At 39.6% G+C, this 288,358-nt stretch overlaps 1 protein-coding gene across 1 annotated transcript; it reads left to right on the top strand.

Annotated features, from left to right (window-relative positions):
- The first annotated feature begins 192,938 nt into the window (after window positions 1-192,938).
- Window positions 192,939-195,977, top strand: LOC148037812 (expansin-A2-like). Its single transcript, XM_087676775.1, has 3 exons — window positions 192,939-193,396; window positions 194,309-194,633; window positions 195,249-195,977. The coding sequence occupies exons 1-3, from the start codon at window positions 193,216-193,218 to the stop codon at window positions 195,553-195,555; spliced, it is 813 nt and encodes a 270-aa protein (XP_087532901.1). The 5' UTR covers window positions 192,939-193,215; the 3' UTR covers window positions 195,556-195,977.
- The last annotated feature ends 92,381 nt before the right edge of the window (window positions 195,978-288,358 follow it).

The following is a 288,358-nucleotide window of genomic DNA, read 5'->3' as shown; positions in this document are numbered from 1 at the left end:
GACCTCTGTCCCTTCGCTGGATGCTGCGGTCAAGGCTCCAGGCAACCATTGTGTTGACATAAACTGCGGCATCTCCTCCATGCCTTCGGGATATCGAATCGGTCGGTGACGCATACTGCGTCAGAATTCGGCTCGTGCTTCCTCTCGATCTTGCCTTGCAATCTGGTACTTGGTGAGCCACGTCTCCATGGAGGCATGGTGCAACATACAAAAGCGATTCACCTTCTCTTCCATTGAGGCATCCATTCTTTTTTCTACCCCATTTCCAACCACCACATCTCCAGTCAGCCTGTCATCGTCCTTCAGCGTCCATAGCATTTCATTGTCTGGTTCCACCGTTGGTAGCCATTGTGAGATATGCACTAACGCCTCTGACACCAACCAACCTTCCGCCATGCTACCTTCCGGACGAGCTCGTTGTCGCACAAAGCCTTTCAGGGTTTTCATGAAGCACTCCAGGAAGAACATCCATCGCGTATGGACAGGTCCAGCAATCTCCACTTCATCCACAAGATGCACAAGAAGGTGAACTTGTATCGTGAGCATGCTAGTGGGCAGGTATTTCTCAAAGAGACAGACCGTCTCAACTGCTCCCCGCCTTGCGGATTCAATAGAGGACGTCTTAATCTCTTTCTGTGAGATCCATTGCACCAAAGTCGACAGCTTGTAAATGGCCCCGCGAATTTCTAGAGTTAGGCATCCCGCGATCGCGATCGGTAGGACAAACTGCCAAAAATGAGAAAGCATTAAGAATAATGGTCACTTTTCAAATTTCAAAATGTCCACGCTAATTAAAATCCATTCTGTTCACAAACCTGACATATCTTATGCCAATCATGGCATTTTAGCCCAGAAATCTGGTCATCTTTAGAAAATGCGGACCTAAGAGAACGCATCATACCCGTCGGAGTGCGGATAGACTTGATTACTTGCTTCACAATGCGCTCTTCTTTGGTAGACAAAACCCAGGGAGCGCGAGGAAGCTGCACTCCCCCTTCAGCACTCGACTGCGGCCAAAGCGCCTCCATCTTACCAACCTCCTTTAAATCCATTCGTGCCCCTATAGTGTCTCTCTTTCCTGTGATGTGGTCCCATAGCAAGCTGCCCACATTTTTGAAAATATGCATGGGATCCAACAAGTGGTTGACCTGTAAGTGGGTCCAATATGGCAACTCGTAGAAAACTGAGAACCGCCGCATTCCATTTGGATGTGAATCCGGGTTTACCATTTTCAGCTCGTACCAGCTTGCAGCGTTCATACGTGCTGGAGGTCGTCCAAGAAAACCTTCCCTGACTTCATGATCCTCCGGCAAGAAAGCGGCGTGTCCTTGATATACCATCTTCTTCATGGTTCGTGACCTTCGGGAGTCTAACTGTGGCCCACACAATGGACATGCATGATAACCTGAGGTAACGAGACCTGCAAGGCGATCCATGACCTAGTGAATACTTGATTGAATGAAATAAAATATAGATATTACCGGCGAGAACAAAGGTCTGCTCACCTGAGCACTCTCCCAATCCCGGAAAGTCATGCATCGTCCACATGAGAATGGCTTGAATGTTGGCTGACCGCCGACCATCGCGCCTGCTCATATCTTGCACCATGACCCCCTCCTCCCACAAAATCTTAAGCTCTTAGACTAATGGACGAAGATACACGTCCATATTTTTTACTTTGTAGCGGCCCGGGACGAGCAAGCTAAGGATGAGATGTCCTTTCTTCGTAGAAAGCCATGGAGGAATGTTGTAGTTGACAAGCACTATAGGCCACACACTGTAAGAAGTCGAGCGCAGACCGAATGGGTTCACACCATCCATGGCGAGATTGAGCCGAAGATTCCTTGGCTCTCGCGCAAAGCCTGGGAAGGTAGAGTCAATGTGGCTCCATGCGCGCGAATCTGCTGATATTCGTTGAACTCCATCCGTGGACCTATTCTGCACATGCCACGTTGTCAAGCTTGCCATGGCAGACGTGCGAAACATGTGGTTTATGCAGGGGATGAGCGGAAAGTGTCTGAGGACTTTTTGAGGGATGGTTTGCCCTTGCAAGTCCTGTCGATACCTGTGAGCACCACACTTTGGGCATGTCTCCATACTCTCGTATTCATCTCGAAACAATATGCAGTCGTTGATACATGCATGGATGTTATTGTAGTCCATGCCAAGCTTCCGTAAAACATGTCGCGCATCATCACGAGACTCAGGCATGGTGTTTGCAGGTGGCAATATATGATATTTCAATAACCTGAAAAAATCATAAAACACCTTGAAAAATCTATCCATGTTTGCAATAATACTGTTTAAAAAAAAAAACAATGAAGTCTGTGTGCAAGGTACCTGAATAACTCAGTCACACTCGTATCGCTCCAACCGTATTTTGCTTGCATACTTAAGAGTGCAAGCAATGTCTTCAACCGAGATACTCGACACCCATCATATAATGGTATGGATGCTTCCTCTCTGAGCGGGTCAGATGTCTCAACATCCATGGGAATCAATGCATCGATCATTGCCTCCATCTCAGGCTCCAAGATTGTAGGCAAGTCGGGAAGGTTGTCTGTCTCCTCTGGCATTGACGGTATAGATGGGCCTTGCGAGTGGTCGATTGGCTCCTGCAATCCATCCATCGCACATCCACGAACTCTTCTAATTGGCCGCAAAGGGTGCACTCCCCCTTGGGTCGAGACATCACCCCCCTGGATACAAAATTTACCAACAAGACCCAATCTTATTGTGTATGGTTTTCAATTAGCTTGAGAGTACAATGCATGAAAAATGCTAACTTCAAATATTACCGTTTGCTGAAAGTCTGCAATCGCCTGATCAATGATCTCAGATTGAAACTCGCCAAATCGTCGTACGTGTTCTATAGACAATCGGCGTTTTCATCTAATTGCCAACTTGCATTGAGAGCAAGGACATGGGACACGCTGATTAAGATACGACTCGCGGTCTTGAACAATAGGACCTTCTTCGTTTGCCATCTTATCTACATTACAGCAAACAAGGCTTAAATGGATAGCTTTATGGAGATGTACGTCAAGTTGCAAGTTGACCATAAACCTTGCATTGTATATAGTAGTCGAGAGATTTTCTGATGTTATATCTCGGCCTTGTATCATGCTCAACGATTTGTTTGTCCCGGTAGATAATTGTTTGTTATATCTCGGCTTTGAGTATAAGTAATCCATTTTAAAATTAATGCGCGCCATCTATGAAATTTTATAACTATAGTAATAAAATTTATTTCAATCAATTCTACTCATAGTCATAAGACCTGAGAGAAATTATCCTATACTCAATTTAAGGGTTTCTTTTTCTATAACAATAATTTTGGGTTCATTTTGATGAAGTACGTGGCCGTATGCAAAGGACATTGCATACCATTATCAATACGTATATTATCTTAAATTTTCTTCCCTTCCCTCTCTCTCTCTTTCTCTCCCTCTCCCTCTCTTCCTCTCTTTCTCTCACCCTCACCCTCACCCTCTCCCTCTCGTTCTCTTTCTCTCCCTCTCTCATTTCCTCCCTCCCCCTCCCTCTCCCTCTCCCTCTCCCTCCCTCTTTCTCCCTCTCCCTCTCCCTCTCCCTCTCCCTCTCCCTCTCCCTCTCCCTCCCTCATTTCCTTCCCCTCCCCCTCCCCCTCCCTCTTCCTCTCCCTCTCCCTCTCTTTCTCTTTTTTTCCCTCTCCCTCTCTATCTCTCTTTCTCTCTCATTTCCTAAACAAGCAAAAAATAAAGTGATTTAAACATCCTCCAAGCAAAAGGGAGAGGGAGAGATACAATGCACTCTCCCTCTCTTTCTCTTTCTATCCCTCTCTCATTTCCTTTCCCTTCCTCTCCCTCTCACTCTCTTTCTCTCTCATTTCCTCTCCTAAACAAGTAAAAAATAAAGTGATTCAAACATTAAACAAGCAAAAGGGAGAGGGAGGGAGAGAGAGAATGCACTCTCCCTCCTTCTCCCTCTCTTTCTCTTTCTCTCCCTCTCCTATTTCCTCCCCCTCCCTCTCCCTCTCCCTCTATTTCTCTTTCTCTTTCTTTCCCTCTCCCTCTCCCTCTCCCTCTCCCTCTCTCTTACTATCTCGTTTCCTCTCCTAAACAAGCAAAGAAGAAAGTAATTTAAACATTAAACAAGCAAAAGGGAGAGAGAGAGAATGCACTCTCCCTCTCTTTCTCTCCCTCTCCCTCTCCCTCTCTTTCTCTCCCTCTCTCTCCCTCTCTCTCCCTCTCCCTCTCCTTCTCTTTCATTTCCTCTCCTAAACAAACAAAAGAGAACGATTTAAACCTTCAACAAGTAAAATAAAGAGAGAGGGAGACTCACCAATGAGATATGGCGAGCGTGGGAGGCTTCTCTTTGCAACAAGGGCTCCTCCTCTCCTTCACGAACAACGACGATGGCGGCAACGGCGGCAGCGGCAAGTCTCTTCCTCCTCTTCTCCCACAAAGCCTTGGCTCTCTCCCTCGCTCTCTCCCTCGCTCTCGCTCTCAAAAGGCGAAGAAAACAAAATGAAAACGGCGCTCTGGTTTCGGCCGCGCTTTTTTTCCCTGCGGCGTCGCAATTGGCGTCGCTATATGCGTCGCTATTTGCGTCGCAAATAGCGACGCATATAGCGACGCCAATTGCGACGCATATAGCGATGCCTATAGCGACGCCGACATCCGCCGTCGCTAATCGGCGTCGCTATTGCCCCATTCCCTTGTAGTGGATACACAACACCTTTCTTTAACAATTTCATCAAAGGCAATGCAAGCAATGAAAAATTCATCTTTAATTTTCTATAAAAGCTTGCAAGGCCTAGGAAAGAACGTAACTCATGCACATTTTTAGGGATTGGCCAATTCAAAATTGCCTCTATCTTTTTAGAATCAACATGAATACCATAAGAAGAAACAAACCTAAGTATTCAATTTGGATTTGGAAAAATTCACTCTTATCAGGGTTAGCATACAATTGATTCTCTTTCAACAATTTGAAAAAAAAATATAGATGTTCACAAAGCTCATTCTCATTCTTACTAAAAACCAATATATCATCAAAGAAAACAATCACATAATTTTGATCCTTCAAAAATATACGATTCATCATACAACTGAATGTAGGTGGTGTGTTGGTTAATCCAAAAGGCACATTAAGAAATTCATAATGACCAAATTGAGTTCTAAATGCAGTTTTGAAAATGTCAAGTGTATCCAATTGTACTTGATGATATTCATATTTGAGATCTAACTTGCTAAAAATAGTAGCCCCTTGTAGTTTATCCATGAGATCATCTACCCTAGGAATTGGATATCTATTCTTAACAGTGATTTTGCTTAGGGTGCGATAGTCAATGTACATCCTATAAGTATTATTTTTCTTATTGACTAATAGGACAAGTGCACCAAAAGGATAACTACTGGGCCTAATGAGTCCTCGATTCAATAGTTCTTCAACTTGTGCTTGGAGTTCTTTTTGCTCAATATGATTGTGTCTATAAGGTGCTTTACATGGTGGTTGAGAATTTGGGATTAAATCTATTTTATGGTCTTTAAGATGTGTATGTGGTAAACTAGGTGGTAAATCAATAGCAAAACAATCTTTAAATTGTGAAAGAAATTTTGCATGCCTAGGATGTATCTGATTTTTCTTAGCTTCAATTTGATTCACCCATACTAAATATGATTTACTACCTTCTCTCAATGCACATTTAGCTTATATGTGACTAAGCAGTGGAAAATTATCAAAGGCGTGCAATCCATGTAATGTGATTTGGTTTCCTTTAAAATGATTTTTCATGGAATGTGTGGAATAATCTATGTCAGGATTATATTTGTGATACCAAGGCATTCCTAAAATAATATCACCAGCCTTGCAAAGGCACAACCAAGAAATTTTTGCCCTCAATGTAATCACCAATTTTAATTTCTAAATCATGAACTTCTTATGTACCATTGTATCTAGTGTCTAAGAATGCAGTCTTTATGTGATAATGAGTTGGAACAGTAGGTAAGTTCAATTATTTTACCAACTTTGTGGAAATAAAGTCATGCGTGCTTCCATCATCATGTAAAACAATCTTTTCTTGACAACGCACAAAACATTTCATTGTTAATAATGAATAAAGATTTGGCAGACCTGGTAAAGTATCTAAAGTATCGCCGATATCATCGTCATCTTTAGTGAAGTTTGACATATCTTTATGGTCCTCATCATTAGTTGCTCCCAAGTGATTGATTTGAATAGCTTGCTTCTTGGATTGATAGTTCACTGCTAAGTGTCTAGGTTGATGAAACTTGTAGTAAACCATAGGTTTTGCTTTGGAGACATTATTGGTAAGGGCTGGAAGTTCGGGTATATTGGGATTTGGCTGGAGAGAAAGCTTAAGGTTTGAATTAACAGTTGATGGTAAAGTAGGAAGTTGAGTCCAAGGTTTACGGAAAGAAGAAGGAAAAAAATGATTTTGATTGAATCTTCAGAAATTAGAATTGAATTGCTTTGTATCAAAGTTACCATTAATAAAAAATTATTGCGGTCACTTTTCTCGTCCACAAATTTTATCTTCCGCATCATGCACTAAAGAAATTTCATCCTCCAAAGTCTTTGGCTTGAACATATTCACTTTCGCATAGAAGTGACCAAGAAAACTAGTCTTATACTTGCTCTTGTGGGTCACCTTAGGAACATCTTCAAGTATTCAAAGTTGAAGTAAGGCACTCTAGAAACCTTTAGTGTATTGTGGGATGGATTCACAATCTTTTTGTTGCAGGAGATCCCACTGTTTGATAGCTTTTTCATGGAATTGAGGCGGAAGGTAATTTTGGAAAAAGTTCTTTTGAAAGGCTTCCCAAGTAGAGGGACAATCAACAATCTTATGGACAATAGTCCACCATAATGATGCTCTTAGTTTGCTAGATGGTTAGTGACGCATTTAAGTTTATCTTTTTCAGCATATTGCTCTTCATGAAAATAGTTGTCAAACTGACTGATGAAAGCAAGAACAATTTTGCCATCACATTGCCCATTAAAAGTATGAAATTTAAAATTTCTTTTACTTAACTTGGACTCTTTTCTAAGAGCATGTGCATTGAGTGTCGTATCAATTGTATGTCGAATAACATCTTCCAGTTGCACTCCATCTTGGCCGACAGTGGATTGTTGAAGTGTAGCCAGCTGTGTTTGCAAATTTTGACATGCCCTTCACTCGTCTTGAAGTTGCATCATGATTAGGTCCAATTTTTGCTCCATATTCAGCTCCCGTAAATCATCTTTGCCCATTAAATCATCCATGTGATGATCGAACATCCTGCAAAAATCTCAAACAACCTCACACACTCGAAATCTTGTTAGAAGGATGAGCATAGCTCAAATTTGGGTTTACAAGGCTTGCTTTTGTTTTAAAAAAATATGGCTTTTGCTTTTACAATATTCTTCCAAAAGAAATAGTCTTTTGCATAGATTGTGTGTGACAGCCTGCTTGTTGTGAATTAGCTCTGCCAAGTTGCAGGTGGGAATAGAGTCTTACTCGAGTTTCGAAATTGGTTCCGGAGTACCACAATGCAAACACCCGCTATGGTAGATATTGAAAATTATGGAAGATTAGCCCGCTAAGAAAGGGATAACCTACAATGACTAAATGAGGTAAAAGAAGAGTTACTTTTGAGAAGCAAACTTTATCTCTCCTCTTCTCAAGCTTTTCTCCGAGAAACCATGGCTTCCACTACTTCAATCTTCTTCCACTGACCATTAATCACTTATGAGACACCAGAGCTTGACTCCTTTTGCTATGAGCTTCATGTAGAGTAGCCTATTGCTTAGCCTATGTGATTTTTATATTCTAGGACAAGAGGATACTGTTTGCGCAATTTGCGTTGATTTTAGCCTCTCCTCCTTCACGAAAATCAGCAATATTCTAACGAGGCTATGGCATAACAAGCTCTAGAAATCTTTCTTGAAGGTTTTCAACAAGCTTACATGGTTATTTCACACTTCCCTGATCATTCTGAAGCTTTCCAAACCCTGGCTATGAAAGATTTATGATAGCAGTGAGTTTTTTCTGAAATTTCTTCAAAGTATCAAAGGGCTTTTGTTCTATCAAGCATCCTTGAGCTTCTTTAGCACTCATTGAACCGACATTGAAGATTCCTTGCAAGATTAGATTACTTATTCTCTTGAAATGAGTCTAAACAGGGTGGCCACTTGATTTTTCAAAATTTTTAGACTTTGCAAGATGGTATCATGGGGCTTTTGGTTTTTAATGCATCCTAAAGCTTCTATGCAAAGGATTATGTCAAGAATTCATGGCCTTGCATCAATATTGCAAGAATAGGGCTTATTCTTGGCATTGCAAGTGTATGAGAAGCATATGCAAGCTTATGTGCTTCAATGGAAGTTCTCTATCAAGGATTGAATTCTTCTACCCTTGTAGATGCTCATCATTGATTCCCTTTCAAATTTCTAGCCACATTTGGGCTACAAGGATAACTTCTACCTAGCTTTTGGATATTGGAGCTTTCTTGTAGGAAAAATTGGAGTCTATGAGCTACATATTCATCATGGGGATTGCAATTTGAGGATATTCTTGGCTACATCAAGTGGGAGATCAAGCATTTCAAGTATCAAATGGTAATTGGAGCTTCCATAATCATCTACTCCAACAATGAAAGAGGTATTTATAAATTTCACTCTTAATCCCTTTAATATCCAATTGCTTAAGCCATCCAATTTTTGAAAAGGGAGAATTGAGAGTAATCCCATTTAAGAATTACCATTTGATTGCATTCAGACCCAACTTAGGGCTAAATTATGTTATGTTGAATTCTTTTCTATCTTCTTAATAAAAATTCAGAAGCCAATTGTTAATAATCTCCTCCATTTGTTGGAAATTTTATGCCTAATCCTAACCTTGATTAATTGATGGATTGAATGCAATTTGGCTCTGAGAGTAGAATCAAGTGGTAAGTGGAATAAAATTGTAAAGCAGTGAGTCACTGCTGTAAGTATTCCTCATCTATCCCCATTTCAATTCTAGCCCTATTCCATTTCCATTCTTGCATATCATGAAATGGCAAAATTTTGATTAAGCCATGCATATCACACATTGATTGTTATAAAACTAGCTTTGCCATGTATATTCCAACCGAGGAAAAAGGTCAAAGCCGGACAAGATAGCAAGACAATAGAGAGGTGACCCTCCCTTGCTATTTAAGACTTTGTAGGGGTGCACAACCTAGCCTGAAAGGAACTTTGCATTCTGGAGTTTCAGAGCCCATTAAGGTGCCCGTCCTACCGTTTTATCCCTCACCATAGGTGGTGGACCACGGAAGACCACTTGGAAAAGAGTGGATGAAGATTTTAAGACTAGCGGTACCAAACATGGCACTTTGTGACATCTTTGAGATATACAGGTCTTTCCAATAGGTACCTATCAATTGCAAGTGTTTCCTGGATACCTGCAGGTGCCCTACAACCCATCACTGATCTATTAGTTGTTTCAGGGGTCTACAAGTACTACATGACCCATTTCAAGGTGAAACAAGGTTTCCACAGGGTGTTTTCAGGTTGCACGAATTCACAGGACATGTTCATAGTTTCTATTACAAGAAATTTTATCATGATGAAAGGGAATACAAAGAAAAGATTACCATTTCCAACTTCAAGGGGGATAATGCATCTCCAATAAAGTGAGAATATTGGGTAAACAAATTAGAGATGTACTTCACACTTTTCCCTCGCCATGATGAAGCCATGATCTATTTTGCAGCACTCCATCTTGAAGGCTATGTGCATACATGGTGGAGATGTATGCAAAGAGTTGGTCACAATTTTGCTTCTTCGGAGGATTTTAAGGATGCAATGTTGGAAGTGCTTGTCTCTCCAATGGAGAAAGAAAGATTGCAAAGAAGATGGTATGGTCTTCAACAAAGGGGCATGTCCGTTCGTGATTACTCTAATATGTTCCTGAATCTTTCTATGTACATTGAAGGGATTGATGATTTGGTCAAGTTAAACAAATACATATTTGTTTTAGATTTAGCCCTCTCTTCATAAGGAGGTGCAATGAACACAATATTAGTGAGTTTGGGAATCTCCCAATTCCCATTTTTTGAATACTAAAAAGGTGGCACCCGAATAACATGCTCATAAGTTTCTCAAAACCACATGATGTGAACTATCATTGGAAAGCACTTGAAAAATGGAATCTATTGAGCTATAGAGTGCTTGATTTGGAGTTATAGTGTTTAAGTTATGACAAATCCAAAGATTTGACCATGTGTCCCAAACTTATGGAAATTTCCCATATTCCCCAATATGGTGTTAATGCAGCCCAAGATAATTCATGAAGCCATTTTATATGCTAAAAGATATGGGCAGAAATATAGAAGAGAATAAATGGGGGTTTAGCCAAAAAGTGCAGGATATTCATTACCTAATCAGCCCTCAAGGGTTGGAGCACATTTCAGTGAGTAAAGGGATGCTTATAGGTAAGAAGGCAAGGGAACTAGTACCTACAATAGTAATTACAACAAGTTTCCTACATATCCAACGGTATATGGATCAAAACCAAGTGGAGGAAATCGTTATAAACCAATGGCTGAAGCAAAACAAAGCTTTGCAAGGGCTGAAAATACACAAAAGGGATCTCAAAACAACACTTACAGCAAAGTCCTTTCAAATGAACAAATAAGAGACATGAGGGCCAAAGGGTTATGTTTCAAGTGTGGAGAAAAGTGGACACAAGACCATATCTTGAAAGGAAAATCCAAAAATATTAAGCTTGACTTTGCCATCATTGATGAGCCAGATGAGGATGAAAGTGAAGAGGGGAATGTATTTCATGTGAAAGAAAACCCTATGGTTGTTGAAGAAATGTATGACATCGAGGATGAAGAAAATAATGATGAATTTTATGATATTATGGAAATTTTTCCTTTTGATTCGGGTGGTTCTTTATGTGCAATGTCATGATGCATGGACCGGTTGTAAAGGAGAAAACACCCTTAGATTTGAGGGCTGATCAATGGTAGAACAGCTCACCTTTTGATTGAAACAAGCAGCATCCATAGCTTCATTAATACCAAATCTTTGCATGGGTTGAGATTGCTTCCTCAACAAATGCAAGTGCTGTTGAAGATTCAAGTGGCTAATGGAGCTTATGAATCAAGCGATGAAGTATGCTGACACACTTCTATTACTCTATCTCCTTCATGTATAATCATGTATAATGGAAGTGGACTTAATCACTTTGGAAATGATCCCATAGATATTGTCATTGGCTACGATTGGTTGAAAACCATTGGAAAATTTTCTTTGGACTTGCCAAACATGTTGATGGAATTCCAATGGAATGCACAACCTATAACATTGAAAGGCATTGGTCAAAAGCAAATTGAACTCATTTCTATGAAAAAGATGCGTAAAAAAATCAATGCACAATCATGCATATTCACTCTTTTGCTTGCGAAAGTGGATGAAGAGCAATCATCAAATAAGCCATCATCTTTTTCAAGGCAAAAGGATCCAAGAATGGAAAAGCTATTGGAGGAATACAAATATTTATTTCAGCAACCATCATCTTTGCCTTCAAAGAGAGAGGTAGACCACCCTATTGACTTGTTGCTCAACACAAAACCCATCAACAAACCTCCCTATCACTTGTCAAAGTTTGAAAGTGGATGTTGAGATATCGAGCTCCACTCGTGATATGCCAGGGTGACCATTGTGCATTTATGTCACCGACTTGTTAGTTGCAGATGCGGTTGGTACACCGCCCATGAATAATAGCTAGATGACAGCTATCCTTATCTACTCTAGTTCGTGGCTCAGTTAGTATTCCACCTTAGTTAGTTGAGTTTGGTTTGAGACCCATATATAGGGTTATTCTATTTCTTTGTATAAGAGTTCTTTTGGCTTATACAACTAAGAAGAGGAAAACTGTTTTTAGCCTCCACCTCTGTGTGTATTCCCCCATTGTGCAAGCAAGAAAGCTACAAGTGAGACTCCTTCCTTCTCTCCCACAATCTTGACATGGTATCAGAGCCTTGTTCGTGGTAAGGAGCTCAAGAAAGCAAGCCAAGTTCACGGTGTTCTGGTAAGAAGACCAGTGTTGCTTTCATTTTTCTGGTGTGGGAGCAAGTCTCTGCAGGTAGCACAGTCGGAAAGTGCAAGAGTGCATTGTCTCAGGTTGAGACACCCTTCGCGGTGAAGCAAGAGGGTAGTATATGCTGCGGGAGAGGGCTTTAGCCTTTGGTGACCCTGTTTTGTTGATTTGAGGCCATTTCGGGGCCTGTTTTGGAGGCGGAAGTTTTCTGCACGCACTCAGGAAAAGGCCCTATTTTATGTTGTGCGACCACTGTTCTACAAGTCGGTGAAAAGTTACCACATAAATTTCATCGTATGCTTGTGTGCAGAGACATTGGGAGTTACAAAATCATCCTTGGTTTCTGTTTATGCAAAATCGTCACTAGGAAGTGACTGTGTGGTCAAATACCACTTTCGCCAGTTTTGCAGATTTGCCCTTGTGAGGGTGAAGCTGTGTTTTTTGCAGTGACAGAATTTTTTGCAGTGTTCTGTAATGGCGTCTGATTCTCTTTCACAGATTGTCACTGAAAAGCTTCACAAGAACAACTTCCAAGCATGGAATTTTAGAATGATGAATTTCCTTATGGGAAAAGGATATTGGGAATTTGTTGCAGGAAATGAAGAAGAACCAGTTCTTCCTGATGTTCCCAATCAACAGCAAATGTAGGCATTTAAAGCATGGCATGAGAGAGCCAGGAAAGTTATGTATTGGCTGTCTATCAGCATTTCAGACTCTATGATTGTGCATATTCAGGATGCAAGTACGCCAAAGGAGGCATGGGATACTTTGTCAAAAATGTATAGCACAAATACGCAAGCCAGGAAAATGCAGCTCAAGCAAGAGTTGCACAATGTGCAAAGAGAAAGTATGAGCATCAATGACTACCACATGAAGGTGAAGAAGATTGTAGATGCACTTGCTTCCATTGGGTCGCCAGTGGAAGATGATGATTTAGTCTCAGTGACCTTGAATGGTCTAGGAAAGAATTATGCACAGTTCCAAACATCCATTTCCGTCCGTGAAAGATTTCCTGATTTTGAGAAGTTGATTGCTCTTCTAATTTCTGAGGAGCAGAGAAATGGTGGTGCATCTTCTTCAGGAGGAACTTCAAAAGAAGCTGTCTTCTACTCAAATGCTGGAAGAGGTAGAGGCAGAGGTAGAGGAGGCCGATTTGGAGGCCGTGGTAGAAATCAGAATATGCAGCAAACTCAAGAAAACCAGTCCTATGGAGGAGGACGTGGTAACTCTAGAGGCAGGGGGAGCCAAAGAGGTCGTGGTGGATGGCAAAGAGGCCAAAATGCAAACAATAATGTTGAATGCTACTACTGTGGTAAAATGGGTCATATGGCTAAAGACTGCTATAAAAAGCAGAATGACATCATGAATGGAAAACTGCAACAAGGAAATTATGCATCTTCTAGTAGACAAGGTGATGATAGAAATGAGCATTTGTTTATGGTGCAACACATGCACAATTCTGTGACAAGTGTAGAAGAAAGCAACGAAGTGTGGTATGTTGACTCAGGTGCATCAAACCACATGACAGGTCATGCAAAATGGATGGAGGATGCAAGGAAAATGGAAAAACCAGGATTTGTGGAGACTGGTGATGATACTGCACATCCTATTATGCAGATTGGAAAAATTCATTTGTTTATGCAGGATGGGAAAAAGAAATACCTGTCCGATGTATTTCATGTCTCGAATATCACCAAGAATCTGGTTTCTGTTGATCAAATGGTTGAGCAGGGCTTGCAAGTCAGATTTAATCCTCATGGATGCTTTGTTGAGGATATGAAAAATAAAGGTCGCTTGATAGCAAAAGGAAAGAAGAAGGGCAGAATGTTTACGTTGGATGCAGACATGCCTGAATTGAGTGCAGCAATGTTTGCACATGGGACCGGTGTTGTTGCAGATATTGATATCTGGCATAAACACATTGGTCGTGTTAATGTACAGTGACTTAAATCAATACAGGCCCAAAATATTGTTGCAGGATTGCCTAAATTCAAGGTTGCAGAAATTCATAAGGTATGTGAAGCCTGCCAATTTGGAAAACAAGCAAGGAAACCATTTCCTAGACATGTTCAAGAGAATAAGAAGCCATTGGAATTAATCCACTCGGATGTGTGGACTACTAAAGCTGCATCTCTTGGAGGCTGTCATTATTTTGTCACTTTTATTGATGACTATAGCAGAAAAGTTTGGGTGTATTTTATGAAAAAGAAAAGTGAAGTTTTTGGGCATTTCAAAACTCTTAAAGCTATGGTTGAAAAAGAAACAGGCCTGCAAATAAAATGCCTAAGGTCAGATGGAGGGGGAGAGTACCTCTCAAATGAGTTTGCAAGGTTCTTGCAGGAGCATGGCATAAAGCAGTAATATTCATGTAGTCATACCCCACAACAAAATGGAATTGCAAAAAGGAAAAACAGGCATATTGGAGAGGTATCTCGTGCCATGCTCAATGAAAAAGACTTGCCAGATTTTTATTGGGCTGAGGCAGTTGCTACAACAGTCTACATTATGAACAGGACTCCCACTGCAGCAATACATGGGATGACTCCAGAGGAGAGGTATACTGGAAGGAAACTAGATATTTCTCATTTGAAAATTTTTGGTTGCATTGCCTATGTTCATGTGCCAGATGAGTTGAGATCCAAGTTGGATCCAAAAGCTGAGAAGTGCATCTTTATTGGTTACTCTCTACACAGCAGAAAGGGTATACATGCTATAACCCTTCTACTCGTAAGTTTACAGTGAGCAGAGATGTTATTTTTTATGAGATGAGTAACTGGTATAAACCAGTAAATGTGATTGATAATGTAGATGCACAAAATGGTAATGCTGCACAGAATTCACAGCAGTAGTCACAAGATATTAGTGAACCTGGAGTGTCCTCTAGCAGTGGTTCACATTCTTCGCCATGGAGAGGTAGATTGAGATCAGGAGAATCTTCTCAAACCAATGTAGATAGTGGTATGTAGGTATCACGAAAAGGAAAAGAGAAGGTAGATCAACCCATGTTTGATGTGAATGCAGGTCACTCTTATGTGGATGGTGAATCCAGTGGCTCAGAACAGAGCATTGATGATGAGTTGGGTATTCCTTCTACTGTTACACTTGGAGTAAGGAAGACCAGGGATGTTTTGAGAGCACCTGGGAGTGAACCTACTTTGCGCAGGTCTACCAGAGTTAGGTATCTTGTGGATGGGCTGAAATATGATGGATTTACAGCCATTCACTATGCATATATGATCAAAGTGATACAAGAACCAGAACCCACTTCTTTTGAGCAAGCCATGGGAAAAGAAAAATGGGAGAAAGCCATGGATGAAGAAATGGATGCCTTGGAAGCAAATGCTACATGGGAATTGGTACCTTTGCCTAAAGATAATAATGCAATTGGTTGTAAGTGGGTCTATAAGGTGAAACATAATGCAGATGGTTCTATGAATAGATACAAGGCAAGATTAGTAGTCAAGGGGTATGCACAAACATATGGCATTGATTATGAAGAAACATTTAGTCCGGTTGTAAGGATGGCAACTGTAAGAGCAGTCATTGCTATGGCTACATCAAAGGGATGGTCTTTACATTAGATGGATGTAAAGAATGCCTTCTTGCATGGTGATTTGCAAGAAGAGGTCTATATGGAGCAGCCACCAGGTTATGTGCATGCTGTTCATCCTGAGTTTGTTTGCAGGTTGAAGAAAGCCTTGTATGGCTTGAAGCAAGCACCTAGAGCATGGTATGACAAGATAGGACAGTATCTTGTCACTATTGGCTTTCAGATTTCTAAGGCAGATTTCTCACTTTATGTGAGAAAAACAGAGAAATGTATTATGCTACTTGTCATTTATGTTGATGATTTGATTATGACAGGTGACAGTGATGAAGATATCCTTCATGTGAAAATGCTATTGAAGCAGAAGTTTGAGATGAAGGATTTGGGAGAGCTGCGTTATTTCTTGGGCATTGAGGTGATTAGATCACCAAGTGGGATACAGCTCTTGCAGAGGCAGTATGGATTGGACATGCTGTCCAAATATGGGATGACAGGCTGTAAGCCTATTTCAGTTCCTTTGGAGCAGAATGTGAAGCTGAGCGCAGATGCAGGTGAGCTTCTGGAAGACCCTACTATGTATAGACGCATAGTAGAAAGTTTGATTTATATGACTATTACCAGGCCAGATTTGAGCTATGCTGTTGGATTGGTAATTCAGTTTATGCAGGCTCCAAGGAAACCACATTTGGATGCGGCTAGACGCATACTCAAATATGTGAAGTCCACATTGCAGTATGGACTATTTTATGAGACTGGGGTTCAGATACAGTTGCATGGATACACTGATGCTGATTGGGCTGGTAGTATTTCTGATAGACGATCTACCAGTGGATATGTGTTCTCTTTTGGGAGTGCTGCAGTCACTTGGAGCAGCAAGAAATAGCCTACAGTTGCCTTGTCGAGCACAGAGGCTGAGTACAGGGGTGCAGCAATGGCTGCATGTGAGGTAGCTTGGTTGCATAAGCTACTTTATGATATGCATCAGTCTACAGATGGGCCAGTTGTCATTTATTGTGACAACATGAGTAGTATACACTTGGCAAATAACCCAGTCTATCATGATAGAGCAAAGCACATTGAGGTGCATTATCACTATGTGCAGGAGAGGGTTTTACTAGGTCTGATTGATCTAGTTTATGTCAGCATAGAGGATTAGGTAGCTGACATATTTACGAAGGCATTGGGCGCAGAGAAGCTGCGCAAGTTCAGAGACCTGCTTGGTGTGCAAGAATTGGGATTGAGCTCAAGGGGGAGTGTTGAGATATCGAGCTCCACTCGTGATATGCCAGGGTGATCGTTGTGCATTTATGTCATTGACTTGTTAATTGCAAATGCGGTTGGTACACCGCCTATGAATAATAGCTAGATGACAGCTATCCTTATCTACTCTAGTTTGTGGCTCAGTTAGTATGCCACCTTAGTTTTTTGAGTTTGGTTTGAGATCCATATATAGGGTTCTTCTATTTATTTGTATAAGAGTTCTTTTTGGCTTACACAACTAAGAAGAGGAAAACTGTTTTCAGCCTCCACCTTTGTGTGTATTCCCCCATTGTGCAAGCAAGAAAGCTACAAGTGAGACTCCTTCTCTCCTACAATCTTGACAATGGCTTGGTTAGCAGGTGTAGTTCTTGCTACCTCAAAATAGTCCTCCATGGACTCAATCCAGATCTCGGCATAAGCTTGAGCAGTCCTTTCCTTACCATCAAACTCGGGTGCCTTAATTTGCTTGAGAAGAAAATTCTTCTCTTGCATGTCAGCATTCGTGGGTGTAGAAGGTGCCTGACAATCAAGCCATACCACTTAGGTTATTTCTGTTTAGGATATGCTTATGAACACATGTATCATTATGAAGTTTTGCTCTGATACCAACTGTAACATGCCTGCTCCTCAAATCGCGGGACACGTCTTAGCAGTCCATCGAGAGATATATCTAGAAGATGCCACCCGGCACTCCTAAGGAATGACACGGGGTTTGCCAACTAGGGTCTCCCGAGTCTACCTCGTGACGGAACTTTTCCACCCGTTCCCACTAGGATCGACCTGAAGTCCGAGTTTCTTGTAGTCGGGTCTTCCTAACAGCCTTCTAGCATCGGTTTGCAATTGCTCCACTTTGCACAGGTGCAACTAGACCAAAGCAGACTCATATTGCACTTGGTTCAAAGAGAATGGGAAACAACAGGGATGCATCGCTCGATCTCTCTCCCTGTAGGGCATAGTCCCATTCTGGTCCCCTAAAACGATATGAATCAGGGTTCTAGCCAACATTGTCTAAGGTCATCGTCTGACTTTTCCTAACATTTCTCGTTAACATTTCCTTTGAGGAAAGCTCTTGGTTAACCGAGACCACCCTTCTGTAGGATAGACCCATTGGTCACATCCACCACACTTCCCTCGAGGGTTGTTTTAGTTATCTAATTACCTACCACATTATGTTTGACACATAAAAGCAGCTTCCTTAATTAACCCGTTAATCATAGGTTCCTTTACGTAATTTGGGGCACAGACACAAAGACAAGATAAAACAAGATCAAATACTTCCTTGACTTATCTTCAGATTAATGTTTGTCTCCTGCCCATATAGGAGAATTAAGTGTCCCTTTTTGCCTCCACAGAAAAATCCTTCTGTCTCCCGGCAATAAAAACCCAAAGGTTTATCCTACCAAGATTTTGCCTTGTAACTAGTATCAAGGCCTTGAGATCCCATCTCAAGTCACGTAGAACACTTGTGTAGGGTCCGGAGGCATTGGAATTTATGGCCAGAGCCCCCCTGGCACCCAAACATCCTCCTACGCCAAGTAATTTCCACGGAGAGACATCTCGCAGCGGGTTCGGTCCACATTCCCGACACAGATTCATAACCCCCTTGGTTAGGGTTTGGCGGTTCACGGGGGGTAGCTTGCACCATCCTTCCTTAATTATCCCTTTAGAAAATCATCCACAGCTGAAGCAACTAGCCCAATAGCATTTACTAGGGAAAATATCCATTTTGTTCCCATGGCAATTTATCCTTACAGTTCCCACCATGAAATATAATCACTTGGATATTTATCCAAAACCACAACCAATCCTTAAGTATCCTTTTGGAAACAATCAAGTTGAAACAACCAGCCCAACATCCTTTAACTAGGAAAACATCATTTCCTAATCCAACAAGTAACCACTCTTCCTAGCAATCACTTTTTCCATCTTTAACAAGATCAATCTTCGTTAAAACCATTTCAACAGTTCCGAGCAACGCATAAATCAACTACCCTAAAGTTCGCTCTCCCCCTTGGGTTAGGGCTTCGCAAGGTCAATTTAACAAATTCCTTCTAGATCCTTTAAATGATCTAAGTGATTTCACCTTGACCTTTATTAATCATGGCTACCAATTTAGGGTAGAAGATCAACCCATCCTAAGCCCTTTAATGGCGAATACATGCAATTCTACCTCTATTTAAGAATTCAAGATGCATGAGAAGAATCTAAATCTTGGTACAAGCTGGATATGATCTATAGTTGCTGGAGGGTTGATGGTATTCATGTCTCCGCTTGCATTGGATATGTTCCTAGCTCCGTTTGCAACTTCAGCACTTGTGCTCCTTGTAACTCATCTCTTGGGTGCCATCCTTGTGTATTCCTGGTCTTGCAACCCTTGAGGTAAATCAACCACTCTTGCCCTGACAGAAGGAACTGGTACGCGGGTTCACAAGGAGTCTAAGGCCAAACAATTTAACTTCAACATGCATAACTCTTCTTCTTCTTTTACCCTCTCCCCAATTTGTTTTCCATCTATCTCACCCTCTCCATGTCATAGTCTTCTCTCCCTCTCTCTTTCTTTGTTGCTCTCCCTATATCCTCCCCTAATTATCTTCCACTTCTCTCTATCCTTCTTCTTCTTCTTCTTCTTTTCCTCTCTCTTCCTCTTCTTCTCCTCCTTTCTCCTTCTCTCTCTCCCTCTTCTTCTCCTTCTTTCTCTCCCTTCCTCTTCTTCTTGTTCTCTCTCTTCTTCTTATTCTCCTCCTCCTCTCTCTCCCTCTTTTTCTTCTTCTTCTTCTCCTTCTCTCTCCCTCTTCTTCTTCTCTCTCTCTCTCTCTCTTCTTCTTCTTCTTCTTTTTCTTCTTCTTCTTCTCCTCTCTCTCTCTTCTTCTCCTTCTCTTCTTCTCCTTCTTCCTCTCCCTTCCTCTTCTCTCTCTCCCTCTTCTTTTCCTTCTTCTTCTCCTTCTCTCTTACTCCTCCTCTTCTTCTTGACGACAGTGATGGGGGCTACGCTAAAGTCCCTGAACCAGGGGGCTATGCCTATGATCACCGGGGGGCTGCGGGTTGACATGGAGGGGGAGGAGGGCTTACTGCCTGCCACGAGCTGGAGGGGGGGTGCACTATGCCAAGGGAGGGAGGGGGGAGGCTCTTATAAGGTGGGGGGAGGATGGCTATCCGCCACCACCCACCTAGGGGGTTGCATGCCCCCTTCTCCCCATTACTCACCCTCTCTCTCCCCCCGCCATGCAGACAGCAAGGGGAGAGAGAGGGAGGAATTTTTTTTAAAAAAAAGTAAAAATTTAAGGGGGGTGGTTCGCATGGGGGAAAGCACGAGGGTCACAGGGGGGGGGGACATTACAGTTATAGTCCTTTCCCTTGACTATGTTAAAATGTGCAGGATCTAGAGCATGGCAGATGCTAAAGCTATGGAGGTTAAAAGAGGAAGATGAGACTCATGAAGACATTGACCCTGACAAAGACAAATTGCCACACAAGTGAATCAGGTTCCAAGATTGAGACTTGGACTCATAAACACAATCTTGTGTATTGACAGTGACAATACACTTTATTGTAAAGAAAAGAGTACTATCATTGCATTAGAAAAAGAGTGCAAGTACAATGCTTTATAGGAATTGAGTGGCGGCATTTTCTCCTACTGTGCATATGGGATTCTGGTCCTAAGTCCTCACTGCTCCTCACAAAGGGACAGTAGTAGGTGTGATTGCAAATCTCTACACCCCCGTCCTCAATCACAACCAAAAGTACAAAGTGTGTAGAGGCTTTAGTGAAAGCAATGCCTGGAAAGTGTGGGCACACCATAGACATGGTAAAATACCACAGGTTGTCGCAAAGAAAAGGCTAAGTGTGGGTACCACAAACATGATGGACATCTAGAGACTATAGCAAGGGCCTCACAAAGTGTACAGAGGTTGTAGTACAAGGCTAACTGAGGAGTTTACAAGTTTATGTCTGAAGCATTAGGGCAGGCACTACAAGGATAAAAATGTCTATTTGAATAGAAGGACTGATGAGGTTTGTCCTTCTCCTGGTGGTTTTCTTCTTCTTCTTCTTCCTTTGCTTCCTCTTCTTCTTCTTCTTTGACTACAACTAGATAGGCCATTTGGGACCTCTTTTTGACGTGGCAAAACTTCTCGGTGTGTCCGGTCCTTTTGCAAAAGTCACAGAAGAGATGATCCTTCTTGCCTTTGTACCTGTTGCCAACATATAATGCATGTTCATCTCTAGAGGTGCTTGGTTCTTCCTTAGGTTTTAGCTTCTTTTTCTCCTCTAACAGTGATGCCTGGATATCAAAAAGTTTAGGTTTTCGCATATTGGTTAAAGTTGTTGATACATTATCATATTCAGGAGGAAAACTCTTAAGTAGAACACCGATGTAAACATCTTCTTCCATTTTAATGTTGATTCTTGCAAGTTGGGTTATAAGTCCTTCCATGCAATTTAGATGTGTGGCAAATGATGTGCTAGACTTCATTTCAAGCCTGAAAAACTCAATCAAGAGACCATACTTTGATGATTTAGACTGTGCCCCAAACAAGGTGTCAAGTCTCTTCCATGTATCCTATGAAGTCTCACAGTTATCCACATGGTGGATATAGCTGTCATCTAGCTCCAGTTTGATAATGGCCTAAGTGGTATCATCGTTCTTTTGCCAAGTGACTACAAGGTTCACATCATGAGGCTTATTTTCTTTTCCGGTGGTAATGGCCCTGATTCCCTTCTTCATCAGGATGAGTTTGATGTGGGTCTGTCAAGTGTGAAACCCGACTCCTTTGAAGCGAGGAGTTGAAGAGTATTTGCCCATGTTAGATGGCTAGAGCAGTAGAAAATAACTCTATAATTCTTAGATTTTATCAGTGGAAGAGAAAATTACAATGTTTCAAGAGACACAAGTAATGGCAGTGTGAAAACACACTATATAAAGACTATATTCGAGTTTATGTTGAACTCAAATCTTCTTAGTTTGGGGTCATTGGTATTCCTTCAATGAATCCAAGTTCTTTTCCTCCTTGATTTGATGCTGGGACAGTAGATTGGAGTGGCAGTGGGTTTTTCCAAGTGGGAGAAGAGAGAAAATGATGAGATTTTTGAGCTTGATGAAGTTTGGCTATGGCTTCTTAGATTAGGGTTTTGACCCATCCCTGGTTTTTTTTAAAAAATTTGGGAGCTATACTTGATAATTTTGAAAACTTTTTATATGAGATGAATCTTACTTCAAGGGCTATCATTCCCCTATGATGGCAACTGAAATTGCTTTGCAGAGAGATGGATCAAAGCATTCGATCAGCATGGGCGTAGATTTTGATAGTGTGACGAAACTTCAGCAATGCTGAAGCATAGAATGATCAATGTCACAGCATGATGTGCCATAGAGAAGTGCTTGATGTTGAGGAAGATTTCCCTAGAAGACATCATGATGAATGATGGCTTGTAGTGTGAGATCCATAAGCTCCAAGATGCCTATTGGCTATGGAGGCCACAAAATAGAACCTGAGAATATTGGCAATGTTGAGTAGAGGATGGGGCAATGTCAAGTTCTAAGATGATGTAGAGAAGCTAAAAGTAGTGGGGGAACACTTCTTTAGAAGGAAGCTTGGTAATATTTGGCCTGTGGAGTGAGATACAAGAGCATCAAGCTCATAGGGTGCAATTGGTTATGGTAGCTATGAAGGCAAGCTTGAAGGTGGAGATGGAAAGTGAGTTCATAGGTGGAGATTGAGCTGCGTAGAGATGGATGAGAGGTGAAGAGCTACTAAAAAAAGCTAAGCCATGCTCAGTTGTTCTCTGATACCATGTTAAAATGCACAAGATCTAGAACATGGTAGATGCTAAAGATATGGAGGTTGAAAGAGGAAGATGAGACTCATTCTATTGGTGTGTTCCTTGAGTTATTAAATCTAACTACATTCCTTGTTATTGAAAAAACAGTCCTCAACTTATGTACACTCAATGCTGGGTGTTCCGTTGTGCATGGTGCAAAATGAGGCTTACTGTCCTTTTCTAGTGCACTTTTGTGGAAGCAATTACTGTGTGGGGTGTATCAATGAAATGATTATGCAATTCTAGCTATCCCCCCTTCATGTTTACGACCTAGTATGGCTTTGTACGTGGTCTGTGGTCACACCTAAGGGTAGCACAAGAAATATATTTCTCCCTCTATAGTCTATCAAGGCTAGGTCACAGTCAAGAGGTCAATGCTTGGGCTACAATCCTAGTCGGCTATGCGACCAGGCTCCTAGAGTCTACGTCTAAGTGGCATAGTCAAGGTTTCCTCTAGTTCCTAACTTTGGCGAGCCAGGGTGGGTTTCTTGAGGTGTTCAAGTATGTGTCCCAATAGGTCCTGCCCTGAGGGTTGGTCCTACTCCTAGTTCTTCTATCGTCTGCCCAATTGGTCCGATTCACCAGAATCAGATGCAGTCCGATCTTCGGTGGTTCAACTCTCAAAGTTGGACAGTCTGACTGGTTTGGTTCAACCCTGAATGGTGGTCCGATTGTTCATGTGGTCTGATTGCAATTTTTGGTTCGATCGGATCACGTGGTCCCAAGTAAAGGGCTTGGTCTGACTGTCAAAGAGTGTTCGATTGGACGAGCGATTTGATTGGACCCGAGGTGGTGGTCCCATGACTCTTGGAGTAAGATGGTCCGATGCTCCCAGTCCAGACGGTCCGACTGTCCAACTCAAGGAGTCAGACCAGGACACAGTGGTCCCCGACTACGAATTGGACAGCATAACATGATGGTTTTTGGCCAATTTCTCCTAGCGCTCATCACGGCTCCCTGCCATACCTTCCAAATCACATCAATGGCATAATAAGAAGATCCAAATATACCTAGATCGATTGAAAACACCAGAATCAAAGCGTGTGATCTCCTTTGTGATTAGCAGGTCTCTTTCTCTCTCTCTCTCTCTCTCTCTCTCTAATGTGTTTAGTAGGTCTTCCTTGCCACTCTTGGCCTCTTATTGCCTTGCCTAGGTCTGCATTTACCTTAATCTTTCTCCTCTTACTAATATTTAACCCAGGGTTTCATTTTTTTCCCTTCTTTTCCCAGTTTCAACCTGTTATACAGTAGCAAAATCCTATTGTGTGCTCACACTGTTTTAGTCCTATCCTACCTAATACAATAAGAAAATCACCATATAGCATTCATGCTTCTTTAACCTACTCATCTACACATCCAAACCCAAAAATACTTACTTCTTTTCGACAATTAACATGCCTAAATCTCCTATCTACCTCAAGCTTTGGTTTGGGGATGAAACCCTTACTTTGATGCTTGATTTGAAGTGTGTAAGTGCTCAAGCTTGAATCCATTTGTCTTACGAAAACAAAACCAAAATGTAAAGGCGGGCACAAGCTTAACCGCCAAGACCCACAAACCACTTATTTTTCAAGCGTTTTAAGCAAGCACTAATGACAACCTCTCACATAGCCGACGTGCTATCCCTCTCTATGAGTGTAGTGAGCTTACCTTGATGCCTGATTGGGTTGCTTCCTCTCTCAAGTACTTCGATAGCTCCACAATTCGTGATGCAAGCTCAAGCATCCTCAAGCCTCTTCCTCCAAGCTCCATCCTCCATAGCCACGTGTGAGACAAGAGAAGGGAAGAGAAGAGAAGACGAAGAGAGGAGATGGTGGAGAGCTTCACCTCCAAGATCCCTCACTCTCACAAGCTCACTCCCTCACTCCCTCACACTCCCTCCCTTAAGCACTCACAAGCAAGCAAGAGAATAGAAGGAGAGAAGAAGAAGAGTCCACTTTGCCACACACCAAAGAATGAGCTCTCATTCATCTTTTGAACTTTATATACAAAGCCCTAAATCCCATTTTGGCGGTCATCCCCTTTTTACATGGCTAGCTATAGCCTAGGCCATTTTTTTCATTGTCCTCTTATCTTTCTAGCTTCCTTCCTATCGTCATCTACCTTTACAATTTGCACGGTGAGAGCCTAGCACTCTTAAAATAAATCGTGGTGAATCTTGCATTCCTTTACAAAAGCATTGACTTGCGCTTTTTCTTATGTGCATTTCTCCTTGATTCAGGACTTTTCTACACTTCTTGTGTTTCCATATTTCTCATGGTGTGCCTTCACATCCTGTTTCACTTTTACCTTGGCCTTATCTTCTGCTTTAGATTTTCCCAATTTTCCACCTTGTTTGTTTGAGGGTTAATAAAGGGTCATCCAATAAATTACAGCTATGGGAGTTCTGTTTATAATATATACAATAGTATGAATAGCTTCAAACCAAAAGTATTTTGCTATATTCTTTTCAGCCATCAATGCTCATGTAATTTCTACAATAAATCCTTTTTTTTTTTGGCTATCCCATTGTGATGTGGGATATATGTGCAAGTAATGTCTCTTTATCCCATGAGACCTCAAAAAGTCACCAATTCATTAGAGAAGTACTTTCCCCCTTTATTTGATCTCAATCACTTAACTTTCAATCCTGTTTTTGTTTCAATAGTAGCCTTGAAAGTTTTGAAGTGCTACATCACTCTTTTCCATCATGAAATATATCCATAGATTTCTTGAACAATCATCAATAAACGTGACAAAGTATTTTTTGCACTGAGAGACATGTTCTGTGTAGGTCTCTAAACATTTGTATACACAATATACCAAGTATATTTTTGCTCACATTTGTGTCATGCAAAAAAGGTTATCTTGCTTGCTTACCAAACTAACATGCTTCACATACTTTATGGAATTTTGTAAGTCTAAAAGCATGCAACCCTACAATCAATCCTTTGGACTGCATTAATTTTAGCCTTTGCACATTTGCATGTCCAATATGTTTATGCCATATTTCAATGTCTACAACCATTGATTTTTCTTTAGTATACATATCAGGAATTTCAATATCTAAAGTGAATATGAGGCAAGGCTAACTCTACTTCCTTTTGTGACTAACCTACCCTTATCTTTAACTACAAATCAATGTTCTACATTAAATCGAACCCACAACCCTTGCTCTACCATTTGACCAATAGACACTAAATTCGTTGTGATTGTTGATGGAAAATATAATTCATCTGACAGATTCTTTGTCTGGACATCATGCAAGGATAAGGAAACCTTTCCAATGTGTAAAATTGGGTGGCATGAATCATCACCTATTTGTACATAACCTGGATTTTGCAAATCTTGCATCTCTCCAAATCATTTAGCATGATTTGCCATATGATTAGATGCACTTGAATTGACATATCATACATGATCATGTGTCCTCTTTCTTATAAAAACATTAATCATATGCTACATAGCAAATAGACACTCATTTTTGTCTTCATATTGTGTCATGAAGACAATGCATAGTTTTCTTGCTACAATTTACCACTACAGATATTATCCTTCTTAGCATAATGATGGGCTGCAATATGACATGTTTTGCCACAATAATGACAAACAATACTAGAATTTCTAGAATCTCTATTCTAGTATCCACCTCTTCCTCTAGAGCTCCCCTTGCCTCTAAAGTTTCCATAGTCTCTTGAAACTTGCATTTCACTGAATTGCTAAGTTAAGCTGTTTTGCTAGTTATCACTAGCATATCCTATACCATGTCCTCTTGAAGAGGATTGGCCACATTTCCTTCTTGAACTTGAACAACTAATCAAAATATGAAAATGGCTTTCATACATATATAGAAGTCACAAATGATTTTCAAGTCTTTTCATTATTAAGGCCACCTGATGTAGATGAAATCAAATCATCATCATCAGGCATTCTCTTAATTGCTGCCAAAGCATGTACAAACAATGCTTCTCATCTTCAAAACATACTCATTGATAGGCATTTTCACTTTCTTCAAAGTGTTCAACTCTTGTTTGAGTTAAATCTTTCGTGCCTTGGCATTTACTGAAAGTATATTTTCAAAAATTATCCAAGCTACATGTGAAGTTTCTGCATTTTTGATATGCTCAACCATAGTATTATCAATGACTATAGATAGTCAATATATCACCTTTTTGTTCTTTACATTTCATTCTTTCCATGCCTTTAATTCATTTGTAGTCATAGGGTTACTTAGCTCAGGCTCCTTTTTTTCACTTGAAATAAACACATAAAAGCCTTAAGGATATTCATCACATAAAACTTCCATAATGGGTTGTTGTTCTTGTCCATCTTCTCAATGATGGGATTTCCACTATTCTCTGTAATTATCACAAAATTAATACAAAATAGTAAGCAAGTCTTTTGCAACAACAAGTGCACAACAATACACCAAGTAGCCTTTTTCATTGAATTTTCAATAGTACATATACTTTGCAACTTGTTTGCAGATAAATTAGGTGTTTGCTTCTTGGCAAATATCTCAAACTTATAGATTTGAAATCTATAACATGTGCATCCACTTTTGGTCAACATAGTTGAAATTGCAGTATATCATGAAATTGTTTTTTGCAACCTTGCAAGTTTAAAATGAGGTAAACTACCTTAGATGGCCAAAAAAGCTCTTCTCTACAGAGTATACAATGCTCTACTTGCACATCAAATCTCACAACAATTTGAGATTTTTGCTCTACCCTGCTTCCGGTGCCTCCACAAGCACTATCCAACAAAAAGAGTGGAAGAATGAGAGAGCTTCTTACCCATTTATTTCTTGCTTAAATCCTTGCTTCTTCTGCTTTACTTTAGCATTCAAAACTAGCCTCTCTTAGTGGATGTGCTCTAATACCATGTCACGAATCGTGTGATGGGGGGACTTGCTTGAGCTACTATGCCAAACATACACCATACACACAAGAGAAAGCTCACTCAAGAACACAAGAAGAGAGATGGGTGCCAAAACATTTTATTGTTGGTTTCTTTTTCTTGCACAAAATACAATGTACACAAAGTATAGATAAGATACAACATAAAGAAAAGTGTCCTAATAAGTGGAATAGTGCATAACTGACTATACTAATTAACTAGTGCTATAACTATACCAGTTGTAGATAGGTGTAACAACCAAATATAATAAGTGATAAGTTAGTGGTCATGTGAGGATCATAATGACCATTGACATGCTAAGTATAGACATGCAAACCCATCTAACTAGGCAGTCCTTCATCAATGTCCGCATGTGTTGAGCTTGCCATCTTAATACCTTGCTCTTCAACATTCTCATAAGCACCATGGAGTCCTTTGGGAAAACATGGCCCAACATTTTCCTCAACAAATATATCGGCAGTATTTGGTGCTGCTTTTCTCATATATACCTTCCTTACAACTTGCTTGGTCCTACAAAAATCACTTGAAATTACCTTACAACACTTTTGTATGGTAGTATTGGACCACTTGTAGGGGGTGGTACATCACTTATGAATGGTAATGTTCCATAAGGGATAATTTCTAGTTTGCAAGTCGTAGAGGAGAGAAATTACAAGTGGTAATAGACCACATGTAAGTGATAGTGAAAACTTACATAATGTAGCATACCTTTTCAAATGGGGGATGCATAGCTTATAAGTGGTAGCACATTGTAGCAAAGTGCTTGTAGTGATTAGAAGTGAAGCACAAAATTTGTGGCATAGTACTTGTAAGTAGCAAAGCATCACTTTTGTAATTGGTCAGGATCTTTTGTTAGTGGTAGCATAGTAATGTTAGTGCTAGCAATCATTTGAGTTGCAGTGCACCACTTGTACCTAGCTTTAATTATTTAAAAAAACTAGCTTAGGAATGAAAGAGTGGTGTAAAAAACAAAACACTTTCTTAGAGATAGAAAATAATTGTAGTACACTACTTGTGACTAGCTCTAATAAAATGAGAAAATGGTTTAAAGTTGAAAGAATCAACATATAAGCATAAGGACAACATTGTAAATTGTTACATACCAATACATTAAATTGTCAAACATAAATAACAGACCATTTTGTAACTCTTGATCAATTTCTCTAATCTTTCTATCCACATAATGCCATGCCATGTAATAGAGAGTTAGAATAAAATTATGTGATGCAATCAGAATACTAGGTCACATATATATTTGAATATTGGCATAGATCTTTAACAAAAAAGATTTACATGTTTTCAATTCTAGAATCGATCACTGTGTATCTAGTGCTGGGAGAGCGGAGAGGCCTAAGAGATCAATATCCTATCATACTTGATGGCACATTGTAAACTTTGTCATAAAAGAAAGACCCACCCTTATTTCAATAACCTATTTGAAGTCATTTTGTATAACTACTTGCTATGTGGCTACTTTTGTATGGGAAGAAGGGTACTTTTGTATAAGGTAGAAAAAAAAGCTTGTAATAAGAATCTCATAGATGAATAAGGACTTGTCTTTCAAAGGATGTTTTCTTGTCTTTGTGTCATACTTAATTTATGTAAATAAACCTAGTGATAAAAGGGGATAATGAAGAAAGTTGATTTTAAGTGTCCAAATATAAATATTGTAGGTAATTAGGTGACTAAAAGTTCCCATTGAGGGAAGCAGGATAGCATGACCCCTGACAAGTCTGTCCAAGATAGTCTTGGTTATTTGGGAGTGTCTTTATGGAATTACTCTAGCTAGGAAATTATGTCGATCCAAGTAGAAATTGAAAATGAATCCTAATTTTGTGTCATTTTAGGGGACCAAAAAAGAGACTATACCTCATGGATAGAGAGGTTGATGTGGTGCACTCCCCCTCATTTCTCTCTCTCTTTGGACCAAGCACGACACCAACATACTTTGATTTGGGTGATTTCATGCAAAGCAAACACTTGAAAACCAATGTTAGTGAATCTTTAAGTGACCTCAGTTGATCTAGGGACCTAGATTTAGGTCCACCAATCCTAGTGGATTCAGCCAAAATATTATCACTATGATGTGGACTTAGGACCTGAGCCTAAGTGATTAAACCCATGTCATTCCAAGGAGTGTTGGGTGGCATCACTTAGAATTTTCTTATGATGGTCCACAAAGATCAAAGAGTAGTGAATATAGGCACATCACACATGGTATTAGAGCACACCTTAACTTATGTATGTTTTTGTTTCTCAAGGATTGATTAAGAAAGAATTTCTTAAGTTTATTTCCTTCTTTGCTAATGTACATTGGTCTTGGTAGAGTGATGAGGCTTGGGGCTGCTTCCTAGTATTTTGAGCCATGTACATGTCAGTGATACACCCTTCTGATTACAGATGGAGAAGAGAAGTTATGCGCATCCTAGACCGATTGTATGATCTGTCCCACCACTGTACCAAGAAAGGAGATGGGTTTGAGATAGACCACTTTTTCATAGGTGCATATCGTTTTTACTACATCCAAAAAAACTTAAGAGAGTTTAATGGATGGGAAACTTGAAGCTTGTAACCACTTTTATATTCTCCCAATCTAGGAGAAATCCCACCTTGTACACCCATGGCAAGCAATTCTCTTGGACCGCTATGTTCATGATGAGGTGACAAAAGTAATCTTGGTTGATAGAGTGATTGTAAAGGGCCATTCCATTCACCATGGTTTTTCTATAGAAGGTCTTTTGGACCCTCCTTCACACTATCAGATTATGGACATCCATGGAGAGCCACCTTATTATTATCTTATTGAATTGATTGATTATCATCCTTAGGCTTTGATCATGGGATTGTTAGGTCCTCAAGTTGCATTTATTTTTTCTTATTTATAAAGAAAAAATCCATACTAAATGTAAATCTCATCTTGTACTACTTATAATAAAATGATTCTCTATTTGATTCTCAAAACTTGTGTACTCATCATGCCAAATTTATACTCTCAAATATAAATTATTGGAATTGTACTGTGAGTATTAAGTGAGAAATGAAATTCAAAGTATTTAGTACATGAATTTAATCGCAATTTTTTTTCAAAATGAGGGGACGGTACCTACTCAAAGTCCTATCGAAGCTTAGGAAAAGAAATTCCAATCCAAGCAAGTCAAACCACCTGAGTTTGATAGCAAGGAAAAGGATGTTGAGATCAAGGTAGAGATATGGATAGAATCCATGGAGGATTATTCACTGATGTGAAAATCACTCCCTCAAATTGGGCAATAATCGCCAAGTTAAAATTAATGGGGGAAGCCTGCTTGTTGTGGAAGCAATAGTGCAAGGACTAAGGAATTTTAGAAGCAATCATCACTTGGGATATGTTGAAGAAGGTGGTGCACTAAAGATACGTCCCATGAGCCCACTATACCTTGAAAATGAATGAATTCTTTAGCTTGAAGAAATTAGGGATGATTTTGGAAACATATTACTCAAGATTCATACCACTTCTAAAATACATGCCACACATGGACCTTTCACAACAGGCATCTAAGTTTTGCCATGGTTTGAACACTTCTTCATCCCAAAGCTATAGTCAAAACCAAGGAGTGGAAATTTCTAGGGCCAGACCATAAAATTGGACCATAAGGCTATGCCAAGAGAGCCCAAAGACAATACCAACCTAGGCAGAGTAAGAATGCCAAATCAAATGCAATAAAAATCTTTGTGCCTACAAGGGGCAACAATGATACACCTAGATGTTTCCATTGCAATGAGTTGGGCCCCTTCAAGAGGTAATGCATGAAACTTGGCCAAAAATTTTGCCAAGGATAGCATTGTGGCTAGAATCAAGCAACTTTGGATAGAGGAAGAATTGTTGGTGTGACCCTTAAACAAATAGAAGAAGATGAAGACCCAACCTTAAAGGTAGATATGGAGAGAGTACATGTCACCCTCCATAAGAAGGGGACAAATCACCAATTTTTAGTGATTCAGAGGCCAGTGTCCTATCAAGGTAAAACTTGTAATATTTTTATTAATTGTGGAAGCACCCACTTGTTTGTCTCACCAAAATGTCCTAAAAGGCTGCGAATAGACACTATACATTCATTAAAGCTAATGGTGAAATTGGCAAATGGAAAAGAAGCTCTTTCTACTCAACAATGTATCAAGGTAAAATTTAATATAAGAGGCAATCTTTTGAACTTGGGGCCTATGAACTTAGGATCCTATGAGATTTTTCTCTAGGAATGGACTCCTTGATCTCCAATGATGCTCATATTCATTGTGGGAAGGGCCAAATCACATTCTAGAATCTCAAGGAAGAATATGTAACTACTCAGGAAGAAGAAGGAAAAACAAAAATCTAGCTAGCAAAATCTTTTTGCATAATGAAGGGGTTAAGAAAAAGGTAGTTTGTCTATTTAATTAAACTTAATAAAATTGAACAAGGTAGTGAAATCAAGAAAGAGCCATCTTGGTTGAAGGAATATGTAGATGTATTCCTAGAGGAGCTAACTGAACTTCCTCCACAAAGGAAAGTTGATCATGAGATTAAGCTTATACCAGGAGTTGCTCAAATTGCCAAGAGACCCTATATAATTTCTATACTAGAAGCTATTGAGTTGAAGGAGAAACTCAATGAACTATTAGATTAGGGATACATTAGGTCGTCAAGAGTCCCAATGTAGTTGTGCCTTTGCATTGACTAATGTGGTTGAACTAGGTGATGGCGGTCAAGAATAAATGCCCAATTCCAAGGATAGATGAGCTGCCATCTTTAATATGCTAATGCATGATATTTTTTGGCTCTATCTTGATGATTTTGTCCTTGTCTTCTTTGACAAAATTTTGACATACTCTTAGAATGATGAGGACGATGAGCCACAACTTCGCATTGTCCTTGAAACCATAAGGACATCTAAGCTCTATGCGACAAAGAAGAAATGTAGATTGAGTCTCTTAGATTCATAGCATGTGCAGAGGGAATCTCAATAGATTCATTCAAATTCAAGGATGTTTAGGAATGGCCACCTCCAACATTAGTAAAAGAGGTGCAAAGCTTTTTAGGGCTAACTGGATGGTACATGATTTTCATTATGGATTATACCTCAATTGTTGCACCCCTCACCGATTTAATCAAGAAGAAACTTGCCATTGTGTGGACTCTTGTTGAATAGACCAGCTCTGAGAAGCTCAAATGTTACCACACATGTATTAGCTCCATGTTAAGTATGAATGGGAGAGAGAGGGATGACAAGGTAGGTGGGCTATTAGCCCCCCTTATCAAGGCTATAGAAGGCTCATCCAACTCTAAGCAATATAAGTTATTGGTGGGGATTTGGTTCATTAGTTGGTTTTTGTTTGGTCATTTAAGTCATTAGTGGTGTTTTTTTAGCTATGCATTATACACCTCATGTTGATTTAGCTTTCAACAACGTAGAACATATCATGAGAGATGTGAAGGGAGGCTGGTTGCTTTGCTACATATATGCAAATGGGGCTAGTATGTTTTTTATTGTAGTTCATATTTATATTTTTTGTGGTTTGTATTATGGAAGTTACACTAGTCCTAGGGAATTTGTTTGGTGCATTGGAGTGGTCATTCCTTTATTAATGATCGTTACTGCTTTTATAGGCTATGTATTTTCTTAGGGTTAAATGAGTTTTTGGGGATCTACCGTAATTACTATTTTAGCAAGTACCATATTTGTGATGGGAGATACCATAGTTACTTGGCTATGGGGTGGGTTTTTTATATATAATGCTACCTTGAATCATTTTTTCAGTTCCTATCACCTATTACTTTCTATAATTGCAGGCACTAGTCTTATTCATTATGTATGTTATGATAGTTATGCCTTATAGGATAAATCAACTTAGAGAAAATGTTGATTATGTTTTTGGTTGTGTATACACTGGATTGCTAATGCACTAAAAAAAAAAGAGGAATGTTTGTGATTGCTTAAAACAAGATTATGATTGAATCTAATTATAATCAAAATAAAAAGGAAGGATGCTCTAGACCTTCCCCAAGGCTAGTTGCAAGGATCCTACTCTAAGGGGGTCAAAATCATAATTTAGAGATATTGGACTAGCCCCATTGTGAGAGATTGCTCCTTAGTGAGTGAGATAGGAGGAGATAAGGGTAGGAGGGGGGACTTTGGCTAGTATAGTCCAACCTTGCATGACCTAGAATGGTATTTTTGGCCATGCCTTGACCCTAGTTAATGAGCTTGATGGTTACTTTTGTATAAGTGGAAGGGTACTTTTTTATAAGGTAGAAGAAGAAAAAACTTGTAATAAGAATCTCCCAAATGAATAAAAGAATTATTTTTCAAAGGACTATTTTCTTGTCTTTGTGTCGTGTGAAATTTATGTAAATGAACTTGATGATAAAAGGGATTAGTAAAGGAAGTTAATTTTAAGTGTCCACATATAATTGTGGTAGGTAATTAGGTAACTAAAAATGCCCATTGAGGAAAGCAAAAGGGTGTGACCCTCGATGAGTGTGTCCTATGGCAGGGTGGTTTTGATTAGCTAGGAGCTTCTTTTAGGAGTTGTACTAGCTAGGGAGTTATGTTGACCCAAGTAGAAACTAGATAGAAACCTTGACTCATTGTCATTTTAGGGAACCTAAGTGAGAATATACCGCATGGGTAGAGGGGTTGACATGGTGCAATCCCCCTTGTTTTTCACTCTTTTTGAACCAAGTGTAACATGAGTTTTCTTTGGTTTAGGTGATCTCATGCAAAGAAAAATCTTGAAGACCGATATCGGCTAGTGAATCTTTAAGTGACCCTAGTTGATCTAGGAATCTAGATGATTCAAATCAATGCTAATGGGTTCAGACAAAACATTCCCATTGCGATGTGGACTCAAGTGAACCTAAGGGATCAACCCCATGCCATTTCAAGAAGTGTTGGGTGGCATCTCTTAGAATTGTCTCCTTATGGACCACAAAAATCATGCCTGAGAGTAGTGAAAGTAGGCATGTCACATCAAAAGAAGGGGAAAGGTATGGTCGAAAAGACATTTTGATAGTATAACATAATAATATGTCTCCTTCATTTGGTAGGAAGATTCTAAAACTTGGATTGAGAAATATTGTTTCTTCATTCACCCCAACCAATATACTCTACAATTCTTAAAAAATTATTTTAGAAAAAATGTTTTATATCTATATAATTAGCAATACACACATAAACATAGTAAATGTCGTACATATAACGTGAGATAATTGGCTTTTATCAAGCATCATGTCATGGCTCCTTACAAGTGCATTGAAGTTCTCAATTCCCTATTAGATATCACAAAAGAGTTAATTTATCAAAATAAATACTTCTATTATATTTGAGTGTATTTATCTTAAAAGACACTCAAAATACATTGGATTTAGTATAATTATCTCTATCCTTCAAAGCTTTTCTCTTATTTTCCTTCATGTTATCTTTCATCTTTTTGTTCCACTAAAAGATTAAAAGATAAATTAGCTAACCAAATAAAATATGTAATACAAATTATAGAGATAAAAAGAAAGAGAAATAACTTATTACCTTTGGGATTCTTTTGCTTTTTTGATATAGAATTATAGCATTACTTGCCACCATAGTATTCTCCTTGATCTATAATTAAAAATAAACATTAATAATATTTTGGATATGTGATAATACTTAATTTTCAAAAAGCATTAAAAGATAACTAACATGTGTAGCATTTTCAAGAAAATCAATAAATGACTTATGTTTATTGAACATTTCATCCTTAAAAGAAAAGAAAATATATTATTAGAATGATCCAATTTTTTTTATTGAAAATGGTTACAAATATTATACTCATTGTATCAAAATTCTCATCAATTTCTATATGATCTACATCATGTTGTGTATCTCCCTGAATCTACCTTCACCTTGCTATCTCTTACCCTTGTGGTGGACTCTCAATAACGCACCGACACCGTGTTAGGGGAAGTTTATGCTATCATTAGAGGTGAATTTCGAAAGATATTTGGGCTGATATCTTCAGCCATATACAAAGAACTAGCTACAACATTGTTCTTTTACTTTATTTCTTACTCTACAGAAGATATCTTATCAAAATATGCAAGTATTATGTGCCCCTATGGCAGGGCAATGTTTCTAGATCATTCATAGATGCTTTGAGTTGAATTAACAGGAGCTTTTTATCTTATTTCTTGGCTATGGTAACTTATCCTTATCAAAAACTCAATTTGAAGCTCTCTTGAAGCAAGTCTCTTTGCCCTACAAGCCTTGTAATTGACTCATAAGCTTTTGTCCCTAATAGTCTCTACATTGAATGTAGTCATGCAAAGTTGATTCATGCTATGGCATCATGTATGAATGATGGGATGTAGAGTTTCTTATGATACATGACATCATATTGTACTTGATTTTATAATTTCTGATTGCTCTCACAGTCAAGAAAACAAGCTTGATTCGTGTAATGAAAGCAATCAACCATGGAATGAAATCTAACTGAAATTGAAAATTAACTAAGCTACAACAAAGAATTAACAAATCTATTGCACCAAGACATCCTCATCATGTATTAATGGTTGGGGATTCAAGAATACATGACGGCCATGGCTGAGTGCTTCATAGGCTAAGAAGAAGCTAACTCCAAGAAAATGGTAAAGCCAAGATTATTGAATGATCAAAATATGTCTTGCCTTTGGCCTCTAGTCCCTTTTATTCTAACCCTCTTCCAAACTTAAGGGCTGTTCACACATGTACACATAGGCTAGGGCTAAATTTACAAAGGCTGGAATTAATCCAAGGTGCAAATATTAATGTTGTATTTTCCTTCATGACAAACCATCCCGTCCTAAAGATGGTTTTGTCCTCAAAACCAAGAAGTAATGGACTAAATCCAAGTCAAGGATGATAGTAATCATACCCATTCATCTTCCAAATGATAAGAAAGCACTGTCCATGAAAAGAAGACCTTTTGCATGCCAAACTGTGAGAAAACTGACTGCTGTCCAAACAGGGCTGATTCACTAAAACTGCCATAACTTTTGATATATTGGTCCAAATAAGGCGTATGAGGTGTAGAAACGAAGTATACACTCCCAAGCATCACCCCATAACATCAGAATCAAATTTTGATGAAGTCAGGACAGTTTTATTGTCTGCAAAAATTTCATACAGCAAGCTGTCTCTACACAGTCACTGCATACTGCATCATATATCATCCTGTAATAACCAAGGAAAGTTACTGACATAAGTGGATGGTTGCCAAGAAGACTCTTCAATGGGCAAATTCTTCCACTTAATGAGATACTCAATGAGAGTACGATTTCTGAGAACTTTCTCTCTCTTTCCAATAATGCTTTCAGGTTCATATATGATCAGTTCTGCCTCATCCAATGGTGGTAACTCTTCCAATACTTGTACATCAGGCCCAACATACTTCTTCAGTTGTGAAATATGGAATACATCATGTATTCTAGTGGAAGATGGTAGCTGAAGTTTATAAGCAAGCTCTCCAATTTTGTCCAAAATCAAGTATGGCCCATAAAACCTATGAGCAAGCTTGTTGTTCCCACCCTTTAATGAAGCATAATGCGTCTTGGGCACTTTGAGAAATACCCAATCTCCAACCTTGAAGTCTAAATGTCTTCTTTTCTCATCAGCATAGACCTTCATTACGTCTTGTGCTTTCCTTATGCTGTCCTTGCATTGCCTCATGAGCAACTCCATTCTTTCCAACTCTTCCTTTGCTTGTGGGTTGATGTCTTCATGGAATAAAACTAATGGAAGTTGGACTTTATACCCATAAAGAGCTTCAAACGGAGACATCCCAATGCTCATGTGATGCGTGTTATTATAGCAAAATTCAGCAAGGTGGATCCAACGATCCCATGAAGCTTGTGTGTCATGACAATAATGCCTAAGGTACACTTCCACCCAATGATTGACTCTCTCCGTTTGCCCATCAATCTGAGGGTGATAGGCCGTGCTAGGAGTGAGGAAAGTACCCATAGAGGAGAATAGAATTTTCCAGAAGTTGCCCATAAACTTCGAATCACGGTCTGATACTATTCTCATAGGCATACCATGTAGTTTGAACACACCTTCCATAAATTGCTCGGCGACTTGCCTTGCTGAATATTGGACTTTAGTTGGAATAAAGTGGGCTGATTTGGTCAATCTATCAACTACCACATAGATACTGTTCCATCCATGATTGGTAGTAGGCAATCCCGTTATGAAATCCATGGAAATATCTGTCCATTTGCCCGTAGGTATGGGCAAAGGCTGAAGTAAGCCGGCTGGTAATAGAGTAGAATCCTTATTTTGCTGACACTCCAAACACTGAGATACATACTCTTTAACATCTTTCCATAGACCTTTCCAATAAAGGCTTTGATGAACTCTATCAAACGTCTTGAAAAGGCCCAAGTGACCAGCCATTGGCGATGAATGCATCTCTTGAAGCACCTTCAGCTTGAATTTACTGCTGGGAATCAAGTACACTTTACCCTTAAACCATAAGAGGCCATTATGCACTTTAAAATTAGGGAATTCAGCATCACACCCTTGCTGTAATTTCTGTAAAATATGGGCAGCATGCTCATCAAGCACATATTCCTCTTGAATGTCTTCAATCCAATCCTTATAGATGGTAGACACAGTAGATAGACTGCATGCCCACATTCTTGATAATGCATCAGCCACCACATTATCCTTGCCAGCCATGTATGATATTTCAAAATCATATGATTACAAAGTGGCCAACCATCTCTTTTGCTTGGGAGAAAGATTGGGCTGCGAGAGAAAATTTCTCAAGACCCTATGATCGCTTTTGACTTTGAAGTGTGTCCCATAGAGGTAGTGGTGCCATTTCTTGATTGCATGTAAGATAGCAAGCATCTCCTGCTCATAAACATGCATCTCTCTCTCTTTGTCATCAAATTTTCTGCTCTCAAATGCAATGACACCATGCTCCTGTACCAAAACTGCTCCCAAACCTCTACCACTGGCATCTGCATAAATGGTAAAAGTCTTGGAGAAGTCAGGGCAAACTAGTATGGATGCTGAAATAAGCAATTCTTTCAGCTCATTAAAGCTCTTGTCAGCGATCTCATCCCAAAAGAAGGCCTCCTTTTTCAGCCGTTCGGTAAGAGGAGCTGCGACATGAGCATAGTTCTTCATAAACCGTCGGTAAAAGGATGACAAACCAAGGAAACCTCTTAATGAAGTGGCATTGGTTGGTGTAGGCCATTCTTTGATACACTGAACCTTCTTAGGATCCACTTTGATTCCATCTTCTCCCACTATATGACCCAAGTACTCAACTTCCTTTGTCATAAAAGAGCATTTAGTGGCCTTGGCAAATGGTTTGTGTATCCTCAATATGTCAAAGAGCTCTTTTACATGCTGCAAATGGTCTTCTTTATTCTTGCTATAGATCAAAATGTCATCAAAGAATACCAAAACTGTTTTAAAGAGCAATGGCTGAAGTATCTTATTCATGAGAGACTGGAATGTGGCTGGAGCATTTGATAACCCAAAAGGCATAACCATAAACTGATAAAGACCCCTCTCCGTCCTGAAGGCTGTTTTGAATTCATCCCCTTCCTTCATGCGTATTTGATGATATCCCGATCTCAAGTCAATTTTGGAGAACACCTTGGCATCCTTCAATTCATCTAAGAGATCATCTATTCTAGGTATTGGATACCTATTCTTGATAGTGACCTTGTTGAGATCGCGGTAATCAATGCACATTCGAAAGGAGCCATCTTTCTTCTTCACAAGAAGGACTGGAGAGGCAAAAGGTGATTGGCTTGCCTTAATGAGACCCATTTCCAAAAGCTCTTTGACTTGGCATTCTACCTCTTCTCTTTCCACTTTGGAGAGGCGATATGGTGGTTTGTTGATGGGCTTTGTATTGGGCAGCAAGTCAATGGGATGATCCACTTCTCTTTTGGAAGGAAGAGAGGTAGGTGGCTAAAAAATATCATCATATTCTTTCAGCAATTTACAAAGACATGGGTCCATATTGTTGGTAGGAGAAGAGGGCCGATCCTCTTCAATCTTGGAAAGAAGAATGGTGAACATACATGCCTTTGCATTTATCTCTTTCTTAACCTTCTTGGGGCTGATCATCTCCATTCTTTTCTTTTCAGCTCCATGTAGTGTTACTTGTTGTCCACACCATTTAAACTCCATTTCCATGTTGTTGAGATCCATGGTAAATCTGCCCAAAGATTTCAGCCAGTTGCAGCCAAGTATTATATCAATGGGACCCATTTCTAATGCAATTAGGCTCACTGATGTAGTGCACAATGGGGAAAGGGTGATAGGTACATTTGGACAGTATTGATTGCTCATCTCAAAATTTCCATTTGCCACTTGGATTTTGAGTGATGTAGGCATTTCATGCATATTCAATTTCAGCCCATCGAGTGACTTAGCATTAATGAAGCTATGTGTACTTCCCGTATCTATGAGTATATGAGCGGTCCTTCCCTTGATTTGACCTTTAAGGCGTAGGGTATTATTCCCCTCTTGAACCACTCCATGCATCACTTGATATGGCACATAGCGATGGATGTAAATCAGTCCATGAATCATCCAAATAATGACCATCCGGGTCGAAAGGAAACCCATCCATCGGATCATAGAACTCATCATGGCCATTCTCTTCATTTTCATGTGCCTCTTCTTGAGTTGTTGTGACATCAAGCTGAGCCAAGCTTCCTTCAATAGATTCAACATCGGAATCATCCTCGATGATCATGCTAATCTTCATATTTTTGGCCTTGCATTTGGTCTTATGATCGGGTGACCATTTCTCTCCACATTTGTAGCATAGTCCTTTAGCATACATATCTTTGAGCTTGTCATTCGATACATGTTTGCCTTGAGTTGGGGCTGAAGTTTTGACACTTATATCAGTTCTCTTTCCATCAAATCTATTTTCAGCATTAGGTCTGAAATTACTGCTTTGTCTTGACCCAAAAATAGTAGGAAAAGTGGGTATCTTGCTGTAGGTATTGCTGAAAGTATTTGATGGCTTCCCAATATGCTGAATATCAGTTTTAGCATGCCCATAATGGCCTGATGTCCTTGGGAACTGCGTAGGCTGAAAAGAATGCCCTGTTTTTGGCTGGAAACCCTTGTATTTTTGCCCATAACGTTCAGCCAATTGAATGGCAGCTTGTAGGGATATAGGATTCATGGCTCCAACTTCAGAAGAAAGAATAGGTTCCAAACCAAATATGTATTTATTCAACTTGGCACTATCGGAGACCCCATGAACATACATCGAGAGGTTCAAAAACTGATTTGAGTACTCTCTAACCGAGAGACCACGTTGCTCAAGTGCATACCACTTTTTCTCTAACCGCTCTTTTTCAATAGGGAAAACAAAGACTTCAATCATAGCATTTTTCAATGCATCCCAAGACAAGAAGTCATGTCCCATCCTCGCCATATATCTCCACCAAGTGTGAGCATAGCCTTCTAGATGAAGGGTTGCAAATTTTACTTTGGCATTCTCGGGCCTTGGGTAAAGGGAAAAATACATCTCTAACTTGTCAAACCACTCCTCCAACTCCGTGGATGAAGGGTTCTCTCCCTTGAAGTTTGAGATAATTATTTTCTCCTTGTACTCTCTCTCGTATTGAGGAGGTTGTCCACTAGGGTGCTGCTGCCCACTATGGTGTTGTGGCCCAAAAGAATTGCCAAAAGGTCCTTGCCTAGGATATTCATTATTTCCATGCCCTTGTGCATAAGGAGTTTGTTGTCCATAATGCATACCATGACTTTGTGGCTGGAAACAATGTCCTTGAGGCTGAAAGTATGTGTTGCTCACATTGGGAGGTTGTCCATGCATAGGTGAGTTGAAAGGTGGTTGCTGCCCATTATTTTGCTAATTCCAACCATGATTTAACATGGGACTTGGCCTATTGGGCTGCACTTGAGTAGAGAAATTATGTTGTGACTGTCCAAAAGCATTTGGGGCTGAATTCACATGTCCATGTGGCTACCCATAAGAGTTTGGGGCTGAATTAACATGCCCTTGCTCATAGCCACCAACATTTGCTTGAGGGTAAAATTGCTTGTACAAAGAGTTGCACCCATGGATGTCTTCATCATGCTTTGAGTTTGTTTGCACTCTTTCTTGAAGATCCTGCCCATGTGGCTGAAAGTGACCCTTTTGTTGATGGAATTGTGGCTGAAGTGAAGTGGGATGAACAAAATCCTTAGCTTTAGATGACTCTCCAACTTCAAATTGACCTACCACCTTAGGAGTAGGTGGTTTAGGTGGTTCTTCAGCCCTATGAGGATGTGGGATATTAAGACCAGCTGTAGGCAACATTTTCTCACCAAGAAGTGCTACAAGCTTGTCAATTCCCAACCTCATACCCTCGAAACCTAATTTCATATCCTTTATGTCATTTGACAATTGTTGAAAACTGTTTGAATTCATTGAGATATGAGGCGTCTCTATGGGTTGATTGGTAGGGGAGTGGGTGGAACTTGCATCGATCTCATCGTTCTCATAATGCATTCAGTAAATGGCATCTTGAGAAGTGTCATGTTCACCCCTTTCCTGTTGATGTTCATCCCTTCCCTGTTGATATTCCTTCAATTCTTCATTGATAGTATCCAAAACAGGGTCTCTCTTCTTATTCCTAGCCATGGGTTGATTTCTGTCCTGAATTTCCTGCAGTAGAAAAACTTGATTATCTTCACTTCTAGGGCTCCAAATTACAAGGTCTCTGGCTCTGTTCGAAGCTTGAAGAGCCCTCTATCCAACGATCTATCAAGTGCAGAAAATGGATGAGTACAGAAATTTCTGTAAGGGATTTTCTGTTGCTATCTGAAAATTCCTGCATGCAGTGAATACCCTGTTCTAGTCAATTAATGGCTTGTACCATCAATACCAAGCATGTACCAACTTCATAACCCTGTAGGAGAGTCTCATACGTCTGCCCATACTGAAAATGACCTCTGTAACCAGTAAAATGGCTGTCTAACTCAATGTAGACTGCAATCTTTAATGGGGGTATGTATACATACTCTGTTCCAAAATTTAATGCTGAACCATAGTGTCTTTACCATAGGATGCATACATTTTACTGTAGCCATATGTCTTCATACATTTGCCATACATTCATGAGTACCATACATTTGCCAATATCTCAAGAACTCACTGCCCATAAGTCATGATGTAGGCTCATTTCAAGTGCCTTAAAGATTTGTACCTGCACCTAAACTTGAAAATACGTGGGATCCGAGACCCGAGGGGTTTGCAAAGTTCCCTCTCGGACTGGGTTGCGCTCCCCTTCAGGGTCCTCGTCGGTAGGGGAGGGTCACCTCTCTTTTGTCCTACCGACTCGCCCGGCATCCACTTTTCCTCGTGGGCAAGTACATGGCAAGTGAATTCTAGCTCTAAAAATCAGTATGATATGCATGGAATAGGAAGGAAATACAATTGCCTTTCATTTGCCCTTTTCATGATATGCAAGATTGGAATTGAAAAGACTGAAATGTAAATGAGAAATGGAGAGGTATTTACCTTAGCAGTGACTCACTGCTTATAAAGCTTTTCTCACTTACCAATTGGGTAATGATTTTCTTATGATCAAGAGGGAAAATAGGCAATCAATTTCATGCCAGGGTTAGGCAATAAAGATTGAGTAATGAAGCTCAAGAAATTACTGATTTCAGTGAATGAAAGTAGATGGGTAATGCTCATTCTTTAAGGAAGAGTTTGAGACATTTAGAGATGGCCATTTCAGTAAATTGAAGAGGTTTAGTAAAGACAATGACTGACATAACCTATTGGCTTCATGTAATGCATTAAGCTATGAATGAAAGATTCATTAATCCTCTTATTTCTCTTCAACAATTGGAAATGAGATCAGCAATTGGATGTAAAGAGAAATTAAGAGTGATTAGAGTACCTCATTTGATTGATTGGAGAAGAGTATTGTTGATGGAATGACCTTCGATCCATAATGCTTGATATAGGTGAGTTTGAGCTTGATAATCCTTCTAAAATCAGTCCAAGAGATCTTCAATTTTCAAGAATAATCCCTTCCTTGATAAGCTTCAGCTTCATTAATCCCATGAAAGCTCCATGACTCCATGAATGCTCCAAATGAGGGTTGATGAAAACCAATTACCTTCTCTACTTGAAGTAGGTTGCAATAGGTAATAGAGAGGCCTTCAATGTGTCCAAGAGATCCCGAAATTTGAGAGGAAATGCCAAAATTTAATGGCATGAAAGCTTCATGCTTTCCATTGAACACCTAGACCTCCATTGGCTTCAATCTCCTTCAATGTCGGTCCAATGTTGATGGATTCTTGAGGGAAAATGGTTGAGGAAGCTTCAGAGATGCTTTGCCCACAAAAGCCCCATGAATTGCTTTAAAAATTTCAGGAATCTTTAATGCTGTCCCAAACTGTTATACATAGAGTTTGCAATCTCCATATCCATGCTCCATCAAAGCTTCAAGCTTCAAGATCAATCAATGTTGGTACTAGGATGTATGTAGAAGCCTCAGGGAGTATAATAGAGCAAAAGCCCTTTGATCTTGATGAAGAAATTTGAGAAATTTTAGTGCTGTCCAAAACTGTCATAAAACTCCATACCTAGGGTTTGAGAAAGCTCCCATCTTCCAAAAGGAGTGAAAGATCAAGTAGAAGATGATGTATACTCATAGTTGCACTCCATTTGATCATCCCATGAAGAGTATAAGCTCTGATTGCCTCACGTTTGCTGATCAAGAAGGGGGGGGGGTTGTAAAAACAGCGCAAACTGCTGCTGTACATCCTCTTACAGGACGTGATGAAAATGTCGTGGATATGAAGCATGTAGGTACTCAATAGGTAGCTTAAGACCCACACTACATTCTTACATAAGCCATTTGAGCATTAGAGGTCATGGGAAGAAGATCTGAGAAGAAATGTCCATGGCAGTTTGTATGGCAGCTTGAAAGAATGAAGAAAGAGAGGAAGAAACCTTTCCTTCTCAAAAGTAACCACAGTTAAAGTGTCCTGTAACCATTAGTTTGTCCACTTACCCCAATTTTTGGCTCAAATCTTGATCACGTCCTGCTATTTTGGCTGGAGCCCTCCATTTCTTCCATTATTAATGCCAAGAATCACCATCTTCATCCCTGTTTGTAGCAGACTTTCACATGTAACTCAGGTTTGAAGCCTTCATGTCCTGTCAAGTCCTGTCACACAAATTCCTAACTATGGTTTGCTCTCTCTAGCCTAGGAAACTGAATCTAGTACTTGAAAATGACTTCTGCAAGGATCTAAGCTATGGCTCTGATACCAATGTAATGAAAGCAATCAACCATGGAATGAAATCTAACTGAAATTGAAAATTAATTAAGCTACAACAAAGAATTAACAAATCTATTGCACCAAGACATCCTCATCATGTATTAATGGTTGGGGATTCAAGAATACATGACGACCATGGCTGAGTGCTTCATAGGCTAAGAAGAAGCTAACTCCAAGAAAATGGTAAAGCCAAGATTATTGAATGATCAAAAGATATCTTGCCTTTGGCCTCTAGTCCCTTTTATTCTAACCCTCTTCCAAACTTAAGGGCTGTTCACACATGTACACATAGGCTAGGGCTAAATTTACAAAGGTTGGAATTAATCCAAGGTGCAAATATTAATGTTGTATTTTCCTTCATGACAATTCGAGTTAGAACTTATGAAATAATACTCTTGTGATTTTTGCTAAGAACATGCAGTTGGAAGCTCTATCAACATCTTCAAGAACTTGGCTTGAAACATGCAACCCTTCTCTTATCTCTACCACCTCCAGAGTCTAAGCTCTTGAACCTCCATACATTCTTCTCTCTCAAACCCTTGTGATTGACCATGAAGTACCTCTTGAACCTTTAAACATTCACTATAATCTACTTATCTCTTGAAGACACATCTCCATCTATCTTGTCCAGTTTTCTTGCCAAACCCTTGTGGTGACCTTCAACCCTATGCGCTGCGACAATGCTCATGTGCCATTCCACATTAAAATTACTAAACCCATCAAGAACCAACATTTCTCCTTCACTTTGAGACTTAATAATGTTTGGAATACCTGTATGAGTAAACAACCATTTCAATGTTTGATGATTCTCAATTGGTACCTGACTTGCGCCAACCCACCAAATCTCCATCCTAGACTGAAACTTATGCACTAGTGCTTGACCCCCACCATTGTTGTATTCCAATACCCTATGCATGATGCAAATGTTGACCCTTTCCATCTTTTTTCCTTTTTGAATCTATGCTTAATCTAACTTCAAGGCAAACTAGTGCTCAGATTGGGTGTTGTATGTTCCCTAGTGAATGCCGGAAGGTCCCCAAGAACAAAGAACTCTACAATTCTTCATAAAAAGCAAAAGAGAGTTTGCATGACATGAGACAAAAAGACAAATTGGATGCAATATCCCCCCATGACTTTTGTGAGCGCTTCACAAGACGTGTATTTATAGATTTATTTATCTCCAAGCTCGATGATAGCCCACTTTACAATTAGCATGCTTTTGGCTTTTGTGTTTGCCTTTGCCCAAATAAAGAGTAAGGCGTTTGGGCGCCCAAAAGTCGGGCTATGCCCAAATACAATGTCAAATAATGAAATATTAAATCGAGCACCTATATGCATACAAAATAATAAATGTTTTGTCAAGCGCTTTAATAAATAAGCACACCTAAATAAATATTGGCACCACACCTTTAGTGATAAAGCGCGTGTCCATAAAAAATAGTAAATCTTCTAGGCATTTTGAATTCACACCATCGCCCCCATGCTACCCAACGCCATCATGCATGTTCTACACATCAACTGAAGCATTCGCAATTGTTAGAAAATAATAAGATAAAAGACAAAAGTGAATACCTAGCAGTCTTCGGCTACAAATAATTAAATAGGTTGGGACTCTGTCCGTGTCCTAACCTTAATTTAATTCGAGTGTATACTCTAAACTCATAAACTTCCATTAATTTGATATGTATTTTGCGGAATCACCTACTATGGAATCACCCACGTGCACATTAAATTAATTTGACGTCCGAAAAGGACAGATGTCCTTGTCAACTTATCGCACAAGGAGTCTACCTTGTGTACGAGGCCTAGCAAATAAATATAGTTTTACAGAATCCACCAAAAAACCTCAAGAAATCCACTGTGGAATATACCTCCTAGCATCATACCCCCGGGGGTGGGATAGCAATTGTTCTCAATTGCTATTAGCTCAATGTGGAGTGAGCAGTGAGGGGTAAGCACTTAGGTCATGTGTGTGCATCCATTGGTCTTCTTCAACAGGATGATTTTTAAACTAACCAAATATCTAGAATATCTACGGTCAGTTCTAGTAGTCATAAAGTCACTGTCTAGAATAGTTTTGGGTTCAAGGATTTTAGTTTCTTCTTCTAAGAAAGGAGGGTTTTCATAGACAAGGTGGATAGGTAATTGGTCTCTAAAAGATTGTAGCAAACATATATGAAAAGCAATATGTATGTTCCAATGTTGGGGTAGTTCTAATTTAAATTCATTGTCATTTATCTTGTAAATTATTTTGAAAGGTCCATAAAACCTAGGTGCTAATTTAACAATAGGGTGGTTTTCAACACTTTGCAATCTTTTCTTTTCAATGCGTAACCAAAATAATCATCAACATTGAAACTCATGGCTTTTCTTTTCTTATTAGCTTGTTTAGTATATGATTGCTGGGCTTTTGCAATCATATCTTTAACTTGAGAAAAAATAGTAGTATGCATATTGGCAATATCATCAACAACTTTAACTTTATTCTACCATGTATAAACAATCTATGTCCATAAATGATTTCAAAAGGTGCTTTTTGAGTAGCTATATGTGGTGTATTATTGTATGCAAATCGAAGTGGATGCAAATGTGTATCCCATGTTTGTGGTTTTGAAATTGCGTATGCAAGCAAAAGATCTAGAATTGTACTATTAGTAGCTTCTGTTTATCCATTGTTTTCAGGATGGAATGCAAATGAGAAATCAATCTTAGTACCCACATTAGCAAACAAATTAGTCCAAAAATTATTGTAAAATATAGAATCATGATCAGAAATAATAACTTTTGGCAAACCATGATTAGTGAAAAGAGCCTTCAAAAACAATTGTGTAGCTTGAGATGCAATTAATGTTTTCTTACATGGTAGAAAATATGCTTGTTTGCTAAATCAATCTACTATAGTCCAAATCATATCATGATTAGCTTGTGTATTAGGCAAACTAGTTATAAAATCCATTGAAATATGTTTCAATGGATGGTCAAGAATTGATAAAGGCATTAACAAACCATATTGCTTACCATGGTGTTGCGTGACTCTTTGGCAAATTGAACACTCAGAAACAAAGTTAAAAATATCAGATTCCATTTGTGGCCAAGAAAAATCTTCAACCAATATTCTTAAAGTAGAAATAATACCTCTATGTCCTTGATATGGAGGACAATGAATTTCGTGCAACATAAATGATCTAAATTGAATAGTGATACACAATCTTTTCTCATAAAATATAAATCCATCAGAATAAGACAAAGAATCAATTCAAGTCCACTTATTAGCAACTAATTTGTTCCAATTAGCTTGAAAACTGGGGTCATGGTCATAGGTATCCTTCTTAGGAATAAGGGAATCAAAAGATAGAACGGAAATATTATGGATACTTGGTATTCTACTCAATGCATTTGCAACAACATTCTCTTTACCTAGTTGATATTAGATAAGTGGATGAAAAATTTGAATGAAAGCAGTCCATTTAATATGACGATCAGAAATTTGTGGCTAACTAAGGAGGTGTTTGATACTTTGTTGGTAAGTTTTAATCATAAATTCGGATTCCATTAGATAGTGTTTCCATTGACGTAAGGCTTATACTATAGCTAATAAATCTTTATAATAGATGAAGTACTTCAACTCAAAAGGTTTAAGTTTGCAACTAGAATAGGCTATGGGATGTGAATCTTACATGAGGACAACTCATATTCCTGATCCGTTAGCATCAATGACTACTAGAAAGAATGGCCGATTAAAATTAGGTAATTGCAAAATAGGTGCATGTGTTAAATCATGTTTCAACAAATCAAAAGACTTTGTTGGTTGTTAGGCAAACCAATGATCACTACAAGATATAGACCTTATAGCGACGTTTAAAGTGACGAAAATACAAACAACAAAATTTGCCCCCATCGTCGCAAAAAGTGTCGTTATTGACGACGCCATAGAATCGTCGCTATAACCGTCGCTATATGCGTCGCTATATGTGACGCATATAGCGACGCATATAGCGACGATTACAGAGAATTTGCGACGCTGATAGCGACGGCAATAGCGACGCGTGCAGTAAATTTGCGACGCAAATAGCGATGGTAATAGAGAATTTTTTTTTTTGTGGCAGGGCAGCAAGCTGCCCTGCCACATATAGCACTGTGTGCTGTATGAGAGCCATACAAAATAGTTTCTGCACTGCTTCATACAAAGCGTTTGCAAACAAAAATAATGTATACTGAAATCATAAAACTGATGGATGAAATAAATACATGATATCGCATAAAATGCGATTGGTACAATCATAAAACAATATCACTAATACATAGAAAATGTCTACATAGATCGGGCGACTAAAAACTAAAGGTATGTGAGCTCTAAGGATCCAAGGGCGAGCTACAAATCGTCGTCCCCCGAAAGCTCTTCCCGCTGTAAAGAAGCATCAAACGGATTCTGCAGAAAAAGAAACAACATATCAATCCACCATACAATAATGCATTCAAATATCTCATGGTAACTACAGACAAGAAAGATGAGTGATTTACTGGGCCGCCGCGTCTATACAATCGGTCGATCAATGATCTGAGACCGTGCCTCTCCGCATATCGAGTCTCAAGGCCTTGCGGATAGCGATTTGTAATGGAGTGCTGCAAAGAAAACAAAATGCTAACTGTTAGAAACATGATTGTCAGTACAAAGAATATCTCAAAAAAACAAATAAGCAAAACAAAAGAGAATCTTACAAAGTCCTCCAAATATGTCCTGTGGCCGCCACTCCCAAGATGATGTACCGATCCGGCCTCGATTCGTGCCCTCGCCGCCTCCCGCTGCTGACTCCAACGTGCTGGCGAATTTGTAGCCTCCTCCCTCAGTCGGTGCCAGTCGTCTGCATCTAACCACTCGGGCTTTGGAGCCCCACTCTTGATTGCCTTGCGTGCGTCGGATCGTCTATGTGACATGTATGCACGCATGCAATCCATCATCCAGCCCGTAGAGAATCTATCCACTGTGGCTGGCATCGGGAACTCCTCGTGCAAGGATGCTACTATGTACTCCTTGCTCCCCTCCGGTATGTTCCTCCAATGATCCAGGACGTTGTGCCGAAAAACTTGTTGGCACAACTCCCTCATGCGAGCCATCACCCTCCTCCCCTCATCCTTCATGATGATGGCTCCTGACCTGCCATCCACTAGGTATCCATAATCCCTAGGAGTGTGTCTTGTATGGGCCCTCTCCCATCTCCATCCACGCTCCTGGGCATATCCAGGAGATCCCTGAACATCCGGTGTACCGACGGGGGTACCCTCTCCCGGAGTGCCACACAAAGGGGTGCCGCCAGAGGGTGTGCCACCAAAAGGAGTGCCACCAGAGGGGGTGCCACCAAAAGGAGTGCCACCAAAAGGTGTGACATCTGCCGACGGCTGCGCAAAAGCCGGAGTAACTGGAGTGGACGTCCCCACAGGTGTGACAAATCCTGGCGGTGACCGAGCTCCAGCTGAACGATGAGACAGAGACACTGCGTCCGTGTCTCCACAGCAGCACCCCCCTGATCCTCCTACAGTCGCAGTCCCTCCCTCTGGCCCAAGTCGCGAGCGTCGAGATCGTCTACTCGAAGCTGAAGCATCTGATCGCGCCGAAGCTGATCTAGCAGAGCGTCCTGACGAAGAAGGAGACAGCTCCTGATCTGCTATCTCTCTGAATCTCGCGAGCTGATCTGGAGACATACGTGCCATCATCTCCTGAAACTCCTCATTGCTCATCCCTCGACTCATCCTGAAAATGTCGATACCTGCACAGATAAAAAATAATGTTAGAATAATCAATTTAAACTATACAAAGCACATTAATAAAATCATTTTTGAAAAATCCCTCTTAAAATGCATATCTTATCTACCTTTATGGAAGATCTAAACAACGAATTGAGTAATACAATTCTCCAAGAATGAAGTATTCTATGGTCCCATGTTAATCTCCTGACACAACTCTGCATACACTGGAAGGTCGATAGACATGTCACCACAAAACAACGAGTCTGTCTCGTTCTCAAAAAATTCTACGACTTCTGTATTTCCATCATTGTTAGCCGATGCAGGCTCCAAGCTTGCGGTGGCCTCCACCCCTTGTAATTTCGATCCCTCTATTTGCATATTTTCTTCATCTATGCCTGGAACATCGCTTTGATTGTATACTCTCGCACATCGAGGAGTTGAAGGTATAACATACCACCATCGAGGTTGTCGGGGATTTGGATAGAAGATTACCTGTTCACAAACACTTACAAACCGTCTTCAAACCATTGTGACATAAACCATGTCGTATTACAATTAGCAAGCAAATGCCTAGTTGCACCTGTTCACAATGGGCCGGCAACACAAAGGTGTCGCGCAAATCCATCCATTTTTTTTCGGAATCTATTTCGAGAAATCCAGATGGACCTTGTCGAATTGTTGCGCCAGCTCCTCCAAGTACCACTTTGAACCACTGCACGTCGAATATTATCATGGAGAAGCTACGGTAACCCACCGTAATAATACTTTGCAAATTCCCAAAATACTCCATCTCATCCACAACCGTGTTCGGATCCGTTGCTCGTCGCCGGCTCTCTTGCTCAAACCTTGCCATGACACCACAGTCCATTGTGGAGCGCATTTTGTCAATACACTCCACCCGAAAATGCCGTCCGCGCGACCACGCTGCACTATATATTTTGTACTGCACATTGAAACACTCAAATTAGATGTAGCAAGCAAATTTAGATACAACACATTCTAAACCCCTCATTACCTTTGGACTACATCCCCTCGAGAACTCCCACTCCTCCATTGAGACCTCTGTCCATTCGCTGGATGCTGCGGTCAAGGCTCCAGGCAACCATCGTGTTGACATAAACTGCGGCATCTCCTCCATGCCTTCGGGATATCGAATCGGTCGGTGACGCGTACTGCGTCAGAATTCGGCTCGTGCTTCCTCTCGATCTTGCCTTGCAATCTGGTACTTGGTGAGCCACGTCTCCATGGAGGCATGGTGCAACATACAAAAGCGATTCACCTTCTCTTCCATTGAGGCATCCATTCTTTTTTCTACCCCATTTCCAACCACCACATCTCCAGTCAGCCTGTCATTGTCCTTCAGCGTCCATAGCATTTCATTGTCTGGTTCCACCGTTGGTAGCCATTGTGAGATATGCACTAACGCCTCTGACACCAACCAACCTTCCGCCATGCTACCTTCCGGACGAGCTCGTTGTCGCACAAAGCCTTTCAGGGTTTTCATGAAGCACTCCAGGAAGAACATCCATCGCGTATGGACAGGTCCAGCAATCTCCACTTCATCCACAAGATGCACAAGAAGGTGAACTTGTATCGTGAGCATGCTAGTGGGCAGGTATTTCTCAAAGAGACAGACCGTCTCAACTGCTCCCCGCCTTGCGGATTCAATAGAGGACGTCTTAATCTCTTTCTGTGAGATCCATTGCACCAAAGTCGACAGCTTGTAAATGGCCCCGCGAATTTCTGGAGTTAGGCATCCCGCGATCGCGATCGGTAGGACAAACTGCCAAAAATGAGAAAGCATTAAGAATAATGGTCACTTTTCAAATTTCAAAATGTCCACGCTAATTAAAATCCATTCTGTTCACAAACCTGACATATCTTATGCCAATCATGGCATTTTAGCCCAGAAATCTGGTCATCTTTAGAAAATGCGGACCTAAGAGAACGCATCATACCCGTCGGAGTGCGGATAGACTTGATTACTTGCTTCACAATGCGCTCTTCTTTGGTAGACAAAACCCAGGGAGCGCGAGGAAGCTGCACTCCCCCTTCAGCACTCGACTGCGGCCAAAGCGCCTCCATCTTACCTACCTCCTTTAAATCCATTCGTGCCCCTATAGTGTCTCTCTTTCCTGTGATGTGGTCCCATAGCAAGCTGCCCACATTTTTGAAAATATGCATGGGATCCAACAAGTGGTTGACCTGTAAGTGGGTCCAATATGGCAACTCGTAGAAAACTGAGAACCGCCGCATTCCATTTGGATGTGAATCCGGGTTTACCATTTTCAGCTCGTACCAGCTTGTAGCGTTCATACGTGCTGGAGGTCGTCCAAGAAAACCTTCCCTGAGTTCATGATCCTCCGGCAAGAAAGCGGCGTGTCCTTGATATACCATCTTCTTCATGGTTCGTGACCTTCGGGAGTCTAACTGTGGCCCACACAATGGACATGCATGATAACCTGAGGTAACGAGACCTGCAAGGCGATCCATGACCTAGTGAATACTTGATTGAATGAAATAAAATATAGATATTACCGGCGAGAACAAAGGTCTGCTCACCTGAGCACTCTCCCAATCCCGGAAAGTCATGCATCGTCCACATGAGAATGGCTCGAATGTTGGCTGACCGCCGACCATCGCGCCTGCTCATATCTTGCACCGTGACCCCCTCCTCCCACAAAATCTTAAGCTCTTAGACTAATGGACGAAGATACACGTCCATATTTTTTACTTTGTAGCGGCCCGGGACGAGCAAGCTAAGGATGATATGTCCTTTCTTTGTAGAAAGCCATGGAGGAATGTTGTAGTTGACAAGCACTATAGGCCACACACTGTAAGAAGTCGAGCGCAGACCGAATGGGTTCACACCATCCATGGCGAGACCGAGCCGAAGATTCCTTGGCTCTCGCGCAAAGCCTGGGAAGGTAGAGTCAATGTGGCTCCATGCGCGCGAATCTGTTGATATTCATTGAACTCCATCCGTGGACCTATTCTGCACATGCCACGTTGTCAAGCTTGCCATGGCAGACGTGCGAAACATGTGGTTTATGCGGGGGATGAGCGGAAAGTGTCTGAGGACTTTTTGAGGGATGGTTTGCCCTTGCAAGTCCTGTTGATACCTATGAGCACCACACTTTGGGCATGTCTCCATACTCTCGTATTCATCTTGAAACAATATGCAGTCGTTGATACATGCATGGATGTTATTGTAGTCCATGCCAAGCTTCCGTAAAACATGTCGCGCATCATCACGAGACTCAGGCATGGTGTTTGCAGGTGGCAATATATGATATTTCAATAACCTGAAAAAATCATAAAACACCTTGAAAAATCTATCCATGTTTGCAATAATACTGTTAAAAAAAAAAACAATGAAGTCTGTGTGTAAGGTACCTGAATAACTCAGTCACACTCGTATCGCTCCAACCGTATTTTGCTTGCACACTTAAGAGTGCAAGCAATGTCTTCAACCGAGATACTTGACACCCATCATATAATGGTATGGATGCTTCCTCTCTGAGCGGGTCAGATGTCTCAACATCCATGGGAATCAATGCATCGATCATTGCCTCCATCTCAGGCTCCAAGATTGTAGGCAAGTCGGGAAGGTTGTCTGTCTCCTCTGGCATTGACGGTATAGATGGGCCTTGCGAGTGGTCGATTGGCTCCTGCAATCCATCCATCGCACATCCACGAACTCTTCTAATTGGCCGCAAAGGGTGCACTCCCCCTTGGGTCGAGACATCACCCCCCTGGATACAAAATTTACCAACAAGACCCAATCTTATTGTGTATGGTTTTCAATTAGCTTGAGAGTACAATGCATGAAAAATGCTAACTTCAAATATTACCGTTTGCTGAAAATCTGCAATCGCCTGATCAATGATCTCAGATTGAAACTCGCCAAATCGTCGTACGTGTTCTATAGACAATCGGCGTTTTCGTCTAATTGCCAACTTGCATTGAGAGCAAGGACATGGGACACGCTGATTAAGATACGACTCGCGGTCTTGAACAATAGGACCTTCTTCGTTTGCCATCTTGTCTACATTACAACAAACAAGGCTTAAATGGATAGCTTTATGGAGATGTACGTCAAGTTGCAAGTTGACCATAAACCTTGCATTGTATATAGTAGTCGAGAGATTTTCTGATGTTATATCTCGGCCTTGTATCATGCTCAACGATTTGTTTGTCCCGGTAGATAATTGTTTGTTATATCTCGGCTTTGAGTATAAGTAATCCATTTTAAAATTAATGCGCACCATCTATGAAATTTTATAACTATAGTAATAAAATTTATTTCAATCAATTCTACTCATAGTCATAAGACCTGAGAGAAATTATCCTATACTCAATTTAAGGGTTTCTTTTTCTATAACAATAATTTTGGGTTCATTTTGATGAAGTACGTGGCCGTATGCAAAGGACATTGCATACCATTATCAATACGTATATTATCTTAAATTTTCTTCCCTTCCCTCTCCCTCTCTTTCTCTCCCTCTCCCTCTCTTCCTCTCTTTCTCTCACCCTCACCCTCACCCTCTCCCTCTCCCTCTCGTTCTCTTTCTCTCCCTCTCTCATTTCCTCCCTCCCCCTCCCTCTCCCTCTCCCTCCCTCTTTCTCCCTCTCCCTCTCCCTCCCTCATTTCCTTCCCCTCCCCCTCCCTCTCCCTCTTCCTCTCCCTCTCCCTCTCTTTCTCTTTTTTTCCCTCTCCCTCTCTATCTCTCTTTCTCTCTCATTTCCTAAACAAGCAAAAAATAAAGTGATTTAAACATCCTCCAAGCAAAAGGGAGAGGGAGAGATACAATGCACTCTCCCTCTCTTTCTCTTTCTATCCCTCTCTCATTTCCTTTCCCTTCCTCTCCCTCTCACTCTCTTTCTCTCTCATTTCCTCTCCTAAACAAGTAAAAAATAAAGTGATTCAAACATTAAACAAGCAAAAGGGAGAGGGAGGGAGAGAGAGAATGCACTCTCCCTCCTTCTCCCTCTCTTTCTCTTTCTCTCCCTCTCCTATTTCCTCCCCCTCCCTCTCCCTCTCCCTCTATTTCTCTTTCTCTTTCTTTCCCTCTCCCTCTCCCTCTCTCTTACTCTCTCGTTTCCTCTCCTAAACAAGCAAAGAAGAAAGTAATTTAAACATTAAACAAGCAAAAGGGAGAGAGAGAGAATGCACTCTCCCTCTCCCTCTCCCTCTCTTTCTCTCCCTCTCTCTCCCTCTCTCTCCCTCTCCCTCTCCTTCTCTTTCATTTCCTCTCCTAAACAAACAAAAGAGAACGTTTTAAACCTTCAACAAGTAAAAGAAAGAGAGAGGGAGACTCACCAATGAGATATGGCGAGCGTGGGTGGCTTCTCTTTGCAACGAGGGCTCCTCCTCTCCTTCACGAACAACGACGGTGGCGGTGGCGGCGACGGCGGCAGCGGCAAGTCTCTTCCTCCTCTTCTCCCACAAAGCCTTGGCTCTCTCCCTCGCTCTCTCCCTCGCTCTCACTCTCAAAAGGCGAAGAAAACAAAATGAAAACGGCGCTCTGGTTTCGGCCGCGCTTTTTTTCCCTGCGGCGTCGCAATTGGCGTCGCTATATGCGTCGCTATTTGCGTCGCAAATGCGACGCAAATAGCGACGCATATAGCGACGCCAATTGCGACGCATATAGCGACGCCGACATCCGCCGTCGCTAATCGGCGTCGCTATTGCCCCATTCCCTTGTAGTGGATACACAACACCTTTCTTTAACAATTTCATCAAAGGCAATGCAAGCAATGAAAAATTCCTCATTAATTTTCTATAAAAGCTTGCAAGGCCTAGGAAAGAACGTAACTCATGCACATTTTTAGAAATTGGCCAATTCAAAATTTCCTCTATCTTTTTAGAATCAACATGAATACCATAAGAAGAAACAAACCTAAGTATTCAATTTGGATTTGGAAAAATTCACTCTTATCAGGGTTAGCATACAATTGATTCTCTTTCAACAATTTGAAAAAAAAATATAGATGTTCACAAAGCTCATTCTCATTCTTACTAAAAACCAATATATCATCAAAGAAAACAATCACATAATTTTGATCCTTCAAAAATATACGATTCATCATACAACTGAATGTAGGTGGTGTGTTGGTTAATCCAAAAGGCACATTAAGAAATTCATAATGACCAAATTGAGTTCTAAATGCAGTTTTGAAAATGTCAAGTGTATCCAATTGTACTTGATGATATTCATATTTGAGATCTAACTTGCTAAAAATAGTAGCCCCTTGTAGTTTATCCATGAGATCATCTACCCTAGGAATTGGATATCTATTCTTAATAGTGATTTTGCTTAGGGTGCGATAGTCAATGTACATCCTATAAGTATTATTTTTCTTATTGACTAATAGGACAAGTGCACCAAAAGGATAACTACTGGGCCTAATGAGTCCTCGATTCAATAGTTCTTCAACTTGTGCTTGGAGTTCTTTTTGCTCAATCTGATTGTGTCTATAAGGTGCTTTACATGGTGGTTGAGAATCTGGGATTAAATCTATTTTATGGTCTTTAAGATGTGTATGTGGTAAACTAGGTGGTAAATCAATAGCAAAACAATCTTTAAATTGTGAAAGAAATTTTGCATGCCTAGGATGTATCTGATTTTTCTTAGCTTCAATTTGATTCACCCATACTAAATATGATTTACTACCTTCTCTCAATGCACATTTAGCTTATATGTGACTAAGCAGTGGAAAATTATCAAAGGCGTGCAATCCATGTAATGTGATTTGGTTTCCTTTAAAATGATTTTTCATGGAATGTGTGGAATAATCTATGTCAGGATTATATTTGTGATACCAAGGCATTCCTAAAATAATATCACCAGCCTTGCAAAGGCACAACCAAGAAATTTTTGCCCTCAATGTAATCACCAATTTTAATCTCTAAATCATGAACTTCTTATGTACCATTGTATCTAGTGTCTAAGAATGCAGTCTTTATGTGATAATGAGTTGGAACAGTATGTAAGTTCAATTATTTTACCAACTTTGTGGAAATAAAGTCATGCGTGCTTCCATCATCATGTAAAACAATCTTTTCTTGACAACGCACAAAACATTTCATTGTTAATAATGAATAAAGATTTGGCAGACCTGGTAAAGTATCTAAAGTATCGCCGATATCATCGTCATCTTTAGTGAAGTTTGACATATCTTTATGGTCCTCATCATTAGTTGCTCCCAAGTGATTGATTTGAATAGCTTGCTTCTTGGATTGATAGTTCACTGCTAAGTGTCTAGGTTGATGAAACTTGTAGTAAACCATAGGTTTTGCTTTGGAGACATTATTGGTAAGGGCTGGAAGTTCGGGTATATTGGGATTTGGCTGGAGAGAAAGCTTAAGGTTTGAATTAACAGTTGATGGTAAAGTAGGAAGTTGAGTCCAAGGTTTACGGAAAGAAGAAGGAAAAAAATGATTTTGATTGAATCTTCAGAAATTAGAATTGAATTGCTTTGTATCAAAGTTACCATTAATAAAAAATTATTGCGGTCACTTTTCTCGTCCACAAATTTTATCTTCCGCATCATGCACTAAAGAAATTGCATCCTCCAAAGTCTTTGGCTTGAACATATTCACTTTCGCATAGAAGTGACCAAGAAAACTAGTCTTATACTTGCTCTTGTGGGTCACCTTAGGAACATCTTCAAGTATTCAAAGTTGAAGTAAGGCACTCTAGAAACCCTTAGTGTATTGTGGGATGGATTCACAATCTTTTTGTTGCAGGAGATCCCACTGTTTGATAGCTTTTTCATGGAATTGAGGCGGAAGGTAATTTTGGAAAAAGTTCTTTTGAAAGGCTTCCCAAGTAGAGGGACAATCAACAATCTTATGGACAATAGTCCACCATAATGATGCTCTTAGTTTGCTAGATGGTTAGTGACGCATTTAAGTTTATCTTTTTCAGCATATTGCTCTTCATGAAAATTGTTGTCAAACTGACTGATGAAAGCAAGAACAATTTTGCCATCACATTGCCCATTAAAAGTATGAAATTTAAAATTTCTTTTACTTAACTTGGACTCTTTTCTAAGAGCATGTGCATTGAGTGTCGTATCAATTGTATGTCGAATAACATCTTCCAGTTGCACTCCATCTTGGCCGACAGTGGATTGTTGAAGTGTAGCCAGCTGTGTTTGCAAATTTTGACATGCCCTTCACTCGTCTTGAAGTTGCATCATGATTAGGTCCAATTTTTGCTCCATATTCAGCTCCCGTAAATCATCTTTGCCCATTAAATCATCCATGTGATGATCGAACATCCTGCAAAAATCTCAAACAACCTCACACACTCGAAATCTTGTTAGAAGGATGAGCATAGCTCAAATTTGGGTTTACAAGGCTTGCTTTTGTTTTAAAAAAATATGGCTTTTGCTTTTACAATATTCTTCCAAAAGAAATAGTCTTTTGCATAGATTGTGTGTGACAGCCTGCTTGTTGTGAATTAGCTCTGCCAAGTTGCTGGTGGGAATAGAGTCTTACTCGAGTTTCGAAATTGGTTCCGGAGTACCACAATGCAAACACCCGCTATGGTAGATATTGAAAATTATGGAAGATTAGCCCGCTAAGAAAGGGATAACCTACAATGACTAAATGAGGTAAAAGAAGAGTTACTTTTGAGAAGCAAACTTTATCTCTCCTCTTCTCAAGCTTTTCTCCGAGAAACCATGGCTTCCACTACTTCAATCTTCTTCCACTGACCATTAATCACTTATGAGAAACCAGAGCTTGACTCCTTTTGCTATGAGCTTCATGTAGAGTAGCCTATTGCTTAGCCTATGTGATTTTTATCTTCTAGGACAAGAGGATACTGTTTGCGCAATTTGCGTTGATTTTAGCCTCTCCTCCTTCACGAAAATCAGCAATATTCTAACGAGGCTATGGCATAACAAGCTCTAGAAATCTTTCTTGAAGGTTTTCAACAAGCTTACATGGTTATTTCACACTTCCCTGATCATTCTGAAGCTTTCCAAACCCTGGCTATGAAAGATTTATGATAGCAGTAAGTTTTTTCTGAAATTTCTTCAAAGTATCAAAGGGCTTTTGTTCTATCAAGCATCCTTGAGCTTCTTTAGCACTCATTGAACCGACATTGAAGATTCCTTGCAAGATTAGATTACTTATTCTCTTGAAATGAGTCTAAACAGGGTGGCCACTTGATTTTTCAAAATTTTTAGACTTTGCAAGATGGTATCATGGGGCTTTTGGTTTTTAATGCATCCTAAAGCTTCTATGCAAAGGATTATGTCAAGAATTCATGGCCTTGCATCAATATTGCAAGAATAGGGCTTATTCTTGGCATTGCAAGTGTATGAGAAGCATATGCAAGCTTATGTGCTTCAATGGAAGTTCTCTATCAAGGATTGAATTCTTCTACCCTTGTAGATGCTCATCATTGATTCCCTTTCAAATTTCTAGCCACATTTGGGCTACAAGGATAACTTCTACCTAGCTTTTGGATATTGGAGCTTTCTTGTAGGAAAAATTGGAGTCTATGAGCTACATATTCATCATGGGGATTGCAATTTGAGGATATTCTTGGCTACATCAAGTGGGAGATCAAGCATTTCAAGTATCAAATGGTAATTGGAGCTTCCATAATCATCTACTCCAACAATGAAAGAGGTATTTATAAATTTCACTCTTAATCCCTTTAATATCCAATTGCTTAAGCCATCCAATTTTTGAAAAGGGAGAATTGAGAGTAATCCCATTTAAGAATTACCATTTGATTGCATTCAGACCCAACTTAGGGCTAAATTATGTTATGTTGAATTCTTTTCTATCTTCTTAATAAAAATTCAGAAGCCAATTGTTAATAATCTCCTCCATTTGTTGGAAATTTTATGCCTAATCCTAACCTTGATTAATTGATGGATTGAATGCAATTTGGCTCTGAGAGTAGAATCAAGTGGTAAGTGGAATAAAATTGTAAAGCAGTGAGTCACTGCTGTAAGTATTCCTCATCTATCCCCATTTCAATTCTAGCCCTATTCCATTTCCATTCTTGCATATCATGAAATGGCAAAATTTTGATTAAGCCATGCATATCACACATTGATTGTTATAAAACTAGCTTTGCCATGTATATTCCAACCGAGGAAAAAGGTCAAAGCCGGACAAGATAGCAAGACAATAGAGAGGTGACCCTCCCTTGCTATTTAAGACTTTGTAGGGGTGCACAACCTAGCCTGAAAGGAACTTTGCATTCTGGAGTTTCAGAGCCCATTAAGGTGCCCGTCCTACCGTTTTATCCCTCACCATAGGTGGTGGACCACGGAAGACCACTTGGAAAAGAGTGGATGAAGATTTTAAGACTAGCGGTACCAAACATGGCACTTTGTGACATCTTTGAGATATACAGGTCTTTCCAATAGGTACCTATCAATTGCAAGTGTTTCCTGGATACCTGCAGGTGCCCTACAACCCATCACTGATCTATTAGTTGTTTCAGGGGTCTACAAGTACTACATGACCCATTTCAAGGTGAAACAAGGTTTCCACAGGGTGTTTTCAGGTTGCACGAATTCACAGGACATGTTCATAGTTTCTATTACAAGAAATTTTATCATGATGAAAGGGAATACAAAGAAAAGATTACCATTTCCAACTTCAAGGGGGATAATGCATCTCCAATAAAGTGAGAATATTGGGTAAACAAATTAGAGATGTACTTCACACTTTTCCCTCGCCATGATGAAGCCATGATCTATTTTGCAGCACTCCATCTTGAAGGCTATGTGCATACATGGTGGAGATGTATGCAAAGAGTTGGTCACAATTTTGCTTCTTCGGAGGATTTTAAGGATGCAATGTTGGAAGTGCTTGTCTCTCCAATGGAGAAAGAAAGATTGCAAAGAAGATGGTATGGTCTTCAACAAAGGGGCATGTCCGTTCGTGATTACTCTAATATGTTCCTGAATCTTTCTATGTACATTGAAGGGATTGATGATTTGGTCAAGTTAAACAAATACATATTTGTTTTAGATTTAGCCCTCTCTTCATAAGGAGGTGCAATGAACACAATATTAGTGAGTTTGGGAATCTCCCAATTCCCATTTTTTGAATACTAAAAAGGTGGCACCCGAATAACATGCTCATAAGTTTCTCAAAACCACATGATGTGAACTATCATTGGAAAGCACTTGAAAAATGGAATCTATTGAGCTATAGAGTGCTTGATTTGGAGTTATAGTGTTTAAGTTATGACAAATCCAAAGATTTGACCATGTTCCCAAACTTATGGAAATTTCCCATATTCCCCAATATGGTGTTAATGCAGCCCAAGATAATTCATGAAGCCATTTTATATGCTAAAAGATATGGGCAGAAATATAGAAGAGAATAAATGGGGGTTTAGCCAAAAAGTGCAGGATATTCATTACCTAATCAGCCCTCAAGGGTTGGAGCACATTTCAGTGAGCAAAGGGATGCTTATAGGTAAGAAGGCAAGGGAACTAGTACCTACAATAGTAATTACAACAAGTTTCCTACATATCCAACGGTATATGGATCAAAACCAAGTGGAGGAAATCGTTATAAACCAATGGCTGAAGCAAAACAAAGCTTTGCAAGGGCTGAAAATACACAAAAGGGATCTCAAAACAACACTTACAGCAAAGTCCTTTCAAATGAACAAATAAGAGACATGAGGGCCAAAGGGTTATGTTTCAAGTGTGGAGAAAAGTGGACACAAGACCATATCTTGAAAGGAAAATCCAAAAATATTAAGCTTGACTTTGCCATCATTGATGAGCCAGATGAGGATGAAAGTGAAGAGGGGAATGTATTTCATGTGAAAGAAAACCCTATGGTTGTTGAAGAAATGTATGACATCGAGGATGAAGAAAATAATGATGAATTTTATGATATTATGGAAATTTTTCCTTTTGATTCGGGTGGTTCTTTATGTGCAATCTCATGATGCATGGACCGGTTGTAAAGGAGAAAACACCCTTAGATTTGAGGGCTGATCAATGGTAGAACAGCTCACCTTTTGATTGAAACAAGCAGCATCCATAGCTTCATTAATACCAAATCTTTGCATGGGTTGAGATTGCTTCCTCAACAAATGCAAGTGCCGTTGAAGATTCAAGTGGCTAATGGAGCTTATGAATCAAGCGATGAAGTATGCTGACACACTTCTATTACTCTATCTCCTTCATGTATAATCATGTATAATGGAAGTGGACTTAATCACTTTGGAAATGATCCCATAGATATTGTCATTGGCTACGATTGGTTGAAAACCATTGGAAAATTTTCTTTGGACTTGCAAAACATGTTGATGGAATTCCAATGGAATGCACAACCTATAACATTGAAGGGCATTGGTCAAAAGCAAATTGAACTCATTTCTATGAAAAAGATGCGTAAAGAAATCAATGCACAATCATGCATATTCACTCTTTTGCTTGCGAAAGTGGATGAAGAGCAATCATCAAATAAGCCATCATCTTTTTCAAGGCAAAAGGATCCAAGAATGGAAAAGCTATTGGAGGAATACAAATATTTATTTCAGCAACCATCATCTTTGCCTTCAAAGAGAGAGGTAGACCACCCTATTGACTTGTTGCTCAACACAAAACCCATCAACAAACCTCCCTATCACTTGTCAAAGTTTGAAAGTGGATGTTGAGATATCGAGCTCCACTCGTGATATGCCAGGGTGACCATTGTGCATTTATGTCACCGACTTGTTAGTTGCAGATGCGGTTGGTACACCGCCCATGAATAATAGCTAGATGACAGCTATCCTTATCTACTCTAGTTCGTGGCTCAGTTAGTATTCCACCTTAGTTAGTTGAGTTTGGTTTGAGACCCATATATAGGGTTATTCTATTTCTTTGTATAAGAGTTATTTTGGCTTATACAACTAAGAAGAGGAAAACTATTTTTAGCCTCCACCTCTGTGTGTATTCCCCCATTGTGCAAGCAAGAAAGCTACAAGTGAGACTCCTTCCTTCTCTCCCACAATCTTGACATGGTATCAGAGCCTTGTTCGTGGTAAGGAGCTCAAGAAAGCAAGCCAAGTTCACGGTGTTCTGGTAAGAAGACCAGTGTTGCTTTCATTTTTCTGGTGTGGGAGCAAGTCTCTGTAGGTAGCACAGTCGGAAAGTGCAAGAGTGCATTGTCTCAGGTTGAGACACCCTTCGCGGTGAAGCAAGAGGGTAGTATATGCTGCGGGAGAGGGCTTTAGCCTTTGGTGACCCTGTTTTGTTGATTTGAGGCCATTTCGGGGCCTGTTTTGGAGGCGGAAGTTTTCTGCACGCACTCAGGAAAAGGCCCTATTTTATGTTGTGCGACCACTGTTCTACAAGTCGGTGAAAAGTTACCACATAAATTTCATCGTATGCTTGTATGCAGAGACATTGGGAGTTACAAAATCATCCTTGGTTCCTGTTTATGCAAAATCGTCACTAGGAAGTGACTGTGTGGTCAAATACCACTTTCGCCAGTTTTGCAGATTTGCCCTTGTGAGGGTGAAGCTGTGTTTTTTGCAGTGACAGAATTTTTTGCAATGTTCTGTAATGGCGTCTGATTCTCTTTCACAGATTGTCACTGAAAAGCTTCACAAGAACAACTTCCAAGCATGGAATTTTAGAATGACGAATTTCCTTATGGGAAAAGGATATTGGGAATTTGTTGCAGGAAATGAAGAAGAACCAGTTCTTCCTGATGTTCCCAATCAACAGCAAATGTAGGCATTTAAAGCATGGCATGAGAGAGCCAGGAAAGTTATGTATTGGCTGTCTATCAGCATTTCAGACTCTATGATTGTGCATATTCAGGATGCAAGTACGCCAAAGGAGGCATGGGATACTTTGTCAAAAATGTATAGCACAAATACGCAAGCCAGGAAAATGCAGCTCAAGCAAGAGTTGCACAATGTGCAAAGAGAAAGTATGAGCATCAATGACTACCACATGAAGGTGAAGAAGATTGTAGATGCACTTGCTTCCATTGGGTCGCCAGTGGAAGATGATGATTTAGTCTCAGTGACCTTGAATGGTCTAGGAAAGAATTATGCACAGTTCCGAACATCCATTTCCGTCCGTGAAAGATTTCCTGATTTTGAGAAGTTGATTGCTCTTCTAATTTCTGAGGAGCAGAGAAATGGTGGTGCATCTTCTTCAGGAGGAACTTCAAAAGAAGCTGTCTTCTACTCAAATGCTGGAAGAGGTAGAGGCAGAGGTAGAGGAGGCCGATTTGGAGGCCGTGGTAGAAATCAGAATATGCAGCAAACTCAAGAAAACCAGTCCTATGGAGGAGGACGTGGTAACTCTAGAGGCAGGGGGAGCCAAAGAGGTCGTGGTGGATGGCAAAGAGGCCAAAATGCAAACAATAATGTTGAATGCTACTACTGTGGTAAAATGGGTCATATGGCTAAAGACTGCTATAAAAAGCAGAATGACATCATGAATGGAAAACTGCAACAAGGAAATTATGCATCTTCTAGTAGACAAGGTGATGATAGAAATGAGCATTTGTTTATGGTGCAACACATGCACAATTCTGTGACAAGTGTAGAAGAAAGCAACAAAGTGTGGTATGTTGACTCAGGTGCATCAAACCACATGACAGGTCATGCAAAATGGATGGAGGATGCAAGGAAAATGGAAAAACCAGGATTTGTGGAGACTGGTGATGATACTGCACATCCTATTATGCAGATTGGAAAAATTCATTTGTTTATGCAGGATGGGAAAAAGAAATACCTGTCCGATGTATTTCATGTCTCGAATATCACCAAGAATCTGGTTTCTGTTGGTCAAATGGTTGAGCAGGGCTTGCAAGTCAGATTTAATCCTCATGGATGCTTTGTTGAGGATATGAAAAATAAAGGTCGCTTGATAGCAAAAGGAAAGAAGAGGGCAGAATGTTTACGTTGGATGCAGACATGCCTGAATTGAGTGCAGCAATGTTTGCACATGGGACCGGTGTTGTTGCAGATATTGATATCTGGCATAAACACATTGGTCGTGTTAATGTACAGTGACTTAAATCAATACAGGCCCAAAATATTGTTGCAGGATTGCCTAAATTCAAGGTTGCAGAAATTCATAAGGTATGTGAAGCCTGCCAATTTGGAAAACAAGCAAGGAAACCATTTCCTAGACATGTTCAAGAGAATAAGAAGCCATTGGAATTAATCCACTCGGATGTGTGGACTACTAAAGCTGCATCTCTTGGAGGCTGTCATTATTTTGTCACTTTTATTGATGACTATAGCAGAAAAGTTTGGGTGTATTTTATGAAAAAGAAAAGTGAAGTTTTTGGGCATTTCAAAACTCTTAAAGCTATGGTTGAAAAAGAAACAGGCCTGCAAATAAAATGCCTAAGGTCAGATGGAGGGGGAGAGTACCTCTCAAATGAGTTTGCAAGGTTCTTGCAGGAGCATGGCATAAAGCAGTAATATTCATGTAGTCATACCCCACAACAAAATGGAATTGCAAAAAGGAAAAACAGGCATATTGGAGAGGTATCTCGTGCCATGCTCAATGAAAAAGACTTGCCAGATTTTTATTGGGCTGAGGCAGTTGCTACAACAGTCTACATTATGAACAGGACTCCCACTGCAGCAATACATGGGATGACTCCAGAGGAGAGGTATACTGGAAGGAAACTAGATATTTCTCATTTGAAAATTTTTGGTTGCATTGCCTATGTTCATGTGCCAGATGAGTTGAGATCCAAGTTGGATCCAAAAACTGAGAAGTGCATCTTTATTGGTTACTCTCTACACAGCAGAAAGGGTATACATGCTATAACCCTTCTACTCGTAAGTTTACAGTGAGCAGAGATGTTATTTTTTATGAGATGAGTAACTGGTATAAACCAGTAAATGTGATTGATAATGTAGATGCACAAAATGGTAATGCTGCACAGAATTCACAGCAGTAGTCACAAGATATTAGTGAACCTGGAGTGTCCTCTAGCAGTGGTTCACATTCTTCGCCATGGAGAGGTAGATTGAGATCAGGAGAATCTTCTCAAACCAATGTAGATAGTGGTATGTAGGTATCACGAAAAGGAAAAGAGAAGGTAGATCAACCCATGTTTGATGTGAATGCAGGTCACTCTTATGTGGATGGTGAATCCAGTGGCTCAGAACAGAGCATTGATGATGAGTTGGGTATTCCTTCTACTGTTACACTTGGAGTAAGGAAGACCAGGGATGTTTTGAGAGCACCTGGGAGTGAACCTACTTTGCGTAGGTCTACCAGAGTTAGGTATCTTGTGGATGGGCTGAAATATGATGGATTTACAGCCATTCACTATGCATATATGATCAAAGTGATACAAGAACCAGAACCCACTTCTTTTGAGCAAGCCATGGGAAAAGAAAAATGGGAGAAAGCCATGGATGAAGAAATGGATGCCTTGGAAGCAAATGCTACATGGGAATTGGTACCTTTGCCTAAAGATAATAATGCAATTGGTTGTAAGTGGGTCTATAAGGTGAAACATAATGCAGATGGTTCTATGAATAGATACAAGGCAAGATTAGTAGTCAAGGGGTATGCACAAACATATGGCATTGATTATGAAGAAACATTTAGTCCGGTTGTAAGGATGGCAACCGTAAGAGCAGTCATTGCTATGGCTACATCAAAGGGATGGTCTTTACATTAGATGGATGTAAAGAATGCCTTCTTGCATGGTGATTTGCAAGAAGAGGTCTATATGGAGCAGCCACCAGGTTATGTGCATGCTGTTCATCCTGAGTTTGTTTGCAGGTTGAAGAAAGCCTTGTATGGCTTGAAGCAAGCACCTAGAGCATGGTATGACAAGATAGGACAGTATCTTATCACTATTGGCTTTCAGATTTCTAAGGCAGATTTCTCACTTTATGTGAGAAAAACAGAGAAAGGTATTATGCTACTTGTCATTTATGTTGATGATTTGATTATGACAGGTGACAGTGATGAAGATATCCTTTATGTGAAAATGCTATTGAAGCAGAAGTTTGAGATGAAGGATTTGGGAGAGCTGCGTTATTTCTTGGGCATTGAGGTGATTAGATCACCAAGTGGGATACAGCTCTTGCAGAGGCAGTATGGATTGGACATGCTGTCCAAATATGGGATGACAGGCTGTAAGCCTATTTCAGTTCCTTTGGAGCAGAATGTGAAGCTGAGCGCAGATGCAGGTGAGCTTCTGGAAGACCCTACTATGTATAGACGCATAGTAGAAAGTTTGATTTATATGACTATTACCAGGCCAGATTTGAGCTATGCTGTTGGATTGGTAATTCAGTTTATGCAGGCTCTAAGGAAACCACATTTGGATGCGGCTAGACGCATACTCAAATATGTGAAGTCCACATTGCAGTATGGACTATTTTATGAGACTGGGGTTCAGATACAGTTGCATGGATACACTGATGCTGATTGGGCTGGTAGTATTTCTGATAGACGATCTACCAGTGGATATGTGTTCTCTTTTGGGAGTGCTGCAGTCACTTGGAGCAGCAAGAAATAGCCTACAGTTGCCTTGTCGAGCACAGAGGCTGAGTATAGGGGTGCAGCAATGGCTGCATGTGAGGTAGCTTGGTTGCATAAGCTACTTTATGATATGCATCAGCCTACAGATGGGCCAGTTGTCATTTATTGTGACAACATGAGTAGTATACACTTGGCAAATAACCCAGTCTATCATGATAGAGCAAAGCACATTGAGGTGCATTATCACTATGTGCAGGAGAGGGTTTTACTAGGTCTGATTGATCTAGTTTATGTCAGCATAGAGGATTAGGTAGCTAACATATTTACGAAGGCATTGGGCGCAGAGAAGCTGCGCAAGTTCAGAGACCTGCTTGGTGTGCAAGAATTGGGATTGAGCTCAAGGGGGAGTGTTGAGATATCGAGCTCCACTCGTGATATGCCAGGGTGACCGTTGTGCATTTATGTCATTGACTTGTTAGTTGCAAATGCGGTTGGTACACCGCCTATGAATAATAGCTAGATGACAGCTATCCTTATCTACTCTAGTTTGTGGCTCAGTTAGTATGCCACCTTAGTTTTTTGAGTTTGGTTTGAGATCCATATATAGGGTTCTTCTATTTATTTGTATAAGAGTTCTTTTTGGCTTACACAACTAAGAAGAGGAAAACTGTTTTCAGCCTCCACCTTTGTGTGTATTCCCCCATTGTGCAAGCAAGAAAGCTACAAGTGAGACTCCTTCCTTCTCTCCTACAATCTTGACAATGGCTTGGTTAGCAGGTGTAGTTCTTGCTACCTCAAAATAGTCCTCCATGGACTCAATCCAGATCTCGGCATAAGCTTGAGCAGTCCTTTCCTTACCATCAAACTCGGGTGCCTTAATTTGCTTGAGAAGAAAATTCTTCTCTTGCATGTCAGCATTCGTGGGTGTAGAAGGTGCCTGACAATCAAGCCATACCACTTAGGTTATTTCTGTTTAGGATATTCTTATGAACACATGTATCATTATGAAGTTTTTCTCTAATACCAACTGTAACATGCCTGCTCCTCAAATCGCGGGACACGTCTTAGCAGTCCATCGAGAGATATATCTAGAAGATGCCACCCGGCACTCCTAAGGAATGACACGGGGTTTGCCAACTAGGGTCTCCCGAGTCTACCTCGTGACGGAACTTTTCCACCCGTTCCCACTAGGATCGACCTGAAGTCCGAGTTTCTTGTAGTCGGGTCTTCCTAACAGCCTTCTAGCATCGGTTTGCAATTGCTCCACTTTGCACAGGTACAACTAGACCAAAGCAGACTCATATTGCACTTGGTTCAAAGAGAATGGGAAACAACAGGGATGCATCGCTCGATCTCTCTCCCTGTAGGGCATAGTCCCATTCTGGTCCCCTAAAACGATATGAATCAGGGTTCTAGCCAACATTGTCTAAGGTCATCGTCTGACTTTTCCTAACATTTCTCGTTAACATTTCCTTTGAGGAAAGCTCTTGGTTAACCGAGACCACCCTTCTGTAGGATAGACCCATTGGTCACATCCACCACACTTCCCTCGAGGGTTGTTTTAGTTATCTAATTACCTACCACATTATGTTTGACACATAAAAGCAGCTTCCTTAATTAACCCGTTAATCATAGGTTCCTTTACGTAATTTGGGGCACAGACACAAAGACAAGATAAAACAAGATCAAATACTTCCTTGACTTATCTTCAGATTAATGTTTGTCTCCTGCCCATATAGGAGAATTAAGTGTCCCTTTTTGCCTCCACAGAAAAATCCTTCTGTCTCCCGGCAATAAAAACCCAAAGGTTTATCCTACCAAGATTTTGCCTTGTAACTAGTATCAAGGCCTCGAGATCCCATCTCAAGTCACGTAGAACACTTGTGTAGGGTCCGGAGGCATTGGAATTTATGGCCAGAGCCCCCCTGGCACCCAAACATCCTCCTACGCCAAGTAATTTCCACGGAGAGACATCTCGCAGCGGGTTCGGTCCACATTCCCGACACAGATTCATAACCCCCTTGGTTAGGGTTTGGCGGTTTATGGGGGGTAGCTTGCGCCATCCTTCCTTAATTATCCCTTTAGGAAATCATCCACAGCTGAAGCAACTAGCCCAATAGCATTTACTAGGGAAAATATCCATTTTGTTCCCATGGCAATTTATCCTTACAGTTCCCACCATGAAATATAATCACTTGGATATTTATCCAAAACCACAACCAATCCTTAAGTATCCTTTTGGAAACAATCAAGTTGAAACAACCAGCCCAACATCCTTTAACTAGGAAAACATCATTTCCTAATCCAACAAGTAACCACTCTTCCTAGCAATCACTTTTTCCATCTTTAACAAGATCAATCTTCGTTAAAACCATTTCAACAGTTCCGAGCAACGCATAAATCAACTACCCTAAAGTTCGCTCTCCCCCTTGGGTTAGGGCTTCGCAAGGTCAATTTAACAAATTCCTTCTAGATCCTTTAAATGATTTAAGTGATTTCACCTTGACCTTTATTAATCATGGCTACCAATTTAGGGTAGAAGATCAACCCATCCTAAGCCCTTTAATGGCGAATACATGCAATTCTACCTCTATTTAAGAATTCAAGATGCATGAGAAGAATCTAAATCTTGGTACAAGCTGGATATGATCTATAGTTGCTGAAGGGTTGATGGTATTCATGTCTCCGCTTGCATTGGATATGTTCCTAGCTCTGTTTGCAACTTCAGCACTTGTGCTCCTTGTAACTCATCTCTTGGGTGCCATCCTTGTGTATTCCTGGTCTTGCAACCCTTGAGGTAAATCAACCACTCTTGCCCTGACAGAAGGAACTGGTACGCGGGTTCACAAGGAGTCTAAGGCCAAACAATTTAACTTCAACATGCATAACTCTTCTTCTTCTTTTACCCTCTCCCCAATTTGTTTTCCATCTATCTCACCCTCTCCATGTCATAGTCTTCTCTCCCTCTCTCTTTCTTTGTTGCTCTCCCTATATCCTCCCCTAATTATCTTCCACTTCTCTCTATCATTCTTCTTCTTCTTCTTCTTTTCCTCTCTCTTCCTCTTCTTCTCCTCCTTTCTCCTTCTCTCTCTCCCTCTTCTTCTCCTTCTTTCTCTCCCTTCCTCTTCTTCTTGTTCTCTCTCTTCTTCTTCTTCTCCTCCTCCTCTCTCTCCCTCTTTTTCTTCTTCTTCTCCTTCTCTCTCCCTCTTCTTCTTCTCTCTCTCTCTCTCTTCTTCTTCTTCTTCTTTTTCTTCTTCTTCTTCTCCTCTCTCTCTCTTCTTCTCCTTCTCTTCTTCTCCTTCTTCCTCTCCCTTCCTCTTCTCTCTCTCCCTCTTCTTTTCCTTCTTCTTCTCCTTCTCTCTTACTCCTCCTCTTCTTCTTGACGACAGTGATGGGGGCTACGCTAAAGTCCCTGAACCAGGGGGCTATGCCTATGATCACCGGGGGGCTGCGGGTTGACATGGAGGGGGAGGAGGGCTTACTGCCTGCCACGAGCTGGAGGGGGGGTGCACTATGCCAAGGGAGGGAGGGGGGAGGCTCTTATAAGGTGGGGGGAGGATGGCTATCCGCCACCACCCACCTAGGGGGTTGCATGCCCCCTTCTCCCCATTACTCACCCTCTCTCTCCCCCCCGCCATGTAGACAGCAAGGGGAGAGAGAGGGAGGAATTTTTTTTAAAAAAAAGTAAAAATTTAAGGGGGGTGGTTCGCATGGGGGAAAGCACGAGGGTCACAGGGCGGGGGGGGGGGGGACATTACAGTTATAGTCCTTTCCCTTGACTATGTTAAAATGTGCAGGATCTAGAGCATGGCAGATGCTAAAGCTATGGAGGTTAAAAGAGGAAGATGAGACTCATGAAGACATTGACCCTGACAAAGACAAATTGCCACACAAGTGAATCAGGCTCCAAGATTGAGACTTGGACTCATAAACACAATCTTGTGTATTGACAGTGACAATACACTTTATTGTAAAGAAAAGAGTACTATCATTGCATTAGAAAAAGAGTGCAAGTACAATGCTTTATAGGAATTGAGTGGCGGCATTTTCTCCTACTGTGCATATGGGATTCTGGTCCTAAGTCCTCACTGCTCCTCACAAAGGGACAGTAGTAGGTGTGATTGCAAATCTCTACACCCCCGTCCTCAATCACAACCAAAAGTACAAAGTGTGTAGAGGCTTTAGTGAAAGCAATGCCTGTAAAGTGTGGGCACACCATAGACATGGTAAAATACCATAGGTTGTCGCAAAGAAAAGGCTAAGTGTGGGTACCACAAACATGATGGACATCTAGAGACTATAGCAAGGGCCTCACAAAGTGTACAGAGGTTGTAGTACAAGGCTAACTGAGGAGTTTACAAGTTTATGTCTGAAGCATTAGGGCAGGCACTACAAGGCTAAAAAAGTCTATTTGAATAGAAGGACTGATGAGGTTTGTCCTTCTCCTGGTGGTTTTCTTCTTCTTCTTCTTCCTTTGCTTCCTCTTCTTCTTCTTCTTTGACTACAACTAGATAGGCCATTTGGGACCTCTTTTTGACGTGGCAAAACTTCTCGGTGTGTCCGGTCCTTTTGCAAAAGTCACAGAAGAGATGATCCTTCTTGCCTTTGTACCTGTTGCCAACATATAATGCATGTTCATCTCTAGAGGTGCTTGGTTCTTCCTTAGGTTTTAGCTTCTTTTTCTCCTCTAACAGTGATGCCTGGATATCAAAAAGTTTAGGTTTTGGCATATTGGTTAAAGTTGTTGATACATTATCATATTCAGGAGGAAAACTCTTAAGTAGAACACCGATGTAAACATCTTCTTCCATGTTAATGTTGATTCTTGCAAGTTGGGTTATAAGTCCTTCCATGCAATTTAGATGTGTGGCAAATGATGTGCTAGACTTCATTTCAAGCCTGAAAAACTCAATCAAGAGACCATACTTTGATGATTTAGACTGTGCACCAAACAAGGTGTCAAGTCTCTTCCATGTATCCTATGAAGTCTCACAGTTATCCACATGGTGGATATAGCTGTCGTCTAGCTCCAGTTTGATAATGGCCTAAGCGGTATCATCGTTCTTTTGCCAAGTGACTACAAGGTTCACATCATGAGGCTTATTTTCTTTTCCGGTGGTAATGGCCCTGATTCCCTTCTTCATCAGGATGAGTTTGATGTGGGTCTGTCAAGTGTGAAACCCGACTCCTTTGAAGCGAGCAGTTGAAGAGTATTTGCCCATGTTAGATGGCTAGAGCAGTAGAAAATAACTCTATAATTCTTAGATTTTATCAGTGGAAGAGCAAATTACAGTGTTTGAAGAGACACAAGTAATGGCAGTGTGAAAACACACTATATAAAGACTATATTCGAGTTTATGTTGAACTCAAATCTTCTTAGTTTGGGGTCATTGGTATTCCTTCAATGAATCCAAGTTCTTTTCCTCCTTGATTTGATGTTGGGACAGTAGATTGGAGTGGCAGTGGGTTTTTCCAAGTGGGAGAAGAGAGAAAATGATGAGATTTTTGAGCTTGATGAAGTTTGGCTATGGCTTCTTAGATTAGGGTTTTGACCCATCCCTGGTTTTTTTTTAAAAATTTGGGAGCTATACTTGATAATTTTGAAAACTTTTTATATGAGATGAATCTTACTTCAAGGGCTATCATTCCCCTATGATGGCAACTGAAATTGCTTTGCAGAGAGATGGATCAAAGCATTCGATCAGCATGGGCGTAGATTTTGATAGTGTGACGAAACTTCAGCAATGCTGAAGCATAGAATGATCAATGTCACAGCATGATGTGCCATAGAGAAGTGCTTGATGTTGAGGAAGATTTCCCTAGAAGACATCATGATGAATGATGGCTTGTAGTGTGAGATCCATAAGCTCCAAGATGCCTATTGGCTATGGAGGCCACAAAATAGAACCTGAGAATATTGGCAATGTTGAGTAGAGGATGGGGCAATGTCAAGTTCTAAGATGATGTAGAGAAGCTAAAAGTAGTGGGGGAACACTTCTTTAGAAGGAAGCTTGGTAATATTTGGCCTGTGGAGTGAGATACAAGAGCATCAAGCTCATAGGGTGCAACTGGTTATGGTAGCTATGAGGGCAAGCTTGAAGGTGGAGATGGAAAGTGAGTTCATAGGTGGAGATTGAGCTGCGTAGAGATGGATGAGAGGTGAAGAGCTACTAAAAAAAGCTAAGCCATGCTCAGTTGTTCTCTGATACCATGTTAAAATGCACAAGATCTAGAACATGGTAGATGCTAAAGATATGGAGGTTGAAAGAGGAAGATGAGACTCATTCTATTGGTGTGTTCCTTGAGTTATTAAATCTAACTACATTCCTTGTTATTGAAAAAACAGTCCTCAACTTATGTACACTCAATGCTGGGTGTTCCGTTGTGCATGGTGCAAAATGAGGCTTACTGTCCTTTTCTAGTGCACTTTTGTGGAAGCAATTACTGTGTGGGGTGTATCAATGAAATGATTATGCAATTCTAGCTATCCCCCCTTCATGTTTACGACCTAGTATGGCTTTGTACGTGGTCTGTGGTCACTCCTAAGGGTAGCACAAGAAATATATTTCTCCCTCTATAGTCTATCAAGGCTAGGTCACAGTCAAGAGGTCAATGCTTGGGCTACAATCCTAGTCGGCTATGCGACCAGGCTCCTAGAGTCTACGTCTAAGTGGCATAGTCAAGGTTTCCTCTAGTTCCTAACTTTGGCGAGCCAGGGTGGGTTTCTTGAGGTGTTCAAGTATGTGTCCCAATAGGTCCTGCCCTGAGGGTTGGTCCTACTCCTAGTTCTTCTATCGTCTGCCCAATTGGTCCGATTCACCAGAATCAGATGCAGTCCGATCTTCGGTGGTTCAACTCTCAAAGTTGGACAGTCTGACTGGTCTGGTTCAACCCTGAATGGTGGTCCGATTGTTCATGTGGTCTGATTGCAATTTTTGGTTCGATCGGATTACGTGGTCCCAAGTAAAGGGCTTGGTCTGACTGTCAAAGAGTGTTCGATTGGACGAGCGATTTGATTGGACCCGAGGTGGTGGTCCCATGACTCTTGGAGTCAGATGGTCCGATGCTCCCAGTCCAGACGGTCCGACTGTCCAACTCAAGGAGTCAGACCAGGACACAGTGGTCCCCGACTACGAATTGGACAGCATAACATGATGGTTTTTGGCCAATTTCTCCTAGCGCTCATCACGGCTCCCTGCCATACCTTCCAAATCACATCAATGGCATAATAAGAAGATCCAAATATACCTAGATCGATTGAAAACACCAGAATCAAAGCGTGTGATCTCCTTTGTGATTAGCAGGTCTCTTTCTCTCTCTCTCTCTCTCTCTCTCTCTAATGTGTTTAGTAGGTCTTCCTTGCCACTCTTGGCCTCTTATTGCCTTGCCTAGGTCTGCATTTACCTTAATCTTTCTCCTCTTACTAATATTTAACCCAGGGTTTCATTTTTTTCCCTTCTTTTCCCAGTTTCAACCTGTTATACAGTAGCAAAATCCTATTGTGTGCTCACACTGTTTTAGTCCTATCCTACCTAATACAATAAGAAAATCACCATATAGCATTCATGCTTCTTTAACCTACTCATCTACACATCCAAACCCAAAAATACTTACTTCTTTTCGACAATTAACATGCCTAAATCTCCTATCTACCTCAAGCTTTGGTTTGGGGATGAAACCCTTACTTTGATGCTTGATTTGAAGTGTGTAAGTGCTCAAGCTTGAATCCATTTGTCTTACGAAAACAAAACCAAAATGTAAAGGCGGGCACAAGCTTAACCGCCAAGACCCACAAACCACTTATTTTTCAAGCGTTTTAAGCAAGCACTAATGACAACCTCTCACATAGCCGACGTGCTATCCCTCTCTATGAGTGTAGTGAGCTTACCTTGATGCCTGATTGGGTTGCTTCCTCTCTCAAGTACTTCGATAGCTCCACAATTCGTGATGCAAGCTCAAGCATCCTCAAGCCTCTTCCTCCAAGCTCCATCCTCCATAGCCACGTGTGAGACAAGAGAAGGGAAGAGAAGAGAAGACGAAGAGAGGAGATGGTGGAGAGCTTCACCTCCAAGATCCCTCACTCTCACAAGCTCACTCCCTCACTCCCTCACACTCCCTCCCTTAAGCACTCACAAGCAAGCAAGAGAATAGAAGGAGAGAAGAAGAAGAGTCCACTTTGCCACACACCAAAGAATGAGCTCTCATTCATCTTTTGAACTTTATATACAAAGCCCTAAATCCCATTTTGGCGGTCATCCCCTTTTTACATGGCTAGCTATAGCCTAGGCCATTTTTTTCATTGTCCTCTTATCTTTCTAGCTTCCTTCCTATCGTCATCTACCTTTACAATTTGCACGGTGAGAGCCTAGCACTCTTAAAATAAATCGTGGTGAATCTTGCATTCCTTTACAAAAGCATTGACTTGCGCTTTTTCTTATGTGCATTTCTCCTTGATTCAGGACTTTTCTACACTTCTTGTGTTTCCATATTTCTCATGGTGTGCCTTCACATCCTGTTTCACTTTTACCTTGGCCTTATCTTCTGCTTTAGATTTTCCCAATTTTCCACCTTGTTTGTTTGAGGGTTAATAAAGGGTCATCCAATAAATTACAGCTATGGGAGTTCTGTTTATAATATATACAATAGTATGAATAGCTTCAAACCAAAAGTATTTTGCTATATTCTTTTCAGCCATCAATGCTCATGTAATTTCTACAATAAATCCTTTTTTTTTTTGGCTATCCCATTGTGATGTGGGATATATGTGCAAGTAATGTCTCTTTATCCCATGAGACCTCAAAAAGTCACCAATTCATTAGAGAAGTACTTTCCCCCTTTATTTGATCTCAATCACTTAACTTTCAATCCTGTTTTTGTTTCAATAGTAGCCTTGAAAGTTTTGAAGTGCTACATCACTCTTTTCCATCATGAAATATATCCATAGATTTCTTGAACAATCATCAATAAACGTGACAAAGTATTTTTTGCACTGAGAGACATGTTCTGTGTAGGTCTCTAAACATTTGTATACACAATATACCAAGTATATTTTTGCTCACATTTGTGTCATGCAAAAAAGGTTATCTTGCTTGCTTACCAAACTAACATGCTTCACATACTTTATGGAATTTTGTAAGTCTAAAAGCATGCAACCCTACAATCAATCCTTTGGACTGCATTAATTTTAGCCTTTGCACATTTGCATGTCCAATATGTTTATGCCATATTTCAATGTCTACAACCATTGATTTTTCTTTAGTATACATATCAGGAATTTCAATATCTAAAGTGAATATGAGGCAAGGCTAACTCTACTTCCTTTTGTGACTAACCTACCCTTATCTTTAACTACAAATCAATGTTCTACATTAAATCGAACCCACAACCCTTGCTCTACCATTTGACCAATAGACACTAAATTCGTTGTGATTGTTGATGGAAAATATAATTCATCTGACAGATTCTTTGTCTGGACATCATGCAAGGATAAGGAAACCTTTCCAATGTGTAAAATTGGGTGGCATGAATCATCACCTATTTGTACATAACCTGGATTTTGCAAATCTTGCATCTCTCCAAATCATTTAGCATGATTTGCCATATGATTAGATGCACTTGAATTGACATATCATACATGATCATGTGTCCTCTTTCTTATAAAAACATTAATCATATGCTACATAGCAAATAGACACTCATTTTTGTCTTCATATTGTGTCATGAAGACAATGCATAGTTTTCTTGCTACAATTTACCACTACAGATATTATCCTTCTTAGCATAATGATGGGCTGCAATATGACATGTTTTGCCACAATAATGACAAACAATACTAGAATTTCTAGAATCTCTATTCTAGTATCCACCTCTTCCTCTAGAGCTCCCCTTGCCTCTAAAGTTTCCATAGTCTCTTGAAACTTGCATTTCACTGAATTGCTAAGTTAAGCTGTTTTGCTAGTTATCACTAGCATATCCTATACCATGTCCTCTTGAAGAGGATTGGCCACATTTCCTTCTTGAACTTGAACAACTAATCAAAATATGAAAATGGCTTTCATACATATATAGAAGTCACAAATGATTTTCAAGTCTTTTCATTATTAAGGCCACCTGATGTAGATGAAATCAAATCATCATCATCAGGCATTCTCTTAATTGCTGCCAAAGCATGTACAAACAATGCTTCTCATCTTCAAAACATACTCATTGATAGGCATTTTCACTTTCTTCAAAGTGTTCAACTCTTGTTTGAGTTAAATCTTTCGTGCCTTGGCATTTACTAAAAGTATATTTTCAAAAATTATCCAAGCTACATGTGAAGTTTCTGCATTTTTGATATGCTCAACCATAGTATTATCAATGACTATAGATAGTCAATATATCACCTTTTTGTTCTTTACATTTCATTCTTTCCATGCCTTTAATTCATTTGTAGTCATAGGGTTACTTAGCTCAGGCTCCTTTTTTTCACTTGAAATAAACACATAAAGGCCTTAAGGATATTCATCACATAAAACTTCCATAATGGGTTGTTGTTCTTGTCCATCTTCTCAATGATGGGATTTCCACTATTCTCTGTAATTATCACAAAATTAATACAAAATAGTAAGCAAGTCTTTTGCAACAACAAGTGCACAACAATACACCAAGTAGCCTTTTTCATTGAATTTTCAATAGTACATATACTTTGCAACTTGTTTGCAGATAAATTAGGTGTTTGCTTCTTGGCAAATATCTCAAACTTATAGATTTGAAATCTATAACATGTGCATCCACTTTTGGTCAACATAGTTGAAATTGCAGTATATCATGAAATTGTTTTTTGCAACCTTGCAAGTTTAAAATGAGGTAAACTACCTTAGATGGCCAAAAAAGCTCTTCTCTACAGAGTATACAATGCTCTACTTGCACATCAAATCTCACAACAATTTGAGATTTTTGCTCTACCCTGCTTCCGGTGCCTCCACAAGCACTATCCAACAAAAAGAGTGGAAGAATGAGAGAGCTTCTTACCCATTTATTTCTTGCTTAAATCCTTGCTTCTTCTGCTTTACTTTAGCATTCAAAACTAGCCTCTCTTAGTGGATGTGCTCTAATACCATGTCACGAATCGTGTGATGGGGGGACTTGCTTGAGCTACTATGCCAAACATACACCATACACACAAGAGAAAGCTCACTCAAGAACACAAGAAGAGAGATGGGTGCCAAAACATTTTATTGTTGGTTTCTTTTTCTTGCACAAAATACAATGTACACAAAGTATAGATAAGATACAACATAAAGAAAAGTGTCCTAATAAGTGGAATAGTGCATAACTGACTATACTAATTAACTAGTGCTATAACTATACCAGTTGTAGATAGGTGTAACAACCAAATATAATAAGTGATAAGTTAGTGGTCATGTGAGGATCATAATGACCATTGACATGCTAAGTATAGACATGCAAACCCATCTAACTAGGCAGTCCTTCATCAATGTCCGCATGTGTTGAGCTTGCCATCTTAATACCTTGCTCTTCAACATTCTCATAAGCACCATGGAGTCCTTTGGGAAAACATGGCCCAACATTTTCCTCAACAAATATATCGGCAGTATTTGGTGCTGCTTTTCTCATATATACCTTCCTTACAACTTGCTTGGTCTTACAAAAATCACTTGAAATTACCTTACAACACTTTTGTATGGTAGTATTGGACCACTTGTAGGGGGTGGTACATCACTTATGAATGGTAATGTTCCATAAGGGATAATTTCTAGTTTGCAAGTCGTAGAGGAGAGAAATTACAAGTGGTAATAGACCACATGTAAGTGATAGTGAAAACTTACATAATGTAGCATACCTTTTCAAATGGGGGATGCATAGCTTATAAGTGGTAGCACATTGTAGCAAAGTGCTTGTAGTGATTAGAAGTGAAGCACAAAATTTGTGGCATAGTACTTGTAAGTAGCAAAGCATCACTTTTGTAATTGGTCAGGATCTTTTGTTAGTGGTAGCATAGTAATGTTAGTGCTAGCAATCATTTGAGTTGCAGTGCACCACTTGTACCTAGCTTTAATTATTTAAAAAAACTAGCTTAGGAATGAAAGAGTGGTGTAAAAAACAAAACACTTTCTTAGAGATAGAAAATAATTGTAGTGCACTACTTGTGACTAGCTCTAATAAAATGAGAAAATGGTTTAAAGTTGAAAGAATCAACATATAAGCATAAGGACAACATTGTAAATTGTTACATACCAATACATTAAATTGTCAAACATAAATAACATACCATTTTGTAACTCTTGATCAATTTCTCTAATCTTTCTATCCACATAATGCCATGCCATGTAATAGAGAGTTAGAATAAAATTATGTGATGCAATCAGAATACTAGGTCACATATATATTTGAATATTGGCATAGATCTTTAACAAAAAAGATTTACATGTTTTCAATTCTAGAATCGATCACTGTGTATCTAGTGCTGGGAGAGCGGAGAGGCCTAAGAGATCAATATCCTATCATACTTGATGGCACATTGTAAACTTTGTCATAAAAGAAAGACCCACCCTTATTTCAATAACCTATTTGAAGTCATTTTGTATAACTACTTGCTATGTGGCTACTTTTGTATGGGAAGAAGGGTACTTTTGTATAAGGTAGAAAAAAAAGCTTGTAATAAGAATCTCATAGATGAATAAGGACTTGTCTTTCAAAGGATGTTTTCTTGTCTTTGTGTCATACTTAATTTATGTAAATAAACCTAGTGATAAAAGGGGATAATGAAGAAAGTTGATTTTAAGTGTCCAAATATAAATATTGTAGGTAATTAGGTGACTAAAAGTTCCCATTGAGGGAAGCAGGATAGCATGACCCCTGACAAGTCTGTCCAAGATAGTCTTGGTTATTTGGGAGTGTCTTTATGGAATTACTCTAGCTAGGAAATTATGTCGATCCAAGTAGAAATTGAAAATGAATCCTAATTTTGTGTCATTTTAGGGGACCAAAAAAGAGACTATACCTCATGGATAGAGAGGTTGATGTGGTGCACTCCCCCTCATTTCTCTCTCTCTTTGGACCAAGCACGACACCAACATACTTTGATTTGGGTGATTTCATGCAAAGCAAACACTTGAAAACCAATGTTAGTGAATCTTTAAGTGACCTCAGTTGATCTAGGGACCTAGATTTAGGTCCACCAATCCTAGTGGATTCAGCCAAAATATTATCACTATGATGTGGACTTAGGACCTGAGCCTAAGTGATTAAACCCATGTCATTCCAAGGAGTGTTGGGTGGCATCACTTAGAATTTTCTTATGATGGTCCACAAAGATCAAAGAGTAGTGAATATAGGCACATCACACATGGTATTAGAGCACACCTTAACTTAGGTATGTTTTTGTTTCTCAAGGATTGATTAAGAAAGAATTTCTTAAGTTTATTTCCTTCTTTGCTAATGTACATTGGTCTTGGTAGAGTGATGAGGCTTGGGGCTGCTTCCTAGTATTTTGAGCCATGTACATGTCAGTGATACACCCTTCTGATTACAGATGGAGAAGAGAAGTTATGCGCATCCTAGACCGATTGTATGATCTGTCCCACCACTGTACCAAGAAAGGAGATGGGTTTGAGATAGACCACTTTTTCATAGGTGCATATCGTTTTTACTACATCCAAAAAAACTTAAGAGAGTTTAATGGATGGGAAACTTGAAGCTTGTAACCACTTTTATATTCTCCCAATCTAGGAGAAATCCCACCTTGTACACCCATGGCAAGCAATTCTCTTGGACCGCTATGTTCATGATGAGGTGACAAAAGTAATCTTGGTTGATAGAGTGATTGTAAAGGGCCATTCCATTCACCATGGTTTTTCTATAGAAGGTCTTTTGGACCCTCCTTCACACTATCAGATTATGGACATCCATGGAGAGCCACCTTATTATTATCTTATTGAATTGATTGATTATCATCCTTAGGCTTTGATCATGGGATTGTTAGGTCCTCAAGTTGCATTTATTTTTTCTTATTTATAAAGAAAAAATCCATACTAAATGTAAATCTCATCTTGTACTACTTATAATAAAATGATTCTCTATTTGATTCTCAAAACTTGTGTACTCATCATGCCAAATTTATACTCTCAAATATAAATTATTGGAATTGTACTGTGAGTATTAAGTGAGAAATGAAATTCAAAGTATTTAGTACATGAATTTAATCGCAATTTTTTTTCAAAATGAGGGGACGGTACCTACTCAAAGTCCTATCGAAGCTTAGGAAAAGAAATTCCAATCCAAGCAAGTCAAACCACCTGAGTTTGATAGCAAGGAAAAGGATGTTGAGATCAAGGTAGAGATATGGATAGAATCCATGGAGGATTATTCACTGATGTGAAAATCACTCCCTCAAATTGGGCAATAATCGCCAAGTTAAAATTAATGGGGGAAGCCTGCTTGTTGTGGAAGCAATAGTGCAAGGACTAAGGAATTTTAGAAGCAACCATCACTTGGGATATGTTGAAGAAGGTGGTGCACTAAAGATACGTCCCATGAGCCCACTATACCTTGAAAATGAATGAATTCTTTAGCTTGAAGAAATTAGGGATGATTTTGGAAACATATTACTCAAGATTCATACCACTTCTAAAATACATGCCACACATGGACCTTTCACAACAGGCATCTAAGTTTTGCCATGGTTTGAACACTTCTTCATCCCAAAGCTATAGTCAAAACCAAGGAGTGGAAATTTCTAGGGCCAGACCATAAAATTGGACCATAAGGCTATGCCAAGAGAGCCCAAAGACAATACCAACCTAGGCAGAGTAAGAATGCCAAATCAAATGCAATAAAAATCTTTGTGCCTACAAGGGGCAACAATGATACACCTAGATGTTTCCATTGCAATGAGTTGGGCCCCTTCAAGAGGTAATGCATGAAACTTGGCCAAAAATTTTGCCAAGGATAGCATTGTGGCTAGAATCAAGCAACTTTGGATAGAGGAAGAATTGTTGGTGTGACCCTTAAACAAATAGAAGAAGATGAAGACCCAACCTTAAAGGTAGATATGGAGAGAGTACATGTCACCCTCCATAAGAAGGGGACAAATCACCAATTTTTAGTGATTCAGAGGCCAGTGTCCTATCAAGGTAAAACTTGTAATATTTTTATTAATTGTGGAAGCACCCACTTGTTTGTCTCACCAAAATGTCCTAAAAGGCTGCGAATAGACACTATACATTCATTAAAGCTAATGGTGAAATTGGCAAATGGAAAAGAAGCTCTTTCTACTCAACAATGTATCAAGGTAAAATTTAATATAAGAGGCAATCTTTTGAACTTGGGGCCTATGAACTTAGGATCCTATGAGAGTTTTCTCTAGGAATGGACTCCTTGATCTCCAATGATGCTCATATTCATTGTGGGAAGGGCCAAATCACATTCTAGAATCTCAAGGAAGAATATGTAACTACTCAGGAAGAAGAAGGAAAAACAAAAATCTAGCTAGCAAAAGCTTTTTGCATAATGAAGGGGTTAAGAAAAAGGTAGTTTTTCTATTTAATTAAACTTAATAAAATTGAACAAGGTAGTGAAATCAAGAAAGAGCCATCTTGGTTGAAGGAATATGTAGATGTATTCCTAGAAGAGCTAACTGAACTTCCTCCACAAAGGAAAGTTGATCATGAGATTAAGCTTATACCAGGAGTTGCTCAAATTGCCAAGAGACCCTATATAATTTCTATACTAGAAGCTATTGAGTTGAAGGAGAAACTCAATGAACTATTAGATTAGGGATACATTAGGTCGTCAAGAGTCCCAATGTAGTTGTGCCTTTGCATTGACTAATGTGGTTGAACTAGGTGATGGCGGTCAAGAATAAATGCCCAATTCCAAGGATAGATGAGCTGCCATCTTTAATATGCTAATGCATGATATTTTTTGGCTCTATCTTGATGATTTTGTCCTTGTCTTCTTTGACAAAATTTTGACATACTCCTAGAATGATGAGGACGATGAGCCACAACTTCGCATTGTCCTTGAAACCATAAGGACATCTAAGCTCTATGCGACAAAGAAGAAATGTAGATTGAGTCTCTTAGATTCATAGCATGTGCAGAGGGAATCTCAATAGATTCATTCAAATTCAAGGATGTTTAGGAATGGCCACCTCCAACATTAGTAAAAGAGGTGCAAAGCTTTTTAGGGCTAACTGGATGGTACATGATTTTCATTATGGATTATACCTCAATTGTTGCACCCCTCACCGATTTAATCAAGAAGAAACTTGCCATTGTGTGGACTCTTGTTGAATAGACCAGCTCTGAGAAGCTCAAATGTTACCACACATGTATTAGCTCCATGTTAAGTATGAATGGGAGAGAGAGGGATGACAAGGTAGGTGGGCTATTAGCCCCCCTTATCAAGGCTATAGAAGGCTCATCCAACTCTAAGCAATATAAGTTATTGGTGGGGATTTGGTTCATTAGTTGGTTTTTGTTTGGTCATTTAAGTCATTAGTGGTGTTTTTTTAGCTATGCATTATACACCTCATGTTGATTTAGCTTTCAACAACGTAGAACATATCATGAGAGATGTGAAGGGAGGCTGGTTGCTTTGCTACATATATGCAAATGGGGCTAGTATGTTTTTTATTGTAGTTAATATTTATATTTTTTGTGGTTTGTATTATGGAAGTTACACTAGTCCTAGGGAATTTGTTTGGTGCATTGGAGTGGTCATTCCTTTATTAATGATCGTTACTGCTTTTATAGGCTATGTATTTTCTTAGGGTTAAATGAGTTTTTGGGGATCTACCGTAATTACTATTTTAGCAAGTACCATATTTGTGATGGGAGATACCATAGTTACTTGGCTATGGGGTGGGTTTTTTATATATAATGCTACCTTGAATCATTTTTTCAGTTCCTATCACCTATTACTTTCTATAATTGCAGGCACTAGTCTTATTCATTATGTATGTTATGATAGTTATGCCTTCTAGGATAAATCAACTTAGAGAAAATGTTGATTATGTTTTTGGTTGTGTATACACTGGATTGCTAATGCACTAAAAAAAAAAGAGGAATGTTTGTGATTTCTTAAAACAAGATTATGATTGAATCTAATTATAATCAAAATAAAAAGGAAGGATGCTCTAGACCTTCCCCAAGGCTAGTTGCAAGGATCCTACTCTAAGGGGGTCAAAATCATAATTTAGAGATATTGGACTAGCCCCATTGTGAGAGATTGCTCCTTAGTGAGTGAGATAGGAGGAGATAAGGGTAGGAGGGGGGACTTTGGCTAGTATAGTCCAACCTTGCATGACCTAGAATGGTATTTTTGGCCATGCCTTGAGCCTAGTTAATGAGCTTGATGGTTACTTTTGTATAAGTGGAAGGGTACTTTTTTATAAGGTAGAAGAAGAAAAAACTTGTAATAAGAATCTCCCAAATGAATAAAAGAATTATTTTTCAAAGGACTATTTTCTTGTCTTTGTGTCGTGTGAAATTTATGTAAATGAACTTGATGATAAAAGGGATTAGTAAAGGAAGTTAATTTTAAGTGTCCACATATAATTGTGGTAGGTAATTAGGTAACTAAAAATGCCCGTTGAGGAAAGCAAAAGGGTGTGACCCTCGATGAGTGTGTCCTATGGCAGGGTGGTTTTGATTAGCTAGGAGCTTCTTTTAGGAGTTGTACTAGCTAGGGAGTTATGTTGACCCAAGTAGAAACTAGATAGAAACCTTGACTCATTGTCATTTTAGGGAACCTAAGTGAGAATATACCGCATGGGTAGAGGGGTTGACATGGTGCAATCCCCCTTGTTTTTCACTCTTTTTGAACCAAGTGTAACATGAGTTTTCTTTGGTTTAGGTGATCTCATGCAAAGAAAAATCTTGAAGACCGATATCGGCTAGTGAATCTTTAAGTGACCCTAGTTGATCTAGGAATCTAGATGATTCAAATCAATGCTAATGGGTTCAGACAAAACATTCCCATTGCGATGTGGACTCAAGTGAACCTAAGGGATCAACCCCATGCCATTTCAAGAAGTGTTGGGTGGCATCTCTTAGAATTGTCTCCTTATGGACCACAAAAATCATGCCTGAGAGTAGTGAAAGTAGGCATGTCACATCAAAAGAAGGGGAAAGGTATGGTCGAAAAGACATTTTGATAGTATAACATAATAATATGTCTCCTTCATTTGGTAGGAAGATTCTAAAACTTGGATTGAGAAATATTGTTTCTTCATTCACCCCAACCAATATACTCTACAATTCTTAAAAAATTATTTTAGAAAAAATGTTTTATATCTATATAATTAGCAATACACACATAAACATAGTAAATGTCATACATATAACGTGAGATAATTGGCTTTTATCAAGCATCATGTCATGGCTCCTTACAAGTGCATTGAAGTTCTCAATTCCCTATTAGATATCACAAAAGAGTTAATTTATCAAAATAAATACTTCTATTATATTTGAGTGTATTTATCTTAAAAGACACTCAAAATACATTGGATTTAGTATAATTATCTCTATCCTTCAAAGCTTTTCTCTTATTTTCCTTCATGTTATCTTTCATCTTTTTGTTCCACTAAAAGATTAAAAGATAAATTAGCTAACCAAATAAAATATGTAATACAAATTATAGAGATAAAAAGAAAGAGAAATAACTTATTACCTTTGGGATTCTTTTGCTTTTTTGATATAGAATTATAGCATTACTTGCCACCATAGTATTCTCCTTGATCTATAATTAAAAATAAACATTAATAATATTTTGGATATGTGATAATACTTAATTTTCAAAAAGCATTAAAAGATAACTAACATGTGTAGCATTTTCAAGAAAATCAATAAATGACTTATGTTTATTGAACATTTCATCCTTAAAAGAAAAGAAAATATATTATTAGAATGATCCAATTTTTTTTATTGAAAATGGTTACAAATATTATACTCATTGTATCAAAATTCTCATCAATTTCTATATGATCTACATCATGTTGTGTATCTCCCTGAATCTACCTTCACCTTGCTATCTCTTACCCTTGTGGTGGACTCTCAATAACGCACCGACACCGTGTTAGGGGAAGTTTATGCTATCATTAGAGGTGAATTTCGAAAGATATTTGGGCTGATATCTTCAGCCATATACAAAGAATTAGCTACAACATTGTTCTTTTACTTTATTTCTTACTCTACAGAAGATATCTTATCAAAATATGCAAGTATTATGTGCCCCTATGGCAGGGCAATGTTTCTAGATCATTCATAGATGCTTTGAGTTGAATTAACAGGAGCTTTTTATCTTATTTCTTGGCTATGGTAACTTATCCTTATCAAAAACTCAATTTGAAGCTCTCTTGAAGCAAGTCTCTTTGCCCTACAAGCCTTGTAATTGACTCATAAGCTTTTGTCCCTAATAGTCTCTACATTGAATGTAGTCATGCAAAGTTGATTCATGCTATGGCATCATGTATGAATGATGGGATGTAGAGTTTCTTATGATACATGACATCATATTGTACTTGATTTTATAATTTCTGATTGCTCTCACAGTCAAGAAAACAAGCTTGATTCGTGTAATGAAAGCAATCAACCATGGAATGAAATCTAACTGAAATTGAAAATTAACTAAGCTACAACAAAGAATTAACAAATCTATTGCACCAAGACATCCTCATCATGTATTAATGGTTGGGGATTCAAGAATACATGACGGCCATGGCTGAGTGCTTCATAGGCTAAGAAGAAGCTAACTCCAAGAAAATGGTAAAGCTAAGATTATTGAATGATCAAAATATGTCTTGCCTTTGGCCTCTAGTCCCTTTTATTCTAACCCTCTTCCAAACTTAAGGGCTGTTCACACATGTACACATAGGCTAGGGCTAAATTTACAAAGGCTGGAATTAAATCAAGGTGCAAATATTAATGTTGTATTTTCCTTCATGACAAACCATCCCGTCCTAAAGATGGTTTTGTCCTCAAAACCAAGAAGTAATGGACTAAATCCAAGTCAAGGATGATAGTAATCATACCCATTCATCTTCCAAATGATAAGAAAGCACTGTCCATGAAAAGAAGACCTTTTGCATGCCAAACTGTGAGAAAACTGACTGCTGTCTAAACAGGGCTGATTCACTAAAACTGCCATAACTTTTGATATATTGGTCCAAATAAGGCGTATGAGGTGTAGAAACGAAGTATACACTCCCAAGAATCACCCCATAACATCAGAATCAATTTTTGATGAAGTCAGGACAGTTTTATTGTCTGCAAAAATTTCATACAGCAAGCTGTCTCTACACAGTCACTGCATACTGCATCATATATCATCCTGTAATAACCAAGGAAAGTTACTGACATAAGTGGATGGTTGCCAAGAAGACTCTTCAATGGGAAAATTCTTCCACTTAATGAGATACTCAATGAGAGTACGATTTCTGAGAACTTTCTCTCTCTTTCCAATAATGCTTTCAGGTTCATAAATGATCAGTCCTGCCTCATCCAATGGTGGTAACTCTTCCAATACTTGTACATCAGGCCCAACATACTTCTTCAGTTGTGAAATATGGAATACATCATGTATTCTAGTGGAAGATGGTAGCTGAAGTTTATAAGCAAGCTCTCCAATTTTGTCCAAAATCAAGTATGGCCCATAAAACCTATGAGCAAGCTTGTTGTTCCCACCCTTTAATGAAGCATAATGCGTCTTGGGCACTTTGAGAAATACCCAATCTCCAACCTTGAAGTCTAAATGTCTTCTTTTCTCATCAGCATAGACCTTCATTACGTCTTGTGCTTTCCTTATGCTGTCCTTGCATTGCCTCATGAGCAACTCCATTCTTTCCAACTCTTCCTTTGCTTGTGGGTTGATGTCTTCATGGAATAAAACTAATGGAAGTTGGACTTTATACCCATAAAGAGCTTCAAACGGAGACATCCCAATGCTCATGTGATGCGTGTTATTATAGCAAAATTCAGCAAGGTGGATCCAACGATCCCATGAAGCTTGTGTGTCATGACAATAATGCCTAAGGTACACTTCCACCCAATGATTGACTCTCTCCGTTTGCCCATCAGTCTGAGGGTGATAGGCCGTGCTAGGAGTGAGGAAAGTACCGATAGAGGAGAATAGACTTTTCCAGAAGTTGCCCATAAACTTCGAATCACGGTCTGATACTATTCTCATAGGCATACCATGTAGTTTGAACACACCTTCCATAAATTGCTCGGCGACTTGCCTTGCTGAATATTGGACTTTAGTTGGAATAAAGTGGGCTGATTTGGTCAATCTATCAACTACCACATAGATACTGTTCCATCCATGACTGGTAGTAGGCAATCCCGTTATGAAATCCATGGAAATATCTGTCCATTTGCCCGTAGGTATGGGTAAAGGCTGAAGTAAGCCGGCTGGTAATAGAGTAGAATCCTTATTTTGCTGACACTCCAAACACTGAGATACATACTCTTTAACATCTTTCCATAGACCTTTCCAATAAAGGCTTTGATGAACTCTATCAAACGTCTTGAAAAGGCCCAAGTGACCAGCCATTGGCGATGAATGCATCTCTTGAAGCACCTTCAGCTTGAATTTACTGCTGGGAATCAAGTACACTTTACCCTTAAACCATAAGAGGCCATTATGCACTTTAAAATTAGGGAATTCAGCATCACACCCTTGCTGTAATTTCTGTAAAATATGGGCAGCATGCTCATCAAGCACATATTCCTCTTGCATGTCTTCAATCCAATCCTTATAGATGGTTGACTGGCCAAAGACCAAGCCACTTTTACCCAGGTTAACAAGCCAACTCCTAGGAGTTGTTGCACTAAACAAGTGATTATTGCACTAATTGTTTTAATTTGACTCAACTTAGCCTTCCCTAAAATCTATAATGTTGTTTGTAGTAGTCCAACTGCAAAGATTCTAAACTTCAGTAAATTATACTGGGCACTAAATTGCTAAACCTAAGATAACTATGGTTTCTCCTCATCTCTCAGAGGCAGCTCCTCATAATGTTCTCCTGCCATGCTAGTGGCGGTTTATCCAGGAAATGTTTTTAATGTTTGACTTTGGAAAGGTTGTTTCAAGGATATAGATCTCTTAGATCTATTTGTATATCTCCATTTAAAATTCCTTTTTATGTTTCTCTCCTGATTAAAATTAATTCTTTTATTTGTTTAATTTTAAACAAACATTCAAATCAAATTATCTGAAGTACCATAAACCCCTAAATTTTAATCTCCCTTGGTAGACATTCCCCACTCCGTATATAAATTTCGTCGTTGCTTATTAGTTTTTTAAATACTTAATTCATTTTGCAAATATAACGTCCTTTCCTTCTTTTCAATTATTAAACATCAACCAGAATAAAACAAGTTCTTTCATACTCTTATGGTTCACATTCATAATTTATTTTAAATTCCCATAACACCCTTTAATTTATCAATGAGTCCTAGTAGCCCTCCACTCCATATATTTAAGAAGTTGATTTTAAAATGAATAACATGTAAAAATTTAACATAGATGCTGAGGCTTTTTCTCATACCATCCAATCATTAAATTATTTTGATTTTACTTTGGTTTTAATTTAAACTAAATTTTATAACTGCAACCTAACATTATAAATCATTATAAAGTGTTGTCAAACTTTTTATTTGTAATTTCCCATGTTTCCTAAATGTCCACACCGTGTATAATCCCTCCTTTCAAAACCCAAACACTATATCTTTATACAAGCATTTCTTAAGTAAAATATTATTAAATCATTATTTCTTTTCTTTAATCCTTACAACATAAATGCACTAACAAATCAAAGATTTTGTTTGTAATACTTCACTAAGAATCCATAGTTTATATCAATAAATAACACATTTTACATAAAGGAAAACTATGCCTTTTCCTTAAAATAACTCTTTTCTAATTTTTAAATACAACAAAGCATCTTTAAAAATCTTGATAGAAATTCAGTAAATTCCCTGACTCATAAGATTTATAGGAAAAATATCAGAACTTATAAATTTTCAGTCATTACTTTTATAATATTTTATTTATGATCATTTTGAGTCATTTTTTAGTGTTTTCAACTATTTTTGATTTTTAATAAATAAAAACCAGTTCAGATAAATGCAAACAACCATGTAGCATAAGAAAACAGGTTAAAAGACATATTTTAAAAATATTAAACTAAAGAAATTATCATGCCATATTATTTATTTTAGATAAACCAGTTAGACACTTACTTGGAAAACCTGCAGGTCGTCGTCACGTCCTTGGAGACCGTGTCCTCTTGCAGTCCAGCCAAGGGTAAGTCATCGAAGTAGTCTTCCTATTGCAATCACTTTAAACTCTATTCCATCCTTGATTTCCAACACGTTGCTAAATTGGGCTTGAAGATTGCAATGTATGAATTAGGTCTTTACAGTTCTTTGAATAAACCTTTTCGATAACGGTTATTAGGAGAACTAAATATCTTCTTCTTCTTCTTATGTATAAGGAAAAGTGAGCCACCATGGATCAGTTTTGATAAAGGATGAAGTGCATATAGGGAGGACTCATAGATGTCATTTTTGATGAAGAAGATGCCAACATAGAAATGGCGGAGGAGAAGAAGAAGAGTGGATGTCCTTGTGCTTCCCCGTTAAACATGCAACCCCCTATCTTGCCTCTTCTCTTCTTGGCGCCCCCGAAATCCTCTCGCTTACTCTCCCATGGCGCCCTGACCCTATTTGGGTAGAGAGGCAATCATACACCACCTCACTTCTTTCTGACACACAAGCAATCCATCGTCATAATTTCTAACAGAGAAGTGAAGGCAAAACAATTCGTCCTCAGAAATGGTGCCCCTTATTTCTGTGTTTAGGAGTGCTGCTTACACTAAACGTCTCTCCATCAATCAAGATAGTCCACAACGACACAAGGTAGAATATCATGGAAAAAACAATCTCTCCATTAATCTAGACTAGATAGCGCATAGCACAAAAACAGAATGCCGTTGGCAAAGTGAACTCATGAAAATTCTTATGGAGGGCTCAAGGAAGCAGGGGAGAAGCTTTCAAACAACAGAGACACGCAAGTATTCCAATATGGGTCTCTCTCTAGTTGTCTTAGAGGGACGAGTTTGGGAAAGGAGAGGGAGCCTAAGTGGCGCCCCTGCCTCACAAAAAAATCTCACGCCCTCTCCTCTCTCTCTGTCCCGGACCACCACCGCCAACAAAATCGCCAGCTTATAAACGACGTCTGATCTCCCTTCTTCTTCTTAGAAAAACTGAATGATAGCCCCTTCCATGGCTAGCCCTCGAGCAACCAAATAATGAGAACTTGAAGCCTCTGGCATGGTAAGCCCTTCGACAACAAAGTAAAGCTTAAAATGATCCAAAACCTGCAGTCCAACATCATGGAAAAAATCTCACGCTCTCTCCTCTCTCTCTCTCTTTGCCAAAATCAATATCAATAGTATTGCCTTCTCAGGCTCTCCGGTTTCTTCTTCATCATTCTGCCCTCAGAACAAGTTCTCTGACAGAGACAAGCACCATCTCTTCGTCTGGCTGTTGGTACCCGATTCCTGTCTAAAGCTAGCATCATCCACTCCATCATTACATGGAGCTTCCCTCCTCATGGACCCTCTGCTGCCTCGTCTTCCGAATGCTCCACGCCAGGGCTCTGGCCTGCGCCTGCTGTGTCTCCAGGGCCTAGCGTGACCTCGCTTCCAACGACGAGCTCTGGTACTCCTTCTGCTTAACCGAATGGCCGTTCCTTTCCTCTTCACGACGTGTGCCGTAACGGCTCTCCCTCCCATGACATTCATTTTGTTTTTTCTCTTTCTTTTTCTTTAAAGTCCCTTCCATTCAAGTTTTTACCTATTAAGGTTTTTTTTTACTCTCCCCCAACACACAACCCCCTAAGGCAAAGTCCCAATTTCAATTGTAGCTGTTCCAATTGCAAGATAACTGCATCAAGGGAAGGTCTTTGAAGTGGATCTCGCACAAGTACAAAATGGAGAAATCCCATTATAGGCTTGAAGTGATTCACCTTTGCTGCCTTCTCATCGGGTATAAGATCCTGTGTTTGTAATGATTTCATGTTGGCATTGGATTCATTATAGCTGCCCTCCATGACCTAAACCATAACCTAAAACTACATAATCTGCCATGAATAACACGATTTCTAGTGACTCTAAGAATATGGATTGCATAAGCTCAAAGGACTTCATTTCTGCAATGTCCTACAGTCCCTAAGTCTAGGTCTCCAAAGCCTGTGCCTCCTAAATGAGATATAAGAGTTTCCTGTGATTGTAGATAGGCCAAAAGATTAAATTTTGTACCGACATTTCCTGGCCAAACTGCAAGGACACGGTCTCCAAAGACAGCAACAACGAACACCACATCTGCATTGAATTCATGTAAAAATTTAGTAATAAGGTGTCAATTGTATACAGTTTTGCCAAAAAATTGTTGCAATAAATGGCATGTTTTTAGGTGTTGTCATTCTCCCCCACTGAAATGCGAAGCGTCCTCGCGAGCACAACTACATCACGAACATTCAGCATCACCAACACTGCTACCACGAACATTGCTACGCAACTTTGAAAGAAAAATATACTCTCCTCCACTTAATTGCGAAGCGTCCTCGCGAGCACAGCTACAAGATCTGCAAAACCGCACATGGACAACTAGTAGACACTGGAAAAGTAGAAAAATACTTATTTGTGTCATATTAAAATGCAAACAATATAAATGTTTCAATGAAAAGATGTAAAAACTTGTGCAAACTAACATTCTCCCTTACTCACTCTCCCCACTGAAATGCATAACAGAGCTTCATCCATTGCATAGAATATACAAACTAGGAAGCTGTCTAGAGCCGCTAAACAACAATAATCCCTCTAGGCAATAAGTTGCCACACTACTATCCTACTAAAAATAGTGCTTTTGAAATAGCATCACTGATAAGGTCGTTACTTAACAAAGAACCCAAACAAGGTAAACTAATACTACAACACTAAATAGGACTCCTAGGGTTTAGCTGCTAACCCTCCATGTTCTACTAGAACAACCAGCCAATGGTTCGTAACTTCTAAGTGTCCAAGGCTTTTCTTTTAAGTTTATGTTTTAATGTTTTTTTTTTTTTTAAATGTCAAAAGAGTATATACATTGATTCTCTTTCCCAAAAGGTCCCACCCCAAAGAGATACAAGGCATCGGACGCAGGGCACCCGTCAAGGAAATCCCTACAGCCTACCAGGACCTCAGAGGCGATGGTTATCTTCTTTTGGTTGTTTTTTTTTTCTTTCAAACCCTGCAGTCTCAGGGTGTTTTTTCTTTTTTTCTTGTTTGTTTTTATTCTTTCTTTCTTTCTTTAAAAAGAATAAATATATAGACTCTTCCAAACTTTTAATATTTGGATTTTAAGGATTGTTTTGTTGTTATTTTTTAAAGGATCAACTAAGAGCTAAGAATACATCACTTAATTGAACGGTCAAACATTTCAGCTCAACAACTTTGCTCGAGGAATCTAATCTAGCGCATAATACTAGTCACTCTGCCTAGGCAAATGATAAGCAATGAATACTCACCAGCTCAGCATCTTTCTTCCACGCTACTCCGAGTCAAAATTTCGTGGAGAGAACCTTGTTATTCAGCTATCCCACATATCGCTAGAAAAGCGACCAAAAGATAAGGGAAAAACTCTATAGGATTCCTAATCGGACACCCATACAATGAAATTCACTATGTTATGCACACATGTCACCCCCTTTTTTAATCACTCCCTAATGCTAAGTCCCATCCCATGTGAGTGGACTTCATATAGAGAATTGTGTATATATATCATTCATATTTGTTTAAAATATTTATTTATAATTCCTCTGTAATTTACTTAAGTGTTTTTTTCCTTTTCTTTTTATTTTCTTCTTCGACATCTCTAATTTCATTCCATCAATTTTTTTATTCATGTATTTTTCAAAATGAATATGAAATAAAAAGTTTAGGTATGAAACAACCTTGTATGTTCGTGGATATTGCAACTCCAAGAATCAATCAGAAACATACAACAGTGTGTAACGCAAAATCATAGTCAAATCTGCACATGAAACATACACTAGCCAGTACAATGTTAAAGGGTTAGATAAATAATAAAACTTCTCCCTGTACAAAAGAATTATCAAATACGCATGTCACAATCGCGATCAACTAGACTGTCATAACGCTCCCACAGTATATTTCTCCGTTTGATAACCATTCTTACATATAAAACTGTCCTTCTTACTAACTTAAATATCCCAAACTCCAGCACTGAAAGGAATATCCTGACCGTGCGTGCAACTAACTACCTAACTACGTGGAAAATAAAACTAAAGTGCATGAAAACCTACAGGATATCAATAACTCAAAGCATTGTATGTTTTTTTTTTTTTTTAAACGATATGTATTTTTGTTTGTTTGGTTTGGTTGTTTGTTTGTTTTTTTTTTTAAATGTAGAATAAAAGAAAAAACATAAAAGACTAAGAAAACAAAATATCTAGACTAAAATCTTCAAAGTCTCTGAGATCTTCTAGTGAAAACAATAATCCTAATCCGAAATCATCACCTCCATCTAAGTCAAACCTATTAACTAAACTATCATCTATAGGATGCTCAAGAATAGCCTCTAGCGTAGACATATCAGAAGTCACAGATCCGCTATCAGGTGCATCGCTAAGAACCTCCATCACATCATGGAGCGAAACCGGAGCTGCATCATCATAGTAGGGCATAGGGGCCACTGGTAAAGCATCTAAGGAATGCCCCTCGGTCGCATCCATGTACCAACAAATATAATCCCAACATGGGCAGGGAACACTAGTCTGTAATTCATGGTAAGATGGAGTAAGGCGGTATACAGTGGAACGATATCTCGCAAATTCTGCTCGCTCTCTACCTACCCTAGACTGACCAGCGCCGCGCTCAGGAGAAAAAACACTATTATAATCATGACGCTGGTAGGTATAACCAATCATTTCCTGCATGGCAGTGGTACCATAGCGTCGAAAGTATGTGCGACACTGCCAACACAAGAGCTGAGCACGCACAAATAAATGCCGCTGACAAGACCTACAACCAAAAGGTGGATGATACTCTAAACAAAAAATAATCACAAAGGAAGAACCACAACAGGCCTCCCCTCTCGGCGCATATAAAAACCTGTCATGCGTCTGAAAACGTGGAATATCGTAAGGTCCAGCATGAACAGGATCAGTACTATCGGCATCAATACGAGGGTAAAGCGCATCCATCCACAAAAAGGCCATACCTGCATCCCATTTAAAAACCCCCCAAGAAAGAAAAGACATCCAAGGGTGGATTAGACAAAATATTATTTTAACTACTAACCTAACTATACCTAAGTCACAAAATGTTTAAGGCGCAGGCCATTAACCCTAAATATCTCATTTTCAGCATTAATATCCTGCACATCAAGAGAACCATTATCATAAACATTAATCACCTTAAAAGGTCCCAACCAACGAATTTTAAGCTTCCCAGGAAATTTATAATAACGACTGTCATAAAGTAAAACTAAATCGCCTTCTTTAAACTCCCGTACTCTAATATTCTGATCGTGCCATGCTTTACGACGTTTTTGCATTGCTTCTAGACTTTGTAGAGCTAATAATCTTTCCTCATCCAACTTTACCAATTGTAAAATCCGTTGTTTCAAAGATTCAACCTCACCTAGTCGTAATGATAGAGCTACTCGTAAAGTGGGCAACTCTTGCTCAATAGGGAATATAGCATTAGTGCCATAAACTAAATTGAAAGGTGTATTTTGCACTGTCACCTTATAAGTAGTTCTATAGGCCCATAACGCTTCGTATAAACGTTCATCCCAATCTCGCCTGTGGGAAGCAACCGTTTTAGTTAAAATCCCACATATAATGCGATTGGTTACTTCAACCTGACCGTTAGCTCTGGGATAATAAGGTGTTGATTTGCGATGTTTAATTTTATAGATTTCCATTAACTCGCTAATAAGACCATTCAAGAAATGGGAACCTCGGTCACTTACTAATTCCAGTGGGCAACCAAAACGCGTAATAATGTTCTCATACATAAACTTAGCCACATCAATGGCTTTATCCGTTTTAAGCGCTTTCGCTTCCACCCACTTTGTAATATAGTCAGTACAGACTAAGATATAACGATTCGATCGATATCTAGTAGGCGGATCAATTGGGCCCACAAAATCAATTCCCCATTTCTCAAAAGGTGCTAATGCCAATATAGGTGTCAAAGGCGTAGCAAAACTCTTAGAAGGACGACCAGTCCTTTGACATACATCGCATTTGTGACAATAATAATAAGTATCTTTAAATAGAGTAGGCCACCAATAACCAGCTAATAGAACTTTCCTTGCAGTCAATTCACCGGCAAAATGGCCACCACACGGCTCATCATGCAATGCCTTAAGAACCACTGATACTTCATCTTCCCTTACACAACGTCGATAGATACCTTCGCGTGGAAAAAATTTATAAAGGTAACCCCCTAATAGTCCATAGGAGCGTGCTTGCATAAATATTTGACGTTTCCTGCGCTTATCGGCACCAGGTGGATATTGAGCAGTACTAAGAAAATTCGCAATATCAGCATACCATGGAACTTGTGTCTCCACAGTAAAAAGTGATGCATCCGGCAAATCATCTTCCACACCTTCCTCCTTGTCTGATGTTAATAATCGTGATAGATGATCTGCTAGCACATGAGCTCTACCAGGACGAGTAACTATTTGAAAATCAAACTCTTGGAATAACAACATCCAACGAATCACACGTCCTGAAAGTTCTGCTTTATTAAGCAAATACTTTAACGCCTCATGATCAACATATATAGTAAACTTATTCCCTAATAAATAATGACGAAATTTCTCCACCGCAAATACCATTGATAGGCATTCTTTCTCAGTGGTGGTATAATTCCTTTCTGCATCACTTAAATTTCGACTCGCATAATAAATTGGATGATCCACCTTATTATCATCTGCTTGGCACAAAACAGCTCCTACAGCATACATAGATGCATCAGCATGAATATGGAATTCTTTTGTCCAATCTGGGGGTGCGAGTACTGGTCCTTCAATTAACTTATGTTTGAGAAATTCAAATGCTTTCTGGCAAACATTATCCCAAATAAAAGGAGTATCCTTTCGTAGTAAATTTGTCAAAGGTGATGCCACCTTTGCAAAATCGGAAATAAATCTCCGATAATAATTTAGATGTCCTAAAAATCCACGCAATTGCTTAAGATTTGTTGGAGGTGGAAGGGCAGAAATCTTAATAATTTTAGCTGGATCCATGGCAATACCTTCTTTAGAAACGATATGCCCCAATAAGGTTCCTTTTGGTACTCCAAAAACACATTTATCAGGATTCAAGGATATACCTACTTCATCACTACGTTCAAATACTTGCGTTAGTAACTCAGGCATTTCTTTTGCCGTACCATAGACACAAAAGTCATCTAAGAAAACTTCCATCCATTGACGTAGAAAATCTTGATAAGCTGCAATCATAACTCTCTGAAATGTTGCGGGTGCATTGCACAAACCAAAAGGCATTACTCTATAAGCAAATGTACCCCATTCAGTAGTAAATGTAGTTTTGGATTGATCTTCAGGATGAATTAGTACTTGGTTATAACCGCTAAATCCATCCATGAAAGAATACAGCTCATGACCAGCAACCTTATCAAGTACCTGATCAGTAAATGGCAAAGGAAAATGATCTTTACGTGTTTTGCTATTCAGCTTTCTATAATCGACACAAATGCGAATCTTCTTACTATTCTTCTTGGGTACTACCACAATAGGAGATACCCATTCACTGTATGCAACAGGATAAATAAATCCAGCATCTAAAAGCTTAGTAATTTCAGCTTTCACTAACTCTGCATACACAGGGTTTGTTCGTCGTTGACGTTGACATACAGGTTTTGTGCCTGGTTCTAGATCAATAAAATGCTGACATAATTCAGCTTTGATACCCTTAAGGTCCCTATATGACCAAGCAAAAGCGTCAACATGCAATCGTAAGACTTCTTCGAATCTTTCGCGATGTGGCGACTCCAATTGGTCTCCTAAATTTAAATATTTTCCTTCTGCCATTTTAAGCTTAACTACTTCAACTTCAGGCTCTTCAATAAATAGAGAGTCTATTCTTCGTGGCTTAATTGTGGGCACATCTTCGGATATCTGCATCAATACATTTCCAAGCAGGTTATTCTTAGTACTTGATTCCAGTGCTTCTTCTCCCACATTCACAGAATTCACTAAAGGTAAAGCCCTATAAGGAATAATAGCCAGATTATCTTGCGTAGCACCATCAACTTCTACTCCATAGACATTTACTAACTCAGGAAAGGATTTTTCAGTATATCTCTTCCCATATTTAACTAAATCGCCATTATTGACATTTACATTTTTACGAGATTTCATGGTAAATGAGGTTCTTACAGAGTCAATTACGCTAGGTATCTGCTCTGAAGTACATGGATATTGAGCATGTAACCTACGGCGATATCGACGTAAAATGTCGTTATTCTTTTCTAGACATTCCTGATCATCTAAACTCCAAAACCATTGATTATCTTTAAGCTTGAGAATTAATGAATGTAGATTCTCATCCTCCTCGCCCTGAATTCGACAGCCCAAATAATGTATAACTTGTTTCAGTTCCACAAAATTTCTAGGTACTGCAGGTTCAAACCATCTAAGTTGTGGCTCTTGCCCATCCCCATAAATAGTAAAATACATTACTCTTTCTTTTGGATGAGGCAACACCACCGCTTGCATATTGTGCAATTTAACCTTAGTAGGTTCAGATTGGACTCGTTGATAACCAATCATCGGTCCCCTAGAACAGCGATAAATCTTCTGCGCAATACCGGTCGAACGCCTAAAAGAATGACACAACCAGGGAACATTTGTAGGGTTTTTCTCTTGAGTCTCTGGTTCAAAAGTATTCTTAGATTTATTTTTTTCCAAAAACCTATCAGTGTCTTCATGCTCTTCCCAATAATTTGTATCCATAGATAACGCTTGGTCCATCTGTAACTCACCCCTACTGAATTTAGATTTCTCTTCTTCTAAATAAAATTCTAGAAGCGAGATTTCATCTAGATATCGCCTTTCTCTAAACTGAAACTCTGCCTTTTCCTTTTGCAACTCCGTAATCTTCTTCATTGCTTCATTTACAGCAGTCAACGTTGCCTCTCGCTCTACTTCCAATGCCTCTTCCAATTCTCTAATAATCCTAGCGTAATTATCATGATGTTCACGAGAAGTCTGTGAAAACCTGTTAACAGCCGAAGCTGAATCATCCTCATCCTCACGAGATAGTGGTCTTTGTAAGGGTTTGCACCTATGCCTACTTCTCCTTTCTCTTTCCTTCGCTTCTAGCTGAGAGTAATAAATCCTTTTAGCTCTATCTGGCAATTGTCCAAATCCAAAGGGTAAAGCATTTTCCCCATAAGGAAGAGCTTCTAAAATCCTACTCTCAAGCATACTATTATGATTATCAGTAACATCATCTTCTCCCATACCTTCTGAAGAGGTTATTGAAATGTCAGCCACATCAGATATCATTAACTCAGGCATTTCTTCCTCCTCTAATTCATCCATAGAAATCACTTCCGACCTGTTGTAAGCAAAAAATACATCTTCTTGATCATTTCCTTCTTGATTTGTAGATAATTGAAAACATGTTTCAAGCGAATCATCAGGATACTCTGCTTCCTCTACTGAAAGCATTAAGCAGTCGAGGGTTGTATCTTCGGATGTGGATAACCACTGAGTAATATCACTATCCGAATCATTGTCAGATGAAAACACTACAGCATACTCACCAATACCCATCTGTTCTACCTTGTGAGGCTGATGTACTATATTGACCTCTACTTTCTCTGCTCCTGCTGGGTGTGGTGTCTTAAATAACCAGGCATAAGGCCCTTCATGATCAGTCCCCTCCATTTCTGAATCATAAAACTCACTGTTGGATTTCTCATCCATTTCACTAACTGCTTCATCTCCTGAATCTTTCAAAAATCCTTTTGAAATAACTTGTATCTTAACCCTATCATCTCTAGGACCAATCACAATTGAACCTTTATACCAGTCCTGAATGCATCTTGCTTGGTATAACCAAGGTCTTCCCAACAGGACAGAATACGATGAAATATTTGTTTGCGAACGAACGATCAAATAGTTCACATGAAATTCTAATCCGGCTACTACAGATTTCACATTCCGCAATAACCCCAAAGGAGTTACTTTCCTTTGATCAGCCACACGTAAAACAATATGAGTAGGTTCTAGATCCTTCAACCCTAATTCTTGCATAGCTTGTTCTGTCATCAAATTAACTGCTGAGCCACCATCTAACTGCACTTCATGTAGCAAGTGGCCATTAATAGTAGTATCGATAACTGGAGCTCCTGGGTCCACAAATAAATCTACTATTTTTACATCCTTAGTTGTTTTTCCTTTGGAAGAATTTTCACGGATTTTAGAAGCGTTTATTTCAATCCTCTTCCTTCGACGCCGAACTAATTTATGGTAAAGTTGTTTCCGACAAACAGGCGCTATTTCTAGCAATTGCCGAAGGTTAATAGTCAATGATATTTCTTCTAATGCAGCCCAAAGATCATAGGCCTTATTTACGGATTCTACATAATCTTTACTCCTTTCCTTAGGAGGAACCAATCTTTCAGGAAAAGGAGCTACTCCTACTTGAATCTTAGGATTTACTAAGGGCACAGGTAATAATGGATGGTCAGAGGAATGCTGCGGAGAATCCGATTCAGGTAGTTCTATATTAGGATCTATGTCCTTAGACTTATCCTTCACTGCTTCGTTTAATTGTGGACTCTCTTCCTCTAAACCTTGCTCCTTCTGTTGTTGCTTTTGTGCTCGAGTAATAACACCAATCATAGGGTCAGCCCTAAAGGTCACCTTACGAGGTATAAATTTTGATTTAACTCCAATATCTTTCCTTATTGTTTCTACTTCAACTAAATTTGCAGCAGACGTTGAAGGTTCGTTAGAGGTTTGTTTCCCTTTGTCAGACATTTTATTATCCTCTCGCTTAGGACAATTCTCTTCATAGTGTCCTTCACCACTGCACCTCCTGCAAAGAGGAGTATAGTCTTGATTTTTACGCGCATTTGGACAATATGTGGCTATGTGACCTTCTTGTTGGCATCGATAACAAATTACTGGTCCCCTAGGTCTTTGTTGACCACCTTGTCCCATTGAATTACGAAAATTTCCATTATTTCTTCTAAAAGGAGAATTTCTCCCTCGATTGCTATCACTGTTGTAATTGTTTCGAGGCACTGGGGGTCTACCCTGGGTGGGCAATCCTCGTGGCCTAAAAGGTTGATTGGGTGGTCCAATCTCATAAGTCCTATTATTACGATCCATGTAATTGTAATTCGTTTGCATTGAACGAGCTTGTTGTTGCTCTTGACCTAATTTATGCCAACAATTTGTATCTAAATGACCAGTCTTGTGGCAAAAAGAGCAAAACGGTGGATGATCGGGCATTAACCTTGAAGGCGTCGGACACTCCGTAGCCACATGGCCATAACCATGACACTTACCACACCAGATATTAGATCGAGGTGGGTTTGAAGTCGAATTTCCCGACGGTTGTTGAGCACTAGATCCTTGTGTCGTTATCGAATAAATTTCCTTCAAAGGTGCTTGTACTGCAGTCATAATTTCCTCCTTTAATTTTCCTAGAGATTTCGCAATAATATCTGCTACTTTTGCTTCATCCAGAGGAGATTGAGATTGCGGCATAGAAGGCATTCCTGTCTGCATCATATAGGCTGGAATTGAAGTGTACGGATTTAAAGGTACACTCGACATGTTTGAGCTTGCGGTTACCGAGGGATTTAAAGGAACGGTCACATAAGACACGTTCTTAGGTACCCCACCTGAAGTGCTTGGATATTCTGTCCAAGATTCTTTGAATAGATCTCTCCGTCGTTGTTGACTAAGCTGCACTTCTTCCCACCATCTAGCATGTGTTTTAGCATCTGCCAACGTAGCTGGTCGTTGTAAACTAACATGCTGATGAACTTCAGGATTAAGTCCATCAATAAACTTACGTTTTTGCGTGGGATCGTCAGGAGCAGGATTCATCTTACGAATGATCGTCTCCATGCGCTCAATATAATGTTCAACACTTTCAGTTGCTCCTTGGGACAGATAATCCAATTGAAGAGCCAATCTATCTTGAAAACCTTGTCGTCTAAATTTTTCTAGAAAAGCTCTTGATAAGGCATCATAGGTCCCTTTATGTTGAGCATCTAAATTCCCATACCATTTTGCTGCTTCATCTTTTAATGTTGCAGGGAAGATATGAAGCTTTTGGTCGTCATCTATTATCTCATTGGCGACGCAAGTCACCTCAAATCTTTGCGAATGGGCATCGGGATCTTCGTCCCATAATCCCCCGAATTGCGTGAAATCAGCTAATCTAACTGGGTTGCGAGCCATTGTTTCTCTAAATAGTAGCCCTAACCCTAAATCGTTGATAGTATCAAACCACGGAGGTTCCTGAGGTTCCTTAAATAATTGACGCAATCCGAAGTTTGACTCTAAATCCCAGTCAAAGAACAGTTCAATACTACCGACTGTAGCATTAGCTTCACTCTCCCTAATTTCCCTATTTTTCCTACCTCTTTCCCCAGTGACACTGCTAGTACTGGAGGCAACTTGATCCCATTGATATGAAGCTGCTTCACTTTCTTTCAATGGTGTTCTACCAGTTGACAAGTTAGGCTGAAGAGGTTCTACCGTTGAGTTAGACACAGCGTCTACTCCCAAATTCAGCAATGCGTTGACCCTCTCTAGCCTTTCTAATAGCCAAGCCTCTTGTCGCACTGCTCGTTCTCTAACTCGCTGATCCCTAGCTTCGTTTTGCTGCTTCCGTCTCTCTTCTGAATTCATCCACGAGTACAAAACTAGCTGTTACTGTCATACTCCAAAATTACACTCGTTCTATTTGAAGCTATAAAATTAGGTTGTCGCTTGTATGCGCACTTAGAAGTTTCAAAATAGTCGGCAGCTCTGGGTCTATCTCCCCAAAAGGTAACTTTTCTTCTTGCTCGGGGATTAAACCTAGAATTTCAGCAACCTCTCTAACGTCTTTCGTGTCGAAAGCAATTCTTAAACCTCTGGATACACGTATCCAAGGCAACACATCATCCCACACTACTCTTCTAAACGTCCGATAAGCTGTGCGGTGATACCAATCAAAGTGGTACGATACACTGATTGTATTTATTTCTACCGCGTCTATTAACCCAAAGTGTGTCGCTAGTAGAACTATAGTTTGCGCACAGTCGTTAAAACCCCAGCTCCAAGAGGATAATTGTTCAACGTCCACAGTTAATTGTGGCCCAAAATATGTGCCTCCCTCTACTAACTCTGTATCTCTCGCCCTATCTAGCACTTTTCTTTGACACTCCTGGGGCAAATTAGGAAAATAGTCCCTTAGAAAAGAGACTGCGTATTCACTCATAAATAACACTTAGGATCTAAAATACCCTCGGAAGATTTATCACTCGTTCGAGCGCACTTGGCTCCCGGCAAACGCACCAAAAATGACTGGCCAAAGACCAAGCCACTTTTACCCAGGTTAACAAGCCAACTCCTAGGAGTTGTTGCACTAAACAAGTGATTATTGCACTAATTGTTTTAATTTGACTCAACTTAGCCTTCCCTAAAATCTATAATGTTGTTTGTAGTAGTCCAACTGCAAAGATTCTAAACTTCAGTAAATTATACTGGGCACTAAATTGCTAAACCTAAGATAACTATGGTTTCTCCTCATCTCTCAGAGGCAGCTCCTCATAATGTTCTCCTGCCATGCTAGTGGCGGTTTATCCAGGAAATGTTTTTAATGTTTGACTTTGGAAAGGTTGTTTCAAGGATATAGATCTCTTAGATCTATTTGTATATCTCCATTTAAAATTCCTTTTTATGTTTCTCTCCTGATTAAAATTAATTCTTTTATTTGTTTAATTTTAAACAAACATTCAAATCAAATTATCTGAAGTACCATAAACCCCTAAATTTTAATCTCCCTTGGTAGACATTCCCCACTCCGTATATAAATTTCGTCGTTGCTTATTAGTTTTTTAAATACTTAATTCATTTTGCAAATATAACGTCCTTTCCTTCTTTTCAATTATTAAACATCAACCAGAATAAAACAAGTTCTTTCATACTCTTATGGTTCACATTCATAATTTATTTTAAATTCCCATAACACCCTTTAATTTATCAATGAGTCCTAGTAGCCCTCCACTCCATATATTTAAGAAGTTGATTTTAAAATGAATAACATGTAAAAATTTAACATAGATGCTGAGGCTTTTTCTCATACCATCCAATCATTAAATTATTTTGATTTTACTTTGGTTTTAATTTAAACTAAATTTTATAACTGCAACCTAACATTATAAATCATTATAAAGTGTTGTCAAACTTTTTATTTGTAATTTCCCATGTTTCCTAAATGTCCACACCGTGTATAATCCCTCCTTTCAAAACCCAAACACTATATCTTTATACAAGCATTTCTTAAGTAAAATATTATTAAATCATTATTTCTTTTCTTTAATCCTTACAACATAAATGCACTAACAAATCAAAGATTTTGTTTGTAATACTTCACTAAGAATCCATAGTTTATATCAATAAATAACACATTTTACATAAAGGAAAACTATGCCTTTTCCTTAAAATAACTCTTTTCTAATTTTTAAATATAACAAAGCATCTTTAAAAATCTTGATAGAAATTCAGTAAATTCCCTGACTCATAAGATTTATAGGAAAAATATCAGAACTTATAAATTTTCAGTCATTACTTTTATAATATTTTATTTATTATCATTTTGAGTCATTTTTTAGTGTTTTCAACTATTTTTGATTTTTAATAAATAAAAACCAGTTCAGATAAATGCAAACAACCATGTAGCATAAGAAAACAGGTTAAAAGACATATTTTAAAAATATTAAACTAAAGAAATTATCATGCCATATTATTTATTTTAGATAAACCAGTTAGACACTTACTTGGAAAACCTGCAGGTCGTCGTCACGTCCTTGGAGACCGTGTCCTCTTGCAGTCCAGCCAAGGGTAAGTCATCGAAGTAGTCTTCCTATTGCAATCACTTTAAACTCTATTCCATCCTTGATTTCCAACACGTTGCTAAATTGGGCTTGAAGATTGCAATGTATGAATTAGGTCTTTACAGTTCTTTGAATAAACCTTTTCGATAACGGTTATTAGGAGAACTAAATATCTTCTTCTTCTTCTTATGTATAAGGAAAAGTGAGCCACCATGGATCAGTTTTGATAAAGGATGAAGTGCATATAGGGAGGACTCATAGATGTCATTTTTGATGAAGAAGATGCCAACATAGAAATGGCGGAGGAGAAGAAGAAGAGTGGATGTCCTTGTGCTTCCCCGTTAAACATGCAACCCCCTATCTTGCCTCTTCTCTTCTTGGCGCCCCCGAAATCCTCTCGCTTACTCTCCCATGGCGCCCTGACCCTATTTGGGTAGAGAGGCAATCATACACCACCTCACTTCTTTCTGACACACAAGCAATCCATCGTCATAATTTCTAACAGAGAAGTGAAGGCAAAACAATTTGTCCTCAGAAATGGCGCCCCTTATTTCTGTGTTTAGGAGTGCTGCTTACACTAAACGTCTCTCCATCAATCAAGATAGTCCACAACGACACAAGGTAGAATATCATGGAAAAAACAATCTCTCCATTAATCTAGACTAGATAGCGCATAGCACAAAAACAGAATGCCGTTGGCAAAGTGAACTCATGAAAATTCTTATGGAGGGCTCAAGGAAGCAGGGGAGAAGCTTTCAAACAACAGAGACACGCAAGTATTCCAATATGGGTCTCTCTCTAGTTGTCTTAGAGGGACGAGTTTGGGAAAGGAGAGGGAGCCTAAGTGGCGCCCCTGCCTCACAAAAAAATCTCACGCCCTCTCCTCTCTCTCTGTCCCGGACCACCACCGCCAACAAAATCGCCAGCTTATAAACGACGTCTGATCTCCCTTCTTCTTCTTAGAAAAACTGAATGATAGCCCCTTCCATGGCTAGCCCTCGAGCAACCAAATAATGAGAACTTGAAGCCTCTGGCATGGTAAGCCCTTCGACAACAAAGTAAAGCTTAAAATGATCCAAAACCTGCAGTCCAACATCATGGAAAAAATCTCACGCTCTCTCCTCTCTCTCTCTCTTTGCCAAAATCAATATCAATAGTATTGCCTTCTCAGGCTCTCCGGTTTCTTCTTCATCATTCTGCCCTCAGAACAAGTTCTCTGACAGAGACAAGCACCATCTCTTCGTCTGGCTGTTGGTACCCGATTCCTGTCTAAAGCTAGCATCATCCACTCCATCATTACATGGAGCTTCCCTCCTCATGGACCCTCTGCTGCCTCGTCTTCCGAATGCTCCACGCCAGGGCTCTGGCCTGCGCCTGCTGTGTCTCCAGGGCCTAGCGTGACCTCGCTTCCAACGACGAGCTCTGGTACTCCTTCTGCTTAACCGAATGGCCGTTCCTTTCCTCTTCACGACGTGTGCCGTAACGGCTCTCCCTCCCATGACATTCATTTTGTTTTTTCTCTTTCTTTTTCTTTAAAGTCCCTTCCATTCAAGTTTTTACCTATTAAGGTTTTTTTTTACTCTCCCCCAACACACAACCCCCTAAGGCAAAGTCCCAATTTCAATTGTAGCTGTTCCAATTGCAAGATAACTGCATCAAGGGAAGGTCTTTGAAGTGGATCTCGCACAAGTACAAAATGGAGAAATCCCATTATAGGCTTGAAGTGATTCACCTTTGCTGCCTTCTCATCGGGTATAAGATCCTGTGTTTGTAATGATTTCATGTTGGCATTGGATTCATTATAGCTGCCCTCCATGACCTAAACCATAACCTAAAACTACATAATCTGCCATGAATAACACGATTTCTAGTGACTCTAAGAATATGGATTGCATAAGCTCAAAGGACTTCATTTCTGCAATGTCCTACAGTCCCTAAGTCTAGGTCTCCAAAGCCTGTGCCTCCTAAATGAGATATAAGAGTTTCCTGTGATTGTAGATAGGCCAAAAGATTAAATTTTGTACCGACATTTCCTGGCCAAACTGCAAGGACACGGTCTCCAAAGACAGCAACAACGAACACCGCATCTGCATTGAATTCATGTAAAAATTTAGTAATAAGGTGTCAATTGTATACAGTTTTGCCAAAAAATTGTTGCAATAAATGGCATGTTTTTAGGTGTTGTCAATGGTAGACACAGTAGATAGACTGCATGCCCACATTCTTGATAATGCATCAGCCACCACATTATCCTTGCTAGCCATGTATGATATTTCAAAATCATATGATTACAAAGTGGCCAACCATCTCTTTTGCTTGGGAGAAAGATTGGGCTGCGAGAGAAAATTTCTCAAGACCCTATGATCTCTTTTGACTTTGAAGTGTGTCCCATAGAGGTAGTGGTGCCATTTCTTGATTGCATGTAAGATAGCAAGCATCTCCTGCTCATAAACATGCATCTCTCTCTCTTTGTCATCAAATTTTCTGCTCTCAAATGCAATGACACCATGCTCCTGTACCAAAACTGCTCCCAAACCTCTACCACTGGCATCTGCATAAATGGTAAAAGTCTTGGAGAAGTCAGGGCAAACTAGTATGGATGCTGAAATAAGCAATTCTTTCAGCTCATTAAAGCTCTTGTCAGCGATCTCATCCCAAAAGAAGGCCTCCTTTTTCAGCCGTTCGGTAAGAGGAGCTGCGACATGAGCATAGTTCTTCATAAACCGTCGGTAAAAGGATGACAAACCAAGGAAACCTCTTAATGAAGTGGCATTGGTTGGTGTAGGCCATTCTTTGATGCACTAAACCTTCTTAGGATCCACTTTGATTCCATCTTCTCCCACTATATGACCCAAGTACTCAACTTCCTTTGTCATAAAAGAGCATTTAGTGGCCTTGGCAAACGGTTTGTGTATCCTCAATATGTCAAAGAGCTCTTTTACATGCTGCAAATGGTCTTGTTTATTCTTGCTATAGATCAAAATGTCATCAAAGAATACCAAAACTGTTTTAAAGAGCAATGGCTGAAGTATCTTATTCATGAGAGACTGGAATGTGGCTGGAGCATTTGATAACCCAAAAGGCATAACCATAAACTGATAAAGACCCCTCTCCGTCCTGAAGGCTGTTTTGAATTCATCCCCTTCCTTCATGCGTATTTGATGATATCCCGATCTCAAGTCAATTTTGGAGAACACCTTGGCATCCTTCAATTCATCTAAGAGATCATCTATTCTAGGTATTGGATACCTATTCTTGATAGTGACCTTGTTGAGATCGCGGTAATCAATGCACATTCGAAAGGAGCCATCTTTCTTCTTCACAAGAAGGACTCGAGAGGCAAAAGGTGATTGGCTTGCCTTAATGAGACCCATTTCCAAAAGCTCTTTGACTTGGCATTCTACCTCTTCTCTTTCCACTTTGGAGAGGCGATATGGTGGTTTGTTGATGGGCTTTGTATTGGGCAGCAAGTCAATGGGATGATCCACTTCTCTTTTGGAAGGAAGAGAGGTAGGTGGCTAAAATAAAATCATCATATTCTTTCAGCAATTTACAAAGACATGGGTCCATATTGTTGGTAGGAGAAGAGGGCCGATCCTCTTCAATCTTGGAAAGAAGAATGGTGAACATACATGCCTTTGCATTTATCTCTTTCTTAACCTTCTTGGGGCTGATCATCTCCATTCTTTTCTTTTCAGCTCCATGTAGTGTTACTTGTTGTCCACACCATTTAAACTCCATTTCCATGTTGTTGAGATCCATGGTAAATCTGCCCAAAGATTTCAGCCAGTTGCAGCCAAGTATTATATCAATGGGACCCATTTCTAATGCAATTAGGCTCACTGATGTAGTGCACAATGGGGAAAGGGTGATAGGTACATTTGGACAGTATTGATTGCTCATCTCAAAATTTCCATTTGCCACTTGGATTTTGAGTGATGTAGGTATTTCATGCATATTCAATTTCAGCCCATTGAGTGACTTAGCATTAATGAAGCTATGTGTACTTCCCGTATCTATGATTATATGAGCGGTCCTTCCCTTGATTTGACCTTTAAGGCGTAGGGTATTATTCCCCTCTTGAACCACTCCATGCATCACTTGATATGGCACATAGCGATGGATGTAAATCAGTCCATGAATCATCCAAATAATGACCATCCGGGTCGAAAGGAAACCCATCCATCGGATCATAGAACTCATCATGGCCATTCTCTTCATTTTCATGTGCCTCTTCTTGAGTTGTTGTGACATCAAGCTGAGCCAAGCTTCCTTCAATAGATTCAACATCGGAATCATCCTCGATGATCATGCTAATCTTCATATTTTTGGCCTTGCATTTGGTCTTATGATCGGGTGACCATTTCTCTCCACATTTGTAGCATAGTCCTTTAGCATACATATCTTTGAGCTTGTCATTCGATACATGTTTGCCTTGAGTTGGGGCTGAAGTTTTGACACTTATATCAGTTCTCTTTCCATCAAATCTATTTTCAGCATTAGGTCTGAAATTACTGCTTTGTCTTGACCCAAAAATAGTAGGAAAAGTGGGTATCTTGCTGTAGGTATTGCTGAAAGTATTTGATGGCTTCCCAATATGCTGAATATCAGTTTTAGCATGCCCATAATGGCCTGATGTCCTTGGGAACTGCGTAGGCTGAAAAGAATGCCCTGTTTTTGGCTGGAAACCCTTGTATTTTTGCCCATAACGTTCAGCCAATTGAATGGCAGCTTGTAGGGATATAGGATTCATGGCTCCAACTTCAGAAGAAAGAATATGTTCCAAACCAAATATGTATTTATTCAACTTGGCACTATCGGAGACCCCATGAACATACATCGAGAGGTTCAAAAACTGATTTGAGTACTCTCTAACCGAGAGACCACGTTCCTCAAGTGCATACCACTTTTTCTCTAACCGCTCTTTTTCAATAGGGAAAACAAAGACTTCAATCATAGCATTTTTCAATGCATCCCAAGACAAGAAGTCATGTCCCATCCTCGCCATATATCTCCACCAAGTGTGAGCATAGCCTTCTAGATGAAGGGTTGCAAATTTTACTTTGGCATTCTCGGGCCTTGGGTAAAGGGAAAAATACATCTCTAACTTGTCAAACCACTCCTCCAACTCCGTGGATGAAGGGTTCTCTCCCTTGAAGTTTGAGATAATTATTTTCTCCTTGTACTCTCTCTCGTATTGAGGAGGTTGTCCACTAGGGTGCTGCTGCCCATTATGGTGTTGTGGCCCAAAAGAATTGCCAAAAGGTCCTTTCCTAGGATATTCATTATTTCCATGCCCTTGTGCATAAGGAGTTTGTTGTCCATAATGCATACCATGACCTTGTGGCTGGAAACAATGTCCTTGAGGCTGAAAGTATGTGTTGCTCACATTGGGAGGTTGTCCATGCATAGGTGAGTTGAAAGGTGGTTGCTGCCCATTATTTTGCTAATTCCAACCATGATTTAACATGGGACTTGGCCTATTGGGCTGCACTTGAGTAGAGAAATTATGTTGTGACTGTCCAAAAGCATTTGGGGCTGAATTCACATGTCCATGTGGCTACCCATAAGAGTTTGGGGCTGAATTAACATGCCCTTGCTCATAGCCACCAACATTTGCTTGAGGGTAAAATTGCTTGTAGAAAGAGTTGCACCCATGGATGTCTTCATCATGCTTTGAGTTTGTTTGCACTCTTTCTTGAAGATCCTGCCCATGTGGCTGAAAGTGACCCTTTTGTTGATGGAATTGTGGCTGAAGTGAAGTGGGATGAACAAAATCCTTAGCTTTAGATGACTCTCCAACTTCAAATTGACCTACCACCTTAGGAGTAGGTGGTTTAGGTGGTTCTTCAGCCCTATGAGGATGTGGGATATTAAGACCAGCTGTAGGCAACATTTTCTCACCAAGAAGTGCTACAAGCTTGTCAATTCCCAACCTCATACCCTCGAAACCTGGTTTCATATCCTTTATGTCATTTGACAATTGTTGAAAACTGTTTGAATTCATTGAGATATGAGACGTCTCTATGGGTTGATTGGTAGGGGAGTGGGTGGAACTTGCATCGATCTCATCGTTCTCATAATGCATTCAGTAAATGGCATCTTGAGAAGTGTCATGTTCACCCCTTTCCTGTTGATGTTCATCCCTTCCCTGTTGATATTCCTTCAATTCTTCATTGATAGTATCCAAAACAGGGTCTCTCTTCTTATTCCTAGCCATGGGTTGATTTCTGTCCTGAATTTCCTGCAGTAGAAAAACTTGATTATCTTCACTTCTAGGGCTCCAAATTACAAGGTCTCTGGCTCTGTTCGAAGCTTGAAGAGCCCTCTATCCAACGATCTATCAAGTGCAAAAAATGGATGAGTATAGAAATTTCTGTAAGGGATTTTCTGTTGCTGTCTGAAAATTCCTACATGTAGTGAATACCCTGTTCTAGTCAATTAATGGCTTGTACCATCAATACCAAGCATGTACCAACTTCATAACCCTGTAGGAGAGTCTCATACGTCTGCCCATACTGAAAATGACCTCTGTAACCAGTAAAATGGCTGTCTAACTCAATGTAGACTGCAATCTTTAATGGGGGTATGTATACATACTCTGTTCCAAAATTTAATGCTGAACCATAGTGTCTTTACCATAGGATGCATACATTTTACTGTAGCCATATGTCTTCATACATTTGCCATACATTCATGAGTACCATACATTTGCCAATATCTCAAGAACTCACTGCCCATAAGTCATGATGTAGGCTCATTTCAAGTGCCTTAAAGATTTGTACCTGCACCTAAACTTGAAAATACGTGGGATCCGAGACCCGAGGGGTTTGCAAAGTTCCCTCTCGGACTGGGTTGCGCTCCCCTTCAGGGTCCTCGTCGGTAGGGGAGGGTCACCTCTCTTTTGTCCTACCGACTCGCCCGGCATCCACTTTTCCTCGTGGGCAAGTACATGGCAAGTGAATTCTAGCTCTAAAAATCAGTATGATATGCATGGAATAGGAAGGAAATACAATTGCCTTTCATTTGCCCTTTTCATGATATGCAAGATTGGAATTGAAAAGACTGAAATGTAAATGAGAAATGGAGAGGTATTTACCTTAGCAGTGACTCACTGCTTATAAAGCTTTTCTCACTTACCAATTGGGTAATGATTTTCTTATGATCAAGAGGCAAAATAGGCAATCAATTTCATGCCAGGGTTAGGCAATAAAGATTGAGTAATGAAGCTCAAGAAATTACTGATTTCAGTGAATGAAAGTAGATGGGTAATGCTCATTCTTTAAGGAAGAGTTTGAGACATTTAGAGATGGCCATTTCAGTAAATTGAAGAGGTTTAGTAAAGACAATGACTGACATAACCTATTGGCTTCATGTAATGCATTAAGCTATGAATGAAAGCTTCATTAATCCTCTTATTTCTCTTCAACAATTGGAAATGAGATCAGCAATTGGATGTAAAGAGAAATTAAGAGTGATTAGAGTACCTCATTTGATTGATTGGAGAAGAGTATTGTTGATGGAATGACCTTCGATCCATAATGCTTGATATAGGTGAGTTTAAGCTTGATAATCCTTCTAAAATCAGTCCAAGAGATCTTCAATTTTCAAGAATAATCCCTTCCTTGATAAGCTTCAGCTTCATTAATCCCATGAAAGCTCCATGACTCCATGAATGCTCCAAATGAGGGTTGATGAAGACCAATTACCTTCTCTACTTGAAGTAGGTTGCAATAGGTAATAGAGAGGCCTTCAATGTGTCCAAGAGATCCCGAAATTTGAGAGGAAATGCCAAAATTTAATGGCATGAAAGCTTCATGCTGTCCATTGAACACCTAGACCTCCATTGGCTTCAATCTCCTTCAATGTCGGTCCAATGTTGATGGATTCTTGAGGGAAAATGGTTGAGGAAGCTTCAGAGATGCTTTGCCCACAAAAGCCCCATGAATTGCTTTAAAAATTTCAGGAATCTTTAATGCTGTCCCAAACTGTTATACATAGAGTTTGCAATCTCCATATCCATGCTCCATCAAAGCTTCAAGCTTCAAGATCAATCAATGTTGGTACTAGGATGTATGTAGAAGCCTCAGGGAGTATAATAGAGCAAAAGCCCTTTGATCTTGATGAAGAAATTTGAGAAATTTTAGTGCTGTCCAAAACTGTCATAAAACTCCATACCTAGGGTTTGAGAAAGCTCCCATCTTCCAAAAGGAGTGAAAGATCAAGTAGAAGATGATGTATACTCATAGTTGCACTCCATTTGATCATCCCATGAAGAGTATAAGCTCTGATTGCCTCACGTTTGCTGATCAAGAAGGGGGGGGGTTGTAAAAACAGCGCAAACTGCTGCTGGACATCCTCTTACAAGACGTGATGAAAACGTCGTGGATATGAAGCATGTAGGTACTCAATAGGTAGCTTAAGACCCACACTACATTCTTACATAAGCCATTTGAGCATTAGAGGTCATGGGAAGAAGATCTGAGAAGAAATGTCCATGGCAGTTTGTATGGCAGCTTGAAAGAATGAAGAAAGAGAGGAAGAAACCTTTCCTTCTCAAAAGTAACCACAGTTAAAGTGTCCTGTAACCATTAGTTTGTCCACTTACCCCAATTTTTGGCTCAAATCTTGATCACGTCCTGCTATTTTGGCTGGAGCCCTCCATTTCTTCCATTATTAATGCCAAGAATCACCATCTTCATCCCTGTTTGTAGCAGACTTTCACATGTAACTCAGGTTTGAAGCCTTCATGTCCTGTCAAGTCCTGTCACTCAAATTCCTAACTATGGTTTGCTCTCTCTAGCCTAGGAAACTAAATCTAGTACTTGAAAATGACTTCTGCAAGGATCTAAGCTATGGCTCTGATACCAATGTAATGAAAGCAATCAACCATGGAATGAAATCTAACTGAAATTGAAAATTAATTAAGCTACAACAAAGAATTAACAAATCTATTGCACCAAGACATCCTCATCATGTATTAATGGTTGGGGATTCAAGAATACATGACGACCATGGCTGAGTGCTTCATAGGCTAAGAAGAAGCTAACTCCAAGAAAATGGTAAAGCCAAGATTATTGAATGATCAAAAGATATCTTGCCTTTGGCCTCTAGTCCCTTTTATTCTAACCCTCTTCCAAACTTAAGGGCTGTTCACACATGTACACATAGGCTAGGGCTAAATTTACAAAGGTTGGAATTAATCCAAGGTGCAAATATTAATGTTGTATTTTCCTTCATGACAATTCGAGTTAGAACTTATGAAATAATACTCTTGTGATTTTTGCTAAGAACATGCAGTTGGAAGCTCTATCAACATCTTCAAGAACTTGGCTTGAAACATGCAACCCTTCTCTTATCTCTACCACCTCCAGAGTCTAAGCTCTTGAACCTCCATACATTCTTCTCTCTCAAACCCTTGTGATTGACCATGAAGTACCTCTTGAACCTTTAAACATTCACTATAATCTACTTATCTCTTGAAGACACATCTCCATCTATCTTGTCCAGTTTTCTTGCCAAACCCTTGTGGTGACCTTCAACCCTATGCGCTGCGACAATGCTCATGTGCCATTCCACATTAAAATTACTAAACCCATCAAGAACCAACATTTCTCCTTCACTTTGAGACTTAATAATGTTTGGAATACCTGTATGAGTAAACAACCATTTCAATGTTTGATGATTCTCAATTGGTACCTGACTTGCGCCAACCCACCAAATCTCCATCCTAGACTGAAACTTATGCACTAGTGCTTGACCCCCACCATTGTTGTATTCCAATACCCTATTCATGATGCAAATGCTGACCCTTTCCATCTTTTTTCCTTTTTGAATCTATGCTTAATCTAACTTCAAGGCAAACTAGTGCTCAGATTGGGTGTTGTATGTTCCCTAGTGAATGCCGGAAGGTCCCCAAGAACAAAGAACTCTACAATTCTTCATAAAAAGCAAAAGAGAGTTTGCATGACATGAGACAAAAAGACAAATTGGATGCAATATCCCCCCATGACTTTTGTGAGCGCTTCACAAGACGTGTATATATAGATTTATTTATCTCCAAGCTCGATGATAGCCCACTTTACAATTAGCATGCTTTTGGCTTTTGTGTTTGCCTTTGCCCAAATAAAGAGTAAGGCGTTTGGGCGCCCAAAAGTCGGGCTATGCCCAAATACAATGTCAAATAATGAAATATTAAATCGAGCACCTATATGCATACAAAATAATAAATGTTTTGTCAAGCGCTTTAATAAATAAGCACACCTAAATAAATATTGGCACCACACCTTTAGTGATAAAGCGCGTGTCCATAAAAAATAGTAAATCTTCTAGGCATTTTGAATTCACACCATCGCCCCCGTGCTACCCAACGCCATCATGCCTGTTCTACACATCAACTGAAGCATTCACAATTGTTAGAAAATAATAAGATAAAAGACAAAAGTGAATACCTAGCAGTCTTTGGCTACAAATAATTAAATAGGTTGAGACTCTGTCCGCGTCCTAACCTTAATTTAATTCGAGTGTACACTCTAAACTCATAAACTTCCATTAATTTGATATGTATTTTGCGGAATCACCTACTATGGAATCACCCACGTGCACATTAAATTAATTTGACGTCCGAAAATGACAGATGTCCTTGTCAACTTATCGCACAAGGAGTCTACCTTGTGTACGAGGCCTAGCAAATAAATATAGTTTTACAGAATCCACCAAAAAACCTCAAGAAATCCACTGTGGAATATACCTCCTAGCATCATACCCCCGGGGTGGGATAGCAATTGTCCTCAATTGCTATTAGCTCAATGTGGAGTGAGCAGTGAGGGGTAAGCACTTAGGTCATGTGCGTGCATCCATTGGTCTTCTTCAACAGGATGATTTTTAAACTAACCAAATATCTAGAATATCTACGGTCAGTTCTAGTAGTCATAAAGTCACTGTCTAGAATAGTTTTGGGTTCAAGGATTTTAGTTTCTTCTTCTAAGAAAGGAGGGTTTTCATAGACAAGGTGGATAGGTAATTGGCCTCTAAAAGATTGTAGCAAACATATATGAAAAGCAATATGTATGTTCCAATGTTGGGGTAGTTCTAATTTAAATTCATTGTCATTTATCTTGTAAATTATTTTGAAAGGTCCATAAAACCTAGGTGCTAATTTAACAATAGGGTGGTTTTCAACACTTTGCAATCTTTTCTTTTCAATGCGTAACCAAAATAATCATCAACATTGAAACTCATGGCTTTTCTTTTCTTATTAGCTTGTTTAGTATATGATTGCTGGGCTTTTGCAATCATATCTTTAACTTGAGAAAAAATAGTAGTATGCATATTGGCAATATCATCAACAACTTTAACTTTATTCGACCATGTATAAACAATCTATGTCCATAAATGATTTCAAAAGGTGCTTTTTGAGTAGCTATATGTGGTGTATTATTGTATGCAAATCGAAGTGGATGCAAATGTGTATCCCATGTTTGTGGTTTTGAAATTGTGTATGCAAGCAAAAGATCTAGAATTGTACTATTAGTAGCTTCTGTTTATCCATTGTTTTTAGGATGGAATGCAAATGAGAAATCAATCTTAGTACCCACATTAGCAAACAAATTAGTCCAAAAATTATTGTAAAATATAGAATCATGATCAGAAATAATAACTTTTGGCAAACCATGATTAGTGAAAAGAGCCTTCAAAAACAATTGTGTAGCTTGAGATGCAATTAATGTTTTCTTACATGGTAGAAAATATGCTTGTTTGCTAAATCAATCTACTATAGTCCAAATCATATCATGATTAGCTTGTGTATTAGGCAAACTAGTTATAAAATCCATTGAAATATGTTTCAATGGATGGTCAAGAATTGATAAAGGCATTAACAAACCATATTGCTTACCATGGTGTTGCGTGACTCTTTGGCAAATTGAACACTCAGAAACAAAGTTAAAAATATCAGATTCCATTTGTGGCCAAGAAAAATCTTCAACCAATATTCTTAAAGTAGAAATAATACCTCTATGTCCTTGATATGGAGGACAATGAATTTCGTGCAACATAAATGATCTAAATTGAATAGTGATACACAATCTTTTCTCATAAAATATAAATCCTTCAGAATAAGACAAAGAATCAATTCAAGTCCACTTATTAGCAACTAATTTGTTCCAATTAGCTTGAAAACTGGGGTCATGGTCATAGGTATCCTTCTTAGGAATAAGGGAATCAAAAGATAGAACGGAAATATTATGGATACTTGGTATTCTACTCAATGCATTTGCAACAACATTCTCTTTACCTAGTTGATATTAGATAAGTGGATGAAAAATTTGAATGAAAGCAGTCCATTTAATACGACGATCAGAAATTTGTGGCTAACTAAGGAGATGTTTGATACTTTGTTGGTAAGGTTTAATCATAAATTCGGATTCCATTAGATAGTGTTTTCATTGACGTAAGGCTTATACTATAGCTAATAAATCTTTATAATAGATGAAGTACTTCAACTCAAAAGGTTTAAGTTTGCAACTAGAATAGGCTATGGGATGTGAATCTTACATGAGGACAACTCATATTCCTGATCCATTAGCATCAATGACTACTAGAAAGAATGGCCGATTAAAATTAGGTAATTGCAAAATAGGTGCATGTGTTAAATCATGTTTCAACAAATCAAAAGACTTTGTTGGTTGTTAGGCAAACCAATGATCACTACAAGATATAGACCTTATAGCGACGTTTAAAGCGACGAAAATACAAACAACAAAATTTGCCCCCGTCGTCGCAAAAAGCGTCGTTATTGACGACGCCATAGAATCGTCGCTATAACCGTCGCTATATGCGTCGCTATATGCGTCGCTATATGTGACGCATATAGCGACGATTACAGAGAATTTGCGACGCTGATAGCGACGGCAATAGCGTCGCGTGCAGTAAATTTGCGACGCAAATAGCGACGGTAACAGAGAAAAAAAAAATTTTGTGGCAGGGCAGCTGTGCAGTATGAGAGCCATACAAAATAGTTTCTGCACTGCTTCATACAAAGCGTTTGCAAACAAAAAGAATGTATACTGAAATCATAAAACTGATGGATGAAATAAATACATGATATCGCATAAAATGCGATTGGTACAATCATAAAATAATATCACTAATACATAGAAAATGTCTACATAGATCGGGCGACTAAAAACTAAAGGTATATGAGCTCTAAGGATCCAAGGGCGAGCTACAAATCGTCGTCCCCCGAAAGCTCTTCCCGCTGTAAAGAAGCATCAAACGGATTCTGCAGAAAAAGAAACAACATATCAATCCACCATACAATAATGCATTCAAATATCTCATGGTAACTACAGACAAGAAAGATGAGTTATTTACTGGGCCGCCGCGTCTATACAATCGGTCGATCAATGATCTGAGACCGTGCCTCTCCGCATATCGAGTCTCAAGGCCTTGCGGATAGCGATTTGTAATGGAGTGCTGCAAAGAAAACAAAATGCTAACTGTTAGAAACATGATTGTCAGTACAAAGAATATCTCAAAAAAATAAATAAGCAAAACAAAAGAGAATCTTACAAAGTCCTCCAAATATGTCCTGTGGCCGCCACTCCCAAGATGATGTACCGATCCGGCCTCGATTCGTGCCCTCGCCGCCTCCCGCTGCTGACTCCAACGTCCTGGCGAATTTGTAGCCTCCTCCCTCAGTCGGTGCCAGTCGTCTGCATCTAACCACTCGGGCTTTGGAGCCCCACTCTTGATTGCCGTGCGTGCGTCGGATCGTCTATGTGACATGTATGCACGCATGCAATCCATCATCCAGCCCGTAGAGAATCTATCCACTGTGGCTGGCACCGGGAACTCCTCGTGCAAGGATGCTACTATGTACTCCTTGCTCCCCTCCGGTATGTTCCTCCAATGATCCAGGACGTTGTGCCGAAAAACTTGTTGGCACAACTCCCTCATGCGAGCCATCACCCTCCTCCCCTCATCCTTCATGATGATGGCTCCTGACCTGCCATCCACTAGGTATCCATAATCCCTAGGAGTGTGCCTTGTATGGGCCCTCTCCCATCTCCGTCCACGCTCCTGGGCATATCCAGGAGATCCCTGAACATCCGGTGTACCGACGGGGGTACCCTCTCCCGGAGTGCCACACAAAGGGGTGCCGCCAGAGGGTGTGCCACCAAAAGGAGTGCCACCAGAGGGGGTGCCACCAAAAGGAGTGCCACCAAAAGGCGTGACATCTGCCGACGGCTGCGCAAAAGCCGGAGTAACTGGAGTGGACGTCCCCACAGGTGTGACAAATCCTGGCGGTGACCGAGCTCCAGCTGAACGATGAGACGGAGACACCGCGTCCGTGTCTCCATAGCAGCACCCCCCTGATCCTCCTGCAGTCGCAGTCCCTCCCTCTGGCCCAAGGCGTGAGCGTCGAGATCGTCTACTCGAAGCTGAAGCATCTGATCGCACCGAAGCTGATCTAGCAGAGCGTCCTGACGAAGAACGAGACAGCTCCTGATCTGCTATCTCTCTGAATCTCGCGAGCTGATCTGGAGACATACGTGCCATCATCTCCTGAAACTCCTCATCGCTCATCCCTCGACTCATCCTGAAAATGTCGATACCTGCACAGATAAAAAATAATGTTAGAATAATCAATTTAAACTATACAAAGCACATTAATAAAATCATTTTTGAAAAATCCCTCTTAAAATGCATATCTTATCTACCTTTATGGAAGATCTAAACAACGAATTGAGTAATACAATTCTCCAAGAAATGAAGTATTCTATGGTCCCATGTTAATCTCCTGACACAACTCTGCATACACTGGAAGGTCGATAGACATGTCACCACAAAACAACGAGTCTGTCTCGTTCTCAAAAAATTCTACGACTTCTGTATTTCCATCATTGTTAGCCGATGCAGGCTCCAAGCTTGCGTGGCCTCCACCCCTTGTAATTTCGATCCCTCTATTTGCATATTTTCTTCATCTATGCCTGGAACATCACTTTGATCGTATACTCTCGCACCTCGAGGAGTTGAAGGTATAACATACCACCATCGAGGTTGTCGGGGATTTGGATAGAAGATTACCTGTTCACAAACACTTACAAACCGTCTTCAAACCATTGTGACATAAACCATGTCGTATTACAATTAGCAAGCAAATGCCTAGTTGCACCTGTTCACAATGGGCCGGCAACACAAAGGTGTCGCGCAAATCCATCCATTTTTTTTCGGAATCTATTTCGAGAAATCCAGATGGACCTTGTCGAATTGTTGCGCCAGCTCCTCCAAGTACCACTTTGAACCATTGCACGTCGAATATTATCATGGAGAAGCTACGGTAATCCACCGTAATAATACTTTGCAAATTCCCAAAATACTCCATCTCATCCACAACCGTGTTCGGATCCGTTGCTCGTCGCCGGCTCTCTTGCTCAAACCTTGCCATGACACCACAATCCATTGTGGAGCGCATTTTGTCAATACGCTCCACCCAAAAATGCCGTCCGCGCGACCACGCTGCACTATATATTTTGTACTGCACATTGAAACACTCAAATTAGATGTAGCAAGCAAATTTAGATACAACACATTCTAAACCCCTCATTACCTTTGGACTACATCCCCTCGAGAACTGCCACTCCTCCATTGGGACCTCTGTCCCTTCGCTGGATGCTGCGGTCAAGGCTCCATGCAACCATCGTGTTGACATAAACTGCGGCATCTCCTCCATGCCTTCGGGATATCGAATCGGTCGGTGACGCGTACTGCGTCGGAATTCGGCTTGTGCTTCCTCTCGATCTTGCCTTGCAATCTGGTACTTGGCGAGCCACGTCTCCATGGAGGCATGGTGCAACATACAAAAGCGATTCATCTTCTCTTCCATTGAGGCATCCATTCTTTTTTCTACCCCATTTCCAACCACCACATCTCCAGTCAGCCTGTCATCGTCCTTCAGCGTCCATAGCATTTCATTGTCTGGTTCCACCGTTGGTAGCCATTGTGAGATATGCACTAACGCCTCTGACACCAACCAACCTTCCGCCATGCTACCTTCCGGACGAGCTCGTTGTCGCACAAAGCCTTTCAGGGTTTTCATGAAGCGCTCCAGGAAGAACATCCATCGCGTATGGACAGGTCCAGCAATCTCCACTTCATCCACAAGATGCACAAGAAGGTGAACTTGTATCGTGAGCATGCTAGTGGGCAGGTATTTCTCAAAGAGACAGACCGTCTCAACTGATCCCCGCCTTGCGGATTCAATAGAGGACGTCTTAATCTCTTTCTGTGAGATCCATTGCACCAAAGTCGACAGCTTGTAAATGGCCCCGCAAATTTCTGGAGTTAGGCATCCCGCGATCGCGATCGGTAGGACAAACTGCCAAAAATGAGAAAGCATTAAGAATAATGGTCACTTTTCAAATTTCAAAATGTCCACGCTAATTAAAATCCATTCTGTTCACAAACCTGACATATCTTATGCCAATCATGGCATTTTAGCCCAGAAATCTGGTCATCTTTAGAAAATGCGAACCTAAGAGAACGCATCATACCCGTCGGAGTGCGGATAGACTTGATTACTTGCTTCACAATGCGCTCTTCTTTGGTAGACAAAACCCAGGGAGCGCGAGGAAGCTGCACTCCCCCTTCAGCACTCGACTGCGGCCAAAGCGCCTCCATCTTACCTACCTCCTTTAAATCCATTCGTGCCCCTATAGTGTCTCTCTTTCCTGTGATGTGGTCCCATAGCAAGCTGCCCACATTTTTGAAAATATGCATGGGATCCAACAAGTGGTTGACCTGTAAGTGGGTCCAATATGGCGACTCGTAGAAAACTGAGAACCGCCGCATTCCATTTGGATGTGAATCCGGGTTTACCATTTTCAGCTCGTACCAGCTTGCAGCGTTCATACGTGCTGGAGGTCGTCCAAGAAAACCTTCCCTGAGTTCATGATCCTCCGGTAAGAAAGCGGCGTGTCCTTGATATACCATCTTCTTCATGGTTCGTGACCTTCGGGAGTCTAACTGTGGCCCACACAATGGACATGCATGATAACCTGAGGTAACGAGACCTGCAAGGCGATCCACGACCTAGTGAATACTTGATTGAATGAAATAAAATATAGATATTACCGGCGAGAACAAAGGTCTGCTCACCTGAGCACTCTCCCAATCCCGGAAAGTCATGCATCGTCCACATGAGAATGGCTCGAATGTTGGCTGACCGCGACCATCGCGCCTGCTCATATCTTGCACCGTGACCCCCTCCTCCCACAAAATCTTAAGCTCATCGACTAATGGACGAAGATACACGTCCATATTTTTTACTTTGTAGCGGCCCGGGACGAGCAAGCTAAGGATGAGATGTCCTTTCTTCGTAGAAAGCCATGGAGGAATGTTGTAGTTGACAAGCACTATAGGCCACACACTGTAAGAAGTCGAGCGCAGACCGAATGGGTTCACACCATCCATGGCGAGACCGAGCCGAAGATTCCTTGGCTCTCACGCAAAGCCTGGGAAGGTAGAGTCAATGTGGCTCCATGCGCGCGAATCTGCTGATATTCATTGAACTCCATCCGTGGACCTATTCTGCACATGCCACGTTGTCAAGCTTGCCATGGCAGACGTGCGAAACATGTGGTTTATGCGGGGGATGAGCGGAAAGTGTCTGAGGACTTTTTGAGGGATGGTTTGCTCTTGCAAGTCCTGTCGATACCTGTGAGCACCACACTTTGGACATGTCTCCATACTCTCGTATTCATCTCGAAACAATATGCAGTCGTTGATACATGCATGGATGTTATTGTAGTCCATGCCAAGCTTCCGTAAAACATGTCGCGCATCATCACGAGACTCAGGCATGGTGTTTGCAGGTGGCAATATATGATATTTCAATAACCTGAAAAAATCATAAAACACCTTGAAAAATCTATCCATGTTTGCAATAATACTGTTTAAAAAAAAAACAATGAAGTCTGTGTGCAAGGTACCTGAATAACTCTGTCACACTCGTATCGCTCCAACCGTATTTTGCTTGCACACTTAAGAGTGCAAGCAATGTCTTCAACCGAGATACTCGACACCCATCATATAATGGTATGGATGCTTCCTCTCTGAGCGGGTCAGATGTCTCAACATCCATGGGAATCAATGCATCGATCATTGCCTCCATCTCAGGCTCCAAGATTGTAGGCAAGTCGGGAAGGTTGTCTGTCTCCTCTGGCATTGACGGTATAGATGGGCCTTGCGAGTGGTCGATTGGCTCCTGCAATCCATCCATCGCACATCCACGAACTCTTCTAATTGGCCGCAAAGGGTGCACTCCCCCTTGGGTCGAGACATCACCCCCCTGGATACAAAATTTACCAACAAGACCCAATCTTATTGTGTATGGTTTTCAATTAGCTTGAGAGTACAATGCATGAAAAATGCTAACTTCAAATATTACCGTTTGCTGAAAGTCTGCAATCGCCTGATCAATGATCTCAGATTGAAACTCGCCAAATCGTCGTATGTGTTCTATAGACAATCGGCGTTTTCGTCTAATTGCCAACTTGCATTGAGAGCAAGGACATGGGACACGCTGATTAAGATACGACTCGCGGTCTTGAACAATAGGACCTTCTTCGTTTGCCATCTTATCTACATTACAGCAAACAAGGCTTAAATGGATAGCTTTATGGAGATGTACGTCAAGTTGCAAGTTGACCATAAACCTTGCATTGTATATAGTAGTCGAGAGATTTTCTGATGTTATATCTCGGCCTTGTATCATGCTCAACGATTTGTTTGTCCCGGTAGATAATTTTTTGTTATATCTCGGCTTTGAGTATAAGTAATCCATTTTAAAATTAATGCACGCCATCTATGAAATTTTATAACTATAGTAATAAAATTTATTTCAATCAATTCTACTCATAGTCATAAGACCTGAGAGAAATTATCCTATACTCAATTTAAGGGTTTCTTTTTCTATAACAATAATTTTGGGTTCATTTTGATGAAGTACGTGGCCGTATGCAAAGGACATTGCATACCATTATCAATACGTATATTATCTTAAATTTTCTTCCCTTCCCTCTCCCTCTCTTTCTCTCCCTCTCCCTCTCTTCCTCTCTTTCTCTCACCCTCACCCTCACCCTCTCCCTCTCCCTCTCGTTCTCTTTCTCTCCCTCTCTCATTTCCTCCCTCCCCCTCCCCCTCCCTCTCCCTCCCTCTTTCTCCCTCTCCCTCTCCCTCTCCCTCTCCCTCTCCCTCTCCCTCCCTCATTTCCTTCCCCTCCCCCTCCCTCTCCCTCTTCCTCTCCCTCTCCCTCTCTTTCTCTTTTTTTCCCTCTCCCTCTCTATCTCTCTTTCTCTCTCATTTCCTAAACAAGCAAAAAATAAAGTGATTTAAACATCCTCCAAGCAAAAGGGAGAGGGAGAGATACAATGCACTCTCCCTCTCTTTCTCTTTCTATCCCTCTCTCATTTCCTTTCCCTTCCTCTCCCTCTCACTCTCTTTCTCTCTCATTTCCTCTCCTAAACAAGTAAAAAATAAAGTGATTCAAACATTAAACAAGCAAAAGGGAGAGGGAGGGAGAGAGAGAATGCACTCTCCCTCCTTCTCCCTCTCTTTCTCTTTCTCTCCCTCTCCTATTTCCTCCCCCTCCCTCTCCCTCTCCCTCTATTTCTCTTTCTCTTTCTTTCCCTCTCCCTCTCCCTCTCTCTTACTCTCTCGTTTCCTCTCCTAAACAAGCAAAGAAGAAAGTAATTTAAACATTAAACAAGCAAAAGGGAGAGAGAGAGAATGCACTCTCCCTCTCTTTCTCTCCCTCTCCCTCTCTTTCTCTCCCTCTCTCTCCCTCTCCCTCTCCTTCTCTTTCATTTCCTCTCCTAAACAAACAAAAGAGAATGATTTAAACCTTCAACAAGTAAAAGAAAGAGAGAGGGAGACTCACCAATGAGATATGGCGAGCGTGGGCGGCTTCTCTTTGCAACGAGGGCTCCTCCTCTCCTTCACGAACAACGACGGTGGCGGCGGCGGCGGCGGCGGCAAGTCTCTTCCTCCTCTTCTCCCACAAAGCCTTGGCTCTCTCCCTCGCTCTCTCCCTCGCTCTCGCTCTCAAAAGGCGAAGAAAACAAAATGAAAACGGCGCTCTGGTTTTGGCCGCGCTTTTTTTCCCTGCGGCGTCGCAATTGGCGTCACTATATGCGTCGCTATTGGCGACGGCGTCGCAAATGCGATGCAAATAGCGACGCATATAGCGACGCCATTTGCGACGCCTATAGCGATGCCGACATCCGCCGTCGCTAATCGGCGTCGCTATTGCCCCATTCCCTTGTAGTGGATACACAACACCTTTCTTTAACAATTTCATCAAAGGCAATGCAAGCAATGAAAAATTCCTCATTAATTTTCTATAAAAGCTTGCAAGGCCTAGGAAAGAACGTAACTCATGCACATTTTTAGGGATTGGCCAATTCAAAATTGCCTCTATCTTTTTAGAATCAACATGAATACCATAAGAAGAAACAAACCTAAGTATTCAATTTGGATTTGGAAAAATTCACTCTTATCAAGGTTAGTATACAATTGATTCTCTTTCAACAATTTGAAAAAAAAATATAGATGTTCACAAAGCTCATTCTCATTCTTACTTAAAACCAATATATCATCAAAGAAAACAATCACATAATTTTGATCCTTCAAAAATATACGATTCATCATACAACTGAATGTAGGTGGTGTGTTGGTTAATCCAAAAGGCACATTAAGAAATTCATAATGACCAAATTGAGTTCTAAATGCAGTTTTGAAAATGTCAAGTGTATCCAATTGTACTTGATGATATTCATATTTGAGATCTAACTTGCTAAAAATAGTAGCCCCTTGTAGTTTATCCATGAGATCATCTACCCTAGGAATTGGATATCTATTCTTAACAGTGATTTTGCTTAGGGTGCGATAGTCAATGTACATCCTATAAGTATTATTTTTCTTATTGACTAATAGGACAAGTGCACCAAAAGGATAACTACTGGGCCTAATGAGTCCTCGATTCAATAGTTCTTCAACTTGTGCTTGGAGTTCTTTTTGCTCAATCTGATTGTGTCTGTAAGGTGCTTTACATGGTGGTTGAGAATCTGGGATTAAATCTATTTTATGGTCTTTAAGATGTGTATGTGGTAAACTAGGTGGTAAATCAATAGCAAAACAATCTTTAAATTGTGAAAGAAATTTTGCATGCCTAGGATGTATCTGATTTTTCTTAGCTTCAATTTGATTCACCCATACTAAATATGATTTACTACCTTCTCTCAATGCACATTTAGCTTATATGTGACTAAGCAGTGGAAAATTATCAAAGGCGTGCAATCCATGTAATGTGATTTGGTTTCCTTTAAAATGATTTTTCATGGAATGTGTGGAATAATCTATGTCAGGATTATATTTGTGATACCAAGGCATTCCTAAAATAATATCACCAGCCTTGCAAAGGCACAACCAAGAAATTTTTGCCCTCAATGTAATCACCAATTTTAATCTCTAAATCATGAACTTCTTATGTACCATTGTATCTAGTGTCTAAGAATGCAGTCTTTATGTGATAATGAGTTGGAACAGTAGGTAAGTTCAATTATTTTACCAACTTTGTGGAAATAAAGTCATGCGTGCTTCCATCATCATGTAAAACAATCTTTTCTTGACAATGCACAAAACATTTCATTGTTAATAATGAATAAAGATTTGGCAGACCTGGTAAAGTATCTAAAGTATCGCCGATATCATCGTCATCTTTAGTGAAGTTTGACATATCTTTATGGTCCTCATCATTAGTTGCTCCCAAGTGATTGATTTGAATAGCTTGCTTCTTGGATTGATAGTTCACTGCTAAGTGTCTAGGTTGATGAAACTTGTAGTAAACCATAGGTTTTGCTTTGGAGACATTATTGGTAAGGGCTGGAAGTTCGGGTATATTGGGATTTGGCTGGAGAGAAAGCTTAAGGTTTGAATTAACAGTTGATGGTAAAGTAGGAAGTTGAGTCCAAGGTTTACGGAAAGAAGAAGGAAAAAAATGATTTTGATTGAATCTTCAGAAATTAGAATTGAATTGCTTTGTATCAAAGTTACCATTAATAAAAAATTATTGCGGTCACTTTTCTCGTCCACAAATTTTATCTTCCGCATCATGCACTAAAGAAATTGCATCCTCCAAAGTCTTTGGCTTGAACATATTCACTTTCGCATAGAAGTGACCAAGAAAACTAGTCTTATACTTGCTCTTGTGGGTCACCTCAGGAACATCTTCAAGTATTCAAAGTTGAAGTAAGGCACTCTAGAAACCCTTAGTGTATTGTGGGATGGATTCACAATCTTTTTGTTGCAGGAGATCCCACTGTTTGATAGCTTTTTCATGGAATTGAGGCGGAAGGTAATTTTGGAAAAAGTTCTTTTGAAAGGCTTCCCAAGTAGAGGGACAATCAACAATCTTATGGACAATAGTCCACCATAATGATGCTCTTAGTTTGCTAGATGGTTAGTGACGCATTTAAGTTTATCTTTTTCAGCATATTGCTCTTCATGAAAATAGTTGTCAAACTGACTGATGAAAGCAAGAACAATTTTGCCATCACATTGCCCATTAAAAGTATGAAATTTAAAATTTCTTTTACTTAACTTGGACTCTTTTCTAAGAGCATGTGCATTGAGTGTCGTATCAATTGTATGTCGAATAACATCTTCCAGTTGCACTCCATCTTGGCCGACAGTGGATTGTTGAAGTGTAGCCAGCTGTGTTTGCAAATTTTGACATGCCCTTCACTCGTCTTGAAGTTGCATCATGATTAGGTCCAATTTTTGCTCCATATTCAGCTCCCGTAAATCATCTTTGCCCATTAAATCATCCATGTGATGATCGAACATCCTGAAAAAATCTCAAACAACCTCACACACTCGAAATCTTGTTAGAAGGATGAGCATAGCTCAAATTTGGGTTTACAAGGCTTGCTTTTGTTTTAAAAAAATATGGCTTTTGCTTTTACAATATTCTTCCAAAAGAAATAGTCTTTTGCATAGATTGTGTGTGACAGCCTGCTTGTTGTGAATTAGCTCTGCCAAGTTGCAGGTGGGAATAGAGTCTTACTCGAGTTTCGAAATTGGTTCCGGAGTACCACAATGCAAACACCCGCTATGGTAGATATTGAAAATTATGGAAGATTAGCCCGCTAAGAAAGGGATAACCTACAATGACTAAATGAGGTAAAAGAAGAGTTACTTTTGAGAAGCAAACTTTATCTCTCCTCTTCTCAAGCTTTTCTCCGAGAAACCATGGCTTCCACTACTTCAATCTTCTTCCACTGACCATTAATCACTTATGAGACACCAGAGCTTGACTCCTTTTGCTATGAGCTTCATGTAGAGTAGCCTATTGCTTAGCCTATGTGATTTTTATCTTCTAGGACAAGAGGATACTGTTTGCGCAATTTGCGTTGATTTTAGCCTCTCCTCCTTCAGGAAAATCAGCAATATTCTAATGAGGCTATGGCATAACAAGCTCTAGAAATCTTTCTTGAAGGTTTTCAACAAGCTTACGTGGTTATTTCACACTTCCCTGATCATTCTAAAGCTTTCCAAACCCTGGCTATGAAAGATTTATGATAGCAGTGAGTTTTTTCTGAAATTTCTTCAAAGTATCAAAGGGCTTTTGTTCTATCAAGCATCCTTGAGCTTCTTTAGCACTCATTGAACCGACATTGAAGATTCCTTGCAAGATTAGATTACTTATTCTCTTGAAATGAGTCTAAACAGGGTGGCCACTTGATTTTTCAAAATTTTTAGACTTTGCAAGATGGTATCATGGGGCTTTTGGTTTTTAATGCATCCTAAAGCTTCTATGCAAAGGATTATGTCAAGAATTCATGGCCTTGCATCAATATTGCAAGAATAGGGCTTATTCTTGGCATTGCAAGTGTATGAGAAGCATATGCAAGCTTATGTGCTTCAATGGAAGTTCTCTATCAAGGATTGAATTCTTCTACCCTTGTAGATGCTCATCATTGATTCCCTTTCAAATTTCTAGCCACATTTGGGCTACAAGGATGACTTCTACCTAGCTTTTGGATATTGGAGCTTTCTTGTAGGAAAAATTGGAGTCTATGAGCTACATATTCATCATGGGGATTGCAATTTGAGGATATTCTTGGCTACATCAAGTGGGAGATCAAGCATTTCAAGTATCAAATGGTAATTGGAGCTTCCATAATCATCTACTCCAACAATGAAAGAGGTATTTATAAATTTCACTCTTAATCCCTTTAATATCCAATTGCTTAAGCCATCCAATTTTTGAAAAGGGAGAATTGAGAGTAATCCCATTTAAGAATTACCATTTGATTGCATTTAGACCCAACTTAGGGCTAAATTATGTTATGTTGAATTCTTTTCTATCTTCTTAATAAAAATTCAAAAGCCAATTGTTAATAATCTCCTCCATTTGTTGGAAACTTTATGCCTAATCCTAACCTTGATTAATTGATGGATTGAATGCAATTTGGCTCTGAGAGTAGAATCAAGTGGTAAGTGGAATAAAATTGTAAAGCAGTGAGTCACTGCTGTAAGTATTCCTCATCTATCTCCATTTCAATTCTAGCCCTATTCCATTTCCATTCTTGCATATCATGAAATGGCAAAATTTTGATTAAGCCATGCATATCACACATTGATTGTTATAAAACTAGCTTTGCCATGTATATTCCAACCGAGGAAAAAGGTCAAAGCCGGACAAGATAGCAAGACAATAGAGAGGTGACCCTCCCTTGCTATTTAAGACTTTGTAGGGGTGCACAACCTAGCCTGAAAGGAACTTTGCATTCTGGAGTTTCAGAGCCCATTAAGGTGCCCGTCCTACCGTTTTATCCCTCACCATAGGTGGTGGACCACGGAAGACCACTTGGAAAAGAGTGGATGAAGATTTTAAGACTAGCGGTACCAAACATGGCACTTTGTGACATCTTTGAGATATACAGGTCTTTCCAATAGGTACCTATCAATTGCAAGTGTTTCCTGGATACCTGCAGGTGCCCTACAACCCATCACTAATCTATTAGTTGTTTCAGGGGTCTACAAGTACTACATGACCCATTTCAAGGTGAAACAAGGTTTCCACAGGGTGTTTTCAGGTTGCACGAATTCACAGGACATGTTCATAGTTTCTATTACAAGAAATTTTATCATGATGAAAGGGAATACAAAGAAAAGATTACCATTTCCAACTTCAAGGGGGATAATGCATCTCCAATAAAGTGAGAATATTGGGTAAACAAATTAGAGATGTACTTCACACTTTTCCCTCGCCATGATGAAGCCATGATCTATTTTGCAGCACTCCATCTTGAAGGCTATGTGCATACATGGTGGAGATGTATGCAAAGAGTTGGTCACAATTTTACTTCTTCGAAGGATTTTAAGGATGCAATGTTGGAAGTGCTTGTCTCTCCAATGGAGAAAGAAAGATTGCAAAGAAGATGGTATGGTCTTCAACAAAGGGGCATGTCCGTTCGTGATTACTCTAATATGTTCCTGAATCTTTCTATGTACATTGAAGGGATTGATGATTTGGTCAAGTTAAACAAATACATATTTGTTTTAGATTTAGCCCTCTCTTCATAAGGAGGTGCAATGAACACAATATTAGTGAGTTTGGGAATCTCCCAATTCCCATTTTTTGAATACTAAAAAGGTGGCACCCGAATAACATGCTCATAAGTTTCTCAAAACCACATGATGTGAACTATCATTGGAAAGCACTTGAAAAATGGAATCTATTGAGCTATAGAGTGCTTGATTTGGAGTTATAGTGTTTAAGTTATGACAAATCCAAAGATTTGACCATGTGTCCCAAACTTATGGAAATTTCCCATATTCCCCAATATGGTGTTAATGCAGCCCAAGATAATTCATGAAGCCATTTTATATGCTAAAAGATATGGGCAGAAATATAGAAGAGAATAAATGGGGGTTTAGCCAAAAAGTGCAGGATATTCATTACCTAATCAGCCCTCAAGGGTTGGAGCACATTTCAGTGAGCAAAGGGATGCTTATAGGTAAGAAGGCAAGGGAACTAGTACCTACAATAGTAATTACAATAAGTTTCCTACATATCCAACGGTATATGGATCAAAACCAAGTGGAGGAAATCGTTATAAACCAATGGCTGAAGCAAAACAAAGCTTTGCAAGGGCTGAAAATACACAAAAGGGATCTCAAAACAACACTTATAGCAAAGTCCTTTCAAATGAACAAATAAGAGACATGAGGGCCAAAGGGTTATGTTTCAAGTGTGGAGAAAAGTGGACACAAGACCATATCTTGAAAGGAAAATCCAAAAATATTAAGCTTGACTTTGCCATCATTGATGAGCCAGATGAGGATGAAAGTGAAGAGGGGAATGTATTTCATGTGAAAGAAAACCCTATGGTTGTTGAAGAAATGTATGACATCGAGGATGAAGAAAATAATGATGAATTTTATGATATTATGGAAATTTTTCCTTTTGATTCGGGTGGTTCTTTATGTGCAATCTCATGATGCATGGACCGGTTGTAAAGGAGAAAACACCCTTAGATTTGAGGGCTGATCAATGGTAGAACAGCTCACCTTTTGATTGAAACAAGCAGCATCCATAGCTTCATTAATACCAAATCTTTGCATGGGTTGAGATTGCTTCCTCAACAAATGCAAGTGCCGTTGAAGATTCAAGTGGCTAATGGAGCTTATGAATCAAGCGATGAAGTATGCTGACACACTTCTATTACTCTATCTCCTTCATGTATAATCATGTATAATGGAAGTGGACTTAATCACTTTGGAAATAATCCCATAGATATTGTCATTGGCTACGATTGGTTGAAAACCATTGGAAATTTTTCTTTGGACTTGCAAAACATGTTGATGGAATTCCAATGGAATGCACAACCTATAACATTGAAGGGCATTGGTCAAAAGCAAATTGAACTCATTTCTATGAAAAAGATGCGTAAAGAAATCAATGTACAATCATGCATATTCACTCTTTTGCTTGCGAAAGTGGATGAAGAGCAATCATCAAATAAGCCATCATCTTTTTCAAGGCAAAAGGATCCAAGAATGGAAAAGCTATTGGAGGAATACAAATATTTATTTCAGCAACCATCATCTTTGCCTTCAAAGAGAGAGGTAGACCACCCTATTGACTTGTTGCTCAACACAAAACCCATCAACAAACCTCCCTATCACTTGTCAAAGTTTGAAAGGGAAAAGGTGGAAATACAAGTTAAGAAGTTATTGCAAATGGGTCCTATGCTCTTGGTTAAGAAGAAAGATGGATCTTTTCGCATGTTCATTGATTATAGGGAGCTTAACAAGTCCATGGTGAAGAATAGATACCCGATTCCTCACATTGATGACCTCTTGGATGAGCTCAAAGATGCAAAGGTCTTCACCAAGATTGATCTTCATTCGAGCTATCATCAAATTTGAATGAAGGAAGGGGATGAGTATAAATAGCCTTTAGGACTGAAAGAGGGTTATACCACTTCTTGGTCATGCCATTTGGGCTTTTAAATGCACCCGCTACTTTTCAAGCACTCATGAATAAGATATTGTAACCTTTCTTGTTCAAAAAAATCATTGTATTCTTTGATGATATCCTCATCTATAGCAAATCCAAGGATGAGAATTTAATGAATGTGTGAGAGGTCTTTGATACATTAAGAAGACACACACTCTTTGCCAAAATGTTAAAGTGTTTTTTCATGGAAGATGAAGTGGAATACTTGGGTCACATTGTGGGAGAGCAAGGCATTCGTGTGGATCCTAACAAGGTGAAATGTGTCAAAGAGTGGCCTACTCCTGTGAATTCTACTTCCTTGAGAGGTTTCCTAGGATTATCTTCATTCTATAGGAGGTTTATAAAAATTATGCTCATGTGGCAGCTCCTTTGACCGATAGGTTGAAGAAAAGAGCTTTCTTTTGGGACTCCATAGTCGACAAGAGCTTCAATGAGTTGAAATCTCTATTAGTTTTGGCACCTATTCCTGCATGCCCAGATTTCTCTAAGGAATTCATTCTATGTGTAGATACTAGTGGAAGAGAAGTTGGGGCTATTTTGTATCAGGATCATGGAGTTATAACCTATAAAAGTTGCAAGATTGATGACAAGGAGTGTCAACTACATGTCTATGAACAAGAGATGTTGGAAATTTTGCATGCTATCAAAAAGTGGCATCACTATATATATGGCAGCCATTTCAAGGTGAAGAGCGATCATCGTGTGTTGAAATACTTCATTTTCCAACCAAATTTGTCCCCTAAACAAAGGATGTGGCTAGCTATGATTTTGAAATGTCCTACATGGCTGGGAAAGATAATGTTGTGGTGGATGCTTTATCACATATATGGGCATGTTCTTTATCTTGAATTTCAATTATACATAGGGATTAGGTTCATGACATCCAAGAAGAATATTTGCTTGATGAGAAAGCATAAAAGATGATGAAGGAATTTCAGCCCAAGGAAAAGGAGAAGAGTATCCCAATTTCAATTGGCACAACGGTCTTTTATGGTATCATGGTAGAGTCTACTTGACACAACAATCCTCTTTCAAAGACCATATTTTGCATGAGATGTATTCTTTACCTTTAGTGGGTCATCATGGATTGTTCAAAACATTTGACAACATCCATAAGAGCTTCAATTGGAAGGGCATTTGACGGGATGTGAAGGATTATGTGATGCAATGTCTTCCGTGTCAACAAAATAAAGACTCATCTCTTTTACCCGACGGCTTACTTTAGCTACTCCCTATTCCTCAAGGCAAGTGGACTGATATTTCAATGGATTTTATTGTGGGATTGCCTACAACTAAGCATGGCTGGAATAGAATTTATGTGGTAGTTTATCGGTTGACTAAATCAGCCCATTTCATCCCTACTAAGGCCCAATTTACAGCAAAGTAAGTGGCTCAATAATTCATGGAATATATTTTCAAGCTTTATGGTTTGCTAATAAAGATTGTTTTCGATCATGACACTAAGTTTATGGGCAGCTTTTGGAGGAGTTTGTTCTCTTCAATGGGGACTCTTTTGACTCCTAGTACCACATATCACCCACAAATGGATGGGAAAACCAAAAGAGTTAACAAATGGCTAGATCTTTATTTGAGGCACTTTTGCCATGAGACACAAAATGCATGGGACCAATGGCTTCATCTTACAGAGTTTTGTCATAACAATACTTACCATATGAGCATTGGAATGTCTCCTTTTGAAGCTTTATATGGCTACAAAGTACAATTATCCTCCGCATGGTTTCATGAAGATGTATATCCATAAGCCCGTGAGAGGAGTTGGAAAAGATGGGGGCCCTTATGAAGCAATGCAAGGATAATATTTTCAAAGCTCAAGTGACAATGAAGATCTATGCGGATGAGAAAATAAGATATGTGGAGTTTGAGGAAGATGAATGGATATTTTTTAAGATTTCCAAGTCACGTTATTCTTCTCTTAAAGGAGGACACAACAAACTTGCTCATAGCTTTTATGGTCCTTATCGTATTGTCAAGCGAGTTAGGGATATTGTTTATCAACTAGATTTACCTTCAAACACAAGAATCCATAGAAGCATTCACAATTATTAGAAAATAATAAGATAAAACTCAAAAAAAGTGAATACCTAGCAATCTTCAGCTACAAATAATTAAATAGGTTGGAACTTTGTCCTAATCTTAATTTAATTTTAGTGCCCACTCTAAACTCATAAACATCCATTAATTTGATATGTATTTTGCGAAATCACCTGCTTTGGAATCACCCACATGCACATTAAATTAATCTGACGCTCGAAAAGGATTGGCATCCCCATCAACTTCTCGCACAAGGAATCCACCTTGTGTATGAGCCCCAACAAATAAATATAGTTTTACGAAATCCACCAAAAAACCTCACGAAATCTATCATGGAATATAACCCTCATGGAATCCACTGTGGAATATGTCTCCTAGCATCACAAACTTCAAAACACCATGACATTCCTCTAACGTGAGTCTATACATGTGAACCATTGCAATCTGCACTTTTCTTAGATCAGCCCATATATTGTTAAATACATTGTATTTAGAACTAGATTTTCTTTTTGTCTTTTCATATGGCATAGATATTTCAATATGAATGTATTCCCCGAAAACTTGTGGAATCTTATGATTCATGGCAGTCCTTGCAACCGATACTCTTAGGGCTTGAGGTAACCCAAATGTAGTTATTCTATTACATTTTAGATTTTTAAACCATAATCTTGAGATATCCCAATAACCTTTTTGACTAATCCCCATAGTATCACATGTCTCTACAATTTCGTTTGGTTTTACTATGTCCTTTAAGTCCTTGACCAATTCTTTAAGAGTTGGGTCTCTCAAATCCATATTTTGAGGTGACCTAAGAATCCTCAAAATATCATTCTTATTCATGGTCTCCTTTAAAAAACCGATTCTCTCCTTACTCTCTTGAATATTAATACCTGACATGTTAGAGACATATTTCTTTGCAAGATTCAATCTTCTTTTATTTACTCTCACACACAAGCTAGTTATATTTTTTAATGGTCTTTTTCTCTCTCTGAATTCTATTGAAGTTTTCTTTAAGTGTGCTTGCTTGTCTTGTAATGACTTATTAGCATTTTTTAAAACATCGATCTCACCTTTTACAATAGCCAAGCATCCCATTATAACCTTCCCCAACATATCTCATGTAGTCATGAATATTTAAAAAATTAGGAGGTTTACTTGTTGAAGGATCCTTGGGATAAACATTTCCATCCACCCACAAATCTATATGTTTCTTTCCTTGAGTTCACAATCTTTTGGCCTCCATCTCATTTGTTAGCACTCGACGATGTATACTTCTCCAAGATGGATAAATTGGATCTAGTTGGATGGTAAGTTTGTACTTGCATGTGCTCATATCTGTATTACTTGTAGAGGTATTGCTAAATATTTTAGTAGATAAACGATCACATTGATAAGAAAGTGAGCACAAAGAAGAGAATGGCAAAAGAGAATCGAGAAAGAGTGTATGAAAAGAAGATGCGAGAATAGACAAACTGCAATATAGGTGGACATTTCTTGAAAATACAAATTCTCCCAAGTTCCAAGACAAAAAATGGCCAAAAAGGTGACCCTAACATAAATTAAAGATGAGGGACAATTAATGATTGAGCTCTTTAATGAATTCAATATTCTCGCATTAATCACATTTGAGCAACCAAATTTGGCGTTTTCATTTTTCCAAAATCTCAACTAATTGCCAACTTAATCATTTTCTTACAAGTGCCGTTTTTAAAGTGTTTTTGTCCCTAATGGTTGATAATACTTTGTCCCAAAGAAAATCATGATCTCTATATTCCATTGTATTAAAAAGAATGATATAATATGAGCCTTCCAATATGATCCATACTTTCAACATTAGTATTAGGCTCATTAACTTTGACTACTACATCATCCCCAAGATTGTAAGCATCCCCATTGAATAGTATCTTTTTATATATTGTTGACTTTTTGAATTATAGAGAACCCTCTTCAAGGGACCAATATTGCTCTACATACTTCTATTCCTATTGAAGAAGTGCTCTAATCACTCCTCTCTTCTTTTGTATTGTTATACCTTTTTTTTACCATTGTCCAACATGTAGAATCTTGATTTACTATTTCAAGCTCCCTCCATTGCTCCTTTGCTCACTTGACTGATGAAACCTCCAATATGCCTTGTTTATGTGTTATGCATCATGATATGCTATTATGGCTTCTTATCTCAAAACAAGAAGGAACTGATAAGCACATATGAATACTTCTTAGTACTCTCTCATGTGGCAAAAGACCATCCTTTTCTTGATGCAGTAATATTGATAAGACCTTCTTGAATAGTATTCTTTTGTATTATTGAATGTATGATATCACCATGTCTTTTTTATTGGTCTTGATACCCATGTATGCTAGTACATTGTGTTCAAATTCATAAAACCAATAGATATCATGCATTCCATACCTAGAAACATCATCCAATATTTCTCCAAATCCTATAAATAAAAAACGTTAGCAAATATTATAAGATATGAAGAATAAGTGGCATACTATTTTAGTAAAGAACCATACCTACAACATGTTCGAGAAGGCAAGAATTTGCTCCCATGGACTCTTCCTTTCTTACTCTCCATGAAAGAAACAAAAAATGCATAATTTCCATGCATTCCTTTGACTAGCCTTTATTACGACTATAATTATAAAAACCATGAGAAATATCAACTAGAAGAACCCCCAAGTCATAAATCTCCCTATGCAAGTTAGGGACTCTCAATAAGATACACAATAGATACCACTAGATAAGCTTTTGATTCTCCTTTGCCTTTAAAGTGTCATGATATTTGCTTGGATTGGATGGCCAACAACTGTATTGAATGGACTGTGGAGTAAGTGTGGATACTTTTTTAACATAAGCATCTATATCTCTCTTTGTCTCATTGGATGCACCTTGCACAAGAGAACTTATGTATTTTTCAAATATATTCAATGCAAAAATGTGCATTGAATCATAGACCAAATCCAAAGAGAATTTGAAGCCATGCAAATCGTACAATCTCCACAATATGGATTCTCCTCATAATCCTGCTTCCTTGAGTACACCTTCTTGTTCAACCTGTATGAAGGCTTTCTTAGATTGTAAAAGTGCAGCTTTCATTTCTTCCATGCTATGTTTTTTAGGAAGATATCGACCTTGATATCTATTTTCATTAAAAAACATAAAAACCTTGAAATGATGAGTTATTATTATCTAGAGTATCTTGAGCTTTGTCCCTTTAACAAAAAGACTATCCTTCATCTTTGAACATCCCAAGTTTGCATTGGGTTGGATGCTCATCTATGGCCATCATTAATATAGTATGTATCTTGCAAAACTATGTTTGTTGAAGTAAATTTTCAAAGATACGTTCAAATAGATAATTGTAAAACACATCTACTCCCTTGATGAAGAGCTACTTAATCTCTTTTAGCAATGGTCTCAAAAAGATTCCAAATGCAGAACTTGAATTACAAATCAACTTCATGCTACTTAGTGGCAAAAATAGCACAAGAAGAATCCCAACCCTAGAACTTTTACCCCCATTTAAGATCATAATTTCTACTGCACCATAATTTTTTTTGAGTTGTTGAAGAAGCTTGAAACCCATCCCAGTGTAGAAAAACAGTAAAGTTTCGAGGGTCTCCCAAGAAAAAAAAAGTAGACATGTAATATTTCCGCAACGAAATTTTAACGACTCTAGACCTCGCACAAAAGTGGTTCAAAGTAATCTCCCGCAATAGAAAAACCTTGGGCTAAGTGCTCCTTCTTCGTGCACTAACAAACTCTAGCCCACGTTGTGCATAAGAGACCGTGGCTAAAAACCGTAGCCCACACAGGAACACCCCTTCAAGGGACAAAAAATATAATGAATTAATTGCAAATTTTTCTACATTAAACTCCCTCCCCTTCAGCCGTTGCATGGCGCGGAGAGGGGTATGTGTGGAGCTTTATTGGTGGAGGGGCATGGGGAGGAGGCATGCAACCCGCCACTTGTGTGGCTACCCCCCCCTTCCCCCCTTCAACCTATATGAACCCCCCTCCCAAGCTTGAGGGGAGAGGAGGAAGGGATTGTGGAGCTGCTGCCCGTCGTAAGGAGCTGCCGCCGCCGTCCGACTGCTACCGCTGCCGCCTGCTGCTGCTATACCCCATCATCATCATCATCATCATCATCATCATCATCGTCATCTTCACCATCGTTATCATCATATCCACCCAATCATCCTCTCCACGTCATCTCCTTGTTTCCAGAAGCTTGGAAGCTTCTATTGAAGCTTCCCTAGGCTTAGTTCACCCGTGCCTCCTCCGTTTTTTTAAAACCGTGTCTTGCAAGGCCTGTGTCCTGCGCGGAAGAGGAGATCTCGGATAGAGTGACTTCGAAATGCATAAGTGAACCAAGGGAGGGTTGTTGAGACGAAATTTACTACATCAATGGCTCCTAAGCAAAAGGCGAGAGGAGCACACGTGGGAGCTTCCACCCAAAGTACGAGAGTGGACAATGCCTTGATAATGAATGCCCAGGTTCCGAATATTATTCCTGCATGGAAAGGATGCATAAAGCATGTTTTAATTCACATAGGGAAACTTGAATGCATCGTAAAATTTATGTACTCGTTCGATTTACAAAGTTTAGCTGCATGACGAGTACTTGTATTTGCTTGCATCTTCATGGTCAAGGGTAGTCACATAAGTTGAAAGATGGATTTGTGCAAAGGCGTCCTTGTTCCATCACGCAAAGGACAGGGCATATAATACATAATGCACTTATGTAATAATTTTCCAGTTGTGTCTCATGTATAAGATAATCGTAGACATCCATTAAATGATGTCCGAATAGTTGCAAATCATGGAAAGGATTTATATACTTTGCAAATTGCATGCGATGATAGTTACATTCTAGGTTGGGTTAAGTGCTAAAGGAAGGATTAAATCAATGATTGATTCATGGCATCTGATCATGAAAGAATGATATGCCCATGCATGGAGTTCTTTTATCAAAGTTTGAATTTGGAAAATGATGCATCTTCATATTAAAGCTTGAATTCAATGCATTAAACGTAGGGTTTATAAGAATAGTTCTGAATGTAAATCAACATCACATAAGGCAAGGAAAAGAAAAGATCACTATAGATCCTATAGTTGAAAAAAGGTCTATGGTCTTGAATTTGCATATTCACATGGAATGATGTATCTTACCTATCTTGCAGTTACTTACATCTTTTAGGGGAAAGTACTTGCAAATTTAGAAGAAAGTATTTGCATCTTTAAAAGGGAAGATCATCTTAAATCGTGGGATGGTAGATCGACTAAGTAATTTGCGTATAATTGAGTAGCTTACATGAGAATCATAAAGGTATGATTAGTTAGTATATGACGATCACCTCAATGTGCTAGGTAGGGTTAAGCTATGATAAAATTATGCCTAGTATTGCACTTGGGATGTCGATTTAATACTTCCAATCTTAAAGGTCCTACCCACATCCACGAAATGTTAGGATTATTTAATCGCCGTGCAAGAATGATTTAGGGTTCCCACCCTCAGGATCAGTTGACCAAATACTAGACCTCCGCAAGGAATTAGGAACCCTAGGGCCAAAATGACTATTAGCCTAGTAGGGTCAAGGTTTTGGATTGGGTCAATAGGACTCCCAAACCCTACATCTTGATCAAAGGTATTCTTGACCAAGGAATACCATGTGATGAGAAAATAATCCCACAATTTAGGTGATGACACCTATCTTGTGCAACAAGTTGCAACATCGTATGGTCTTGTGTCTAAATCATGGAATAGTATTGCCACTCCTTAGACCAAGTTTGGCAAGTTCTAAGTACAAGTCTAATTTTCTAGAGGATGAGTAGTCATCCTGCTACATCACTCTTCCTTGGACTTATCTATCAAGCTAGGGGAGTTACAAATTTGCCAAGAAAGCAGTTGACCCAACCAAGTTGGGGTAACGAGGTTGCCCAGGATTTATTGACCTTAATATAAGGAAACCTAAGGTATTGACAATTTGGGTCGACAAGGTATAAACCCTAACCCAAGAAAAGAGGGTAAACAAGCAACTCAGCTTACGAAACTCTTGGGATCTTGCCAAGTCGCGATTGATCTAGGATCAAATGCTGGAAGCATTCGGGGAGAAGGAATCACACCTTAGCAGTTGGCCGTACAAACGACCAATGGAATGCTCGTGATTGTATACTTAGGTACACTGTTTGTACTTCTTTGCTTAAGGAACTAATTTAGAAAAAATAACTAATGCTTCAGGTTGAAAGCTTGGAGGGAGAGGCAGTACCAATTACCTCCGACTGTCTGCCTCACCCTATCCAAGGGGGTTGTTAGCCGTGCCGGGTACGTGGATCGAACCCGTCGCGAGAGGTCTCTCTGTGGGTGCTACTTGGAGCAGGAGGATGCTTGGGTGCTAGGGGAGGCTCTGGCCGTAAATCCCTTGCCTTCGAATCTTGCACAAGAGGCCGACGTGACTCGAGATGGGATCTCAAGGCCCGCATACTAGTCAACATGTAGAACTTGGAATAGCGATCCCTATGGATTGCTAGAATAGCCTTCGAAAAGGTTTATTTGATGTATTCCAAAGACTGATAAATAAAGATCAAATGTTGAAAAGGAACTTTCTTGACATTGTTTTTCTGTGTCAGTGCTTAAGTTACGTGAAGGAACCAATGATTAATTTGGTTAATTAAGGAAGCTGTTTTTGCTTGTCAAACTAAATGTGGTAGATAATTAGATAACTAAAGCAACCTGAGGAAAGTGCGGTAGACGTGACTCTAGGTCCATCCTACGGAAGGGTGGTCCCGATTGTCCAGGAACTTTTCTTAAAAAAAATTGACAGCGAGGTAACAATGACCTAGAATCTATAGAGCTAGAGTCCCGATTTATGCTGTTTTAGGGGAACGGAATGGGACTATGCCTTACGGGGAGAGAGGTCGAGCTTCGCATCCCTCTCATTTCCCATTCTCCTTGAAGCAAGTGCAGTATAAATCCACTTCGACCCTGATGTTTCTGCGCAAAGTGGTTCGTCTGGGGCTCGACGCTAGCTACCTCCTAGGAACTTGACCATTAGGAAAACCCTGATTCAGGTCGATCCTAAGCGGGGACGGCTGGAATGCTTTCGACTCGGGAAGACCTAGATCGCAAACCCCATGACATTCCTTGTGAGTGCTGGGCGGCGCTTTCTAGACTCTCTTCCCGATGGGCTGCTAAGACGTGACCCACAACTGGACAAGGGGGACACGCTACAGTTGGTATTAGAGCGAACCAACATGATTTGATATTTATAAGGGAACTTAATGAGGGGAAGTAGAGCAATGTTGCCGTTAAGAACATTTCCTTACTTACTTATTGATGCTGGCTTGCAGAGTCGCGAAGCATGGAATAAATTTTTGGTGTTCCAGGTTATGCTTATGACTGCAATGCGTGCTTCGGATTTTCGACGGAGGCTAGGCATGATGAATATTCTAGACAGTATCTACAATCCTTCACCCCTGTATGTGGAACAGAGATGGACGGGCGAATCAGGAATTTATTACATAGCGGCCCATAGACTTGTGTACCTTCGGACCAACTTGAAGAGAATCAAGTGGATGGAGGATATAAAGATCGTGAAGTTGTACATCTTTGTTGAGGCTCAAGGAAACGCAACCCTACATGTTGGAGGTCGGAAGGTCAAGCAGAACAAGTATGTATACGAGGAAGTGACTCGAATAATCCCTGCCGATAGAATCAAGGTGCTGGGACATTATGAGAAGAACAGGTATTAAAGGAAGGGATACCCCAAGCTTCCTATGACCTATCGATTCCTGAAAATCCATGACCCCTCTCCATATTATTACTCAGTCCCCGTAGCCAAATGTAACACAAACTTATTTTTCCCAAATTAATGTATCAGCTTGTTCTACCTTCCCAAATAAATGTACTCGAAAGGGGCTATGCCCACATGAATGAATACTATTTTTATCACTATTTGTCTTGGCTGTTAAGTGTTGGTAAAGGAGTTAAGTGATTAGGTCACTTGGCTAAAAGCTGAACTAGGCATATTAAGGTAATGTGAGAAACGTTTAGTAAGTTTTTAACGTAAAGAATCTTATTGCCCAGGCACAACCTCAAGTGCAGATTCCTAGTTCGACCCCTGCACTAAGTACAGCTGTAATTCAAGAGAAGAAGTTCCTTCTCAAACAAATCAAGCCACTTGAATTCGATGGCAAGAGAAGGACCATTCAAATTGATACTGAGGTCTGGATCGAATCCATGGAGGATTATTTCGAGGCAATAGGAACTGCATCCGCTAACCAAGCAATGCTCGCCAAACTAAAGCTTATCGGTGAAGCAAGACTTTGGTGGAAACAATGGTGCAGAGATCAAGGGACCTCGGAAGGATCAGTTACATGGGAGAAGCTTAAAAGAGCTGTGTGAGGGAGATATGTGCCACCTGCCTACCGCACACAGAAGATGAATGAATTCTATGAATTAAAGCAGCTTGGACTGTCCCTGGATGCATATTATTCAAAGTTCGACTCTCTCTTAAAATATACGCCAGAAATGGATATGACACAACATGTGTCAAAGTTTTGTGTTGGGTTAAATCCACCCATTAACACCTGCTTGGAATCAATGCACCCAACGGACCTACAAGACGTACTCATTCGAGCTGCGCCAATAATACAGGAGGTGCAGACCAAGCCAAGGAATAACAGAACTTGGTCTTACAGGGATCAGAACAAGGGAATGCTTAGGTCTTAGGCCAAGAGAGTGCAGGGCCAAAACCAGGGACAAAGGAAGAAGGCTAGGGCGAACGCTATCAACAAATTTGCTCCTACACAAGGTAATGGCCGCAATCTCTGTTGCTTTCATTGCAACGAACCTGGTCACTTTAAAAGGTAGTGTCCCAAGCTTAGCAGAGGACAATGCCAAGGGCCATCCCAAGGAGCAGTCCATGGCCAAGGAGCCACCGTCATGGCGAGAGGGAGAACCTCCAGTGTTGCCAACAAGGAGCTCGGTGATGAAGAAGACCCATCCATGGAAGCTAACATTGAGAGGGCAACGGTTCACGCCGTTCTTCACAGGAAAGGCCCGAATCACCAATTCTCGGTGATTCAAACTCCATCGGATTATCAAGGTAAAAGCTTCAAAACCTTGATTGATTGCGGCAGTACACATTCCTTTATTTCACCGGTCTGTGCAAGAAGATTAGGAATAGCCACAAAAGATGCACCTACCTTACTTGTGGAATTAGCAAATGGTCGTGACGTCTCTTGTACCAGGAAAACTGCTAAGGTGAAATTCCTACTAGGAGGAAAGTCGACTTCGGTCAGATTCAGGGTAATTAACCTAGGTGTCCACGAATGTTTGCTCGGAATGGATTGGCTAATACCCACTGATGCCCACATTCACTATGGAAAGGGCCAAGTTTCCTTTCGAAATTCTGAAGGGGAACTAGTCACAACTCAAGGGGAGGTTGGGAAGCCAAAAATTCAACTGGCCAAAGCAACACAGATAATAAAAGGAGTTAGAAAGGGGCTACCTGTCTATTTGATTAAACTAAATAAGCTAGATCAGAATTAGGAATCTAGAGAAGAACCTTCATGGTTAAAGAAATACGCGGACATATTTCCTGAAGAGATGACATAACTTCCTCCTCAAAGGGAAATCGATCACGAAATTAAGCTAGCACTAGGAGCTGCACGAATCACAAAGAGACCATATAGGATGTCCATCCCGGAAGCGATTGAGTTGAAGGAGCAACTCAAGCAACTGTTAGACCAAGGCTACATCCATCCTAGAAGTTCGCCATGGGGAGCTCCAATGCTGTTCTAAAAGAAGAAAGATGGAACACTTCGGCTATGCATTGACTACAGAGGGTTGAATCAATCGGCCATTAAGAACAAATATCCCATTCCAAGAATAGATGATCTTCTTGACCGTCTTCAAGGTGCGAAGATCTTCTCTAAGATAGATCTCAGGTCTGGATATTATCAGATAAGGATCAAGGGAGAAGATATCCCAAAGACGGCATTCAGCACAAGGTATGGACACTTTGAATTCCTAGTCATGTCATTCGGGATGGCAAATGCTCCTGCTACCTTCAACAAGTTAATGCAAGATATCTTTAGGCCCTATCTTGATGACTTCATACTCATCTTCTTTGACGATACCCTAGTCTGCTCCAAGCAGGAAAAAGATCATGAATCCCAGCTTCGCATTGTCCTTGAAACAATGAGGGCACACAAGCTTTATGCCAAGAAGAAGAAGTGTGCATTTTTCAAGCGACAGATTGAATATTTGGGATTCATTGTATCAACAGAAGAAATTTAAGTAGACCCAGCCAAGGTCAGAGCCGTTCTGGAGTGGCCAATACCAACTTTTGTCAAAGAAATACGTAGTTTTCTTGGATTGATAGGATGGTACAGGGTCTTTATCAAAAACTATGCTTTGATTGCAGCACCTCTGACTGATCTACTAAAGAAGCAAGTATCAATTGTATGGTGTCAAGAATCGCGTGGTGGGGGGGAGTTGCTCAAGATACTGTGCCGAACACACACAAAATGCAAAAGGAGAAGCTCACTCAAGAGACAAGAAGAGAGATGGAGGCCAAAACGTTTTCTTGCTGATTTCTTCTTCTTCCACACTCTTTACAATGTACACAAAGTATACATAAGATACAACATAAAATGAAAGTGGCCTACTAAGTCAAACAATGCATAACCGACTACACTAGTCGACTGGCGCTATAACTATGCCAGCTGTAAATAGGTGTAATAACCTGAATATAATAAGTAATGAGTCAGTGGCCATGTGAGAGTCATAATGACCACCGACGTGCTAAGTGTAGACGTGTGGATCCATCTAACCAGGCGGTCCATCATCAATGTCCGCATGTGTTGAGCTTGTCATCTCAACACTCCCCCTCAAGCTCAACTGCATCTCTGCAACTCCAAGTAAGCTTCGAAACTTTTGAAGCTTCTCTGTACCCAATGCCTTCGTGAAGATATCAGCTATCTGATCATGTGTGCTGACATACACCAAGTCAATCTCACTTGCTAGTACATTTTCTCTCACAAAGTGGTAGTGTACCTCAATATGTTTTGTCCTGGCATGGAACACATGGTCCCTAGCCAACTGTATACTGCTCATGTTGTCACAATAAATGACAACTGGACCTTCCACCTGCACATCCAAATCAGCCAATAACTTTTGCAGCCATACTACCTCACATGCTGCAATAGCAGCACCTCTATACTCAGCCTCTGTACTTGACAAAGCAACTGTAGATTGCTTTTTGCTGCTCCAAGAAACTGCTGCACTACCAAGAGAGAACATGTATCCACTGGTAGATCTTCTATCAGACATACTACCAGCCCAATCTGCATCTGTGTATCCAAACACCTATACATCTGTACCTGCCTCATAGAAAAGTCCATAATGTAATGTGGACTTCACATATCTGAATATGCGTCTGACTGCATCCAAGTGTGGCTTTCTAGGTACTTGCATAAACTGACTCACAAGACCAACAACGTAGCTCAAGTCTGGCCTTGTAATGGTCATGTAGATCAAACTCCCCACTATCCTCCTGAACATAGTAGGGTCTTCTATCTCATCCCCAACATCAGCACTCAACTTTACATTCTGCTCCAACGGAACTGAAAGTGGTTTGCATGCTGTCATACCATACTTGGACAACATATCCAAGCCATACTGTCGTCTTTGGGACAGCCATATACCATCATCACATCTGATCACCTCAATGCCAAGGAAGTACCTTAGCTCACCTAAATCCTTCATCTCAAACTTCTTCTTCAAAAAATCCTTGACTTCTGCAATCCCACTATCACTATCACCTGTAATAATCAAGTCATCCACATAGATGGCTATGATGACCAAACTTGCATCTCCCTTTCTCACATAAAGTGAGTGATCAGCATCAGAAACATAAAAGCCAATATTGACAAGATACTCTCTGATCTTGTCAGACCATGCTCTAGGTGCTTGCTTGAGCCCATAGAGTGCCTTCTTCAACCTGCACACATATGTGGGATGCTCTAAATCTTCATAACCTACTGGCTGATCCATATACGCTTCTTCCTGCAAATCACCATGCAAGAAGGCATTCTTCACATCCATTTGCTGCAACCTCCAACCTTTGGCTGCTGCCAAAGCAATCACACATCTAACAGTTGCCATCCTAGCAACTAGACTGAAGGTTTCATCATAATCTATGGCATATGTCTGGGCATAGCCTTTTGCAACTAGCCTAGCTTTGTACCTACTAATAGAACCATCTGCATTGTGCTTAATCTTGTAAACCCACTTACATCCAATAGATTTCTTGCCCTTCGGCAATGATACTAGATCCCAAGTCTTATTGGCCTCTAATGCAGCCATCTCCTCATCCATTGCTGCATCCCAATAAGTGTGACCAACAGCATCCTCAAAACAAGTGGGCTCAACATCCTCAACTAGTTTCACCATATAAGCATAATGGTGAGCTGCATAACCTTCAAAAACAAATCTTTTAACAGGGTATCTCACCCTGCTAGACCTGCGTACCACTAGATCACTCAATGGAGTCTTTGCATTAACGTGTGCTCTCTGCACACCTGGAGTCCTCACTGAAGGAATGCCAAGCTCATCATCCAAGCTCTTTGAGCCACTGGAGTCTCCATCAAGAACTGCATCAATGCCTTCTGACACTTTACTCTTTCCTTTGTCTTTACCTGTAGTGCTACTAGATGCACCTGAAGATGTAGAGGTACTCCTTAGTCTCCCAGACCAAGGACTACTAGATGATGTCTCTGGTCCACTAAGAGTTCGTGATTCTTGCTTTTCAGCCTGCACATGAGTGTCATGATCATAATCATCATCCAATGAATCACCACTAGATGCATACCAACTACGCATTTCATCAAAGATGACATCCCTGCTCACTCTGAACTTACATGTGACAGGGTTGTAACAGCGATACCCTTTCTGCTCTAAAGAGTATCCAATAAAGACACACTTTTCAGCCTTTGGATCCAGTTTCTTTCGCAACTCATTTGGCACATGAACATACGCAATGCAGCCAAACACTTTCAAGTGTGAAACATCAGGCTTCTTACCTGTAAAACATTCTTCGGGGGTCATACCATGAACTGCAGCTGTGGGAGTTCTGTTCATAATATAAATAGTAGTATGAACAGCCTCAGACAAAAAATGCTTAGGCATATTCTTTTCAGCCATCAAGGCACGTGCAACTTTTGCAATATGCCTGTTTTTCATTTCTGCAACCCCATTTTGTTGTGGGGTATACCTGCATGTGAACTATCTCTTTATCCCATGAGACCTCAGAAAATCACTGAACTCATTTGAGAGGTACTCCCCTCCATCTGACCTCAAGCACTTTACTTTCAAGCCTGTTTCTCTTTCAACTGCAGCCTTGAAAGTTCTAAAGTGCTCAAAAGCTTCACTCTTTTCCTTCATAAAATATACCCACAGCTTTCTAGAACAATCATCAATGAATGTGACAAAGTATGAACTGCCTCCAAGAGATATATTTTGTGTAGGCCCCCAAATATCTGTATGCACAACATCAAGGATATTTCTTCTTACATCTCTGTCATGTGAAAAGGATTGTCTTGCCTGCTTACCAAACTGACATGCTTCGCATACCTTATGAAATTCTGCAACTTTAAATATAAGCAAACCTGTAACCAACCCTTTGGACTGCATTAATTTCAGCCTTTGTACATTTGCATGTCCAATGCGTTTGTGCCAAATTTCAATGTCTGCAACAACACCTTTTCCTTTGGCATACATAGCAGCATTCATAGTAGGAATTCCAGCATCCAGAGTAAACATACGTCCAACTCTACTTCCCTTTGCTACCAACCTGCACTTGTCATTGAAATCTTCTACAAAGCAGCCATTTGCATTAAATCTGACTTGCAGCCCTTGCTCTACCATTTGACCGCACTGACACCAAGTTCTTTGTAATAGATGGCACATGTAATACATCGGAAAGACTCTTTGTCTTACCATCATGCAAGGACAAGGGAACTTTTCGAATGTGTGAAATTGGGTGGCATGAGTCATCACCCGTCTGCACATAACCTGCATTCTGCAAATCCTGCATCTCTCCAAACCATTCTGCATGGCTGGTCATATGATTCGATGCACCTGAATCAACATACCAAACATCTTCATGTGTTCTCTTTCCTGTAACGACATTTAGCATATGTAGCCATGCAACAATGACAGATCTTTGACCTCAAGTAGGAATTAAAGGCCAAGGAGGACATGGAAGAGAGCTACAAGTAGCGGCTCGAGGATGAGAATCAAGAACTGGTGCAGATGTAGAAATAATATAAGCTCCTCCTGATGCAACATGGGGAATTGGAGGCGAAAACCACCAACATCGAGCAAATGATGGAGGAATTGAAATGCCAAAGAAGAGGAGAGAAAGCAAGAGAGGGAGCAGCAACAAAAGGAGATCGAGTCTATGATCAATCAGCTACACTAGGGAAGGAAAGAGCACGAGAACATGAGCAGGGAACTCAAAGCCCAGGAGCAGAAGCTTGTAACCCTGGCACAGAAGCAAGGGGAAAGCATGGAAGAAATGAGCAAGAGAGTAGAGGAATGGGCAGCGCAGAATGAAAAAAGGGTAAAGACATTGGCATGGTGCCTCTCTTTAGTGGAGAAAGGAAAAATCATCGCAGAAATTAAAGCAAACGCCGACCAGACAGCCTTCAGTGCCCAGCAGTAGGCTTGGATACGACCCACCCAGAGGGAAAGGAGTCATTAGAGGTGGTACAGAAAAAACTGAGCATCGCACGCAGAGCCCAGCATGCGGAGCTATAGATGCCACCCCAACCTGCGGAGGCTAGGCTGAGCCTAGAAGAGCAACGAAAGTACCTACTACTGGCTAGCCTAACCCCCCGAGAAATGGACGCAATGGGCTTTGAAGAAGGAGCGCAACTAGAAGACTGGCAGGGGGAGGAGGCTGACCTTGAAATCGATATGGGGAGAATCAGAGAAGAGGTAATCCCACAACCCCCCTCGCCGCATGTCCAAGAACAACAATAGATTGATCCATCCTCAGAAAGACAAGCCGCACTAAGGGAGAGACGGAGAAAGTTAGTTGAAAAAAGCAGGAAGCAGCTAAGAGCCAAACTGGTCGTGCAGCTGTTGGGACTCCTCCCGCTGTGCCCCGATGACCTCTCTGATGGATTCCGCACGGAGCTGGTGATTTGGGAATGGCAAGAAAAAGAAAAAGATCCATTCACCTTCAGCTTCCTCATGCCTAACAGCTTGTGGAGGGTCCTACCGATCAAGGTGAAGAAGCACGCATGGAATGGGCAAAAAAACTCACTAACTGAAGCACTAAGCACCACATGAAGCATAGTCACTGCACCTAGGGGTCCTCACGTTAGGCATGCCCGGTGGCTTTGCTCGACTGGCCCCGCTCCTAACCCCCTCACCCTTTTTGCTTCCCCACTTCATGCTTAGGGAACATCAAGGACAGGACATACCTAGGGGGGTACCACTCACCTATGGTTAGACCTGTCACCCTAAGCTCCTTGCACCGCACCTCCCTTTGCACGAATGGGGCCCTCAAGTGTGGGACATCACCCAGGCTGGCCTATGGTTAGACCCAACTCCCCATTCCACCAGCATGAGCACAATATACTATATAATAAAACGAAGCACCACACTCCTGTAACTAACTCCTTTTTTAATATAAAATTTGGTTGAAAAAGACTTCTTGAATGAGGAGAGAGAAGGAATCTGAGTATATCTTTGTAGATAATATAAAAAAGGTAAAACAAGATTGCAAAAGTGGAGAGAGAAGAGGATTATTTTACTATTCTTGTCTTCTCTTTTCCTTGTGTTAAGGAGGAGAGAGGGGGGCTAAAAGGCCCATTTATGAGTTCATTTTTTTCCTAATGTTGATTGGCCATGTGCATCATAAGCAACATCCACAAAATAATAATTCAGTTCACCATGTGCATGATCTCCATGATCATAACCATCACTTATCATATCATAATAATGATAAATCATACTTGGAGACCTGTCAACATGGACATTAAAAGTAGCAATATTGTCATCAAATTATGGTATCAATCCTATATCATATCCCAAGTCATGATATTTCAACCTCAACTATTGGTGAATAGCAAAGGTAGAAGGAACAACATATCTTCCACTATGACAATACCAAAGACAAGTACACCAAACTAGTCTCCTCCCTATGGGACCATCGATAGTTTGAGGTGATTGTTCAACATCCTGTACCATAGTCACATCATCCGATCGTCATGTGCCAGTCCTTCTATGAACGTTTCCAAGTAAATATTAATGACTATGATGGTAAAAAGTGCTTTGACTAACCATTTTCCATCCTTGACCACTTTTTATATCAGATCTTCTCATATCACTCGAGAAACTTGCCATTTATACCATGAGAAAACCATATAATTAATATACTTGGATAGGAATATCATGTCCCTAAGATCAAAAGTCCTTTATGGTACAAATCTTCACAAATGATAGCATGAGCATTGTGCAAGATGATCAGCAAACAATCAACAAAATATACATTTATAAACTATAAGGAATTTGAAAACCTTTTTTCCTCTCTAGTCAGTAAGTCTAAAATTAAAAGGGTTTAATGTATGTTTTCTACTAATGTGAAATATCGAGCTACCCTAACTAGAAGGTTGGTGATCTTAAAGAGTAAGTTAATGGCTTTAACTATATTTGTTGGTATAATAATGCATTTCAATAGAACCCAATGGGAAAAGGTTGGAGACTATTTAAGATTTTTTTGTGGATGTTTGGGGAAAAGAAGACTTGGCACTCTATTCCCTAACAGATAGTCACAAAATTGATTGGGATAACAGAGGCTTGGGGCTTAACTAGTTTGGTTGATAATGCTACATTTCTCAATGTAGGCTTACCAAAAGAGTCTAGAGAGATTAGCCTTGGATACACATCATTAGGAGCAAAATCACTAGAGTGCATATTAAATAAGGAGCGCAACTTTGGTAATAACACATAATGTATGTGCCTATCTTAATCTCTATATTCTTTACCTTAGATTAGAATTAGACTCAATATATACTAGGCTTAGACTACATTAAAGGTTATTGTTAGGGCTAGGCTCATAGTAAGGTAGAGCTAATGCTCTTAGGCTTAGTCTTAGATTGGACTAGTGGTATAGGTGAGGTATATGCATAGGAGGGTACTCATTCAGATAAACTAATATAGGCTATAGAGTGGCTAGGCATAGGTATGTCTAAGACACACAAGGGATAGGCATTGCATTTTCCTAGTTTGCTAGTGGGTCCTCATATATTGGCAAAGGTGTTACTAGAGGAGCATGCATACATTGGTAGTGCCAATGGTGCACTTTTCATATCTTGGAAGTGGAAGCATTCATAGGGATATAAATATGCATGCGGTGCCAATGGTGCACTTTTCATATATCGTAAGTGGCTGCATTCATAGGGATACAAATATCTTGGAAGTGGAAGCATTCATAGGGATATAAGAAAGAAAGGAAGAAACAATTCACACTTTAAATTAGCATAGCTTGACTATACACAAGTTAGAGGTGCATTGTATAAGAAATATTGTCACCCTAACATAGGCTTGAATGATCCAATGAAGAGATTAAAGGCCTTAATGACTCCATAATTACGTAGGCTTAACACAAATTTATTGTTTCAAATCATGCAATTTATTAGTTTATCAATTATATATGTTAAAACAAATCCTATTCTCTCTTCTTACACCTTATGACTAGCTTTCTTTGTGCATAAGTATGCTTATGCATAGAAGGCATCAACATGGACATATCTTTGGTACATAGAAATTACATACAAATAAACACAATAAGAAATAACCCCTCATCAACATGTAATTGATGTATAGATTGGAAATTAGATTGGGCTTGTTAGTGAAAGGTTTGTGTGTCTCAATGCCATGCCAATTCTACTCCTATTGGCTGGCTTCAACCAACACTTGAAGCTATATAGAAGAGAGTAGAGGAAACCTAATGGCTTCAACCAATACTCCTAATGGCTCTCTATTGAAGCGTACTTATGCCACAAACCTTGTGATTAATGGAAGTAGATAAACCCTGTCCATAATATCAAAAGTCAGAAGGAAGAAATTTACATGCTATTAATTAAATCCAAGGTGTCGATTTTCTCACGTTGCAATATAGGTGAAATTGACTATATGTGGTCGCGTTTATATGTAGGACTTATGCATGAGAATATATGGGCCTAATTGCATATGAACAAGAGGGTAGAAGGTTATTTGAATGACCTAAAATAGAAACCAGGTGCGGGATGTGGTGAGAAGAAACTAGAAGGTGTTGTTGGAGAGGATGCTGGGAGACGAGTCGAGAGCAGGCAGCTGCATGCTGCGAACTCTTCTTCCTCACTTGGGCACAACGAGCGGAGTGCTCTTCTACTGTCAACAACACGGCCTTACACGAGTTGAGAGAGGCCCTATGAGATCCTCGAGGAGGAAGCGGATCAAAGAAAAGGAGGATGAGCTACAACTATTAAACCAGGGACCGGACAAACAGCTATCGAAGCCAAAGAGCTGAGGATAGATCATTGCGATGCGGCACAAATCAAGGCAGGTCGATGTTAGCTACTGATGATGCCCCGAGCTCCTGTACATGTCACAATCTTCTAAGAGCGCAATCAAAAGACTTATTAAATTAATTAAAAAGAGAAAGTGATAAAATTAAAAGATACAATCTTCTAAGAGCGCAGTCACATGCACCTATATGCCATTTTCATTTGGGCTACTGGGGCTATGGTCTATGATCCATCAAGGCTTTGATCAACACCACTCCTATAAGAATTGGCGCAATAATAGTGATGGAGTTTTGTGAATGGGATGCATACTTGTGACAAGTATGTATTGTGAATGACATAGAAACTCTAGCAATATATAGATTTGAATTGTTGTTTTATAGGATTGAATGTGATGAATATGGAATTCAAGTCTAAAATAATATGCATTATCCAATATATGAGGTTGATGTAGACAAGTTATATTGTCTCTTTATCACACATATATGTTGTCTCTCATCACAACCTTGCACTTCCTCCTCCTTGTCACTTTTCAAATGTAGTACTACTAAAAGTAATGTAATATTGCTAATGGTGATAGAAGTTCCACTTGTTGAGTGCTTGTTTTGCAACAAAGGGAACCATCCAAAGCTTGATTGCCTTTCAGTTGTGTAGAGACAAAAATGATAGATGGCATCATACATACCAAATGGGCAAGAAGTGAATCACATTAATAGATGTTGCTAGCACAGGATGAAGTGATTGCTTAGTTTAAGGTCTCCCATTGTAGAACATTGTGGCCGCTTTGCACACACAGGGAATGCATACATATATACCTAGGATTCCCTACCAAGATATGTGGGGAATGTAATTCCCTAAATGTATATAGGAGACACATGTGTGCTAATATATGATTCCCTACTAGTGGAAGTTGGGAATGCAATTCCCTAGTTACGTGTAGGGAATGCATACATTCATACCTAGGAAACATGAGAAAATTTCCTACATTTCACAAGTTTTCCTATGTAGGAACTTATCAAAAGCTCCTTGTGTAGTGGCCTATCTCTATGATTCTAGCATTTTCCAACTTGAAAAACTAGTTTATTTCACCACCTGTTTTATGGGCAAAATCTTCTAAACAAAGAGAAATATGAGCTATAAAGAGCCTTGTGTAATATATGATCAAAGCATCTAACATTGGCTCACATCAACTTGGTTAGTAAGTCAAGTTCTTATTAGTAAACCAACTAAAGTTCAACACACATATCTACCAATAAAGTACTACAACTACTATATCACGTGTATTTCTCAGCCCTTCTATGCCATTTCTATGCATCCACATGCCTTCAAGATGCAACCAAAAGTGATTAAATCAGCCCCAACTTGTGTACCTTGGGCATGTATCTTTTTTCCCTTCTCTAATGTAAGCTTTCATAATGCAAGTAAAGGTGACCATATTTATATATGCTCCTTCTGAAAATTGCCCAAAACATCTCAAAGCTTCAACATCATGTCCATGCTTTGCCTATCTAGTGATCAAGGCACTCCGAGAGACTATGTTTGGTACTAGAAGCTTGTCAAACACTTCTTTTCCTTTTGCGAGTGCAACACACTTGGCACACACATAGAGCTGGATAGTACCAACATAGAAGCCATTTTTAAGAAACCTTATCTTGATTATATTTGTATATACCATGCTGCCTCAATGGAGGTCCTACAATTCTTCTTTACTTGATAGTTAATTAAGTAGAAAACATACAAAACCCCACTAGCCACAAATAAAACCTCTTATTCCACACTTGTCTTTCATGTGGCATAGACCCTTATTCTTCTAATCCCCACTGAAATAAATAGATTGCATGCTATCTTTTTTTCTATAACATTTTCTAATGTGAAGGGTTCCTAATCCATAAGAGAGCTATATCATATTCAAAGCACCACACAAAAGCTTGAAAAAGAATTCAAATAAAATAAAAGTGTGTTCTACACAATGCACACCAAATGTTCTACATGAATGTACTTTTGTGTCCACACTCACACAAAATTTCTCTAGACATGGTATGTATGAGTGGACTAATGTATTGAGTCTTACTCTCACACATGTACAAAGCACCCCTAAAGCCTTGTACCCTAGTTCTTATCCTAAGGTACTTGAAAGTGTGTATACAAATGCATCTACAATGTGTGAAAGTGTCTATGCTCTTGTCCAAGAATCGTGCACGTGTGGCCTTATACATTACCTAAGTGCATAAGGTAATCATGTGCTTGAATATGCCTAGGTAATCAAGTGGCTAAGGTGTTCTTTTACTCAAATCCTATGAGCCATAATGACATACGATGGCCAAATTTCTAGCTTGCCATGCTAGTCCTAGCCTATCCTCAAACCATCCCAATCCCATCAACTTATTATTAGAGCCCTCTTTAATGGTGATAAAGGAGGGAAATTATTGTCCACATCCCCATTCCCATTCCCATTCCCAAATCCATCCACATCACTATGTTGTGAGCACATAGTAGTAGAGTATGATGGTGGTATAGTTTCTAAGTATTGTATAATCATGTGATAATGCTACCTATAGTGATTGAGTGCCTAATGTGGCCTAAATGGTTGAGTGAGGCTATTTTGATAAGGAAAACTAAGTTCTCAATATGATTAGAGTGTATGTACCTTCATGATCAAGGGTAAGAGTGTGGAGATGGTCAAGTGAGTTGAAACAAAGTGCATGATTGTGCAACTACATGACTATGTGATTGAGTATGTGCACATGGAAGAGTATGCTTGAATGTTTTCCTAATTAAACATGTGGCCAAAGTGCTCCAAGTAGTTAGGAGGTGCTTCAAGTAATAGAGTGCTCCAACATGGCTAAATAATCATGTGGCCTATCTGCATAATAGTTGAGTGGACTAAGGTGCTTAAGTGGTTGGGTTAAAAAGACAATGTGTGGCCCGCATGATGAAGAGGGGAAGTACCGTGTAGTGAATGCTCATGCATAGCCATGGTTGATGCAAATATATGCCCATAAAATCATGTGGCCTATCTGCATAATAGTTGAGTGGACTAAGGTGCTTAAGTGGTTGGGTTAAAAAGACAATGTGTGGCCCGCATGATGAAGAGGGGAAGTATCGTGTGGTTCAAGGGTACTAACCAATGTAGTGAATGCTCATGCATAGCCATGGTTGATGCAAATATATGCCCATACAATATTGATAGCTTGTAGACATGCGGCAAGGGGAGACTCCTATAGGTAGCCATGTGCACCTCAACCTATACCAAGGGAGACAAATACTACTCAAGGCAATGAGAAACAGCATGCTACTCATCAATAAGCTAGTCACTTATGCATAAGTGAAAGATCAATTTCTTCATCTACTCTTGCTAATGCTCAATCCTCTAAGATAATTTGTAGAGTATGTGGTGTAATATTTTACTGGTTTACTACCAATACTTCAACCACTACTTTACTACTTGACCATTGACCCTATGCAAGCATGAACTCGATGGTATGGGAGCGATCATTGCAATGGAAAATTGAGCCAAGTTAATTACAAAAGCATATGACTAGCAAATAATATAAATGAGGATGACTCGATCACACTCAAAATGACTAGTCCTAACATAAGCCTCAATCTAGCCTATATATTTTATTTTTGTTATTAAAATTATAATTAATTCATTAAAAATTTAATGAGTATAAATAAAGCATGAAAAAAAAAGACAATAATGTACTCTAAATAGATGAGTACAATTACTTTTTAGCTAAAGCATATAAATAGCTTCATGTGATAATAGTCTCCAAAATAATAATAATTTTACATTACACTCGACTAGTGATAAATATTAAAATCATTACATCTCCATACTTTGTCTAGTTATTTTATCACCAAAAGTATAAAACAAATTAGTTTCCCACTATCATTTTCCTCAAACAATATGATAATCATACCTTAGATTAGAACTAAACTCAATATATACTAGGCTTAGACTACATTCAAGGTCAGTGTTAGGGCTAGGCTCATAGTAAGGTAGAACTTAAGCTTAGGCTTAGGCTTAGATTGGATTAGTGGTATAAGTGAGGTGTATCCATAGCTTCTTATTCAGATAAACTAATATAGGCTACAGAGAGTGGCCAAGCATAGGTAGATCCTTGGTAGATCTAAGATACACAAGGGCTAGGCATAGGGTACACATATGGCAAGTTAGGCAATACGTAGGCATACCACATTGAGCCAAGCCTATGAATATACATAGTCTAATCATATTCTAGGAAGAGGCTAAGGCTATCCTATGTTTATGAATAATCTAGGCATAATCTAGACATAGGGTAAGTATATGTTAGGAGCCAACACCTAGCATTACCCTATCATATTCCATGCTTACCTTATGCCTTGAAAATGCCTGATATAGGTTTTAGTCCAATGCATACAATAGAATGTGCTTACTTTATGTCAAGCCAATGCCTAACCTAGCATATACTTATCCTATGCCTCATGTATAAACTAGGCTAGGTATAAGCTATGGATAGACTAGACTAAGCATATGCTACACATAGACTAGTGAGCATAGCTATAAGTGTGAAATTGAAAGCTTAGCACATAAGTGAGTAATATACAAATGTAACTTTCTAATCAAAGAATATTTGTTTACTAGTTACACCTAGCAAAATTGTGAGTCTAAGTTAACTTGAAAAGCTATCCATGATTTCCTATTTACAAGATAGTATTTGCTAGTTATGACTAGTGAAAACTAACATTTTTAAGGTATGTTGATATTGTTACTAGATATACCATAACTTAATAGATCATGTTGCTAGATAAGGCTTCAAGTTTCTAGATAATTCTAGGAAAAGGGATTTACTAGTTAGAAGAGACTCCTGATGACAAAATTATCTACTTGTAACTAGAAGATTTTACATTCTTCCTAGTTTGGATGCTATTCTTCATAGTTATAGTGTGAACTTTCTATATACTAAAGTGGTCTAGAGTTTGTTGTGAAGATTAAGCATGTGGAACTAATGCACATGAATATCATTACTCAACATGATCAAAATTTCCAAGCTCCAAATGCAATCATCATATTGATTTCAAGCATAGCTACCCTCTACACCATCTAGCCTAGTTGCACCACATCATAGCTTTGGTTTGCACCATCTTCTCCACCAAGCTTTCCACCTACCATTGCAATTGCTATGATTCCAATGATTTCCATCCACACTACTATGATTGCCATGATTGCGTGCTCACACCTCCAGTACTAGATGATAAGTAGTTGACGATCATATCATTTTGTGGTTGGGCAAAGTGGGATGAAGTCTAGGCATGCATAGCCAATCTTCATGACCATATGAGTAGCTTGTAATTTAGGTCCACAACTATTGTGGCATGGTTGTCCACATATGAGCTAGGTGACATGGAGAAAATAACACATCATTTGGAATGCCTATGAGCCAGGTGACGTGGAGAAAATGACATGGTAGGGAGGTTGAAATCTAGCAATAGCCCTCACCTTGTGCCAAATGGAAGTTTAGTGGCATTAACTGATCAAGGGTGCCACACAATACATGCCGATGATGTCCCTTCCAACCTTGTTTATCCAGCTCTGACGAAGTCACTTTCTCAATCATCATCTAGCCCTTTAAAAGTGGCCAATGTCTTTCACACATAAAGATAAACTTCAGGAATTGGCGTCTTCTACAAAATAGGAGCCTCTTGGCACATGTGACTCAAGTGATGCACGATTATACATGGCATCCATCGATTGCATTGTACTTAAGCAGCAACTCAATCGATCAATGATGTAACAAGTCTCTTGTGACATACTTGACCTCACTCACCAACTTGGCTGCTCACAACCTCTCTATTTCACTCAACTCGTCCTATGCTATGAAATTCTATCTATCTAGTCAACACAAGGCATGGAAGAATCACATTATCAAGCAAGAACAAAATACTTTAGGCACACAAGACATGTAAGAGTAAAAGTCAAAGTAAAAAATTTATTAGAGATTATCCAATGGTTTATAGACAAATTTAGTATAAATTCAATCTTAAAGATACAACCACATCATGCAATACATTATCTTCGGTAAAAACCATATAAATGGTTACATAGAAAAGGAAGGAGGGATATTGAAACTCTTGTACAAAGCAAAGGTTTTCAGAATGGTTACAAACTAAACAAAGAGAAGACAAAATATGGGTTTCAATAAACCCTTGATTCTTTAGGATTTTTTAATTTGTCTTTGTTGTAGAGGAATCCTTGGATTCATCCCATTCAATAACACCTCTACATTTTAAAAACTATTGCTTTCTGTATCTTGGGCAAAGCTTCAAGTATTTTACATCTCCCATATAGGAGCCAAACACTCCAAAGTATCCAACTCTAGACCTACTATAACCAAGCATGTAGCCAAAAGCCCTTATGGCTTCTTCCTTCTTTACCAAAATTATCTTCTTAACTCCTCTATTGAAAACTTTAGATCCAATGACTTTGCAAATAGCTTTTAAAGCCATCATTAGCAAACATGGAGAGCTTGAGAATCTATCGTGATAAATTGTAATAGTTTGATTATTTAAGCTTCCAATATAGTGGTCAAGTCCTTGACTTTTTCCAAGCTTGAGTGGCCTAAAGTCCTTGGCTCTTCCGAGAAAGTTATCAAGATCTTTAATAAGAATCTGTGTAAGAAACAAAATAAAATTCATTGTCAATTGATGTAAATATTAAAGTTACATATATTTAATATCTATTATTAAGCCTAAGAAAATCTTAAAAATATCTTTAATATCTTTGGATTTTTATCATCTTCAAGAAGGTTCTCATCATAGAGATTTATTGAGTTCTTTGGCTTCTTCTCTAATGGCTACTTCAATGTGTCTTCATACCCCGTGTCCTCAATGCCAAGCCTCTTTTGCACCTGTAAGAACTCTTCTTTTGTGGGTGACCCTTCTTCTCATATTCCACAATCTCATTGAAATATGTATGCAAGGCCATGGATCTATCTTGAAAAGTCTCCCCTTCAACATCTAGAGTTACTAGTGGGCATGGTTCATAACCTATGATCTACTAGGATGGCTAAGCAGTGGTATTCTTTGAGATTAAAAAGATGTTGAAGGTCATTGAGCAATACATATCATTTTTTGTTGATAAGGTAGATAGAAAGTGTAGGGATATAATCCAAGGGTCTCTCTTTAATCTTTATACTCAATTCCATCTCCTCTTCTTCTATGTTTGTAATGTTCTCACTCTTGAATAAAGTAGGATCAAAACCTTACACTTGCAAGTTCTCAACATCCTCTTGAAACATCTTTGTCTTTTCTTTGACCTTCTTATCCATATATGTAACATCTTCACCCTCGCTCTCTTGCATTTTCTCTGAAGGAAAATCCTCCATATATTGGAGAAACATAAGAAAACATGTCTTTGTCAATAAAAAGGCATTGCCATTGATCACTATGAAAAGGGAAGTTTGTTTCACACCTTCTAAACTCTTCATTAATAAGATAATACCTAGTAATCAAAGTTGTCTTGGGAGCATTGGTTGCTTAGATTACATAATTAAAATGGACATAATTATCAATTAAGAGAGACTCTACATATCTAGAATAGAACTCTTTGTACCTCTAAGCTTCTCATCAAGATCTCTTAGTAGCTCTTGCAAATAAAAAGGGACATTGTGCATCTCCCTAATGTACATAAATTTGGATGAGTTTCTTGTCTTCTGTAGGAAATCAAAAGGCATGTCTCATCACAATTATCCTCAAGCTTCTCTTACTCCATTCCATCAAGGGAAAGCTTTCTCTTTGACATTTCTAAACATTGCAAAAATAAAAATTATGAAAGCATACCCCCTACTAACAAAGAAAACTAAATAACTAGATTGTATACCAAAAACATCATCATTAACATATGAACGTGAGTTAAGTAGTAGGCACCAGATAGCAACACAACCAAATTTGTGTTTCATATGACAATAGTTTAACAACTTTTTTTAATGTTTATGCAAGCATAGGGATTAAAATCAAAATTTTTGTGTGGATCCAAAATTTTAATGTAAAAAATCACCTTTTATAAGCTACAGAAATCAACAACGTTGCTAAGTTTGCATTCCATACAACTCTTTGATAGACCTATTGATGGGATAAAATGGAATAATAATTGATGAAATGGCACACATAGTTTAAAAATTTATATTCTATTTCCTATGAGAGTGAAAATGAGTTGTTTTATCCACTTACAATATTTGAAATTGTTGAAGATGATTGATGATTATGAGCTGCTTTTAAAAAACTCTGTATAAAACACCAAATTAATTGCTCTCCTTGTGACTCCATTGACCTAGAATCACATTTTATACATTTTCTTCTTGGTCCCTATATTGGTTGCTTGACATTCTAATATCATATGGAAAATGATATCAATTGCCTTTCTTCTAATAACCTAAAATTGTATTTTATATGTTTGTTCTCCTTTGCTCTATCACTGGTTTCTTCATGTTCCAATGTTGTATGAAATGCAAAAGTTCCTAATTGCTTTCTAATTCCTTTTTACCAAGCTTACATTTCAAATGTTTTCTTTCGGACCATTATCTTTAAAAGAAAAAAATCACAATTCAGGACATTGGCGTATAGTTTGGACTCTGTCAGCATGTGAAACATGAATTTAGTGGTGGGATTCATTATTTCACCTATCTTTTGTTGCATTTCATATGTTTTCTTTTGGATCATTGTCTTTGATGGAAAAGAAATCATAGTTCGACTTATTAGTGTATAGTTTGGTCTCTATTGTATGAAATGTTAATTTAGTGATAGGGTTCATTGTTTCACCTATCTATTTTCACATTGCATACATTTTGTGTTTAGTTTCTTATTGATAACTAGTTTTCTTATCATGTTGTTGTAGTTTTTTTTGTTGAGGTATGGCTAGAACTAAGGCTATTGCAAGGAAGCAGAAGGTTCACCATAGGAATATTGTTGAGAAGATCCATTAACATGCTATTAGTGAATTTGGAAATTTTCCACAAGTTTAGGACTCATGGTAAAATATTTCTCTTTGCTATAGCTCTCACATCATGGCTCCAAATACTACAAGGATACGAAGGCATAGCCACGGCACTTTCTGATGCAAAATAGCGGCGTTGCTATTTGCATCGCTATTTGTGTCACAAATGTGACGCAAATAGCGACGGTGCTCAGACGAAAAAAGAGCGAACTTCATCTTGCATTTGAGAGGGAGAGGGAGAGAAAGAGGGAGAAGGAAAACTTCTCACCTCCACCACCGCCGTTTGTGAAGAAGAGGAGGAAGTGTACAGAGGGTGAAGAGGAGCCGCCGTCGTGAAGAGGAGCCGCCGAATCCATCCTCGGGCCTTTGTGGTGAGTGCATTATTCCTTCTTGCTTTGTTTGTGTTTTTTCTTCCTTTCTTTTACTTGTTTTTGTTAAAAATCATGTGTATTAAGAGAGGGAGAGAAAATGAGAGAGGGAGAGGAAGAGAGAAAAGAAAATAAGGAATGAGAGAGAGAGAGAGGGAGGAAACATTAAACATAATAGGGAAAGAGAGAAAGAGAGGGAGAGAGAGGGTGGAAGGGAGGGAGAGAGAGAGGGGGGGAAAGGTGGTTGTTATTGTTGTTGTTATTTTATTTCTTATTTTCTTATTTTCTTGTTTGTTGTTGTTGTGGTAGTAGTGGTAGTGGTAGTGGTGGTGGTGGTGGTGGTGGTAGTGGTGGTGGTAGTGGTAGCAGTAGAGTTGTTGTTTAATTTCTTATTTTCTTGTTTGTTGTTGTTGTGGTAGTCGTAGTAGTAGTAGTAGTAGTGGTAGTGGTAGTGGTAGTGGTAGTGGTAGTGGTAGTGGTAGTTGTTTAATTTCTTCTCTTCTTGTTTGTTGTTGTTGTGGTAGTCGTAGTCGTGGACGTAGTCGTGATTGTAGTAGTAGTACTAGTAGTAGCAATAGTACTTTTCTTGTTTGTTGTTGTTTTAGTAGTAGTTTTTTTTTCTTTTCTTGTTTATTGTTGTTTAGTTTTCTTGTTTTTTGTTGTTGTTATTATTATTGTTGTTGTTGTTGTTGTTTTTTCTTCTTTTCTTGTTTGTTGTTATTGTAGTAATAGTAATAGTAGTTGCTGTTGTTTTTTTTTCTTATTTTCTTGTTTATTGTAGTGGTAGTGGTAGTGGTAGTGGTAGAGAGAGAGAGATGTTTTGTTAAAGGAAATGAGTGAGAGAGAGGAAGAGAAAAATCAAGAAAGAACGAGAGAGAGAGAGAGAATAAACATACAACATAATAAAGAATTAGAAAAAGAGAGATATGGAAGGAGAGAAGAGAATGAATAGATAAAAAACAAAGAGAGAATGGTGGCGAGATTCGATGCAATACCACAAGATGGGAAATACGTCTTGGAGAATCTGTAGCCTTCTCCTTCAGTCGGTGCCAGTCATCCGCATCTAACCACTCAGGCTTTGCAGCCCTACTCTTGATTGCCTTGCGTGCGTCGGATCGTCTGTGTGATATATATGGACACATGCAATCCATCATCTAGCCCGTAGAAAATCTATCTACTGAGGCTGGAACCGGAAACTCCTCATACAAGGATGCTACTATGTAGTCCTTGCTCCTCTCTGGTATGTTCTTCCAATGATCTAAGACGTTGTGCTGAAAAACTTGTTGGTACAACTCTCTTATGCGAGCCATCACCCTCCTCCCCTCATCATTCATGATGATGGCTCCTGACCTATCATCAACTAGATATCCATATCCCCTTGGAGTCTGCCTAAGATGGATCCTCTCCCGTCTTCGTCCACGCTCCTGGGCATATCCAGGAGACCCCTGTGCATCCGGTGTACCGACGGGGTAATATCTCTCAGAGATAGGGGTGCCACCTGCTCTGCTGACGGCTGAACAAAAGCCATAGTAACTGGAGTAGACGTCCCCACAGGTGTGACAAATCCCTGAGGTGACGCAACTCTTGTTGAATGACAAGACGGAGACACTGCGTCCGTGCCTCCACAGCACCCACCTGAGCCTAAGCCATGCTCCCTGGAAGGGCCAGGAGAGCGAGGAGTCGCACCTGTATCTCGTGTCGACCACGGGCTCACTGCATCCGTATCTCTGCAGCATCCTCCTGACCCCGAAGCACTCCCTCCCTTTGCAACCACGACCACTGCTATGAGTACCACCACCACCACCACCACCACCACTACGACTACGACCACGGCCACGACTACAACCATAACTATGACTACGATGGCCACAACCACGACCACGACCACGACTACGACCATGACCATGACCACGACCATGGCCACGACCACAACTATGAATATGACTACAACTACAACCACGACTACGACCACGATCATGACCACGACTACCACGACCACGACCACGACTACGACCATGACGACCATGACTATGGATAGGTTGCACTCACTAAGAATAGGATTGGCAATTCACCTCATCTTCTCTCCATCATCAATAGAATTCTCCTTTACCATTTACAACTCACCCATCTTTTCTCTACACTATTGCACACTACAATCTCTATAAAGGCATGAGATTGGGATCTCCACAGATACCAAAGCATGATCTCTAGCTTGATGGTTGCATATATACTACTACTACTCATGGAATAAATCTTAAAATAGTTATTATGCTCAAATATATGAGGGTTAAAGCATAAATTTGTTCCTAAGTCTATTTTAAGGAAGAAAGAGGATTAATGATAAAAGAGTGTCATTCCTTGCAATTGATTTTATATTATATTTATTAATTAAAATTGATAGTTGAAGATGAGTTTCTTATGAGATCTTGTGGTGATGCTATTTTAGTTTTGCGAAGCATATATATGAATGATGTTGTTTTAGTTTTTTGTGTTTGTCTTTTTAAGAAGAGATTGATTTTTATGGAATATCCAAAGTTATTTTTGGAATTACGTTATGAAAAATGAATGTTTTTTATATTGATAGGCTGATTGCCTTTGTTGTATATTTGTGTAGTGGAGGCTAGGACAAGCCCCATGTATGAGAGGTCTCTTTGCAAGAAGAACATTATGCTAGGAGGCACAAATATGCTAGGGCTCTCTAGCCATATATCCCTTAGGTTTGTTGAGGATCAGCCTAACCCCTATGAGCCTAGGATGAGTTTATTGCAAGGTCCTATTTACTTTTCTCTATTTCTATCCCTCTCTCATTTCCTCTCCCTCCCTCACCCTAACCCTATCTTTCTCTCTTTCCCTATTAGGTTTAATGATTTTTCTCTTTTTTTCTCTCTCCTCTCTCTCTCTCTCATATTTCTTTTTCTATCTCCTCTCCATCTCTCATTTCCCTTTATCTCTTTCTCTCCCTCTCTCATTTTCTCTCCCTCTCTCACCCTCTCTTTCTCTCTTTCTCTATTCGGTTTAATGATTTTTTTTCTCTTTTTCTCTCTCCTCTCCCTCTCTCATTTTTTCTCTCTCCTCTCCCTCTGTCATTTCCCTTTCTCTCTTTCTCCCCCTCTCTCATTTCCTCTCCCTCCCTCACCTTGACCCTCTCTTTCTCTCTTTCCTTGATTTTTCTTTTCTCTCATTTCTTTTTCTCTCTTCTCTCCCTCTCTCATTTCCCTTTCTCTCTTTCTCTCCCTCTCTCATTTCCTCTCCCTCCCTCACCCTGACCCTCTCTTTCTCTCTTTCCCTATTAGGTTTAATGATTTTTCTCTTTTTCACTCTCCTCTCTCTCTCTCTCATTTACCTTTCTCTCTTTGTCTTCCTCTCTCATTTCCTCTCCCTCCCTCACCCTAACCCTCTCTTTCTCTCTTTTTCTATTAGATTTAATGAATTTTTTCTCTTTTTCTCTCTCCTCTCCCTCTCTCATTTTTTTCTCTCTCCTCTCCCTCTTTCATTTCCCTTTCTCTATTTCTCTCCCTCCCTCACCCTGACCCTCTCTTTCTCTCTTTCCCCATTAGGTTTAATGATCTTTCTCTCTTTTTCTCTCTCCTCTCTCTCTCTCACACACATTTCTTTTTCTCTCTTCTCTCCCTCTCTCATTTCCTTTTCTCTCTTTCTCTCCCTCTCTCATTTCCTCTCTCTCTCTTGCCCTCACCCTCACCCACACCCTCTCTTTCTCTCTTTTCCTATTATGTTTAACATCTTATCTCTTTTTCTCTCTCCTCTCATTCTCTCTTTTTTTCTCTCTCCTCTCCCTCCCCCTCCCCCTCTCCCTCCCTCTTCCTTTCCCATTTCCTCCCCCTCTCCCTCCCCCTCTCTTTTTCTCTCTCTCTCTCCCTCCCTCTCCCTCTCTCATCTCCTCACTCTCTCATTTCCTCTCCCTCCCTTCCCCTCTCTTTCTCTCTCCCTCCCTCTTCCTTTTCCATTTCCTCCCCCTCTCCCTCTCCCTTTCTTTCTATCTCTCTTTCTCCCTCTCCCTCTCTCATTTCCTCCCACTCCCTCTCCCATTTCCTCCCTCTCCGTCTTTTTAATTTTCCTCTCTTTCTATCTCTCCCTCCTTCCCTCTCCCTTTCTCATTTCCTTCCTCTCTTTCTCCCTCTCCTTCTCTCTCATTTCCTTCCTCTCCCTCGCCCTCTCCTTCTCTCTCATTTCCTCTCCCTCTCTCATTATACACAAATTATACAAAAAATAAATAAATAAGAGAGAGAATACACTCTCCCTCCCTCTCATTCTCTCATTTCATCCCCCTCCCTCTTCCATTTTCTCCCTCTCCCTCTCTTTTTCTCTCTCTCCGTCCCTCTCACTCTCTCATTTCCTACCTCTCCCTCTCTTTCTCTCCCTCTCCCATTTCCTCCCTTTCCCTCTCCCTCTCTTTCTCTCTCATTTCCTCTCCCTCTCTTAATATATATACACAAATTATATTAAAAAAAGTAGAAGAGAGAGAAAATGCACTTTCCCTCCCTCTCCCTCTCTCATTTCCTCCCCCTTTCTCTCCCTCTCTTTCTCTTTCTCTCCCCCTCTCTTTCTCTTTCTCTTTGTCCCTCTCCCTCTCCCTCTCCCTCTCCCTCTCCCTCGCCCCCTCTTTCTCTCTCATTTCCTCTCCCTCTCTCAATATACACAAATTAAACCCTAAACAAGTAAAAGAGAGAGAGAATGGACTCACCATAAAGATTTGGCGAGGGTTTGGTGGCTCCTCTTTACAACAGCGGCTCCTCCTCTCCTTCGTGAAAGGCGGCGGCGGCAAGCCTTCTTCCTCTCCCTCTCTCACCCTCTATGCAAAACGGTCACTCTCTCTCTCTCTCTCTCTCTCTCTCTCAAAGTCTCACGAATGCGCGAAATGAAACGCGCTCAGGTTTCAGCCCTCTTTTTTTTCCCTGTGGGGCATTGCTATTTGCGAAATGTGACGCAAACAGTGACGCCGCTATTCCTACGTCGCTACCTACCATTGCTACACCTACGTTTCCTTGTAGTGAAATACCATACCTGAGTCTCGTGATAATGCACAACATGTTTTATGAAAGTTTGGCATGGACTACAACAATATCCATGCATGTATCAATGATTGCATACTGTTTCGAGGAGAATATGAGACTATGGAGACATGTCCAAAGTGTGGTGCTCACATATATCGACATGACTTGCAAGGGCGAACCACCCTCAAACAGTTCTTAGACACTTTCCGCTTATCCCCCGCATAAACCACATGTTTTGTACGTCCGACATGGCAAGCTTGACAATGTGGCATGCACAGAATAGGTCCACAGATGGAGTTCAACAAATATCAGCGGATTCACGCGCATGGAGCCACATTGACTCTACCTTCCCAGGCTTTTCTCGAGAGCCAATGAATCTTCAGCTTAGTCTTGCTATGGATGGTGTGAACCCATTCGTTCTGCGCATCCGCTCAACTTATTATAGTGTGTGGCCTATAGTCCTTGCCAACTACAATATCCCTCCATAACTTTCTACGAAGAAAGGACATCTCATCCTTAGCTAACTTGTTCACGGCTGCTACAAAGTCAAAAATATGGACATGTATCTTCGTTCATTAGTCGATGAGGTTAAGATTTTGTGGGAGAAGGGGGTCACCGTGCAAGATATGAGCAAGCGCGATGGTCGATGGTCTGCCAATATTCAAGCCATTCTCATGTGGACCATACATGACTTTCCGAGATGATTCAGAGAGTGCTCAGGTAAGTAGGCTTCCGTTCTCATTGGTAATATCTGTTCAAGTTTGTATTCATTGAATAGAGGTGTTGGGACAGGTCTGATTACCTCAAGTTATCATGCATATCCATTGTGCAGGCCACAGTTAGACTCATGAAGGTCACAAACCATGAAGAAGATGGTATATTAAGGACACACGGCTTTCTTTCCAGAGGGTCATGAACTCAAGGAAGATTTTCTTGGACGACCTCCAATACAGATGAATGCCCAAAGCTGGTACGAGCTGAAAATGGTCCACACAGAGTCACAACCAAACGGAATGCGATGGTTCTTAGTTTTCTAGGAGTTGTCATATTTGACCCACTTACAGATCAACCACTTGTTGGATCCCATACATATTTTCAAGAATGTGGGCGGCTTGCTATGGGACCACATCACAGGAAAGAGAGACACTATTGGGGAACAAATGGATTTGAAGGAGATAGGCAAGATGGAGGCGCTTTGGCCGCAGTCGAGTGCTAATAGTCGCTTGCAAGTACCTCGTGCTCCTTGGGTCTTGTCCACTAAAGAAGAGCACATTGTAAAGCAAAGTGTCAAGTCTATCTGCACTCCGATGGGTATGATGCATTCTCTTAGGTCTGTGTTTTCTAAAGACAACCAATTATCAAGGCGAAAATCCTATGATTAGTATAAGATATGTCAGGTTTGTACTACAAATGGATTATAAGTGGCTTGCGTATTTTGCTATTTGGAGTGTACTTTTTGTTCATAATGCTTTCTCGTTTATGGCAGTTTGTACTACCGATTGTGATCGCAGGATACCTTACTCCAGAAATACGTGGGGTGATTTACAAGTTGTTGACTTTAGTGCAATGGATCTCACAAAAGGAGATTAAGACATCCTCTATTGAATCCGTGAGGCGGGGAGCAGTGGAGACGGTGTGTCTCTTTGAGAAATACCTGCCTACCAGCATGATCACGATATAAATCTACCTTCTTGTGCATCTTGTAGATGAAGTGGAGATTACTGGACCTATCCATATGCGATGGATATTCTTCTTGAAGTGCTTCATGAAAACCCTGAAAGGCTTTGTACGACAATGAGCTCGGCCAGAAGGTAGCATGATTGAAGGTTGGTTGGTGTATGAGGCGCTAGTGCATATTTTACAATAGCTACCAACGGTGGTTTCAGACAATAGTATGCTATGGTCATTGAAGGACGATGATAGACTGATCGGATGTGGTGGTTGAAAATGGGGTAGGAAAAAGAATGGATGCTGCAATGGAGGAGAAAGTGAATTGCTTTTGTATAATGCACCATGCCTCTATGGAGATGTTGCTTGCTAGGTATCAGCAAGCTAGGAAAGATCAATAAGAAGCGCAATCTGAATTTCAACGTAGTATGTGCCATCGACCAATTCGATATCCCGAGGGCATGGAGGAGATGCTGCAATTTATGTCAATGCAATGGTTGCATGGAGATTTGACCGCAGCGTCTCGCGGAGGGGCGGAGGTCTCAACCGAGGAGTGGAAATTCTCAAGGGGATGTGGTCCAAAGGTGATGGCATGTTTAGGGTTTTTCGTATCTATATTTTATATACGACAACTAATTGAGTGTTTCAACATACAATACAAAATATATAGTGCATCGTGGTCACACGGATGGCATTTCCGTATGGAGCGTATTGATAAAATGTGCTCCACAACAGATTGTGGTATCATGGCAAGGTTCGAGCAAGAGAGCCGACGACGAGCAACAGATCCAAACACGGTTATAGATGAGATGGAGTATTTTGGAAACTTGCAAAGTATTGTCACAATGGATTACCATAGCTTCTCCAGGATCCTATTTGATATGCAGTAGTTCAAAGTGGTACTTGAAAGAGCTGGAGTAACAATTCGATGAGGTGCATCTGGATTTCTCGAAATAGATTCTGGAAAAAAATGGACGGGTTTATGCAACATATTTGTTCTGCCGGCCCATTGTGAACATGTGCATGAACTCATGTATTTTTTAATTGTATTACGACATGGTATATATCACAATAGTTAGATCTCTCTTGTATGTGATTGTGAATATGTAAATTTCTATCCAAATCCCTGACAACCTCGATGGTGGTATTATATACCTTCAGCTCCCCGAAGTGCGAGAGTATATGATCAAAGCGATATTTCGAGCATATATGAGGACAATATACAAATAGCGGGGTCGATATTGCAAGGGGTGGACTCTACCGAAAGCTTGGAGCATGTAGAAGAGCCAACATTGGATAACAATGATGGAAATACAGAAGTCCAAGAATTCTTTGAGAATGAGGTGGACTCATCCTTTTGTAGTGACATGTCTATCGACCTTCCAATGTTTGCGGAGTTATGTCAGGAAATTGACATGGGACCATAGGATACTTCATACTTGGAGCATCCACCTACTCAATTCGTTGTCGAATCACTTATAAGGGTACATAAGATATGCATTTTAAGATAATTTCTTTAAGATTTATATTACTGTGCTTTGTATGATTTACATTGATTATGCTAATATCATTTTTTATTTGTGCAGGTGACCTTCATGGATATTTAGATCATCAGGATGAGTCGAGGGATGAGCGACGAGGAGCTATAGGAGATCTTGACGCGAATGTCTCCAGATCAGATGGTGAGATTCAGAGATATGGCAGACCAGGAGCTATCTCGGACACTGTCAGGCCGCTCTATTAGATCTACTTCAGCACGCTCTGATGCTTCAATTTCTAGTAGATGAGGTCGACGCTCTAGACTTGGGCCAGACAGAGGGAGTGGTTCACGGGGATGCTGCAGAGATTCGGATGCAGTGAGCCCGCAGTCAGCTTGAGATACAGTTGCTACTCCTAGCTCTCATGGCGGTTCAAGAGAGCTTGGCTCAGATGGTTGCTGTGGAGATACTGACGTAGTGTCTCCGTCTCATCGTTCTACTGGAGTTGCGTCACCTCTGGGATTTGTCACACCTATGGGATCATCTACTCCAGTCACTCCGACTTTTGCTCAGTCATCCGTAAGTGGTACCCCTATGGGTGCTACTTCAATAGATACTACCTCGGTAGATACACCAAATGTAGAGGGGTCTCTTGGATATGCCCATGAGTGTGGTCACAAGTGGGAGAGGACCCATCTTAGGCGTACCCTAGAGGGATATGCCTACCTTGTAGATGATTGGTCAGGAGCCATCATCATGAATGATGAGGGGAGGAGGAGGGTGATGGCTCACATGAGAGAGTTGTGCCAACAAGTTTTTCAGCACAACGTCTTGGATCATTGGAAGAATATATCGGAGGGGAGCAAGGACTACATAGTAGCATCCATGCATGAGGAATTTTTGGTACCAGTCATAGTAGATAGGTTTTCTACAGGCTGGATGATGGAGTGTATGCGTGCATATATATCACACAGACGATCGGACGCACACAAGGCACTCAAGATTAGGGCTTCAAAGCCCGAGTAGCTAGACGTGAATGACTGGCACCGGCTCATGGAGGAGGCTACAGATTCTCCATGACGTTGGAGACAACAGCGCGAGGCAAGAAGGACATGACTAGAGGCTAGAGTGGTCCATCATCTTGGGAGTGGCAGCCACAGGACATATCTAGAGGATTTTGTAAGTTTTTCTTTTGTTTTGCTTACTTATTTTTTTGCAATATCCTTTATACTGACAATCGTATTTCTAACAGTTGTATTCTGTTTTCTTTGCAGCACTCCATTACAAATGGCGATCCCACTGGCCTTGAGACTTGATATGTAGAGAGGCACGGTCTCACTCCATTGATCGACCGATTGTATGGACGCGGCAGCCCTATAAGTCACTCATCTTTCTTGTCCGTAGTTACTATGTTTAATTAGAATGCATTATTGTATGGTGGACTGATGTGTAGTTGTTTTTTTTTTTGCAGAGTCCGTTCGATACTCCTTTGCGACGGGACGAGGTTTCGGATGGTGAGAATCTATAGCTCGCCCTTGGATCCTTAGAGCTCACATACCCTTCTTTTTTGGTCGCATGATCTATGTAGTCATTTTCTATGTAGTAGTAGTATCTTGCCATGATTGCATCGATCGCTTTCATTATGTGATCATGTATTCATTTCATATATCAGTGTTATGATTTAAGTAAACTTTGTCTTTATTTACATGAGCATTGTACACATTACTAAAACTATTTTGCATGGCCGAAATAAAGCACAAAGTACTATATGTGGCAAGCTGCCCTGCCACAAATTTTTTTCCCTTGTTACCGTCACTATTAGCGGCGCAAATTTACTGCACGCGTTGCTATTAGTGTCACAAGGCATCGTTATCAGCGTCGCTATTTTCGTCGGTATGACGCTGATAATGACGCTAATACCAACTATTCTATGGCCTCGCCAATAACGACGCTTTTTGCAACAACGGGGGTAAATTTCTTTATGAACATTTTCGTCGCTTTTAACGTCGGTATAAGGCCTATATCTTGTAGTGAAATTTGGCGTTTAATAGCTCAATGGAATCCATTTTTCATAATGTTTCTAATTATGTGATATATGGAGATTAGATACTAGCTTTGGGTGACTTGATGGTATCTTTTTTTAAGTCCCAATGTTCTAGATAATAAAACATGGGACTTTAAAGTTTTCCAAATTCACCAAAATTGTGTTTATTAGTCCTCTAAGCCATCCAAGCTACGAAAGAAGCTTAAGGAAATTAGGAAGATACTGAAAGCTCTTGATAATGTAGATCTAAAGTTGCCATCCGAGGGAGATATGTCATATACTTAGTCTCGATGGCTTTAGGTGGACAAGGAGTGCCCTTATTTGTATCTAGGAGGCTATGGAGGACTTCTTAATTGAATTTTTTAGAATGTATATAAGTTTTCTCTACCCATGCATATAGAGTGACACTTATAGATAAGGATATGATTATCCTATGAAGATTAAGATATAGATTATCCAAGGTGTTGGAGCTAGTTTCTCTTCCAAATGAGAATATATATAATAATATTTGTAATATGCCATGACATAGAAAGAAGAAGGAGGATAGAGGTTCTAAAGTGGGGGATATCACAGATGAGAGAGAGACACAAGATGGCATGAAAAGGAGGAAAAAACTATAAAGGAACAAGCAGAGAAATGGAGGGAGCATAAGAGGAAGAAAGTAGAAGAAAAATGGTGCGCAGATCGGACGCAGGTAGCTCACGTAGTGAATTCCCAAAGGTCCCCAAGAACAAAGCACTCTACTTTTTAGCACAAAAACCAATGTGAAAGCAAGCACGACATAAGACAAGAGACAAATTGGGTTGAATCTCCCCCATGCCTTGTGTGAGCGCTTCACAAAGCATGTATTTAATATATATTTTCAATCTTTTTGCTCAAAAATAGCCCAATTACAAAAATATGACAAGCTTTTAGCTTTTGAGTTTGCTTTCTACCAAGAATAGGAAAATTAAGCTAATGGACGGTGCCCAAAGAGTCTGGCACGCCCAATCTCAATGTCCAAATAAAAATAACATATCCAGGCGCATAAGCGCATACAAAATAATAATAAATAGTCGATGTCTCTATAGACATAATCAAAATATAGGCGTGGCGCCTATCAAAATATAGTCCAAAGATCGGAAACCCGCTAGACTCCAATGCTTTCCTCCGCCACTGCTGCTATCTCTACACATCAACTGAAGCATTCACAATCGTTAGTAAAATAACACAATTAAACCGACAAAAGTGAATACCTAGCAGTCTTCAGCTACATAAATAAATCAACTGGTTAGAAATAAATCCTAACCTTAATTTATTACGAGTGCGCACTCTAAACTCATAAACGTTTATTAATTTAATATGCATTTTGCGGAATCACCCGCTATGGAATCACCCATGTACACACTAAATTAATGAAACACCCGAAAAGGACAGGCGTCCCCATCAACTTCTCGCACAAAGAATCCTCTTTGCGTATGAGCCCCGGTCATCTAAGTTTACGGAATCCACCGTAAAACCTCACGGAATCCACCATGGAATATGCCTCCTGGCATCATACCCCCGGGGTGGGATAGCAATTGACCTCAATTGCTATTAGCTCAATGTGGAGCTAACAGAGTGGGGAAAGCATTTAGGTCTCTAGCGTGCATCCATTGTGCTTCTTCTACAGGATGGTTCTTAAATTTCACGAGATATCTAGAGTACCTTCGGCCATTTCTAGTGGTCATGTAATCAGTGTCTATGATGGCTTCTGGTTCAAGGATTTCAGTCTCTTCTTCTAGTAAAGGTGGGTTTTCATATACAGGGTGGATAGGTAATTGTCCTCTAAATGGTCTCAATAAACTAATATGAAATGTATTATGAATTTTCCAATGGGATGGCAGTTCTAACTTGAATGCATTGTCATTAATCTTATGAATGATTCTAAATGGTCCGTAGAATCTAGGGGCTAATTTGACAACTGGATGTCTATCTACACTTTGCAGTCTACGCTTTTCTATTCTAAGCCAAACATAATCATCAACTTTGAAATTCATGGCTTGTCTTTTCTTGTTGGCTTGTTTGGTATATGATTGTTGGGCTTTAGCAATCATATCCTTTACCTCATCAAAAATAGTGTTATGCATAACAGCAATATCATCGGCACTTTGTATTCTATTAGACAAAGATGCAACAGGTGTAGATAATCTATGTCCATAAATAACTTCAAAAGGTGCTTTCTTTGTAGATGTGTGCGGTGTATTATTGTAAGCAAACTGTAATAAATGCAAATGAGTATCCCATGTTTGAGGTTTAGAGATAGTGTATGCACGTAAAAGATCTAAAATAGTGCTATTTGTGGCTTCTGTTTGTCCATTTGTTTCTGGATGAAATGCAGATGAAAAATCAATCTTTGTGCCTAAATTTGCAAACAGTGTAATCCAGAAATTATTACAAAATCTAGAATCTCTATCTGAAATGATCACTTTCGGCAATCCATGGTTAGTAAAAACAGTTTTCAAAAATAACTGTGCTGCTTGTGATGCTGTTAAAGTTTTCTTGCATGCAATGAAATATGCTTGCTTACTAAATCTATCTACAATTGTCCAAATCATGTCATGGTTAGATTTAGTATTTGGTAAGCCAGTAATGAAATCCATAGATATATGTTCCCAAGGTTTAGATGGAATAGATAAAGGCATTAATAACCCATACTGTTTACCATGATGTCTCTTTATTCTTTGACAAATCAGACATTCAGAAACAAAATTAGACACATCTGCATCCATATGCGGCCAATAAAAATCTTCAGTTAACATGCGTAATGTAGAAATGATACCTCTATGACCTTGATATGGGGGACAATGAATTTCATTTAAAACAAAAGATCGGAATGGAATAGTAACACACAGTCTCTTTTCAAAGAACATGAATCCATCATTATATGACAATGAATCAACAGGAATGAAATTATTTTGAACTAATTTTTGCCAATCAGAATGAAAAGTAATATCCTGGTGATATGTGTCTTTCATAGCAATCAAAGAATCAAAAGATATGATAGAAATGTTATGAATTGCAGGTCTTCTACTTAATGCATCAGCAACTACATTTTCTTTTCCAGGTTGGTATTGAATGATAGGATGGAAACTTTGAATGAAGGAAGCCCATTTGATATGGCGGTCAGAAATTTGGGGTTGGCTAAGTAGATGTCTAATGCTTTGCTGGTCGGTCTTTATCATGAATTCTGAACCCATTAAATAATGCTTCAATTGTTTCAATGCTTGAACAACTGCTAAGAGTTCCTTGTCATAAGTGGAATATTTAAGCTCAGAAGGTTTCAGCTTAGAACTAGAATATGCTATTGGATGGTTATCTTGCATTAACACGGCTCCTATTCCTGATCCGCTAGCATCAGTCACAACTAAAAAGAATGGTCTATTAAAGTCAGGCAATTGTAGGACAGGGGCATTGGTCAATGCACGTTTAAGTAAATCAAAGGATTTCTGCTGGTTTTCAGTCCATTGATAAACAATGCCTTTCTTAAGAAGTTTGGTCAATGGTAAAGCAAGTAATGAGAAATTACGTACAAACTTCCTATAGAAACTAGCAAGACCAAGGAATGAGCGTAATTCATGTACATTTTTAGGAATAGGCCAATGCAATATTGCGTCAATTTTCTTAGGATCAACTTTTATTCCTTCTTCTGATACAATATGACCTAGATATTCTATTTCTGTCTTAAAGAATTCACTCTTGTCAGGATTTGCAAACAATTGATTTTCTTTCAGTAATTGAAAAACTAATGATAAATGCTCATAATGCTGCTCTTTTTCACTTTGACTGAATACTAAAATATCATCAAAGAAAACAATCACACAATATTGATATTTTAGAAAAATACGGTTCATCATTCTACTGAAAGTAGCAGGTGCATTAGTTAATCCGAATGGCATAACTAAGAATTCGTAATGGCCAAACTGTGTCCTGAATGCAGTCTTAAATATGTCGGATCTATCTAACCTCACCTGATGATATCCAGATTTAAGGTCAATTTTACTAAATATAGAAGATCCTTGCAGTTTGTCCATAAGGTCATCAACTCTAGGTATAGGATACCTATTCTTTACAGTGATCTTGTTTAATGGTCGGTAGTCAATACACATCCGATAAGTATTATTCTTTTTGTTGACTAAGAGCACAGGTGCACCGAATGGAGAACTGCTAGGTCGAATTAAACCTCTATTTAGTATTTCTTCTACTTGACTCTGGATTTCTTTTTGCTCTATTTGATTGTGCCTATATGGGGCTTTGCAAGGTGGTTGTGTGCCAGGTATTAGGTCAATCTTATGGTCTTCTGGACGTGATGGAGGTAAACTTGGTGGTAGGTCTTCTGCGAAACAGTCTTTAAAATATGCGAGAAATTCCTTATGTCTAGGGTGCATATGAGTTTCTTTTGCGTGCAATTCATTCACCCAAATGAGATATGATTTAGTATTCTTGCGTAGTGCACGTTTTGCTTGAGTATGCGAAAGCAGTGGAAACATATGAGATGCATGCATACCAAATAATGTAATAGATTTTCCTTGAAAATTAATATTCATTGTGTGTGTGGAATAATCTATATTGGGATTATGTTGGTGTCTCCATGGCATTCCTAGAATAATGTCGCTAGACTGTAATGGGACAACTAAGAAATTTCTTCTTTCAATATATGGACCAATTTGAATTTCTAAATCTTGAACTTCTTGTGTGCCATTGTACCTAGTGCCTAAAAATGCAGCTTTTATGCGATAGTGCGTAGGTACTGTATGCAATTTCAATTCCTTTACCAATTTTGCTGAAATAAAATCATGCGTACTACCGTCATCATGCAATATAGTTCTTTCTTTTCCATGCACCATACATTTCATAGTCAACAATGAATGTAAAGTAGGCATACCTGGTAAAGTGTCGGAAGTAGTAGTAGGATCATCTTCTTCTTCAGTGAAATCCGGCATATCCTCATGCTCGTCCTCGTCCATAGCTCCAAGGTAGTTGATGTGTGCTAATGGCTTCTTTGAATGACAATTTGCTGCGAGATGGCCTGGCTGGTGACACTTGTAACATACGATGGGCTTGGCTTTGGTCACATTATTTGCAATGGCTGGGAGTCTGGGTATATTTGGATTTGCTTGTTGGATAGGCTTAGGATTTGGATTGACAGTGGATGGTAATGCAGGTGGTTTAGGCCAATTCTTGCGGAAAGATGGTGATGAGAAACGACCTGGATTAAACCTTCTGAAATTTGAATTGAATTGTTTAGATCCATAATTACCGTTTGCTTGGAATGACTGCGGTCGTCGATCTCTTCCACGTAACTTATCTTCAGTGTCGTGAGCTAAGGAGATGGCATCTTCAAGAGTAGTAGGCTTGAACATATTCACCTCAGCGTAGTAATGTCCAAGAAGTCCAGACATGTACTTCCGCTTATGGGTCGTCTCTGGTACGTCTTCAAGCATGCGTAGCTGTAAGAGTGCATTCCAAAAACGCTATGTATACTGTGGAATAGGCTCACGGTCGCGTTGTTGAAGTAAATCCCATTGCTTGATTGCCTTCTCATGAAATTGCGGTGGTAGAAAATTTTGCATAAACTTCTTCTTGAAATCTTCCCATGTAGCAGGACATTCTATGCTCTTGCGGACGACAGTCCACCAAAGTGATGCTCTATCTATCAGATGATTAGTAACACACTTGATTTTATCTTTCTCAGGATAAGTTTCCTCATGGAAATAGTCATCAAACTGGCTAATGAATGATAAAACAGTCTTTCCTTCTCTTATGCCATTGAAAGTGCGAAACTTGAAACTTCGTTTACTTATCTTGGATTCCTTGCGAATGGTTTGTGCTTCAAGAGTGGCGTCGATGGTACGGCGAATCAGATCTTCAGCTTGAGGTTCTTCTTTATCAGTGGACGCTCCTTGTAGCTTTGTCAATTGCGCTTGCAAGGCTTGCCTAGCTCTTCGCTCTTCGTCTAATTGCAACATGATAAGATCCAGCTTTTGCTCCATGGTAGGCTCGGGTAGGTCGTCTTCAGCCATAGGATCATCCATATGTGGGAAAGTCATCCTGTAAAACTCAACAAACCTTTCTCACTCAAAATCAGTTAGCGGGATGAGCGTAGCTCAAATTTGGGGTTACAAGGCTATGTATTTTGGGTATTTTCTTCTTCAATTTTCAGAAATTCTGAAATATTTCTGTCTCCGTTTGCTGAAAGTACTTCAACGAACTTGCAGATAGGTAAAACAGCTTGCTGCGAACAACTTTCCAGTTGAGAGTTTTTGCAAACGAACAAGTCTTCTAGGAGTTTCGAGCGTTAGTCAGTTCTGATTTAGTCTGACTTGCAGAGTTGCAGACTTAACAGACTTGCAGGGTTGTTGACTTGCTGAACTTAGCTGATTTGCAGGACTTGCAGTACTTGATTAGTGTCGACTTGCGAAACTTGTCTTCTGGAGTGCGTGACCTGGAGTTTGTAGACTTGTCTGCCCAGTAGAACTTGCAGAGTATAGAAGGATTTAAGCTTAATTAGTTAAGCTTTAAGCTTAATAAGCTTAAGTAAGTGGACAGAGGCCGCCGTTTTTCAATCGTGGGGGGGGGGGGGGCCGTTTTGAGTCCACGCAATTTTCGGGGGTCCTCCTCTTGGCAACGATTTGTTGATTTGAAGCTAATCAAGCTTCTCTAATACCCTTAAGCTTTATGATTAAGCTTTTGATTAATAGGATTAAGAGCTTTTCTCACAGTTTCATCACGACTTGTTCATGGAGTTGAGGGAGTGGTCCTCCGCCGACAGAGAGTGGTCCTTCGCGATCTGAGAGTGGAAACAGGGGTTCTTGATCGCCAGAAGTCTGCCTGTATCGACGGTTCGCGATGAGATTGACTGTAGAGGCCGTTTGTTCCTGGAGCTCCGCCTTCGCCCGAGATTGGTAGCGATTGGAAGCCCTTGATCTCTGCTCCGCTCTGATACCACTGGTGCGCAGATCGGACGCAGGTAGCTCACGTAGTGAATTCCCAAAGGTCCCCAAGAACAAAGCACTCTACTTTTTAGCACAAAAACCAATGTGAAAGCAAGCACGACATAAGACAAGAGACAAATTGGGTTGAATCTCCCCCATGCCTTGTGTGAGCGCTTCACAAAGCATGTATTTAATATATATTTTCAATCTTTTTGCTCAAAAATAGCCCAATTACAAAAATATGACAAGCTTTTAGCTTTTGAGTTTGCTTTCTACCAAGAATAGGAAAATTAAGCTAATGGACGGTGCCCAAAGAGTCTGGCACGCCCAATCTCAATGTCCAAATAAAAATAACATATCCAGGCGCATAAGCGCATACAAAATAATAATAAATAGTCGATGTCTCTATAGACATAATCAAAATATAGGCGTGGCGCCTATCAAAATATAGTCCAAAGATCGGAAACCCGCTAGACTCCAATGCTTTCCTCCGCCACTGCTGCTATCTCTACACATCAACTGAAGCATTCACAATCGTTAGTAAAATAACACAATTAAACCGACAAAAGTGAATACCTAGCAGTCTTCAGCTACATAAATAAATCAACTGGTTAGAAATAAATCCTAACCTTAATTTATTACGAGTGCGCACTCTAAACTCATAAACGTTTATTAATTTAATATGCATTTTGCGGAATCACCCGCTATGGAATCACCCATGTACACACTAAATTAATGAAACACCCGAAAAGGACAGGCGTCCCCATCAACTTCTCGCACAAAGAATCCTCTTTGCGTATGAGCCCCGGTCATCTAAGTTTACGGAATCCACCGTAAAACCTCACGGAATCCACCGTGGAATATGCCTCCTGGCATCAAAAAAGAAGTAGAGCAAGCAGGACCTCTAGAGGATGAGCTTTTTGACATGCTTGAGAGGGTCAACCTAGCAAGTTTTAGTATATATTGCTTCTTGCCTAGTGATATAGGCAAGAGAAATGTTTTTTTTTTTGACTCACAATGGAACCCCAAGAGGAACACCAAGGAAAAAGGAATTCTCTTGCAAGAAAATCTATCTTGTATCATCAACAAGCTTTTTTATTAGGTTTTATATTATCACAATGAAGAAAAGAACACCAGACATAACAAATCTTCATACAACATCATGTAGATCTCCCACGGATTTGATAGAATCAACCATATTCTTCAATATCTTCACAAAATCCATCCATATAACAAAGAAAGAAAAGGAATACACCATCTTTGAATGGAAATACATCACATAGTATTCATCTTCAATATCTTCATAGTCTTCTCTCTCAATCTCTCATAGACAATCACTCTGTTTTAGTAGAATTGGCTATCTCTGACTCTCTCTCTCTCTCTCTCTCTCAATAATACATCATATTCTCACTACAATCTCTCAAAAATCACTCACAATAATCATTCTTAGGTCGTGGATACCCCTCCCAAGAGGTATGTCTGATATGAAGAGTCACCAGAGCCACTACAATGTCCTTTTATAGCTCACTACTGTCACTTCACTTCAGTCTTTACTTGAGTCTTCAGCAGCTACTTCTTTCACTTCTTTCAGCTCTTTTGCACTTGTATTCACCTCTTTCCAAGGCTAGAAAACTTTCCCAAGCTACACTCTTATCCAATAGAACACATATAGAAGCATACAGAACAGTCACAGTACAGTACCAGAACAACTACAGTACAGAACAGAACAGAGAAAAAAGCTCTACAGAAGACCTACAAAAGGTTAGAGAAGGTCATCCAAACCTCATAACTCATACTCAAACCATTCCAAACTCTCAAAAATTATTCAATAAGCTTTCACAAGATCTTAGTCTACATCAATCAATACTCCATCCCTCCTTACAGAAGACAATCAAAACAAAACAAAACAAAACAAAAGGTATACATAACCAATCAGAATCTATCAGAACATCACAGAACCTCACATCTCCACTAATAAACATCATGAACTTCCAAAACACTCTCAAATCACTTTCAAACCAATCAATCATCTCATAAAATCAACCATTCAGCTCTCAAAAACAACAAAAATTAGCCAAAAAACAAGTCATTTCAACACTCAACACACAATATGTGTAAATTCTTAAGAACAAGAGAAGAGAGGTAAATGACTTCATCCTTCACCACCACCACCATATACAAAGAAAATGAAGAAGACTACAAAAAAGAAGTAAGAGAAGCTGCAAAAGGGAGGCACAATAGGTTTCATCTTCAAGCCTTTGGGGTAGTTACATTGCCTCTTCTTACTTTGTTTTTGTGTTTTCTTCTTTTCTTTCTTTGTTTTTGTTTGTGAAGAGATGCATTGAGAGAGAGGGAGAGAGAGAGGAACATAAGAGAAGGGGAAGAAGAATGGGAGAGGAAGAGAAAAAGGGAGAGAGAAATAGAAGGAAAACAAAGATGGAGGGGAAGAGAGAAATAGAGAGATGGAGGGAGGGAGAGGAGAGGGTAAGTGAGAGAAATAATGAGGGAGAGAGGGGGAAGGGAGAAACAAAAAGAGAGGAAACAAAGAAAGAAAAAGAGAGAGAGAAAGAGGGGTCGGGAGAGAAATAGAGAGAAAGGATAGATAAAAATAGAGAGAGGGAGAGAGAGGGAAGAGATAGAAAAGAAGGGTGAGGTAAAGAGAGGGAGGAGAGTGAAGAGAAAAGAGAGAGGGGAAAAGACAAATAAAGACATGGAGGGAAAGATTAAAAAAAAGAGAGAGGGAGGAAGAGACATACAAAGAGATCGAAAGAGAGAGCAAAAGAGAGATGGAGGAAAAAGTAAAAATAGAGAGAGAGAGAGAGAGAGAGAGGGGGGGAGGGAAAAAAGAGAGATGAAGGGAGGGAAATAAAGAAAGGGAAAGAGAGAGAGAAAGAGGGGAGTGTAGAGAAATAGAGAGGGAGGAAAGATAAAAGTAAAGAGGGGGAGAGAAAAGGAAGGGAGTAGAGGGGGAGGAGAGATAAGGAAGGGAGTTGAGATAAAAATAGAGAGAGGGAGAGGACAAGGGAAATAGAGAGATGGAGAGAGGGAGGGCAAAGGAGAGAAAGAATGAGGGAGAGAGAGAAATAGAGGGAAAGGAAGGGAGAGAGAGAGAGAGAGAGAGAGAGAGAGAGAGAGAGAGAGAGAGAGAGAGTGTGTGTGTGTGTGTGTGTGTGTGAGTCAGAGAGAAATATAGAGATGGAGGAAAAGAGAAAAATAAAGAGAGAGGGAGAGGAAGGAGAGTGTTAGAGAGAGATGGAGAGAAAAAGGAAAAATAATGGGAGAGAGATAGAGAGAGATTACTTGCTATTCCTTTGTTGTCTAAGTTTCTAATTTTCTCTCTTTACTTTTGTTTGTGGAGAGATAGATGGGAAAGAAATAGAGAGGGAGAGGGACATAAACAAAGAGATGGAGACAAATATAAGAATAGAGAGTAAGAGAGAGCTAGAGAGAAAAATAGAGACTAAAATGGGGGAAGAGAAATAATGAGAAAAACAAAAGCATATTGTTTGTTGTAACATAGATGAAATGGACAATAAAGATAGCTGTGACATCCAAGATCGTGAGGCGTATCTCAACTAGCATGTCCTGTGCCTTTGCACTCAATGCAAGCTAGCAATTTGACAAAAGCATCACTTATCTATAGACCACATGCAATACTTCAATAAGTTTCAATTGGAGATCATTGACTAGGCAATCTCAGACTTTGAGCTAACAGTAAGAAAAATGTGTACCAAACATGCTTTACATTCACAATATAATTGAATATCATATACAATAATATTAGATGTGCCATAAAAGTGTCTACAAAGAGGTGTTGTTTTGTCCCAATGAATGCACCTATTGCAACCCATAGGAAGAGTTCGTGGGTATGCAATCACTGGAGTGCTTGAGCTCATAAATACATTTAAGGGTACACCACTAACTATGCCCTCAACTTTAGAAGAGATAGTGGACCTTTCATACCTTCCTCCAATCTTGTTATTCCATCAAGGGGATATAAATTTGGGACCTATATACACCCTTGTCTGAAACACACAAAGGATTTGTCACATAGACGATCAAATGTATAATGCAGGAAAATCAAGAGTAGCACTTCAAAGCCTGAGTAATTGGATGTAGAGGATTAGTGGAGAATTGGGGAGAAGGCCACAAAATCTCTCAGATGATGGTGGTAATAATGGGAGGCATCGAGGGCATGATTGGAGGCAAGGGTCATGCATCATTTGGGGAGTAGTGATGGCCATAGAACTAATTTGGAGGATTTTTTAAGTTTTTTTTTTCTGATGTAAAGCAATTAGACTATTATCAATATAATGCCATCTACTGTAGTAAAAGCTAAAGATAAAATCTTGAGTAGCAAGCATGTCTTTGTGAGCAACTGAGTCTTGATCTCACTATAAGGGAATGGGACAATAGCGACAATGATTTGCAATGTAAAATAGCACCTTACTAAAAGCATCAATGTATGCATCGCATTAGCGTTACAAAGGAGAATTTTTAATGTTAATAGTAACAAATATAGCGATGTAATTATCGATGTTAATAGTGACGCTTTTATTGATGTTGTTAACGAATCTTGACAATGTTGATAGCAATGCCACTTTGAGAAAAAGAAATGTCAAAAACCTGAGCACGGTATTCACCAAAAATATTTGCGAGAAAGAGTGAAAGAGAGAGTGAGAGAGCTCACCGCTTTGAGAGGGAGAGCTTATCACTACAATTGCTACCACTATCATCATATGCGAAGAAGAGAGAGAAGTGTGCAAGGGAGAAAGAAGAGAAGCCACGAAGAGGAGGCACAAAATATTTCATCTTCGGGCCTTTAAGTCGGTACATTGCCTATTTTTACTTTATTTTTGTATTTTTTCTTTTCTTTTTTGGTTTTTGTTTGTGACAAAATACATTGAAATAGATGAAGAGAGAGAGAGAGAGAGAGAGAGAGAGAGAGAGAGAGAGAGAGGACGGGAGAAAAAAGAAGGGAGTGGAAGAGAGAAAGAGGAAGAGAGAGGGGAGAAAGAAAACAAAGAGGAAGAGGAAGAGAGAAATACGATATGAAGGGAGGGAGAGAGGAGGATGAGCGAGAGAAACAATGAGGGAGAGAGGGGGAGGGAAACAAAGAGAGAGGAAACAAAGAAAGGGAAAGAGAGGAAGAAAGAGAGGGGGGAGAGAAAGAGAGCGGGAGAGGAGAGGAGGTAGAAAAGAAGAGTGAGGTAAAGAGATGAAGGAGAGTAAAAAGAAGAGAGAGGGAGAGAGAAAAATAGAGAGCGAGAGAGAGGGAAATAGGGAAACAATGAGAGAATGAGACAGAAGGGAAAGAGAAAAATAAAGAAAGAGGGGAAAATGAGAGATAAAGAGAGATAGGGTCTTTCAATATCCCTGTTTTTTAGGTTTCTTATTTTGTAACTTTGATTTGGATTGTAATGACATGGGTTGAGTGGGAGTGGGGAGGGAAGGAGAGAGAGAAATAGAGAGAAGGAAGGGAAAGGAAGAGAGAGACAGAGAGAAATAAAAAATAGGAGATGAAGGGGGCAAACAAAGATAGGGTAAGAGAGAGAGAGAGAGGTGGGGAGAGAAATAGAGAGGGGGATGGATAATATGGATAAAGATAAAGAGAGAGGAAGAGAAAATGAATAGAGAGAAGTTGAGAGATGGGGGAGAGAAAGAGGAGGGAGAGAGAAACAAAGAAAGATGAAGGGAGGCAAACAAAGAAAGGGAAAGAGAGAGAGAAAGAGAGTTGGGGAGAGAAATAGAGAGGGGGATAGAAAGAGAGGGAGAGAGAAAAGGAATTGACAAAGAGATGAAGAGAGGTAAAGAGAGAAAGGGAAAGAGTGAGAGAAAGAGGGGTGAGTAGAGAAGTGGAGAGGGAGATATATAAAATAGATAAAGATAAAGAGAAAGGGAGATAAAAGGAATAGAGAGTAGAGAGATGGGAAGTGAAAAAAACAATGAGAGAGAGAGAGGGGAGAGATAAACAAAAGGAGATGAAGAGAGAGAGAGAGAGAGAGAGAGAGAGAGAGGTGGGGAGAAAAATAGAGAGAGGGATAGATAAAGATAAAGAGAAGGGGAGAGAAGGAATGGATAGAGAGATAGGAGAAGGCAAACAAAGAAAGGGAAAGAGAGAGAGAAAGAGGGGTAGGGAGAGAAATAATGGAGGGGAATATAAGAATAGAGAGCGAGAAAGATAAGTAGAGACTAAAATAGAGGAAGATCATCAATGAGTAAAACAAAAATATATTGTTTGTTGTAACATAGACCAAATGGAAAATAATGATGGTCATGAAATCCAAGATCGTAAGGTGTATCTTAATCAGTTTGTTCCATATCCTTGCACTTTGTATACAAGCTGAAAATTAGATGAAAGCGCTACTTGTCTATAGACCATGTGCGACACTTTCACGAGTTTCAATTGGAGATCATTGACCAAGCAATCTCAGACTTTGATGAATGGTAAGAAAAGTATATATAAATCATACTTTACATTTACAAAGTAATTGAATATCACACACAATAATATTAGGCATGCCCTAGAAACGTCTACAGAGAGTTGATGCTCCATTTCAAGCAATGCACCTATTGCAGCCGATCAGAAGAGTTCGTGGGCATGCGATGGATGGAGTGCCTCAGTTGATAAACCCATTCGAGGGCATGCCATAGACTGCATCCTTGATACCAAAGGAGACAACGAACCTTTCAAGCCTTCCTCCAATCTTAGAGCTTGAGGTGGAGAAAAGGATCGATGCATTATTGCTCATGTATACCGAATCATCTAATCCACTCAGAGAGGAAGCACCATACAATTGTATTATGGGTGCTGAGTATCTTGCTTAAAGACATTGCTTGCACTCTTAAGTATACAAACAAAGTACGAATAGATGATGTGAGTGTCATCAAGTTGTTCAGGTACATCCTACGCTGATTTGATTTTAACTCCATTATTAAAAAATGAATTTTATGCTCTTCAAAGATGTTTGTTTTTTTTAAGAGTTGCTAAAAGATCACATATTACCACCTAGAAACACGATGTCTAAGTCCCGTGATGATGCATAATTAGTGTTATGAAAGCTTGGCATGGACTACAACAACATCAATGCATATGTCAATGATTGTATGATGTTTTGAAAAGACTATGAGACTATGGAGACATGTTCGAAGTATGGTGCTCACAAGTATTGATAGGATTTACAAGTGCAAACTGTCCCTCAGAAGGTTCTCAAAAACCTTTTACTTATATTGCGTATACGTCACATGTTTCGTATATCAGACATGGCGAGCCTCACAATGTGGCATGCATAGAATAGAGCCACAGATGAAGTCCAACGAATATCAACAGATTCATGCACATGGAGCCACATTGACTCCACCTTTCCAAGCTTTGCACAAGAGCCAAGGAATCTTCAGCTCAGTCTAGCTATGGATGATATGAATCCATTCAGTCTCCACTCAACTTCTTACATTGTATGGTATGTAATTCTTCTAAACTATAATATCCTGCCATGGCTTTCTACAAAGAAAGAGCACCTGATCCTTAGCTTTCTTGTTCCTAGGCACTACAAAGTCAAGAACATGGACGTCTACCTCTGTCCATTAGTTGATGAGCTTAAGATTTTGTGGAAGGAGGGGTTCATTGTGGAAGACATGAGCATACATGATGGTTAGTGGAAGGAGGGATTCCGAGAGTGCTTAAGTAAGTGGGTTTCCATTGTCATTCTTGATATCTAACATGGCTTGTTCAAGTTTATATTGATTGAATAAGGGTATTATGATAGGTCTGGTTACCTCACGTTATCATGCATGTCCATTGTGTGGGCCATAGCTAGATTCCCGAAAGTCATGGACCATGAAGAAGATGTTATATTAGGGGCATACTATTTTCTTGCCGAAGTGTCATGAATTGAGGGAAGGTCTTCTTGGATGACCTCTAGCACAAATGAATGCCCAAAGCCAGTGTAGTTGAAAATGGTTCACAAGGAGTCACATCCAAGCGAAAATGTGACGATTCTCAATTTTCTACAAGTCATCATATTGGACCCATTTATTATAGATCGATTGTTTGTTGGATACCATACATATTTTCAAGAATGTGGATAGCTTATTGTGGGACCATATCACAAGAAAGAGAGACACTATAGGGGCACCAATGGATTTAAAGGAGGTAGGCAAGATGGAGGCACTTTGGCCATAGTGCTCTGGTAGTCGCTTGTAACTACCTTGCACTCCTTAGGTCCTATCTACTAAAGAAGAGCATATGGTGAAACAAATTATCAGGTCTATTTGCACCCTGACGAGCATGATGTGTTTCCTTGTGTCTGCTTTTTCTAAAAATGACCAATTATCAGGACTAAAATCCCATGATTGGCACAAGATATACCAAGTTTGTCTTGGCCTTGATAAAAAATAATCTCAATATTTTGCTATTTAGTGTTAATTAAATGTTCGTAATGCTTTAAATGTCTGACAATTTGTGCTATTGATCATGATTACGGGGTATCTTACTCAAAAAATACACTCATAATTTATAAGTTATTGAATTTAATACAATGGATCTTGCTTTAGAGATATGATGGACCAAGAGTCATTGCAGATATCATCAGGTTATTCCGTGAGGTCTACTTCAGTACGCTCTGATGCTTCAATCTCCAGTAGATGGGATCGACGCTCTAGATTGGCCCCAGATAGTGGGAGTGGTTTTGGAAGGTGTTGTAGAGATATAGATGCTATGAGCCTAGGGTCAGTTCAAAAGAGGATTGCTACTCCTTGTTCTTATACTAGTTTTGGAGAGGGTGGCTCATGTGTGTGTTGCAAATACACTAATGCAATATCTCCATCTTTTCAATTTGGTGGACACTTGTCACCTCCGAGATTTGTCACATATAGATGGACATCTACTCCTTTGAGTCTAGGTTTCGCTCAGCTGTCTACAAGTACACTAGATACACATGAGTCTCCTAGTTATGCCCAGGAGCGTAGCGACAAGCAGAAGAGGTTGCACCTTAGACATATCTCAATGGGGTATGAATACATTTAGATAAGAAAATAGATAGTGTGATCATGAATGATGAGGAGAGAAGGGTGATTTCTTGCATGAGAGTTGTGCCAACAAGTATTTAGGTGCAACATTCTAGACCATTGGAAGAATATACTAGAGGGAGCAAACATAGAGATTTTACACTTAGTGGATGATAGAGTGTATGCATGCATATATGTCACATAGACGATCAAACAAATGCAAGGAAATCAAGAGTGGTACCTCAAAGCTTAAGTTGTTGGACACAGAGGATTGGTGACAACTAAGGGAGGAGGTTACAGAATCTCTAGGACGATGGTAGAAGTGAGAGGCAACAAGGGCACAATTGGAGGCAGGGATCATGCATAATCTAGGATGTGGTAGTCATATGACTTATTTGGAGAACTTGATAAGTTTTCTTTTGATTCTTCTTGCTTTCTTATTTGGAATATCACTTGTACTAACAACCTTATTTCTAATAATGCTACTCTATTTTCTTTGCAGCACTCCATCACAAACCGTGATACTACAGGTTAGGATACTCGATATGCAAAGAGACATGGTCTCACTACACTTAAAATTGATAGATTGCATGTGCGCAATGGCCCAATAAGTCAATCATCTTGCTTGTTTGTGGTCATCAGTTTTTTTATGATGCATTATGTATGGTGGACTAATGTTTGGTTATTTATTTTGTAGATTCCATTGGACACTCCTTTATGTTAGGATGAGCTTTCGGATGGCAAGGAGCTATAGCATGCGCTTAGAAGATGTATGGCAAGGAGCTATACATCTTCTTATTTTTTTGTCTTATGATCCATGTAGGCCTCTTCCATGTAGCATTCCTTAGATGTATTTATCATCCTTTGTATAAAATTACATTTTGTGATATTTACATATAGATTTCCATGTTTATTTTGGGCTCTCTCTCATCTATAGTTCAATGTAATTTTATGAGTTGTCATCAGCAGTCTTATACTTATTTTATGAGTTATGAGTCTTGTGGTTTTAAGCAATATTTTTTACACTTGTCCTGATGACGATTAGTACGTATTTAATATGTAATTACTTTGCAGAATATTATTCAGCACATGGTGCTATGGATGGCAGGATAGCGTACTGCCCTGCATTAACTTGTTTTCTCTGTAACCATTGATATTTGCATCACTAATTTAGTATGCACATCACTATCCCAATCAATATATGTGTCACAAGGTATCGTTATTTGCGACACTAACATAGCGACATAGATAGCGATGCTATTAGTGATAGATCTATAGAGATGCCTAACTGACAATTTTAGCGACGATGGGGGTAATTTTTTATATGAATTTTTACATCACTTTGAATGTCGATATGTGGCCCGTATCTTGTAGTGTCTATCTTACAAGTTATCTTGCCGTCTATTAGGAGTGTAGCATAGGAATCCTATGTAAACATGGGTGCATGAGGGAAGGTGAGGTATAAATGGACTAAAGGGTAGGGGAAACCCTAAAAGATATGAGAATAGACAAAAATATAAGATTGCACGAGAGAGAGTGTATCACCCTCATCATCATCTATCATCACGCATTTCATCATAAACAAGGAGTTTCCTTCTAAGGGATGATGAGATACTCATAATCCTTGCCACAAATGCATCAATGATTGATCTAATCATGTATGTTGCAAATAATAATGGCATAAGCACATAGAATAGGGCTAGATACATGCAAGTGCTTGTGGTCTAAAAATATGGTCGTCGTGCTTCTCCAATTGTCATTTTAAGAAAGCTATTGATCTCTTGCCAAGTTAAAAATATGAAAAATTCAAGTATGATCTCACTATCATCTTAGAGAGATGAGGAACTCTTGCACCCTAACCAAATATCTTCAACCAAGGTGTGGCTGAAAGTACGAGTTGCTCACCAAAAGAGGAAGGGTGAAATGAGAAGAGGAGGCAAGTGGTAAAGTCCAAGCAAGAGCATCTAAAATATAAGGGAAGGGGAAGGTAGTATATGAGAAATGTATAGCTATTAACCATCCTCCAAAATCAAACATGATCTGAAGGGACATATATATTTATTTTATGTATATTTTCTAATTTACTCTATTTTTTCTATTTTACGTGCTAAAAAAAATTATTGCCCAAGGTAAACACTATGGCATTGTTGGGCAGGCCAAAAACTTAAAGTCCAAGGTTTTAAAACTTCTTCATTGAATTTTGAATTGTGTAGTCCTTTTAAAGTAGAAAGTGCAAATTGTATTGAAAGTAATAGGAAAAAAAGAAAGTGTGCTTGCATAGCTTTTTGTTAGGGAGCTTCTTGTGGCAAATTTTTTACATTTAAACCTTGGCTTTCCATGAACATCCAAAGAAGGCTTTCTTTTAAACGACACATGTGAATACATCATCGACACATGCATGTTCATTGCCAATTATAGGCAGATCTTTACTCGACAATGAACTTTCTTGTTCCGCCCTAAGACTGTTCCACCTAAAACCTAAAATGAGCTTTGGTAGGACCGTGTTGTAGGCTCCTGGTTTTCCTGTTCATCCGTCGTGTCCGGATCCGTGCAAGTCAACATGGGACCACAACTGTCAAGAGCCTATAGAATTAAGCAGTTTGGCACGGTCCCGGTAAAGTTGGAAGCTGTTAAGATAACAACCTTCCAATTTTCACAGAGCACACCACATGTTTTCTCTTTAAGCCGAAGCCGAGTACGGCCTAACGTCTAAAGTGCAGGAGGAGCCGCTGTGACTGCCGCCCCAAGAGGGTCAAGAATTCAAGACCAGCCATGTTGGGGCGATCGACATGGGAAGGCCCACAGCACGAGCTTCTGCTAATTTACATGCAAGCTTTATTCGATTCATCCTGAAGTTATTAATGAGACCCAGACTAGACGAAGGGGCGCAGATAAGTGAGTGTCTGAAGTGGGATGATATCTCATGCTATATATATCCGTTAGGTTTGCAGGACAGAGAAGCAGAAATCAGTATCAGAGAGACTCATCAGAGATATCCGAGGGTACAACCTCGTTCTTCTTTCTTCTAGAATCTATATTTTATTACACCAAATGAAAGACTGCGAGTGAGAGTTTGAGAGATCGAATCGAGTGAATATTATAACTGTCCCATCCACAGCACTAGCTGCAAGCCGAAAAGAAAGAGATGGCTCGGTTGATCTTTGGCACCTTTCTCATCTTCTTGCAGCAGCTGGCTGCTTTCCTGTACTGGTCTAATCATTCTGGGGTGTGCGCGTCGTACTATGGCGGCGAGCCGACGGATCAGAGCGGATGGAACAACGCACATGCCACGTTCTACGGCGGCAGCGACGCCTCAGGCACCATGGGTAATAAGCTTGTATTCTCGTTACTGCCCTCTATATATGCATCCGTTTATGTTAATGTTCTCTCCGACGGTACATAACGACAGCAGTATGATGTCGACCCTCATAATGGTCGTAGCATTGATTCACTGGCGCAGTATCTGTCCTCATTCCTGTAAAGAGATGCACTGATGATTGACAACTATGAGCAATGCAAGAGATCCGAATCCCGATACTGACCAAGTCACTGCAATACGCCTGGTACAGATAAGTACGCATCGATAATTCGAACATGATCATTGACAGAGTCTGGCAGTGGCGATACTGATAAAGGTGATAATGCAGTGCTAATAATCAGCTCCCTGATACGTAGTTACTAGTACCTGGGTCCTGGCGCAATATGCATATTGATAAAAGCTGGTAGTGGCGATCCTGATAACATGATAATTATTGATAAGGACCAGCGCCCTGACAAGTACTATTAGGGGTAATATGCATAGTGCATACTTGTAAGTTATAATAGCCTTGTAGTGGCGAATCGCGATGCTGATAAATTGATAATGCACCGATATTACCGAATCTCGATAATGATTCATGATCAATGCAGTGCAGATAAGTAGAGCGCAGTTTGTCTGTGCCGATTCTAGTGACAGCATTAATGTCGATGCTGAATATAGCTGGCGCAGACTGACTAAGTACCGCAAGCGAATGTTCTCCGATTGCTGCTAGTGATAGATGTATATTGATGTAGATCATACAGCATGTAGTTGCAGTTGCCTGCAGGTAGTGCGTGGGGCTACTGATATAGCATGATCAATGTCGATGCTGAATATAGATTCATCATGGGACTCGATGATAAGCGGATGCTTTCCGACTGCTGCTAATGATTGATTGACGTACAGTGATGTCGGTATAATAATGTTTTGTTGCCTGCAGGAGGTGCGTGCGGCTATGGCGACCTCTACACGTCGGGCTATGGCACCAGCACGGCGGCGCTGAGCACGGTTCTGTTCAATGGCGGGCTGAGTTGCGGCGCGTGCTTCGAGATCCGATGCGATGCGCAGGCGGACCCGCAGTGGTGCATCGGCGGCGACAGCTCGGTGGTCGTCGCGGCCACCAATCTGTGCCCGCCCAACTTCGCCCTCTCCGACACGAATGGCGGCTGGTGCAACCCGCCCCTGCAGCACTTCGACATGGCCCAGCCCGCTTTCCAGAAGATTGGCGTCTACAAGGGCGGCATCGTGCCTGTTCTCTACAGAAGGTATCGTTCTCTCTCTCTCTCTTTTTTCGTAAACGTTCTCTCTCTCTCTCTATCTCTCTCTCGTACACAGTGTGCTCACGAAAAACTTTTTTCCCATCCAATGGAAAAAAGGAACAAGCTGAACCCCGGCCGGTTTTGGGAGGGGTAAGACACGCGTACACACACACACAGTTGTCAGTCTCCCTCTCCCCTCCCCCGCGGCCGGTTTTGGGAGGGGTCGGACACGCGTACACACACACACTGACAGACACACAGTCTCCCTCTCCCCCTCAGGCCCTCCCTCTCTCTCTCTCCAACCCCGCGGCGGCGGGGCGCCCGCGCCCGCCCCCAAAAAACCAGGTTATTAAACGTGCAGGTGCCACCTTTAGGTGCTTCGGACTTCCAGTAGAGTATTCATGAATGATCCGACTGGTTCTCGCGTTACAAGACCTAATAATTCATGAAAGATGATCATTGACGAGTTAATGCGAAGCCATAATTCAAATCTACTTCCCAATTCGAATTATGTATATATTTGTCCCGTATTGATATGTCAATTATCCCAGCTCTTGCATATAAGATTGCGTCAAGGTGGGCAATCCCATCTTAATCCCATGATCCCTTGCGTGTATGCAGAGTGCCCTGCGTGAAGACGGGTGGCATCAAGTTCACCCTCAACGGCCACGCATTCTTCAACCTTGTACTCATCACGAATGTGGGTGGCGCTGGTGATGTTCAGGCGGTGTCAGTGAAGGGCTCTACAACTGGGTGGCAGGCCATGAGCCGCAACTGGGGCCAGAACTGGCAAAGCAATGCCAATCTCGACGGTCAGAGCCTCTCATTCCAGGTCACCACAAGCGATGGTCGTACCATCACGTCCTACGACGTTGCACCTTCCGATTGGCAATTCGGACAAACTTTCATGGGTGAGCAGTTCCCCTAGGCGGGTAATTGAGTCCTTTATTCTAACCTTGACGTAAAACGCACAAGCTAAGTATCTTACCAATTTGGTCGCATGAGTAGCGACTCTATAATATATATTGCATACCGTCGGAGTTCTCTCCACGCCTTTGAGTAAATAGCGGGTTTGCGCGGGACGTATCATAGCAACCTCTTTGCACATTTGGACACGTCTCCTCCCAATAAGAAGCAATTCTCCACTCTTACGTGTCCCCCTTCCATCTCCTTACCAATTTCCTCCACTATTGGAGTTATTTTATGTGATATAGTGTGTTTACAAAGGAGTGGTAATGTACCACCAAGATTTGTGTATTGCAGCATGTGCAATGAACAACAATCATAACATTTCAATAACTTTACATTTCAAAGCCTTTGTTTTGAACTGCCATTCTTAGCTATGCGAGTTTATAGGAGAAGATAATAATTAAACCATCATATGTTATCTTGCATTATTGTATAACACTTTTCTTTCTTTTGCACCTATCAGTCGTTGAATGCGTAGATGTGATCAACAAAACATAGCATCATATGTCAAGTATATTAAGACCGTATTTAGTTTCTTTATAAAGGTCGTTTTGATTTGATTTTAGTAACTCATCCTACCCTTTCAACAAGTTTGCATTGACTTTTAAATTAACATTCTTGTCTTAATATTTTCTTATCAATCCTCATCTTCGGCACTTACATGGCATGTAATATCTATGCACATAGGTGTACACACACACACACACACACACAAGGGTAAAAGAAAGGGGCCTCCCTATATGTTTTTGTTAATACAAATGGCTTGGTGAATGTTGTTGAGCTTGAGAACAAAGTGCTTGAATAGTGGGCAGCTTTTTCTAATTATTGGTAAAGTATTGATAAAACCGCTAAAAAGTAATAGTTGGGATAAAGCTCTTCCTTACTTTTTATTGCCACCCTCATACATTTGGAAAACGCATGGTTTTGTGATCCATATATAGTGGGTGAATATATGGCAAAGTGTACCACTTGTTATGATCTTCAACATAGCCACTTTTTTACAGTCTCAAAGGTAGCTACTAAAGCTACATTAGCATGCCAAACTAATCAATGTTTACACTTGATCATAATGCAATGCTATATTTCATGTTATCTACCATTGGATAGGTCTTACTAGAGATTCTAGATGTATAGACTTCTACATTACATTACTTGATTTGAAAAAGATTTAGTGGATGTCCATTTTTGTAACTAACATAACTAGTTATAAACAATGCTCCACCTTATCATGCCTTTAGCCATAAACAACATGCAAGTTGTTCCTTTTATCCATGATGCCTATGTACTTGACATTATTAAAACCTTTAGAGATTCCCAAACATAATGCTTAATGATGTGAGGACTAATAACATATTGCCAGATGAATGAGGTAGTTGTGATAACTTTTCTCTAGTTTTTGAGGCATGATCTCTTTCTTGAACTTGTTTTTTGGATGGAGGATATTATACAATAGACGTCTTTTATTGAAGTACTAAAGTTCTTTGTGTCAAAGAAGCTCTTTAGAAGTAGTCTTACTCCTTGCTTTGCTTTGAGGTAGAGCAAAATGCCTAAAAAGTACCAAGTCATGATCATGATGGATATGATTATTATGACGATGATGGAGCCAAATGAAGGGTAGAAGTAGGTAGTATAAAATTAAAGGTGTGGAAAATGCACTTGCTCGATACTTAAGTTCACATTATTTTAGATTTGACATATTCTCATACAAGTCTCATAAGAGGTCAACAAGGTAGGAATTAAGTAGTGGGTAAACACACATAAGGGGGAGAGAGAGAGAGAGAGAGAGAGAGAGAGAGAGAGAGAGAGAGAGAGAGAGAGAGAGAGAGAGAGAGAGTGTGTGTGTGTGTGTGTGTACGCGCGCGCACACGTAAGCATAAGCCATATAGCTAATAAATATTCTCCACAAGTAGCCATGTTAATTCAAGATTCTTAATTTGTTATAATAAATCCACACGTCTTGATGAGTCTATCCGCCTTTATCCAAATGGCATCATGATCATGATTGATAATAGGGAGTCCAACAATAAAATTCATAGAGATAGTTTCTTGCTTGTTGTTAAGAACCTTTAAGAGTACAAAATCCCACTTACCTTTAGGGACTTAGCTTTATTCACTTGACATTTTTGGTATTGAATAACATATTGTTCTATATCCTTATGCATTTTGAACCAATAAAAGTGTCAAGGTACATGTGCAATAATATTTTTTTCTATAGCCTTATGCATTCCAAACCAATAAAAGTCTCAATGTACATGCGCATAGCTCTTCCTTATCTATGGATGACTTGCATTAGGTCTATCATGGCACTCATAATTACTTTCCATTGGTTCATCATCATAGGAATAACTAGCTTAACTAATCTTTGTTGAGGTTGCAGTAAAATTCTATGAAATTAAGGAATATCTACAACTCCTAAAAATTTGTAAGATGAGATCATTGTAAGATAGTTTAAACATTTCCTAAATCAATCATAATACCTTCTTTAGATATTATATGACCACAATAGTGAATTTCCATCTTGAAAAGTTCACATTTACTTTACTTTGCATATAATTTATGCTTCTTGAGCACTTGAAAGATTAAGCAAAGACGGTCCCAATGTTCTTATTCAAAATGGTTGTAAATAAGGTATCATCAAGGAAAACCACAAAATTTCCTAGATATGAATGTAAGATACTAATTATAACTATCACAAATGCTACAATCTCATTAGTTAGGCTAAAAGGTATATACGAAAAGCTCACAGTGTCTAAAGCACATTTCAAAGGATGATTTAAGAACATCACGTATTCATATTTAAACTTGGTGATGTCTTTATCTCAAGTCAATCTAGGTGAGCTATAATTCTTTTTTAATTTGATCAAACAACTCTCAACATAAGAATGTAGATGCCTATTCTTTATTATTATTAAATGTACACCATGGTCATCTATGCACATTTGTATGGATATATCCTTCTTCATTAGCAACATTGGTGAAGCCTCTTGGGAAGTCCACCTATAAGAAATCATCTATATAATGTGCGTTCAAATTATATTAAGAAATACCATTTCTTTACATGCTATAATGCCTTAAAATGAGCCTTTTTACTTCACTAAACTTACGGATTTTTTTTCAAATTGTAATTAAAAAGACTATTTTCTAAATATATTCCTGTAAATTTTACTAAATATAATACCCTTTCTTTTGAACTCATGTGGTATCTTACATGTTCTATAAGGTGGACCCCCTCAAGTGAAGCCCATGGAAAAGAACTAGGCTGAAGAATTCCTCATTGGAGATAACCAATCAATTATTTCTCTACTTCATTGGCTTCACTAATAGTGGACAAATACTAAGTTTACTATTTGGTACAACATCAATACTATGTGTGATAATACATTTGGAAGGTAAACCTAGTGGCCAATATGGAGAAAAAATATTGTTGTGTTCTTTAGGTAGCTTGCATATCTTATCATGAACATGTATTAGAGAAAGATAAGAAGAGCTCATAAAACTATGTTATGGTGAGGAATTATTTTAATGAGAGAGTGTGTGTGTTTTTCATTCATCATTAGATCCCACTAACAAGATATCCACAACATCAATATTAGACACAAACTTGTGCAAAGAGAAAAAGGGAGACGAAACATAATGAAAATAGACCACTACAAGGATTTGGGCCATTAGCGACGCCAATTAGCGACGGCGGATAGCGGTGTTGCTATTGGCGTCACTATTTGCGACGCCAGAGGGAAAAAAAGCGGCTGAAACCCGAGCGCAGTTTTCATTTCTTTTGCTTCAAGTTTTGAGAGCGAGAGCAAGGGAGAGAGCGAAGGCTTTGTGAGAGAATAAGAGGAAGAAGACTTGCCGCCGCCGCCGCTGCCGTTGTTCGCGAAGGAGAGGAGGAGCCTTCATCGCAAAGACAAGCCGCCCCACGCTCGCCATATCTCATTGGTGAGTCTCCCTCTCTCTTTCTTTTGCTTGTTCAAGGTTTAAATCACTCTCTTTTGCTTATTTAGGAGAGGAAACGAAAGAGAAGGAGAGGGAGAGGGAGAGAGAGGGAGAGAAAGAGAGGGAGAGGGAGAGGGAGAGGGAGAGGGAGAGGGAGAGGGAGAGGGAGAGGGAGAGAAAGAGAAAGAGAAAGAGAGGGAGAGTGCATTCTCCCTCTCCCTCTCCCTGTTGCTTGTTTAATGTTTAAATCACTTTCTTTTTTGCTTGTTTAGGAGAGGAAATAAGAGAGTAAGAGAGAAAGAGAGGGAGAGGGAGAGGGAGAGGGAGGGGGAGGAAATGAGAGTGTGAGAGAAAGAGAAAGAGAGTGAGAGGGAGGGAGAGTGCATTTTCTCTCTCCCTCTCCCTTTTGCTTGTTTAATGTTTAAATCACTTTCTTTTTTGCTTGTTTAGGAGAGGAAATGAGAGAGAAAGAGAGGGAGAGAAAGAGAGGGAAAGGGAGAGGGAGGGGAAGGAAATGAGAGAGGAAGAGAAAGAAAAAGAGAGGGAGAGTGCATTGTCTCTCTCCCTCTCCCTTTTATTTGTTTAATGTTTAAATCACTTTATTTTTTGCTTGTTTAGGAAATGAGAGAGAAAGAGAGATAGAGAGGGAGAGAAAGAGAAAGAGAGGGAGAGGGAGGGGAAGGAAATGAGAGAGGGAGAGAAAGAGAAAGAGAGGGAGAGGGAGAGAAAGAGAAAGAGAAAGAGAGGGAGAGTGCATTCTCTCTCTCCCTCTCCCTTTTGCTTGTTTAATGTTTAAATCACTTTCTTTTTTGCTTGTTTAGGAGAGGAAACAAGAGAGTAAGAGAGAAAGAGAAGGAGAGGGAGAGGGAGAGAAAGAGAAAGAGAGGGAGAGGGAGAGGGAGGGGGAGGAAATGAGAGAGGGAGAGAAAGAGAAAGAGAGGGAGAAGGAGGGAGAGTGCATTCTCTCTCTCCCTCTCCCTTTTGCTTGTTTAATGTTTAAATCACTTTATTTTTTGCTTGTTTAGGAGAGGAAATGAGAGAGAAAGAGAGGGAGAGGGAGAGGGAGGGGAATGAAATGAGAGAGGGATAGAAAGAGAAAGAGAGGGAGAGTGCATTGTCTCTCTCCCTCTCCCTTTTGCTTGGAGGATGTTTAAATCACTTTATTTTTTGCTTGTTTAGGAAATGAGAGAGAAAGAGAGATAGAGAGGGAGAGGGAGAAAAAGAGAAAGAGAGGGAGAGGGAGAGGGAGGGGAAGGAAATGAGAGAGGGAGAGAAAGAGAACGAGAGGGAGAGGGAGAGGGAGAGGGTGAGAGAGAGAGAGTGTGCATTCTCTCTCTCACGACGGGTTTGATTGTTTGTTGTTTGAATCACTTTCTTTTTTGCTTGTTTAGGAGAGGAAATGAGAGAGAAAGAGGGAGAGGGAGAGAGAGGGAGAGAAAGAGAGGGAGAGGAAGGGGAAGGAAATTTAAGATAATAGACTTATCGATAATGGTATGCAATGTGCTTTGCCATGGGCCACGTACATTGGTGACTCTTTAAGATGGCTAAAAAATGATCAATTCCTTTATAATGTCCAAGTAGGGGATCTAATTGTGATATGTATAATTCATTGTTTTTGTATTAACTTTATAGGCATACCAAATTAGAAATCATGCCAACTAGTCAACGGAAGGACTAAAAGAAAATGATACCCTAGCTAATGGTCATTACGGTACTTCATCAAAATGAACCCAAAAGTATTGTTATAGAAGAAGAAACCCTTAAATTGAGTATAGGATATTTTCTCTCAGGTCTTATGACTATGAGTAGAATTGATTGAAATAAATTTTATTACTATAGTTATTAAATTTCATAGATGGCGCGTATTAATTTTAAAATGGATTACTTATACTCAAAGCCGAGATATAACAAATAATTATCTACCGGGACAAATAAATCCTTGAGCATGATACAAGGCCGAGATATAACATCGGAAAATCTCTCAACTACTATATACAATGCAAGATTTATGGTCAACTTGCAACTTGACATACATCTCCATAAAGCTATCCATTTAAGCCTCATTTGCTGTAATGTAGATAAGATGGAAAACGAAGGTCTTATTATTCAAGACTGCGAGACGTATCTTAATCAGCGTGTCCCATGTCCTTGCTCTCAATGCAAGTTGGCAATTAGACGAAAACGCCGATTGTCTATAGAACACGTACGACAATTTGGCGAGTTTCAATCTGAGATCATTGATCATGCGATTACGGATTTTCAGCAAACGGTAATTTGAAGTTAATATTAATTATGCATTGTACTCTCAAGCTAATTGAAAACCATACACAATAAGATTGGGTTTTGTTGGCAAATTTTCTATCCAAGGGGGTGATGTCTCGACCCAAGGAGGAGTGCACCCTTTAATGCGGCCAATTAGAAGAGTTTGTGGACATGCGATGGATGGATTGCAGGAGCCAATCGACCACTCGCAAGGCCCATCTATACTGTCAATGCCAGAGGAGACAGACAACCTTCCCAACCTACTTACAATCTTGGAGCCTGAGATGGAGGCAATGATCGATGCATTGATTCCCATGGATGTTGAGACATCTGACCCGCTTAGAGAGGAAGCATCCATACCATTATATGATGGGTGCCGAGTATCTCAGCTGAAGACATTGCTTGCACCCTTAAGTGTGCAAGAAAAATACGGTTGGAGCGATATGAGTGTGACTGAGTTATTTAGGTACCTTGCACATAGGCTTCATTGATTTTTTTAAAAACAGTATTATTGCAAACATTTGTGTTTTTTCAAGGTATTTTATGATTTTTTTCAGGTTATTGAAATATCATATATTACCACCTGCAAATACCATGCATGAGTCTCGTGATAATGCACGACATGTTTTACGAAAGCTTTCCATGGACTACAATAACATCCATGTATGTATCAACGACTGCATATTGTTTCGAGATGAATACGAGATTATAGAGACATGTCCAAAGTGTGGTGCTCACAGGTACCGACAGGACTTGCAAGGGCAAACCATTCCTCAAAAAGTTATCATACACTTTCCGCTCATCCCCCGCATAAACCACATGTTTCGCACGTCTACCATGGCAAGCTTGACAACGTGGCATGTGCAGAATAGGTCCACGGATGGAGTTCAACGAATATTAGCGGATTCGCACGTATGGACCCACATTGACTCTACCTTCCCAAGCTTTGCGCGAGAGCCAAGGAATCTTTGGCTCAGTCTCGCCATGGATGGTGTGAACCCATTCGGTCTACGCTCGACTTCTTACAGTGTATGGCCTATAGTGCTTGTCAACTACAACATCCCTCCATGGCTTTCTACGAAGAAAGGACATCTCATCCTTAGCTTGCTCATCCTGGGCCGCTACAAAGTAAAAAATATGGACGTGTATCTTCGTCCATTAGTCAATGAGCTTAAGATTTTGTGGGAGGAGGGGGTCACGATGCAAGATATGAGTAGGCGCGATGGTCGGCGGTCAGCTAACATTCGAGCCATTCTCATGTGGACGATGCATGACTTTCCGGGATTGAGAGAGTGCTCAGGTGAGCAGACCTTTGTTCTCACTGGTAATATCTATATTTTATTTCATTCAATCAAGTATTCACTAGGTCGTGGCTCGCCTTACATGTCTGGTTACCTCAAGTTATCATGCATGTCCATTGTGTGGGCCACAGTTAGACTCCCGAAGGTCACGAACCATGAAGAAGATGGTATATCAAGGACATGCCGCTTTCTTGCCGGAGGATCATGAACTCAAGGAAGGTTTTCTTGGACGACCTCCAGCACGTATGAACGCTGCAAGATGGTATGAGCTAAAAATGGTAAACTTGGAATCACATCCAAATGGAATGCGACGGTTCTCAGTTTTCTACGAGTTGCCATATTGGACCCACTTACAGGTCAACCACTTGTTGGATCCCATGCATATTTTCAAGAATGTGGGCAGCTTGCTATGGGATCACATCATAGGAAAGAGAGACACTATAGGGTCACGAATGGATTTAAAGGAGGTAGGTAAGATGGAGGCGCTTTGGCCGCAGTCGAGTGCTGAAGGGGGAGTGCAGCTTCCTCGTGCTCCCTGGGTTTTGTCTACCAAAGAAGAGCGCATTGTGATGCAAGTAATCAAGTCTATGGCTACCAACGGTGGAACTAGACAATGAAATGCTATGGACGCTGAAGGACGATGATAGGCTGACTGGAGATGTGGTGGTTGGAAATGGGGTAGAAAAAAGAATGGATCCCTCAATGGAAGAGAAGGTGAATCGCTTTTGTATGTTGTACCATGCCTCCATGGAGAGGTGGCTCGCCAAGTACCAGATTGCAAGGCAAGATCGTGAGGAAGCGCGAGCTAAATTCTGATGCAGTACGCGTCACCGACCGATTCGATATCCCAAAGGCATGGAGGAGATGCCACTGTTTATGTCAATACGATGGTTGCATGGAGCCTTGACCGCAACATCCAACGAAGGGATAGAGGTCTCAATGGACGAGTGGGAGTTCTCGAGGGGATGTAGTCCAAAGGTTATGAGGGGTTTAGAATGTGTCGTATCTAAATTTGCTTGCTACATCTAATTTGAGTGTTTCAATGTACAGTACAAAATATATAGTACAGCGTGGTCGCATGGACGGCATTTTCGGGTGGAGCGTATTGACAAAATGCGCTCCACAATGGACTATGGTGTCATGGCAAGGTTTCAGCAAGAGAGCCGGTGACGAGCAACGAATCCGAACACGGTTGTGGATGAGATGGAGTATTTTGGGAACTTGCAAAGTATTATTACGGTGGATTACCGTAGCTTCTCCATGATACTATTCGATGTGCAGTGGTTCAAAGTGGTACTTGGAAGAGCTGGAGCAACAGTTCGACGAGGTCCATTTGGATTTCTCGAAATAGATTCCGAAAAAAAATGAACGGATTTGCGTGACACCTTTGTGTTGCCGGCCCATTGTGAACAGGTGCAAATAGTCATTTGCTTGCTAATTATAATATGACATGGTTTATGTCACAATGGTTTGAACTCGCTTTGTAAGTGTTTGTGAATAGGTAATCTTCTATCCAAACCCCCGACAACCTCGATGGTGGTATGTTATACCTTCAACTCCTCGAGGTGCGAGAGTATATGATCAAAGTGATGTTCCAGGCATAGATAAAGAAAATATGCAAATAGAGGGGTCGATATTACAAGGGGTGGAGGCCACTGCAAGCTTAAAGCCCGCATCGGCTAACAATGATGGAAATACAGAAGTCGTAGAATTGTTTGAGAACGAGGCAGACTCGTTCTTTTGTGGTGACATGTCTATCGACCTTCCAGTGTATGCAGAGTTGTGTCAGGAGATTAACATGGGATCATAGAATACTTCATTCTTGGAGAATTGTATTACTCAATTCGTTGTTTAGATTTTCCATAAAGGTAGATAAGATATGCATTTTAAGAGGGATTTTTCAAAAATGATTTATATTACTGTGCTTTGTATAGTTTAAATTGATTATTCTAACATCATTTTTTATCTGTGCAGGTGACATTTTCAGGATGAGTCAAGGGATGAGCGATGAGGAGTTTCAGGACATGATGGCACGCATGTCTCCAGATCAGCTCGTGAGATTCAGAGAGATGGCAGACCAGGAGCTGTCTCGTTCTTCATCAGGGCGCTCTGCTAGATCTGCTTGAGCGCGATCAGATGCTTTAGCTTCGAGCAGACGATCTCGACGCTCAAGACTTGGGCCAAAGGGAGGGACTGCAGGAGGATCAGGGGGTGTTGCTGTGGAGACACAAACGTGGTGTCTCCGTCTCATCGTTCAGCTAGAGCTGCTTCACCTCCAGGATTTGTCACACCTGTGGGGACGTCTACTCCAGTTACTCCGGCTTTTGCCCAGCCGTCAGCAGATGGCACGCCTTTTGGTGGCACCCCTTTGAGTGGCACTCTGGGAGAGGGTACCCCCGTCGGTACACCGGATGTACAGGGGTCTCCTGGATATGCCCAGGAGCGTGGACGGAGATGGGAGAGAGCCCATCTTAGGCAGACTCCTAGGTGTTATGGATACCTAGTGGATAGTAGGTCAGGAGCCATCATCATGAATGATGAGGGGAGGAGGGTGATGGCTCGCATGAGGAAGTTGTGCCAACAAGTTTTTCGGCACAACGTCCTGGATCATTGGAGGAATATACCGGAGGGGAGCAAGGACTACATAGTAGCATCCTTGCACGAGGAGTTCCCAGTGCCAGCCATAGTAGATAGATTCTCTACGGGCTGGATGATGGATTGCATGCGTGCATACATGTCACATAGACGATCCGACGTACACAAGGCAATCAAGAGTGGGGCTCCAAAGCCCGAGTGGTTAGATGCAGACGACTAGCGCCGACTGAGGGAGGAGGCTACAGATTCGCCAGGACGTTGGAGTCAGCACCGGAAGGCGGCGAGGGCACGAATCGAGGCCGGATCGATGCATCATCTTGGGAGTGGCGGCCACAGGACATATTTGGAGGACTTTGTAAGTTTCTCTTTTGTTTTGCATATTTGTTTTTTTGAGATATTCTTTGTACTGACAATCATGTTTCTAATAGTTAGCATTTTGTTTTCTTTGTAGCACTCCATTACAAGTCGCGATCCACAAGGCCTTGAGACTCGATATGCAGAGAGGCACGGTCTCAGGGCATTGATCGACCGATTGTATAGATGCGGCGGCCCTGTAAGTCACTCATCTTTCTTGTCCGTAGTTACCATGAGATATTTGAATGCATTATTGTATGGTGGATTGATACATTGTTTCTTTTTCTGCAGAATCCGTTTGATGCTCCTTTGCGGCGGGACGAGCTTTCGGGGGACGAGGATTTGTAGCTCGCCCTTGGATCCTTAGAGCTCACACACCTTTAGTTTTTAGTCGCCTGATCTATGTAGACATTTTCTATGTATTAGTGATATCGTTTCATGATTGTACCAATCGCATTTTATGCGATCATGTATTTATTTCATGTATCAGTTTTATGATTTCAGATACATTCTTTTTGTTTGCAAGCGCTTTGTATGCAGTAGTGCAGAAACTATTTTGTATGGCTCTCATACAGCACATAGTGCTGCTGCCCTGCCACAAATTTTTTTTTCTCTGTTACCGTCGCTATTTGCGTCGCAAATTTACTGCTCGCGTCACTATTGGTGTCGCTATAAGCGTCGCAACTTTACTGGTTGCATCGCAAATAGCGTCGCATATAGCGATGATTCTATGGCGTCGTCAATAACGAGGCTTTTTGCGACGACGGGGGCAAATTTTATTGTTTGTATTTTTGTCGCTTTAAATGTCGGTATAAGGTCTATATCTTGTAGTGGACATATTCAATTACATAATGTTTAGGAAAATAATTAGGTTCCGTTGTACATATAAGAGGGGATGGAAAAATAATCCACTAACCAATAACAAAGTATGTATACCATGATCCTTAAATGTAAGAATATTATGCTCATAACTACATTTTAGCATGTATCCAAGTTGTGTAACCACTCTTGGCCCAATGCCAAAATTTCCCTAGTCACTGGGTTTAAGTAGTTTTGAGATTTTTGGCTCAGGTTGAGTATGTTTTCATAGCTTGTTGAAGATGCAGTTTAGTGTGAAGAGTTTCAATCAATTCTATTAAATGCATGTTTGATCCTGATGTGTTTTGTTGGTCTTTATTTAGCTTTGTTTTACTTCTTTTGAGACGTTGTGATTGTGAATAAGTGAATTGAGATTTGATTGAAGATGTACTCAATGGTTTATTGATAGTTTGGAGTGGTTTTGGTTTAGGCAATATGATTTTGTTGTTTTTTGTTTGGGTTTGAACTTACATGGTATATTACATGTTCTATAAGATGCATCCCTTTGGCTTCTATATGTCTTTGTAAATGCTCTATCTACTTTTGCAAATAATTTTTTGGATGGATTTTTAACTTGGGGATGTCTTTTTACCTTGGAAAAAGAAGAATGGAAGCTCTTTATAGGCTTGAGATTCATTAAGGTTTGAGGTTGCTTTTTGGCTCTATAAGAAATTAAGGAGAGAGAAAGTGTGATACAATTCATTAAAAAAAATTAATGAAAATTTTATCTATAAAAACATTATTGAAAATTTTTCACAATCTCATGAAATGTTTGGCCTTTTGTACCTTGGTATGTTCATTGCCTATCATTCATTGGCGAGACAAATCTTGAAGGTGTCACATGCACTTTTCACCTTCAATGCCTCATTGCTTCCCTTCAGCACAACAACTAATGACTCTCTCAAAATATTCCATCTTTGTTTTCAAATTTTCATTTCGAGGGACTATAAACCACTTCCATTGCAACCTTGGATCACCTATTGTTCCCAAAACCACTTCCATTGTAATCTGGATGACCTCTTGATAAGTCGATTGCAAGCATGGGTAATTGTAAACATCGATACTACCACCATATTGATTTGGGTGATGAATATGCACCTATTCACAAAAGAAACAAGATGTCTAGTCACACACTCATTGCATTGGAAGCAATGAGATTAGAGGTAGGGCAGAAAGAGTATTGATTTATGGACTGATGGCAAGTCATATCCAGAGTGGATTCTATGACAAAAAGAACCCCTCCATTCTCTTTGTATTCCTCATTTTTTGAGGTTTGTTAGAGATTTTCATCAAGGGTTTTTATCATATACTTAGAATCTATTAGGCCATTCTAGTATTTTGAAGTTGGAGAACCAATGGTTATGCTAGGAAATAGGTATAACGAGAAAACTATTAGAGAGGAGCCAATGAAAAATAAAGAGTCTTAGAACCCAACTATGTGTAGCTAGCTAGATAGAAGGAAATGGCACTTGGGTCACTTGAAAGATAGGAAGTAGGGGTTGTAAGAGAAGAATAACAACAATATGGTAATAGTTGGTCACTCATGCTAAAGTAGTTGTATTCTGAGAGCATCAGATCCAATGCAAGTGCTCGTTCTATGGATGCATTATGAATCTATGCTCATATATGTATCATCATTTTTGTTGTGGTCGATAGGGCAATTCTCCATCTAGAAAAAGAAATGAGAAACGTGGAGAGAGAATTGAAGGCTACAGTAATATCATTCCTTCCAAAGCTGTAAGAAATGTGTTGGCTGAGAAGAGGTTTAGGAAGGCCAATGAATAATGCATCAAAAATTTCTTGCAAAGGTCTTACCTAGACAAAGAGGACATCCAAAGTATCTTGGACATAGTGGGGATGAGTAAAAAAAGCTACAATTAGTTGTTCAAAGTCACTCAAGAGACATTGAAAAAAAAAAGGGTAAAGGAGTCTTTTCTTCCAAAGCTATCCTCACTCCAAAAAACAAGATGCAAAATAAACCAGAGAATCTTAAAAGTCCTTTGTGAGTCCTTTCACATCATAGATAGCTATCCTAGAAAGAAGAGAGTACTAAAGTATGACAATTGTAACAACATATTCTTTGGCCTAAGAACTTCGTAGAGAGCCATGATGAGGTTTTACAAGCTAAAGTATGCAATAGAAAATGGAGTTGCCATTTTTTATCAAGCTGGATGAAATAGAGATTGTACAGGGGGCAAGAAGATTGAGTGAGTCTCTATCACCCTGATGAATAAGGCTATTCACTAGGTAGCAAGGGTGATGAAGGTATAGAGGGCTGAGTGCATTTCATCATGCAATCAAAGCAAGACATTTGGTGGTTGGAAGCATTTCAAGTTGACACAAAAGATTTTGATGTGTTGCACTAGGTGTTTCAATGAACTTCTATACCTAGGGTAATAGGTGCTCAACAAGTAGGGAAGGAACTAAGTGTTGAAGGGTTTGGACAATATAAAGTGGACTAGCATATGGTCAAAGATTTAAACGCATTGAAGTAAATATATGACATGTTAAGAGGTGCAACTTCTAAGAGTCCTTTCATTTTCTATATAGCCATGGCCAAGAAGTGCAATGGTGTTAGTTGGAATAAGGCACTTGAATATCCAATCTTTCAAGCCATTCTAGATATCCCTTTATCAAATATCCGCATGTGCACATTGCATGCTTTGTGTAGAATAGCAGAGAAAATTGTGCGTCTCTACATTAGATTTGCATGAAAAATGCAACTCCAAAATGCCAAAGATGATAGTATTAGGTCTATTGAGAAGGTTCTCTTAGATACTCATCTCTATGAAATCAATGTTTTGATCAAAGAATATTCTCAAAGATTCAAAAATAGAAATAGTATTCCTAGGAAACCCTCAATATGTGGAGTCAAGGCAGAAGGTTTTTGAGCTTCCATAGCAAGCTTGAAAAAAGAAACTCCACACATGTTCTTCTTGCATTCATTACAACCAATGGAAAGCAATACACAATGTAGTTAAAGACCATAGGGTTGACGAAAGAGCAAAGAGCAGGAAGACCAAAGTCTAGAAAGCGCTTATTGAGGGTTGATATGACTGTATTTTTGGCTATTTTTTGTTAGATTTTTGGGTGATTTTTGTAAGATTTGAATGATTATTTATTGATTTGAAAGTGTTTGAGAGAGTTTTCGATAAGGTTAAATAGGTTTGAGAAGCTCATGATGTTTTTCAGTGGGGAGATATGATGTGCTAAAAGGCTTTGTTTAGTGCTGGATAGGTTTTGATTGGTTCTATTTTGTTCTATTTTCTTTTTGTATGAGAGGTTGAAATGATGATTGATGAAATTTAATATTTTTTGGAATCTTATTGACTAACTTTTTATGGTTTTGAATGGTTTTAGTTGAGTTGAATGCTTTCTGATGACCTTCTATATGGTACTATAAACCCTCTGTTGTTGAGCTTCTGTAGAGCCTCTATCTCTATTTTATTTTTGCTCTGTATGCCTTTGTAAGTGTTCTATTGGATGAATGTGTAGCTTGGGAAAGTTTTTTAATCTTGTAAATAGATAGATACAAGTTCAAAATAGCTCAAAGAAGTGGAAGAAGTAGTTGCTAAAGACTCAAGTGAAGACTGAAGTGGCAGTGACACTATTAAGCTACGAAAGGACACTATAGTGGCTCTAATGACCATTCATATCAAACATATCTCTTGGGAGGGGTATCCACAACCAAATAGGGATTATAGATGGCTATTCTTAATTAGTCCAATGTACTATTGAGAGAGAGCATGTGAGAGAGAGTGTGTGTGAGAGATAGCCAATTTTTCATGCAAAACAATGTATCTATGAGTGAGAGGTCAAGAGAGAGACTATGAAGACTATAAAGCTATTGAAGATGAATGCTATGTGAAGATTTACATTCAAAGGTGTTCATTTTTTTTCTATTATTATTTTGATGAAGAATTTGTTCAAGTTTTGTTGTGATAAATCCGTGGGAGAATTGCTACACGATGTTGCGTGAAGATTCGAGAATATTGGTGTTGTTTTTCTTCTTGTGGTTGATAAAAATATGAAGAACATGCTTGTTGATGATACAAGATATATTTTCTTGCAATAGATTCCCCATTTTTCTTGGTGTTCCTCTTGGGGCTCTATGTTTTTAGTACGTAGTAATAGCCATGGAATATTGCCATTAATAAGCACTAATAGAGGCTAAAAATGGAAGAAGTGGCACTATTGAAGAGAAAGAATAGCAATGGAAGATTTGAGAATCCCTGCTACTATTATAAAATTGGATATCTTCATTGCCAAAGACACTTTCTATAAGAACTTTCTATAAGAAGTGCATCCCTTAATGGCAGAAGCATGTCACTATCTTGATGCAGGCTCTATGTGACAAATTGATCCCACTATCCTTTGAAGTTACAAAAAGTTGTATCAAAATAGTCAATTATTTTCCACCAAATTGAAAAGAGAAGTAGAAAAAGAGAGAATGACCATCCATGGGAGATTTGGCCTTCATTGAAGAATTTCCAGACATCATCAAGTGGGAGATCGTAAAGAAGCTTCAAGAGCCGTGGTCAGTCGACTTTCATAAGAACAAGAAGGAAAAGAGATGGAATCTGTTCATGGATACACAACGGTAAGATATGTGGAATGCTTGGTACACTGACAACATTCTGTTTGTCCAAGTAGAGATCTACTAGAAGCTTGTAGATAGAGCGTTTTTCACAACTTATGCTATTGAAACATTTCGAAGTTGGTATTATGAAAATAATGGCACTATGGTGATCCTCATAAGAATGAGTTTTGATACCTTCGGAACTTAATATATTCCCCTTTGTAGTGGAATGAAAGTTGAATTTAGAGACATTGAAAAGAAGAAAGTAGAAAGAAAGGTTGGCAAGAGAGTTCTCTAGTAGAGATTGAAGCCATTCTAATTCTATTCTGTTGAGTACAGACAAACTAGGTGGAGCTAATTCCCTATGAATGACGCAATCAAGAGGCAAGTAGTAGAACGATTCCAGAGGTACGTGAGAAGAGAGATAGAAAAAATCAAAGCTCAAAATAAGCTATCAAGAAAAAGCTTCCTTTGACGCCCTTGCAGCACTCTTTACAGAAGTCCCCATGGTGACTCAAGGTTCCCCTCTTAGTCAGATCCGTCTTGGAAATATTGATAACATGCCATTGAATGTAGTCTTGTTACCCATCTTTAAAGGAGAGTACAATGAAACCCTGATTTTCATGCAACTGAGTTCATGGTAGCATGTGTAGCCAACAATGCCAAAATCCCTTAGCATCGATTGGCAATGTTCCCATCACTTTCTAGGGTGCGGTGTTCTAGTGGTATGAGAGACAAGTAGCAAGAACATTTGGCACATGGGATGACCTAAAGTTGGCCTTTCTCACCAAATTCAAGCGTGAAGGTTTTGAAGAGCAGATGCAAGAGGAGTTCATGAACTTAAGTTAGTCTTCTAGTGAATAGGTGGAAGCATATATCTCTAGAATGGAATCTATACTAAAGAGATGGACCAACCATCACTTGGAGAAAGATATCCAAAATGGATTTTTTCCTAGAAGCCTACAATCAGAAGTTTGTAAGTTTGTAGAACTAAGAAGGCCAATCAACCTACAAGCTACTACAATGGAAGGTGCAAGACTATATGATGAAGTTGAAGCAAGGCTGTTGATGACTTCAAGAAGAGAAGTCTTACCTCCTCCCATGCTAGGAATAGTATATCCACTAAATGCAATCCTAGGGACTCTTTTCTACCCTACCCTCATATGCAAATAGTGTTGTAGTATAGTGCACCAAATCTACAATGACCGTAGACAACATTACCTCAAATAATGGTTCAACCGTTCAACCACAATAATAGTGGCCTCAAATAGTTCCCTCAATGGTAACTCAACAACAACAGTGGAACCCTACCAACTGGAACGAACAACCACCAATCTCAATAGAAGCTCTGAATTAGAATTAGAATAGAGGACCCTCTGGATCAACCCAACCATTCTATACAATGATTATGAAAGCTTCCAAAAACCTCACTGCAAGTACTCTAGGATGAGAAAAATTGAAGGATTATCTATCCAATTTAGTTGCAAGTATCAAGAATGAGTTGATGGATGTGATTATAGAATAGTTGCAGACATTGAAGCTGAATACCACCAACATATCCAATTCTTGAAGAGATGTGATGAGATTTAATACATGATGCCAAAAGTGCCATCAAACAAGACATTTAGCCATTGACTGTACCCAAAAATCAACTATCCCTCAACCCTTCTATTAATACTATTTAAGGAAGAACCATACAGAGAATATCTAATCTCTAAAGGAGATGCAAAAAATATGAAAAAAATATAAGGAAGTAAGATTCATCTTGTTGGAATCCAAGATGACCACCCATGATATTGGACCAAAGCCTAGAGTGTTCGATTCTAATTTCGGCCCAAGGAGGTTTCCCTCTCAAAGTTACAGAGGACAACAGGGTGGCCAGAGATTAGAAGTGGTGTTATAGAGGTGGAGAAAAGAGACATATCTCACCAAACTGTCCAAACCCTAGAAGATACATGGATTGCAAACCCTTATGCAATTGATGAAAGGATAAGGCCACATTGCATAAGATTATCCCAGTCCCCGTCCACTATGAAAGCTACCCTTGATACCCAACAGAAGACCCAAGACCCTACCTTCAATTTGGTGGAATTGAATGTTGCCACAATAACGTGTGCCAAGGAAAGAGAATCCACAGTTCCAAAAGAGAATATTCATTTGCCAAAATTGTCTAGTTCAATCTTCCAAAAGAGAAACAGAACAATACAAAATAGAATGGTATAGTGCACAGACATCTAGTAGTATAAAGGATACAAAGATAGGACCAAACGTCCAAGAGATAGAGGACGCAGAAGTATCTCCAGTAATAGAAGAAGTGCAGATGTTGCCACTGCTAGAAGAAAGAGGGAAGATAAAAAAGTGGGGGTTACCCCATTTTCTAGCCGATTGGAAAAGCCTATGAATCCTATCAAAGAATATGACTTGGTTAAAGACCTAGACACCTTAAAATCAAACCTAATATTTCGACAGTTATTGATGTTGTCCCTCAGCTGTCAAAAGAAATTCAAAAGCACATTGACAAGAAGACGTGGCCTAAGGATTGCTCCTATCACGGTCCCTAAGTCCAATAAGACCTAGAACTTATGAATGAAGTAGATGTGGATAATTCCTTTCTAGATCCCAATACTCCAGAGATTGTATGTGAATTGAATATTGATTTATTACCTCGGGGGGTTCACTATATATATATTCTCTATATAACGTGTGTTCATGACCTATTTATAAATATCCTAATCTATGAATTTTTCTTGAATAAAACACAACCCTTTTCTATTCAATCTGTAAGTAACCCCTTTATATGACACCCTTCTGTATGTAAAAAATGTATAAAATCAGTGTTTTAAAAACTCCTTATTTTGAACTCACGTTATATATACATATATTCATGAGTGATCCCCCCAAGTTTATTATAGACACATTAATTGATGAAGGTTCATCAATAAACATAATGACGGATGTGATAATGAATGATCTAGGCTTGCAAGGTATGTAGCATATGTAATGGCTTATCTGACTGGTAGACTAAAGTAGAATTAAGACCCTTTGGGCATTCTCCCATATGTGAAGATAACCCTCATAAGAAGAGATTGTTGGATGATCTATTTGGTGGTAAACCATGATTTCTACAGGACCTCATATCTTTTGTTACTAGAAAGACCATGGATTTTTAAAGCAAGAGTACAAACGAACCGATTCAAAGAAACCATAATCTTAGGGAGAGGATCCAAAAGTGATGTTGAAGTTGTATAGTTTGCAAAAAGATAACGGATCCACTTTCATCGAAGTATTAATAGACTCCTCCAACAAAGTAACAAATGGTACAATAGGAGATGAAGAGGCTGGCAAACATATCCTTCCCAAGAAAACATAGGCATAGTCCCTAACAATGGGCACTTTAAGCCAACTCCTGAAAGAAACAAAGTCCTTGTCAATAGGTGAATACCTCCTGCTGAACCTGAAATGACTTTTGAAATCACCTTTGATAGTGAGATAGAGGCATGGATGCATTGTTCTCCCTATTACATGGCCATAGTCTGAGGCAAAGACAGTAGTAGCAGATCCAAAGATAGAAGTAGGGTCAAAGCCAAAGATAGAAGCAGATATAGAGACAAATATAGGAGTAGAGACAAAACGACAGAAATAGAGGCAAAAGATGACATAGAGAATTTGTTATTCTCTTAAAGAGCCCCTACTACAACAGAGGTAGAGACAGAGTCTGAAGAGCATGATGATGAGAATCAAGATGAAGCTAATGAAAGTGACATGGAGGAAGATATATAGCTAGAAGAGGATATAGATGAGTGTGAAGTCCCAAAGGTTTGAGAACCTGAATATCCCATGTTGTTAGACAGAATGACTTTGGTAACATTTGGATTGGCTAATGAGTCACAACGTATGCAACATATCCATCAAAAATGGATTAAGTAGAATAAGCCTTCCTTTAGTAGTGGCTCTTTTTGCCCTAATCTACCCTTCCCAAGAAAGAATGATGATGATGCACCTTACCAACAAACACTAGTCTTACATCCCAAATAAAACTCAGATGGCTCTTGTTGTGTGTGACATTCCTAGATGCTTCCTCAAAAGATGAGTCGTTGAGTCAAGAGATAAGTAACTCTCCCATAAAATCCAAAACAACCCTGATACCCTTTCAGCATCCCAAGGTGCAAGCTCAATCCTCATTGAAAGAAAAAGTTGGTTCCAATGGAGCATCAAAATAGGAGACCGCTCCCTTAAAGGAATTGAATATGTACCAAAAAGCAATTCGTAGGACCTTCATTCGCAAAGTGGAAGGTGAAAAGTAATTCACTTTCATGGATGCTGATTATACTAAATGTCACTTAAAGGTGGGTATCAATCTTCCATAAGAAGAGTTGTCAATCCTACATGACCTTCTTAAGAAGAACTTGGATGTGTTTGCATGGTCTTATAAAGATCTGAAGGATATTGATCCCATGGTGTGCCAACGTCACATTGACCTAGAGCCCAATGCCAAGCCTACGAGGCAAAGATAGAGGCATATGAATCCAAATTATTTCGCCCTGGTAAAACGTGAATCATTGAAGTTACTAGAAGCTTAGTTTTTCTATCTTGGGTCAGTCCACTGTGTACAAAAATGTATATCACATGAGTTCAAAAAAGGGGAATATAAAAAAAGATAAGCTTACATATATACATTCACAGAAGGAAATATTTTAAGACATATAAATTTATTCACAAAAGGGGTTTTTATATTTCACATACATGATTTTTACAGAAGGTCATTGTTATTTTAAAAATTTGACCTAGATCATTTTACAAAAGGGTATGATGAGCCTCAATAAGTAAACATAGTTTTTTTGTTTTTCAAGGTACTAAGTCTACTTTTCCAAGTCATGATCTTACAAAGTCCTTAGGCGATTCATTATGGGATACTTATAAAATCACATTAGTACAAGGGTATGTGGTTTCCTCAAATAGTACATAAGTCTATATATTAGGCCCATACCCACCTAGATTAGGGGTTGTGGCCTTCATTAATTCTCCTCCCCATCTATACAAATAAGGGTTGAGGTTCCAAAATGTGTATCACACAAGTCACTATGTATCTTGGGTCAGTCACTATGTATGGTTCTTGATTATTATTGAGGTATAGCAACACTAAAGTAAGATAACTATATTCAAGCTTAGGGTCTATGATGCTAGGAGGCATATTCCATGGTGGATTTCGTAAAACTAGAGGCATATTCCATGGTAGATTCTCTGAGGTTTTTTAGTGGATTTCGTAAAACTATATGTATTTGTTGGGGCTCATACACAAGGTGGATTCCTTGTGTGAGAAGTTGACGGGGACATCTGTCCTTTTTGGGCATCAAATTAATTTAATGTGTACGTGGGTAATTCCACAGCGGTGATTCCACAAAATACATAGTTAAATTAATGGACATTTATGATTTTAGAGTGCACTCATATTAAATTAAGGTTGGGATAGAGTTTCAACTTATTTATTTATTTTGTAGCTGAAGACTGCTAGGTATTCACTATTATGGGATTTATCTTATTATTTTCTAACAATTGTGAATGCTTCAATTAATGTGTAGAGCAGGCAACGGTGGAATTGGGAAGCACTAGGCAATGGAGTGTATTCAGATTATCTAGAAGAATTATTATTTTTGATGGGTATGCATCTTATCACTAAAGGCGTGGTGTCAATATTTATTTAAGCGTAATTATTTATTAAAGCACTTGACAAATATTTATTATTTTGTATAGACATAGATGCTCCATTTAAATATTTAATTATTGGGCAAAAGCAAACACAAAAGCCAAAAACATGCTAATTGTAAATTGGGCTATTTTTGAGCTTGGAGATTAATATATTTATAAATACATGCCTTGTGAAGCGCTCACACAAGGCATGGGGGGAGATTGCACCCAATTGGTCTTCTTTTCTCTTGTCGTGAAAAATCTCTTTTTGTCTTTATGAAGCTTTTCTAGAGTTCTTTGTTCTTGGGAACCTTCTGGCGTTCACTACGCACACATACAACATCTGATAAAAAAAGGCACTTAAAGGAATTGCAATTTTCAAATGCAAAGCTCATTGCATTTCCATTCCCTCACATAAGAGAAAATTTAAGCAAAAATGTCATAAACCTTGAGATTGCACAAGATCATGTGCATCTCTGTTGAGAGAGAGAGAGAGAGAGAGAGAGAGAGAGAGAGAGAGAGAGAGTGTGTGTGTGTGTGTATGTATATGTGCATATGTGTGGGGCATCATGGGCCAGCACGGTGCCCCCTACATCTGATTCTCCCTCACAATGCTCGTCTAGTAGGAGTGAACCAAGATCCAACATTCAGCCACTGTCCACATGCAGGGTGTAGACCCACCCCACAGCAAAGATGAGGAAAACAAGAATGCTTCTGTGGTGAAGATTGACTTCAAAGCTGCTTATCTCAGATCCTGGCCACCTCAGCCAAAAGTGCACCCTCTCCAAGCTCGTTTCGGACAACCTAGTCAAGATTTTCATCTTGGGTCTCATGCTTCTCAGTGTCCTCATCTCATTGTCATTCGCAATTGTGGTGACTCCTTGGCCCTCCTCTATATCCACTCAGCCCAAAGAGTGCTGAGAAGAATCCATACCTTGAAGTAGACTTCAAGAAGGTGCACAAAGTGGTAGATACTGGGAAATTCCACGCTAGCAAGGCAAACAAATGGATCATGGTAATAGCCTCTGAATCTTTCACGGAGCAAGTTCAGGCTATGGTGAAAATGCAGAGATGGAAAGTTGTTGCTGTTGGAGATACAGACACACCAAGTGATTGGGAAGTGAGAGGAGCCATTTTCTTGTCAGTTGAGCAGCAAGTAGCTCTTGGTTATAGGATCCTTTCCCACCTTCCATATGTTTCATATGTGAGGAAGAGTGTTGGATATTTATTTGCAATCCAACATGATGCAAAGGTGATCTATGATGTAGATGAGAATGCATCTGTAATAGGGGGGATTTGAGCAACCACTTTGACTTGAAGCTCTCTAATAACAAGAGCAATAATTTATTACAGTATTTGTTGTTTCATCATAGAACAATTGTCAACACTTATATTCACTTTGGCTAGAGATCTGTGTGGCTCAGGGGCTTCCCTCTGGAATCTCTAAGCAACATAAATGCAAAGATTCATTATGGACATGTGCCAAGTGGAAAACAATTTATTCATAAGGATTAGCCAATGGGTTTTCGGACGATGACACTATTTGTTATAATACTTGAAAATCAGACCTAAGTTTTTTTATATCAAATTTGATACACATACCCTTCCTATTACACTTCCATAGGGTACGATGGCTCTCATTAATCATCTCAATACATTGTCCCATTCTCAGGCTTTCTGGGTGCTCATGCTTCTTGTATCAGTAAACACTCGAGTTTCAAACATAATGAGGGGATATTGGGTGCAAAGACTCTTATGGGAGATTGGGGGTTATGTGACACTATATCCACCTTTGATTGACCGGCAAGATACCTTGAAGCCACATTTCTTTGAATATAAGAAGGAATTAAATGACAATATTGACATGCTGGCTGACTTTTTGGTCTCTTGGAGATCAAAGAAGGTAACCTTCTTTAAACGAGTTGTTGATCTAAGCTATTCTATGGCTCAAGTAGGTTTTTGGATAGCTCACAGGGATGTTGTCTTAATCATGTTCTGTGATTGGCCAGTTAATAAAACAACACTTGGATGGAGAATGCTTTATGGTAGAATTTTCAAAATGGTGGTTATACTTTTCGATCCATCTTTTGGAGTTGAAGCAGTTGAAGAATGGCAAGCATACAAGTGAGTGAAAGAAATACTCTTTTACCTCAATGTGGATATACATGCTAAAAGTTATTAGGACATTCAAATAGCTTGTGTTTGCAGTTCATATACTTTGTTTGTGAAGGTTTAATCCATAAACAAAATCTTGCCTTGATTTCTTGGGAGGATTTTTAGTTCAAAAGTTTATGAATGACATAATTATTATGAAATGAAGCTATTGTCCTAGGGGGTTCCTTCTCTTTGGACTTCTTTATTCCATCTTATATCAGTAGAGTTTTTCACAACTAAAGCTTTGAAAGTAGTAGGTTCTATTATGTTGTAGTGTTAATGCCTCTGAAACATACTAGGATGCCTTCAAAGACATGCTATTTGTCAACAACTAAAAGCAATTGAAACTCAAAATAGGAATGGATATCTAAAACAGGCTAGTTTTTTGACATTAGCTTCATTATACGAATTGCCAAAGAGTGGAGTGATAGAAACTTGCATTGATGATGTTGAATATAGGACAATTAGAGGAGAATGACTTTATTACCACAGAGTTGTTGACCCATGAGCCATGCAAGCATGCTTGGATGATGTTATAGATGAGGAAGAAAACCCATTAGCCATACTCTTACCATTATTACAACGTACCAATACATCTTCAAATCTTGTGGAAATGATGAGATTTGGATACAAAAGTGCTTCAAGCACTACCAAATAGGTCCTTCCTTAAACTTTTACCTCTATTGTGATTGCCAAATTTTGTATAACCAATTATTAGCATTCAACTCTTTGTTCACCAAGGGATTAATATCAATCGAAATACATGATCTATATATCCCAAACATTCCCTCTAGATGTTGTTGTCATAAAACCAATATCAAATAGCTAGCTGGATGGACGATTCTACTTTTTTATGCACATTGGAGTTTTAATGATCACATTATTTTGAATTATTGGAACTTACTGCAAGCCAATAAAACTAAATTCTGGAATTTGTAGAAGATCACTTTGCAACTTTTTGCCACCTTGAAAATTAACTCCTTTGTAAATTTGACTTACAAAAGATCATGTTCCTATTTGTTAATTTCATTTAATGTAGATTTTAAGTGAGGATCAAGAGTTTGGTGTGGGGTCCAAGCTGTTGCACAGTATATAGATGGAATGATTTCATTAAGCCCTTTTTTAAATTCCAATGGTTAAGACACATAGTATTGGTAGTTGGTGTTCACAAGAATTTTCTCTCACTGTCAAGAAGAGGACAATAGAGAGAAAAGGAGAGAGAGTGTGTGCAGAAGAGAGAGAAAGACTATAGGAAGAGAGAGAAAGAGAGTGATGAGGAGAGAGAAATACTAGAAAAGGAGAGAAAAAGACAAAAAGAGAGAGAAATAAGCCATTAAAGCTTGGAGAGAGAGGTGAAGATGAAAGGAGACTTGTATTGTAATCTGATGGTCCAAAAATCAAGTTCCTAACACCTTATATACCAGTCAATGTAGCTAGTATTTCCCCATTATTAAATCCCCCTCTCTTACATTCCATCCCCACCTGGAAGTTTTTTCCCTCAAAAACAATTTGGGCACTTATGATAACTGGGCAGGAGCATATCAGAGTACTAATCTGGTGCATTATTACAAGGGTATACTAATGAATGAAGAGGTATTATTGTGTATGATGGGTCATTGGTGTATGTACGATACATGGGCCTTATTGAGGAATTATAAAAATTAATTTTAACCCAAATATCTTGAGTAAATGCGAGCTGCAAATAGTGGGCAACAAACTATTTACTATAGGGCCCTATTGTAGTAAATCTATCATAACTTTTTGTAGGAGACTCTGATCGGGGTGTGCCATATATCAAAACGGAGCTCTCAAGGAGTACTTTTAGTCTATATATGATTTCCATTGCTGTCCATAGTACAGAATAAAATCTTCTTTGAAGCAGAGAGCTATCTGCAGTCAATCTGAGAGAAAACAAGGCCATAGTAAGCTAGATTTCAGTCAAATCTTCTTCTATAGGTATGGAAACTCTTCCAAAAGTGAAGTTGGACTCCAAGAAGCCTCTTCAAGTGGTAAACCTCGCCATTTAATCAAGTATTCCATGATGGAGCGAGAGTGAAGCTTCTTTTCCCTTTGTCCTATGACTTGCTCGAGTATGTATTGAATGATGCCTTCTTCATCTATCGGTGGTAGCTCCTCAACATAATCCATTGATGATCCAATGAAGGGCTTCAGTTGACTCACATGGAAGACATTATGAATCTTCGTGGATGGGGGCAATGCCAACCAATATGCCAAGTCTCCCACTCTTTTGACAATTCGGTATGGCCCATAGAACCTGTGAGCTACCTTATTACTGGACCCATCCTTAAGAGTGCCATATTTGGACTTGGGCACCTTCAAAAGCACCAAATCCCCTTCTTGGAACTCAACATCCCTTCTTTTTTCATCAACATAAATATTCGTTTGATCCTAAGCTTTCTTCAAGTTGACTTTACACTGCTGAAGTAAAGCATGCATTCTATCCAACTCCCCCTTGCTTTGTGGATTTATTTTATCATTGAAGATAACTGTGGAAAGGGGCATCTTATAGCCGTACAATGCCTCAAAAGGTGAAACTCCAATGCTAGAGTGTGTAGATTTATTATAGGAAAACTCAACCAAATGGAGCCATGAGTCCCAAGCATGTTGCACATCATAACAGAAATGCCTCAAGTAAGTTTCTAGCCACTTGTTAACCCTCTCTGTCTGGCCATCGGTCTGTGGATGGTAAGTAGTGGAAGGGGCTAATTGAGTGCCCATAGAGCTGAAAATTTCCTGCCAAAAGTTACTCATGAACTTAGCATCATGGTCATGCACAATAACCTGTGGTAAGCCATGTAATCTAAAAACATGTTCCATGAATTGGCTAGCTACTTGAGAAGCATTATATTGGGTCTTTGTAGGAATGAAATGGGCTGCCTTGGTGAGTCTATCCACAACTACATAGATGTTGTTCCATCCCTTTTTGGTCACCGGTAGGCCAGTAATAAAGTCCATTGTAATGTGTGTCCATTTGCCTTTGGGCATAGGCAATGGCTGCAATAAATCAGCTGGTTTTAAGGTGTTTTCCTTGTTTTGCTAACATGACACGTAGCTCAAGACAAAATCTTTTACATCCTTCCATAGGCCCTTCCAATGAAATCTTTTAGTAATCTTGTCATAGGTTTTAAATATGCCCAAATGACCAACTATAGGTGAGGAATGCATCTCTTGCATGATCTTTTGATTGAATGGAGAAGTGTATGAGATGGCAATCCTGCCATGAAACCATAAGAGACCACTCTTAAGCTGATATTGAGAGTTTTCTTCCACATGCCCTTGCTGTAATTTCTGGAAAATGTGGTTGAAATCAGCATCTAACAAATAGGCCTCCTAAAGCTCTTCTATCCAATCATTACAAAGTTCCATGATGGCCAAAACTTTACAAGCCCACATTCTAGATAATGAATCAACAATTACATTGTCTTTTCCCTACGTATGTATAATGTCAAAGTCATAGTTTTGCAACGTAGCTACCCATCTAGGTTGTTTGGGGGTAAGATTAGACTGAGAGAGGAAATACTTGAGGACCCTATGATTTCTCTTGACCCTAAATCTATAGCCATACAAGTAGTGGTGCCATTTCTTAATGGCATGAAGGATAGCCAACATCTCTTGGTCATATACATTCATGGTCATCTCATTTTTAGCAAGTTTTCGGCTCTCAAACACTATAACCCTATGCTCTTGTAACAATATAGCCCCTATGCCTTTGCCACTGGCATCACACTGAATGGTAAATTCTTTTGAAAAATTTGGACAAATCAAGTTGGGAGTTGAGGTAAGCAATTCCTTGAGCTGATTAAAGCTCTTATCAGCTGTGGCATCCTAGAAAAATGTCTCTTTCTTAAGCCTATCCGTCAAGGGAGTTGCAATAGTGGTATAATGCCTAATGAATCTGCGATAGAATGATGCGAGACCAAGAAATTCTCTAAATGAAGTGGTATTTGCATGTGTGGGCCAACCTTTTATACACTGCACTTTCTTAGGATCATCCCCTGATTCCATCTTCACTAACAATCTAACAATGTGCCCCAAGTATTCCACTTCTATCTGCATGAAAGAATATTTTGCCTCCTTAGCAAAGAGTCTATGCTGCCTCAATACATCAAATACCTGCCTCATATGCCAAAGGTGATCCTTCAGTGATCTACTATAGATGAGGATTTCATCAAAGAAAACCAACACAAATCTGAAAAGAAAGGGCTAAAGTATTTTGTTCATTAAGCTCTGAAAGGTGGCCAGCGCATTAGTTAACCCAAAAGGCATAACCAAGAAATGATAAAGCCCTTGATCAGTCAAAAATGTTGTTTTGACCTCATCCCCTACCCTCATGTGGATCTAGTGATAGCTTGACCTCAAATCTATCTTTGTAAAGTACTTAGCCCCCTTGAGCTCAACTAGCAAGTCATCTATGTGTGGAATGGGGTACCTGTTCTTCATAGTGATCTTATTAAGATCCCTGTAGTCTATGCACATCCTAAAAGATCCATCCTTCTTTTTTAGCAATAACACAGAGGAAGCATATGGTGAAGAACTAGGCTCAATAAATCCCATGTCTAGTAATTCATTGACTTGTTTGGCAACTTTTTCTCTTTCACACCTAGACAATCTGCAATGTGGCTTGTTCATAGGCTTTGACTGAGGCTCCAGATCTATGGGATTATCAATCACCCTATTAGGGGGTAGTGTTGTAGGTACTTGGAAGAGGTCCTTGTACTCTTCTAAAAGAGCTCTCAATGCTGAATTCTTTACTATTTTAGTGGATTGATCTGAATTTTCTTTATTCAATTGCAATAGAAAGATTTGGGACTATTTCTTGAACTCTTTCTTGAGTTCTTTGCTGGTAATGAGCTGAAATTCAATGTTATTTTGAATTCCTTGCAAGTGAATGAGCTGTCATGCATTGAGAAACTCCATATACAGCAGGGAAAAATCCATAGTTATAGTGCCCAAAGTTTTTAGCCAATCACAACCCAAGATAACATCTATAGGCCACATTTCCAATGCAATTAAACCCATTTGTTGTGCAAAATTTTCAGCAAGCTGAATAAGAACAGCAAGGCATACTTATGTGCTAGTTTCTTCATCCGCATTGGCAACTTGCACCTTCAATGGCTGTTGTAAATCAGTGGGAAAACACTTCAGCCTGTCCATGATTGCTCCATTAATAAAACTATGAGTGCTACCACTATCTACAAGTATAAACACATCCTTCCCATGAATTTTCCCTAATATGCAATGTATTAGGGCTTTTGAATCATGTCCAAGCATCCATAGATATGGTATAAACAGTGGCAACATGTATTTCAGCATGTGGTTCATTCTTTCCACCCATACCTCATGATATATGACCACCAGGGTCAAAAGGAAAAGAGTCAACAGGGTTAAAGAACTCTTCTTGGCCAAACTCTTCATCAACATCATCTGTTTCAGTAGTCATCATAAAAGCACATGCATCCTCAAGGTCCTCCTCTGAGTCCTGAAATTTTGACCAAACTCTGCATTAGCATCATTCATTTCAGCAGTCATCATAAAAGCATGTGCATCCTCAAGGTCCTCCTCTGAATCCTCAAATATCAACATGTTGTGAACCCGTGCCATAGCATTTCTAAAAGCACATTTTGAGGCATGATCAACTGTATACTTCTTGCCACACTTGAAACAAAGCCCTTTTTCCTTTCTTTCCTTATACAAATCCATGGGAATGGACTTTGGACTGCCAAAGGCTGAAGCATTTTTATTCTTGTTGTCCCCTTGCTTATTATCCATTCTCGGGCTGATTGTTGTCCTTAAATTACTTTGTGGTGTTGAGGCATTAAAATTGGGGTATGTTGGGATCTTAGGACTGTTGAATGGCACATTACCACCACCATAACTTGCCCCAAATTGTCTGGGCCTTATAGCTCCTCTTTGCTGCCCAAAATGTGACTGCATAAGTCCTCTTAGCTGCCCAAACACTAGCTAAGACGTCCCTCTTTGCTATCCATGTTGAAATGAAGCATCCCAGCAGTACTTATGGGAGAACCTCTCAGCCAACTTAATAGCTTTGAAAAAATCTGATGGATTTTAAGCTGAAACATTAGCCGAGAGTTGGGGATCCAATCCATACACATACTTGTGTAACTTGGCATCATCACTAATCGACTCAACATACATGGTAAGGTTGAGGAACTGATTTGTGTATTCTCTAACAACAAGACCACGCTGTTCAAGGCCATACCATTGGCGAGCAAGCTTTTCTTTCTCCATGAGCGAGACAAATACTTGCACCATGAGTACCTTGAATGCTTCCCATGAGTCTACTTGTGCTAATTCTCTCTTTCAATGTACCTCCACCATGTATGTGTAAACCCTTCCAAGTGGATGGTTGCAAAATGGATCTTTTGGTCATCACTACGAGGCAAGATGTCAAAATAATCCTCAAGCTTGAAGAGCCACTCTTTGAGTTCAGCTGGAGATGACGATTGACCATTGAATTTTGAGAAGATAATCTTCTCTCAGCTCTCTTTCATGATTAGGTGGTTGTCCCATATATCCAAACTGAGGCTAATCCATGTGGCTGCCAAAAAAGATCCATTATTAGAGTAATTCCTACCAGAAGATGGCTGAACTCGCATAGATGACATGGGCCCTTGCGAAGGCTAGAAATTACTCCTTATTGCATTGTTCATGGGCTCCTCTTGCCTATGTGAAGGCTCTCCCTATTCAAAAGCGTTGTTAGGGATGCCCACTCTCCGAAAAAAACATTGGGAGTTCATATTTATTGCATTCACTGATGGGCCAGTCACTCTTTCAGCATGCATACCCAACCTATCCTCATTTTCCTTCCTTTTGATTTGGAATTGCATTCACTTAGTGAGATGGGTAGCAAGGGTGTCCATAGTGGTCTTCATTTGACCAATGCCTTCCATCAATTCTCTAAGCCTCTCAGCTTGCCCTGTCTCATGCAAACTGAGGGTGTTAGTGAGTGCACTAAGGCTCGCTATGTTACGAGAGTAATCTTAATCATCCACCTCAAGGTTAGTTTTGTCCCTCGAGGCGTGTGTATCCCTTATTTTTTGCTGAACATCTTCATTGGCCTTGGTTTTTCCCTATTCTGTGCAATGGTTAGGTGCAGTCCCATTATACCCCTGCACTATTTTTCCCATAACTGGAGCTAGGAAGCTTCGATTGACCTACTTTTTTATTCAAGTTAGAGCCAAGGATGCCCTCTTTGAACTGATCATAACCATGCACTCCCAAATTTTATACAAAAAATTGTGTAATAGGAAAAGTACTGTTGTACTGTGCAATCCAACACCCTGTCTACACCTGTAGCAGGCCTATTTTGACCTGTAAGTATCTTGTAGAGTCCAAATAGAGATCCCAAATTGATCAAATCCCTTGGTAGGACTTTTGGGCACTCTTTAAGTCTTGCATCTCAGTTTCTAAGAGTAGGTATACTTCTGTAAAAGTAAGCAAATTGCTTACAGCACGCTGTGGGGGTCAAGAAAGGGGTTGCAATGGATCAACTTGTCAATGCATGACTAAAGGGTCATCCCACATGGCATAATACATTGCCCAGTCATGAAATTCATTGCTTGCAACCTTATTCTAGAATTGATCATGTCATCAATATCTCTTAGCATGATTTCCCCATGCATAGGCATCTCCCATACATTCCAAGCATCGTATTCACTACCATTGACTGCATATGTATTCTCATATTTGCAAATACATCCTCAGTAGTACTTTCCATACATTTGCAACCAATAATGCATCCATACATCAGCAAATACATCTACATCAGTGCCAAGTCAATATCTTGGATATTTAAGAGGGTACATGCACCTACAAGCAACTTTGGGATCCAGATTAACAGGAGGTGAGAAAAGTTACCCCCAAATCGGGGTTGTGCACCCCTTCAAGGTCTTTGATGGCAAGGGGGGTCACCCCTCTTTTGTCTTGCCACCTCGTCTAGCATCGAGCTTTTCCTCACTCGAAATATACATGGCAAACATTTATTATTAAGTAACCAGCATGATGTGCATTTACAAATTGAGGATTGGGCCTTTCATGATATGCATGATCAATAAGGAAAATGGGATGGGGAAAGGGGTTACCTCTCGAATTCAGTGACTCACTGATTACATCACGTACCCTTTCTTACAATTTTTGTCTTAATGATCAAGAATCAAAACCAAGCACAGTTATGGGTCAGGAGTTAAATTCTCAGCCAACAGGAAATAATTTTGAAGTGTGCTCAGTCATTCATGCATTTCACAAAGTGCATAATGGAAGAAGGCAAGCAATAGGAGGTAGTGGTTGCCCACTCCAATGAATTCATGGTTCACAAACAGATACTATGTACCTGCTTTGGGATTCTTGATGTTTGTTATTGGCATATCTGAACTATTCAGACTTTGTGGATTCCATCTCTTCATCCTGTATTCCACTTTTGAACATGAAGACAACACTAGTAGCAAGCTCCAGGATGTCATCAGCAAAAGCAAGACCTTGGCCGCTTGCTTGGAAACTTTCTTCTCTTCTGAGGTTGAGTTTGCCAAAGTTTGCAAGCTATAAGAAGAACTTGGTATAGATGTTCTCATGCATGGAGAGCCTAAGCGAAACGATATGGTTGAGTACTTTGGGGAGTAGCTTAAAGGGTTTGCTTTCACTAAAAATGGCTTGGATCAGTCGTATGGTTCTCATTATATCAAACCACCTATCATTTATGGTGATGTGAGCCATCCAAATGCAATGACTATCTTTTGGCCAAAGTATGCACAAAGTCTGACCATTTGACCAATGAAAGGAATGTTAACTAGGCCTATCACAATTTTGAATTGGTCTTTTATGAGAAATGACCAGCCAAGATCTGCAATTTGCTATCAAATTTCTTTGGCTATCAAGGATGAAGTGGAGGACCTAGAAGCTATTGGAATTCATGTTATTCAAATTGATGAGGCTGCTCTGAGAGAGGGTTTGCCTCTAAGGAAATCTGAACATAAACATTATTTAGATTGGGTTGTGCATTCATTCAGAATCACCAACTATGGAGTTAAGGACACCACCATATCCATCCCCTCACACTTGCAATGGTTATCTATAGCATTGAGTTTCATCAATTTGTACCACTGTAATTATTTGTGAAAGGTGATTGCACAGTATCCTCCTATTGGATCAGTGAAATAACCTCCTTAGTTTAAACTAGGCACATATGTTGGTAAGGCCCCTCATGCAATGGTGCCTTCAAGCTCTGGTAGTTTTCCTACCAGTGGTCCAGGTTTTGCAACAATCACCCCCAGTTGTAACTGCAGGGAGTGCTTCATGCTACAATGATATGGTTGGCCAATAATATAAGGAAACACATGCCTAGGACGAGGAGCAAGATCCTCTCTAACATCAATAGCCAAACATGCAGCATTCGTATTGTCTTCAGTAGGCGCTTTGCAACTTGCATAAACTATTAATGACCTTCAACTCATCCAATTTTGCTAAGACATGAAGTGTCTTTTGATTGCATCAATGAGCTATTCTCTTGATGGATTGGGGTAGATTTCAGTGAGATTAAAATGTTGCCAATATCTATCCAAAGCAGCTTCATCTACTTTGCTAAAATCCACTTTATTTAGAAAAGCATTGGATTTCTGAATACACCCCTTTTCTCTAAAGGGTGTTGAGAGATTGTCAATGGTTGATCTCCTGTCTTCAAACTCATCTTCATCTTCTTCAAGACCTATGGGAGCCTCCAGGACAGTAAGGCCTCAATGGCATCTGAACTCCGAGATATGCGTGGTCGCATAGTAGCATAGGAATCAACCTTAGATCAGGAAACATCTCGAAGACAGGTTGCTAAAGCAAAAGTCGGGTCCCTTTAAAAGGAGATAGAGACACTGCAAAAAGTTTGGGGAAGAGAAGCTCTCATGGAATATCTACTGTATCCATTGCAGAGTAGTATCTTAGAGAGCTTACGGATTTACGCACAAAGCTGGGTTCAATCTAGGAAGCTGCGAATGCAAGCTCTGCCTCTTCACTTAGGGCTTTCTGAGGCTTTATCTGTACATTGTGTTTGCTACTAGCTCTCCTATGAGACTTTTCATCAGGAACAACTTTTGCACTAAATGGCCTCCATGGAAGCTTGAGATAAAGCTCCAAGAATAAGAAAATACCTCATAGTTAGTAAGGAGTTGCTAAATCTGGTCTTCTAGCCTCTAAGCTTGATCCAAGGACCCCATTAATGCTCTTGACTGCTATCCTCTTGGTCCTTGACCTTTGGGTCCTTCAATGCTCCTCCATTTTAGTGCATGTCCTTGTGTACCTGAAGCTTCTTGGATTTTTAAAATTGAAAAGGATGGTAACTGAGCATGTAAGGTAACTAAATGGATCAGAACTAGAGATCTGATACCGCTTTTCAAGAAGATGATAGGAGAGAGAAAAGGAGAGAGTGTGTGTGTGTGTGTAGAAGAGAGAGAAAGAGTGTAGGAGGAGAGAGAAAGAGAGTGAAAAGGGGAGAGAAAGACTAGAAAAGGAGAGAGAAAGACAAAAAGAGAGAGGAAGAAGCCATGAAAACTTGGAGAGAGAGGTGAGGATGAAAGGAGACTTGTATTATAATCTGATGGTCCAAAAATCAAGTCCCTAACAGCTTATATACAAACCAATGTAGCTAGTATTTCCCCATTATTAAATCCCCCTCTCTTACAATCACTTTGGAGGACTTGTTGTTTTCAATTGCAAACCTAGTGGTAAGCATGTTGGACTATGAGAAGCAGAACACCTTTGATCATAAACAAGCAATTATCACAAAAAATGCTACATGTAGGGTAGAAAAGAACTTGATGCTACTGCATAGACTATGGGACACGTGCGTGGTGAAGGATAGAATAGCTTCAAACTCTCAGTTTTGGGTGAAGAAATGTGCCCCAAGTGTTACTACCTTTGATGCAAGACTCAACACCAAAGTGTAGTTGAGTGCTTTTGTCCTTCTCTTCCTAGTCATCAAGGGCTTTCAATAACATATTTCTTAGCCTTTAATCATTCTTTGCTAGGTTTTCTGTGCGGAAACACAGGTTTTCAAAGAATACACATGGATTGTTTGTGAACACGACTAACATAAAATTTTGGATTATATCAGAGTTATGGTTGATTCCACATATAGTGAAATATGACAAGAGATTACACAAGATGAGCTTATATCTGGTCCCTTTAAATTCATAATTGAAGATGAAGATGATGAGGATGAATGTTGCACCCTAAACCTAGTACAAGAAGAATGTTGGCATGTAGAAAATGTCAAGTTTATTGGTATAAAGAGAGATTCAAGCATGGTACATAAGGTTGGGGATGAGGGCAGGCCTAAAAAACACGTGTGAAGGCTTGAAGGATACTCTCGAGGACACTAACTTCAATGCAAGCCATGAAGGTGATCACAATTTGCACAAGTCAAGTGACAACCTAAAGCATGTTAAAAGCATGCTCAAGAGCACATTGATTTCAAAGTCTACTCTTGAAAGTTGGCTAAACTAATGTGAGAAGACTTGCAAGAAGTTGAGGGAGTGAAACCCACCAAGAGATGATATGTTTGAGCTTGCCACAAAAGATCTTAATGGTGCACCCTTGGCTCAAGTATGGTGCCATGAATGTGAATCTCCTTATGGATTGGGAGTCATTGGCAAGCAATGTGCTTATTCGTGTCTTTCTAATTTCATGAGAACCCATATATTGGAAGGTCAAGTGCATCAAATAAGATATTTGACAAATCAAGGGTTCAAGGTGGGAGCAACATCTAGCTCAAAAGTAGAAGAAAGCAATGAAGATAATATGGTTGAAGCAAACTTTGAATGCATCTTTGATTTAACTTCTATTAGGAAATATTTTTGTTTTGTATAATAAGCTTTTAAAACAAGCTTTTTTGTTGGTGTCATTGTGTGGAAGTTTAAAGAATTCAATTTGATCATGTTGATTGATTTTTTTATATAAGCAAGGCACTTTCTATTGGAAGTGTGCACTTTGGGTTTGCACATAATGAAAATTAAATAGGCTTTCTAAATCTAGTTGATGGATACCTTCAACATGTGGTGCTCTTACAAGTATACACGTGCATGCAAGTGGTACTGGCTTTTTGTTAACTTGTAATGTACATTGGATTTTTAGACTCCAGAAAGTGCTCAAGTATAGAGGTGTAGTAATCTGATGTTGCTTGTTTGGTAAGCTCTTCATCTAGATTTACATGTATGATAATTTATTAATTTTTCCTTATTGAGATAGTTGTAGATTTTCCTTGATGCAGAGCTACATATTGGAACATCACCATGGATAGGTTGGAGCAGCATCATACTCAACAAATTAAAAAAAGAGCCGAGCCTATGTACTCACTCAAGAATGGGTGCTCTCTATCCAACATGCTATTTGAAACTACGAATGTATATACTACTTATTATAATTGCTAATGAGTCTAAGCATACTACTAGAGTTTCTAATGTCACCTCTGTGGGGCATAATTTTTTTACGCCCATGCCATGGCTATGTTTTCTTGCCGAGTTGGTGATGGCACCCTTTCCCTATGGGTGGAGATTGCTGACCACCATGTGTTCATTACTTGGGGATTCCAAATGTACTGTCTATATTGGCATATCTTCTTGTTGCCAACTCTATGTGCCTTTGTCTCACCGTGCATTAGGTACGTCTCTCCATCTCCACTTTGTGTCAAGTTGTGAATTGCATTGTAGCTCCACATATGTTAAACTTGGTGTAGGTTTTGAAAACTTCTCTTCCACCCCTTTACAGAGTTGCATCTAGAAATGGTCATGGTCTCTGCATGAATACGAAAACTGAATTGGTGTTTTCTTTCCTTTACAAGTTCGATTGCTTGTCTTTTCAAACTGAGCTTGCATTATGGAAATTTATTCCACAATTCTTGGCTTGACTTGATTGTAAGCCATCATGCCCACAAATTGGGGGAAATCATGGAATTTATTGCACATTGAGACATGCATGGTCACACAGTTGCTCGAGGAAGTTACTATATTTATATCCTCTACATCATGTGTGTTCAAGGCCTATTTATAAAAATCCTTATCTATGAATTTTTCTTGAATAAAACATAACCCTTTTCTATTCAATTTGTAAATAACCCCTTTATGTTACACCCTTCTGTATGTAAAAAATGTATAAAAATGATATTTTAAAAATAACTTATTTTGAACTCATGTGATGCACACATATATTCATGAGTAACTTACCTGAGCATAGTTGCATGGAGATCAAACTCATTGATTTAGCATTAGAAATTGTTCTTGCTTTTGTTATTGCAGATCATTGTTTATAATTTGAATTTTCTTCATTAGTATTCACTCATAGTGACACTTGATGCTCACATTGAATGCTCATGCATTTGTGCCATCTAGTTGTATGTGCGATCAATTCTTTGCAAATTGTCAATGGTTTAATTTAAACTGTAAGTGGTTTTCAGATGTTCATACCAGATTGGCCTTTTGTGCTGGGGGATTTGCATGCGCCCAGCCACCTCGGGCATGCAATTTCATCCCATCAATAGGATAACATTTGAAAAAAAAAACACATAATAAATCAAATTTATTTGCTTGTACTATCTTGGTCCTACATAGACACATGCAACCTTTGCAACACACTCATATGATGGTTTTTGGAATGTATTATCCTCTGTTTGAACCATATTGGATATTGCAAACAAAGGGCTAAAGTACTTCACAATCTGATCATGTCTAGAATCTACATTCTGTAATAGGGAAATTCATGATCACAATCATCATGTTTGGAATCTACATTCTGAATTTTTATAAACTCATTATCACAATCAGACCAGGACCAAAACATTCTTCATGCAATAAGTTTGGGGATATGACCAATTGATGCTGCATTTGACTCTAATGATAGATATCATGCATGTAGTATGGACAATTGTTGGAAACAATTGGAATATTTTGTGTTGTCTGTAGGAGATAATTGCTGTAAATCTTGTTGCTCCCTCATGTGATTATGTCATTGCTATTGCTAACACTCAACCTTTGTCATTGTGATGTAGATATTTCAACCCACATGGCAAAGCTCACACCTTTTCCTGCTATAATGCCTTCATTCAAAAAGTACACAGGTTTGACATGTTCATAGCATAAAACAAGCTTCTTGATTTTAAAATGTGATCAGTAGTTTGCTTCTTTGTTTCTTCCATATGATGCACTCGTAGCCGTGTTCAAAGATGATAGTGTTGCAAAGTGTTTCTATCATTGAATGGGTTGCCATATGGATTCTAAACATCAAGGATGCAATAAATGATTTTTACCGATACTGAAGTAAATGATTTTTGTCACATCTCAAATTTATTTGTGTTCTGTAGTTTTTACAAAACAACAATGATTTCAAATATGTATAATTCATGTCTTGTACTTTTGCGATTACATAAGTGGTGGTTAACAATTGGTTATGAAGCCACTTCTATAGCTATGTGGCAAAGATGCCATGAAGTGAGTTTCATATGGTTCTAATAGTCTTAGTGTTTTGATTGAGCATACTATGAAAACATTCAGCATTGGTTGAATAAACTACTCTATGAGGTCATCCTTCTCCTTTATGTAATGCTATAGGAACTGTTGCAATGATGGCCCTTGCAATGTTTCCGATGAACTGACCATTTGTATAATAGTGGATTTGATTATTGGTAGGAGATGTTTAAGGACGGACTTGTTGTGTTCTCTTCAATGTACCTCTATTGTAATTTGTGGATGAAGAGACCGATGCAGGAAATGATGGTCCATTCTCTACAAGGACCAGCAAAAATTAGTTATACTATGTGGAGATGCCACAATACAACTCAATGGAGCATAATTATTGAGAAAGAGGGAGGACTTCATGTGAGTTTCTAGTTAACTTTGTGTCTTTTTGTTGTTTGTTGAACTCATTAGCTAAAATTGACGTGGAAAATAGTGATTTAAACAATTAATCAGTACGCATGGGGTATGAGGTTATCATAGTCCTACTATATATGTGGTTTGTTACTAGCATGAATTTTCAATGTGTATAGGAATTTTTCATATTTAAATAATGTGCAAAGAGCAAGAAGAAAAAGATTTCCAACCAGGACCAGAGCAACAACGAAACACTGTGAGGGGGCATGAGTAGACACATAAAAAATGAGAACCAACATCTTTGAAGAGGGAACATGGAAACAAGTAATTTTCCTTCCTTGACACTAACATGTGAAATGCCCTCCTGAATTCACGTGAACTTCATGTATCTGTCAAAATTGTAGGGGTGCAGGTCCAGGTGTAGGTCCATTGTGTGATTGTACAAAGTGAAGCAAATATATTGCAAGTTAGGAGAGTACTTCAATGCACCTGATCCAACAATCAAATAATCTGTACAGAGCAGGAATAAATAAATTTCCAACTAGTTGTAGGCCAACAACCAAGCATTGTAAGGGAAAGTCAGTGGATGCATGATCCTTAGAAGAAACAAGCAACATCGAATAGATTACATGAAAATAGGTACTTATCCTAGCATGATAGTAATATTAGAAATGCCCTTCTGAATTCGAATAAACTTCTAGTCTCTCAAAATTGCAAGGCAACAGTGCAACCAACCTATGTTTCCCTTGATGCAATCTCCTGGATTTTGAAAGTGTTGCTCAACAAGCAGCCTTAATATCAAAAATACCCTTTTGAATTCAAATAAACTTCAAATCTCTCAAAATTGCAGGGCAATAGTGCAAGTAACTTGTGTTGCCATTGATGCAATCCCCTAGATTTGAAAGTGCTCCTCAACAGGTAGCCTTGATGTAATATATATTTATATTTATATTTATATATTTATATATATTTGTGCTTACGTGTTTCACTCGATAGAGCTGGATGTATAGGTATGGAGAACGATAAGAGGGGGGGACTAGTTGCATAGGTCCGGGGGCAATATGGTGGATAGATAAAGGAAAAGTGAGAGTAATGGAAAGTATGACCATTTCTTTTCTCCTTCTGAGGGTTAATTTTCACAAATAGAGGACTGCTTGATCTATTCTTGATTGGGTGCAACTGATTCAGGCTTTGCTAACATGGCAGTGCAACACAATTTGTCCCCCCACTCCCCCTATGGCGACCAATCTATTAGTAGGACTAGGATAAAACAATGTTAGTATCAGGTCATTCTACTCAAATTTTAGTATGCATCATGGCACATCTTTCATCCATTTTTTATTATGAAAGCAATACTTTGAAAGGCTTCTTCCATCACCATCCATACTAGAATACTTATTGCCAAGATTTCTTTCGTAAGGGGCATCTCATCATTTAATTGATGCTTTGCATTTGCATCCAATTTTATTCCCATTTTTTGTTTCCAAAAATGGTAGAAATGTTTGCTAAAATATGTTTTGATTTTGTTTTCGTAGTCATTACAACTATCAAAGAGTCGTACACGTGCAGGCCTACCATGAAAAGCTAAAACTGAAATTCAAAGTTACATTCTTCCTTCATTGACCATACAAGATTGAAGCATGATTCTGCATCCCAGACTTCTTGTGATCTGTCACCTTAGCATAATTTTGTTGTCCATACAAGAGTGAAGCATCCCAATGGAGTGGAATTCTAAGCAAAAGTGGTGAGTTGGTTAGTAGGGATGCAAGCAACACAACTAGCATGTAAGGAGCTATGTGCTATGTTGCTCGTGAGTATGTTGGGAATGGAGCACTTTCAAAGAGAAGTGACATCTCCAGTTTTGAGTTCTTGTGCTAGTTATTTTTTCATGTAGACACCCTATTTAGGTGATAATGTCACCTATGAAGGAGTTTGAGAGGGCTAGCCCTATATCTTAGGCTTTAGTTAGAAAAGCTCCTTGATGTGATGGATGAAAGAGTTCACAGATACTCTAATCAAAGAGCACGTCATTTTATGCATAATTCTAGCCTTGTTATGCTTGCAACAATGGGTGGCAACCACAAGGCCTTTTGAACTCCATATCTACTGGACTGCCATTTTGTTGTGAATACCTTATTGCCAACCATGCTGACCTCCCCTCCATCATTGCTAAAGTGCAAGGAGAAAGTGAAAGTAGGATTTGCTATTCGAAGGACCACAATAGGAATTGTAGGGCTGCAAGGAAAAAGCTAGCAAGAGAGCACTAATAGTTTTGAAGTGAAGACGAGAAGAGGAGGAGAAGACTATTGGTTAGTTGGGCTAAAAGAGGCAATATATCCATGCTGCAATGAAGGCAAGAAGAGGAGAAGCATGCTGTTGGTCTCAGTCCTTTGCTGGGCTGAAACAGGCGATAGATTTGGTGCTTTTTGAACAATATTTTAGAAGGGGGGTGGAGGGTTTTTAAAAAACCCTCCATGTGTCCTTGTTTTTCTTCCAGAAGCTATTTTGTCTTGGGCACCTTCTGGAAAACTATACCCTTTTGGGAACCCTTGCTAGAACAACTCCCTAGTGTGGGAGAAGCATATGCCATGCCTTCATTATGAGGAATCAAAGTAATGGAAGACAGGATGGAGCCCCAATCCTCTGATGGTGCATGTGACAAGTTTGATACCGGGGGAACAAGTCACACAACGGGGGAGGGGGAGGAAACAATGCGGATGAGGCATCATGTGGTCCACCCTAATCATGTGCCCATCCAAGAACTGATTATTCAATTTCTACTGTGGGACATTTACTTGAGCCTCCTCAAGGAAGGTGACAAATCCAAAGCTCTCTTTGACTTGTTCGTCTTGGAGTCTATGATGACATGGATGTCGATAATCGCATTGTGCGCTTGGAAGGCCTTGTGGAGGGACTCGTCATCAGTGCTGTATTCTAGGCTACTAACAAAGAGGTGGGACATGTTAGAATATAGGCATGGGAATTCACCCTAAGCAAGGTTCTACGAGGGTAGATGGATATGAATGAACTTAAGGGGCAAGGGAAACCCTAACCCTAGCTTGGCAAAGGCTATATAAACAGCCTATGGGTCACTATCAAGAGTGTGAGAGAGTGTATCCAAGTTGTACTCTAAACAACTTAGTAAGCAAGATTTTGTTCTTGTACTTTGAGCTCTCATTACCCTCTTGTGCACATTCCTCTTACTGCAAACTCTACTTTTTCACATGGTATCAGAGCCTCCTCTGATCCTTTCAGCTTCCTCTATCCTCAGCTTCACTAAGTACACATGATTTTCCATCATCTTCATATTTTCCTTCTTACCTCCAAAACCAAACATTGACCCCCTGACCTTGCATTTCAAATCTTGACTTCTACTGAACACTTCTTCCTCAACACAAGTCAATCTGGCATGGCATATTAGATGCCAACATTGGGCGTCATGGAAGGCAGCATTGTGAAAATTGTAAATCAGGCGCAGATTTCATAGCCTCCTGTTCAGCTCCTTGGTGCAGCCTATAGAAGGCGCAATAATGGTAGATGTCTTGAGGAAATGGTAGCCCCCCAAGTGAGCTTCCTCGCTCTAAAAGGGTTTGATAAAATTCCATCTCTGTTGGTCACACAGAGGCAAACCCTAACTACCTCTCTTCTAGCACCCATTGTCAAAAAGCTTCAAGCTTTTCCATTCTTCAAAATTTTCAATTTCTAAGCACTAACAGTGATTCGAATCACTGATTGATCTTCTCCAAAGTTAGTTGAAGATTTGAAATCTCTATTTCAAAGTCTCTTACCCTCGGTGGACCTCCTTAGTTCATCAAACAATCTACATGTCACGTCTCAAGTGGCATAAAACTTTAACATGAGTGCTTGTAAGCACTGATGTTGCATTTTACAATCATGTTGCTAGTTGGATGTTGACTCAATTTGGTGTTTTTATCAGAAAATTAATCCATCAAGTGCTTTAAGTCATTAACCTCTTCTTGCTTTGTTGTAAGGCTATGTTTACAACTATAAACACATAGACCATATCCCAATATTATTTTGCTACTGGTACATCAAAGATATGAGTGCTATTGTACTCTCCTCTGATTAATCCTACATCATAGAGTTAATTGATAAGATGTGCTTCACCAAGAACTCTTCTAATAGGCCACATTATTAGGAAGAGCCTAAAGTCCAGTCAAAGCGCACCTTGTTGAAACCTAGGAAATCAATAAAGCTTAAATCAAGAGTTGTTTGAAGAACAAGACCTCCTAAATCCTATATTGAGATATTGCATATGTATGATTTCTAATATTTTTCAACTCTACAACTTTAAAAGTTGACTATCATTTCTACTATTTGGTTGTACTTGGCCACGTGTAAAGGACTAGACACTGCCATTGCTTAAGGCAATAGGTAAGACCTTCCTATAATGGCCATGGCCTATGTAGATGTAAGACCTCAAATTTGCAAGTTCAATGGAAAATATTTCCATCCTTGGCAAGTACTAGTAAAATACAAAATGATGGAAAGAGCTACTGGCCGTTCATAAAATGAACCAAAGTTATTGACCCATCCAATCCCCTTGATATAGAAGATGATGAAAGAGCTCAGGCCATCATCATGATTCATTTAGATGAATCTTTAATTCATAATATTGACCAACTCTCCACTGCCAAGGAGAAGTGGGATGAGCTAGAAAGGCTCTACGGTGCTACAGGGAAGAAATCCAAAATATTTCTCAAGATTGAGTTTTTTAGCCTAGACTACAAACAAGGAGAAGATCTAAGCAAGTTTATTTCACATATGAAGGGGCTTATGGCACAGCTTACCTCCGTTCAAGTACCCATTCATGATGAAGTTGCCATTGCCATCCTTCTAAAGTCTGTGCAGAAGGCTTTTTCAACCCTTATAACTACCCTAACTAATATCCCAAACCCAACCTTGGCAAGTACCATCTAGTCCTGCCTGATGAAGAGAAGAGAAACCATATTGAAGGGACTTCAGCATTTACTTCCCGTGATCAAGTGTTAGTGCATAATGCTTCTATTAAGTGCTCCTTCTATCACAAAAAAGGGCATATTGTAAGCAATTGCTAGAAGAAATATCCAGGAAAAATGAAGTGCAATAAATGTAAAAAGACCATGCATATCACCAATAAGTGTCCCAGTGTTCCACAAGTACCTAAGGAATTAGAGGCCAACTTTGCATCCCAATCCATAGATGACCGACTCTTTTGAGTCTTGTAACATCCTCTACCTATGAATATCCTTGTAAGCCTGATTTATAAAGGCATCCCATTTGATTGAGGGGAGGAACTTTAACATGTCTTGTGATGCAATGCCACCCTGGCATTGAGGGGGGGTGTTAGAATATAGGCATGGGAATTCACCCTAAGCAAGGGTCTATGAGGGTAGATGGATGTGAATGACCTGAAGGGGCAAGGGAAACCCTAACCCTAGCTTGGCAAAGGCTATATAAACAGCCTATGGGTCACTATTGTGAGAGAGTGTACCCAAGTTGTACTCTAAAAAACTTAATAAGTAAGATTTTGTCTTTGTACTTTGAGCTCTCATCACCCTCTTGTATACATTCCTCTTGCTGCAAACTCTGATTTTCACAAGACATCGCTCGTATCTGCCCAAAGCTAAATCCATGTTTGAGGGCTTGGCCTTGCATATTTTGATCCATCTCATCTCTCACATATTTTGATCCTCTTTCCTATCCTTGGTACCATCATGTCAGTCTCAAACATCTCTGTCAAAGCATATATCACATGCAATAATTTACATCCATCCGATGTAGTCTTATCTTATCTAGAAAATTGTCCTACAGGACCTCCCTGCAGAAAACTACTCATATCTTTTGAACCATAACTCGGATCACTAATATTTAAAAAGAAAAAATGTAGCCCCACTTGTGATGTACAAATTTGCTATAGAATCCAGGATCAAATTCTGAATTTTTCAGCCCCTAAAAATTTCTGTGCAACCTGCACCTGTTCATTATAACATGTTGTCCCGGCGAGATATTAACCTTCCTGACCTTGTATCTCCTGCATACAAACATGAGTGTCAACCAAGCTTTGTAGGACCCTTCCCAAGGTATCAAAGCCCATTTTGGATGAATCGTTTACTGTTAATCCTTTCCCGAATTAAAACAGTTTTAGACATCTTCAGTTCAACTCTATCTGTCCACTATAGTCTCCAACAGCCATATTGCCTTCCTGAGTCAAAACATCCACTAGATAGTCAACCAATAAAGCATAAATACATGAAAGATATCCCCTTTGTCTTTAAATAACTTGTATATCACACGGAATATGCCAAAATAAAAAATCCACATCATTAACCCACTTAATCTATTTAGGTCATCTTTCTTTGCATCCCAAACGACGGTATCCTCTATAACATGTATCAATGTCTCTCTTGTATTTTCTATTATTTTTTTACCCTTAAAATTATCCACATTATCTTTCTTAGTATCATTCATTCCTTCAAACTCTGAGCATCTACATCTTGAGTCTTCATATCTACACCATCAAACTCTGTAGCATCCACATCCACAAACTCTGCATCATATTTGAGCTCTTTTTTCATCCTAAATCTCTATATCATCAACAAGATCTTCCATAGTGTCCTCTACATCATCAAGTTTTTTTGCATCCTGCATGGCATGTGCTCCATCTACTAATATTGCATTTGTAACTATCATTAATGCATCTATATTGTTAAGCAAAAGCTGAAATATCTATATCTTTGGTATTCTCTTGTAATGCCTTTGTCATATTCTCTATCAAATATGACTCTTCCTACATATGGGTAGCACCCAACTCTTTCAACTGAAATAAAATTTCCCTCTTCTCTTTGGACCGTGTGAGAAAAATCCCAAACTATGTACGTTCAGTGGTGAGAACCATTAATATGCTTGCATCCTTTCACAGAATAGCTTGAAGTCGTGCATGAACTAATTTGTGATCAATTCTATGATAGAGATAGTGTTTTGTAACTATTACATAAGGATTTGTTAAATTCTTTTATGAAAAAAATAAACTCATAGTAAAGGATTTATAAATTATGCTAAAAGGTCACAGAAGGGTCAAGAAAATATAGCAAAATAGGTTACATAGGGATATATAAAACATGCCATGAATGCACGTGATATATAGGATTTATATACCAGTGTGACTAACTCGAGTTATCTATGCAGTGGCCAATAGTGAATGGGTTTTGCCCATCGTGGTAGTACCCAAGAAGAATGGAAAGCTGTGAATGTGTGTGAACTTCCGAAAGCTAAACTCCAAGACAAAGAAAGATCATTTTCCCATCCCTTTTACAGACCAATTGTTAGATATAGTGGCTGGACATGAACTCTATTCTCTCTTAGATGGATTCAATGGATACAACCAAGTCTAGATCGTGGAAGAAAATCAATCCAAAAAAAGTGTCACAAATAGAATGGGGAACCTATGCTTTTAGAGTGATACCATTTGGGCTCTGTAATGCTCCTGCTACCTTCCAATGAGTGATGATGGCCGCATTGCAAAACCATCTGCATGATTTCATTGAGGTATACCTAGATGACTTTCTTGTCTATAGCCTGATTCGTGAGCATTGGGGATACTTGGAGCAGTGCTTTGATAGATCTCGAGAGTATGGATTTCTGTCAACCCCGACAAATGTATATTCAAAATCTTTCAGGAGTTCTTTTGGGCCACATTGTCTCTACACAAGGGATAGCAACAGATCCTGCCAAGATTGAGAAGATTGCAACTCTAATAGTGCCACCTAACCTCAGATAGTTGAGGAGATTCCTCTAGCATGTGGGCTATTATAGACAGTTCATTCCACACTTTGCAACACTGGGAGTCCCATTGTATAAGCTCATGAGGAAAGATACTGAGTTTACATGGATTGTTGATTGTGACAAGGCATTCAACATTCTCAAGTAGTGTCTGATTAAAGCACCCATCTTGCAATCTCTTGATTGGACGAAGGAGTTCCATATACACATTGATGCATTTGTAGAAGGGTTAGGTGCAGTCTCATGTCAAAAACGCTCCTCCAAGTTAGACCAACCTATTTACTATGCAAGCCAAAAAGTAACTAATTGCGAAAGAAACTATAGAGTGATGGAGCTCGAATGCCTTGCAATGGTGCTTGCCTTAGAGAAATTCTAACACCACCTAACTGTCAATGCACTTCAATTTCTATGTGAACCATGAGGCATTGTCCTTTTACTGATGAAAAAAGCATATTCAAAGAAAAGAATGATGCGATGGCTCCTTCTATTCCAAGAGTTTAACTTTGAAGTGGTGACCAAGCTTGTTCACTCTCATATCCTAGTTGATCATCTATCGCAAATCCCTCAGAGCAATGCAAAGGAGCAGAATGACCTAGATCTCTCTAATGCTTCCCTTTTTCTAGTCAAAACTATAACGCCATGAAATGCAAACATTGCCAACGTTATGGCAACTCAACAATATCCTCCAAGTATCACTATCCATGATAAGCAAAAGCTTCTGTTGGAATCAACCCCCTACACCCTATTAGGTGGTGCTCTATACAAGAGAAGCAAAGATGAAGTACTGCTCAAATGTGTAGTAAGAGATGAAATTGGGATAGTTCTAAAAGCATCCCATGATGAGCCCTATAGAGGAAACTTTGCGAGAGAAGCAATAGCCAGAAGGGCCTTGCTCACAGGTTACTGGTGTCCGACCCTCCACAAGGATGCCTATGACTATGGCAAACATTGTGATGATGCTAGTCAACGAATGGAAAAGCTTATCAAATCTAGTGTTATGCCACTACAACCCATCCTTCCCCTAAAGTTGTTCGAGAAGTGGAAAATTGACTTCGCGGGGGTCGATTGATCCTCCAACCAAAAGAAAGCAGAACTGATATATTTTAGTCTATATAGACTATGTCACAAAGTGTTGTAAAGCCAAAGCTTTGAAGTGGGATGGCGGCAATAGCATGGCCTTATGTTTATATAGAACATCATCACCCATTTTGGCAATCCCCTAGAGCTAGTAAGTGACAAAGATACTCAACTTCCTCAATAAGATTATGGATGAATTAACAGAGTTGTACAAGATCCGTCATCGCAAGTCTGCACCCTACTATCCAAGTGCCAATAGCCAAGTCAAAGTTACCAATCGCATCCTCTGTTCAATCCTAATAAGGATGATTAATATACATCATCGTGATTTGGATGATCAACTTAGAGAGACCCTCTAGGCATACAGAACCTTCCATAAGACTCAGTATAGGATAGACACCTTTCTAGTATATGTATGATATAGAGGTCACTTTTCCTATTGAGTTAGAGCTATCCTCTTTGCGCATTGGCTATCAAAGAATACCTCGGTGATAATGAGTCCTCCCTGTTGCAATGCCATCTCTTACACTTGTGATGTGTGGAGGATAAGACTTATAGGATGGCCCTACAATGTATGGAAGCCACCTAGGCTCGATGAAAGGCTTATCACAATAGCTTCATTAAGCATAAGGAATTTAAGAAAACTGACTTAGTCCTGGCTTATGACTCAAGATTTGGCAAGTTCCCACAAAAGCTACAACAGCACTGGATGGGCCCCTATAAGATACTTGTTCTCAACCCTAATGGCTATGTTTAGATATAATTCATCGACGCCTCTGATGATCCCTTTCTAATCAATGGCTATTATCTAAAGAAGAATTTTCCTCCCTGGGGATCCTGACAATCATCGTTGATAGCCCCTTCATCCCTTGTGCATCAAAATTAGCAAGGCTTTGCATATTGCTCTTGATAGCCATTATGCTTATCTTGAAGAGGTGGTCTCATTCTTCTAGCCCCTCACAGCCATCTCCCACTCCTGTTTTGCTCCCTTCTCTTCTAATCCAATAGAGGTAGCAAGGATGGTTCTAATACATGGTGTTTGGCATTCCCCTCTTGGAAATAACAAGAATTAAAACAAAAAATATATATATATATATTTGTCATGGAAAAAAAGGACTTTGGTTCCTATCATGCCAACCTATTCTTTGAGAAAATGTAAAAACATCCTCAGGATTTAAAAAAAAAAAGTTGAAATAAAACATTAAAAAAGAAATAATAAAAATTATTTTGGGAAAAAATGAAGCAATTCCTTGTCATAACAGGCCTTGTTCTAAGAAAAGGTGGCAAACACCCTTAAACAAGGAGCTGATTGTGGAAAAGGTGGTAACACCTTCCAATCCAAACTAGTTGATTCCTCAGTCAACCTTCCTGTATACAGTTTCGAAGTTTCCTCCCTTGGTGTGCTATATCTTGCACCTCCATCAATGGATCTGACTTCTACAATAGTAGACAATATTTTTTACGTGCCATCAAAAGTCCATATCTATTGATTACCTCCCTAAGTACGCCTATTCATCAACAACCCCTCGAGTGATGTGAGCTTTTATCCTAACCGAATGGGGATGTATGTATAGGATGCCCTCTGTATTTATCAGAATAGTGTGAGACAAAGGGTGGGGTGAGTGATGTCCTTTCCTTTTAAATCCAATAGAGAGGTGAGATATGTGAATGGAGAGTTGAACACAGGGGCAGGGCCTCTCAATGCACAAAGCATAGACTATTCCTATACACAGGACTATAAGGCTTCCATGCCTTACTTCTTGCATTGTATGTCGACACAGGGCAGGATGTACTGCTACACCATCAATTCCGCACAAGGCATATAACCTTCGCACAAATGGCGATGAGAACTACATCAATGGATGTGAGGAACTCAATTGCCCTCCTAAATTCATCAATAGAGTGTGAGACAGAGGGAGGTTGAGTGTGACTGATTTCCCTTTCATCAACATTGAGAGGTGTGGATTGAGAAATGTTATCCCAATTGGCATCAGATACATTTTCATTTTCATATTCACACATAGGATGGGCCTTCCCTATCACCACACACATCACTTTGTTTAGTTCACTGCACTACAAGGCTTCCTGGCCTTCCTTCTTCTTGCATCTATGGCAAATGGGTTGGGACTCATTGACGCACCATCAACTATGCACGTTGGCATATTGTTGTACTATCCCTCTTGTCAATTTCTAAACCGGATGTGAGATATTGGTTCCACTCCTTTTGGAGCGATATGAGTTATGGGACGAGCGACCGATCTATCATTCTGATATGAGTGATTGTTGAGATTGAGTGAGGTATACCTCGCTATCAATGGCTTACTGGATCTTCATCAACAACACTATCTCCTTGAGTGCTGCAACATGGTTTCTACCATGTCAAAAGTATACTGTGCTGAACCATGGTACCTCTTGTGGACGATTTTGACTCCCCAACACGTGTATTGACGATCTACATCAACCACCTAAATGGGCCAAGTGTTTCAAACCCTAGCTTTTGTACTTATTTTTGTGCATGTCATGTGGGGATATATGGGTATGGTTCATGGCCAAGTGTTAGGCCCTTGTTGATTAGTCAACTTGATTTATTCATGTATTAAGTGTGGAGATGTGTCCCTGCATGTCTTGGTTGCATACATTTGTGCATATATTGTAAATTGATCCTTACACAATACCATGTTTTCCTTATGCCTTATTGAGGTCCCTTTCTCACCTATCCTCCCTATTTTACCCCATTCCTGTGGTCTTTTCTTGCATTGTTGGTTGCTTTATCATTTTGTTGATCCTCCATGCCAAAGCACTCTACCTTCATTGAAATTGCAATCTAATTCTACAATCCTTCCTTTGAACTAGCCACTTTTTCTTTTTGTGGCCCTAAGTTCCAAGCCACAATTCCTGAGGTATTAATTTTTGAAGAATTTTATATAATTATGATGTGCTTCCATGTGATCATACCTTTTTGTGCCAGAATTGCAGTTTGATGTGATATCCTTGATCCTTTCCTTTTCCTATATATTTTTCTTTTTACAGTCCCTTTCCTTTTCCTTTTCATTTTTTCCATATGAACATGCTCTTTTCTCATCGGAATGGCATTCTATTTGGATAGCCTCGAGCTATTTTCCCCTAAACATATTCCTTTTTCATTCCTCTCCTTTCAACTTATTAATGTTCTATTATTAATTTTTAATTGTGTTTTCTTATGAGTTGTTACCTCTTTTTCCATGTAAACATGCATTTCTGTTAAAGATGCGGGATCTAGAGCATGGCAAATTGCGAAAGCTATGGAGGATGGAAGATGAAGAGAGAACTCATGATGACATTGACAAAGAAGACAACTGTTATTACACAAGTGAATTAGGTTCCAAGATTGAGACTGGACTCATAAAGACATTCTTGTGTAGTACTGACAATGACACAGACACTTGATAGAAAGAGACAAGTACTATTGCATTATCATCATATGAAAGTGATGTTCAAGTACATCATTATATAGAGTTCTTTGGTAGCACTTAACATCCACTGTGCATATGGGATTTTGTCTCTCTTCATAGAATGGACTTCATCTTCCTAGCCTAGCTGTTCCATACAAAGGAGCATACATAGGGTGTGGTTGGCAGATTCTCAACACCCCTCCTCAATCACAACCTGAAAGTACAAAGTGTATAGAGGCTTTAGTGAGAGCAATACCTGCAAAGTGTGGGCATACCACAAACATGGCAAAACACCAGAGGCTGTCACAGAAAAGGCTAAGTGTGGGTACCATAAACATGGTGGACATCCAGAGGCTGTAACAGGGGCCTCAAAAAGTGTACAGAGGCTGTAGTACAAGGCTACATGAGGAGTTTTTACAAGCTTATGAAAAGGAACATTAAGGCAGGTACAATGCTTTTAAAACATAAAATGAGAGACAAGGACCAATAGGCCCTTGTGGTCTTTTTTAGCATATGCTATTTCTTTGTCAGCATGGAAAATCTTCTTTTCTTTCTTCTCTTCTTCATGATCTTCTTGGTCTACTCCTTTATTAACTTTGCTTGCAGCATTTTTGAGTTTTCTCTTCCAGTTGCTTGCAATATTTTTTAGTTTGTTCTTCCAGTTGTCCCCCTCAAGAAAAGTGGTAGACATGTCTTCAGAATCTTCAAATGGATTCATTGATTTCTCTTTGGTGTAGGCAGCTCCATTTCCTTCTGCACGTAGAGTAAGAACATCTTATATGTCATGTAAATAAGCAATACAAGTCATGTTATTCTTGATGAAGTATATCCACATAGAAATCTTCTCGATTGTCATTGATATGACCAAGAATCAGCTTCAAATTTGAGATAAATCAGTAAGAGTGTTGTACTTAAGTGTATCAAAGGATACAAGAAGATTAGTGTCAAATAACACTTGATAAGTATCAATAGATACTATTTTTTTATGAGTCCGATGTTGATGCTTGATCTCATTGCTCAAGTCCCCTCTTGGCTGGTAAAATCTTGCTGGTAAAACACTTGAATCTTTGTTGGAAGTTGAGTTGGGAGCTCAAATCAGAGTGGCAACTCAAACCAAGTGGTAGAACCTCAGTAGAGTGAACAAGTGGTAGAACCTCAGTAGAGTGAAAAGAGCAAGAAAATGAAGCACAAAAGGAGCTTGAGCTACTTGATTTCTCCCTTCCCTTGCTGATTTGAAAGAGGCACTAAGTAGATTTGACAATCAATGACTTGGTTAACTTGAGAAACTTGGAACTTTGGAGCTATGGGGAAAATCAAGTGAAATCAAAATCAAGCCAATGAGGAAAATCAAGTGAAATGAAAGCTTGAAACAAAATAGCTATGGTGGAGCTTTTAAGGATTACAACTCCCGACTGGTTTTTGACCTGGCGCAACTCACAAAAGTAATTATTTGACGAAACCTTTCATGAGAAGAGAGCTTGGATAGTGGGCTTTCTTTGCCCTATCCTCACAGGACAAACCGCGGAGCACAGACGCAGATCCGGATGTACGACCAACAACCAGCGTGTTCTGGACAGCGAGGAAAAAAGATCACAATGCTGCAGATAGGAGCGACCAATGTCAGGGGTTGATGTGCTGGGTTGAAGCGCCCTGAAGTGGGAAACAAATCTTCAAAAGGAAGCAGGTTAAGATATTGCCTAGTTGAGGAGATCAAGAAGCTCCAAGGAGGAAGGGTCCTGTAGGCTATGGTAGACAAGTAGTGGCTATGAGATTCAGGTGAAGAAATGAGGTCATGCCTTCAACCTGAGCTGGGGAGAGATCAAGCAAAGTTGAGAGAGTATGAACCATAGCTGGAGGAGTAGTGCCATGCCTGACTCGGCTATGATACCATGTTAAAGATGCGGGATCTCGAGCATGGCAAATTGCGGAAGCTATGGAGGATGGAAGATGAAGAGAGAACTCATGATGACATTGACAAAGAAGTCAACTGTTATTACACAAGTGAATTAGATTCCAAGATTGAGACTTGGACTCATAAAGACATTCTTGTGTAGTACTGACAATGACACAGACACTTGATAGAAAGAGACAAGTACTATTGCATTATCATCATATGAAAGTGATAGTTCAAGTACATCATTATATAGAGTTCTTTGGTAGCACTTAACATCCACTATGCATATGGGATTTTGTCTCTCTTCATAGAATGGACTGCATCTTCCTAGCCAAGTTGTTCCATACAAAGGGGCATACATAGGGTGTGATTGGCAGATTCTCAACAATTTCTTCCATCGAAATTGCATACTGATTGACAACCCTGTTCCCTACCATTTTTCTAATATTTTTTCTTTTTTCATCTCTTATTTCAACTTGCGGATTGTTTGGAATTAATTTTTGTTCAAATTTTCGGGTGTGTATTTATTTTTTTTCATGTGAATCACCCCATTTACCATCGAAACCATGTTTCAACTTGATAGCCCTCTCCAACTTGTCACTCCAAACATTTATCCTTATTGCTACATTTCATTTTGAATTTTTTATTTTTTTAAATTAATTTTTTATTATGTTTTTGGATTTTATTTTTTGTTTTTTCCATTCTAACAAGTTCTATTCTCATCAGAACTACGTTCTGATGTGATAGGCCTATTGGACTCCTCATTATGGATCATTTTTCTTATTTATGCATTTCATTTTGCTTGATAGATTTTGTGGATTTAATTTTTGTGTGTTTTTTTATGGTTGATTTTTCATCTTTTTTCACATGAACCCCCTCTTTGCTATCAAACGCACCAAAGGCATTGTCCGTGCCATTCCTCCCACTGCCCTACCCAATTTTGCTTTTTACCACATATTCATCCGATTCCCAGATCCCTCCAAATTAATTTTTCTGTCTAAGTTTTTATTCTTTGCCCCTCGCATGTCACATGCTCGTTCGATTTTCACCTCAAACCGCATATTGGGTGTTCGTTGTGTCGCATTTAGCTGCCTTGGGTTCTCCTCTACTCCCATTCATTCCCATCAATGTAAAATTTTTTACCCCTGCCAGCATTGGTACATGGGACAGGGAACACGCTTTCATTTTAAAAAAACATTAACACAAAAATATTTTAAAAAACTCGAAACTTCCCCAACATCCCATTTTCCCCTTCTCTCTTTCCTTCTCTCTCTTCCCTCTCTCTTTTTCTCTCCTCGACCCTCCTCTCTGCATTCCTTCTCCTTCCATTCCATCTTCTCCTCCCTCCCCTTCCTTCTCCCTCCTCCCTCCCCTCCGACCGCTTCTCCTCCTCCTTCTCTTCCACTTCCTCCTCCCTCTCGTGCCACCCCACCCTATCAACCACCTAGCCTTGCAACACCGTCCCGACTGCCATTGCCCCCTGAATGCCTCCTTCACCTACTAGCCACTTACTCTGCCATGGCCACCTCCTCTCCACTCCCCACCTCGCCTATATCCACCCCACTCCTCCCCCCCATCCTACTCCTGGCCACCCGCCCGCTCCTTCCCCCTGCCCACTCCCTCGTTGCTTACCCACTCCTCCCCACCACCTACTACCCCGCCCACAACCCTACCCCCCTTGACCCCACCTACCCCACTTTTAAACCCCCTGCCCCCCCATCCCCATTCCCACCTATCTTCCTCCACCCTCCCAACACACCACCACCCCCACATATCCTACCTCGTACCCTCTCCCATAACCTATGCAAACACCCCCTACGTGTTGGACATTTTCTGTATGTTTCTTGTGATTCCTGATGTTCATGCAAGCATGTGTGTGTTTGATCGTATTCATGCATACATATGTTGTAAGCCCCCATTCATGTGTGAGGAAGCGTGCCCCGTTTTGCATGTGCCGCAGAGTTTCCATTCACACGCAGCCGCCATCGAGTACATCGTTTTTCCCATCTTGATTATTTTAATCCCCCACACTTACCAAATGAAAAAAATCATAAAATAATTAAAAAACCTTCAAAATTTCATGAAAATTCAATAGAATCTCGAAAAAAATGAGAAAAATTTAAAAATCTAAGAAATTCCAAAAAAGTTCATTCATGATTATGAACTATCAAAAATACATTAAAATTTTAAAAAACACATTGAAAAATATTTATTTGTATGAAAAAAACTTATAACTTGAAAATTTGAGAATTTTTTTTAAAATAGTTTAAATTCATGAAATTTTCTTTTTCACATTTCCGATGGTTGTGTAGTTGTTTGGTTACTCAACTTCATTTTAAGAAACAAAAGAACAAGAAAAATAAACAACAAATCCAATGGATAATAAATTATCAAACATACCCATCAAAATGCTTCAAGTCCTATTCACATCAAGTGTGACATGACATCTAAATACCAAATTTTGAATACAATCTAATACAAAATTCCCAAAATTCTAAGGATTCAAATACAATACAAAATAAAAATTAAAAAATAGAAAAACACAAAGATAAAATCAAAGAAAAAACACACAAAAAGAAGAGAAAACATGAAAAAAAACCCCACACATGATCACCCAAGTGAGAAACCCTTCCTTGTCTCCCTTAATCTTTTATTTTTTTTTACCATGGTATTAGTATTGATTTTTTCATACCTTACAAGAGACCAATTGTCACCTAGTCGACCTGTTGTTTTCATACGTTGATTTTTCTGTTCTACAGCTTGTTTGAATGTGAGATTTTGCACATAGACCTTGCAGGTGTCCGCATATCGACATATTTTTTTCTTTTTTCCTCTTTCACATGCACTGTAATACACATATAATTGTAACTAAAAATCAACCAACTGTTGCACCCACCAAACAAACAGATTGCACCTCATAATTTTTTAGTAAAAAAGAATCAATCGTTAATTTATACAAGGAATCTTGCTATTGCATGCACACATAGCACCATAACTCACTTAATTTTGTAAATTAAAATACATCCATAGTGTACACATACAAGCACGCACTATATACACATTTAATTTGTAAATAATAGTGAATCCCTCCAAAGTTACGTATGCATGCGCTTTGTGCCACAGATCATCTAATTTTTAAAAATGAATTGCATTTATAGAGACCCCTAGTCTAGTCTAGTTAAGTCAATCTAAGTAGGGGTTGGCATGCAAATACGACTCACCATGCATTAATGGGATAATTTAATAATGAATTGTGATTAATTTGTCATCTAATAAAAATGAGTTGTGTAGTTTTCACCCACCCACTTTACCGCACCATAGATATATGCCATATGCTTATGAGGATTCAGGTTTCTTGGTTAGAGACATCTGTCTTATCCCTCTGTATTTATTTTGATGATTCGATTCTATGGTTCAATCCTGATTTTTTTATTGTGTTTGGGATACATGTGTGGCATTTTCTTTTCTTTTGAATATTTTCTTGCAGGATTTTTAGGTGCTTGTATGTCTGCATAACATAAAGCTTTCGGTCGTATATGTGCGTGGGTCATGTCAAATTTTTCATAGGATGTGGACTACTTGGGGAGGTCTGGTCTAGTCCAATGAGTTGTTTATTTTTAGTATGTGTGGGTTTTGCAAGAATACTTTTCCCTTTTTTTGGTTTTTGTGTGTGTGTGGGTGATCCAATGTGGTCTAAATGGCATCTTCTTCCACACCCCCGCTTGTGATTTAGCATGTACCATTACCAATCCATGATTATTCTCTCCTTTTGGATGCTGATTCTATTCACAAGGTTGGTATTCATCTCTTTGTGGCCCTGAAATTTCCTCTAATGGTGGATGCAAAGCTCTATTACTCTTTTTTTGAGACTTACAAGAAGCTTTCAGACTTGGTTTATGGCCGTCGGTTTTGTGTATCCCTTGCTACTATCAATGAGACCTTTTTTCTGCCCTTTTATAGCTTCCCCTATGCCTAGTGGTAATCTTTTATTATCCCCACACCAAAGATCCTTGACTTGTTGCAAAAGGAGACCTCTACTCATTTGGTAAAGAATAAGATTATCACTAGTTCAGGAGTATCAATGGCACATATTTCCTCTCCCTTATGGAAGTAGTTATGCTAATTCCTCCATGACTGATTTATGTTGGGCAAGCCTACATCCAAGTGTTTGTCTTGAGAACTATTCACTACATTTGTCAGAATCCTTGAGGGGGGCAAGCTTAATTGGAAAACCTTTCTATTGGCTAAAATGAATTAGCATTTTTAGCGTATAACAAAGGGTCAACTCAATATTGTTTCCTATGGGGTTTTCCTACAAAAGATCATTCAATTGGCACCTCCCCTAGGTGGCATTCTTGTACCTAATCCTGTTCCACTTCCACGACAGTCTCGTCCTTCTGTTTCTTCTCCTCTTATGCAAGCCAATTCAAATTTAGCATATGTACTCCCTGCCAGAATTGTTCGAAAGAAGTGCTGCACATAGGACCCTTTTGATCCTCTCCCTAATCCAAACCATATTGTATAGATTTTGATACCTCTGATGTGACTGGTAGCTCCCTTCCCTCATTCCTATATTGTACCAACCTCTTTGCAGCACAACAAGATCCTTCCTTGGAAACAGTACTTTCTGGATCTAAGCTATTATCACAGCTAGTTTCTGCTATTTAGTTTGCTTTGGAGACCTCCATAACCTCATGTCTCTAGAAAATTTATATAGGAGTGTACATCTCATTGCAAGACAAAGTGAACTCTTTAACTAGTCAGGTTAGCAAGGCTCTAGAGAATTTAGCTTCTAAGAAGGCTACTTTGAGTGATATCCATAAACAAATGAGTGCAACTAAAACTTTTATGGAAACCAAAGTTGCCACTTTAGAAAAAGAAAACGTATCCTTAACCAAGGAGAAAAATGCAGCTCTTGTGGAAATAATAGAATAAGCTCTCATAAGCTTGGTATATGTGAGGGCTTGTTGTTGCAGCATTTCCAAGAAACTGTAGAGTCACAGAAGAAGCTTATTGAAGAACTTAACTAGAAAGTTGCTACTCTTTTGTTCCTCCTCTAGCCTCAATGATGTCTTCTCTATTGTTTTCTAAAGAAGAGCTAGATCAGTTGTTGCAACAAAAAGCTAAACTACGTGATGGGTTCTCTGCCAAGGAGAGCGCCTTTAGCAACATATGGATTGTGTTTAGAAATAGTTTGTCCACTATGCTAAATTGGTGTCACCTCCACCATCCTTCTACATTAAGTATCATTAGGAGCACTTTGCATTGTACATTTTCTTGAGTAATGTGGACTTAGAACCTCTAGAGGATGGGTGGCAGAACATGTGGTCTACAGATTTACTCAAAGCAATGTTTCATAGATTTGTTGATAAGTTAATCCCTCATGAGGCCTAGTTATTATCATTTATGTATCTTTGAGGAGATCTACACATCACTGATGAGGAGAACATGAATCTTTATGTAGGAGATGTGATTTTACAACTAGTCATGTATACACATTATGCTAACATGACTTTGGACAATGGCCTATAGAATTATCATCAACAAATATTGTTGTGTAGAGGATATGCTTGGTATCCTCCTTTGGAGGATGATGTTATGGATCCTTGCCATCGACAAAGTGTCTTTCATAAGCTGCATATTTAGCCATTGTAATCCCAAATGTTGAACCATATTACAAACTATCCCTTGTTCATTGTGAGGATTTCTTTTTAACTTTTGATTTTCGATGTTCCATCTACCCATGTGATCCTCATGATATCCTATCTTATTCTCTAATTTCTTATCAATTATCCTTGTATATTTCCATCCTCACTTCTAATCCATATAGTACCTCTCTCTTATCTTTTACCCCTTTAGTTTCTCCTTAATTTTTAGTTTTTACTACTTGTCCATTTATTGATGATTCTACATCTTCGCCTACTCATGTTGTTCCATCTATTCCCTCTATTTTTCCAACAGAATCCCTTCAAAATTTTTTACTTTCCCTTCTTTTCCTTCATCATTATCCCTTCAAATATATTCATTTTATGATTTATCTTACCCACCTCTTCATTGTAACTCCCCTCTTATTTCCTTACCATCTCTATCTGACTATATTAATCTTCCTTCACAATGAGTGATGGATACTCCTAGGCATGATAGTGATATCCTCTGTTGATAGTAGTGAAGATTGAATGATTATTTGATAGGACCAGTATTTAATTGGCCTATCATTCCTGGGTCTTGGGACACTTTTGTACAATGCTCTACTTCTTATCTTCAATTTGCTAGAGCACATGCTCATTCTAAGGATACCTCGATATGCTTGGCATCTCTCTTTTTTGTTTTCTTTTATGCATCAGTAGTCTCATCTGAATACTCAGAAGAGTATTTCAAACTTGACAATTAATCCTAATGAGAATGTGCTTATTGCTCACATGGATGTCCTGTATTATTTTGCATAAGCTTTTCCTACTAGGTTTATTATCCTATTGGAAAGGATGTGTTGTTTACAGTTTCTCCTAAATGTGCCTCTACATTTTGTGGATGAGAATAAGAGTCTGGAACATCTAAAGCTAAGTATGAAGTTTAAGAAAAAAGATCTTCATCCTACATAGCTTGTGGATACTATCTTGGTTATACTGATCTTTTAATGAAAATATTTCTCTTTGCTCTTCATTTTTTGGGAGCATGTGCCCTTTAGACTACACTATCTTGTGTTTATGTGAGTTGTGTGTATGTTCTATGATGTCTATGTGGTGTTTTATCCTTCTTTTGTGGAGTTGAAGATGAAGATGGAGCTGATCTCGAGAACCTGATTGATTGATGGTGGTCTATGATTCTATTTGATGGATGGATGCATATTGTGAAAGAAACCTCTTATATCCTTTAAAAGTTTGACATGTTTTTTTTGTTTCTAAGCTGTGTTAATGGATAAAGGTATTTTCCTTTCGTCACAATTCTTTATTAGATAGAGGTTATAAGTTGGGGTCATGCTTGGATGGTGTTTCTTAAAGTTGTTGTGGAAGATCAAGTTGAGCTATAATTTGAACTTCTATTCTCTTTTTGTAAGGTCAAGAGGACACTTCCTAATTAAGTGTGGGGATATGTTGAGGGTTAATATGACTGTGTTTTTGGCTATCTTTTGTCAGATTTTTGTGTGATTTTTGTAAGATTTGAATGATGATTGATTGATTTAAAAGTGTTTAGATAAGGTTAAATAGGTTTGATAAGCTCATGATATTTTTGTGTGGAGATATGATGTGTTGAAAGGTCTTGTTGAGTGTCTAATAGGTTCTGATTGGTTCTATTTAGCTTTTGTTTTGTTCTATTGTCTTTTTGTATGAGAGGTTGGAATAATGATTGATAGAGTTTAAGATTGTTTGGAAGCTTATTGAATGATTTGTATGATTTTGAATGGTTATAATAGTTGAGCTGAATGCTTCTTAATGACCTTCTATATGGTCAAATAGACGCTCTGTTGAGCTTTTGTAGAGCCTCTATCTCTATTTTGTTTTTATTCTGTATGCTTCTATAAGTGTTCTATTGGATGAATGTGTAGCTTGAAGAAGTTTTCTAATCTTGGTAGTAAGAGATGAATACAAGTTCAAAATAGCTCAAAGAAGTGAAAAAAGTAGCTACTAAAGACTCGAGTGAAGACTGAAGTTATAGTGACATTGTTGAGCTACGAAAGGATATTGTAGTGGCTCTAGAGGCCCTTCATATCAAACATACCTCTTGGGAGGGGTATCGATGACCAAAGAGAGATTATGGATGGTTATTCTTTATTATTCCAATGTAATTTAGAAAGAGAGCATGAGAGAGAGAGTGTGTGTGTGTGTGTGTTAGCACCTTTAGCACAAAAAGGGGGAGTCTCATATAGTAGGTACAATAATCATTGTGAAATATTATAATATGTAACAACAAACATAATGTCAATCATTTACTCAAATTAATACAATCTTTCCCTACAATAGATCATAGGACATAGTAGTTGCACATGCGCATGTCATCTATCTTTGTATGATCCAATTTTCCAATGTATTGTGAAAGAGCCCCATCTTTTTTATGCCATGTTGACTTGGAGCTACTGGTAGCCAATGTCCTTGAACCCCCTACATGAGTAAGGAACTTGTCATTGTATATCAAGACTTGATTGCAAGGATGCATTCTTAGAAAAGAAAACCAAGAACTATCATCGACCAAGAATAAGGAGAGCATCATCTAAATACTAGTTGATTTTCATCACCATCAAGCAAACATGGCATCCACAACGGGATTGTGCCACTCCCATCCTTGTATACAGTTGATGCCTTATACTTTCCCATGTTGGCTAGGATGGGGCTCTCAATTATTACAACTCTTTTTTCTTTAGTAAGCCATTACAGCCACTCATAAAGCCTAGCCTCTACTTGAAATCTACTTGCCTGTAACAAAACTTTGCATCTTTGACTGCAAAATCAACCAAGAGATGCAAATCTATCTTGTCCATCACTGTCCACCCTAAATGAGCCTCACTAGACTATGCTAGGGTAGTGAGATTGTAGTCCTCAAGATGTCTAGTGAATCCATTATATCAGCCAACAATAGATAGTCTTGGCCATTAAATGTAGGTAGGCATGAGATATACAGAACCTTTCTTCCTCGCATGTATCGATTAATTGCACACTCTCTAGGCTATCATAGGTAGCTAGGGCTTAATCAAAACCTTACAGAATAATCTCCACTCTCTCCTCCTCTGTGTGTTGAAGTGTATCATCCCATCTTGCTCTTCAACCTCTTTAATAATAACAGTAGGTCATCTTGTATCCTTAGCACATGATCCTTGTGAAGTCCCCTTTGAGTCATTTTTGTCTCCTAGGAGATGGAAATAGCAAAGGAATGCAAAGGGAGATTACAGAAGATAGCATCTCTTTGAGTGTGTTGGGTAGTTCTTTTGTCATTGTGTACATTGCAAGGTAATTTATCTAGAACCATGGCTAGCTTTCTCTTTGTGACTTTATTTGTCACAAAGTCATGAGTGTGAAAATATTCCTATTCCTCTATGTTCACTATGCCACTTGAAGTCATTGTTCGATTATTCCTCCATGTGCATAGTTTAGCACACTCACATAGAAACACAAAATATTCTCAATAGAAAATGGCAAAGTAAATATATGGGACAACTCATGAGCATGGGAATGAGTACACATACTATGGAGAAACATTGAAAGCTTCTCATTTAGGATTTCTTCACATCGTCCTCAAACTCTTGCTTGAACTTCATATTGTTTCCTATTCATAAAAGAGAGAATAAGCAAAAAGAGTCACTACCAAGCAATACAAGGTCCCTCCACAAGAGAGAGAAGCCTTCCTTGCTTGGTGGCGACCCATGTGTAATATACCCCTTTTAAAATAATAATAATAATTTTAACACAAATTTTTTTATCCCTCCCTCTCTCCCCGCCAACAATGTTGAGATATTTGTAATCACACCTACTTTAGTCCCTTTGTATAGGACAGCTAAGAAGATGCAATCCATTCTAGGAAGAGAGACAAAAACCCATATGCATAGTGGATGTTAAGTGCTACCAAAGAACTCTATATAATGATGTACTTGAACTATCACTTTCATATGATGATAATGCAATAGTACTTGTCTCTTCTGTCAAGTGTCTGTGTCAATGTTGTCCATACACAAGATTGTGTTTATGAGTTCAAGTCTCAATCTTGAAACCTAATTCACTTGTGTAACAGTTGTCTACATTGTCATGTCAACATGAGTTGTGTCTTTATCTTCCATCCTCCATAGCTTCCGCCTTTGCCATGCTCTAGATCCCGCATATTTTACATGGTATCAGAGCACATTCGGGCATGGCAACAGTACTTGTCTCTTCTGTCAAGTTTCTGTGTCATTGTTGTCCATACACAAGATTGTGTTTATGAGTTCAAGTCTCAATATTAAAACCTAATTCACTTGTGTAACAGTTGTCTACATTGTCATGTCAACATGAGTTGTGTCTTTATCTTCCATCCTCCATAGCTTCCGCCTTTGCCATGCTCTAGATCCCGCATCTTTTACATGGTATCAGAAAACATTCGAGCATGGCACTGCTCCATTAGCTCCATCATACTCTCATCTAGCTCAGCTTGAGCTCAGTCTAGCTCAGGCTAAGTCCAAGAACTCATCTTCTACTCCTTCTCCATTTGACCTTGTGGCGCAACCATAGCCAGCAGCACCCTATCAACTTGAAGCTCCTGGATCTCTCTCCATAGGTCATATCTGAACCTGATCTTTGTTCCTTGACTCCCAAGGCTTCTCTGTATCACTTAAGAGCTTGACATTGGCCACTCCATAGCTCAGCATTGCTCAAATTGTTAGTCACTACCATAGCCTAAATCTGTGACCTGTAGGACATACCTTGATTGGAGTCCCTGGATCTCCCAACACAGAGCATATCTCCTCTTGCTTCCTTCTAAGGAATCATTCCTTACATCAATGCACTTCATCATGGCACAACACAGCATGACATTTATCACCCTCTACTCCAACATCCATGAAATTGCGAGGACCTCGCTGAACTGCGCCTACTGACGATCAAGCTACTGCCGCCATCACTACAGGCATGATTTGGACGAGGATCATAGGGCTTTGATAGGACTTGAAAAGAGCTACATTTCTATAAAAAAAGTTTTGAAAATGATCAACCATAGCTCCTACAATCAGGAAAAACCCAGGCCCCTGTCATGAAACCCTAAAATCCACCATAGCCAATTTTCCACTCAAGCTCAAAAATCTCATTATTTTCTCTCTTCTACCACGTGGAGCAACACACTGCCAATCTGATCTATTTTCCTAGCATCAAATCAAGGAGGAAAAGAACCTGGAAAGATTGAAGAAGGATCGATGACCCTGAACAAAGAAGATTCAAGCTCAACATCAACACAAACATAGTCTCCGCATAGTGTGTTTTCACACTATCATTACTTGTGTCTCTTGAGACATTGTAATCTACTCTTCCACTGATAAATCTCAAAATTCTGAAGTTTATTTGCTACTGTTCCCGTAAGTCTAACATGGGAAAAGACTCTCCAACTGCTCGGTTCAAAGGAATCGGGTTTCACACCTGGCAGACCCGCATCAAACTCATCCTGATGAAGAAGGGCCTCTGGGCCATTACCACTGGAAAATAAAAGAAGCCTCGTGATGCGGATCTTGCTGTAACTTGGCAAAAGAACGATGATAAGGCCTAGGCCATTATCAAACTGGAGCTAGACGACAGCTATATCCACCATGTGGATAACTATGAGGCCTCACAGGATACATGGAAGAGACTTGACACCTTGTTCGGTGCACAATCTAAATCATCAAAGTATGGTCTCTTGATTGAGTTTTTTAGGCTTGAAACGAATTCCAGTACATCACTTGCCACACATCTAAATTACATGGAAGGACTTCTAACCCAACTTGCAGGAATCAACATTAAAATGGAAGAAGATGTTTGCATCAGTGTTCTACTTAAGAGTTTGCCTCCTGAATATAATAATGTATCAACAACTTTAATCAACATGCCAAATCCTGAACTTGTTGATATCCAAGTATCACTGTTAGAAGAGGAAAAGAAGCTAAAAACTAAGGAAGAACCAAGTACCTCTAGAGATAAGCATGCATTATATGTTGGCAATAGGTACAAAGGAAAGAAGGATCAGCTCTTCTATGACTTTTGCAAAAGGACCGGACACACCGAAAAGTTCTGCCACGCAAGAAAGAGGTCCCAAAAGGCATATCTAGTTGCAGTCCAAGAAGAAGAAGAAAATGGAGCAAAGGAAGAAGAAGAAAAAGACCACCAGGAGAAGGACAAACCTCATCAGTCCTTCTATTCAGATAGACTTTTTTAGTTTTGTGTTTCCTAGCCCCAATGTCTCAAACATAAACTTGTAAAACTCCTCACGTATCCTTGTACTATAGCCTCTGTACACTTTGTAAGGCCCCTGCTACAGCCTCTAGATGTTCATCATGTTTGTGGTACCCACACTTAGCCTTTTCTGCGACAGCCTTTGGTGTTTTGCCATGTTTATGGTGTGCCCAAACTTTGCAGGTGTTGCTTTTACTAAAGCCTCTACACACTTTGTACTTTTGGTTGTGATTGAGGAGGGGTGTTGAGATATTTTCAATCACACCTACTATAGCCCCTTTGTATAGGATAGCTAGGAAGATGCAGTCCATTCTAGAAAGAGAGACAAAATCCCATATGCACAGTGGATGTTAAGTGCTATCAAAGAACTCTATATAATGATGTACTTGAACTATCACTTTCATATGATGATAATGCAATAGTACTTGTCTCTTCTGTCAAGTGTCTGTGTCATTGTTGTCCATACACAAGATTGTGTTTATGAGTTTAAGTCTCAATCTTGAAACCTAGTTCACTTGTGTAACAATTGTCTACATTGTCATGTCAACATGAGTTGTGTCTTTATCTTCCATCCTCCATGGCTTCCGCCTTTGCCATGCTCTAGATCCCGTATCTTTTACAGACAGCACGTCCAGGAGAGAGAGAGGGAGTGAAGTAGAGTTAGGGGGCATGCAACCCCCTAGGTGGCGGGAGGCACCGTCCTCCCTCCCCCTATAAAGGGGAGCCTTCTTCCTCCTCCATGGAGTACAAGCGACCCCCTACTGGCCATGACGCATCGGCGCCCCCCCTCCAGCTCGAAAGCGTCCCCCTCCCTGTGTCAAGCGGCAATAGCAGGCCCCCTCGGTTCATCATCTTCCTCCCCACCATGCGGTAGCTGTGCCCCCCCTGGGGGCTTCTGTCAATGGACCCCCCTCCTCCTCGTTCGTCAGCTGAGACCCCCCCCTCATGAACAGTGAGAAAGAAAAGAAGAAGGAGGGAGAGAGGGAAGGAGAAGAAGAAGAGAGAAGAAGAGGAAGAAGGAGAGGAGAAAGAGAAGGAGAGGAAGAAGAGAAGAAGAAGAAGAGAGAGAGAAGAGAGAGAAGAAGAAGAAGAAGAAGAAGAAGAATAAGAAGAAGAAGTAGAAGGAGAAGAGATAAGGGAGAGAAGAAGAGAAGAAGGGAGAGAAGGAGAAGGAGAAGGAGGGTAGAAGAAGAAGAAGAAGAAGAAGCGAGAGAGAGAAGGAGAAGAACATGAAGAAGGAGAGGAGAAAGAGAAGGAGAGGAAGAAGATATGAAGAAGAAGAGAGAGAAGAGGGAGAGAAGAGAGAGAAGGAGAAGAAGAAGAAGGAGAAGAGAGAGAAGAAGAAGAGGGAGAGAAGAGAGAGAAGGAGAAGAAGAGAAGAAGAAGGAGGAGGAGGAGGAGGAGAAGAGAGAAGAGAGAGAAGAAGAGAAGAAGGGAGAGAGGGAAGGAGATAAGGAGAGAGAGAGAAGAAGAGGAAGAAGAGAGAGAGAGAAAGAGAAGAGAAGCTCTCAAAGAAGGGACTCACTCTCACAGATACAGTCGACGCCACCATTGCGTGCTCCCCAGGCAGAGAGAGAAAGGGAAGGTTCTAGAACCTTCTAAGGTCTCCCCCCCTCCTTAAGCCTTGTTCCTACTCACCCTTCCCCCTCACTTAAACTGCTGGAACATTGCCACTATTCCCTTCAAATTGAGGGCTGCCAAATTCCTAGCAGGGCTATGGAGTTCCTTGCAAGGTTCGCACCTTGAGGACCGACGCGATCGAAGTATGCGTATGGGAGCTGCGAAAGGGAAAAAGAAGCAAACCAAATCAAGTGGAACTGTTAATGTCTCAAACACCTGTGGATCAAAATCAAGTTTTCCTAAGACTCGAGTTTTACGGTAAATTATAAGTTCATATAGTTTAAATGCATTAGAACATGGGAGGAAAATAGTGAATCTGCATGATGGGGAATACAGTAAGAAAGGATATGATCGTACCTAAGAAAATAAGTTTCATTGCTTCAGACATTAGAATTCTTAATCATAATGATGTCCATTTTACAATCTTAGAAATTTCACATGTTAGATAGGATTTTCCTAGAAAGTGTTCATGATAGACGAGACTTCCTAGAGAATGTTTATGAATATAAAGCATTGAGTGTGTGCATTAAGCTAAGCTGAAAGAACTCATGAAGCTTATTTCATGAATGGAAGTAATCACCGAAGTATTGCGGATGTCCTGCATTCAAAGGAGATATGTTGGAATCATAACATTTGGATAAAACTAAAATGAAGGGAAGGTTTCATTACCTCGCATTGCATTAAGTTTAATCTTAAATTGTGTTAAGTTAAACACCAATAATCTTGTAGATAAAGGTATTGGGACCTAATGTCCTTGTTGATTCTCAAAAGTTGAGTGATGTCTCTTCTTGCAACAAAGGAATAAACGTTGATGGGATCTGTTGCAATTCGTAACAAGAAGCTTAGAGAAACTGCCATGCATCATTGAAAACCGTACCTAGGGAGCCAAGTCATGAAATGAATCTAACTCCTAACTAGCATGGAATACCAAGGTACTCGATCTAACTAGGCTTCACCTTGTGAGGTGCATAGGTAAATAAACTTGTCAAGCCCCTAGACCATGAGAGGAGGCACTACTTCCAATTCAGAACAAGGACAATTGAATTATCGTATGGGTAGCTACAATGTATTCCGGGGGAAAACATCCTAGAGAAATCTAACCCGAATACCTACCAAGGGAGGAAAGTTCCCAAGGGGGAGAGTAAACAAGAGTGTTCACTCATCATAGACCCTTATGGTGCGTCTCAAGGAGGAGTAAGCTATATTCTCAAAAGGAATACAATAACTGTTGGTTCCAATACTTGGATAATAGCCTTTGGATGCTTGAAGTAATGTTATGGATGAAAGTAAAGAGAATAAATTGTATCTTGGGAAGAGTATAGTGCTTGTTACCTCAATTGATTGGTTTTTGCCTTTGGGGTGCCTGGTTTATTTTGGAAGCCATGTTATAAGTTTATGTGAGGGAGTAAGTTGTGGAAAAAGGATGGATTGAGCAAGTTATTGCTGATATGGAAAAGGACATTTTTTTCTAAGTAAATGAAGTTAGGTTGGTTGTTTCAGCTTTGGTTGATTCCCTAAAGGATAAGGAATGGTTGTGGTTTTGGATGCTAAACTAAGTTGTTTGTGATTGATGATTGCATGGCCGGGTCTGAGATGATTGATTTCCATGAAAACAAAAGGGATGCTTTCCCTAATAAATGTTATTGGGCTGGTTGCTTCAGCTGTGGATGATTTCCTAGGGATAATTAAGGAAGGATGGCGCTAGCTACCCCCCGCAAACTACCAAACCCTAACCAAGGGGGTTATGAATCCGTACCGAGAATGTGGACCGAACCTGCCGCGAGAGGTCTCTCCGTGGAAATTACTTGGCATAGGAGGACACTTGGGTGCCAGTGGGGGCTTTGGCCGTAAATCCCAATGCCTCCGGACCCTACACAAGTTTTCTACATGACTCGAGATGGGATCTCGAGGCATTGATACTAGTTACAAGGAAGAATATTGGTAGGATAAACCTTCGGGTTTTATTGTCGGGGAATAGAAGGATTTTTGTGCAGAGGCAGAAAGGAACACTTAATTTTCTTGTATGGGCAGGAGGCAAACATTAATCTGAAGATAAGTTAAGGAAGTGTTTGATCTTGTTATGTTGTCTTCGTGTCTATGCCCTAAATTACGTAAAGGAACCTATGATTAATGGGTTAATTAAGGAAGTTGATTTTATATGTCAAACATAATGTGGTAGGTAATTAGATAACTAAAACAACCCTCGTGGGAAGTGTGGTGGATGTGACCAATGGGTCTATCCTATAGAAGGGTGTTTTCGGTTAGCCGAGAGCTTTCCTCAAATGAAATGTTAACGAGAAATGTTAGGAAAGGTCGGACGATGACCTTAGATAAGGTTGGTTAGAACCCTGATTCATACCGTTTTAGGGGACTGGAATGGGACTATGCCCTACGGGAAAAGAGGTTGAGCAATGCATCCCTCTCGTTTCCCATTCTTTTTGAACCAAGTGCAATATGAGTCTCCTTGGGTCCAGTTATATCTATGCAAATTGGAGCAGCTGTCGACCAACGGTAGAAGGTTTTTAGGAAGAATAGACTTCTAGGAACCTAGACTTTAGGTTGATCCTAGTGGGAACGGCCGGATAAGTTTCGTTGTGAGGCAGACTCGAGATACCCTAGTTGGCAAACCCCACGTCATTCCTTGGGAGTGCCGGGTGGTGTCTTCTAGATCAATCTCTTGATGGGTTGCTAAGACGTGTCCCGCAATTTGAGGGGCAGGCACATTACACCATGCAAGCTTTATAGCACATGAACTAAAAAAAAAGGTCACTACAAGTGATATGAGCTTTCTTCATAAGAGAGGAACCCTCACTTACTTGATTATAATCCATGTAGGCTTCATAGCACGTGATAATTGCTACCAAGAGATATGAGCTCTCATGCATGAGGGAGGGACCACCCTTGCTTAGTGGTGATCCATATAGGCTTCATAGTACATGATGGTCACTACCAAGTGATACAAGCTCTCTCTGTAAGCAAGAGAGAGGGGCCTCCCTTGCTTGGTGGTGACCCATGTAGGCTTCAGTGCACACAAGGGTCACTACTAAGAGATAGGACTCTCTTTATAAGAGGGGGATCACTCCCTCACTTGGTGGTGACCCATGTGGGATTCACAACAAACAAGGGTCACTATCACACAATATGGGCTCTCTCTACAAGACAGATCATCCCTCCCTCACTTGGTGTTGACATGTTGGGCTTCACAATACACAAGGATTGCTACCAAGTGATATAGGCTCTCTTCACAAGAGGGAGGAACCTTCTTCACTTGGTAGTGACCCATGTGGGCTTTGCCACACATGACTGTTGCTACCAAGTGTTGGGGGTAAAGGCACATATACCTAGCCTCATGTGTATTAGTTACACTGATAGTACTTGTGTACTCGTACACCTGTACACTCTATAGGTAGCAGGTGCCCATCACTGCTACTTCATTCTTTGATCTTTCAATGATAATTGAATAAAGGGAAGGTCGGTCACACATTGTGACTATTGAAGTTCCCACATTGTGTGTCTCTCCCTCTCTCTCTTGATCTTGCTTCTTCCACCATAGCTCTTTCTTTCACTCGCGTAATTCCACTTCAAAGCTTACCTCCCTTCAATTGGTATCAGAGCCATCTTACCATGAGCTTGAGGTTGGTCCATAGCTTCCATTTGAAGGTTTCTTCATTGGAAACCACAGCTTCTCAATTAAAGATATGTTTTTGATACTCCATGTCTTCTAGCCTACTTTCAACTGCATTGGACCTCTTCCAAGATCTCTTGGCAATCCTTGGAGCTTTCCTTGCGCCCCTTTTGCCTCAACACACCTTGCAATATCCACACAATAGGCTACTTGTTCTCTATATATTCCTAGCCTGATCTTCCCATATCAGCTTCTACTAGCTACTCCAACCTCTAGATGGTTCCTAGGACTCTCTTAGCAACCTTGGTGATAATTGGCAGCACTTCCTAGCACTTGTATTCAGCATTGGGCATCAATCTTGAGCTCTACATTCATTGTCATTTTTTTGTTCACAGTTATGGGACAACCTATGTCCTGAGTTCTACAATGCCTCTACATGCTTATATGATGCTTCTACTGATTGGTATCAGATTACTTGTGGATGTTATGTCAATGCATTGAAGATCATTTTTGGGTTGATTAGAGAACTTCATTTGCTCAATCTAGAAAAATATTTGTTGCTATGTATAGCAAGACTAAAGCTTATTTTATCAATGAAAGCATATGCCTATTTCTCCCAGGTGCTTACCAACTATTCAAGGGATGTATTAATGCTTATGGATGATGTGACATGATCTGTTATGGTTTTGGAATGCATTTGAGCAGTGGTTGAAGCTCATTTTGATTATTGACATTCTCTATCATTGGCTACATTAGCAACCAACCACTTGAGACAGTTTATGTCTATTATCCTTGGATGATACTGTGGCTATCTGCTTGTTGTTCGATGTCTAATATGGATGCTATATGTCCTTGCTATGTATGACAAGCATTTGGGCTTCTTCTAGACTTGCATTGAGTTATTCTAGAGATTTTGATAGTAACATTGGTTTGTTAGTCATTGATTTGGATGCTACCGTCATGGATGCTTTGCCGACCATCTTGACGTGGATACTCCAAATGTATCTCATTGGGTCTTGGATGTTGGATGCTATAGACATGATGTATTTGATCTTTTATTTTGCTTATTCTACATTTGATTTTGTTCCTGTGGGAGCCGCTTTATTAACTTTGATGTTATGCAAAGCTTATTGGTTACACAGTTGAGCTTGAATTTTGACAGAGTGGGATATTGACATGTACATGCTCTCTTTATATGCTATTTGTCTATAGTTTATGCCTTGAGGGCTAATCTTATTCATGTCACCTTGGACTTGCACCGACCTCTAGTAGGAAGTGTCAGTTATGCATATACCTACCTTGGCTTCTTATTGAGCTGCTACTACCTTGCTCAATCAGTCGTCTTGCCTTTATCATGCCCCCTCAATTACCCCAGGACCTACTACATGCATGTTTGGTTATGCTAGTTGATGTACTCACACACTGATAGATTGCAACTAATAGCTTTGGGTGCTTCTCTAGTGTATGCTAGTTGCTAGAGTTTCTTACATACTTTCATGATATAAGCTATCACCTAGCAGTTCTAGTTTGTCATGTATAAGTGATAGCTCAATTTTGGCTTGGTTTTCTTACTTTTGTACTTTATTTACAGAAAGTTGTAATGGAGATTGTGCATCATTTAATGAGGGAAATCACTTTTATTTAACTCTTTTTTTATCATACCTTATGAACAACATCTTGATTTACTAGTTCCTCTTGCTTTGGGCTTGATTTAGTAGTGGTTTTACAACTATTTGCAGTAATTATAGCAACTTGCTTTGATAGTTTGTGCACATATTTACCTTCATTATAGTTGGTGGCTTGAGTAATAGTGTTTATCTTTAATATATTGACAAGTTGAATGGCACCAACTACACCTAATAGAAGGCCCAAATCTGGCAAGTTTTAGTGTAGAAAATGTAAGTTAGGCCTTTGAAACATAAGGATGTCAAGCCCAAACTTATTGATGCAAAGGATTGGGCTGAATTAGATGAGCTATGTAAGTCCATCATATTGTCCCTCTCTAAGCGGGTGTTCTATAATGTTGTCTCTGATGGGAAATCTGCATGGGACTTTGGAAAAATATTCTCAATGTCTATGACCAATAGAGCCCTGCTTCTCAAATGTATTGGTTGATGCAACTCATGGACCTTCTCATGAAGGAGAGCACTTCTATGTCAACTCACTTAAATGAGTTTCATTCCATTATCAGTCATTTGTCTTTGTAAGGGATTGAATTCAAGAATACTCTTCTTCCCTTGTTCTTCTTTGTTATATTTCTTGAATAATTAGGGATACATTTTGTACTGCTATGTGTGCCAACATGCCTCTACTGATGGGGTATAATTGTAGGATATAGAGGGTGCACTATTGACTAAAGATTTTAATGGAAAGAATATCAATGCTTCCCGCATCTCTCATACTTTGATAGGTAGAGGTAATAATGGTAGGAGTGGTAATGGCCACTATGAAAGAAACTCTCAATAGTCTCACTCTCAATCACATGGATAGTCTTACAGTAAGTATCATGGCCATTAGTCCTCATTGAATTGTCATTACTGTGGAAAAGTAGGACATATTCAGTCATAGTACCATAAAACGTGCAAAGATGATAAAGTACAAGACAAAAATAATTATTGCCCCATTGTCCAATAGATTAATATTGTGCATACTAATTTTGATAATGATTACACACTTGCATCTTCTTCTCACATGCTTCCACTTCAGGGCTTGCCTTCCTTCACCAAGTGATATGGGCTCTCTCCACAAGTGGGGGGCCTTCCCTTGCTTGGTGATGACCCATAAGGGCTTCACAGCACACAACGATCACTACCAAGCAAGATAGCCTCCCTCACTTGGTGGTAATCCATGTAAGATTCATCAAATACGAGGGTCACTACCAACCAATGTCAACTCTATCTACAAGTCAATGACCCACCCTTCCTTGCTTAGTGGTGACGCATGTAGGCTTCACAAAGCATAAGCATTGCTACCAAGTGACATGGATTCTCTCTACACAAGAGGAAGAGTTCTCACTAATATTGAATTCTTGGTTGTAGATATATTTTTGTAAATAGGTACTAAATGGCAACCGATGGTGGAGAGCTTTAGTGAAACCTTCCATGTGATTCATAAGGTGTTTGCAGACATTATCTATGTTGATGAGAGCATGGGTTATTTTAGTAAGAGAAGGGTTTTTATATAATATGCACAGTATGTGGTTCCCTCTAGAGAAAGTACATATGGACATATCTAGGATTTGCCATTGCCAAGTCTTTTATATCTAAATTGGGAGATTCTTGATGAGGCATTGATGCACAGTTTTAAACTCAAAATATGTCAGGATATTCTTAAGTCCATGATGATTGAAAGTATCTCAAGAAGAATACACCTATCATTGTTTATACCCTTGCATATCTTTGTGGCTTGCTTTAAGATTGCAAATTTACAAAGGACAAAGGTATCTTGGCTAAGTAGAAAATTTTCACCAGAGGAAGTAGACAATATTATAAGAAGGTTTTGGGAACCTAGAGAGTATGACCATAAGGGTAATACTATGAGGTTGTATGCTCCTAATCCTTGTCATTGTGTTATAACATCACATGACAAACACTTACTTTGGGCTTTGATTATAGGAGAGATACAAACTTAAACTAGGCATTTGGATTCCCTTGGATTCTGGTATAGATTGTTTGCCTTTCAAACTTAATGTGCAAGTTATAGCACATGAAAAAGAAACGGAGGTAAATGTCACTTCAAATTGGAGTCTTAAGGATGTAAGGGATACCTTGGAGCTGCTAGACAATACATCCCCTTGATATAAGCTTAAAATCAATGCTAAAACAATTGAAAAAATAACTAAACGCTCTTTCTCTTATATGACTTGCTTGTCTCCCACAATTGTAAGTTTTGAGCCATAAATATAAAAACTTTTATCACATTTACATAGGATAAAAAGCTTTTCATTGAATCAAGAGTTACAAAATAAAAGTGAAAATATACAAGGATGCAAAATGACAATGAAAATTTCTCCTAGTTTTTATTTGTACCTATTTATCTTCTTTTGGCATTGTAACTTTTCATTACTTTATGCAAAGATCTCTAGCGGCTTTTTTCTTTAGTTACTATAAGAATTTGACTTTACTAGGGTCCTCTTCTCTTCAAGCTGTTGAAGGAGATGGATAGGGGAAAGTATTGGCATTTCTTTCTTTTTGGAGTTTACCTTACTAGTCTTTCCAAATGACTTGCCCTTGCTGTTACTCTTAGTTGAAGATTTTTATGAAGGGGAGTCTAGATCAATTGGTGCAATTACCCTATCCAAAATCAATTCAATACATTGCTCTCTTATCCACCACACATACGAATCTAGGTAATCTTGGCACTGCAAGAAAAAATGCAACAAGTTGGAAAACTAAAAAAGGGTTTCTCAAAAAATAAATAATATGAAACATATTTACATTCACCCCATCTATCTTGAGTATCTTTGAATTTATTGTCCTACACACATTTGAAATCACTCTCTATCTAGAAGTATGCATATCACTTTGTAAGAGCACTTCTTGTTGAAGAAAGCTATATGGTTTTTGAGGATAAGCAATATCCCGGATATATAGTGTACAAAAAGGTAGCCACAAGCCTACAAGCACTACAAATGAAAACATATTACTAAAATAGACAATCAAATAAAATAAACAATTAACCAAAGAGCTAGTATTCCATTCAATACACATTTTTGCTTGGCTATGGATACCACTTAGAGAGTTCATGAGGATAAATTTTCAAGTAATTATATCAATATGTATAAGAGTCCAATGTCCTCTACAAAGTGAAATGTTAGTAAGTAATAAATACGACAAAGAAGTATACATTAACTCTTTTGGAAAATTACATACCTTTCAACTTAAGGAAAATAAAAATGGTACTTTGTGATGAAATTAAACATTGTAAAAATAATTTCTATGTTTAAACTAGACCTAAAAAACAATTCCATTATAATGTCACCATTACTTAGTTTATTTTAATGTGTATATACATTCCAAAGAAAATTGATTATGTTGCACATTTTTTAAAAATAGCTCTAATTATGAAATTGATTCTCATTAGGAAGATAATTGTTATTATTAATGAAGTATTATATGCCATTTCATGGAAGAAAGACTTGGGAGACCCTCCCAAGACTAGCTTATTAAAACTATGTTTGTAGTATAGAACAATAAAAAGAACTAGCGTAGTTGTTGAGAGTGGAAAAAGACTGAATTTTTGACTGATTTTTAATGTTTTTGAGATATGAATGATTGATTTTTGATGGATTTAGAGTGATGTATGGTTGTTAGTGGAAGTTTTTTAGAGTGTTTTGGATAATATTGATTTTTTTTAAGGAGTTTATGATGATTTTCAATAGAGATATGAAGCTCTGTGATGTTCTGATAGGTTCTATTGAGGTTTTGATTGGTTTTGTATAGCTTCTGTTTTGTTCTGATTGTCTTCTAAATGAAGCATGGATTGATGATTGATGAAGATTGAGATCTTTTGGAAGCCTATTGAATAGTTTTTGATAGTTTGGAATGGTTTGAGTATGAGTTATGAGGTTCTGATGACCTTCTGTAAACCTTCTATAGAGCCTCTGTCTCTATTTTGTCTCTGCTTTGTAACTGTACTGTAGCTGCTCTGGTACTGTATTGTATTGTTCTGTAGACCTTCTGTAAGTGTTCTGTAGAATGTATGTGTGACTTTGGGAATTTTTTCTAACTTTTGGAAAGGATGAATCTAAGTTCAAAAGAGCTAAAACAAGTGGAAGAAGCAGCTGCTGAAGACTGAAGAGAAGACTAAGTGACAGTGACAGTAGTGAGTTGTGAAGAGACACTGTAGTGGCTCTGGTGACTCTTCATATCAAACATACCTCTTGGGAGTTGCATCCACGACCTAAGAGGGATTATTAAGAGTTATTATGAGAGTATTGTAGTCAGGAGATTATATACTATTGATAAAGAGAGAGAGAGAGAGAGAGAGAGAGAGAGAGAGAGAGAGAGAGAGCCAGAGATAGTCAATTCTATCAAAACAGTGTAACTATATATGAGAGATTGAGAGAGAGAACTATGAAGACATTGAAGATGAATACTATGTGATTGATTTCAATTCAAAATATGGCGTATTCTTCTATGTTCATTTTTCTATTGAAGTATTTTATGAAGATGTTGAAGATTATGGTTGATTCTATCAAATTCGTGGGAGATATCTACTATGATGTTGTGTGAAGATTTGTTGTTTTCTTTGTTTTGGTCATCAAAAGAATGAAATAAAAGCTTTTTGATCTTACAAGATAGATTTTCTTGTACTAGAATCCCCTTTTCCTTGGTGTTCCTCTTGGGGCTCCATGTTTTTGGTGCACAGCCGGGGAAACTTGCCATCAACAAGCATCAGAAGAGGCTGAAAATGAAGGAAATGGCATTGCCAAGAAGAGGAGAATTCAATGGATGTTTGCAAAGTTCCTTCTTCCACTGAAGAGTTGGAGATTCTCATTATCAAAGCCACTTTTCACAAGAAGTTCATCCCACAATAGCAGAAACATATCACCATCATGATGCATGCTCCATGTGGTGGTCTATTTCCTCTTCTTGTTGAAGCAACAAAAACTTGCATCTTGGTGGCAAACTATTTGGGAACAAACTAAAGAGTAGAAATAGAGAGAATAACCATCCATGGAATATTTGGCATTCATTGAAAAGTTTCCAGACATCATCAAGTGGGAGATTGTAAAGAAGCTTCAGGAGTTGTAGTATGTGGAGGTCCACGAAAACAAGAAGGAAAAGAGTTGGAATTTGTTCGTGGATGCTCAACAGCAAGATATGTGGGATGCTTGGTGCACTGAGAATCTTTTGTTTGTCCAATTAGCAACCCACTAGAAGTTGGTAGACATAGTATTTTTCACAACATACATTGTTGAAACCCTCAGAAAGCTGACATTATTATAATGACACAACAACGATCCTAAGAAGAATGAGTTTTGATAATTTCAGAATGGAATATCCCCCCCTCTATAGTGGTTTGAAAGCTAAATTCAAAGATGTTGAAAAGAAGGAAGTAGAGGAGATGTTGGCTAGAGAATCCTCCAGAGACTGAAGCCCCCTCTGATACTATCCTATTGAGTACAAACCAACTGGTTGGAGCCAACTCCCTAATGAATGATGAAATAAAGAGGCAAGCATTAGAACGAGTCCAGAGGTACGTGAGAAGAGAGAAGGCAAAAATCAAAGCTGAGAATGAGCTTGCAGCAGAAGCCTCCTTTGATGCCCTAAACACACTCTTTACAGAAGTCCCAATGGCAACTCAAGGTCCCCTTCCTAGTCAGATTCATCCTAGAAATATTGATGGCAAGCCAGCAAATGTAGTCCCATTGCCAGTTTTTAAGGGAGAGTACAATGAAGACCATGGTCTTCATGTAGCAGAATTTATGGTAGCATGTGTGGCTAACAATGCCAGAACCCCTGAGCATTGGTTAGCAATATTCCCTGTCACTTTCAAGGGCGCAACGTTTCAGTGGTATGAGAGACAAGCAGCAAGAACTTTTGGCACTTGGGACGTTGGCCTTCCTCACTAAATTCAGACTGAAGGTTTTAAAGAGCGGATGCGAGAGGAGTTCATGAACTTAAGTTAGTCCTCTAGAGAAAGAGTAGAAGCTTATGTTTCGCGAATGGAATCCATCTTGAAGAGATGGACTAACCGTCATTTAGACAAAGGTATCCAGAAAGGAGCGTTCCTTAGAGGCCTACAACCAAAAGTTTGCAAGTTCATGGAATTGAGAAGACTAGTCAATCTGCAAGCTACGATGGAAGGTGCAAGATTGTATGACGAAGTTGAAGCAAGGCTGTCAATGACTCCAGGAAGAGGAGTCTTACGTCCTTCCATGCCAGGAATGGTATATCCACCAAATGTAGTCCTAGGGACAGTTTCCTACCCCTATCCCCAGATACAAACAATGCCGTAGTATAATGCACCTAATCCATTGTGGTCATCGCATACGACAGTGCCTCAAATGATGGTTCAACCACAGCAACAGTGGCCTCAATCAGTTCCTCCAATGGCGACTCAACAATAGTGGAACCCTAACAACTGAAATCAACAACCCCAAGTCTCAACAGGAGCTTTGAATCAGAACCAAAACAGAGGACCCTCTGGATTGACCCAACCAGTGTATGCAGTAATTACAGAAGCTTCCCAAAACCCTACTACAAGCACTTCAGGAGGTGAAAATCTGAAGGACTACTTATCCAACTCAATTGCAAGTATCAAGAAAGAGCTTCTGGATGTGATTACAGAGTAGCTACAGACGCTGAAGGTGAATACTACCAATATATCCACTCCTGTGGGAGCTGGAAGAGATGTGATGTACTCTAATACATGGTGCGGAAAGTGTCATCAAGTGGGACATTTAGCCACTGAATGTACCCGAAAACCAACCATTCCTAGAGCCTTTTGTTCCTACTGTTTGCGGAAGAACTATACAGAGGATATTTTCTCTCTGAAAGAGATGCATGAACAAAGACAAAAGGATGAAAATGCAAGATTCAACTTGCTGGAATCCAAAATGACAACACAAGATATTGGACCAAAGCCTAGGGAGTTTGGTCCTAATTTTGATCCAAGGAGATTTCCCTCTCAAAGTTACAGGAGGATGACAGTCTAGTGGTGGTCAGAGATCAGAGGTGGAATATTATAGGTGTGGAGAAAAGGGACATATCTCCCCGAATCGTCCAAACCCTAGATGATCTGTGGATTACAAGTCCTTATGCAGTCGATGCAAAGGTAAAGGCCACACTGCAAAGGACTGTCCAAGTCTAGTCCCTGTAAAGGCCAATGCCATTGATAGCCAATAGAAGGTACAAGAGCTTGCCTCCAATTTGGTAGAGTTGGAAGTTGTTGCTGTTACACGCACCAAGAAGAAGGAACCAATTGTTTAGAACGAAAATAATTCTCCTGCCAAGACCATGAAGTTCAACCTACCAACAGAGAGACAGAGCAGTACAGGAAAAAACAGTATAGCACTAAGCATTGTAGTGCTACAGAGAGTCATAGAGACAGTGCCAGAAAATAGGACCAGAGGTCGAGGAGATAGATGATATAGAAGCACCTCTAGAAACAGAAGAAGTGCCAATGCTGCAATTATTAGAAGAAAAAGAAAAAACGAAAATGGGTGTAGCCCCATTTCCCAGTCGGCTAGAGAAACCTGTGGATCCTATCAAAGATTATGACTTGGTCAAAGATCTAGACACTTTTAAACCAAACCTAACATTTCGACAATTGCTGATGTTGTCTCCCAGGTGCCAAAAGAAATTCAAAAGCATCTTGACAAGAAGACGTGGATTAAGGATCGCTCCTTCAACAACGACCAAGACCAATAAGCCCCTGAATCCTGTAAAGGAAGTAGATGTGGCTAATGCCTTCCTAGATCCTGGAACCCCAGAGATTAGTGTATGGATAGAAGGATGCTTTATTTCAAATGCATTGATTGATGGAGGCTCATCAGTAAACATAATGACAAATGTGACAATGAAGTAATTAGGGTTGCAAGGAATTCAACCTACACAGTGGCTTAGCAGATTGGCAAACCAAAGCATAATTAAACCATTGGACATCCTCCCATATGTAAAAAGAGCCCTTGCAAGAAGAGACTATTGGTTGACATATCTGGTGGTCAAACCAAATTCTTATGGGACCTCATACCCTCTACTATTGGGAAGACCTTGGCTTTTTGAAGCAAGAGCGAGGACATATTGGTTCATAACCCTAGACAGAGGACCCAACAAAGTGGTGTTAAAGCTGTATGGATCGCAAAAAGGCAATGGATCCATATCCATCAAATTCATAACTAACTCCTCCAATGAGATAAGAGATGGTACAACAGGAGATGAAGAGGCTGTTAAGTAGATCTTTCCTAAGAAAATAGAGGCACAGTCCCTAACAGTGGGCACTGTAAGCCAACTGCCAAGGGAAGTAAAATCCTTATCCATGGGAGAATATCTCCTGCCTCAACTAGAATTAACTTCTGAAATCATCTCTGACAGTGAAATAGAAGCATGGATGTACTATTCTCCCTGTTACATAATAGTCACAGAGACAGAGCAGAGACAGTACAGTTACAGAGCAGAGACAGAGATAGAGTAATTATAGCGCAGAGACAGAGCAGATACAGAGACAGACATAGAGACAATAACAGATACAGAGTCAGAGCCAGAGCTAGAGGCAGAAGTAGAGTCAGAAGCTATGATAGAAGCAAAAGCAGATGCAAAGGCAGAAGATCTGTTATTCTCTTACAGAGCCTCTACAGAAGCAGAGATAGAGCCTCAAGAGGAAGAGGATGAAAATGATGAGAAAGAAAATGAAGCAGGTTATGAAAGTGCAGATGAAGAATTTCATCTAATAGCGGATGATCTTTTTGATGTTCCTATAGAGGCCGAAGATCTCAAGGTACTGGATGGAATGACCATGGTTCCATTTGGGTTGACCAATGGACCACAAAGTATACATAATCTATATAAGCAATGGATTAAAAGCATAAAAATTAAGTTCACTAGTGGCTCTTGTCGCCCTAACTGTTCAGTCCATAGAAAAGATGATGATGATGCCCCCTGTCAAACAGAAGCCAAAGCCCTCAGAGCCACGGCCTCTAGAAGGTCCGTGCTATGTGACATTACTGGACACATCCTCTGAAGATGAATCCCTAACTCTAGAAGAAATCACCACTCAAACAGAAGTAGACAAAGCTTTGATACCCTTCCAGCAACCTCAATAGACGAATGAGTCATCTATTCAGAAGGAGGACACTGGTTCTAGTGGAACATCAGATGAGGATACTACTCTCTTGAAAGAGTCAGACCTCCACCTAGAATCAATCCATGGGACATTTATCTGCGAAGTGGAAGGTGAAAGGCAAGTAACATTCTTGGATACTGATGGTACTGAACGTCACCTGAAAGTGGGTCTCAATCTTCCAGAAGAAGAACTAGTAGTCCTGCGAGATCTACTAAAGGAGAACTTAGATGTGTTTGCTTGGCCATACAAAGACCTAAAGGGGATTGATCCCACAGTATTTCAACATCACATTGACCTAGAGCCTGATGCCAAACCTGTAATGCAAAGACAAATGCGTATGAATCCTAATTATTATGCTCTAGTGAAGGCTGAATTATTGAAACTTCTTGAAGCAGAGTTCATTTATCCCGTGGCTAATAGAGAATGGGTTTCGCCCATTGTGATAGTACCCAAGAAGAACAGGAAACTTCTAATATGTGTGGACTTTCGGAAGCTCAATTCGAAGACGAAGAATGATCATTTCCCTATCCCTTTTACAGATCAACTGTTGGACATAGTAGTAAGCCATGAGCCCTATTCCCTCTTGGATGGATTCAATGGATATAACCAAGTCCAAATTGCAGAAGAGGACCAATCCAAAACAACTTTTACCACAGAATGGGGGACCTATGCCTATAGAGTGATACCATTTGGGCTCTGTAATGCTCCTACCACCTTCCAACAAGTAATGATGGCTGCCTTCTAGAATCATCTGCATGATTTCATAGAGGTGTATCTCGATGATTTTTGTATCTATAGCTTAATCCGTGAGCACTGGGGACACCTAGAGCAATGTTTTGACAGATGCCGAGAGTATGGGATTTCTCTCAACCCCGACAACTGTGTCTTTGGAATCTCCTCAAGAGTTCTTTTGGGCCATATTGTCTTAGCACTAGAGATTGCAACAGACCCGACAAAGATTGAAAAGATTTCCATTTTAACAGCACCGAGAAACCTCAAGCAATTGAGAGGATTTCTTGGCCATGTGGGCTATTACAGAAGATTTATTGCACATTTTGCAACCAAGGCAGCCCCTCTGCACAAGCTTCTAAGGAAAGATGCGGATTTCCTTTGGACTGATGACTATGAAGAAGCCTTTAATACCCTAAAACAGTGCCTAATCCAAGCACCTAATTTGTAGCCTTGTGATTCGACGAAGGAGTTCCATGTGCACACAGATGCATCAGTTGAAGGGATAGGTGTTGTCCTATGTCAAAAGGACCCCTCTAAATTAGATCAACCGATATATTATGCAAGCCAAAAGGTCACTGATAGGGAACAGAACTACACAGTGACAGACCTTGAGTGCTTGGCAATGGTGGTTGCATTGGAGAAGTTTCGACACTATTTATTGTCAACACATTTCAAGTTCTATGTGGATCATGAAGCCCTCTCCTTCTTGATGAACAAAGCAGATGTTAAAGGATGGCTGATGAGATGGTTACTCCTATTCTAAGAGTTTGACTTTGGAGTAGTCACTAAGCTTGGCCGTTCCCATGTCCTAGCTGATCATCTATCACGGATCCCTCAAACAGAGGAAGAGGAATAGGATGATCTTGACCTTCCTGATGCTTCTTTGTTTCTAGTTGAAATAGTTACTCCCTGGTATGTAGACATAGCCAATCTCCTAGCAACTCAATAGTATCCTCCTTGCATCTCAAGCCGTGAGAAGAAGAAGCTTCTATTAGAATCAGCCCCCTACACTTTGCTAATAGGCGGTGCACTGTACAAGAGAGGCAAAGATGAAGTGCTGCGAAGATGTGTTGCAGAGAATGAAATCGGCATCGTATTGAAAGCATGCCATGACGATTGGTGGACACTTTGCAGGAGAAGCGATAGCTAGGAAGGCTCTGTTAGCAGGACATTGGTGGCTGACCCTCCACAAGGATGCATATGATTACTGCAAGAGATGTGATGCTTGTCAGTGAATGGGAAAGCCCACCAAAACAAGTGCCATGCCACTGTGACCCATTCTTCCCCTATAGCCATACGAGAAGTGGGGAATTGATTTTGTGGGTCCCATTGATCCACCCACCAGTCGAAACCAGAACAGATACATCTTGGTATGTACGGATTATGTCACAAAGTGGTGTGAAGCTAAAGCCCTGAAGCAGGACGATGGTAAAGTGTAGCCCTATTCATATACAAGAATATTGTCACTCGTTTTAGCAGTCCCCTTGAGCTAGTGAGTGATAGAGGTACTCATTTCCTTAATAAAATCATGGAGGAGCTGATTGAGCTGTATAAGATCTGCCATCGCAAGTCCACTCCCTATTACCCTAGAGCCAATGGCCAAGTTGAAGCCACCAATCGCATCCTTTGCTGGATTCTGACAAGAATGATTGCCGTACATCGTCACGAATGGGACGATCAACTTACAGAGTCCCTCTGGGTGTACAAAACCTCTCATAAGGCAGCTACAGGATAGACCCCTTTCCAATTAGTGTATGGTATAGAAGGCATCTTCCCTGTTGAGCTGGAATTGCCCTCTTTGCGAGTGGCAGTTAAAGAATACTTGGGAGATAATGAGTCACTGCAATGCCATCTTCTGCACTTGGAATGCTTGGATGAGATACGGCGGATGGCCCTACAGTGCGTGGAAACCACTCAAGCGCGACGCAAGGCCTATCATGACAATTTCATCAAGCACAAGGAGTTCAAAGAAGGTGATCTTGTCCTAGCCTATGATTCGAGATTTGGCAAGTTTCCTGGCAAGCTTCAACAATGGTGGATGGGCCCATACAAGGTACTTGCTATCAATCCTAATGGCTCTGTTCAGGTGCAGACCATTGATGCTTATGATGATCCCTTCCTGATCAATGGCTATCGCCTGAAGATGTACTTTCCTCCCTGGGGATCTTGACAATCACAGTCGACCTGCCCTCTCTCTTTTGGGCGGCGCACTGTCCTTCTCGTCGTGCTTCTGATAGACCTTATGATTCTCCTCATGAGGCGGTCTCATTCTGCTAACCCCTCGCAAAAACATCTCAACCCGACCTTGTTCTCTTCTCGTCTGATCCAACAATGGTAGCGAGGTTGGTCCTGACATATGGTATTTCTACCATTCTCTTTCTTAATGAAAAAAGGAAAAAAAACAAAACAAACAAAACTGTTATGAGAGAAAATGAAGAAATTCCCTGTCATAACAGGCCTCGTTCCAAGAAAAGGTGGAAACACCCTTGGGCGAGAAGCTGACTGTGAAAAAGGTGGTAACACCCCGTAAGTCAGGATAGCTGACTCACCAATAGAATCTTTCTAGCAAGTAATTTGAAGCCACCTCCCTTGGTGTGCTATCTCTACAATATCAGTCCGTCTGTCCTTCTTAACAGATGACTTTTCTTACCAATCATTAAAGTACGAGATTTGTTGGCTGCCTCCCTGGGTACGCCTCCTCCTCAAAATCCTGACGACAACAATAGTCGACATGTTCTTCATCACCGACCCCTTGAGTGATGTGAGCTTTCATCCTAACAGGATGGGGACATGAGTATGGGCTACCCTCTGTATCTGTTCAAGAGTGAGATAGAGGGTGGGGTGAGTGACCAGTCTTTCTCTTTAAATCAAATGAGAGGTGAGATGTGTGAACGGAGTGTTGCATGCACAGGATGGGCCTCTCAATGCACAATGCATGATTTGTTCCTGTGCACTACACCATAAGGCCCGCTAGCCTTTCTTCTTACAGTGTATGCCGGCAAAGGGCGGGATGCACAATTGCACCATCAATTGCGCACAAGGCATACAACCTCTGCACAAGTGACTTTGAGGATTACATCAATGGGTTTCAGGAAAGGGATGCCCTTTATATCTTTCAACAAAGCGTGAGACAGAGGGTGGGTTGAGTGTGACTGGTGTTTCTTCAATCAATTATTGAGAGGTGAGGATTGAGGGACGTTACGACCCTTGGATTCAGGTACGTTTTTGTTTCCCTCTACACCCACGGGCTGGGTCTCTGCCATCAACACAGGACATGTCATTTTGTTCTGTACACTGCACTACAAGGCTCCCCTGGCCTTTTTCCTTGCACCTATGCCAGACGGGGTTGGACGCACTGATGCACTATTAATTGTGCACCCTGGCATAGTCTTTCTACACCACCCCCTTGTCGATTCCTAAACTAGGAGTGAGCTTCAGGTCCCATCATTATTTCCTCGAGTGATGTTAGTAATGGGACGAGTGACTGCTCTTTCATTCCATTTGAGTGATCATGAGTTGAGTGCAATATCCCTTGCCGTCGACGAATTTCCTGTGATTCCTTCAACCAGTTACCTCCTTGGGTGCTGCCACGTGGTCCCTACCACAAAGGACATTGGACGAGTGCTCTGAAGACACCTTGTTACCTCCTGTCGACAATGACACAAGGCGCAACCTCGATAGTTGACATTCCTCCTTGGTAATATGGGCCAAGTTCTTCTAACCCTACACCTTTTGTTTCTCAGTGGCGGTCATGTCTTAAGTGTGGGGACATTCGTGGTTGGTCTAATGTGTGGTCCTACGTCCTTGTTGTTCGGTTTACCCTTCCTACGCTTCCCTGCGCGTCTATGTTGCATACCCCCATGCATATACCCTATTTTGATCATGCATCTATGCCATGACTTCATTTTACCATGATGGGGTCTCTTTCCCACCCTTCCATTCTATTTCACCTTGTCCCAGGGGTTGTTTCTTGACCGTTTGTCTTTATCCTTTGTTTTGTGCTTTCTCCATACGAACACACCCTACATTCACTGAGACTCACATCGAATCTTAGAGCCCTGTTTGTCCCTTCAAACTGCCTATTTTTCCTTTTTACCAACCCCTATTTTGACAGACGATTCTCAAGTTATTAATTTTTGAAGCAATTCCCGTAAATTGGACAGGTTTCCATGTGAATGCGTCTTATTGCTTCGGAACCCTGGTCTAATGTGCCATGCCTATCCTACCCATTCCCTCTGACACTTTTTCTTTTTACTCTGTGTCATTCGAATGCACGGTTCATCCGTTATTAATTTTTGCGGGTTTTTGGACCCTTTTCGTGCTTATTTTTCACATTTTTTCATGTGAACTTGCCCTATTTTCACCAGAATTGTAGCTTAATTTGATAGCCATGTGTTGCCAGCCTTTCCCCCACTTTTTCCTTTTTCCTCTCCCCTCTTCCGACTGCCGAATTTTTAGTTATTAAAATTTTCGAGTGTTTTTTGGTGTGTCTTTCGTATTTTTTCCATGTGAATCCCTCCTAATTTCCCCCAAACTGAGTTTTGATGCACCAACCCTACGAATTCCTTTCTTTCAGACATTTTTCCTTTTTATTGTCCTCTATTCCGATGCATGGATCTTCCCGTACTAATTTTCGAGTCCGTTTTTAGTCCAATTTTTGGGACTTTTCCCATGTGAATGCATCCTATCTCAATTGGAATTGTGTTTTGCCATGATAGGGTTGTTGGACACCTTATTCTACACAATTTTCCTTCTTTTTGCACTTTGTTTCGATGCGTGGATTTTCCATTATTAATACTCGTATGTGTTTTTAGGTCTATTTTTTGTGTTTTTCCCCTGTGAACACCCTGATTTTGCCTCGGAACCCATGTTGCATGTTCCCATCATTTTCCCCTCATCTCTTGGCACATTTTTCCTTCTTACGGTTTCTTGATCCGATGCACGGTTTGGATTTTATCAATTTTTCTTCATTTTTCCTACGTGACCGCATTTCTCGTGTCGCGCGTGAACGCGCCTGTTTCTGGTTTTACGCGCCTCGGGATGCCCCTGTGGCGTCTATGGTTCGACATCGCCGTCCCTACCCCATTTGATCCTGTCATTGCAAATTTTTTTACTCCCGCCCCGCACATGTGCACGGGACGAGGTTGTGTTTTTTTTGCCTACCCATCTTCCATCTTTTTTAATTTTATTTTTATTTTTCTAAAAAAAGGAAAAAAATGAAAAATGAAAAAAAAAACAAAAAGGACACAAAAAGACACAAAAATATAATACTAATAATAATAAATCAAACAAAAAAAAGAAACAAAAAGAAAAAGAAAAAAAACAACAAAAATAACAAACAACAATAAAAACAAAAGCAAAGACACAAGACAAGAAAAAAAACACATAATAGAATTTTAATTATTAAAAAAATAATATAATAATTACAAAAAAAATACCTTACCTATCGCCAGAGGCCGCCGTGTCGCTCCTTTCTCCTCCCCTCCTTCTTCCTTCCCCTTCCTTCTCCCCTTCTTCCTTCCACCTTCTTCTTCTTCTCCTTCCCCTTCTTCTTCCCCTTGCTCCTCCCCTTCTTCTTCTCCCTCCTTCTCCTCCTCCTTCTCTCCCCACCCTCTGCCACCCTGCCCTGGTTGCCATGCTCCCGTCCTGCTCCTCGCCCGCTATGGAGCCCTGTCGCCGCCGACGCCACCTCCTACCGCCGCCATTGAGCCCTCTCGCTTGTTAATGCCGCCAAAGGCTGTCGCGAGCGTCACCACCGCCAGTTTCCTCCTCCCCCTTCCCCTCCTTTCTTCCCTCCTGGCACATTTTTCCTTCTTACGGTTTCTTGATCCGATGCATGGTTTGGATTTTATCAAATTTTCTTCCTTTTTGCTGCGTGACCGCGTTTCTCGTGTCACGCATGAACACGCCTGTTTCTGGTTTTACGCGCCTCGGGATGCCCCAGTGGCGTCTATGGTTAGACATCGCCGTCCCTGCCCCGTTTGATCCTATCATTGCGAATTTTTTTACTCCCGCCCCGCACATGTGCACAGGACGCGGTTGTGTTTTTTTTGCCCACCCATCTTCCATCTTTTTTAATTTTATTTTTATTTTTCTAAAAAAATGAAAAAAATGAAAAATGAAAAAAAAAACAATAAGGACACAAAAAGACACAAAAAATATAATACTAATAATAATAAATCAAACAAAAAAAGAAACAAAAAGAAAAAGAAAAAAAACAACAAAAATAACAAACAAAAGCAAAGACACAAGACAAGAAAAAAAACACATAACAGAATTTTAATTATTAAAAAAATAATATAATAATAACAAAAAAAAACTACCTTACCTGTCGCCAGAGGCCGCCGTGTCGCTCCTTTCTCCTCCCCTCCTTCTTCCTTCCCCTTCCTTCTCCCCTTCTTCCTTCCACCTTCTTCTTCTTCTCCTTCCCCTTCTTCTTCCCCTTGCTCCTCCCCTTCTTCTTCTCCCTCCTTCTCCTCCTCCTTCTCTCCCCCCCCTCTGCCACCCTGCCCATGTTGCCCTGCCCTGGCCGCCATGCTCCCGTCCTGCTCCTCGCCCGCTATGGAGCCCTGTCGCCGCCGACGCCACCTCCTACCGCCGCCATTGAGCCCTCTCGCTTGTCAATGCCGCCGTCGCCGCCGAAGATGCCGCCAAAGGCTGTCGCGAGCATCACCACCGCCAGTTTCCTCCTCCCCCTTCCCCTCCTTTCTTCCCTCCTCCCCCTCCTCCTCCTCCTCCTCCTCCCCCTCACCCTCCCCCTCCCCCTTCTTCCTCCTCCTCCTCCTCCTCTGCCGGACGGCGGGCTACCTCCCCTTTCCCCCACCCCCATTGGTTAGTTACCTTTAAACTAACCTTAGTTACCTTTAAAATAACCTTAGTTAAGTTAAACTAACCCTTAGTTAATTACCTTATCCTTGGTAATTAATCTAACACTAGTTAAACTAACCTAACCCTAGTTACCCCACTAACCCTAGTTAGATGACCCTAACCCTAATTAGACTAACTAAACCCTAGTTAGTCTAAACTAACCTCTAGTTCAACTAACTCACCCTTGGTTAGAGTAACTAACCATAGTTAGATTGACTAACCATAGTTACCTAAACTAACCCCTAGTTAGCCTAACTCACCTCTAGTTAGCCTACCCTCACCCCCAGTTCATTTAACTTACCCCTAGTTAATTACCCTAACCCTAGTTACCCAGCTAACCCTAGTTAGACTTACTTAATCCTTAGTTAACCTGACTAACCCTAGCTTAGTTAACTTATATTACTTACACTAACCAGACTAACCTAATTTACCAGACTTAACCTAATTAATCAGACTGACCTAACTAATCTAACTTAACAAACTCCACTAACCTCACTAATCTAATTGATTTACTCAACTAAATTAACTTAATCAACTTTCTCAGACTAAGCTAACTTACTTCACTTCATCTACTCAGTTAGCCCCTGTTCCTACATTTTCTCCTCCGTTATTTTCCCGTTGTATACGGGTGTGCTAGCAAGTGTTCACGTGCGAGGACGTGCTTCCAACTCGTCCGTGCGGTGGAGTATTGCATTCAGTCGTTCATACACAGTCATCCTTCACTGTTCACATGCAGCCTGAGTACCGCCTTTTATTTTCAAACCCGCAAATACATAAAAATAGACATAAAACACATAAAAATTTCAAAAATTCATTTAAAATGTAAAAAAAGTAAAATTTTTTGAAAAATTTACCAATATTTTTGAAATTATTTGGCATATTTTTAAAGTGGAAATTTAAAAAATATTACAAAAATTTCAAAATTACATGTAAAATGAGTAAAATTCATTAAAAATTAGTAAAAATTCAGAAATAAATCCAAAAATTTCCACAAATCCCCTTACCTCTTTTGCCACTAATTTCTCAATTAAAAATATTTTTATAAATGGCAAAATATTATTTGAAGCCAAAAATCCTAAATTTAATACTTCACTTTATAAAAATTCATTTTAAATTTTAAAAATCAATTGGAAAATCATGGATGAATTAACACACATTGTTGACACTTATTAAATGGCTGAAAATTCACTCTTACACTTCATAACATATTCATGTGTCATATATCTCGATTTAATTATTATTTAAAAAAATATAAAAAGAAAACAAAATAACAAAATAAATAAACTAAACCAAACAATATACACAAAACAAACACATCTAAAATTTAAAAATGAAAAGAAAAAAAACAATAAATAAAAAAATAAATAAAAATCAAATCCAAATAAAAAAAAAACACTAAGGTACTTTATTTTTTTCAATCACTGGTGTTTGTTTTTGTTTGACTGGATTCCTTGCATTTGGAGGACTACTCTATGCGTCTTCAATTTATTGCATACACACCCCTACCAGGTATTTATTTTGTGAGCTTTATTCATTTTCATTATCCCTTAACCACAATTAATTGCTAAAATAAACTATATTCACCCACATTTTCCACGCGCATTTGTGCTAAACACACAATTTCTAATAATTTAAAATCAACCAGCCATTCACTTTGCATGTGCTACGTGCGCTTAAGAGGCACCTTAATTTTTAATAAAAATAAACTACCCGTCATAAAAAAAGCACGTGCTGGTAAAAAAGTACTCCACATCACTATTAATTTTTAATTAATGAATTTGCATTTAGAGACCCTAGTCTGAGAATCGTAGTTCGGGTTTCGTTTAAGCACCGTTTCATCCTAATAGATTGTAATTAAGATTTTAAGAAGGAACCGCTATTTTCTTATTAAGGTTTATAACCTAATAAAATATCACACATTGTTAATAATTTCTTAAAATGAACCTTTTATTAAAACAATTCCCTCTCACTACACTTTTTTTTTCCCTTTTTAATAAACACACTTCTTGGAATGGGCGTGTAAAGTCCTCTTAGTTGAAACTGATGGTCAAGATTATGGTCATGTCCTGATTTACATTTTTATGGTATTATGGTTTTTTATGTGCTACGATTACAGGAACGGTTTGTAGTTTTTTCTTTCTTGCTTGATACGGGGTTTTGGGTGCTTGTTTGTTGCATTGCATGAAGTTTTCGGTCGCATATGTGTAGAGGTCATGCCGAATTTTTTCTAGGATGTGGGTTGTTTGGGGTGGTAAATTGGTTAGCTACGTCTATGTGTGTGTTCTTATTTGGATTGATTTATTTTTTATAGCCCTTTGGTTGTTTTGCAGGCATTCTTTGTGATTGTCTGTGTTGTGGTGTGTGTGTTTTCCATCTGAATGGCGCCTCACACTCCTCCTCCTATCCAGTATGTCCCACTGGTCAGTAGGGATTATTCTTCCCTACTAGCTTTTGAGCCTATAGCGAAAGCAAGACTTGCGACTTTCGTGGTTGCTTCATTCCCCTTGATTCCAGATGATCCATCCCTGTGTGATGAGTTCCTTGCCTCATACAGCAAGAAGTCGGGCATGGTTCATGGTGCTTCCATGATATTGACACCCCGAGGGTTAGCTCTTCCCTACAAAGGAGAGCCCTTTGTTACAACTAGACAATTATTCTCCAACAATGAGATTTTCAAGCTGTTACAGAAGCAAAACAAGGAAATTTTGGATGTCAAAAAAGTGATCAACACTTCAGGAGTATCTTTTTATATGATCACTGATCCTCTTTGGAAGTTAGTTTGTCAGTTTCTCCAAGACAGGTTTATCCCTGCCAAAACACCATCCCATTACTTGTCCAAAGAGCTCTTCACAACTTCCAGGATGGTGTTAAAAGGGGTAGCCATTGATTGGAGTACTTACCTTCTTACAAAGATGGACCAACATTTTGTCAAAGTAACCAGAGAAAATGTCACAAATGTTATCTATGGTTCCTACCTATATACTTTCTTGACATACTCAGGCTTAAAGAAGGGTGTGCTTTCACCTACTCCATTTGATCCAGTACCTCCCCCTCCACCTTCAGAAGAGTCAGAACCTATTGATATAGAGGATCTTGATTCTCCTCCTCCACTGGTCATTCAGTGGAAGCGCTTGAAGAGTGTGGCAGGTAAAACTCATTCAGTTCTTCCTTCAGTCATAATTCCTGCTACATCTAGCAGTGACCTCCTTACTTACTTCACATGTAACAATTTGTTCAGAGCACATAGAGAGGGGTTCTTTGGACATATCAGTCCCTTCCTTGAATAGTTTAGTGTCGAGAGATGCCATTTCATTCCTCTGTAAAGACATCCAAAGTTTGATTGAACTTTTAGTGACAACTTGCGCTCAATAGCTGTATGCTTCTTTTTATGAAGAACAGATGCAGTCCAAAGACCAGTTGCATAAGGCAACATCAGAGTTAGCCTCTACTAAAGACACACTTGCAGATCTGTTTAAGCAGATGGAGTAGCAAACCCAATTCCATCTCTTGCCACTTCTATTTCTCAACCCCCTCAGTTGGTTAGTGAATATGAAGGATTTGATCACCAGATTCCAAGAAGAAGAGGATGGAGCTCGATTGATTCTCTTACAGGACCTCATATAAATTGGCCAATAATTCGAGGGGATTGGACTACTACCAGTCAAGCATACCAAAATTATCTTCATTTTGCTCACCAATATTCACAATCTCTAGATCCTTCAGTGAGATTGATAGCTCATTTTGCTTGGTATCTAGCATATATGCATAGGCATTCCCATAATGATCAAAAGGCCATTCCAAAGCTTTGTATGAATGTCAATGTGAGCATTGATTCCCAACAGCTAGATGTCCTATATTTTCATGCCCTATGTCTACCTAGCAGATATCTTATTTTACTCGAAAGGATGTGATGCCTGCAGTTCTTTCAAAATCCTCCAAAGACATTTGTAGATGAATCCTTCTCCATGGATCGTTTTCCAAACCACCAAGTCTTCAAAAGGGATCACCTTCATTGATGCCTTTGCAATGTATTTTGGATGATTCTTAATGATATATATATCTCTCTTTGGAGGTGTCATTCAGATGGTTGTGTTAGTGTTTGTGTGTGTTGTAATAATTGTATGTGATGAGTTCATACTGATTGAGAATAATTTGTTCGAGAGCTCTTTTCAAGCTTTGATGGTGGATGAAACGCCTATGGTGAAAAGCTGAAGAAAAACCTCTTATATCCTTTACAAATTTGCTATGGCTTTTAAATGATTATGAGATGAGTTATGAATAACGGAGTTTTCCTTTAATAGTATTTTTCTATCAGATACAGGTGATAAGTTGGGGTCGTGGTTTGGCGAGACTATTGAAGATCCTACGGAAGATAAAATTGAGCTCTTTAATGAACTTATATTATTATTTCAATTAGGTCGCGAGGACGCTTCCTTTCTAAGTGTGGGGATATGTTGAGAGTGGAAA

The sequence above is a fragment of the Lygodium microphyllum genome, chromosome 4 (assembly GCF_053477565.2).
Source record: "Lygodium microphyllum isolate KBCC chromosome 4, Lygodium_microphyllum_v1.1.10, whole genome shotgun sequence".
Lineage (NCBI taxonomy): Eukaryota > Viridiplantae > Streptophyta > Polypodiopsida > Schizaeales > Lygodiaceae > Lygodium > Lygodium microphyllum.
The sequence above is the reverse complement of the archived record's forward strand: the minus strand, read 5'-3'. Positions and strand labels throughout refer to the sequence as shown.

Coding starts and splice junctions, on each gene's coding strand:
- LOC148037812 (XM_087676775.1), top strand. CDS start 193,216: ATGGCTCGGTTGATCTTTGGCACCTTTCTCATCTTCTTGCAGCAGCTG. Junction 193,397..194,308: donor CGACGCCTCAGGCACCATGG/GTAATAAGCTTG, acceptor TGTTGCCTGCAG/GAGGTGCGTGCGGCTATGGC. Junction 194,634..195,248: donor GTGCCTGTTCTCTACAGAAG/GTATCGTTCTCT, acceptor GCGTGTATGCAG/AGTGCCCTGCGTGAAGACGG.